The 281,066-nt window shown below is 34.7% G+C and overlaps 60 protein-coding genes across 60 annotated transcripts in view; 22 read left to right on the forward strand and 38 right to left on the reverse strand.

Annotated features, from left to right (window-relative positions):
- Window positions 1–1,432, reverse strand: part of MONOS_9150 (uncharacterized protein) — a 4,610-nt gene extending 3,178 nt beyond the window's left edge. Inside the window, exon 1 of the mRNA XM_067879619.1 lies at window positions 1–1,432. This exon is cut by the window's left edge and continues 3,178 nt beyond it. Within this exon, the coding sequence (XP_067724806.1) occupies window positions 1–1,402 (1,402 nt within the window). The 5' untranslated portion in view covers window positions 1,403–1,432.
- A 2,027-nt stretch (window positions 1,433–3,459) lies between these two features.
- MONOS_11591c1 (uncharacterized protein) lies at window positions 3,460–4,599 on the forward strand (the record flags this gene model as incomplete). The annotated part of the gene is made up of 1 exon (XM_067864134.1): window positions 3,460–4,599. The coding sequence occupies one exon, from the start codon at window positions 3,460–3,462 to the stop codon at window positions 4,498–4,500; it is 1,041 nt and encodes a 346-aa protein (XP_067724807.1). The 3' UTR covers window positions 4,501–4,599.
- A 4,164-nt stretch (window positions 4,600–8,763) lies between these two features.
- Window positions 8,764–9,783, reverse strand: MONOS_11583 (uncharacterized protein; the record flags this gene model as incomplete). The annotated part of the gene is made up of 1 exon (XM_067864125.1): window positions 8,764–9,783. The coding sequence occupies one exon, from the start codon at window positions 9,781–9,783 to the stop codon at window positions 8,764–8,766; it is 1,020 nt and encodes a 339-aa protein (XP_067724808.1).
- A 218-nt stretch (window positions 9,784–10,001) lies between these two features.
- Window positions 10,002–13,425, reverse strand: MONOS_11584 (uncharacterized protein; the record flags this gene model as incomplete). The annotated part of the gene is made up of 5 exons (XM_067864126.1): window positions 10,002–10,781; window positions 11,085–11,341; window positions 11,524–11,744; window positions 12,190–13,139; window positions 13,192–13,425. The coding sequence occupies 5 exons, from the start codon at window positions 13,423–13,425 to the stop codon at window positions 10,002–10,004; spliced, it is 2,442 nt and encodes an 813-aa protein (XP_067724809.1).
- Window positions 13,426–17,311: 3,886 nt separating this feature from the next.
- On the forward strand, window positions 17,312–18,010 carry MONOS_11585 (uncharacterized protein; the record flags this gene model as incomplete). The annotated part of the gene is made up of 1 exon (XM_067864127.1): window positions 17,312–18,010. The coding sequence occupies one exon, from the start codon at window positions 17,312–17,314 to the stop codon at window positions 18,008–18,010; it is 699 nt and encodes a 232-aa protein (XP_067724810.1).
- Window positions 18,011–20,988: 2,978 nt separating this feature from the next.
- On the reverse strand, window positions 20,989–22,020 carry MONOS_11586 (putative multidrug resistance-associated protein 14; the record flags this gene model as incomplete). The annotated part of the gene is made up of 2 exons (XM_067864128.1): window positions 20,989–21,087; window positions 21,250–22,020. The coding sequence occupies 2 exons, from the start codon at window positions 22,018–22,020 to the stop codon at window positions 20,989–20,991; spliced, it is 870 nt and encodes a 289-aa protein (XP_067724811.1).
- Window positions 22,021–22,053: 33 nt separating this feature from the next.
- MONOS_11587 (putative ABC transporter family protein) lies at window positions 22,054–25,957 on the reverse strand (the record flags this gene model as incomplete). The annotated part of the gene is made up of 8 exons (XM_067864129.1): window positions 22,054–22,487; window positions 22,572–22,904; window positions 23,047–23,547; window positions 23,899–24,165; window positions 24,367–24,633; window positions 24,819–25,167; window positions 25,412–25,498; window positions 25,688–25,957. The coding sequence occupies 8 exons, from the start codon at window positions 25,955–25,957 to the stop codon at window positions 22,054–22,056; spliced, it is 2,508 nt and encodes an 835-aa protein (XP_067724812.1).
- Window positions 25,958–26,593: 636 nt separating this feature from the next.
- Window positions 26,594–28,513, forward strand: MONOS_11588 (uncharacterized protein). Its single transcript, XM_067864130.1, has 4 exons — window positions 26,594–26,689; window positions 26,807–26,877; window positions 26,944–27,443; window positions 27,509–28,513. Exons 2-4 carry the CDS (start codon window positions 26,808–26,810, stop codon window positions 28,265–28,267), a joined length of 1,329 nt encoding a protein of 442 aa, XP_067724813.1. The 5' UTR covers window positions 26,594–26,689; window position 26,807; the 3' UTR covers window positions 28,268–28,513.
- Window positions 28,514–28,994: 481 nt separating this feature from the next.
- Window positions 28,995–31,013, reverse strand: MONOS_17775 (uncharacterized protein). Its single transcript, XM_067870728.1, has 4 exons — window positions 30,940–31,013; window positions 30,775–30,808; window positions 30,220–30,707; window positions 28,995–30,156 (listed from the first exon to the last, which is right to left on the reverse strand). The coding sequence occupies exons 1-4, from the start codon at window positions 30,940–30,942 to the stop codon at window positions 29,401–29,403; spliced, it is 1,281 nt and encodes a 426-aa protein (XP_067724814.1). The 5' UTR covers window positions 30,943–31,013; the 3' UTR covers window positions 28,995–29,400.
- Window positions 31,014–32,591: 1,578 nt separating this feature from the next.
- On the forward strand, window positions 32,592–33,559 carry MONOS_11589 (uncharacterized protein; the record flags this gene model as incomplete). The annotated part of the gene is made up of 1 exon (XM_067864131.1): window positions 32,592–33,559. One exon carries the CDS (start codon window positions 32,592–32,594, stop codon window positions 33,327–33,329), a length of 738 nt encoding a protein of 245 aa, XP_067724815.1. The 3' UTR covers window positions 33,330–33,559.
- A 649-nt stretch (window positions 33,560–34,208) lies between these two features.
- On the reverse strand, window positions 34,209–35,650 carry MONOS_11590 (uncharacterized protein; the record flags this gene model as incomplete). The annotated part of the gene is made up of 3 exons (XM_067864133.1): window positions 34,209–34,666; window positions 34,741–35,199; window positions 35,638–35,650. The coding sequence occupies 3 exons, from the start codon at window positions 35,648–35,650 to the stop codon at window positions 34,209–34,211; spliced, it is 930 nt and encodes a 309-aa protein (XP_067724816.1).
- A 3,065-nt stretch (window positions 35,651–38,715) lies between these two features.
- On the reverse strand, window positions 38,716–40,384 carry MONOS_11591c2 (uncharacterized protein). Its single transcript, XM_067864135.1, has 3 exons — window positions 40,324–40,384; window positions 40,076–40,255; window positions 38,716–40,020 (listed from the first exon to the last, which is right to left on the reverse strand). The coding sequence occupies exon 3, from the start codon at window positions 39,880–39,882 to the stop codon at window positions 38,842–38,844; it is 1,041 nt and encodes a 346-aa protein (XP_067724817.1). The 5' UTR covers window positions 39,883–40,020; window positions 40,076–40,255; window positions 40,324–40,384; the 3' UTR covers window positions 38,716–38,841.
- Window positions 40,385–41,721: 1,337 nt separating this feature from the next.
- MONOS_11592 (uncharacterized protein) lies at window positions 41,722–47,544 on the forward strand (the record flags this gene model as incomplete). The annotated part of the gene is made up of 2 exons (XM_067864136.1): window positions 41,722–41,970; window positions 42,112–47,544. 2 exons carry the CDS (start codon window positions 41,722–41,724, stop codon window positions 47,542–47,544), a joined length of 5,682 nt encoding a protein of 1,893 aa, XP_067724818.1.
- A 4,148-nt stretch (window positions 47,545–51,692) lies between these two features.
- MONOS_1753 (uncharacterized protein) lies at window positions 51,693–52,331 on the reverse strand (the record flags this gene model as incomplete). The annotated part of the gene is made up of 1 exon (XM_067870458.1): window positions 51,693–52,331. One exon carries the CDS (start codon window positions 52,329–52,331, stop codon window positions 51,693–51,695), a length of 639 nt encoding a protein of 212 aa, XP_067724819.1.
- Window positions 52,332–56,870: 4,539 nt separating this feature from the next.
- MONOS_1754 (uncharacterized protein) lies at window positions 56,871–58,089 on the forward strand (the record flags this gene model as incomplete). The annotated part of the gene is made up of 3 exons (XM_067870469.1): window positions 56,871–57,146; window positions 57,415–57,628; window positions 57,740–58,089. 3 exons carry the CDS (start codon window positions 56,871–56,873, stop codon window positions 58,087–58,089), a joined length of 840 nt encoding a protein of 279 aa, XP_067724820.1.
- Window positions 58,090–63,378: 5,289 nt separating this feature from the next.
- On the forward strand, window positions 63,379–65,044 carry MONOS_17776 (uncharacterized protein). Its single transcript, XM_067870729.1, has 3 exons — window positions 63,379–63,543; window positions 63,606–64,099; window positions 64,178–65,044. The coding sequence occupies exons 2-3, from the start codon at window positions 63,608–63,610 to the stop codon at window positions 64,913–64,915; spliced, it is 1,230 nt and encodes a 409-aa protein (XP_067724821.1). The 5' UTR covers window positions 63,379–63,543; window positions 63,606–63,607; the 3' UTR covers window positions 64,916–65,044.
- A 39-nt stretch (window positions 65,045–65,083) lies between these two features.
- MONOS_1755 (cofilin/ADF) lies at window positions 65,084–69,241 on the forward strand. The gene is made up of 9 exons (XM_067870480.1): window positions 65,084–65,129; window positions 65,193–65,351; window positions 65,432–65,817; window positions 65,895–66,008; window positions 66,391–66,532; window positions 67,008–67,123; window positions 67,343–67,526; window positions 67,770–68,376; window positions 68,437–69,241. The coding sequence occupies exons 1-8, from the start codon at window positions 65,102–65,104 to the stop codon at window positions 68,108–68,110; spliced, it is 1,470 nt and encodes a 489-aa protein (XP_067724822.1). The 5' UTR covers window positions 65,084–65,101; the 3' UTR covers window positions 68,111–68,376; window positions 68,437–69,241.
- A 3,137-nt stretch (window positions 69,242–72,378) lies between these two features.
- MONOS_1756 (uncharacterized protein) lies at window positions 72,379–75,489 on the reverse strand (the record flags this gene model as incomplete). The annotated part of the gene is made up of 1 exon (XM_067870491.1): window positions 72,379–75,489. The coding sequence occupies one exon, from the start codon at window positions 75,487–75,489 to the stop codon at window positions 72,379–72,381; it is 3,111 nt and encodes a 1,036-aa protein (XP_067724823.1).
- Window positions 75,490–75,517: 28 nt separating this feature from the next.
- Window positions 75,518–76,357, reverse strand: MONOS_1757 (uncharacterized protein; the record flags this gene model as incomplete). The annotated part of the gene is made up of 1 exon (XM_067870502.1): window positions 75,518–76,357. One exon carries the CDS (start codon window positions 76,355–76,357, stop codon window positions 75,518–75,520), a length of 840 nt encoding a protein of 279 aa, XP_067724824.1.
- Window positions 76,358–81,190: 4,833 nt separating this feature from the next.
- MONOS_17777 (putative Myotubularin-like phosphatase domain) lies at window positions 81,191–81,709 on the reverse strand (the record flags this gene model as incomplete). The annotated part of the gene is made up of 2 exons (XM_067870730.1): window positions 81,191–81,308; window positions 81,399–81,709. 2 exons carry the CDS (start codon window positions 81,707–81,709, stop codon window positions 81,191–81,193), a joined length of 429 nt encoding a protein of 142 aa, XP_067724825.1.
- A 2,194-nt stretch (window positions 81,710–83,903) lies between these two features.
- Window positions 83,904–85,819, reverse strand: MONOS_1758 (putative Myotubularin-like phosphatase domain; the record flags this gene model as incomplete). The annotated part of the gene is made up of 4 exons (XM_067870513.1): window positions 83,904–84,102; window positions 84,222–84,874; window positions 85,029–85,266; window positions 85,497–85,819. The coding sequence occupies 4 exons, from the start codon at window positions 85,817–85,819 to the stop codon at window positions 83,904–83,906; spliced, it is 1,413 nt and encodes a 470-aa protein (XP_067724826.1).
- Window positions 85,820–88,859: 3,040 nt separating this feature from the next.
- Window positions 88,860–93,872, reverse strand: MONOS_1759 (uncharacterized protein; the record flags this gene model as incomplete). The annotated part of the gene is made up of 2 exons (XM_067870524.1): window positions 88,860–91,153; window positions 91,334–93,872. The coding sequence occupies 2 exons, from the start codon at window positions 93,870–93,872 to the stop codon at window positions 88,860–88,862; spliced, it is 4,833 nt and encodes a 1,610-aa protein (XP_067724827.1).
- Window positions 93,873–95,126: 1,254 nt separating this feature from the next.
- On the reverse strand, window positions 95,127–95,673 carry MONOS_17778 (uncharacterized protein; the record flags this gene model as incomplete). The annotated part of the gene is made up of 4 exons (XM_067870731.1): window positions 95,127–95,163; window positions 95,212–95,324; window positions 95,372–95,418; window positions 95,655–95,673. 4 exons carry the CDS (start codon window positions 95,671–95,673, stop codon window positions 95,127–95,129), a joined length of 216 nt encoding a protein of 71 aa, XP_067724828.1.
- A 6,125-nt stretch (window positions 95,674–101,798) lies between these two features.
- Window positions 101,799–103,414, forward strand: MONOS_1760 (uncharacterized protein; the record flags this gene model as incomplete). Its single annotated transcript, XM_067870534.1, has 4 exons — window positions 101,799–101,808; window positions 102,059–102,412; window positions 102,576–102,772; window positions 102,866–103,414. 4 exons carry the CDS (start codon window positions 101,799–101,801, stop codon window positions 103,412–103,414), a joined length of 1,110 nt encoding a protein of 369 aa, XP_067724829.1.
- Window positions 103,415–104,194: 780 nt separating this feature from the next.
- MONOS_1761 (uncharacterized protein) lies at window positions 104,195–106,613 on the reverse strand. Its single transcript, XM_067870545.1, has 5 exons — window positions 106,537–106,613; window positions 106,374–106,416; window positions 105,678–106,298; window positions 105,119–105,612; window positions 104,195–105,062 (listed from the first exon to the last, which is right to left on the reverse strand). Exons 1-5 carry the CDS (start codon window positions 106,546–106,548, stop codon window positions 104,298–104,300), a joined length of 1,935 nt encoding a protein of 644 aa, XP_067724830.1. The 5' UTR covers window positions 106,549–106,613; the 3' UTR covers window positions 104,195–104,297.
- A 2,097-nt stretch (window positions 106,614–108,710) lies between these two features.
- Window positions 108,711–109,262, reverse strand: MONOS_1762 (uncharacterized protein; the record flags this gene model as incomplete). Its single annotated transcript, XM_067870556.1, has 1 exon — window positions 108,711–109,262. The coding sequence occupies one exon, from the start codon at window positions 109,260–109,262 to the stop codon at window positions 108,711–108,713; it is 552 nt and encodes a 183-aa protein (XP_067724831.1).
- Window positions 109,263–110,528: 1,266 nt separating this feature from the next.
- On the reverse strand, window positions 110,529–111,197 carry MONOS_1763 (putative Uncharacterized transposase-like protein; the record flags this gene model as incomplete). The annotated part of the gene is made up of 1 exon (XM_067870567.1): window positions 110,529–111,197. One exon carries the CDS (start codon window positions 111,195–111,197, stop codon window positions 110,529–110,531), a length of 669 nt encoding a protein of 222 aa, XP_067724832.1.
- A 1,776-nt stretch (window positions 111,198–112,973) lies between these two features.
- On the reverse strand, window positions 112,974–113,810 carry MONOS_1764 (uncharacterized protein; the record flags this gene model as incomplete). Its single annotated transcript, XM_067870578.1, has 1 exon — window positions 112,974–113,810. One exon carries the CDS (start codon window positions 113,808–113,810, stop codon window positions 112,974–112,976), a length of 837 nt encoding a protein of 278 aa, XP_067724833.1.
- Window positions 113,811–113,864: 54 nt separating this feature from the next.
- MONOS_17779 (uncharacterized protein) lies at window positions 113,865–114,224 on the reverse strand (the record flags this gene model as incomplete). Its single annotated transcript, XM_067870732.1, has 1 exon — window positions 113,865–114,224. The coding sequence occupies one exon, from the start codon at window positions 114,222–114,224 to the stop codon at window positions 113,865–113,867; it is 360 nt and encodes a 119-aa protein (XP_067724834.1).
- A 5,846-nt stretch (window positions 114,225–120,070) lies between these two features.
- MONOS_14797 (uncharacterized protein) lies at window positions 120,071–120,634 on the forward strand (the record flags this gene model as incomplete). The annotated part of the gene is made up of 2 exons (XM_067867628.1): window positions 120,071–120,148; window positions 120,284–120,634. The coding sequence occupies 2 exons, from the start codon at window positions 120,071–120,073 to the stop codon at window positions 120,632–120,634; spliced, it is 429 nt and encodes a 142-aa protein (XP_067724835.1).
- Window positions 120,635–123,903: 3,269 nt separating this feature from the next.
- Window positions 123,904–124,269, reverse strand: MONOS_14796 (uncharacterized protein; the record flags this gene model as incomplete). Its single annotated transcript, XM_067867627.1, has 1 exon — window positions 123,904–124,269. One exon carries the CDS (start codon window positions 124,267–124,269, stop codon window positions 123,904–123,906), a length of 366 nt encoding a protein of 121 aa, XP_067724836.1.
- Window positions 124,270–128,552: 4,283 nt separating this feature from the next.
- MONOS_14795 (uncharacterized protein) lies at window positions 128,553–129,464 on the reverse strand (the record flags this gene model as incomplete). Its single annotated transcript, XM_067867626.1, has 1 exon — window positions 128,553–129,464. The coding sequence occupies one exon, from the start codon at window positions 129,462–129,464 to the stop codon at window positions 128,553–128,555; it is 912 nt and encodes a 303-aa protein (XP_067724837.1).
- A 3,440-nt stretch (window positions 129,465–132,904) lies between these two features.
- Window positions 132,905–134,261, forward strand: MONOS_14794 (uncharacterized protein; the record flags this gene model as incomplete). The annotated part of the gene is made up of 3 exons (XM_067867625.1): window positions 132,905–133,323; window positions 133,440–133,836; window positions 134,073–134,261. The coding sequence occupies 3 exons, from the start codon at window positions 132,905–132,907 to the stop codon at window positions 134,259–134,261; spliced, it is 1,005 nt and encodes a 334-aa protein (XP_067724838.1).
- Window positions 134,262–134,674: 413 nt separating this feature from the next.
- Window positions 134,675–136,585, reverse strand: MONOS_14793 (putative ISXO2-like transposase domain; the record flags this gene model as incomplete). The annotated part of the gene is made up of 1 exon (XM_067867624.1): window positions 134,675–136,585. The coding sequence occupies one exon, from the start codon at window positions 136,583–136,585 to the stop codon at window positions 134,675–134,677; it is 1,911 nt and encodes a 636-aa protein (XP_067724839.1).
- Window positions 136,586–147,295: 10,710 nt separating this feature from the next.
- On the forward strand, window positions 147,296–149,086 carry MONOS_14591 (uncharacterized protein; the record flags this gene model as incomplete). The annotated part of the gene is made up of 1 exon (XM_067867406.1): window positions 147,296–149,086. The coding sequence occupies one exon, from the start codon at window positions 147,296–147,298 to the stop codon at window positions 149,084–149,086; it is 1,791 nt and encodes a 596-aa protein (XP_067724840.1).
- A 427-nt stretch (window positions 149,087–149,513) lies between these two features.
- On the forward strand, window positions 149,514–156,960 carry MONOS_14590 (uncharacterized protein; the record flags this gene model as incomplete). Its single annotated transcript, XM_067867405.1, has 2 exons — window positions 149,514–149,659; window positions 149,743–156,960. The coding sequence occupies 2 exons, from the start codon at window positions 149,514–149,516 to the stop codon at window positions 156,443–156,445; spliced, it is 6,849 nt and encodes a 2,282-aa protein (XP_067724841.1). The 3' UTR covers window positions 156,446–156,960.
- Window positions 156,961–157,099: 139 nt separating this feature from the next.
- MONOS_14589 (putative S-adenosyl-L-methionine-dependent methyltransferases superfamily protein) lies at window positions 157,100–158,823 on the reverse strand (the record flags this gene model as incomplete). The annotated part of the gene is made up of 8 exons (XM_067867403.1): window positions 157,100–157,186; window positions 157,397–157,809; window positions 157,944–158,100; window positions 158,183–158,235; window positions 158,304–158,364; window positions 158,425–158,530; window positions 158,575–158,697; window positions 158,753–158,823. 8 exons carry the CDS (start codon window positions 158,821–158,823, stop codon window positions 157,100–157,102), a joined length of 1,071 nt encoding a protein of 356 aa, XP_067724842.1.
- Window positions 158,824–159,010: 187 nt separating this feature from the next.
- MONOS_14588 (putative 40S ribosomal protein S20-1) lies at window positions 159,011–159,777 on the forward strand (the record flags this gene model as incomplete). Its single annotated transcript, XM_067867402.1, has 3 exons — window positions 159,011–159,122; window positions 159,176–159,295; window positions 159,377–159,777. 3 exons carry the CDS (start codon window positions 159,011–159,013, stop codon window positions 159,544–159,546), a joined length of 402 nt encoding a protein of 133 aa, XP_067724843.1. The 3' UTR covers window positions 159,547–159,777.
- A 269-nt stretch (window positions 159,778–160,046) lies between these two features.
- MONOS_14587 (uncharacterized protein) lies at window positions 160,047–161,994 on the forward strand (the record flags this gene model as incomplete). Its single annotated transcript, XM_067867401.1, has 2 exons — window positions 160,047–161,810; window positions 161,890–161,994. Exons 1-2 carry the CDS (start codon window positions 160,347–160,349, stop codon window positions 161,992–161,994), a joined length of 1,569 nt encoding a protein of 522 aa, XP_067724844.1. The 5' UTR covers window positions 160,047–160,346.
- Window positions 161,995–162,128: 134 nt separating this feature from the next.
- On the reverse strand, window positions 162,129–162,502 carry MONOS_14586 (uncharacterized protein; the record flags this gene model as incomplete). Its single annotated transcript, XM_067867400.1, has 3 exons — window positions 162,129–162,170; window positions 162,235–162,388; window positions 162,462–162,502. The coding sequence occupies 3 exons, from the start codon at window positions 162,500–162,502 to the stop codon at window positions 162,129–162,131; spliced, it is 237 nt and encodes a 78-aa protein (XP_067724845.1).
- A 3,986-nt stretch (window positions 162,503–166,488) lies between these two features.
- MONOS_10758 (uncharacterized protein) lies at window positions 166,489–167,216 on the reverse strand (the record flags this gene model as incomplete). Its single annotated transcript, XM_067863235.1, has 3 exons — window positions 166,489–166,925; window positions 167,037–167,109; window positions 167,187–167,216. The coding sequence occupies 3 exons, from the start codon at window positions 167,214–167,216 to the stop codon at window positions 166,489–166,491; spliced, it is 540 nt and encodes a 179-aa protein (XP_067724846.1).
- A 1,479-nt stretch (window positions 167,217–168,695) lies between these two features.
- On the reverse strand, window positions 168,696–168,917 carry MONOS_10757 (uncharacterized protein; the record flags this gene model as incomplete). Its single annotated transcript, XM_067863234.1, has 1 exon — window positions 168,696–168,917. One exon carries the CDS (start codon window positions 168,915–168,917, stop codon window positions 168,696–168,698), a length of 222 nt encoding a protein of 73 aa, XP_067724847.1.
- Window positions 168,918–172,061: 3,144 nt separating this feature from the next.
- MONOS_10756 (putative long chain acyl-CoA synthetase 4) lies at window positions 172,062–177,026 on the forward strand (the record flags this gene model as incomplete). The annotated part of the gene is made up of 8 exons (XM_067863233.1): window positions 172,062–172,089; window positions 172,144–172,203; window positions 172,257–172,324; window positions 172,382–173,785; window positions 174,079–174,712; window positions 174,870–174,974; window positions 175,260–175,597; window positions 176,031–177,026. 8 exons carry the CDS (start codon window positions 172,062–172,064, stop codon window positions 176,793–176,795), a joined length of 3,402 nt encoding a protein of 1,133 aa, XP_067724848.1. The 3' UTR covers window positions 176,796–177,026.
- MONOS_10755fu17780 (putative guanine nucleotide exchange protein SMCR8) lies at window positions 176,834–186,480 on the forward strand (the record flags this gene model as incomplete). Its single annotated transcript, XM_067863232.1, has 6 exons — window positions 176,834–176,958; window positions 177,023–177,199; window positions 177,257–177,385; window positions 177,467–185,680; window positions 185,857–186,189; window positions 186,355–186,480. The coding sequence occupies exons 1-6, from the start codon at window positions 176,878–176,880 to the stop codon at window positions 186,478–186,480; spliced, it is 9,060 nt and encodes a 3,019-aa protein (XP_067724849.1). The 5' UTR covers window positions 176,834–176,877.
- Window positions 186,481–186,821: 341 nt separating this feature from the next.
- Window positions 186,822–188,521, reverse strand: MONOS_10754 (uncharacterized protein). Its single transcript, XM_067863231.1, has 2 exons — window positions 187,689–188,521; window positions 186,822–187,576 (listed from the first exon to the last, which is right to left on the reverse strand). The coding sequence occupies exons 1-2, from the start codon at window positions 188,472–188,474 to the stop codon at window positions 187,241–187,243; spliced, it is 1,122 nt and encodes a 373-aa protein (XP_067724850.1). The 5' UTR covers window positions 188,475–188,521; the 3' UTR covers window positions 186,822–187,240.
- Window positions 188,522–189,198: 677 nt separating this feature from the next.
- On the reverse strand, window positions 189,199–191,303 carry MONOS_10753 (uncharacterized protein; the record flags this gene model as incomplete). Its single annotated transcript, XM_067863230.1, has 4 exons — window positions 189,199–189,535; window positions 189,629–189,852; window positions 190,033–190,281; window positions 190,382–191,303. 4 exons carry the CDS (start codon window positions 191,301–191,303, stop codon window positions 189,428–189,430), a joined length of 1,503 nt encoding a protein of 500 aa, XP_067724851.1. The 3' UTR covers window positions 189,199–189,427.
- A 143-nt stretch (window positions 191,304–191,446) lies between these two features.
- On the forward strand, window positions 191,447–195,616 carry MONOS_10752 (uncharacterized protein; the record flags this gene model as incomplete). Its single annotated transcript, XM_067863229.1, has 3 exons — window positions 191,447–191,483; window positions 191,546–191,713; window positions 191,777–195,616. The coding sequence occupies exons 1-3, from the start codon at window positions 191,454–191,456 to the stop codon at window positions 195,614–195,616; spliced, it is 4,038 nt and encodes a 1,345-aa protein (XP_067724852.1). The 5' UTR covers window positions 191,447–191,453.
- Window positions 195,617–195,812: 196 nt separating this feature from the next.
- MONOS_10751 (uncharacterized protein) lies at window positions 195,813–207,546 on the reverse strand (the record flags this gene model as incomplete). The annotated part of the gene is made up of 8 exons (XM_067863228.1): window positions 195,813–204,753; window positions 204,943–206,747; window positions 206,799–206,896; window positions 206,955–207,041; window positions 207,101–207,173; window positions 207,351–207,383; window positions 207,440–207,479; window positions 207,541–207,546. 8 exons carry the CDS (start codon window positions 207,544–207,546, stop codon window positions 196,015–196,017), a joined length of 10,881 nt encoding a protein of 3,626 aa, XP_067724853.1. The 3' UTR covers window positions 195,813–196,014.
- Window positions 207,547–207,640: 94 nt separating this feature from the next.
- Window positions 207,641–209,546, reverse strand: MONOS_10750 (uncharacterized protein). The gene is made up of 3 exons (XM_067863227.1): window positions 209,369–209,546; window positions 209,113–209,311; window positions 207,641–209,052 (listed from the first exon to the last, which is right to left on the reverse strand). Exons 1-3 carry the CDS (start codon window positions 209,382–209,384, stop codon window positions 207,936–207,938), a joined length of 1,332 nt encoding a protein of 443 aa, XP_067724854.1. The 5' UTR covers window positions 209,385–209,546; the 3' UTR covers window positions 207,641–207,935.
- Window positions 209,547–212,488: 2,942 nt separating this feature from the next.
- On the reverse strand, window positions 212,489–212,962 carry MONOS_13117 (uncharacterized protein; the record flags this gene model as incomplete). The annotated part of the gene is made up of 2 exons (XM_067865799.1): window positions 212,489–212,815; window positions 212,870–212,962. 2 exons carry the CDS (start codon window positions 212,960–212,962, stop codon window positions 212,489–212,491), a joined length of 420 nt encoding a protein of 139 aa, XP_067724855.1.
- A 1,179-nt stretch (window positions 212,963–214,141) lies between these two features.
- On the forward strand, window positions 214,142–215,119 carry MONOS_13118 (uncharacterized protein; the record flags this gene model as incomplete). Its single annotated transcript, XM_067865800.1, has 2 exons — window positions 214,142–214,465; window positions 214,523–215,119. The coding sequence occupies 2 exons, from the start codon at window positions 214,142–214,144 to the stop codon at window positions 215,117–215,119; spliced, it is 921 nt and encodes a 306-aa protein (XP_067724856.1).
- Window positions 215,120–219,822: 4,703 nt separating this feature from the next.
- MONOS_13119 (uncharacterized protein) lies at window positions 219,823–220,614 on the reverse strand (the record flags this gene model as incomplete). Its single annotated transcript, XM_067865801.1, has 1 exon — window positions 219,823–220,614. One exon carries the CDS (start codon window positions 220,612–220,614, stop codon window positions 219,823–219,825), a length of 792 nt encoding a protein of 263 aa, XP_067724857.1.
- Window positions 220,615–220,652: 38 nt separating this feature from the next.
- MONOS_13120 (uncharacterized protein) lies at window positions 220,653–222,185 on the reverse strand (the record flags this gene model as incomplete). Its single annotated transcript, XM_067865803.1, has 1 exon — window positions 220,653–222,185. One exon carries the CDS (start codon window positions 222,183–222,185, stop codon window positions 220,653–220,655), a length of 1,533 nt encoding a protein of 510 aa, XP_067724858.1.
- A 757-nt stretch (window positions 222,186–222,942) lies between these two features.
- Window positions 222,943–223,653, reverse strand: MONOS_13121 (uncharacterized protein; the record flags this gene model as incomplete). Its single annotated transcript, XM_067865804.1, has 1 exon — window positions 222,943–223,653. One exon carries the CDS (start codon window positions 223,651–223,653, stop codon window positions 222,943–222,945), a length of 711 nt encoding a protein of 236 aa, XP_067724859.1.
- Window positions 223,654–230,586: 6,933 nt separating this feature from the next.
- On the forward strand, window positions 230,587–238,007 carry MONOS_13122fu13123 (uncharacterized protein; the record flags this gene model as incomplete). Its single annotated transcript, XM_067865805.1, has 1 exon — window positions 230,587–238,007. The coding sequence occupies one exon, from the start codon at window positions 230,587–230,589 to the stop codon at window positions 237,892–237,894; it is 7,308 nt and encodes a 2,435-aa protein (XP_067724860.1). The 3' UTR covers window positions 237,895–238,007.
- Window positions 238,008–245,065: 7,058 nt separating this feature from the next.
- On the forward strand, window positions 245,066–246,330 carry MONOS_16071 (uncharacterized protein; the record flags this gene model as incomplete). Its single annotated transcript, XM_067868981.1, has 2 exons — window positions 245,066–245,123; window positions 245,486–246,330. 2 exons carry the CDS (start codon window positions 245,066–245,068, stop codon window positions 246,328–246,330), a joined length of 903 nt encoding a protein of 300 aa, XP_067724861.1.
- A 6,703-nt stretch (window positions 246,331–253,033) lies between these two features.
- MONOS_17781 (uncharacterized protein) lies at window positions 253,034–259,821 on the reverse strand (the record flags this gene model as incomplete). The annotated part of the gene is made up of 3 exons (XM_067870734.1): window positions 253,034–259,310; window positions 259,515–259,743; window positions 259,809–259,821. 3 exons carry the CDS (start codon window positions 259,819–259,821, stop codon window positions 253,034–253,036), a joined length of 6,519 nt encoding a protein of 2,172 aa, XP_067724862.1.
- A 4,164-nt stretch (window positions 259,822–263,985) lies between these two features.
- MONOS_7682 (putative Vacuolar membrane protein) lies at window positions 263,986–266,055 on the forward strand. Its single transcript, XM_067878027.1, has 6 exons — window positions 263,986–264,078; window positions 264,141–264,212; window positions 264,276–264,354; window positions 264,427–264,619; window positions 264,703–265,021; window positions 265,145–266,055. The coding sequence occupies exons 1-6, from the start codon at window positions 263,994–263,996 to the stop codon at window positions 265,654–265,656; spliced, it is 1,260 nt and encodes a 419-aa protein (XP_067724863.1). The 5' UTR covers window positions 263,986–263,993; the 3' UTR covers window positions 265,657–266,055.
- MONOS_7683 (uncharacterized protein) lies at window positions 265,915–269,302 on the reverse strand. Its single transcript, XM_067878028.1, has 9 exons — window positions 268,989–269,302; window positions 268,904–268,921; window positions 268,769–268,849; window positions 268,631–268,711; window positions 268,061–268,542; window positions 267,697–267,869; window positions 267,202–267,310; window positions 266,906–267,071; window positions 265,915–266,674 (listed from the first exon to the last, which is right to left on the reverse strand). Exons 1-9 carry the CDS (start codon window positions 269,265–269,267, stop codon window positions 266,558–266,560), a joined length of 1,506 nt encoding a protein of 501 aa, XP_067724864.1. The 5' UTR covers window positions 269,268–269,302; the 3' UTR covers window positions 265,915–266,557.
- Window positions 269,303–270,928: 1,626 nt separating this feature from the next.
- On the reverse strand, window positions 270,929–272,595 carry MONOS_7684 (uncharacterized protein; the record flags this gene model as incomplete). The annotated part of the gene is made up of 2 exons (XM_067878029.1): window positions 270,929–270,932; window positions 271,244–272,595. 2 exons carry the CDS (start codon window positions 272,593–272,595, stop codon window positions 270,929–270,931), a joined length of 1,356 nt encoding a protein of 451 aa, XP_067724865.1.
- Between the last annotated feature and the right edge of the window lie 8,471 nt (window positions 272,596–281,066).

The following is a 281,066-nucleotide window of genomic DNA, read 5'->3' on the forward strand; positions in this document are numbered from 1 at the left end:
CGTGTATGATTGATGTGGTGCTTGGCCTTTTCACGACAACTCGCTCTTTCTTCGTTGAGCTAATGCATGCTGCATCAAAAGGATTCTTGTTCATCTCAGAATCCCCCTTGCAGAGGATAACCACGTCGTTTGCATCTATTTTACCCTCATTTTTTGCAAAGAAGCAATCCTTAAAAAAGATTCCGTCACCTTTTATGTTCTCTTCGTCCAAAGTCAAATAAACTCCGCCTCCAGACTTCGCTGTGCATCTTTCAAACGTCACATTATTGCACTCAAATCCTGCCATTTGCGTCAACTCAAGTACATACAGCCCTCCACCTCCTTCTGCGGCCACGCAGCTATAAAATTCAACGTTTTCCAGTTTCACTTTCCCTTTCGTCATCCCAATCATCATCCCCCCACCTTTTGTAGCCTCCCCATTCCTGAATGTTGTATCAACGATATTCAGCTCACTCTCTGGATGCATTATTTCAAAATAAAGGCTGCTTCCCTTTTCTGACAAAGGCGATATTGAAGTAAATGAGCATTTTGAAATTGAAATCTCAACTTTTTTGTTTTCCTCGCTTTTAGCCTCAAGTATCGCAGGGCCCGCAGTTTTTCTGTTAGCATAATCAAAGTAACTTCCTTCCAGTGTAAATGATGATGGAAGTTTCAGAGCGCATTCTTTGTTCAATGTTGCTTCACCAAATTCGAAGCCTCTCAATTTTTGTAAAGCAGCATCTTCAGAAATATGCAAAATTGCTCCATTAAAGTTTTTGAAATTTGATGATAATATCCAATAAAGCTTGTCAATTGAGATTTTCCCTTCCATAACACTCAAGACCGAAAAAGGCAATAAATCTTCTGTCCATCTGTTTAGACTAATGCCACAGTCGCTAATTGTTAAGTCTCCGTCAAAACCTCTTGAAAGAATAATCGCCGATTCCTCGTCTGTTTCCGTTGAAGATTGTTCAGTCTGAGGTAAAATTAGATTAAATGTCAAATGTTCCAATTTTAAAATTTTTTCGTTTGCAATATGGAACTTTCCTTTTTCCACGAGATCTTTCAAGTCAAAATCAAGTATTCCTCTGGTGTTACTGTCTACTCCTGAATCCATTGTTAAGCTGAACTCTTTGTTAAATAAAAATTCATATTGAATTTCTGCAAAATCAACAATTTTAATAGATTTGTCCCCAGGATCATCTCCAAGTCTTTCAATTCCTTTTACAACCGATTTGCATGGTTCGCCTTCGACTCCACAGTTGGGGTTCGAATCGTCCCCTCTGTCGGAAATAAAAACAATTGTTATTGGTGCTTCTTGAACGCTTCCTCTTTCAGCAACAAGTTCTCTTTCCGAAAAAGTTTGATTATTTTCGTTTGTGTTTGAAAAAGCGCTTGCAAATAGTGCTATTATAACAAACATTTTCGGTTCAATCCAATGTTTTGATCAAGTAACTATAATTAAAAATAATCCAACTTTTATTTAAGAGTCATTTGATTGAGAACAATATGGCAAATTTTATATAGAAATTAAAATTATTGTGATATTATTTTCGAAAATGTATTTCATAAATGTGTTAGTGACTTATTATCAAAGAAGTACTAATAATCTCGCTGTTTGAGTTCAAACGTATAGGAAGAAATATTTTAGCTTTATGAATTGTATTTAATGTTATATGGGGCAAAATATTATGCTTCAAGCATTTTCATTGAAAAATTATGAACTTTTCATGGACTTTTTGAGACCAAAAAACATATTAAAAAAGGGTTCAATTTTTGACATTCGTGAAATGTTGGAAAACATTATGTTTTTTTTTTTTTTTTTTTACGACGATGCCTGTTGAAGGAAATGAAAATCAAATTTGTTTTGAAAACATATGGGGGAAAATAGGAACTTTCAGGTTTTTTTTTTGCACCAGTCATTGAAAAATTGCTTCACTCATAACTTTATTTAGCATTCTCAGAATTCAAAAAAAAATTTGATTTTCATATCTAGTTAACAGGCATCATTGATATAATAACAAAATGTTTTGTGTCATTTCACGTATGTCAAAAAATGAACACTATTTTATTAAGTTTTTTGATCTCAAAAAGTCCATGAAAAGTGCATAATTTTTCAATGAAAATGCCTGAAGAAAAATATTTTTCCCCATATGTTATTTCAATATTTTTATGTTTAATGAATAGGAAATTGATGATTTGAAAAAAATAGAAATATAAAAATACAATAAAAATATTCATTTTAAGGTCATGATTAAAATGAATAAAGAATCAATTAATCGTCGCTCCAATTTGATGCATTAGCACCATCAGAAATCTCATCACTTGAAGAATTGTCATCTTCTGGAACAGAAATATCATCAATATCATCTATATCAGGAACATCATTTTCGATTTCTTCTTCTTCTTCTATGATTTCTCTCTCATTTTCTCTTCCATAGACGATATATCCCACTATATTCAAAGAAGATACTTTCAAAGTTTTTTCATACTCCCCAAAAAATGATTATTTCCAATATATTTCTCCCTTATGCCATGCCTTAAAAAAAATTCTCAGATGAGACCACATTCATTCTACTGCATTTGTGTATGTCTACGAAATTTGATCCACTTTACACTTTGAATGATTAAATGTTGGATGAATGAAACCATGGGCATAGGTGTAACTGCGTCCCTTTTGCAATTCTTGTTTTTAACAATTAATTTTATGATGCTTGAAAAGCAAAAATTATTTATAAACTTTTGTATGGACCGATTTTTCGTAAAACTTTTTGTTTGTCGTGAAAAAATTTATTTTAAAAATGACCCATAAATATGAGTATTTGAATAAAATTTTTAAAATCAAAAACAAATAAATCCTGAAAAATATCTTGAATGTCTCTAAATGCATTGTACACTTATATTTGTTTGATATTTTCACGAAAAATATAAATTTGAAATTTAATTTATTTATATGCAATCATTTGATCAAACCCATATTTTAATTTTATTTATTTGGACAACTTTAATTTGACGGTGCGGGTTATGCAATGTTCGAACGTATGTATTTGTTGTTTCTATATGTGATCATTATCAAATGCAAATTATACCAATTGTGTTCGTGTCAGAATATCCTGTTTCTGCTTTTTCAATTGCTAATACAAGTTTCAAAGAAAAATCTTTGCTTTCAAAATCTTTCATTTCATAAAATGCTGTTGTACAATTGACACATTTATTTTCTTTGCACAAGACTGAAATGTGAAGCCAACATGTATTGCAAAATGACAAAATCACGTATTCAACAATCTGTTTGCAATTTATTTTGTTTGGAACATTTGTTATTTACTCTTATATTTCGTAAAGTACAAGGAAAAGATCATTCCTTTAGGAAGGAATGCAGGAGTTTTGATATTGATACATAGAAGCTAAATTGAAGGGGCATTATCAGATAAGAGCAAAGAAGGAGGAGCACTGAAGATCGTTCTGAAGAATGGAGGATTTATGGCACTTGAAAATAGTTCATTTGTTGGATGTGTTTGTCAGAATGGGAGTGAGGGTGGAAAAGGAGGAGGGATTTATCTGGATTGCAGCTCAAATGGAGAAGCATTTCACCTTTCATCGATATCATTTTCTGAATGCTCAGCAACAGTTGGGAAGAACATGTTTGTGAAGAGTGGGAATCTGGTGAACAGTGTGAATACAGAACGTTTTGCATTTGATTGCACAGATTACGTGGAGGATGGGAATGCATTTGTTGGAGAAGATGGGATTTGTGGAGAAATGGATCTTCGAGTGTTTCTTGTTGAAATGAAGGGAATGGAGGTTTGTGTGTCAATGGAGGGGTATGACACATTGGGATGTGGAAGTGAAAAATTCCCATGTGAATCGATGAAAAGTGGAATTGACCACATTGACATGAATGGAGGGGAAGGAGAAAGGAAAGTGAAGGTTAAAGATGAAGGGATAATTGAAGATATTTATTCTTTCACAGATGCACTTGCGATTGATGGAAGTGTGATTGATGAAGATGAAACCAAACACAAGCCTGTTCAGTTTAATGAGAGAATCAAAGGGAATTCAGCATTTGCTTCATCTGTTATTTCTTCAACTGCCTCGCTCATCTTGCTGTCTTTGAAGTTACAAATTCCAAGTCAATTTGCACCAATCATGAATTCATTGATATCATCGAGTAATATTCTTCAATTTGAAAACTGTTTATTTGAAATCCAATCATCAACGACCATTCAATACTCATTGATAACCACAACCAGTGGAAGTTGCACATTGATAGGATGCAGTTTAATGGGATCTTCATTTGTCAAATCACCATTGGTGATGGCTACTTCTGTTTTATTTGAAAGCAACAACTTTTCAAACATTAGGAACACTGGAAGTGGTGAAGAAGGAGGCGTTGCAAAAGTTACATTAAAAAATGATGAAAATTTGGCTATTAAATCAACAAATGCATCATCTTGTTCACTTTCATCGGGCAATGGAAAAGGAGGATTCATGTATTTGGATTGTCAAAATTGCTTTGTATGAAAGAAGTTCTGAATTATTTTCATTCATAATTTTATTTTCCGTTTTTTCTCACTTCTTCACCCAATTTTTGTTTTTTAAGATAAATGCGATTTCAACAAATACAAGCAATTAAAAGCAGTTTTGAAAGATAAAGAAATATAAATGAATATTATTTGCTTGAAAAAGTGAAGTGAAAGTCACAAAAGCGATCAATATTGTGAATAAAAAGATTAGGAACACCAACACTGGATATTCAAATATTCGGGATGTGAACTTCACAGTAACATAGGGTTGAACAACTAATAAATATAAAATCACAAGAAATAACACAAAAATAAAAATGATTCAAAACTTGATAAAAACAAACAAAGACATACATATATATTTAAATAAAAAAACCATTTCATATGATTTATAGCATGACTAACGATTGTTAATAACATAATGTTCACAAAATGATTATTTACACTAATTAAAGTTATCCAAATAAATTAAATTAAAATATGGGTTTGATCAAATGATTGCATATAAATAAATTAAATTTCAAATTTATATTTTTCGTGAAAATATCAAACAAATATAAGTGTACAATGCATTTAGAGACATTCAAGATATTTTTCAGGATTTATTTGTTTTTGATTTTAAAAATTTTATTCAAATACTCATATTTATGGGTCATTTTTAAAATAAATTTTTTCACGACAAACAAAAAGTTTTACGAAAAATCGGTCCATACAAAAGTTTATAAATAATTTTTGCTTTTCAAGCATCATAAAATTAATTGTTAAAAACAAGAATTGCAAAAGGGACGCAGTTACACCTATGCCAAACCATGATCCTTCAGACTGCTGTATGCACGTTATTTATCGCTCATTATTGTTGTTCCAGGATGGATATGAGATTTTTTTAGAGCAATAAGTGTTTTAGCACTTCTGTCAGTAACAATAAAAACAAATCTTCTTTTTGTTCTTTTCTTGTCTTCATTTCTTTCAATTCCTCCAAATATCCATATCTGCTTTTTTCTTCTTCCTCTCTTATATTTTCTTCTTCTTCAAACTTGTTTGTCTGTTTCAACTGTTTTTCCAACACCACCTATCATGATAAAGTTTCGATCAATGATATTCATGCACTCAACAATTAAAACACCACTCTTATATCCCACAATTTTTGGATAAACTTCTATTATAAAGCTTATCTGAGCTTGCATTAGCCCTTGTCATAGTAATAAAACGATTAATAAAAATTTTACCAGACCAATTTTGTTGCTTTCTAATCTTGTATTTTTGAAAACTGTCCGTTTTTTGTTGCAATTGAAGCACATCCGATATCTGTAAGTTCCTTTTTCATTCAATAAAGCCAAACTCTTATGGTGAATAGTACACTCTTGATGTTTGTCTTGTTAAACAAATCGATAAAACCACTCCCAAGCCTTTTCTTCATCAGTGAATGTTTTCAAAAGTTCAAAATTATGTTCCTTTTCATCTTCAGGAAAATCCATTTTCACTGAAATTTTTTTTGATCAAACTCACAAAACGTTGGTTTCACTCATTATCATATTTTTTTATTAAAAATATTGGTGATTATTTTTAAAATTATAACATTTTTCGGGGTGTTTATTTTTCTTTGATTGTTTGTCATTGGGAAGAGATTTTGAATTCAAATGTCGAATTCATCGCAACTGTTTTAAAAAACAAATGTGAGAGCTGAATTGAAGATATAGATGTCTTTTATAAGTCTTTCACTTTTCAGTGTTCATTTACTGATTTTCACGGAAATATTTCGAATCGAAAATATTGAATGAAAAAATATATTTTGAAAAATAATTACCCATATACTAATCATTTTCAAGCATTTTTAATAACATAAAGATTGTTGGAATACACTAATAAATATGTTGTAATAGAAAAATAAAAGTTTTGAGCACTTCGATATAATCCCATTATCCCTTGGACTGCAACTGAACAAATTGAATCCTTCAAATAAATTATTCTGGAATATCCTCTTCAATAATGAATCCAATAAATGAAAAACTTAGCAGTCTTTTGTCGAAGCTTCTGATAAACCTTTTCCCAATTTCATAAATTATTTCTGACATTATAAAATAAAATTATATAAAATTAATATTTTATTTGCGCTTTTGAATAAAGAAGCACTTTTTTTCTGAGCTCACAAAAGTGGGAATTTTTGATTTTTGGTGAGTTGTATTTGAATGAAAAAACTTTTTAATCACGAAAAACTTGAAGAAAGTGGTTCGTCAATTATTGTTTTAAGCTCTTCCATGTATTCATCACCAGTTTTCTTTTATTTTTGTTCTTTTTTGAAGAGTCATGAAACACTGTTGTCACTTTTTTCTGCACTTTTTTCCACATGGCCAATCGATGTTCATCAATGTTTCAAATATTGGTAAAAAAACATCTCCAATATATCCAAAATACACAAAAGTTCCTCCAAGAGATGATATAAACATAACAGCTGACACTTTTATTGATCTTTGGGTGACAATTACAGTTTTATCCAGTTTCAGTTTGATATTCACGCCAAAACACATGCTGTAATGAAGATCAAACCTATCAACTGTGGAGCCATTTTGAAAAGAAATATGGTTAAGAAGATGACCTCTATTTTGATATCCTTTTTTAATAAATTCATCTTTCCTAAAAATGGAATTGACAAGCTCCAATGTTATGTTTGTTGACTTTGAACCACTGAAAACGCTATTCAGTCCACTCACTGTGATTTCTTCAATTGAAGATAAATAATTGCCATTTTTAAGCACTTGTTTGTTTGTGTGGCTTTGTGTAGGAATAGCTGAGTCAATTGATGCAGAAACTTTTATTGCTCTGCAAGTGGCTTCCCTATCAGATGAAAACATTGAAAAGAGAATGGAATGGTAATCGCAAATATTGATATCAACATTACTTGCATCAATGGATATCAAACAGTTTTTTGTTGGTGGATAAAAACTGTTGCTGGAATTATATTCAATACATTTTTGACTGAATGAATAATTCTTATTGTTGTTCGATCCATTGATTACCCCTTTTTCAAAAAGTCAAGAAATTCAAATGAATAATAAAAATGAAAAAAAAATAAACAAACCAAATGTATCAAACAAGGTCCTACAAATTCCCAATTTTTCTGAACACTCATTTAATTCATTGACACATTCGCCCGAGTAATCCATCAGTGTCAGATCGACTGTGAAATTTTCATTATTAATTTTTTTCAATTGAACATTTTTTTCCGAAGTTGCATCAACAGTTGTTTTTGTTTCCTCAATGTTGAATAGGGCAATTCCCAAAATATTGGAAATTATTGCACCCAACATAAAAAACAAGCCCACTATAGAAATAAATCCTCCAAATGTTGTCTTTTTTATCTGCTTAATACTATTAGGGTCAACTTTTTAATGGGACTTTTTCCCTTATTGGCACTTTTTTTGTTTTTGACTGCCAACTTTCAACAAACGTTGATTGGCTTTCAGTACTTCAAAAAACCTTTTTTACAAGTTTAACACAATTTATTAACAGTTTGTTTTTTAATTTTTGCTTATTACACATTGAGAAATTACGTTTTTTTGTTAAATTTGAAAGGACTTTTACCAGCCAACTAGGCAACGTCCAAGAAATTGGATACATGTTTTGAATAGCAAATACTATTATCTAACTACTTTTAAATTCTTTTTTTTCATAAACACTTTTTTCTTGTTTTTTTCACATTTCATTTTTTTAACAACATTCTAACATAAAACCGATTATTTCTTTGTTAATATAATGAAATGAAAAAAATAAAAATTTGATATGGAAAACAAATAGTCTAATAATAAAGTGTTGGAAAAATGAAACATTAATTTTTACTATTTATCTGAAACGGACAAATGGCGCTAACTTAAAATAATCGATGATCAAGTTTTTGTAAAAAAGTTAAGTTCTTGACAAATTGTAAAAATTAATGTTTCATTTTTCCAACACTTTATTATTAGACTATTTGTTTTCCATATCAAATTTTTATTTTTTTCATTTCATTATATTAACAAAGAAATAATCGGTTTTATGTTAGAATGTTGTTAAAAAAATGAAATGTGAAAAAAACAAGAAAAAAGTGTTTATGAAAAAAAAGAATTTAAAAGTAGTTAGATAATAGTATTTGCTATTCAAAACATGTATCCAATTTCTTGGACGTTGCCTAGTTGGCTGGTAAAAGTCCTTTCAAATTTAACAAAAAAACGTAATTTCTCAATGTGTAATAAGCAAAAATTAAAAAACAAACTGTTAATAAATTGTGTTAAACTTGTAAAAAAGGTTTTTTGAAGTACTGAAAGCCAATCAACGTTTGTTGAAAGTTGGCAGTCAAAAACAAAAAAAGTGCCAATAAGGGAAAAAGTCCCATTAAAAAGTTGACCCTATGTGTATCTGGATCAAGAGAATCAACGTATTTATTCGAATAGCCATCAAGCTTCCATAAATACTTCTTTGATGGCAAGCAGAGGAAAAGAAAAGCAACAATTACACCCAATACTGTTGATGCTGAGTATGCAACGATATTCGCTTTGAGTTCATCTTCAGAAGGGATTTTATACAACTCTGGTTTGCTGGATTTTAATGATTCAGTCAGAGGATTCTTATTTTCTCTTGAGGCTGAACCCATCGGGCAATAATCATTATCCGAACAATTTTCATATTTTTTCGAACAATTTTTTCCTGAAAAATGACCAACTGGAACCGGAATGCATGCAAATTTTTTGGAACCAGAGAAAAATCCATATGTTCCTTCTGGGCATGGAACACACTTTTTGTGACTGAATTCATTTGAATAATAACCAATTTCACAAAATTTACATTCTCCATTAATTTCAACAGAACCTGAAGCGCAATCGAATGTGTCATTTTGAAGCTTGAATATTCTTAAAGTGTCAAGTGCCGAAGCCATTACTGTCCCATTTTCATTGATCTGTCTCCCTCCAAAGCAGAAAACCTCTCGCTTTTGAACAGCGCATCCAGCTTCAACAACATCAAGATTCTTTCCATTAGAAAATATTGTTCCGTCATCTTCTGTCACAGATGCTGTTCCATTCTCATAAAATTTGACAACTTTTAAAGTGTTCACTGCCCTTCCATCGTTTATCCCTCCAAACATCAATACTCTATCATAAAGTGGTAATGCAGTTCCTTTTTGGTTGAAAAACGTTTGATAGAAATTTTCATCCTTGACAACTTCATACAGTGAAAAGCCAATCTTTTCACCCTTCAACCATTCATCCATTGGGACTCGTTCAAAGTCAACATTTCGAACTTCATGTTTCATTCCGCCAAGATATATCAAATTTTGTATCCATTTTTCAGCACTGTTATATTTCTCTTTTTGATTTGTATTTTCCGTTTTCCTTGTTTCATACAGAGAGGAATTGGTATAGTTGTTATTATGAATGTTTGGATTACGAAAAGCATCCGATAAATTATTATTCCTTTTGTGATTTTGAGGATTTTCAAATTTTTCTTCTTTTTTGTGAACCTTCATGTCCATCACAAAAATTGTTGGAAGAAATGATCCACTAAATATCCCTGAAATCCATCTGTCGGACTGAAATAAAAATAACCCAAAGCGCTCAAATTCATTCCGTAATCACTTCTTCCTCCAATAACAAACAAGTAATCCTTGTACATCACCTTTGCTGCACCATATACAGGAATAGGCTTAGAAATTGAATTTTTTCCCAGTTGCTTCCATTTATTTTCCAATAAAGAAAATTCCCACAATTCATTTGAAGGCTCCACTTTTCCTATTTGAGGATTTGGCCCAAGTCCTCCGAAAATCAATAGACGTCCGTAATCAAAGCAATATGAAGCAAGTTCCCTTGCTGGATGAATTTCTGAATCCAAATGTGGAACAACTTTTTCCCACTGCCTGTTATAGCTTGACCAAAATACCATATCGTTAAATATTTCTCCTGTAATGGTATCACGACCACCATAAACAAAATAATGTTCTCCAACATAACCCACAATTGGATTCACTCTGGGCGAAGGTACATAATTATTAACTTTAATTAAAGAAATAAACGAAGTGTTGAAATCAGTTGTGAGAAATGCTGAGTCAAAAGCTTTTGAAGAACCACCATTGAAGGACTTATCTGGCAAGGAAAGGCTATCAACATAAGTTAAAAATGCACTGCAAAATTGTCTTCTTCTATTAATGGAATAATCAGAAAAAATTTCCTTTTCGGTTTGATTCAGTGATAAATCCTCTTTCATCACTATGACTAAATCTGCTGTAAGATCATTTGGAGTTTCTCCTCCAAAAATCTAAAGATTCACATCATTATCTGTAGTGTTAGTTCAATCAATAAGATAAAAATATTTTTGTTAATGAAATGCTTCCTTAATATATGCAATTGATGGATTTTTCCCTTTTGTGACAACTTCACTGAGATCAAAGAAAAGTGACGAATTCATTATGTTTGATAAATTGTGAATGTGTTGACCACCGATAATATATGCATAAGCTTTATCTATTGTAACGAACGATGTGTGCCCGAAATTGGATCTCGATATTGGAACATAACCTTCATTTTTATCATTGCCAGTAATTTTCACATCTTCCCAAACAGGATAAGCATCAACTATTTTAGCTCTGAACATTTTGAGCAATGAATCTGTGCTGTTTCCTGTGTTACCTCCGAAAACAACAGCATATCCATTGGCCACCAGCATTCCTGAACATTTGCATGGCTTTGGAACTTCTCCTCTTGAAGTGATATTTAATTTTGTCCATTGATTCGTTTGAGTATCAAATTCCCAAACATTATTTAAAAGCTTAGAGGCACCGATTCCTCCGAAGATATAAAGTCTGTCTCCGTCAAAGTCTACGCCATTGAGTATCTTGCCTCGGGAATTGAATCTCCTTGATCAATTTCTCTCCAAATATGAGACGAAAAATCAAATGCCCAAAGAATATTTGTAAATCCACTATCTTTCCACCAACCCCAGATGAAAAATGTGTTATTCACTCTGAATTGAGCAAAATTTTTAACAAATGGTTTCAAACTTTCCAACGGCATGTCTATGCGCTCTATGTGCAAAGGATGTTGTTCAACAATAAAAGCATCTGTTAAAATGCTGTCATCATACGAGACACCTCCGTAAACGAATAAGCAATCTTTTCCATTGTTTGTGAAAAACTGAACGAAAGGAGAATAACGAGGATTGATCTGACATCCATATTCAGGAAATGTTTCCATTGATAGCACAATCTTCTTTTTTTCATTGCTAACAGCACATTTGATGCAATATTAAAATAACAAAAAATTAACCATAACTTTTGATCTGTTATGTTTATTCAAAAATTTGAATAAAGTGATTTATAAACCCGAACTTTTTTTTTATTTTTGTTCGAAATAAAAAAAAATTTTTTTTCAAGCAATCATATTTTGATAACAAAAATTGAAATGATTAATAATACATATAATCAACAAGTTCTCTCTTCATAATTTTTCTGGAATTTTTCTGCTTTGATTCATCATCCAAAATATCATCATTCAAAATGTCTGATTTGCAAAATTTTCTTTTTTTGGGCTTTTCAGCTGCGAAAAGAATTTTTTCTTCTTTTTCATCATAATTATCTTTTCTTTTCTTATCTTCTTTCATTTTCTTTTCTTTTTTCCATTCTTCAAGAAATTTTTGTTCAGTTGTAATTTTTCCAAAAAAATCAAACCTGTGTGTTCTCTTTTTCAGTGTTACTGAAGGTTCCTTTGGAAGTGTTGATAGTACTGAATGCCACTCGTTTGAAAGCACGCCGCTTTTCTTGAACGAAGAAACAACAGTTGCAGGAAGTAATGCTGTCTGAAGAGCTTGTGGAAGAACGTTGGAGATGGCCTCACGTCGAGGAGAAATGGAAGAATCTGGAGGCACAGAGTATAGAGAGTTGATGCATTTCTTGAAGACAGCAAACACACCACGATCAAGAGGTTGTGTGATGTGTGAACTGTGAGGAATAAAAGTGACGACGTCAATGTTGTTATTAGCAAATTTCTGCCATATGTCAGGTTGAACCCGAGAAGAGTGAGAATCCAAAAGCAGAAGACATCTCTCATTGGTTCTCATTAATATTTTCCTTCTTTCGATGATTCCAGTTAATAAAACCTCTTCTGCGTATCGTTGAAATATGCTTTCCGTCATCCATCCATCGTTGTTATCACAAACATCAATGAATGCGCTTAGAAGAACTCGCATTTCCTTTGGTAATTTGTGGCATGGCCACAATACAACGCTTTTGAGAGAATATCCATCTGCAGCAGCTGCGACAACCAAAGTGGCATTTGGCATGTTTGTTGGTGTTGTATGAAATCCAGCTGGAACTCCTGTGGGGTGAATCACAAGAGTTTTGAAGGAATCCGATAAGCGGAGTGAAGATTCATCGGTGTTAAAGATTAAAGAAGGTGAATAATGATGAGAATTGTGAAGATTCTGCAGAAGCTCGTAGAAAGGAAGAAGAGCTTGTTGATTGGATACTGAAAGACGTTGGATATCCACATTTCTGGGCATGGACGCTTTGAGCTCAGAATTCCTTTTTGCAAATAGATATGGATTTGATTTGGACACACTGGTGTTTTCATCAACATCAGTTTCTGATCGTCTTTTTTTGTCGGAAAGGACGGATTCCATCTGAAAAATGTTTATTATCTAAAACGAAAGATAAATAAATGTGTTATCAAACTAATTCTCTTGTTCTCTTGGCATTAAAACTTGTTCCGGATAAACTTTCGATTTTGATAACTCCAACAATAATGTTTTTGTCCTCTTCATTGAATAGTTCTGGCCTGCCAGGTTTTGCAACAGCTCTGCCACTCTCAACTGCTAAAACTGCTCTAATTATTGCTGAACAAGAGAACTCTTTGGTATTTATTGCATCAACGATTCTGACATGTCCATCAACAACAATACGTGCCATGCGTTCTAATCGATTTTCAATTCTTCGATATTCGAATGATATCATTTTTTCTCGAAGAATTAAATGTTCACGTTCTCTTTTGGTTTTCACAACACTCATTGAAAAAATATTCTGGTAATGATCTTTTTTTATTTTTTTTAAAATAATTTTTTTTTGAAATGAAAAAAAATCAAAAAAAAAATTTTCCATCAAATTCTAACTTTGTTCCGTTGCTATTACCTAATCTCCTCAGGGGAGGCACTAATCAAAGATGGAGGAGCTTATTCTCACATCTCCTCCCCATCAGAGAATAGGTGCAGTAATTTAATCCAGAATTTTAGTCATCGATTTTTCCTTATATACCGAAAACAATTAATAAAATATGAAAAGTGGGAAAAATCAACTTATTATTAAAAAAAAGTCAGGGTTTTTAAAAAAGCTCGGGTTAATAAATCACACTATTTGAACCAAAATATGGGGCAGAATTCTTGCATTTATGAAAAATTCAATGATTCGTTCCAAAAATTTACGGCAATTGAATAATTATAAATCTGACATTTCTTTGCAATATTAAACATAGAAATATCAAAAATCGAAAAAATCTTTGAAAGAACAGTGTGGAACAAAATTCATAAATCAAAATATTTTGTCCCATATATCTTTCAAAAAAAATATTTATAATGGAACGTAATTTTTTGATTTTTGAATTTTGTCCAAATGGATTAAACATGATAAGAATTTATGAAATGTACTTGAAATTGATTGATAAACTTTTTTGTTTAAAAAAGGCTTCTTTCGGATCATCGAAAGAACAAGAATAAATGGAAATAGCTAAGAAGACTAAAGTTTGAAACAATGCAAAAAATATTCATTTGTTATAAAAATGGAAAAGGCTCAATATGAAATATTTTCAAAGAGGAAATAGAGAATGTTCAAAAAAAAGAAAGAAAGAAAACACAAAAATCTTATTTTTTTGAATTATTTGGTAAACTGGAATTCAAACGAATGAAGACTCAAACATTCGGAGAAAAGTAATTGAAAATAATGACATTTTTCATATTCATTATTGTTAAATATAACAAAAAATTCCATTTGCGATGAACTGAAAAAGGAACATAAAAAAGGCGTTGTGAAAGTTATATTGCAGGTGAATGAAGAGTTGGTGATCAAATCAACCAATGCGTCATCTTGCTAACTTTCATTAAGCAATGGAAAAGGAGGGTTTCTGTGTTTGGGTTGTCAAAATTGTTTGAATGAAATACAATTTCTCTTTGATGTTGGTGTGACTTTTGAGAACAACAAAGCAGATATTGGATAGAACATGCTCATTTTGGGAAAGGATTTTAATTCATCTGTGACAAATGAGTCATTTGCCTTCGATTATTCATCAATGATAAATGATGACAATTTGTTTGTAGGAAGTGATAACTTTCATTCAAATAAGGATTTGTTTATGTTCCTTATTCCATACAGCTCATTTGAGATATTTATCTCATTCAAAGGATTTGACGTTGCAAGACGTGGAAGTGAGGAAGAGCCTTGTTTCACAATGTGGAAAGGGATGAAAAACATGAAAAAGGAGAATAAAAAAAAAACAATTCAGATTGAAGGATCAACTATTATTCGAGATTCATTCAACATGTCCAATTATCAGATCAAAAAGGGAGTAAAGATGGGAGAAGAAGATACAAAAGCGATATTGAATTTTGAAAAGGCAATTGGAAATCAACTGGAATATTTTATGGAAAATGATATTCATCTTGAATTGACGAATATCCAACTCCAACTGACAAATGAATTTGACAACTCAGCCAAAACAATTATTTCAAACAAAGGAGGAGATTTAGTGATATGCGAATGTTCATTCCATTCAGAAGCAAGAGCGAACAATGAATTTGATTGTGTGTTTGTGGATGCGATTGGAGGCAGTGTGGAAGTGAATGAGTTGTCGATTGAATCATGCAATGTTGGAAATAGCATTTTTGCAATTAACAGTGCTGGAATAACTTGCCATTTTGTGAATGTTCGAGTGGAATCGTTGAATGAAAGTGGAGGATGTCTTCTTCTGATCAAAGGATCTGAATTAGCAACAAAGATGAATAAAGAAGGAATAAATATTGAGATTGATAATTCATCATTTTCAGGAGTGAAGAGAAGTGATAATTGTGCAAGTGTTTTTGAATTGAAGAGTGAGAAAAAGATTTGTTTGATTGTGAATGAGGACGACATCACAGAAGACAAAGCAGAAACAAGTGAAAAAGGAGGAGCAATATTCTTCATATTGGGAATGTCTGGATCAATGAAGATGATTGACTCAATAATCACTAATTGCAACTGCAACTGCAACACAGGAAGGAGGAGGGGTGTATTTGGCAACAGATGAAAGAGGAGAATTGAATTTTTCATTTGTGGGGATGAATTTCAGTGACAACTGTTCAAGTGTTGGAAATGATATTTTCATTGAATGTTTCAACATCACATCTCAAATCAATGAAAAACAATTCCAGTTTGATCTTCGAGAAGGTCATTATTCACGAATAAATGCGATATATGGAAGAGATGAATGCGATTATCCGAATGATACAGATCTGATTGAGTTTATCACCATTCATCAGAGCGACACAATTGTTGTGAGAAGTGTGGATGGATCGAATGACAAACAGTGTGGAACAAACTCACTTCCATGAAATTCTATTAATTATGAACTGATTCATCTGACTTTGGATTTCTTGAGCCAAATGTTCATTGTGGATGAAAACATGTTTAGCAGAGAGATTGATCCAAAGGAAATGAGTTTGAGCTCGAAGAATAGAGACTTGTGCAACGTTGAAGTGAAAACAGATATTGAAAGCACAGGGGAAGCTTTGATAACATAAGTGGAACAGTTTCATTTGAGAGAGTGAACTTTGTATTTGATTTGAATCACATTTTTTCACATGAATCACTGATATCTCCAGAGGGAGGAATTCTTGAAGTGATGAATTGCTCTTTTTCATCAAAGCAATTAATAGAAGATGGAAATGAAGGTTTTGCGAGCATTCCATTTAACATTTTTAATATTGAAAAAGGAGAATTACAACTTATGGAATGCAAAGTGAAATATCAAATACTTCGTGAATCAGCGTTATATCTTTCATCTTCTCTTCCATCAGTAATTGATTCATTAACAATTTGCAATTCAACAATTAAAACTTCTTTGATAGATATTTATGAATGTGGTCAAATAACAATTAAGGATTTCAATACAGAAAACATCACAGTTGAAGGAAATGAAGAATCATTGATATGTTACCTGTCAATGAAAAAGACGATGCAATTGACAAATTGCACAATAAGTGGAATCTGTTCAAAAACCACAAAAGGAAAATTGATGAAAGTGGAGGATTGTTTGAATGTGAAAATGGACAGTTGCATTTTGGATGGAAGTTCAAAGGAAAGAAATGGGCAGTTTTTCAATGAGGGAAAAGAGATGTGCAGATGGTCAGGATCTCTTGTGGATGTTGTGAAAAGTTCGATTTTTTATGAAAGATACAACAATCTCGAAATCACCAGAAGGTGGAATAACAATGAGTGGAGGAAATATGATAATTGAAGCAGGGAATATCTCAAATAATAATCCATCAATTGAAGGATATCCATCATTGAGAAGAAACATCATCTGTTCAGATTCAGGAACATTGAATGTGATGAGTTTGAAAGGAGGAGATGGATTGAAGGAAAATTCTTCTCTTTGGATGCTGAATGATGGGTGCAGTTTTGAAGGGATTGTTTTTGAAAGAGCATCTCTATTTTTCATTCCAGTTTTGGTTGTGAAACAGATTGGAGATAAAAGCAGATTGAAAAATATGTGTTCGATGAGAGTGGATATGTGTCAGAGACAGAGGCAGAAAGGAGAGTGCCAAAAGAGATGATAACAGAAGCAGGAGAAGGGGTGGAAGTGAGTGTGTGCATTCAGTTTGGAGATGGCAATAATCCATCATCAACTGATTCTTTCATTCTGAAGAATACAAGCGAAGCAAAGGTGAATGGAGATGACAGAATTGCTGAAGGTGGAAAAGAAGGGAAATCTTATTGGTTGTTGATTGTGATTGCGATATTTGCTGTATTGTTTTTGGTTGTTCTAATTGTCTCCATCATATTCATTGTTCGATGGAGAAGGGCAAAAGAAGAAGCAAAAGATCTGAGAGAGATTGTGAATGATAACATCAGAAAGGATCCGAAGCTGATTGAGATGGTGACGATGGAGATGTCACCTGAGGAGCAGTGGAGGAGAGCAGAGAGGGAGGCAGAGAAGAAGAATGAAGAGAGGATGAAGAAGAGAGTGTATGAGAAAACCTTGGGACATTCCGAGTCTTCAGAGCATCTTCTCTCTGAGAGTGGGTCAACTGAATACATTCTTGGAAGAGATTCAGACAAGATTCCTGATTGGGCTCTTGAGAAAGTTGAGGAAGAAGAAATTCAAAAGAGATCACCATCACCATCCATTTCATCCACTTCAACAACTGACTCAGATTCAACTTTTGTTCGGAGAGAGGATTTGTGCCCGACCGCCTCATCGATGTTGAATCTGGTGGGTGCAATGGCCTGTTCATCTTTTCATGATTAAAAAAATGATTCTGTTGATAAAACAAAATAATAATTGGTAAATATCAATCACGAATGTCAACTTTTTATTTTCCACTTACGAATCGTGATATAATCAATATTTCTAACCCAACCAGAATTGTGAAGTGAAGTGGCATATTGTTTTTGAAGAGAATAACAATGAAATTTTAAAAATGATTATGAAGTGGTTAATGAACAATAAAAACACTGTATTTTCTTTCGAGAGCATTTCAAAATGTTTTTGCAAATATCAATAAATCAATAATAAATAAGTGGTTCCTTTTTTTATATTTTTAATTGTTATTTTTGGATTCAAAAAACCATACATTTGTGAAAAATGATTAAGTTTCTTAAAAACCTTTAAATAATTAATAAGATATTAATGTTTATATCTCATCAAATAACTCCATATTCCAACATTCAAGCACTCCTTTTTAATGATCATTTTGAAATTAACGCATGTGTTTTGCTGGAAAAAGATAAAGCCAATAAATCAAAAAATTAGCTCATGAGTACAAAAGCAATTATCAATCCAAAACTTTTGACAGAAATCTTGAACAATATCAATGGATAATGGAATGCGTCTCAGGAACTGTTTTGAATGAATATGCATGGGCTAATAAAGTTGAGCCATCATCGAAGGAGCTTTTTGCTTCATGCAGATCAAAGGATCAAACATGAAATGCGGCTGAAGTTTTCATTCAAAAAGCATGGGAATTAAAGGCGATCCCATTGGTGAGGATGTTGAAGAGTTGTTCGTAAAATGGTTGATGAAATTCTGTTGTTGTACCAAAGTTGCAAAAAAGGAGAAAACGAACAGGAAAATGAAGAGGAAAATGAAAAAGCAGTTGAAAAAGAGAAAAAATAGAAATGAGTGATTTTTGAGCTACAAAATTCAAAACATTCCATTCCCTTAAACGTTCACAAGATAATCAGAAATATCTAATGAAATTGAATAATATCCTTTTTCATAAAGAAAATTGAATCTTTTATGAAGGCTTGTGATGGTATCTTCGTATCCTACTTCTTCCATCTTTTCAAATATCTTTTTTTCGTTTCCTTTCTTTCCTCTTCTTCCTTTTCATCTTTATTCATTTGTTTCAATCGATTTGAAACGTACGTAAAAAAATGTAAGCAATCAAATGTTGTTGCTTCGTCCAACGTCTGTTGCTGCATTTCCTCCAAAATAGCATCAACTGCACCTCCTTTCAATAAATCTTCAATTCTCACGCATCCGTTTCCCGACATTTGAATAAATATGAAAATGCACCACTTGTTTATTTCTCTGAATTTCTCCTTCGCTGCTCGATATATCTGAACAATGCTGCTTAAAAGCCCAATAAATTCTTCATTCCACAATTCGCATGAGTGAAAAAAGAACTTTATTGTTTTGAGCCACCTCATTAACCTAAACACTTTTTCCTTTTCTTTTTCTTTCTCCTCGTCTTTTCTCTTCCATTCAATGCATGCAGCCAATTCTTTCAACCCTCTTCTTGCTTCTCTCACGAAATGGAGTTCATTCTCAATCACATCTTCCAACATTTTCTCTTTGGAAAATCTTATTATTAAAAACTCCCAAGCAGATTGATAACCAATACGCGTCAGGTTATGATGCTCCTGATGATGCTGGATAATAGATTTTATCTCAATCAAATATTGTTCTTTATTAACTTTCTGTTCAAAAGCAAAAAAGAAACAATAAATGAAGCAAAAACAATTCAAAAAATACATTTTTCAATAAATCACACATTCCACTGCCAAATGTGACCCAACGCCAGTAAAGCCATTTCCACTTCTTTTTGAATCTCCTCATTTTCCATTTTGTTCAAGGCAACCTTCAGAAGGCAAGAAACACAAATTGAAAGTATTTCAGATGAGAAATCAATGCTTAGAAAAATATAGCATTCACAAAGATTGTCAAAAAGATTTTCGTTTCTTTTCTCTTTATTCTTCTGTTCTTCCTCAATCATCTTCTCAATTCTTTTGATCAATGCAGAATGACCAAAGCTGAAAATATGAATTCCTTTTAGCACGTTGCAAAATCCAACATTCTTCAATGTAAAAATAGCATTTCTTATTGATATATTCTTTTCTTCAATCATTTTATCCAGTTCATTGAAAAAGTCTATTGAAAAAATTGATTCAAATTCATCTTTATTCATAACATCCACTTGTTCATTCATTTCAAGGATTTTCTGTTTCTGGTCAATTTCAGTGCAATGCTCCAGCTCTTGAAAGAATTCTTTTAGAAAAAAGTCAAAAAAACGTGAACTTCACCACTTTTGTCTCAGAAATGAAAATTTGCAAACTCAAAAGCTTCTCCAAAAACGAAAACTCCATTTTCCAGTAATTTGTTGACGCATTTTTGTTCGTTTTCATTCTGAAAATTGATACGTTTTTGAAGTTTGCGATAGTTAATAAATCGAATTAAATTGCAAAATGGTAACATATTTTTGGACATTTCAAAGGTAACATTCTTTAAAAATTAAAAGTCATACCATAAAATGCAAATAAACTTCTGAACTGGGTGGAATTAGCCAGGAAGGATTTTTTTGTTGATAATGAATCAAACAAGTAGTTATTCAATATGGGAAGTCGATCAAAGATAATTAATTCAAAAAAATCTTTGAACATGAAAACATATTTTTTATTGTTGTTGAAAAAATAAAACTGTTGTTGGTTTTAATTCAAAGTTTATTCCATTGCTTAGACCTTTGTGAAAGACCTACATTATAAGTTCACTCGACAAGTCAATAGACAAAACAGTAATCATGTTATTAATCATTATTGTGAAATCAAAAAAGAAAAATGAAAGAAATGCATTAAATAAATAAACATAAACAACTCCATTACAAATTAATAGCGTTGAATTACAAAAATGATAGCTAAAAAAATTATAAAAACCCAGAATTGTATTTGATGTTGAAATTATCTAATGGATGCATCTGGCAATGCTTATCAAATATTATTAAAAACATTTCAAGATTTTAATGCAATTGCTCTCAATTGTTCTACATAGGCATCACCCGCTGCTTTTGCCAAAGACAAGAATTTGGAGTTTTCTCTGAACAACAGCTCCTGAATAAACAGACAAATAAATAAATGAAAAATTGTTTTTGTTAGAAAATAAAAAAGAAAAATATGAGAAGAAATAACAAGTGTAAAATACTCACAAAAATTGTGAAAAAAATCCAGCAAATATTTCAATTTCTCATTCAAAATTCAATCAATTGTACAAACCTTTGGTGCTCCACTCTCAACAAGCTTTCCGCTATCCATCACAAACACCAAGTCAGAGTCAGCAACAGTCGATAGCCTGTGTGCAATGGTGATGACAGTGCATTCACTGAAGCACTGCCTTGTCACCTGCTGGATCCTTTCGTCTGTCTCAAAGTCCACACTTGCTGTTGCCTCGTCCATCAGAATGATCCGCGAGCGCCTCAAAAGTGCCCGTGCCAAGCAAAGAAGCTGCCTCTGCCCCACCGAAAAGTTCTGCCCTTCGCTTGCCACGTCTGCCCCAAGCTGCTCCTTCATCTGCTGCACCACCTCCCACAGCCCCACCTGTCCCAGTGCTCCCCACACCTCCTCCTCGCTGTGCTCTCCAAACGGATCCAGATTGTACCGGATACTCCCACTCAGAAGTATGGGCTCCTGCGCTGTCACTGCCACTGCACCCCGAAGTTCTTTGAGGCCCAGCTGTGTGTGGATGTCTCGTCCATCAATCAGAATGGCACAGCCTTTCTTCTGCCACTCCGCCTCCACAATTCGAAGCAGCGCTAGCAGAAGACTCGACTTTCCCGATCCTGTCCTCCCCACAACGCCTACTTTGGCACCACCAGGAATCACAAACGAGACATCGTCCAGAGCCAATGGAAGATTCGGACGATATCTCAAGTCAACATGAGTGAACTCAATTCTGCCTGCTGATGGCCAATTTGACAGCAGATGCGACAAAGAAGATGAAATTGAAGAAGAGGAAGAAGCAGAAGAAGAAACATTTGAAAATTTCATTTCATTTCCATCCACAGATTTCTCTTCTTTTAATTAGCTGCATTTAATCATCTTGCTCTTTTCATTAACATCCTCTGGAACATTTATAGTACACTCTCCCTCTTGCTCCACATCACACAATTCTCTTATCCGCCCGATCTTCCCAACAACAAAGTACAACGACAAAAGCTGGCTGTACAAGTTCCTCCCTGCCGAAACAGCAGAATGTGACATCTGCAGCGCCATCGGTAGAAAATACGTGTTTCTCCCCGCAGCTTTCAAGACAATCGCTGTCAGATAAGTAAGCAGTTCAAGCGCATCATAACACCAACTGCTGATGTTTACAACCAGCGCACGCACACTTTCCCTGTAAAACTCCACATCGCACTGACTTCTGCACAGCTCCCTCTGCCTCTCCTCCACCGCCTCCTGCACTCCAAACGCCCTGATCGTTGCCGCCCCTTCTACACACTGCTTGAAGAAGCGCCCTGATTCGCTTCAAGCAGCAACCAACGAACGGTCAATGCGGTACTTGGCAATGGACGTTGAATGGCTGATCAGTACCATCGCACTTGTTGCCAGCACAACATGCAGCAGAAGCAACTCCGGCATCGCTGAGGGGATTGCCACCATGGCCAAGGGCTGCTTCGCGAGGGAGGAGGCAGTGGCATTAAAGGAGTGGAGCACGCTGTAGCTGATGGAGTTCACTGCATTCAGCCTTCTGTACAACATGCTGGCGGGTGTGGTGTCGAAGAAGCGCATCTGTGCATGGAAGAGCTTTGTGTACATGTCTGTTTTGATGGCATGCGCAGACTGCTGCTGAAAGTGGTTGCTCAGCAGACGCACAGGAATCTTGCTGAACGAAAAGAAGAGACTCGCGGCAAAGAAGATGAAGAACAAGAAGCCTGAAGAAAGAATGAAACAACTCAGAAAGGAAAACAAAAACTTTTGCTTCTTTTGCTTTTTTATGCTTTTTGTGTTTGAAGGTGTTTTTCTGAGGTAAATGTTTGGATGCTTTATCTTTGGAATTGATATTATTTTTGGAACTAATTTCTTGAGATGGTGATGATGATGATGATGATAGAAAAGGAATGTTATTTGCATATTCAATCTTCTTTTCACAATTGTTTTCAAAATTATCACCCAATGTTTCTCTTTCTCTTTCTCCTCCCTTCTTCTCTTCTTCCTCTTCTCCTCCTCCTTCCTTCTCCTCCTTCACTATCACCCCCATCTCCTTCACAATCCCCTTAAACTCCTCCGCCCTGCCAATCTTTCTGATACTTCCATCTTCCTCCATTGCGATGACTGTGTCAAAATAAGGCAGATATTTCGTGTGGTGTGTTGCCAACAAGACAGTCTTCCCTTTCAGCAGCTGGCTGATGCATTTGATGACCAGTGCTTGTCCCACATGAGCATCGACACTCGCCAAAATGTCATCCAACAGAAACACCTCAGCCGATGAACAGGCTGCCCTCGCCAGAGCTATCCTCACACGCTGCCCGCCTGACAGGTTGTATCCTCTTTCGCCCACTTCTGCTTCATCTCCGCCTGAAAGAATAGACAAATCTTGTTCCAGGCAACATTCTTGAATGACAATGGAGCGGTGACTGGGACGAAGGGAGTGTTGAAGAGGTTGTTGGATTTGATGGTGTCGTTGAAGATGAAGGGAATCTGGGTTGAAAATGACGGATATAAGAACAAACGATGAATATTATAAGGAGAAATAAAAAAAAATCAGTTCAGTAAAAGAATTGATGTTCAAAATGTTTATCATTAATTAAGAAATAAATAAAATAAAAAATAATAATAAATCATTCATTTTCATTTTTATTCATCTTTAATTACACACCTGAGGCACATAAGCCACCTTTCCCTTCAAAAATCCCTTCCCTTCCAAACAGATAGTCTCTCCCAGAATTGATGCAAGCAGCGCTGTCTTGCCACAGCCAACAGGGCCGAAGATGAGAGTGTGTGAATGTCTCGGGAGGGAGAAGGAGATGTTGCGAAGGATGGGAAGAGGAGAAGGCAGAGGAGGAGGAAGAGGGTTAACGTAGGAGGAGACATCGAGACCATACAGCCAGATGAAGTTGGAGTGGAATGTGTGGAGGAAGGAGGAGAGACGAGATGAAGAGGAAGATGATGATGATGTTGTTGTTGTTGTTGAAACTAAAACAGATGATTATGATGATGATTGTGATTTATCTTTCTCTTCTTTCTCTTCTTTCTCTTCTTTTCCATCTTTTCCATTTTTCTCATCTTTCTCTTTCTTCTCCTTGCTCTCATTCTCTCGGAGTGCTGGCATTTTGAATCGTCTTTTGCTTCCTCTTGTGAATTTTTTGCTCTTTTTGTTGGTAACTTCAAAGCGACTCCACGCAAATGATGCATTTGTCAGGCTAATCACAATGTCAGTATCATTGTTATCATTATTCTCTTCTTTATCTCCTTTTTCTTCTTTATCTTTTACTTCTTCTCTTCCTTTTTTCATTCTTTCTTTCTCTTCTTTTCCTTTGCCTCTTCCGTTTTCTTTCTTTTCTACATTTTCTTTCATCTTTCTTTGATACGCCTCACTTCCTCCATCATCGTCATCACTTTTGGAATCTTCTTTGCTTGAGAGTGAAATAGAACTTTTATCTTCTTTTTCCAAATTCATAGACAAATCATCAATATCTTCTTTCTCTTTCTCTTTCTCTTTCTCTTCTTCCTTTTTGTTCTTTCTTCTTTCTTCCTTTCCTTCATTTCCGTTATTTTCATCATTGCCTTCTCCCTTTTTATCATCCTTTCCATTTCCTCCCTTCTCACCTTCAACACTCTTTCCAAACTTCTTGATAACTCTTCTAACTTCTTTGACCTCCTCCCTCTCTTCCTTCTCTTCTCCATCTTCTTCTCTTTCCCCTCTTCTCTCTCTTTCTCCTCGTATCTATCAGGCGACTCATCTGCCTGCAGCAGCATCTCCATTCTCTCAATGTCTGCCTTGTCCAGCCGGATGCTGTTCAGCATCGACGGAATGCCATTCAGCGATGTTCTGAGTGACTCGACTATTCTGATGGAAGGAAACAGCGCAGACGCCTTCAGAGGTAGATGCTGCCAGAAACGCAGACCAACGAGCACGATGAGGGTGAGTGTCTTCACAAGCGACTGGAGGATGTCCCCGATGGTGTTGAAGAGGACCTGAAGAGAGAGAGAGAGAGAGAGAGAGAGAGAGAGAGAGAGAGAGAGAGAGAAGAAAGAATGAATGAAAGAATAAGTTGTGGAATATTTATTATTATTTTCATTTATATGTTAGATTAATTAATTATGAAAATATAAAATAAAAAAATAAAAAATAGAAAATAGAAAATAAAATTGAGAAGAAAAGAAAGGAAAAGAAAAATAGGAAAATTTCAATCAAAAATTCATAATTAAAAAACAATACTCCTTTGCGAATGAGTTCATCTTGTCGTCTTCCTGATTGAAGAAGCTTGTCTTTTATCATTTCTTCCCAGCCGTTTATTTTTATTAACTGAAGTTTTAAGAACAGCGATGCAACACAAAAAAAGAAAGAGAAAGAGAAAAAGTGAAAATATTAGATTATCATCCCCAAAAATAAAATAAGCAATTTTTTATATTTTTAGGATTTCTTTCTTTCTTTTCACTATTTTTTCTTTTTTCTAAAAATAACACAAATGGAATATGAAATTGGATAAAATACCTTTATTTGATCAAACACTTCAATTGTTGTTTGGTCTGTCCTGTCCGATTCGCCTCGATATCGCTCGTACTGTTTCTGCGTTTGCCTCGAAATCCACGCAGAAATCGGTGAATCAATGATTACCATCAAAACAACACAAAATGATGATTTTCCAAAAAACGTAACAAGCGTCTTTACAGAAAAATACACGTCAAGCGGCATCACCATGAAGTTTTTAACAGATTTAAACGTACTCAAAATTCCGCATGAGCTTGGTTCCGCATATTGCATTAATCTTCCTTCACCATCTCGACTTTGTTCATCTTCGCTCAGCCTCAAAGTCTTTTGTAATAAAATCTTTTTCAATACCCGATCAACGATGTTGTTCATTATTGCCTTGATTATGTCCCTTATGCGTTCAATTATCATTCGCCCTAACATCAAAAAAATGTGAATTGATGAAAGCTTGATTCCCTCCATCAATCTTCCTTCATCCTGAATAACCCACTCAAGAAACGAACTAATAATAAAATTATCCCGATAGCTTATAACTATGCTCAACACATTAAAACTGAAACATTCACGGAAACAAGCAAACACCTTGAAATAACAGAAAAAATCATTTCTGAAAAGGAAAGCTTCCAGATAACTCTAAATGTGAGGGAAATAAGTGAAATACTAATGCGTTTTCATTTAAAGGGATATTAAAAAGCATGCACGATTTATGACAAACTGTTCCTTTTTTGTCACTTTTTTGTTTTTTTCTTAAAAAAGCTTTATTGCCTCTTCTTCATGCGGCTCAGAATGATGAAATGAAAAATTTTTTCACATGCAATACGATATATGTGGAATATTTTTCAATACTTTCAACTATTCATCGAAATTCAATCCAGACACTTGGAATAAATTATTGTTGGTTCGATCAGAAAGAAACAAAAGATTTTCATTTCTGATTCATACAGCCAATCATTGTGGCTTCTTCGCAATATCTTTTACACTTCTTTTTAAAGCAAAAATTTAACAGTTTGTATTACGATCGTTTTTATTTTGCAAGATAATCAATGTTGTTTGTTTTTATCTTTTATTTTATTATTTGTCAATCTTTGCTTTTTATTTTGAATATTTTTTGCAAAAAAACAGAATGCGTTTACAAGATGATGATAAATTTGAAAAAGGAGTTCAGACCATGACCAAAAGCGAGCAATTTTCAAGTTTGTTCTTTTATTTTGATTAAGTAGTTTTGAACAAATTTTTTATTTTTTGAATGCTTTTTGAAGAATTATTTTGTGATCTGGAATGTTGCAGAGAAGATGAACAAATGCAGGAAATAGAGGGAATGAATAGATTAATTGAGGAAATGAATAAAGAAGAATTCAAATCAGTTTTCACAGAGGAGCTGTTTAATAAAATAAACAAAATGATTGAAGAAGAGAAAATTATATTGGGAAACACAATCTTGCTGTTGAAACATGTTGGATATTGCAAAGCAATGAAACGCTTTTATGATTTTGCATTTAATGATTCTTTTTTGAGTGATCGATTTCAGGAAATGATCGTTGATGAAAATGAAAGGAAAAAAGAAGAAAAGAACGAAAAGCTTCTGATCAATCTCTGTGAATGTTTTACTTTGCTGAATGATGATGACATTTCAGATGAATTACGTTCAATCGCTGTGCCTCGCCTTCTGAAAGCTGCGTCAGACAAAGATGAAAGCGAGAAGACTCGAAAAGAAGTGGAAATAGCTTTGCTGGCGCTGAGCAACATTAACAAATATATTGTTTGAACACTTCTTTTTCCTTTTTGACGTTATTGAATTGTTTTTTCCCGCCTTATTTTTGATAGAAAGTGAAACAAGAACTGTATTTAAAGGAAATTACAGAAATCATCAAACATCAACAGAAACATAGAAATCTTACGCATCTGGCCTTTCAATCTGCTTGGCAATTTTTAATTAATAAATTTTTCAAAGATAGAAATTTGGAAGATACAATTGCGAATGAGCTGCATTTCGCGAGAGAAGCAGCAAGAGAATTGGATGAGCTTTCAAAGTGTGTTGATTGGAAGAGAAAGAAAGACGAGGAAAGAAGAGGAAAAGAAATGAAAAAAGTGCATATTATCAGGAGGTGGCTCGATGTAATTAATACTTACTTTACTTGGTGCACATTGTGGAACGAGGAATGGGAATGGCTTATCCGCAGCCTTGTTCTGGTGTTTCGAGAAGCAAAGGATAATTACAGAGACATAGGCCATCAATGCATTTTGTGCATTAGAAGAACAGCAGAAAACAGAGCTGAAATTAAAGACTTGTTGGAGAGTGGGGCAATTGATCTCATTTTGGAGGAAATCCAGCAAGCAATGTTTGATAACATAATGACATTTAATGGCTTGTTATTTTTATTGAATGTTACAAAGAAATTGAAAGAAGGCAATGACGAAATGATGAAAGTGAAAAAAAAGGCTTCCAAAAGGAAGATATTTGAAAAGATGGAGGAAGAAGGTTATGATGATGTTATCATTAACTTTTATGAAGTGATTTCTTTTCATGACAGATACTATCGTGGATTATCAAATAATATTTCTGATTATTTTGTGAATATTTGAGGAAATGAAATTCTGCGATAATTCTGTTTCTCTGAATAACAATATTTCTTTTTGGATTATTTCCTTCATCAGTTAACTATTATATGCTGTATTTTCATTTGAAAATTTTTATTGAATTGTTTTATGGATAATCAACTGATTATGTGAATGCTTGATGAAATGAAACTCCTTTGATTTCAAAACTCTGAATCGACATTTTTCTTTTTTTTTCTCAATATTTCAAAAAATAATTGATTGGAGAACTTTTATTGATGTTTTTGTTTCCTTTTAAAAAAATGGGAAAAAAAAGAAAGAAAAATGAAAATTCTTTTCAATTCGTTGAATGGATTATTACACTCCATCATTTTCAACAAGATTCATGTTGAGCAATGAATTCAATTGTTCAGTTTTTGCCTCTTGAAGCCTCTGGTCTCCTTTGCTTATTCCCTTTCTGATTATATTCTCAATGAACAAGAAAAGGCGAAGGAGAAGAATCCAAAAGAAATGAAGAAAGAAATGTTAGTTGAAGAAATCTGTTATCAACTTCTTATGTGCAAAATGTTACAGAAATAAATCCGATAACAAAGAAGAAAAATGAAAACCTAAGTCAAAAACTGCTTGACTGAAACAAGTCAATCTCAATCGAATTCTATCTCTGTTTTTCTTTCTCTTTTCCTCAAAAATCTTCAATAGAAGTTCCTCTCTTTTTTGTTTCATTGACCTTCTCTTCCATTCCATTCATCATCTGAAAGTTACTCAATCCCAATTCATCTGAGTTATGTGTCGTCTTCTTTGACGAAACGAATGAAGAAGAAGAAGAAAAGGAAGATCACAATTGTTGAAATAAAGACAGATGCTATGTGAATGTTTGAATTAGTGAGGGAGAGTGTGTGAGTGAAGTCAAAGTGGAATATGAGAATGAGAAGATTGAACGAAATGAATGAAGAGCACACAATTTTTGTTGAATATTCTTCAAATTCAAGTGAAAATGTTGATTCTATGCGAATTTTTTTCATTTTTCTTTTCTCTTTCTATTTGTTTTTTTGTTCATTTTCAGCCATCTTTCTTCTTCATCTCATTTTTCTCTTCTTCTTCAAATTTTCTTCTTTTCTGAGACAACAATGAAATGAATGGAAATGTGTAGAATATTCCATCTACAGATGCATTAAATATTCAGAAGGGATTTTTGATAATTCACGATAACCATTTTCGTTAACAAAAGAAATGAATCCACAAAAACTTGCAATGATATCTTCAAATCCATCTTTTTCCATCTTTTCAAATATCTTCCTTTTCAACACTTTTCGTTTGGTTTCATCCGTTTCTCCATCCGTCTTTTTTTTCAATCTTTCTGAAATATTCAAAAAGAAATTCAAGCCATTCTGAATAATATCATCATCCAAAGTTGATTGCTTCATTTCTTCTGAAAATAAAACTATGATACCTTCCTTTGCAAAAGTATCAATTTTCGCTTTTTTCTTTTCTATCGCTCTTCTTAATGAAGAAAGGCAAAGATGGCATGTATATGGGTAATTATCTCTTGATGATTGATATGTCTGAACAATGCTTGCAATCAGCCCAACAAAGTCGTCGTTCTGCAATGTGCTTGAATCGAAGAAATCACAAACCTCAAAGAGCCATCTCCCGATAATATGCGCTTCTTTTTCTCCATTTTCTTCTTCTTTCTTCTTCCAATTCACGCACTTTGTCAGCTCTTCCAGTTCTCTTGCTGCTTCTCTCGCAAAATGTAGCTCATTCACAATAACTTCTTCCAAGTCGTCATCATTGAAGAATCTGCTCATTAAAAATTTCCAGGCAGTCTGATAGGCAAGTCGAGTGAGGTTTCGATGTTCCTGGTGATATTCGATGATCTCCTTGATTTCCTTTAAATACAGTTCTCTTTTCATTTCCTATGCAAAAAAGGAGGAAAAAACAATTCAATAACGTCAAAAAGGAAATGGAAGTGAGCATACATAACATGTGCTAATGTGACTTAAAGCCAGCAATGCTATTTCCGCCTCTTTTTGCGTTTCCTCATTTTCCTCTTTATTCAAGGCAACTTTCAGAAGGCAAGGCACACAAATTGATATCAATTCATATGGACACCTATGGATAAGCAAAGCAAAACATTCGCAGACATCAATCAAATGCTTTTCATCTTTTTTCTTCCCGTTTTTATCAATCAATATCTCTCTCATTCTTTTGCTCAATAATGAATCATCAAAAGAAAATAATAAAAAGAACTTCAATATCTTGCAATATCCAACATGCTTCAACAGCAAGATTGCATTTTCCAATGATAATGTCTTTATCTCAATCATTTGGTGAATTTTATTGAATAGTTCTATTGTGAATACTGTTAGTAATTCTTCTTCATTCATTTCATCAATTAATCCATTCATTTCCTTGATTTTCTGCATTTGTTCCTCCTCATCGCACTTTTCAAGTCCATCAAACAATGCTTCAAAATTTTAAAGAAAGAAAGAAATGCAATTGCCAAAAATTCAAATGCAGCAATGGACGCAAACAAGTGAACTTTTCGGTGACACTCATTTCCTTCGACTTTATGCAAAACGCATCATTCGGAAGATATCAACATTTTTATCAATCCAAATGAAAAGAATAATCGAGGCAGAGAAATAATGACAAATATAAAATTTACAAAACTATCTGGAAAATGTCTTTTCTCATACCATTCTTTTTATGAAAATACTTTTGGCAAGGTATTGTGAATAAAAAAATCGCTTAATACTTGTTGGTTTGTTGTAATGGATGTTTTGATCAAAAACATTACAGAAATATATGAAGATGAATTGAATGATTTGATATTTTAAAATTCATTTTAATAACAAATCATCCGATAGATCCAGCGAAGTTTAAAAAAAATTTTGGAAAAGTATTCAAAAAAAGAACAAGCAATTTACACCACGAAAATTGGAAAAAACATTGATATAAAACATGTTATTTCTTAAAAGTTAATTATTACAACATTAACACACATTTCGGCAATAAATAAAATCAATTTTGAATTATTTTCATGAATGTTTGATTTCAAATTAAGAAAAGAGAAACCTGCTTTCTGAACGAATGCATTGAAGATCGAATAGATTTTTTTGAAACATTACGAGTAGGAAAAATGACATTAACAAAGATATGAATAGACAATGATAATATGCAATATTTGAAGGGTTTCACGCAAGAAAAGAAGAAGTGTTAAGAAAGCGAGGAAAGGGCATTCTGTCTTTTGATTATCCAATTATCAGATTAACAGAATTGAATTAAAAAAACAAAATTCAAAGCAAAATAAAGAAAAATGATTTCTTCCCAGACATTTTCAGATTTTGCTGTCTCTGTTGGAACAGAAAAAGACAAAGGGAAGATTCCAGTATCTGACATATTCGCTTTTTACACTCTCAAAAATTCTTATAGCGGTGAGATGAGTTGTGCAACTGTTCTTCCTGCATCCAAAATGAGGAACTTCCAATTTATTTAGTGCTCTACATAGTACAATTGCGGAGGATCGTATTTTATTATGAGTCAATCAACAGCTCCAAGCAACAACCTTTATTGCTATTTCTTTTTTTTCCACGATTGCAGATTTAACGCTCCCGCTTCATATGGTCACGATGCAATTAATTATGGCTTTTATAATCATTTTAATACATCGAACAACTAGTTCAATGAATCTTGCGCAACGAACATTGATGAGAAGAGAGTGGGTTGTGACAACAATAATTTGGTTACAAAGAATGCAATAATGAAGTGGTGGCAAAAGGATGGATATAAATTATTTGTTGGAGTGAATGGAAACGACTCGGTTAATCTGTGTGGAATGAATAAGACAGAAGCGTTCAAGAAAGAGGATCGCATGGAGATCGGCTGAAACACAACAATAAACCCATACCAAGAGAATTTAAGGGGTTGCTTTGGAAACAACAGGAAAAACGAAACAAGAAAACACAACTAACCTGCATTTTTCGTAACTCTGCTTTGATTACATGGGCAGCTCATTGGCTGAACGGAACAAGACAGACACTTCTCTTTCGGAACAAAAGATGGAACGTAATCTCTGCTCAGATACCTCAAGTTTCAACAACGTATGACATATCTCCCTATTCCTCATTGTTTCCCCTCTTTTTTTGTTATTCTCTTCTTCGTAGTTGTCTCCATTTCACATTCGATAGCTTCAATGGATGATAATCGAAGCTGTTTTCCTCTTCTGCAGCAGAGTTTTCCGATCTGCTTCGGCTCTTCGTTCGGATTCAGTGCGCCAACAGCTGAATCGGGTGAATCGGGGTGGGAGATGGAAGAAGTTGCGGACACATCACAGTCTTCAGCTCGATGAATGACGCCGCCAAGAAGCGAAGAGAGAGGAGTGCAAGTTCAAATGGAAGAGGCAAAGAAGGCGGATTTCAGAAGCAAATTGAGCGCAGAGCAGAAGGAAGGAAATCAGAAGGAAGAGCCAAAGGCGAAGACTAAGATGGAGAAAGACGAGTTTTGTACATCTCAAATTTATACTTTTGATTCAAGACTTCAACATGCAGCAACAGAAAGGAGGAGGAGGGACAGGGGAAGAGAAGAAGGAGGTGATGAAAATGATGATGAACAACAGCAGGCATTTTACTCTTTTGACGGCACACCCTCATCAGCCCAGCTACACACTCAAAACATCACAGCCTCCTCAACATTTGCTTCTCCACCTTTTTCTCCCTTGTCACACACACAATTGTCTGCCCCTTCTGATCTTATTGGAACTCCGCCGAAACCACTCACTCCTTCATCTTCTGCCACAGACACCTCTTCACTCACTCAGAAGTTGCTCAACATATCAAGCCCAAGCTCTGCCTCTTTATCAAACATGTCTTCTTCTTCCTCTCCTTCTGCTTCTATTTCTTCCTTCTCGCTTCCACCGCTTGTGACTGTGCAGATCCCTTATGCGATTCTCGGGAAGAGCAGATTGGGCAATGCAGGTGTGTTTGCAAGCAGCAGCGTGTCAGCGACGAGGGATGTGTTTGAGCCACAGAGCATCCTTCTGAACAATGCAGCGTATGTGGCTAGCCAGGGGGGTTCGGGTGGGTGGTGAGAAGGAGGTGAAGGGAGAGAAGAAGGATGAGAAGAAGGATGAGAAGAGGAATGCAAATGAGTTTGTGAGTGATAAAGATGAAAATGGATTGTTGTCTCTAATAGATAAATGCATCTATAATGAGAAAGATGAAGAGGAGGAAGAGGAAGAAGAAGAAGAAGACTCAATTCACATAGACAATAGAAATGCTCGGAAAGAAAGGAACTCAAGAAAAAAGTTGGAGCAACAAAACAAAAGAATAAACCTGTATCGATTCAAATCACAATTAACTTTGATTCTCCATCAGAAAGCGGAAAAAAAAATAATTAGTCCAAGGTCATCAAAACGCTACACAATTACTCAACATTTGAAAATGTCAACACATCAAATTCTTTTTCCTCTTCTTTTCCTTTTTGTGCATCATTCAATTCCAAGAAGTGCAATAGAAATATTTATTCGAAAATTGAACAATGACTGAAATTCAAAAACACCAGAGGTGATTCAGAGTTGACAAAAGCTGATGTGTTGGTGCGATATCAAAAAATTGGAGATTAAATCTGAATGATTTGAAAGTTGAAAGAATTAGCAGAAAACACGAATGATTGCTCATGAAAGGATATTTGGAATAAATGATTGTGGAGATGAACATCTTCAGATTTCTCAATGTGGTTCGCCTTCAACTTGTCACAGAAAATGATAAATGAATGAATGAGTTTTTAAAGAAATTCAAATTTGGAGGAGGATTCTAAGCAACAAGAGAATAAATGTCAGATGAGCAATGTTGATTTCATCAACCGCGTGTATGATGCAAATTCTTCTATTTTATGTTCCATCAACTTTAATTTCTTCGACCTTGCCTTCATGTGCACGTAAATTCACAATTTGTCTGCTCATTCAATATTATTTGCCAACTTTCTTCACCTTCTTCAGAAGACCCATCGCGTTGTGTGTCCTCTTGTAGGGCATCTTTGATGTCCAACAATACATTGCTTTGATGCCAAGATGACCATCCACGCATTCATTGTCAGCTGTACGCCCGTTGAGAAATATAAACAAATCGACATTCCAATCACCGAATGCTTCTGTTCTGTCATGTCCAACAACCGAGTTGTCTTTCTGAGTGATGTTTCCCATGAAGGCGAACAAGGGCTCTTTCACAGAAGCGACAAATGATTCGCACACAAAATACATATCTCTTCCGACACAGGCCTTGTTGGCTGAAAACACGATATTGGTGATGGAAAAGGTTGTGGATGACACTTGTGAATCATCGTTGTACTCGATCATGAGAGCACCGCCTCTTCCTCCAGAACTTGTAACCTCGCTCACAAAGCAGGTGGAGAAGATGGTGTTGCTTACTGAAAATGTGTTGGCAGGGGCAGATGACGCGTATGAGATGCATCCGCCATTGGTGGCAGTTTGTTGGCTCAACTGTTCTGAGTTGATGTTGGTGATGGTGCAGTTGGCGAGGGAGAGGGAGAGGGCAGGGGAGGTGGCAGAGGAGAGGACACAGCTGGCGGGGGTGGCTGTGGAGGTGATGTGAGTGATGTTGGAGGAGTTGAGGGTGAGGGGAGCTGTGAGGGAGGTGAGGTGGAAGATGCTTTGGCTCTTGAGGATGAGACTGGTGATTGCTGTGTGGTTGAGGGCGAGGGAGCCAGCAGTGAGGAAGAAGAGGGGGGTTGTGATTGACGATGAAGATGGGGTTGTTCCGGTGATGGTGGTTGTGTTGAGGTTGAGGGAATGGGAGTTTTGGGAGAGTTGGAAGAGGATGGGAGTAATGGGATTTGAGGAGTAGTGTGCGATGGAAAGGGCAGAGACTGTGAGGGAGCCCTTGGTTTGTTGGAAGAGGGAGGAAGATGCAGTGGATCGTGTGAAGATGGTGATGATGGAACTGAAGAAGAAGAAGAAGAAATAGAAATAGAAAATGTGATAAATTGATTGAAAATCGAAATTTGTGGAAAGGAACAACAAATAAAATAGAAACATTGTGAAATTCAAATCTTCGAGCTTTATCTTTTGTTAACGTGTATTCTTCTGGAGAGAAGCCTTTGAATTTCTCACACTTTCTTCTTAACCCTCTTTCTCTATTGTAAAAAAAAAAAAAGAAAAAGAAAAAGAAAAAGAAAAAGGAGTCGGAAAACCATTTGAATCCCTCTTTTCTTTTTTGTTCCATCTCTTCAGTATTAAACTTTCCCTTATTTCCCTAGAATAATCGTTCCTCGAAAATATTCTTCCCTTAAACCCAGTATCAAACAAGATGTTATATTTTGCTTTTCTTTTATCTTTGTGTTCTTCATATTCTTTCCCCTTCAGACAAGAATATTCACACAAGAAACTTTCATTTTTTCTTCATCGAATATTATATATACGAAACAATTAAATCAAATGGAATGACAAAAAACTATGAAATTATTAAATTTGTGAACAGTAGGGGCAAAATTTTTTGCTTTATGAATTTTGTTTCATTCTGCTCTATTAAAAATTTTTCTCAATTTGGCGTAAAATATTTGACTTCAGGCATTTTCATTAAAAAAGTTTTGCACTTTTCATTTTCTTTTTTAAATCAAAAAACTCAATAATAATGAGTCCATTTTTTGACATTCGTGAAATGTGGGAAATCTTAATGTTTCGATTTCAACAATACAAGTTCACGGAAATGAAAATCAAATTTATTTTGAGATCTTGGAAAGCGAATCAAAGTTATGAGTGAAGTAATTTTTCAATGCCTTGTTCAAAAAAAGCTTGAAAGTCCGTAATTTCCCCCATATTAATTCGACACTATCATATGAAAAAATATTTTCGACTTTAAAAGACAAAAATGAATATTTCATTGTTTTTCATGAAAATTTATTATTTTGTGCTATTTTTTTTTTTTTCTTTTCAAACTTTCTTTTTGTGAAGTGTCCATATGGCTAGTTTTTTTCGAAAACTTCCTTTTGTTTTATTTTCAAATTTTATAAAAATTTCATATTTCGATCAAATTTCTGTTTCCACTTACCATATTTTTCTTTCCTGAAAACAAAATCTTGATATTGGTTTTATTTCTATTTTTCTGAATTTTCATGAGAGAGAACAGAAAATTGATTGATATATGAAATTTTAATTTTATTTGAAAATAAAACAAAAGGCACTTTTCAAAAAAAATTTTGACATATGGAATTTGGAGATTTGATGCAGATGTTGATTTTGATGGTTATGATTCAAAAATTTTTTAAAGTTGATGATGATAATCTTTAACAAAGTGACTGCATAAAACTCAATGATGTTGCAGATTAGATAAAACATAAATTTTATCATTGGAATGGTTGGGTCTATGAAGATTGAAATAGATTTGTTGCATCACACTGAAAAGAAAGGTTCCAAACTTTATATTGATCACAAACATAATATTTGTTGTTTATCTCTTTCCTGGTTTCAAACTTGATTTTTTTCGTTTTGCATTTCAGATCCTTCCATTATGACTTTCTTTCTTCGTTCTTAACAAATTTCGTCTGTTATCATTCTTTGATCTGTATCGAATATATCTGAAATACAAAATATGGGGGATAATATGTACTTTCAAGCTTTTTATGCACAAAGCATGAAAAAATTGTTTGGCTTTTTACATCTTTTTCTTTAACAAGATTTCAAAAACAATTTGAAATTCATATCTGAAAACAAACATCACGATGTTATTCCAAAAAGTTTTGTGAAATTCCATGAATGTCAAAAAATGAACACATTTATTTCAAATTTTTTGAACACAAAAAGTTTATCAAAAGTGCATAATTTTTCAATTAAAATGCCTGAAAAAAAATATTTTGTCCCATATGGAAAAATGATGAATATTAAAAAGAAAAATTGACAAGTTCTAATAAAAAATTATTATGCAAAAAGTGATAGATATTCCTCCTCATTCTTTAAAAAATGAAGTTATTAAAGAAGTCAATGTGTTTCCAGGATTAAGCCTTTTCTTCATTTTCGTAAAATATCTAGCATTTGCTATCTTTTTTGCTTCTTTTCTTTCCAAATAATCTTTTGTCATTTCATCCAAAAATCTTATATTTTATTCTGAATCTATTTCCATGAGAGGGAAATGAAGAATTAGAAAATTTGTTAGACAACTAGCAACAGAAAAATAATCAACGATTTTTTCTATTTCAAAAACCCATTGTCTTCGAAAAACGGTGAATATAATTTTGAGAAGATTTAAAAATTGTCCAACAATCACTCTGACAAAAGTCATCTTAGGAGTTTCGATTTGTTTTGTGATAATTGCTCCTAATTCAGGCTGTGATCCAATATAAGCATAATCTGCGATTATTTTTGCACATTCAAATTGTGCTTGAAATATCGGATATTGATTCAAAAAAAATTAACTATTTGTGTAGAAGCAATAAATATGAAGCTAATCGTTTGAACAGTTCCAATTCTGGGATTCACTCCCACCTCTGCATTTTTATAATACATATGATGTTAGCCAGAAAAATTTTTCTCTCCGTTCTCAATATTTCTTCAAATCCAATTGATTGGTGTAACAGCTTAATCAACAATAATTCCAGTTTGTTCAAAACCAACAATTTCGTTGAGAAGAAAAGATTGAAACAAATGAGCCAGATTGTTTTTGGCAGAAAAAGTTGAACGGAATAGGCGAATTGTTGTTGATTGGGAATCTTCTTTTGGTTGTGTTTTCAAATGTGTCAAAGAATAAGATCCATGAAGAATGATATTCAGTTGTGAGAAAAGATGGGCATAGGTGTAACTGCGTCCCTTTTGCAATTCTTGTTTTTAACAATTAATTTTATGATGCTTGAAAAGCAAAAATTATTTATAAACTTTTGTATGGACCGATTTTTCGTAAAACTTTTTGTTTGTCGTGAAAAAATTTATTTTAAAAATGACCCATAAATATGAGTATTTGAATAAAATTTTTAAAATCAAAAACAAATAAATCCTGAAAAATATCTTGAATGTCTCTAAATGCATTGTACACTTATATTTGTTTGATATTTTCACGAAAAATATAAATTTGAAATTTAATTTATTTATATGCAATCATTTGATCAAACCCATATTTTAATTTTATTTATTTGGATAACTTTAATTAGTGTAAATAATCATTTTGTGAACATTATGTTATTAACAATCGTTAGTCATGCTATAAATCATATGAAATGGTTTTTTATTTAAATATATATGTATGTCTTTGTTTGTTTTTATCAAGTTTTGAATCATTTTTATTTTTGTGTTATTTCTTGTGATTTTATATTTATTAGTTGTTCAACCCTATGTTACTGTGAAGTTCACATCCCGAATATTTGAATATCCAGTGTTGGTGTTCCTAATCTTTTTATTCACAATATTGATCGCTTTTGTGACTTTCACTTCACTTTTTCAAGCAAATAATATTCATTTATATTTCTTTATCTTTCAAAACTGCTTTTAATTGCTTGTATTTGTTGAAATCGCATTTATCTTAAAAAACAAAAATTGGGTGAAGAAGTGAGAAAAAACGGAAAATAAAATTATGAATGAAAATAATTCAGAACTTCTTTCATACAAAGCAATTTTGACAATCCAAATACATGAATCCTCCTTTTCCATTGCCCGATGAAAGTGAACAAGATGATGCATTTGTTGATTTAATAGCCAAATTTTCATCATTTTTTAATGTAACTTTTGCAACGCCTCCTTCTTCACCACTTCCAGTGTTCCTAATGTTTGAAAAGTTGTTGCTTTCAAATAAAACAGAAGTAGCCATCACCAATGGTGATTTGACAAATGAAGATCCCATTAAACTGCATCCTATCAATGTGCAACTTCCACTGGTTGTGGTTATCAATGAGTATTGAATGGTCGTTGATGATTGGATTTCAAATAAACAGTTTTCAAATTGAAGAATATTACTCGATGATATCAATGAATTCATGATTGGTGCAAATTGACTTGGAATTTGTAACTTCAAAGACAGCAAGATGAGCGAGGCAGTTGAAGAAATAACAGATGAAGCAAATGCTGAATTCCCTTTGATTCTCTCATTAAACTGAACAGGCTTGTGTTTGGTTTCATCTTCATCAATCACACTTCCATCAATCGCAAGTGCATCTGTGAAAGAATAAATATCTTCAATTATCCCTTCATCTTTAACCTTCACTTTCCTTTCTCCTTCCCCTCCATTCATGTCAATGTGGTCAATTCCACTTTTCATCGATTCACATGGGAATTTTTCACTTCCACATCCCAATGTGTCATACCCCTCCATTGACACACAAACCTCCATTCCCTTCATTTCAACAAGAAACACTCGAAGATCCATTTCTCCACAAATCCCATCTTCTCCAACAAATGCATTCCCATCCTCCACGTAATCTGTGCAATCAAATGCAAAACGTTCTGTATTCACACTGTTCACCAGATTCCCACTCTTCACAAACATGTTCTTCCCAACTGTTGCTGAGCATTCAGAAAATGATATCGATGAAAGGTGAAATGCTTCTCCATTTGAGCTGCAATCCAGATAATTTCCTCCTCCTTTTCCACCCTCACTCCCATTCTGACAAACACATCCAACAAATGAACTATTTTCAAGTGCCATAAATCCTCCATTCTTCAGAACGATCTTCAGTGCTCCTCCTTCTTTGCTCTTATCTGATAATGCCCCTTCAATTTAGCTTCTATGTATCAATATCAAAACTCCTGCATTCCTTCCTAAAGGAATGATCTTTTCCTTGTACTTTACGAAATATAAGAGTAAATAACAAATGTTCCAAACAAAATAAATTGCAAACAGATTGTTGAATACGTGATTTTGTCATTTTGCAATACATGTTGGCTTCACATTTCAGTCTTGTGCAAAGAAAATAAATGTGTCAATTGTACAACAGCATTTTATGAAATGAAAGATTTTGAAAGCAAAGATTTTTCTTTGAAACTTGTATTAGCAATTTAAAAAGCAGAAACAGGATATTCTGACACGAACACAATTGGTATAATTTGCATTTGATAATGATCACATATAGAAACAACAAATACATACGTTCGAACATTGCATAACCCGCACCGTCAAATTAAAGTTGTCCAAATAAATAAAATTAAAATATGGGTTTGATCAAATGATTGCATATAAATAAATTAAATTTCAAATTTATATTTTTCGTGAAAATATCAAACAAATATAAGTGTACAATGCATTTAGAGACATTCAAGATATTTTTCAGGATTTATTTGTTTTTGATTTTAAAAATTTTATTCAAATACTCATATTTATGGGTCATTTTTAAAATAAATTTTTTCACGACAAACAAAAAGTTTTACGAAAAATCGGTCCATACAAAAGTTTATAAATAATTTTTGCTTTTCAAGCATCATAAAATTAATTGTTAAAAACAAGAATTGCAAAAGGGACGCAGTTACACCTATGCCAAAAGATGTTCATCAAACGAGTTGATAGATTTTGTTTCACCTCTTCGTGAATATTCATACGGAGAAAGAAATCGAATCCGTCTATCAAACTGTGTTCGGAAAAATCATGTGAAATGATCGAACCTAAAAGATGGATCGGTTAACTTTTGAAAAGCAATATCGATGATTAATTTCTTTTCTTTTCTTTTCTTCAAAATAATGAGGAATTGCATTTCTTTACTCCTTTTTTCCAAAACTTCCAACAATGGAATTTGCGACATAATTGTTAATGATAATAAAAGGTGACGAACATAATCACCCATATGTCGAATTTTTTTTATTAAGTTCCTTCTGTTTAATTTTCAGACAAAATAAAAAATTTCATATTTTTATCAATTTTCTTCTCCCACTAACCAAATTTCGCTGTCATGAAAAAATTATCTCAACAATGTTATTATTTCCATTCTTGAAAAGTTTCGTGAGAGGAAACAGAAATTTGATCGAAATATAAAAATATTTCTGTATTTGAAAAATTTTACAAAATGAACTTTTCAAAAAAATTTAGACATATTTCATTATAATTCTTAATGATCCTTGAACACAGAATTGTCACTAATTGCTAAGAATTAATCAATTCAAATTGGAACAAATGTTACTGGCGTTTTGTGAAACTCGAAAGGACTAGCTTGTGCAAATACCATGAGAAGAAATAAAAATGTTTCAGTAAAAACCATTAAGTTATTGTGCGCAACTTTTTCCTACATTAATTTTTTTTGTTAATAATAAAAAATTTTATCAAATCTCTCTTTTTTCAAACATTCAAAAAATTGATCTTAAAAAAAAAATTTGCAAAAAATAAAAATAAATAAAAAACAACAAATTTAAAAAATTAGTGCATATAATCCTGTTTCATATATGTTTTTCGTGTTTCATTTTTTTTATGCATTAATCAAACATGTTCAATAAATGGTTAAAGATCATTACAAAATCATTTTCATTTTTAGGTTTTTTATTTCGAAGAGTAATTTAAAACATGGCGAGTGAGGAAAGTATGTCAATGTGCTCGACGTCTAGTGGAATGGCGGCAGAATATTCTCAAGCAGAAGGGTTCAGCAAGCTCGAAACAGTTGGCTTTTCAGTTTTTTTCCCTCTTTACGACCAGCCGAAGCATCCGAGTAAGACATGGGAAGTATTTGTATGGTCGGTAACAGTGCTGCAAATGGTCACGCTCAGTTTCTTTCGAATGGACACTTCGAGGCAGGATGTGAACAAGATTGCACGAGTTTGCGAGTTTTAACATTTGTGAAATTGAATTGTCGCTCAAAAAATACTTTTTTTTCTTATTTTATGTTTTGCAAAACTCCGTCTGTATTTTTTTTATTTTTTTAAATGATTTTGCATGCTGGGTGCACATTTGGTTCAGTTTGTTTGCTTTGTTGACGGGACATCACTTGGATATCTGGCGGGGGAGTCGATTCCGATTGTGGCGATGGGGTGCCTGGGGTATTTTGTTTTGCTTGCTGCGTACTTGGTTGCGGTGGCGGCGTTTCAGGGGGTGATTTCGGGGACGCAGCCGTGGGTGATTTCGCTGCTGCGCTGGGTTGTGAATGTGACATACACCATCCTGTTTGTTCCGGTTATCTCCCTGTGCATAACGGCGTTTGACTGCTATGAGAGCGGGGGGCAGATTGTGCACAGGGGATTTGGAGGCAGTTGCACAGGCGACTTGGTGTCGATATTGGGATTTGTTGCGGGGATTGCGGTGCTGAGCTTGCAGCTGGTGTCTTCGTTTGTGGTGAAGAACATGATCTACAACCACAATCCGAAGCACGGGGGGTTGTGGTCGTCGCCAAGCGGGGTGTGGCAAGGGGTGGAGTCGTGTCTTGTGTTTGGGTGTGTGTTTGCGATGAGGACGCTGATTGAATGGCCGTTCTGGCGCGGAGTGGTGACGGTTGGGGCTTCGGTGGGTATGGTGGTGTATTTTGTGTATGAGCAGCCGATATACAAACTAAGGGGAAACGTGCTGATGGGGAGCAAATGGTGCATGTTTGGGTGCTTGAGGCTTATTGATGAAATAGCATATGCGATAGAAGGAGCTACGGGCAACTGGATTGTGACGATTGTGCTTCAAGCGGTTGGGCTGGCGGCAGGAATTGTTTTGTGCATAGTGCTGTTGCCGAAGCTTGGTAAAATGTTCCGGAAAAAGAAATACCTGTTGAATGCATTTGAGCATCAGCTGTCTGATATCTGCACCAAAAATCCTTCTTTGGCTCTGCCTCAGATGAAGAACCCCGAAAGAGTAGAGCCTTCTCTGAGCTTCATACAGGAGAAAGACTATCGTTCGATGATTCATTTGACATTTGCAGATTACGTGTACACACATGCACTGAAGACGAACATGAACAACAGCATGCTCTGCTTCCAGTATGCGTCGTTTCTGTCTGCCTACCGCAAGAACTACATGAAAGCGAACACGCTCATCCAAAAAGCCCGGTCGCTTTCTCCAGGCGTGTTTCTGAACTTTGTGCTGTTCTGCAAGGCGAAAGAGAACGGGGGAAGGACAAATGGAGATAGCCGGAACGGGACTGGGGACATGAACTCGTTTGCGTTCACGTCTCTTGTGGGGAAGGCGAAGAGGCACCACGAGCTGGCGGTGAGTGCGATGAAGGAGTTTTTTGAGAACATGACAGCGATCCACCCGGATTACAAGGCGGTTCCTGTTCTGCTGGACATGATTGTGAAGAACGAAGAGATTGCGCGAAAGAGCTACGAAGAGCTGATTTCGTCGCACAGGCAAAACTCGGAAGTGCTCAGGAGTTATGCGCGACTGCTTTTGGACATCTACAACGAAGAGGACGAGGCAGAGTTAATTCTGAACCGAGCAGATCTGATTGAAGAGGAATCTGTCGTGCATATTCAATCTTTATCCCGCACAAATACTGCCACTTTGATAGATGCTTCATATCCAATGGGAAATACAAGCGAATCAAAAAACGAAAAGATTGATGGAGAATTAAAGAGAGCCAGCACAGCAGGTGATTTTGTAACAGAATACGAGTCAAATTTCACACGTTCGCTGAGTCGTTTTAGCTTTGAAAATTCTGCTGGAAGTGCAAATGAGGATGCAAATGCTAATAAAGGAACTGAATGCAAAGAAGTGAAAGAAGCAGCATCTTGTGAACAGCAAAAACTGGAAGGAGAATCAGAAGTTCATACAAAAAAAGAGTTGCAATGGCATCAATCATCTAACGAGTTAAAAAAACACCATACGTTGAATCAGAAGAATAAAAGAAAGAAGAAGAAGAAGGCGACAGCAATTACCGATCTGATAATGGGAAATAATGGTAAACTCAATAGTTTTCAGAGCAATTACAACAAATTAAAATACACAGAGATAACTTTGCATTCTTTAAATGTTGCAGTACTTATATCAGCGCTTATTGTGTACAAGACTATAACAGACAAATACCAGGACAACCTGCAAACGCTACGAAATGTGTGCGACTTGTCGTATTACACTGCCCGCTCAGCTGCGATCGCATACAGCTTTTTTGTGTATGACCAAAAGTTGAATTTCACTGATCCACCAACGGCGGATGAATGGCCATCAGGAATTATTCAGAAGAAGGATCTGATGAACATTATGAAGGAGACATCAGACAATTTGGCAACAATGCTTGGCCGAATACATCAGTCAACAGAGAACATCGAAGTGTGGGAGACAGCAGACGTTAACACGTACCTATTCACGCTCACCACCAAAAACGAGACGCAGCCAGATGGAAGTGTGGATGAGGTGTTGGACACCAAAAGCCAAATCCTGCACTCAACGTCAATGTTAGAGGTTATAGCAACGGTTTCTCAAATGATGCATCATCTGTATCTTACGAATGTTTCTTCACGTCCACAAGATCATGAGTATTTATCAAACATTCAGTATATGGTGTTCAATTGCCCCGTGCCTATATTGGATGGAGCAAAAAGAGTTATCTTTTACTATTATGAAATTTTGAATGAAGAATGCTTTGAAATTATGGCAACGTTTACAATCATTATTTCGTCATTTCTAACGCCACTTACGATCATACAACTTGTGATCTATGTCCTTTTCACCAAAAAATCAGTGACGAATCGGATGAAGGCGTATCAGATATTGCTGGATGTGCCAAAAAGCAAGATGCATAGCGTGATAAGCCGACTTATGAGAGATGACGATGCAGACGACGACTTTTCGATCAACGTTGAGATGGGAGAGATGCAAGAAACAAAGACATACGACAGCTTCTGCGACAATAAAAACGATTTTGTTGAAGAACCAGAGACTTCATCTGCGCGTGAAGAAACAGAGGGAAATGATCAAAACGACAATGAAAAGAAAAATGCAAAAGGAAGCAACAAAAACTCGTTGTCTTCGCTGAAAATGAAGGCTGCTATGAAACATGATTTGACTGAAATAGAGATTATCAATGCGAACTCAACGTCTTCTATTCTTCCTGGTGAAAGTTCTTCAGACGAGCCAATGATCGGTACGCCTTTATCTCCTGCATCTTCAAAGTCTCTATTTGTCGAACCAATTGATTCAACTGCTTCTACAACTTCAACAACTACATCATCAGGATTCAATTTGCATTCCACAAAAACAGGAGAGAATATTAGCGGAAAGCAAGCAGTCGGACAGAATGTGGGAACAAGATCATCATCTCAATCATTGCTGTTGAATGAGAATTCCACCGCAAGTAGAGCAAAAAACGAGTCTGAATTAGCAACAAGCGAACGCCATTCCAACACCTTAAAAAATGATTCTTCACTTGCTGAACAAATGGGAATAAAAACATTTGGAGCTGGAATTGTTGGACAAGAGATAAGAATGACCAAAAATACCGAAGATGGCGTTGGGCTGAATGGAGCAAACATGATGAGTACAGGAAACATATCAAAGGCATCACTTAATCCGATGCTTGGCTGGAACAACAATTCAGGTATACTGATGATCAAGCCGCTAAAGGCCAATCAGGACGATGATCTATCAAGCATTTTCCAAACGCAATCACAGCCGTTTCTACCTTCTCTTTTTGCCACCAGCAGAAATCAGTCCTTCTCAACGCTGGCACCCTCAGCCCCAATTTCAGCGCAACACACAATGTCTGACTACGGCTGTAGCTCAGTCTACAACTCCCTGCAATTGCTGCCTCCTCTTGCTCCAGCCAGTCTGTGCCAGCAGAACAGAGCACTGATGTGCAGTCAGAATGCTCTTTTGTCGCAGTTGGAAATGCTGTCAAGGACTTCAACGGCTTACGATCTTCATATGAAAACCGAACAGAATTCATTGGATAGTAACGAGTCTGCTGTTCAAGAGCAGAAGCCTCAGAGCAACATTCCAGAAATAAAATACAAGTTCGATGACGAAGATTTGGAGGAATCAGAAAAAGACAAGCAAAGAGGGTTGATTAGAAATGCAGTTGACGATGCAGCTTGGGAAGAACAAGTGGAAAAGGAGATAGAGAAACACGAAGCAGCATACAAACAGTTGCCACGTCCGATATCAAAATTAGTTGTTTTTACTGTTTGCTTTTCAACATTTATTGGTACAGCCACAATCGTATCAACGGATGTTGTTGCGTGTTATTATGTTGCTGATTATAAACCGACGTCCGCCAACATCATCGTATCCGGAATGCGTGCTTCTATTCTGTTCCAGATCCACTTTTTGCTCACATCCATCCTGCAACCAATACCGATGCTGAAAACAGACCAGTCAATCACGTTCCCAACGTCAAGTAATCCAGTCATGCACAACTCTTCCCACTGTTCTGGTTCTCCAACTGTTGCCCGTGACATGCTTGTTCCGATGTCTAACTATTTTCAGGCAATGCATCATGACTGCCATTTTGGAGATTCAGATTTTTCGAGCATGAATGACAGAATATACGATACGGTTCCTGTCTCTCGCATGACGACAAAGTTTAATGTGGAGACTCTGCTGCGAAAGGCTGACTGCTACTTGGCTGAATCTGAAGATTGCTCACGAGTTGATCCAAATCGAATGTATGGAATTAAAGGGACTATTTATGGACTCACAACACTTATTGCACGAATGAGGATAAATTTGGAGAGGATATCAAAGATGGAAGTTGAAAACATCACGTTTACTAACCCCGAAGCTCGCTTTGTTTCGAATGCTCTTCGAACTGATATTGTTGAAGGGATTGAGAAAATGACGAACATGATTTTGACCGAAGGAAAAGAAGAAGTTCAGGAATCAGTTACAATCTTAACCATTGTGATTGTACTGTTCTCTATTTTATTCATTATTTCGATGTTTGGAAATTCAAGGACATGGACGATTGAAGTGACTTTTGTTGAGAATGTGTCTCACAAGTTGCGTGAACTGCTTCCAATCAAAGAAGGCGAAAAGGAGATATTTATGGTGTCGTCGATGGTGACAGGGCATGAATCATTCGACAAAGGAAGAGAAGCAATTCTTGACGCTGCACAGCAATTGTTAACATCTGTTAATCAATATGAACAACCAGAAGTTGTGATGGATGCGTTCTATCAAGTGACATCTACAGCATTGGCAGTCTTCAATGAGGAGGAGAAGGAGATGGAAGCGAAGAACTATACGAACATTGAGAAGCACAAAAGAGAACATTTATTGTTGAGGCAGCGTCTGACACTGATTGGAGACCAACTCCGCTCAAAGAACGATGCGGTGAAAGCTGTCGGAAAGAGAAAACTTGTTTCGCTTTTTGACATGCACTTCACAGATGAAGATATCACCTTTGCAGACGCTGCTTATGGAATTGATTTTTCGAATCAGAAAAATGTTGAAATTGAGAACAGCAGTAATCTGTGAAGGAAATGAAAAGTGTACATATTTTTCAAATGAGATTAATGTCTTTTTTTTCCACTTTTTTTTGGCTGCAAAAAGTTGTATGGCCATTTTTTAGTGTAGTTATACAAGAATTTTTATTTCAACTAGTTTTTCTATTCAATTATTTTATCTTTATTTGCTTTTTGATCCAATTTTGTTATATGTATTTCTTATTCGATGCTCCTTTGAGAGCTCTTGCTTTTCAACCTTCATGTATCTCTCTATATATTTATAATTATTCGTTGATTTGTGAAGTATTCGCATTTGTCAATAATGAAATTTGAAGGTCGAATTTTAAAACTTAGGTTTATTTCGTATGCTTTGAATTTTGCTTATTTTCATTTAGGATATTTTGGAAAGAGAATAATTATTTTTTTCATTTTTGTTAAATTTGTAGTAAAAATTTGTTTGTCATTTATTTGCTAGTCTTTTATTGTCATTTCTTCAATATTTTTTCTTTCGAACGAATGCAATTTTGTATCTTTATTTTCAAAAAGATTTACTTATTTTATAAAGTCATCCTTTTCTATAATTTTCTGTTATTTTGTAAATTTTGCTTTTCCCGAGTGAAAATTGTAAAAGAAGATTTTCTTTCATTTGTTGTACTTCAATTTTTTCTGAGCAAATAATAACATTTTCTTTTTGTGAATATTAAACATTTTTCTTTTTTATTTCATTTTGAGTGGATAAGTTCGTCTTTTTTTAAAACCTTTAAAATTTAAAGTTAATATCTGTTTTGGTGCTTTTTAAATTTGGTTGCCATTTTTGAATTTTGATACGTTGTGATTCCATCGAGCAAAGTAATATTTCATCAAAATCTGATTGAACTTTTTCATTTTTTTAAAGATAAAAAATAGATTGAAAAATTGAGATTAAATACAGAATTTTTAATAACATTCAGCTAGCATTAAAGCTTAAAAAAATAAAAATTCGTATGGATCTTTCTTATTCTGTAAATGCAATGATACAATGAGTAAAATACGCGGAACATGGTAAAAAACCCGGAATTTTTATTAAAATTCATATATCTCGACAAGTTTAAAAAATTAATTTATAAAAATTCACACATTCACACATCAGTATATAACACATCTAACCATATTGAAATTTTTATTTATTGCGCTGTATTTATGAAGAAATAAATAATTTTTATTTTTGAAAATCTGACTTTTGATGAATTTTTCTATTTCAACAAAACGATTCAGTTCATCTTTTAAATATATCCCTTATTTTTTTTGTTGAAGATTTTTCTGATTATTTTTCATTTTTGGCAATTTGCTCGTTTGGACTGAATAAAAATCTGTTATTTTCAAAAAATCACAGTCAATGGGATGACTTAAAAAAATATTTTATGCAAAACACGAGAGCATCCAAGTGAATTAAACACATGCAATAATAAATATGACAGTTATAAAAAATTGATTCATTGTTGAAATTTAAAATGATACAGAAGGTATTTCAAAAATCAAGATTATTTTCATAATTGATGGTTGATAATGATCATTTTTGTTGAGTTTTCTACCAAATTGTATTTATCAAAATGAAAATGGAATTATTTTAAATTTCAACAATGAATCAATTTTTTATAACTGTCATATTTATTATTGCATGTGTTAAATTCACTTGGATGTTTTTGTGTTTTGCAAAAAATATTTTTTAAGTTATCCCATTGATAATGATTTTTCAAAAATGATAATGTTTTTTTTCGTCAAAAGGAGCAACTTGCCGAAAATGAAAAATAACCAGAATTATTTATAACATAGAAAAAATAAGTTTTATATATAAAAGATGAACTGAATCGTTTTGTTGAAATAGAAAAATTCATCAAAAGTCAGATTTTCAAAAATAAAAATTATTTATTTCTTCATAAATACAGCGCAATAAATAAAAATTTCAATATGGTTAGATGTGTTATATACTGATGTGTGAATGTGTGAATTATTATAAATTAATTTTTTAAACTTGTCGAGATATATGAATTTTAATAAAAATTCCGGGTTTTTTACCATGTTCCGCGTATTTTACTCATTGTATCAATAAAAAATATTTTGCTTTAAATTCTTAAAAAATTTTCTCATTTTCTTCATATTACAGTTTCCACTCTCAAAATATCTCAAGAATGATATTATTTGCAACATCAAGTTTTTGTTTCCAATAGATACAACGCATATTGGATCACATAATTTAAAATGAAAAATTAATTAAAAATTGTTGGGGTTATTAAAAAAAAACTACTGTTTATTTGAATTGACTGGCAAATTTTTAAAATACACAAGCAATTATGAATTGAATGTTTTAAAATTGAAAAAGAATAATATTAAATAATAAACAGAAAAGATTTTTATAAAATACTGAAGTTAATTTTGATTTTCTTTTTGATTATATTTTGATCTTTCAATAATCAACTTCGAAAAAATAGAATAATTCGATAATTCGTTTAAAACGCTATTCCAACTTATGTTATCAGAAACATGAGCTTTATAATGCGAGTTTGAATGGTTATAACAATTATAAATTCGTTTTTCCCAATATACAAATCATGAATGCATCTGATTACTTTCAGTTTTTTTCTTCGCAATTGTGAACTGTTTCTTTAAAACTGAAGCACCAACAACAACTTCTGTTCCATTATGCTCAGTCATCATTGGTAATTACTGCTTATTTCGTTCTTAGCAACAGCAATTTTCAAACAATATTGTTTTTTATTTTTCGCCTTGCTGAAAAACAATATTATGAAATATAAACAAGAAATATTTAAAACATTGAATGTTTAAAGGTGTATATGCTTCTTTTTCAAATTTTCGTTTTTAATAAAGAATATTTTATATTTCAACAAATTTTTCTTTTTCGATATTTTTCTTCTTATTTTGCAGATCACACAATTTTCTTATATGTTCCGAATTCAATAGACATTTTGTTTTTTGATGCTCCATATTTTTGACTCTCTTCATCCTCAGGATTACTCTTAAGTGCAAATAAAATTTCGACTATCCCATCTATTTATTTTCTCTCGTCTAAATTAACAGATTTCTATTCCAGCACGCTCAAACTATCATCAACAGTTCTATCTTCTCTTCTATTTACAGCTCCGACACTTTTTTCTCTGCCTTTGACACCTCCTTTCTTCGCCAAACCAGCTCTACACCAAATGCTCCTGTTGAACACACCGGAAATGAATCTCAAAGAAAATCACCTGGAAGATTGGCCACTTTTGATGAGAACAACCATCGCTTTGAGTGGTGTGAATGGAATGATTCAACTGGTTGCTCATCATCTGGTGGTGCACTTTATGTTGCTTGCACGAATGCCAATCTCACAATCACTTCCTGTTCATTCAACAATTGTTCAACAAGTGATCATGGAGGAGCGTTATATTGCGATTATTTGTTAAAAGTTGATATCGCAAAATCCAATTTCACGAGTTGTTCAGCTGCTCATGCAGGAGCTGCTTATTTGTATTGCAATCAACCTTATTCTGTTTGGACATTCTCAGATAACAGAGTGGAAAGTTGCTCAATAACAGATTGGTGTGGAACTGGTTGGAATTTCTGGCTCAATAATATGCCATCAAATGCTCAATTCCTGTTTTCCAAATGTTAGTGTATCGCAAATTCTGGTGGTGATTCTGCTGGCTCTCTCACATTTCATTGGCCTCCACAAAATAAACCAAGTCAGTTTTCAATCATTGAGTGTCAGTTCATCAGGAACAATCTGACTGCCTCTTCCACTTATGGTGGCGCTGCTCTATGTTGCACAAACACCTTCACTTGGATGAGTGGAGTTAAATTCATCACATTCTGTTTCTTCGATGGAAATACAGCAGAAAATGGCAGGGGAAATGATGTGTTTTTCAATGGCAGCAGCATAACCCAATCACCATTCAATCAGTGTGGATCAACAACAGAATCAAAAAGAGTGTGGAATGCAGGAACAGCTGACAATGCAGTGTATAATGGCTGGCTCCCTCTCATTGCCCAGAACAAAATCGTTGCCAGCAATGGAACCAATACAGATGGTTGTGGCAGACCCCAACAGACCCCATGTGCCACCATCGAGTATGCCCTCAACGGCTTCATTTCCCTCATCCAAGATGCCTCCCTCACCCTCCTCACCTCAACATTTGTTCCTCTTCAAACACTAACCTTCAGCGTGGTTGATTCAAAAATCACTGGAAATGGAACAGATACCACCACCATCGCCTCCAGTGGCATTCCCCAACCACCAAACTCACATTCACAATCATCACAATCAACATCATCATTTTCATCATTTTCATCATTTTCATCTGCATCTTCTTCACCAGATCCATCTGCCTCGTCTGCCCTCTTCCAACAGACCCAGGGCTCCCTCACAGTCTCTGCCCTCGCCATCTCCCACAACTCATCAAACCAAATCACCCCCATCCTCTTCCACCTCTCCGGAAACTCCCCTTCCCTCAACCTCAACACAACCACCATCACCGGAACAACCTCCATAACAATAAAAACACCCCTCTTCTTCCTCACTGCTGGCTCCCTCTCCCTCAACCACACAGCAATCACCAGTCTCACCCTCAACAGCCAAAGCATCTTCCACCTCACCTCCCTCACCGCTCCCCTCACCCTCAACTCCTCCAACATCACCGATATCACCTCCACAGCCACCCCCGCCAGCTGTGTCCTCTCCTCTGCCACCTCCCCTGCCCTCTCCCTCTCCCTCGCCAACTGCACCATCACCAACATCAACTCAGCTCCACAACACCAACAGACTGCCACCAATGGCGGGTGCATCTCATTCGCCTCATCCGCCTCTGCCAACTCGTTTTCGGTGAGTGATTCAGCCTTCTCCACCTGATCTGTGAGCGAAAGTGAAACGAGTGCTTTAGAAATAGAAGAGCTGATATATATAAAGAAAGAAAAATTCAAGGGAAACAGAAGCAAAGGTGGAAAGAAGAATACTTTCTTCTTTGAAAAGAAGCCTTCATAAGAGATTTGTGGAGATGAAGAGTGAAAAGGAAGAAAGAATTGATCACGAAAATAAAGATGATTTACAAGATGAAAAGAAAGAAGGAATTACTTGCAGAAAGGAAATGAGTTAGATCATATTGAAATTATGAGATTACGACAAAAGAGAAAATGAGTGAAAAAATGAAAGGAAATTGGAGAAATGATTAATGCAAAGGAAATAAATCTTTGATTCCAAAACTTCAGCATCGCCGTGCAATATTTGTTGTGAAAGTATCAACAGCGTGATGAAATGCAAGCAGGAAACTTTTTTTCTCACAAAATTGTCAGAATAATTCTTTTGTCTTTTATTGTTTTGATGAAAACAATAAAAATCTCAGCTTTGCTGATTTTTCTTATTTGAAACTCACATGATTGAAATATCACTTTATTGACAAACTATTTTTATTACATCTATTTTATTAGATAAATTGTGAAATAAAAAAATATTTCAAGATATTTTGATTATTTCAAGATTCCCCAGTAATTTTAAATAAAAGGCAGTGTTTTTAAGAAAAACAAGTGTTTTTAAATTGTGGCCAGAAAGTCTTGCATTTGTCAAAAAAACATTGTTTTGCACGTCAGTGCAAAAAACACATCCACATTACAATATTGCATGTGTGTTTCGCAAATTAAACATTTTTTGTTTGTTTTCCGAAAAGTTTTGATCATTTTTCTAAAAATTGGAATAGAATTGTTTGAAAAAAATAATAATTTAAAATGAGAACAATAATATCCAATGTTCAAAAACATCAATTGTTGAGTGAGTTTACATTTATTTTTTGAAAAAACACTTAATTGTGGTATGATATTAATTCTGTTTTTAATTGAAACGATTAAACAATCATTTGCTATCCGTTCTTTTCAAATTTTTTAACAATATTTATCAATATTTGATATTTGCGAAACTTATTTTGAATGGTTCGAATTGAAGAATATTCATTTATGCAAATGATCAAATCACTTTCAAGATTTCTCTGTCCATATGAATTGAAAACAAAAATGCAATTAAAACCGGTTTGAGAGCATTTATTTTTGTCTATTTTAATTATTTTTAACCTATTTGAATTTCTTATAAAAAACTTTCTCTCATAAAGTTTGAATAACTTTTAATCAGCGCTTTCTGGTTGACATGCATTCGAAAAAATACTGGAGAGTGACAACACAAAAAAGGTCATTTGTATGTAGTTGTTGTTGCGCATGATTTCTTGATATTCGGATTTATTACATTATTTTTTGAAAAGATTTGTTTTCCAGTTAGGAAGAAAGCAACGAAGAGAAAAGAAGTGGATAATATTTGAAATGAATTCAATGAACGATGAAATGAATAAAGAAGATAATAAAACCGATTTTATTGATGATGTGTTCGATAAAATTCATTTTATGAAAAGAAGGAAGGAAAAGTGGTGAAAGCAGGTGAGTGATATTTGCGAATGCTTAATTTTGCTTAATAAAGGATTCATTTCAGGGGAATTGATTTCAGTTTGAATACATTGTTTTCTGAAAGTTGCATTGAACAAGGAGGAAAGCGAGAAAGTCAGAAAGAAGTGGAAATAGCTTCACTGGCTTTGAGCAACATTGAATGTTGCCATTTGTGTTTATTTTCTCTTTTTTTTGATGTTCAGAATTGTTCTTGCTTTTTTTTGACAGATAATAGAAAAAATATAGTATTTGGAAGAAATGATCAAAATTATCCATTGCAGTCAGGAGTTTAACAACCTCACTAACCTTTCCTGTCAATCTTCTTGACAGTTTTTCATTGACTGATTTCACGAGGAAAAAGAGATGCAAAAAGTGGCTGTGAAAGAGCTTCATTTTTTCAGAGAAGCCAAGAGAATTGAATGAACAGGAAAAAATGTGGATTGGATAAGTGATAGCGGAGGGGGGGAGGAGAAGGAAATGAAGCAGAAGAAGTGCATATTATCAGGAGATGGCTCAATGAAATTTGAATTTTCCCTTATTCATGCAAATTAGTGAATAAAGATTTTTTTAAACTTATTAACAACACTGTTCATGTTTAAATAAATGTGAAAAATTATTTCGGAGAAATTTGCTGAATATGCATTTGCATATCAAAAATGGTAACAATTAACAAAACTGTGTTAATTGATTATTTGTTGTTGAAGAGTGAGCAGTTGATACCGTTTTTCAAGAAATACAAAAACAAATAATAGATAACAAAATAACATATGTGTGCACGAGTTTTTTTCATGAATTGAAAAATCAATATAAAATTGTTAAAAAACATAAAATATTTCAACGGGCTAAACAACACTTGAACGCTTATGCGCATTAGAAAGTTAGAAAAATAATGTTTAGATATTATTTTTTATGAACAAAAACAAAAACATAAAAATTTCGAAGACAAAATAATACAAACAATAGATGAATTTTGAATAGATTTTTTTTATTTGAATAAACCAGGTTTATTCAAATGAAGTCATGTTTATTTGAATAGATCGAGTTTATTTGAATGAACTGAGTTCATTTGAGATAGACTGAGTTCATTTGAGTTACGAAAATTAGTATAAAAAAAACAAGTAATTTAAATGTTTATAAATTTGATTGTTAAAATAAACAAATATTATTTGTTTCATAATGATGATGTTTTGCGAATGATTTTTGTTGTTTTCGTCAAATTCTTTCAATGATCATAAGGATCAAAATATTTATAAAAACGTGAAAATTCTTTTTCGCCAATACATGATTCAAAACATAAAAGTATCACGTTTTTCATATTGCCTCACTTTTCTTGTACATGATTTTGATCATGCTCTTTGTGAAAAAAGCAGGAATCTTAATTGCTGAGGATTTTCAAATGATTTATATTGATTTTGAACTTGTCGAACTAGTGAAAACGTTCAAAAACGAATTATTTCATTGAAATAATAATTTACATATAAAAGTTTCAAATGCTTTTGCATACTTCAAATATAATGAACTGGATGATGCAAAAAACAGTTAGTAAGATGTTTGAAAGAAGAGATAAATAAAAAAGATTTGCTTCACCGCATTCAATTACATTTCATAGATTTGCATCGAGGAGCATGCTGGAGAGCTGAATAGAGTGAATCCGGTTAGATTGAACAATTTTTTTTTACGGCTACACACGAGTTCATCCAAGGAGAAAACAGAAAACCCGCTAGTAGTTGATGCACGCAAAATGTGAAGTTTGATGTTAAGTTCTGGCTTATTACCTTTTCCTTATTGAGGTGAGCCTCTTTTGTCTTCACCATGAAACCTCAAGAAGAAGCATTTATGTGGATTGTGAAGTCATCAATCGAGCGCATCACTAATCTTCTCCACTTTTTGTGTTAAGTGATAACTGAACTCCAAAGATCGTGTTGGTGGAGAGTCTATTTATTTTTTAATGTTGATTTGCTTCGATTTTTGTATTCATTTCATTTGTGAAGATTATCATGCTGGATGCATGATAATTGAGCTTATTCAATGTCATCCTAATTTCGTTATGCAACATGTCCAACTGCCACATCGTCGAAAAAGCAAGCAGTGCCAGCTACTCTCCAAATACCACTTCCTCATTTTTCATCTTCATATCGATGTTGAAGGATATCGCAGAAACAGAAAAGAATCCATCAGTTCCTTAAAGTTTGGGCGGCCGCTCAGGGAGATTATTGCAAATGATTCAAGCGCGAAATACTTCCGTTCGAGCAGCATTGAAAATATGATGGAAAGGCTAAATCACTTGAGCAGCTGAGAGTTACTGGTTTTTAATATCAACTTCACACAGATAGTGTGCAGCGGCTCAAGTGGAGAAGGGAAAGTTGCAAAATGAATTTGGATGCGAGTGTGAACAGCAAGCCAGAGTTTATGTTCCAGAATGTATTATGTAACAATAACCCGGTAAGCCAATGGCTAGATATCTTTGTTGTGTTCAGGAATATTTCAAAGCAGATGAACTAAATGAAATTCCTGATCAACATGTGAAAAGGAGTGTTCAACTGGACTAATGAGAACTTCGGGTTTGACAATATGACTGAAGAAGCGTTCGGCTTGATCTCATTCATCATCACACATCAGTCTGTCGTTGTGCCTGTGTTGTCGACTGGTTTCGAGCCTGGAGGCTGAAATAGCAATTCGCGTTGCGTATTAGCAGGGAAATGTGTGTCACAAACGAACATGGACTGGGATATATAGCGTCGAGTTAGTGAGAGCTGTTGTTGTCGAGGGTGCTGAGCGATTTGAGGACATAGGCTTTTTATTTTTTGAAGGAAACCACATCCTTTCAAGGAATGGGCTTTGAGCGTTATAAGATAAAATTTGTTTGGATAGTTCGATCTTTGGAATGGAACATAAGGATTTGCAATGCATGAGGACTCTAACGAGAAGAACAAAGCTGCGAGCACTTTTGCTTCTGTTAAAAGAAGATGGAGCTGTGTTGCATGCAATGAAAGAAGAAAAGAGAAGAATATGTCGATGATGCAGTTCAATAACTTTTCTGTTTGGTCAGATGAACCAGCTTCTGTTTCGATGATCTTTCTGCAGACGCCGATTGTCATGCAAAACTGCTCATTTGTTGTCCGCATGCCATATGCCGAAAGAGGAAGAACAAAGTCGACATTGTGCTGCTTATCTGCTCGAGTATGTGCATGATTGTTTGATGGCTGCGCTGATGGATCCTCTTCATTTGCCAGTTCAGATACTGCTAATAGAGTGGAACAGAAGAGCAGCTAGAATGGATCTGCTGCAAATTCAGAACAGAGCGAAGTGGGGATGATTGGTGCCACAATTGCAAGCTACGCCGAAGTTGGATTGAATGTGTTGAGAGGGGGAAGGGGGAAGATGGGGTTGAGCGAGTGCAGCAGCTTCCAATTTCACAAGTCATGAACAATTGATCCCCTATTGCCAGATGTCCAGAAGAAATATGTTGTGCAACGCGAATTGGAAGCTGAAACAAGTGAGTGTGAAAGGAGGAAATGGAAAGCTGCCAGGCTCATCTCTGTGGATTGTCAACGAAGGATGCGAACTTTTCCATTTTTGCAAGTTACCGGGCATCTTCTCCATTCATCTCCCTACTGATAAATATGACTATCTTGCAGACACAACCGCACAGCTTGTGTTTCGTGTGGCGTTTCTGCTTCGATATAAACTCCAACTTAATGTTAATACAGTGCTTTGTTGTGTGGAGGCAATCGAGAAAAACGAATTCCACGAGATCTAGTTTGTCTTTTAAGCAGAAGCTCATGGTGTCATTCACTCGTCAATACTCGAAGTCTTGCCAGACGAGGCAGAAGTTACTGTTTCGATTCTATTTGGACCAATCTGTTCGGCATCCACTTCTTCTGCGGTGTTGAAGAACAGAAGCAAAACTCTGACAAGAAAAGAAGGAAAACTTGTAGAAGGAACAAACGAAGTGAATACACTTTGGGAATTGGTTGTGATCATAATAACTGTTGTTATTGTTGATTATTCTGTTAACAGCTTTGTTTATGTTTGCTGTTTAACGAAGGAAGGCAAATTGACGAGCAGAAGATTTGGTCGAAATTTTGTGAGATGCAGTGAAGAAGGATCAGAAGGCGTTTGAGGTTGTTACAACGAAGTGTCACAAGATGAGCAATAGGGAAGAACAGAGAAGGAGGAAGAAAAGAAGAATATTTTAAATCTTTAAGAAATAAATCGAAAAAAGAAAATACAATTTTTTCGGTCAACGGAGAAAGTGGTAAAGATGAAAGCAGCTTCAACCTGTCGACTCGACTGAGAGCTTCAAATTTATATGCTTTGTTGGCTGAAAATCACTCCACGAACATCAATAGAAACAAATTTTTGTTTTTCATATTTAATTATACAGAGATCAAATGAAAAACAAAGAAGTTGGAATGGAATAGAATAATGACAACAAAATGATATTTGCATTCATTTCTCTCTCTTTTTGTCAAATAAAATCTTCTTTAAACATATATCAAATTTTGTTTTAGAATACAGAAATATCTCAGATTTTTTGATTTTTTCAATTTTTTTGTTGATAAAGTGAAAGATAGAACACAAAAATATTATAATAAGTGTTCATAACATTTTCATAAAAACTTTATTTAAGTGTATCGCACTTTATTCAAGTGTCACTTCAATAGATGAATTGTGAATAGATTTTTTTCATTTGAATAAATTCAACTTATTTGAATGAACTAGGTTTTTCTTAAATGATGTCATGTTATTTTAAATGGTTGAAGCGACACTTGAATAAAGTGCGATACACTTAAATAAAGTTTTTATGAAAAAATGGTAAACACTAATTATAATATTTTCACATTTATTTTTAACTTTATCAACTAAAAATTGAAAAATCCAAATTAATTGTGATTTTTCAATATTCTCAAACAAAATTTGAGACATGTTAAAAGAAGATTTTATTTGATAAAAGAAGCTTGAAATGAATGATAAGATAATTTAATTCTCAATATCAAGTCCTGTTTTTTCTCATTAACTAAAAATGTGATCATCACGTAATTAAAAATCTTTAACAAAAATTTGCTTCAATTGATGTTTGTGGAGTAATGTGCAACAAACAATGCATATATTTCTGAAGCGCTCATTCGAGTAGATAGATTGGTGTGTTTTCTCTTTTTCCACTTTCTCCGTTGACTGAATAAATTACGCATCCATTTATCGATTTTTTTTCCACAAATTCTCTCAATATTTTGCTTGACTGCATTCTTCCACGCTTTTCCCCATTGATAATCTGGAGATTTCTCTGTATTCAACATTCATATGCCTTTGGATCCTTCTTTATTGTGTCATCAACAACCTGTTTCAAATCTTCCGCTTCATTCGAAACCTTCTTCCAACGAGTAATAAACATTATAAATTTAATCAAAAAAAACAAAAAAATTATTGTAGAAATTTCTATTGCAATCGATGGTCGAGACGGTTTTCTTTCTCTTCTTCCTTCAGCAATTCTTTCATCGTTTTTTATTAAACTTCGTTGCTGTTCCACAAAAGAAATTGTGCAGTTGATGCAACTGTTTTTGAGCTTTTTTTCCATGATGCTTGCAGCTACTTCAGTATTGTTGGATACCGAAGTCGCGATTGAGGCTGGATTATTGAATGGATTACAGTTTCATTTTCTGAAAGTTAAACTTACAGCGGATATTTTTAAGTTTGCAGAGGGGTTCATTGACAAAATCAATCTGGAGGAGCTAGTATCAAGGAATGAACGAAGAGATAACGAGATCCAGGGAAATGGCATTGCCTTCTTAACAAAATATCACTGAATTTTGCTGCGGGATAAAGAACGGGATGCTCTTTCTGAAGGCAATTTTATCATGATCTCTAACTGGTGGAAATCCAAAACGAAATGTTCGGAAGAAATCGATCCCTGACTTTTGGGATTTGAATATTCAGAAGCGCATGACCAGAGCAGGTGATGTTGTTCCTTATGAACGGATAACCCACTGCACTCGGCTGTTGTTGACAAATAATACAAATTGCACACAGGCGCTACAACAGAACACAGGAACCCATCTTTTGAAGAGTTGGCAACACTCGTATCTATTATCCTTCCCAAGCAATTCTGAATATCAACCATAAAACCGCTCCACTTGCACAGATATTCGAAACTATCTTCGTATGAACACAAACTGTTGCGCTCCTGTTACTCCATCAAACACACTCGAAGACGTGCAAGCATCCACCAAATCTGCCAACGCTGCAATGCAACCTTTTTCAGTGTGCGAATCACACTTCTTGTCTGAGCAGTTCTCCAATTCCAGCAACAAGGACGAAGTTTAAGATGCAAAACAGCACAGGATAAGCGAATCTCGGGTAACAGTTTGATATGATGACTGCCTTATCCGGAATGTCGACGCATTTGATGCCACACTCACTGCTCATCCTTCTCCAAGAATTGTGTTTGAAATAGCCAAGAAATTCATCTCGATGTTTGTATCTTGGCATTTGACAGAAACAAAAGATTCCCTTGACACATGTGTATCATCGAATTCCATATTAATTCATTAATTGTTTGAATGGACTCCTGAACCATCTGAGGAAAGCACAATCATGTTTGATCCACTCTGAGTTCCTCTCATCTGAATGTTCTGAAGCTGGGAGTCATTTCAGTTGCGAAGAATGAGGCCTGATCGCTGAGCGCTGCAATTGGATGCATGCACCTGCCGCATGAACAGCTTTGCCAGATCGTGGAAATTCAACAGCGATCCAGATATAACATCTGTGAAATTCAGAAATGCACACGAGAAATATTGACCACAACTTGCTGCCAGGCATGAAGAACTGAGATGGAGGCCAGCAAAAGTGCAGTCAGACATCGTCAATCTTCCACCACTCATTTCAACAATCGAGCAATTCAGTTCAATTTCAGATCCTCCACCAGAAACTTCTTGAGCAAAATTGTGTCTGCAATCGACAAGTTTCCATCAGTCAGCGGTAATAAACTGGAGTGCAGAGAAGAAAAAACTCTTCCAAACAAAAACGAAAGAAACTCCATTTTAACTCTCGACGAGAACGCAACGAGACTGACCGTCTTGCTATCAATGCTGCTGTTCAGCATAATATTCCTCCTTACGCCTTCCTCATCCAGCGATTTGACCGTCATATCATGTGTACTTGCTTCACCAGAGACCAGAGAAATCTCATCTACGAGCAAGTTGCTGAAAACAGAAGGAATGATGTGAGACAATGCAATATTCAAGGAAGAGCAGGGCGCATTGATAGCTCTACAACTGGAGTGAATCTGAGACGTTGTCGGCTGAAGAAGATGAAAAAATAATCTCAATTCGATTTTCAACAACGAAAGCAAGAGATCTTGCTCGTCTCAATAGTTAGTTGCAGAGCACACACATAGCATGCTCCCAAACAAAGGGAGGTCTGAAGTCAAGCTGGAAGAGCTCGCTGCTTATTTGCGATTTGATGTTGGAGCATTTCGCAAACACTTCTCTTCCCCTGAAAGTCTTGTTCCCCAAGAATGTGATATTTTTGAAGAAGAAAGGCAAAGGGCCATCGCTTGCAATTGTTGAGCAGTCCAGGAATATCGCGCCTCCTCTTCCAGTTGCCGAGCAGAAACATCCTGAGATTGTGGAAAAACAGTTCTCAAAATACACTCCTTCGCTCAATTTCATGAATATTCCTTCGCCGCTCTCGCTCTGGCTGCTTCCACAATTCTTGATCAACTTGTTTTGCACAGACACGCTGGAAGGCTTGCTGCCGGAGCAGCTGATGACGGATTGCTCAGAAGGAATATTTAGGAGAAGTGAGCGAAGGAACAGCATTTGAGTTATGCTGTTGAACTATCGCCTTCATATAATCCCTGTGACTCGTCTTGCAATTCAGCCTGCGCAAATACTTCCACAATGCTTTTGCGCATCGGTTCAATATTGTTCATCGAGACATTCGTCAAGTTAACGCTGCTGCCTGCTGATTCCATCAGAATGTGACTTTTGCAAGACGGATTGGAACGAGCAGAATAATATTTCACAGTTACAGGCTGGAGACGATGTTTCAAGGAATGTCTGCTCGAGAAGCGCAGACAAATAGCAAGAGAAAGACGATTGCATTTCGTTCATTATTCAATGAAATAATGAAGACATGTTTCTTTGTTTTTTTATCTTTTTCAAAAAAGTTATATCAATTTCATTTATTGTCCGGTTATTTTTTCCTGTCTTTTAATGCTTTTAAGCCGATCTAAGTGTAAATACCAGTTGTTTGCATATATATTGATGCAATCCAATTTGTTATTCAACACAATTTCAATTTTCTTTATTTGCGAATTTGATAAAAAGCTAATCATTTCATAATTCATAAAATTCAACTTTTTATCAATATTTAACATATGTTAAAACATGTGGATTACATAATTGGAAAGTTTAACAACCTACGAATGTCATGATGATGTGTTTTGAATCGTTTATTAGTGCAAAAGAATTTTTGCAGTTTAATAAATCTTTTGATCCTTTCGATCATAAAAAATATTTGATGAAAACAACAAAAAACATTTCTAAAATTACATAATTATGATTCAAATAATTTATGTAAGTTTTTGCAATCAATTGAATAAACATAAAAAATACTTGTTTTTTTTCAAAATTTTCGTAACTCAAATAAACTCAGTCTATCTTAAATGAACTCGGTTCATTCAAATGAACTTGATCAATTCGAATAAACATGAGTTCATTTGAATAAACCTAGTTTATTTGAATAAAAAAAATCTATTCATAATTCATCTAATCATTTAAAATAACATGACTTCATTTAAGAAAAACCCAGTTCATTCAAATAAGTTGAATTTATTCAAATGAAAAAAATCTATTCACAATTCATCTAATAACAATTCAGAACATTGTTGCAACCATTTTTCCATCAAAAATATTTCAATTCATTATTATTAAAAAACGTCCAGTAGATTTAAGTTTTCATAGATTATTTCAAAATAACTGGGTTAATTCAAAATTCGAGGCTGAAACTTGAAATAACACGATTAATTTGAAAAAACCAATTTATTTCACATTTTATCTATTAATGCTTGTTTTCATGCTTCTGTTGAATTATCAACATTTCATCATTTAAAAAAAACTGTTTAAAAATGGTTTGATTTTTCTTTTATTTCCACTTTATTTTAATAAGTGTTTTTTATTCGTTTTGTTTTCCTTTCTCACAATTATTATTAATTTATATGTTCTTTTCTAATTTGAATAAGGATGGTGATTTTTAATATTTGTGCTTTTATTTGAATTGAGTGGTCTTTATTCAAATTAACATAGGTTTATAAAAAAAACCTCCATTAATTCAAATCTTCCAACTTAATCTGCATTGTATCTAATCATTGGACAATTTTTGAACGATCTTGTACCAAAAGTTGTAATCAAAAAAGAATAATCAATTTGAACCTATTTTTTCTATTATGAGTGAATCGTGACATCTATATTTCTGATCAGATTATTTTTTGAGAAAGAGTCACCATTCGCATGTGCATATTCGAAGAAATCTGAGAAGGAATTTAGGAATATAAGTGCTTCTCAAAAATTAACAAGTTTGCATGAAATTCACATTTTTTAGAAAAATAATAACAGGTGCATTTTGTTTTAATAATAGAAATGCTTTTAAAACTGGAAAGTTGTCCTTATGATGAAAGAAAACAGACAATTACCAAAATGTGCAGAATGGTCAGCAACATGGACAAGGAGGAATTGAAATTGGTTATTGAAAACAATATTTTCAATACAATTGAAAATATGGTAGAGAACAAAAAAATTGCATTGGAATGCTTATTTCCGTTGTTGAAAGAAATTGAATATTGGAAAGAGATGAAAAATATTTGGAGTCTTCATTTTGAAGAATCTTTGTTGTGTCAAAGATTTGAAAAGATGATTGTTGATGAAATTGAGAAGAAAGATGGAAAGAATGAAAAGTTTCTGATCAATCTTTGTGAACGCTATCTTTTGCTTAATGACGTATTTTCTTCAGACTTGGCATCTATTAGCATACCTTATCTTTTTGCAGTTGCTTCAAGCAAAGAGGAAAACGAAGAGATTCAAAGGGAAGTCGAGATAGTTTTATTAATAATGTGCAACTTAATAGATGCTGATGTTTGATTTCATTCGATTTAAAAAGAGTAATAAAGAGTCTTTTTTATTTTGTTCAAATTTGTAATTTTTTTCTCAAAGGGTATTGAAAAAGATCTTTTTTCGAATGGACTTGCTGACTTGGTCAAGTATCATAAACAGCATCACAACCTAACTCATGTTTCATACGAATCTGCTTGGATGATTTTAATTTGCCTATCTTCTTATAAAAAAGTTCATCTGAATGAGATGGATTTTGTTAAAGAAGCAATACGAGAATTGGAAGAACTCTTGAAAAGTGTTGATTGGAAGAAACAGGAAAAGGATATTGAAATGTCCAAAAACGTGTGCACAATAACAAGATGGTACTCGTCATTTGGGAGATGTTTCTTTTCCAACGAAACGTGGAAAGAAGAATGCGCAGAATTGGTTGCATTCAACGCAAAGTTGTGCAAAATAGCTAAAAAGAAGAGTGGATCTATTTCGAATTGCTGCTTTTTGCTTTATGAAACAATGATTCGGTTGAAAAAAGTGAACTTAGAATGCTTCGTGAAAGAAGGTGTTGTTGATTCCATTTTAGAAGAAATTGTCCAATCAACACTTGAAAAGGAACTGATTTTTTACTGCTTAAATTTTTTTTCAGCGCTTTCGAAAATGCAGATATCTGGCTTTGATATTGAAAACTATGAATTGAATATTAAGAAAACGAAAAAAGAATTGTTTGTAAAGTTGGAGGAAGAAGGATATGACGATATGATTATCAGCTTCAATGAACCATTTTTAAAGAGCGATTATTCAATCTATTTTAAAAAGATTGAAGATTATAATGTTTCACCCTGATTTATTTTTTTCTGGCAAGGAATCACATTTGTCTTTGAAACAAATAACTTGAATAACTTTTTCACAAATGTTTTTGAAGATTTTGTTTTTTTATATAAATAAAAATTATGAAGATAATTGTATTCAAGTTGATATTTTTTTCTTTACTCTTTTGATCACTTATACCACAAGCGAGACTATTTTTTTATGGCTGTGGCAACACTTATTTTTCCAGGTAAAATTTGTTTTTCATAAAATATATACATCATTAAACTTTTTTTATTAATTTTTATTGCAGATGACTCTTTGAAAGAATCATTTGCCCAAGCACAAGTGCAGAAAAACAAACGTTGGATCAAGTGTGAAATTGAGAATGAGAAAATTGTAGAAAAGGACTCCGCACCTCCTTCAAACTCTGTTATTGATGATTTTGAGAGCATTAGAAAATTTTTCGAAGGTTTGCAAGTGCCAATTAAAGTTATCACGAAAATATGTTAATTTTTTGTAATCTTGAATTATTTAAAAATTAATTACCAGAATTTGAAGCTTGCTATATTCTATTTCGCTTGGACATGAACGATCCAAATTCCTGGATACTCATCAGATTTATTCATGAAAGATCTCTTGTGAGAAAAAGAATGCTCTATTCGTCTTCATCAGAAAATGTCAAGCGTTCTCTGGGGATGGCATGCTTCAAGTTCAATTTCTTTGGAGTGGAGAAAGATAGCATGACGCTTACTCGCTTTGTGGAAGATAACTTAAGCCTTCTCACAGATTCAATAAAAAATGAACTTGCATCAATTGTGTCAACAATCACATCTGATATAATTGAAGACGAAAAAGAGAGAGAACGAATAAGAAAATTGCAGAATGAAGTCCATGAGGAGATATATTCCACCGAAGAACGTGCGAAACGGGCAGAGGCATGCTATACAATTAGAAAATTCTTTAATTTATAATTTATTTTTATTTGATCAAATTTTATTTCTAAATTGAGCAGGCAAGAATGGAAGTACATACTGGCGGATCGTCAACGTTAGACTATCCTGTGGACGATAGCGTTGATGCTGCGTTAATGAAAATGAAGGAAGGAAAATTGAACTTTATTGAATTGGTATGCTTTTGGGAAAAAAAATTAATTTTTTATTTGAAATGGAGCAGGGGGGGGGGGGGGAATAGATTGGAAAATAAATACAGATATTATTGACTTGTTTTTTACCATTTTGTTTTTGCTTGTGTAAAGACGTATATTTGAATCGTTTAACCTTTTTTTTTATTGAAAAATTACTTTTTTTGAATTAAAATTTTATGTTTAAATGAAATCACATTTATGTGTTTATTCTAAAATTATATTTATTTATTTATTTATTTATTTCTTATTTCCCAAAACTTTTCAATATTATATAATTTTCATTTAACTTTGTTTTATTTTTTAAATATATTTAATTTATTCTAATTATATTTTTTTTCCCCAAACCCACAATAACGCCCTCCAGTCACTCATCAATGAAAGACTGACAGCCACCCGCGAGACAGACTGTGCTGTCAGCAGCGTCTGCTCAGCAGTCGACTCAAAATTGCCTCATTTCTATGTCTTCCCGGCACCTGCTGAGATGGTCGGGAAGAGCGGGGCTTATGGTGTGGATGTGAGGGAGAGAGAGAGAGAGAGAGAAGAAGAAGAGAGAAGAAGAGAGAAGAAGAGAGAAGAAAATGAGGGGGGAAAAATAAATGCTTATTATTATTTTATATTCAAAAAGAAATAATTTTATTGAAATTTTTGGTTTTTTGGTTTTTGATTGAGCTTCTAAAAGCATTCAGCATTGCTTTTAGTTACAACATTTGTACAGAATTTATTGAGAGCCTTGTTATTTTCAATATTTTTTAATTTTCATTCATTTATTTTTAAAAATTTCTTCTTCATTCATTTTTTTGATTTAATATTTCACTTTTTGTTCAAACTTTTTTATCATTCCTTTTTTTCTCTTTCATTATCGTCTTCTTGTTCTTCTTCTACAAATAATTTTATTTTCCTTTTCTTTCTTCTTCTCTTTCATTATTATTTTTATTTCTATTAAAATTTCTATATAATATTATTAACATAATCAATCTGCAGTGTTTGTGTATTCGTGTCCAACAGGCTGCCCTGTCCGCTCTCGTATGCAATATTCAATGGGAAAAGGATCAACCATCGACGTCATCAAAAAGAGAGGAATAAACATCATCAGAACTGTATGCTTATTTATCGTGATTGTTATTTTTCTTAATTTGCTTTTTCATCCTTTCTTTCATCCTTTCTTTCTCTTTCTCTCTCTCTTTCTCTTTCTTTCTTTTCCTCATATTCTTCCTCTTTTTACTTTTTCCTCTTCCTCTTCCTCTTCCTCTCTTCATCTCTCTCTCTCTCTCTCTTTCTCTCTCTTTCTCTCTCTTTCTCTCTCTCTCTCCATCCAGATTGAATCCCAACAAGCAGAGTTAGATCTGACTGAAAAGAGCATTGCAGATGAGCTCTCAACTGTGTCTGTGTCTCCTTCTCCTTCTCCTTCCTTCCCGTCTTCTTCGCCTCCTCCCTCTGAAAATGACTACATGGACAAGCCTTCCATTCAGAAAACTGGCAGAACTCAGACAAGAACTATTAGTTTGATGCATTTTGCATTTATTTTATTTTATTTCTTTTATTTCTTTTTTTTTTTTCTTTCTTTTTTTTCTTCTCTTCTTATCTTTTCTTATCATTTATATTTTTTTCCCTTCCTCTCTCTCTCTCTCTCTCTCTCTCTCTCTCTCTCAAATAAACAATATATCCATATTTATTAATATATTTCTATGTATATATTTATCTTAATATTTATCTTTCCATTCCTTATTCATTCACATCTGTCAGCACGTGTCCGCCCATCAGCTACTCATTCCACCAGCTCTTTTGCCCGCAGCTCGTTCCGCCCATCAGTCAAAATCCCTCTGAAAAGCTCTCCTTCTCCTTCTCCATCGCCTTCTTCTTCCTCTTCTTCCTCTTCCTCTTCTGCTGTTGCTGAGCAGAAAGAGACAGAAACTGAGGAAAAACCAAAGGAAGAGACAAAGGAAGAGATAAAAGAAGAGGTAAAGGAAGAGAATGAAGAGCAGACACCTGCAAAAGAGAATGAGGAGGAGCAAATGATACAAACTGAAGAAGGGAATGCGGAACAAGAAAAATTACAAGAAGAAACTGATCCTCTTTCAGAGTAAACAATGAGAAATCGTATTTGAATATTTGAAAATGGACTATTGTTTTTTATTTAATATTTTTAAATGCGCAAGCAATTGTTTGTTTGCTTATTATTTTATCTCACTCTTATTCTAAACTCAGAGAGACTTTGAAAGTCAATTCACATTTATTGTAAACATTTTAATGATTAACCATTATTTAAAGTTTTGAAAAATAAATAAAAATTTGAAAAACATTTGGCAAAAGATGCTGCAAGACACTCTCAAAGAAATACAGCTTATAGCAGGTTTTTATTTTTCTATATTATAATAATTTAAACATTTTGTATGTAATTTTGCACCTACAGAAGCACAACAAATTTGTGATGAATTAAGGAATTGCATTGAAGAAATGACTAGATCAATGCAAACCTTGCATTTTGAAATAGAGTCAAAAAAGAAAAAAGTAATTGATTGCAAATCGGATGTTAATGTTTTGCAGGAGCACCTTTCATTTGTTAATGAAGAAATATTGAATAAAACAAAAAAGATAGATGATATGAATTTAGAAGTTGAAACCCTAACACATCAAAAGAAATCGTTGCAAAAACAATATGATGATCTTTCTTTGTGCATCAAATCAAATGATGAGATTATTGATGAAATGAAGCTTCAAATTTCCAATGAACTTTTAAAGGTTACATCTCTTCCAGAGCAACAATCGCAACTTAAATCACGAATAACTCAACTTGATAAAGACATTCATCAGGAACGAATTAGAACAAAGCAATTGGAAAAACAAATTCATTCTAATCAATTAAGTATTCAGGCTTTGAATTCTGCGTTTATTTCAATTTCGGAGCAATTGTCAAAAACTTTACCAAAGAAGCACATTTCAAGCAATGCAAAAAAAGCTTTAGAAAGAGCTAAATTTGTTTCGTCAAGAATACAAAATACTTAGCATTAAAGAATAGAAAAAACAAAGTTATTGTTTCTAACTTTTGAGTTGAAAAGTGTTATATAAAGGATTTTAACAACTGCTTTTCACTTTTTGTTTTATTGTTTATTTTTAACTTGATTTGTTTTCTATACACAATTTTCAAAAAATTCTATTCGATCAATCAGTCCCATTGCAACATATCTAATGAAATAAATCGGATTTTTGTGTTGATATATCTTTTTAATTGTGTAAATACCCAAATGAATGATGTGAGCAGGGATATTTTCATGTATATTTATGGTTTTTGTTTTACGTCAATTTCTTCTGTTTAAATTCATACGAATTTTATATGAATGATTTAAATGTGATTTATTGAATGGCACAATCTTACAAAATAACGGAATATGAGTATAACCAAAAGGGTCACTTTTGCGCAGTTGTTTATAATTTGATATCTTGTGTATTCCGTTGCTTGAAAAAATTTTTTTATTATTGAATTGCTTTTTTTGCAGGAAGATTGCAATAAAGAAGTACAAAAACTATAAACGCTTGAAATTAATGGACCAATGGAGGAAATGGATGAAAAAATTATTCAATTCTATATTTACGATATGGCTGTTCGATAGGATGAATAAAACAATTGAGAAAGAGGAATCATCGACGAGGAATGCGTGTTTATTACTGAAGAGCTTGGGGCATTGCGCCATTCTGAAGAATTTATGGAACCTGGATTTTATACTATCATCATTGAGGTCTAGATTCGAGAAGATAATTATTTGTGAAAATAAAAAGAAAGAAGGAAAGGATATCAATCTTCTTGTTGATCTTTGCGAATGCTGTCTTTTGCTTTTCTACAATCTTGACTCTGAAGAAGTATCAATATGTGTGCCTTGCCTTTTGAAGGTTGCGTTGAACAAGAAGAAAAACATAGAAATTCAAAGAATAGTGGAAATGGCCTTGCTGTCTTTGAGCCTAATTTATCAGTTGGATGTGTGATTGATTTATTAATCAGATTTCTGTTCATTTAGTGATGTTTTTTTTTATTTTATTATTTTTGATAAGGAAGTGGAACATAAAAAATTTTTGCGTGAAATCAAAGAAATTGTGCTATATCATCAGAAACATCATAATCTGACTCATCTTGCTTATCAATCAATTTGGCTTTATTTTACCTTCAGATTGGACTTTGACAAAAGCTTTAAGAAAGAGTTTGTGATTGAACTTCATTTTTTGAGAGAGGCAAAAAGTGAACTGGAAAATTTTATGAAATGTGTTGATTGGAAGAGAAAAGAAGAAAAAGAAAAAGAAACGAAAGAAGAGATTGTTTTGAAGAGATAGATCACATCATTGAATCGTAATTTTTACAAATCCAAATTGTGGAATGAAGAATATGCTGGGCTAATTGGCAGAATTGTTCAGGCATATCAAGCAGTGAAGGATAATCACAGTGAAATTCACGTTAGTTGCCTTTCTTCATTCAAAAATGTATCAGATAAATAAAACGTGAAATTTGATGACAAATTGAAATGAAGAGTAATAGATAACATTTTGGAGGAGATACAGAGTCCAACGTTGGATGGCAAAATTGCAATTTCATTCTTGATATTTTTAATGAAAGCTTTGAAGCCATTTAAAGAAAAGGAGATTTACGAAGAGGAAAAAATGAAAAGAAGAGTTGAAAAGGAAAGTGCATGAAAAGATGGTGGAAGAAAGACGAAGATTTCATTGTGTGTTTTCATGGAATATTTGTTTTTCTTAACGAAGAAAATGATGATGATAAATTATCGTTCGATATTTCTAATTTTCTTGAAAATGCTTAAATATTGAAAACACATTTATTGTGACTCAAATTTTTCATTTTTTCCATTTATTTCTTCATTTCGATAAATTGAAAACAGCTGGTCTAATGTTTTTAAATATTATTTTATTAATTTTTAGAAAACGAATTAAAAAGGAAAAAGAAGAACCTTTAAATGTTCACAATAATGAGAAAGGAAGATTCAAGTAAGATTTGATTTCTGAGTTGCCTTTTTATTGCGTCCGCCACTTCAATCTCGCCTGAAAGATACTGATTATCAATTGTTCCTACGCATACCAAAATATTCACATCAAAAGTTATGCCCACATTTTTGTTCATTTTCATTATTGCTTTGCTTTCACTGTTTTGAAATATTTGTTGAAAAAGAAAAATTATCTGAATAAGCAAGATATAAATTCGGATCCATCAGCAAATTCCATTTTTATCTATTGTCCTGATCTGCCTGACAATTAAAATCACATATGCGCCAAGTGTTACTGACTTGTTTGAGTTGAGATAGTAGAGTTTTGTTCGTTTATCGCAGGATAAAAATGATAAGTCGATAATTAATGTTCTTTCTGATGAAATCGAAATTGATAATGTGTAGTGAAAGGATTTTGAATAATTTAACTTTGTATTTAGAGCGTTAAAAAATCAATAGTGAATCGTTATTGAAGGCATTTGATGTATCAGCATTTTATCCAGTTATTCATCTGACAGTTCATTTTAAACCTTCAAATATGTTAGCAAAAATTAATTTGGAACAGTCCGGAATAAATATTTCGCTTGAAAACTTTCTGTGCTTTGTGCACAATAAAAGTTGAATTTTTATCATTATTGAAGAAAAGGAAATTCTCGAACAAAATGTTTGTGATTAACGATTTTTCATTATAATTTTGCAATCCGCAACGACTCTTCACAGCTTTCATGTGTTAATTTTCCAAATAGATATATCTCTTTTGATTGTTAAAAAAACAAACTTCCTGTTAGGTGCGAAAATAAATGAGATATTTCAAACAAAAATGAATTGCAATTCTGTTTATGCCAAGTCAGTATTCCATTTCACTATGTTTATTTTGTTGAACAAAACGAAAATTTGTAATGTCATGTTGTTTTTACAATTAATATTTATTTTTTCTAAAAAAAAGACTGATATAGTAAAAATAAGAAATGTTATGGTTGATATTATAATTCGTAAAGAACAAACAAAACGACAACACCTCTTGTTATGGGAGTAGGAGCCTATATTAAGGGCTCTGTCGCTTACCAAATGAAGTGAAAACGGTGGATGAGAAAGAAAACGAAAAAAAATTGAAGAAAATTAAAGTAAGGTTAAATTGTGCAAAAAACAAAGTGCACAGAGGTTGTTGTGGCACGAAATGTGCAAAATAGGAAAGGTTAAAACTTATTATTATAAAAGCAAAGGGTGGGAAGAGTTTACTCGTGGTGGGACAAAGAGGTGTTGTAGTTTTGTTTGTTCTTTACGAATTAAAGAACAGAGTACCTTAATTCTCCAGAACAAACGATCAACTACAACACCTCTTGTTATGGGAGTATAAGTAGTTGGGATTGTTATCTGTCAGCCTGAATGTGTCTTATTTCACTTGTCTGAATTGTTCTTATCGTTGTAAGCTCAAATCTGCTGCAATCCTTAGTCATTTCTTCTGTCTGTGGGTTTGGGTCTCGAGTGTTCAAGTCCTTGGTGAGTTCGGGAGGAGGCTGCTGTTGGAATGTGATATTCGTTGGTAGGCAGGTTGTTAGGCCAGGTGGGCTGGCTGTTGGTGGCGGAGCTAGCTGAGGTGCGGAAGATGGGCTGAATCGCGTTAGGGACGTTTGGTTTTCCTGTTGGGGTGCTATCAGTGCGTGGGCCATACTGGATGCTAGGTTGGTTCTGAAGTAAGATCTCGTGGGGGTGTGCGCTGTTGGTGATAGGCGTGCGTGTCTGGCTATTAGCACTTCCGGTATTCCCTTCAAGGTTAAAGCTGAGATGGCTGCATGCTTGATCGTGTAAGGTCTGAATTCCTGTGGGATCCCCACTTGTGTCATTCCAAGCCTCGCTTGTCTCCTGATTCCTGATGTTTTAAGTGGAGTGTGGTGATTTGTATTCAGCAAGAAGGTGTCTCTTGACTCGTATGTTCTACGAACTCTCTCCCAAAGGCAATCTACTGCTCTTGCAGGGCAAATCCTTTCGTCTGTCTCACTTAAGAAGGGGATTGTCAAGTAGCTAGGTGGAATTGAGGTTTTAAGGTGCGTGTAGATGTGGATGGCATCATTGTTGAATATAGATTTGCTCATGAAGAGTAGCTCAAGCTCGTGAAAGCGGCAGGCTGTAAACAGGACACATAGTAAGATACACTTCACTGAAAGTTCGAAGAAGGATAGGTCCGTGTTGCATGGTCGTGAATTGTAATAGTCAAACACCAGTGATGGGGACCACATGTATGTGAAAGGTCTTCTCGGAACGTGTGAACGGTGAAACGAGCGGAAGATTGTCTTTATGATTGGTATTTGCCCAATATCCTCTCCGTAACTTTGCCTGGAGAACAGGGACACCGCGGATCTCGTGGCACACAAGCAAGTGTAGGGGAATTTTTTCTCCTTCAGCTTCACAAAGAGCATGGCGCATCTTCTGCACCACTCTCCAAAGTCACTCGGAAACTCTCCACAATTTTCCTCTGTCCAAATCTGTCCAAAATGTGCAAATCCAAAGGTGTCGGCTGTCCATGTTGAAGGTGAAACACTGTTCTTGGTCTCTGCGATCAGTGATTGAGGAACTCCGCATTTCTGTAGGCTGCTGATCCACCACTGTTCACCTCTTTGTGCCACCAGTTGAGTCTTGCTGCTAAGTAAGGTCCCGGTGGGAGTGATGCTCCCGACCTCTTCATTCCTGGGCCTGCCCTCAGTATTTTCCTCGAATCGCTCCATCTCAAGTAAGATGTCGTCATCTCTCTCAGAAGAGGTGTCCAGACCTGGAACCTCCAGGCTGGAAGAAGAATCACTGCTCTCGCGTGTTCTTCCTGTATCTTCTTGAGGCAAGGAAGAATCAGAGGGACTGGTGGATGAACTAGCGTCACCGCTCCTTTCCAATCTGCTTGAAGTCCGTCCTCCAGCTCTGGACTTCCTGGTCCAAACCAAGTCATTGCTTTCCTGTTTGTGGCGTTTGCAAAGGCGTCCTGTTCGACTGTAAGATCCAACTGATGTTCCAGCTCTTTTAATGCTCCGTTTGTGATTTCGTAGTCTCCAGCGCGCTGTAGCCTTGAGAGTGCGTCTGCTGTCGTGTTCTTTGTTCCCGGTAGGTGAACAGCCTTCATCTGAATGTTCCATTCTGTTATCGTCTTTCGGATTTTCCTCAGAAGAGAGAGAAGATTCGCTCCCGCTGCCCAGCGATTGATGTCGTAGACCACCGTCGTGTTGTCTGATCTTAGCAGGATTGTGTGTATGTGGCGCCCCAGGATAAGGGGAAGGAAGTGCTTGAGGGCCATTAAGACAGCCAACATCTCCTTGAAGTTGGAGGATTGGCTGATAAAAGCCTTGTTGAAAGGTTGGTGAAAGTGGAACAGAGAGCTGCCTATTCGGAGGGTTGCACCACAGGCCCGAGGTGAAGCATCGGTTGTCAACGTCGCGTCTGGAATTGCAAACGATATCCAAGGTCTTTCCTCCTTCTCTCTCAGTCTCGTCTTCCATCCATGAATCTGCTTGATGATCGAGGGGTTGACTCTCATCGTCGTATTCCATCCTTCCTTCTTCACTGCTCTGTTGAGAGCCCTGTATAATCTGTTCATTTGAAGCGAAGCGTCTCTGATGGCGAACCGTGTGGCGCTGATGAGACCTACAAACGATGCAAAGCTCTTGGTCTTGACCTCTGAGTTTCTCCTTGCAAGTCTCATCCACCGTTTGCACTCCTTCCTCAAGGACCTGCATCTCTCCCGCTCCAAGCTGACTGTACCTCTCTTCGTCCTCCATGTCCATCCTAGATAGTCGAATGTCTGTCTCGGCTGCAGCCTGCTCTTGTCGAAGTTGACCAACAGTCCAAGCCTTCCAAGCCATGCGGTTATCTCCTTCATTGCTTTCTGAAGCTTGTTCCGGTCTTGATGCAGCAGTACGATGTCGTCCAAATAAGCTAGGCAGCGCAGCCCCCATCTGTGTCGTATTTCTTGTGCGACCTTCCTCATCAAACGTGTGAAAATGCGTGGCGCGTCCTTGTAGCCGAAGGGCATCCCTCTGAAGGCGTATGTTTTGTCTCTGAGAGTGAATGCAAGAAAGGGAATGAAAGAAGGGTGAACAGGAATTAGAAAGAACGCCTGTGACAAATCTATTGTTGTAGCGTAGTCCTCTTTTTGAAGTAACTTCTCCAGAGTCCTGTGATCTTCCATCTTGAAGTGTGTTTCTTTCACTGCGCTGTTGAGAGGTCTGCAGTCCAATATCTGCCTGTATTTGCCGTTCTTCTTCTTGACGAAAAACAGCGTGTTGAGACATCTTGCTGAACCTGGAGGAAGCTGAACCAGGATCCTCGTCGCTAGGCCTTCCTGAACCCACTTTGCGCATTCTTCTTCCTCCTGCTTGGTGCCACGGAAGCCTCTCCCAGCATCCACCTCCTTCTTCAAGCGATCTCTTGCACACTTCCCCCTCCAGATTGGTTTGATTCCTTCTCGTATAACGCTGTGTACACCCAATGAATCCCATTCTTCCGCGGCCAGCTGAGTCCGCCCTCCTACAACTTTCTCCTCCAAGCTCCCGGTGCTCTGGGTGGGCGGGCAACTCTCTGTGACGTTCTGCTTGACCTTCCTTCTGCACGTATGCCTCCTTGGGAGGTCGGGTTCCGAAAAGACTGAGTTCTTGTGCGTTGTGCTCTGATGATTGCCTCTCTTCTTGTTTTCCTTGCTTCTAGTAATGGTGTGATCTTTGCCAGTTTGTCGCTGGAAACGAGGGGGTCTTCCTGGTCTTCTCTGAGAGCGCGGGCCGCATCAAACCCAAACTCGGCTTGAATTCTTGTGTGGCGTGCCTCCTGGAGCGCTGCAACAATAAGAAGCATTGCGTCTGATGTCCTCTCTTTCCTGGCTTCACCTTCTAGGCGAGACATGATCAAGGCCTTTAATGCGGGGATTAGATATCTTTCCACTCTGTAGCCGCTGGAATCGAGCGCGTCCTTTTGCCAATTTGATGATCTTGCATGAGGGTGAGTTCTGGCTGGGATAAATGGTGTGCAAGCCATGGATTCATAATGTTCAACTGTTGTCGCTACGTCTGCGGAATCCATGTGGAGATCAAATACAGAAGAATTGATGTTATCGTTAAATAAGGCGGCACAAAGCGAAGAAAAAGACGGAGCTTGGTTATCTGTCAAATCTGTCGGAGCTGGTTGTGAGGTCGCTGGGAATTGGTCGGAAGCAAGTGAACTGCTTGAGGGGGTAGGCTGAGATAAGCCCACGCCGCCCGTTGATCCGCCGAGGGTAAAAATACCGCTCAGTCCCGATGCAGGTCCAGCAGTCGATACTTCCATGTCAAAGATCTGGTAAGCGACAGAGCCCTTAATATAGGCTCCTACTCCCATAACAAGAGGTGTTTTAGTTGATCGTTTGTTCTGGAGAATTAAGGTACTCTGTACTTTAAAGAAAAGAAAAAATTGGCAATTTAGAAACAAAACAGTGCACCTTTTCATTTTGGTTCTTTTTTAAACTTAATAACCTCCCTGACTTCGTGTGACGTCAGTGACTAAGTGACGTCAGTGACTTATCAAAATTCCGATTTTGATGATCACGTCAGTGAAATTTTCATTATGGAAATATTTATGAAAGAATAAAATTTTTTTGGTTATTAAGAAAAGGATTTAAAAAATATTAATTAAAATTAAAATTTATGACAAATTTAAAACTATTACCATCTTTTTATGGAATAATTATCTCTGACGTAAAATTTTTTTTCACGTCCGTCAAAAATCAAAAGAATCACGCCAGAAGTCAGTAAGTCACACAGGTTTATGGTTTATTTATTTATTGAAAAAAAAAACATACATTTTTTACACTTTTGGTGAAAAAGTCTTTTTTGATCAAGTTTTATAAAAATTAACAAAATATAAAAGAACGAATAAATAAATTTAAAAATATAATGATAAGAATCATAACTTGTTGAACAAAATAAAATATTTTCGAATAAATTGATAGATATAAAAATATGTGTGATAATTTTTGAAATCCTAACTTTTTTCGGGGTGTTGGTTTCAAAGATTGTCAGTTTTATAAAAGAAAATATTAAATAAAAAGTGAAAAAGCATGATAATTGTTTTTAAAAACAAATGGTTTTTCGGAATCAAAGATTATAATGTATTCAATTAGCCTTTTCACTTTTCAATGTTCATTTGATTTTATTCAAGATCATTTTTCAAACAGAAAATTTTGTTTGAAAAAATATGATTTCAAAAATAATCACCAATATATAATGTGTTTATTCTTAATAGTATGCAATGTGTTTTATATTCTTGAAGTTGAAACATCATCACCAAATTCCTGCACCAGCAGTTCAGTCCACAGATAAAGAAAATGATATTTCAAAAAATGAAGGAGTCACAATAATTAATGATAACAACTTTCATTAACTCTTCTTTTTCTTTTTCTTCTTCGTTTTGCATTCCCATTCAGCTTCTTTCTTATCCTCCATTCATCTTTCTTCTGTTCTGCTCTGCTTCATCAAAATTCCCCATCTGAAAATATATCCCATGTCATCTTCTTTTATCTCCTATATTTTCCTCATTAATCTTTCATTACGCAATTTATCGCTTCTCAAACGAAAAATAGATCTTGTTAAGCTTTTTCTGTGAATTCGCTTCGTTCATTTTTTATCTTCTCTATGCAGCCAGCTCCCTCTTCCTCAACCACATCTTCATCGCCAGTCTCATCTTTAACAACCTCAGCATATTCTATTTCACCTCCCCCACAAACACCCTCTCACATAACTCCTTCAACAAGTCCAGCTGTCACATGAGCAACGACATCTTGATTCACAAAAACCAACAAACTTAATGAATTGAAGGATTTTCTTGATATAAAGATCTGCCAGTTCTGTGTGATCGAAGAGGTGATAAAAAGAAGAAAAAGAGGGAGGAGGAGGAGAAGAAGAAGAAGAAGATGATGAAGAAGAAGAAGAAGAAGATGAAGAAGAAGAAAAAAAAGAAGAAGAAGAGTTGGGAGAAGAAATAGAAGAAGAAGAAAAAGAAGAAGAGAAAGAAGGAGAAAGAGGAGGAGGAGAAGAAGAAGAAAAAGAAGAAGAAAAGGAAGAGGTACGGATTCTTAATGAAGGATCATTGCATTTGATGTTTTAGAGGATGATCGATGAGAATTTATATGGGAGCTTGCGGGAATATCTGGCTGCTGTGACGGTGGTGGGGGCGTTGTTGGAACAGTGTGCCGAGTGTGAGAGGATTGTGGGGGAGCCAGTTGTGGAAGGGATGTTGCAGCTAGACGGGAAGATAAGCATAAAGTTAATTTTGGAGAGGCTGTTTGAGAGGAGAGAGAAGAGAAGAGGAGGGTACGGAGGAGGCTGTTTTGCATCAGATGGTGCATTGCTGCATTTTGAAAACAGATCCAACAAAAAGCGATGAAATTTAAAGATGAAATGACGGAAACCAAAGTGTGGATTAGATGAATGAACAAACAATTGAGTTTTGTTTTGCAAAAAGAAATCAAATGTTTTTGCAAGATGAAAACATTAACGGACTTGACAAAATTGAAAATACATATGGGTCATTATTTTTCATATCGTAACTTTGTTCGAAGAAAGATCTTTTTTTTCATAATTGTGGTATGAGCAATTAAAAGCTCAAATATGTGTTAATAAGTGAAATGTGAATGAAGTGTGAAGGAATTATTGAAAAATAAGTGAAATTGAGAAAATCTTGAAAATACCATTATAACATTTAATTTTTTAGTTTTTATTTATATCAAAATTATGTTGCATAACATCTCCCTTCAAGCTCAGTTATTGAATATTTTTGATTAATATTTGAGTATGATTTAATGATTTAACTTTTTTACATGATTGGTATGAACTATCATCAAAAAATGAATGAATGATTGATTTATATAATTTTTAGTGAAATTATGAGGTTTATAAATTTATGTATTGTTATTTAAAACTTTATTAATGTTATGGACGAACATTTTATTTAGGACGAATAGTAATGTTTGAGAGATGCAAAATGTGTAGGAAAGTTAATGTTTTGTTTTTCAAATGTTGTCACAAGTAATTATTTATTTTTTAGGTTTAATCATAATTAATACGTATTATCATTTCGAACATTTTTGATAAAAAATGAAAAGAAACCGCAATGTTATATTAATCAGTCCTTTTATTTCTCATCAATTTTTGTTTTTTCTTCATTTCAAACATTGGGCTTTATTGTTTCCATTGAAAATGATATTATTTTTGAAATTTCCACTTCGTTTTTCACTGAAATAACATTAATTTGTTCAATCTTTGAAGAGATCTTCATGTTTTTGATAAATTCGATAGAAGAACTTGTAAAACATAACACGTAAATTTGATTTCTTATTAAATATATAATTATCTTTAGCAATTTCATATTTTTCATTTCTATTTCCCAGTGTACAGGTGAAATGAAGAAAAAGAAAAAACTAAAAAAGTGAAGAAAAATATGTAATATCAATGAAAGCCAAAAAGAATCAGTCTAATTGCAAAGCTTCATTTTTTCACAAACATAAAGCAAATTTATTGTTCTAATTCAGTTTGCTCCAGATGTCTGAAAAGTTAACAAAAAACCTTCCTCCATCGTTTCTTGCTTTGCATTTCTGGAACTCGCACATGCTGATTCTGAAACATGTTGAAATCGAATAGGTATTCATCCATCCTCCATAATAATTTTTTGCTGTCCATGCATTGAACGAATTGTTCTCAATCTTGATGGAATTTATTGAAACGCAAAAAATTCCTCCACCATCATAATATGCATAGCAATCATTAAATGAACAAAACTTCACTGAAAGTGTTCCTGATGTCTTGCTATACATGTAAATCGCTCCGCCATTTGAAGTTCCATCTGTGTAAGAATTACTTGTCCCAGTTGTGCTTGACCCATTCCACACACACCAAGTGAATGAATTCGCCCCATTGTCTGTCTGATTTTGTCTCCCTGGTTTCGACGGATTCCCTTCACTCCCACTGACTGCAACATTCTGAGAGCGATTGCATCTGGCAAATGAGGTGTTCGAGGCATCCAGGGAAGATGATGAGCTGCTCAGTGAAGGGGCAATGCCCGCATCATAAACTTCTTTGGATCCTTAACTGACACAACCTCAGTTTTCTGCTTTTGCCTGTCTGAATGCAATTTCTGTTGTGTTTGTCTGATGTTGCTTTGATTTGAGCTGCATTGTTTGTTTTTTGGACGGCAGATGAGTCCTGTCTGGGCATTTGATTGAAAAACTGTGAATGTGCAAGAGTTTTCGGTAACTGTTGAGGAGAAACTGCATTCAGTGCTTCAGAAAAAGGATGCAATTGAAAAGAAGAAAGAGAAGTTGTATCTGTTGAAGAAATATGAGATTGAGACTGAGACTGAGACTGAGATTGAACCTGAATTGAAGCTGACATTAAAGAAGAAGAAAAAAGAAGGTGTTGAAGATGGAGCAAAAGAAGAAGCGAAGGACAAAGAGAAAGAAACAGGCACAGCTTGAGTATTCCGCGGAGGATAATGCGACGACATTGTTAAAGGATGTGTTGAAGCAGACAATTCATTACTGGACAAACAGGAAGAGAACGAAGAGCTTGTTGGATGTGTCGAGAGACGGACAGCGAACTGAGTGGGAGTGATATAAGGAGAAGTGCTGGAAAGAGAGCATGCGAAGAGATGTGAAGAGGAAGGAGTGGAAGAAACAGGAGAAGGAGAAGGAGAAGGAAATGGAGACAAAGAAGGAGAAGGAGAAGGAGACGGTGAAGAAGAGGAAAGACCAGACTAATAATGAGCCGAGGAGAAGTGAAGAGAAGAAGTGGAAGAGGTGGAGGAAGGAGAGAGAGGAAGCGAGGGATGTTCAATAGATGGGACAGAAGCATCTTGCAGGCGGCTAAATTGCCCTCTCTCTGAATAACTTGTGCTCTGCTGATTTGACACTAGCTGCATCAGAAGAAAAAACAGAAGAAGAAGAAGAAGAAGCAGAAGAAAAAGAAGAAATGGCTGAAGGAGAAGAGGCTTGAAGAGAGAAATGAGAAGCATTTGGAGAAAAGATTGGAGAAGAAGAAGGGGTTGGAGAAGGAAATGATGAAGTTAACGGAGAATGCGGTTTGTCAAATGCAGAAGAAGAAGAAGAAGAAGAGATTTGAGAAGCGGAAAGGCAGGCGTGAAAGATACTGGATGTGCGGAAGACGGTAAAGCAAAGCCATGCTACATAATTTTACTTGTACTTCCCTTCAATCCTCCGTCACCACCACTACCACCACCACCATCAGCAGTATTACCACTTCCGTTGTTGCAATGCTCTCCTGTTCTGCCTCCTCCAGCTCTTCCGTTGGAAGTGTGCTTGTACACATAATAACTTCTTCATTCTCCTATCGGCTACCCCCTCTGCCTGTTTCCGTACCTCGTCACAAACTGATACCCAAAGTGCATCCGCTCCTTCTTCACCAGTATCGAAAAGCCAGCAATCGTCCTGGAGAATGGATCCAGTAGCAAGAATGCGAGTGAAGTGATGGTGAGTGTCCTGTCCCAGCCATCAGCGCAGTGAGCAAGTACATTCCACCCGCCTTGAACTGCTTGTGCGACTTCGAGTGCAGAAAGCAGGAGCACCTGGATGCTCTCCAGCCAGCGTGATAGCTGTAACAGAGCGTAGAAGACATCGGCATCGATCTCGCGTTGCGCCCACGCCACACACGCAGCACGCATAGAGCACATGCACGTGCTCATGGAATGGAGGTTGGGGATTGCAAAGTTTCGGCACTCCGCAAAGGGATAGTTTGACTCGGATTCGGATCCGCTGAAGATGAATGACTGGCCCACGGAATTCAGTTTCGGGCGGAGGTCGAGGATGAGAAGGCGATCTTTGACGGGAGGGGCAGAGGAGAAAGCAACGGGGGAAGAGGTGGTGGTGCTTTAGGTAGTGAGTGGATAAGGAGGCAATGAAGAGGAAAAAGAAGAAGAGGAAGAAGAGAAAGAAGAGGACGAAGAAGAAAAAGAGGAAGAAAAAGAAGAGGAAGAAGAGGAAGAAGAGTAAGAAGAGGAAGAAGAGGGGTTATGAAGAGGTGAATGAGAAGAAGAAAGAGAAGAAGAGGAAGAAGAGGAAGAAGAGGAAGACGAAGAATATGAAGAAGAAGAAGAAGAAGAAGAAGAAGAAGGAAGATGAGGAAGAAAGAGAAGAAGAAGAAAAAGAAGAAGAAAAGGAAGAGGTACGGATTCTTAATGAAGGATCATTGCATTTGATGTTTTAGAGGATGATCGATGAGAATTTATATGGGAGCTTGCGGGAATATCTGGCTGCTGTGACGGTGGTGGGGGCGTTGTTGGAACAGTGTGCCGAGTGTGAGAGGATTGTGGGGGAGCCAGTTGTGGAAGGGATGTTGCAGCTAGACGGGAAGATAAGCATAAAGTTAATTTTGGAGAGGCTGTTTGAGAGGAGAGAGAAGAGAAGAGGAGGGTACGGAGGAGGCTGTTTTGCATCAGATGGTGCATTGCTGCATTTTGAAAACAGATCCAACAAAAAGCGATGAAATTTAAAGATGAAATGACGGAAACCAAAGTGTGGATTAGATGAATGAACAAACAATTGAGTTTTGTTTTGCAAAAAGAAATCAAATGTTTTTGCAAGATGAAAACATTAACGGACTTGACAAAATTGAAAATACATATGGGTCATTATTTTTCATATCGTAACTTTGTTCGAAGAAAGATCTTTTTTTCATAATTGTGGTATGAGCAATTAAAAGCTCAAATATGTGTTAATAAGTGAAATGTGAATGAAGTGTGAAGGAATTATTGAAAAATAAGTGAAATTGAGAAAATCTTGAAAATACCATTATAACATTTAATTTTTTAGTTTTTATTTATATCAAAATTATGTTGCATAACATCTCCCTTCAAGCTCAGTTATTGAATATTTTTGATTAATATTTGAGTATGATTTAATGATTTAACTTTTTTTACATGATTGGTATGAACTATCATCAAAAAATGAATGAATGATTGATTTATATAATTTTTAGTGAAATTATGAGGTTTATAAATTTATGTATTGTTATTTAAAACTTTATTAATGTTATGGACGAACATTTTATTTAGGACGAATAGTAATGTTTGAGAGATGCAAAATGTGTAGGAAAGTTAATGTTTTGTTTTTCAAATGTTGTCACAAGTAATTATTTATTTTTTAGGTTTAATCATAATTAATACGTATTATCATTTCGAACATTTTTGATAAAAAATGAAAAGAAACCGCAATGTTATATTAATCAGTCCTTTTATTTCTCATCAATTTTTGTTTTTTCTTCATTTCAAACATTGGGCTTTATTGTTTCCATTGAAAATGATATTATTTTTGAAATTTCCACTTCGTTTTTCACTGAAATAACATTAATTTGTTCAATCTTTGAAGAGATCTTCATGTTTTTGATAAATTCGATAGAAGAACTTGTAAAACATAACACGTAAATTTGATTTCTTATTAAATATATAATTATCTTTAGCAATTTCATATTTTTCATTTCTATTTCCCAGTGTACAGGTGAAATGAAGAAAAAAGAAAAAACTAAAAAAAGTGAAGAAAAATATGTAATATCAATGAAAGCCAAAAAGAATCAGTCTAATTGCAAAGCTTCATTTTTTCACAAACATAAAGCAAATTTATTGTTCTAATTCAGTTTGCTCCAGATGTCTGAAAAGTTAACAAAAAACCTTCCTCCATCGTTTCTTGCTTTGCATTTCTGGAACTCGCACATGCTGATTCTGAAACATGTTGAAATCGAATAGGTATTCATCCATCCTCCATAATAATTTTTTGCTGTCCATGCATTGAACGAATTGTTCTCAATCTTGATGGAATTTATTGAAACGCAAAAAATTCCTCCACCATCATAATATGCATAGCAATCATTAAATGAACAAAACTTCACTGAAAGTGTTCCTGATGTCTTGCTATACATGTAAATCGCTCCGCCATTTGAAGTTCCATCTGTGTAAGAATTACTTGTCCCAGTTGTGCTTGACCCATTCCACACACACCAAGTGAATGAATTCGCCCCATTGTCTGTCTGATTTTGTCTCCCTGGTTTCGACGGATTCCCTTCACTCCCACTGACTGCAACATTCTGAGAGCGATTGCATCTGGCAAATGAGGTGTTCGAGGCATCCAGGGAAGATGATGAGCTGCTCAGTGAAGGGGCAATGCCCGCATCATAAACTTCTTTGGATCCTTAACTGACACAACCTCAGTTTTCTGCTTTTGCCTGTCTGAATGCAATTTCTGTTGTGTTTGTCTGATGTTGCTTTGATTTGAGCTGCATTGTTTGTTTTTTGGACGGCAGATGAGTCCTGTCTGGGCATTTGATTGAAAAACTGTGAATGTGCAAGAGTTTTCGGTAACTGTTGAGGAGAAACTGCATTCAGTGCTTCAGAAAAAGGATGCAATTGAAAAGAAGAAAGAGAAGTTGTATCTGTTGAAGAAATATGAGATTGAGACTGAGACTGAGACTGAGATTGAACCTGAATTGAAGCTGACATTAAAGAAGAAGAAAAAGAAGGTGTTGAAGATGGAGCAAAAGAAGAAGCGAAGGACAAAGAGAAAGAAACAGGCACAGCTTGAGTATTCCGCGGAGGATAATGCGACGACATTGTTAAAGGATGTGTTGAAGCAGACAATTCATTACTGGACAAACAGGAAGAGAACGAAGAGCTTGTTGGATGTGTCGAGAGACGGACAGCGAACTGAGTGGGAGTGATATAAGGAGAAGTGCTGGAAAGAGAGCATGCGAAGAGATGTGAAGAGGAAGGAGTGGAAGAAACAGGAGAAGGAGAAGGAGAAGGAAATGGAGACAAAGAAGGAGAAGGAGAAGGAGACGGTGAAGAAGAGGAAAGACCAGACTAATAATGAGCCGAGGAGAAGTGAAGAGAAGAAGTGGAAGAGGTGGAGGAAGGAGAGAGAGGAAGCGAGGGATGTTCAATAGATGGGACAGAAGCATCTTGCAGGCGGCTAAATTGCCCTCTCTCTGAATAACTTGTGCTCTGCTGATTTGACACTAGCTGCATCAGAAGAAAAAACAGAAGAAGAAGAAGAAGAAGCAGAAGAAAAAGAAGAAATGGCTGAAGGAGAAGAGGCTTGAAGAGAGAAATGAGAAGCATTTGGAGAAAAGATTGGAGAAGAAGAAGGGGTTGGAGAAGGAAATGATGAAGTTAACGGAGAATGCGGTTTGTCAAATGCAGAAGAAGAAGAAGAAGAAGAGATTTGAGAAGCGGAAAGGCAGGCGTGAAAGATACTGGATGTGCGGAAGACGGTAAAGCAAAGCCATGCTACATAATTTTACTTGTACTTCCCTTCAATCCTCCGTCACCACCACTACCACCACCACCATCAGCAGTATTACCACTTCCGTTGTTGCAATGCTCTCCTGTTCTGCCTCCTCCAGCTCTTCCGTTGGAAGTGTGCTTGTACACATAATAACTTCTTCATTCTCCTATCGGCTACCCCCTCTGCCTGTTTCCGTACCTCGTCACAAACTGATACCCAAAGTGCATCCGCTCCTTCTTCACCAGTATCGAAAAGCCAGCAATCGTCCTGGAGAATGGATCCAGTAGCAAGAATGCGAGTGAAGTGATGGTGAGTGTCCTGTCCCAGCCATCAGCGCAGTGAGCAAGTACATTCCACCCGCCTTGAACTGCTTGTGCGACTTCGAGTGCAGAAAGCAGGAGCACCTGGATGCTCTCCAGCCAGCGTGATAGCTGTAACAGAGCGTAGAAGACATCGGCATCGATCTCGCGTTGCGCCCACGCCACACACGCAGCACGCATAGAGCACATGCACGTGCTCATGGAATGGAGGTTGGGGATTGCAAAGTTTCGGCACTCCGCAAAGGGATAGTTTGACTCGGATTCGGATCCGCTGAAGATGAATGACTGGCCCACGGAATTCAGTTTCGGGCGGAGGTCGAGGATGAGAAGGCGATCTTTGACGGGAGGGGCAGAGGAGAAAGCAACGGGGGAAGAGGTGGTGGTGCTTTAGGTAGTGAGTGGATAAGGAGGCAATGAAGAGGAAAAAGAAGAAGAGGAAGAAGAGAAAGAAGAGGACGAAGAAGAAAAAGAGGAAGAAAAAGAAGAGGAAGAAGAGGAAGAAGAGTAAGAAGAGGAAGAAGAGGGGTTATGAAGAGGTGAATGAGAAGAAGAAAGAGAAGAAGAGGAAGAAGAGGAAGAAGAGGAAGACGAAGAATATGAAGAAGAAGAAGAAGAAGAAGAAGAAGAAGGAAGATGAGGAAGAAAGAGAAGAAGAATAATACGATGGCGATGAAGATAAAGGCATCAACGAACGTGGTAGCATCGCCTGTTTTGTCTCTTCGGAATTAAGTCCGCATGCTTCATAGCTCCTCCATTCCTTTGCAACCATCCTTCCAAATCTCCTCCTTTCCATCGCTCTTTCGCACAACACATTCCTCCTTTTCCCTCTTCTCTCCTCTTCTTGCCGCTACAACGCCTCACAGAATCTGTTGGCGTATTCATCATTGTAACAGGAATTTAATTTAACTTTGCCACCTTCTCCATTTCTCATTCAACTTTCCTTCTTCTCAACATCTCTTTCTTGCCACTGCCTAGCGCTCAAAAATCTTGCAACCACACCAACCTCCATTTCAGCCTCCCATTTCCTCCTCCCATTTCTTGCAGAATACAAACAAAACAAACAAACATACAAATCAACATATAAATCAACAACCAAATAAATAAATAAATAAAAAAATAATGAGGCAAACATCAAACAGATTATATGAATCACAACTTTCCTCCTTTATTCACATCCTCTTTGGAATTATGTCACTTTCATCATAAAGTCCATTAACATCATTTTCGTTTTTAATTTCTTTTCAAGTTTCATTGCTTCTCTTTAACCTCTCGATTCGTCCTAAATAAAATGTTCGTCCATAACATTAATAAAGTTTTAAATAACAATACATAAATTTATAAACCTCATAATTTCACTAAAAATTATATAAATCAATCATTCATTCATTTTTTGATGATAGTTCATACCAATCATGTAAAAAAGTTAAATCATTAAATCATACTCAAATATTAATCAAAAATATTCAATAACTGAGCTTGAAGGGAGATGTTATGCAACATAATTTTGATATAAATAAAAACTAAAAAATTAAATGTTATAATGGTATTTTCAAGATTTTCTCAATTTCACTTATTTTTCAATAATTCCTTCACACTTCATTCACATTTCACTTATTAACACATATTTGAGCTTTTAATTGCTCATACCACAATTATGAAAAAAAAGATCTTTCTTCGAACAAAGTTACGATATGAAAAATAATGACCCATATGAATTTCATTATAATTTGAAGCCATGAAACATTATCAATTAAGAAAGTCAACAAAGAAAATTGAAAATTATAATTATATTTTAAATTTTTATATAGTTGAAGTCATGATTGATCTTTCTTTTTTCTGATCGAGAAATATTGTATAAGTGAAATTCATGCTTTTAACAATATGCTGTATCAAACAATAGTTAACGACAATCTTTATTTCAATTTGAAATAATGTTTGATATATATAATTTATAACTTTGAATGTTAATCAAGAAAAAAAATTTTCAACAATCTTTATTCATGTTGAGCAGTTTCTTTTATAATAATTGAATAATTTGCATCAAAAAAGAAATTACTATTTGTTTTTTATTATTGTTTCAGAATAGTATCATTGAGTCTGCAATAAAACTATCAGAACACAAAACTTAATTTTCTTTAGCAAATGCAAATTAATCGTTTGTCCTGAAAAACTTCGTCCATTCACTCATCTGCACTTTCACGAAATCTTTTAGTCACACACACTTTCAAAGCATTTCTTTTTCCTTTCGTTGTTGAATGAATCATCAAATTTTCGATAATGTCCGAGTCAAAAATTATCAAAACTGATTTGTCCACTTTTTGTCCTCAACAGAAATTCCTTTTTTCATTGTCATTCTTAATCCTTGCCAAGCATCTTTTCAATAATTTTTCATGATACACACATTCAAACAAATTCGTCACATTTTCTCTCCTTCTCTTATTGGAATATTCCTTCTCCTCGCATCTCAATATTCGTCAACAGTGAATTATGTATCAGGTTCCCAATTATCTTTGATGAGAAACTGTCCGCAATAAACAGTAATTGTCAATTGATTCTCTTTCCATGGATTCATCCATTCTTGTTGCAGTATCAGTGTGTCTCTGATCTAAATAACATACTCTTGAAATTATGATTTAACATAAAAACTTTTTCCGAACAATTGTTCAGAAGTTTCGAATGCGCTGTATGGATATAACTCACGTCGAATGAATTCAGCTCCTTCATCTTTCGCTTTCAATTGTTAACGTAATTGTTGAAAATGAATAATGGAACCCTCTTTGAAGCACAGAGTAATAGAATCTAAGCTCCATCAATTTGATTGTCTCCTCGTTCGAAAAAGCATTATTTCATTGACAAATTTCGAGGAAAAAAATTATGAACTATATGTCCTTCAATTCTTTGTTTTCGAGCAAAAAAATACATATTCGATCACCAGCAAATATTCTGTGATAGCTTTCTTTCTAACAGAATGAACGAAAATATCGAAATAGAAACACATCACATCGATCTCCCAAATAATGTGATGAAAATCTATTTAACAAATCCAGAACGATCTTTTATGAAAACTTGTTATTCTCAACTTTGCAACAAGGCTAAAGTTGTTCATTTGAAAAAACGTTTCCAAGAATGATAATATTTTTTCGTCTTTTTGAAAAGCGAAAATGAATGTCAATAACGAAAATCTGATATTTTTTGTATTAAGCTTTAATAAAAAGTCTTTTCTCTGTTCAGATAGCAATCCTTAATTAAAGGAATACATTTTCGAAGGATTGAATCGAACAACCCCTTTACATTCAACAACAGCACCCCCATTCCCTTCAAGTGCTTGAGCAAATCGGATTTTGTCTGGCTCCCCATTTGTTCCTTCCACCTTCATCCCATTCACATTCATTTCACTCCTCACATCACAAATCCCCCGAATGGCAATCGACTCAACTGATGAATTGCTTCCCAGATTCACACCATAATCAACCGATCCACATGGATACTCCAACAGTCCACACACAACCACATTGTTTCCTCCTCTTGCAACAAGCACACTCGTTCCAATAGATTTCCAGAAATAGATCAGTGGGATTGCACACTCCTTGTTTCCTCCATCATATCCTCTCATTGAGTCTTCAGTTAGCATTTCCAGTCTATCTTTCACAAACGGAAGAGTTTCATTCTTGATGCTGCTGATCAGCGATGGAGATGAAATGAACAGATCCTTCCCATATTTCGCATTGTTTGGCTTCTCAGATGAAAAAACTGGTGAGGATATCACAAACTCTGCCTTTCCTTCTTCTTCTTCTTCTTTCAGGATCTTCAGCTTTATTCCTCCTCCATATCCAACACTTCCCTCTTCATATGGTGCTGTGCAACAATAAAACGAACACATATTAATCAAAAGATTCGTTTTTGAAGATGCCTCACAAAAGAGTGCACCTCCTCCAATTTCAGTTCCCTCCTCTCCAGCAATAAAACATTCTTCGAATGTGCAGTCATTTATTTCCACTTTGTGATCATCTCCATCATTATCATTCTCGTTCGTAATGCTGATGCATCCTCCACTTCCCTTCGAGCGAGTAATCAATGAAAATGTGCAACCAGATATCTCTTCGATATTTCCGTTGTGGCACGCAACAACACATCCATCAACAAATGAGATTTCTCCAAAATTGCTGTTCGTCATATTCATCGAAGGCACACTTTCAGCATTCCCTTCAACAATGAAAAACGAAAAACCCCATTTGGCAATACTTTCTGATCCAAACTCAATCACCTCCACAACTCCTCCAACAGCCTTCACAAACACAGTCGAAATAGTCTCAGCGCCTCCTTCCATCCCACATTTGCTCGGTGTGAGCTTCCCTGAACAGCACTCAAACACACTCTCATGATATGTCAGCGACTTCTTCAAAGAAAATACAACACCAGTCACAGATACAGAAACTGTGTTTTTTATCAATCCACTTTGCGTTCCCTCTTTCTGATCACAAACATCACACTTCATCTCATCCTCTTTGGATGCAATGCTCCATTCATTCAAAGTCAACCCCAGTTCCTCCTCAAAGATAAATGGCTCAAGAAGAGCAACATCCTTTTTCTTCCCTTCAAAGTGGATTGTGGCTGCCTTCGAAATGGATGAACACGGAAACTCCTCAAATCCACACTTCGAGAAATCATGGCTCAATGATCCTCCTCCCACAAACACTGGTGCTGAAAAGTTGTTCCACAAATAGACACACAGTGGAATTGGAAACGATTCATTCGATGTTGACCTCTCAAACCCATTCAGCCTTATCAAGTCACTCGTATCAACTCCAAATCCAATCGATGTTCTGATAATCACATTTGATAGATCATAGGAGTTAATGAAGATTTCTTTCCCCTCTCTGGCATCACATTCGGAAAATGAAACATCCCTCAAAATGAATGAGCTTGCCCCATCAGCCAAATGAAGATAAATCCCTCCCCCATATCCACACTCTCCATCTGCTGTTTGCCTTGCCTTGCAGCTCACAACTTGAAATAAACCACTTTCATCATTTGAAGTTTTTCCATTCACTTTGTTCGCATTCGTCATGTTCCCCACAGCGAATCTCGATCCTTCTCCCATCTCAACCCACAACCCTCCTCCATTTCCTCCTTCGCTCTCACACCCACACATCATCCCTCCAACAACCTCCAGTGCACAATCTCTCCCAAGCGTGCATTCCACTGCTCCCCCATTTTCTCCGTTCCCTCTGAATCCATTCATCGTATTGTTTGACAATTTCATCAATCTCACTGAGTTTGTGCAAATCACTCGAATCGTTCCTGTTGATGGTGAATCTGTTTGTGAAGATGCTTTCGCTGAAAATTTTGAATCCTCAATTGTGACAGATGCTCCATTCTCCGCAACAAGCAAAGCACTCTTTGTCTCCGAATCAGCTCCCTCAATCACCATAGAAGTGAATATTCCAGCAGCACTGCCTCCCTCAAGGCAAACCAATGGATAATGCCCAACAACATGAGACAAGACATTCAACAATGAAACAGAAACCTCACCTGCTGATATGGACAAAAACACATAACATAACGCTTATTGTGAGTCTTGAAATGTCAGAGAGCAGCTCTCAAGTGAAAATGAATTTGATGTGGAACTGAAGAATGCTTTGTGATTTGCGAGTGCAGATGGAACAGAGAAAACAAGTGAACTCACATTTGCATTTGCACTCACTGTTATCAAACTTTCTTTCACCCCATTCTGCTCATTCCTCACCTCCCATCCACTGTTCCCATCATTCCCTCTGATTGTGTGTTTAAAGGAGTCAAATGTCAGCTCCTCTTCCATCGCAATCATCCCATCAACAACAATCTTCTTTTCATCTTCTTGCATTTCCAAAGAATGATTCAGAGTCTGACAGGGAAATTCAGCATATCCACAATGGGAGTGATCAAATGCACCAACATTACTTGCAACAATCTCTTCTGGAATTGGAATCAAATAAACACACAGCGGAATTGGAACAGTTTCATCCCCATCATCGAATCCTCGGATTTTGTTGATCGTGGAATTTGATGCTGTCAATGAAGTGATCTTCCCACTTGTTGCAGTTGACTCCAGATCGATCGAGTCAACAAAAATGTCACTTCCCCATCTGGCCCTGTTCACTTCAAATGCTGATGAAATCAGAAAGTCTGCACTTGTATCTTTCACTTTCAGCCCAATCCCACCTCCTCTGCCTTGAATTGTTGAGGCATAACAGTTCGTCACAACGCCTCCTTTCACATTCAATGAACTTCCACTTCCCATTTCAACCATCATTCCCCCTCCAAACTCACAGTCTTCATTCCCACACCCATCAATCGTGCATCCATCAAGAGTTACAGAATATGACCCTTCACTCATACTCATCAGAGATGATCCTGCTGTTGTTCTCACGATGTTGCTGAACACACAGTTATTTAAAGAAAATATAACTGAGGATTCTTGAGACAGAGATATCACACTCGTGGTGCTGAATGTTTGTTCCCATCTCACATCTTGCATCTTCAACTCTCCCCCTTCCAGTTTCACAAGTGAGTTTTGAATGCTCCTCTCTTCTGAATGAGTTGCGCCCATCGATATGTTCATTCTCTTCACATCCATCAACCCACTTCCCTCAACATCAAACAGAATGCATTGTCTGTTGTTTTCAAACGATGTGTTGTGGATCACAGATAGATCACTCACACTCAATTTCCCGGTTCCAACACAAAACAGACTCAGTCCATTTCCCTCAAATTTTGTTTCAATGGATGAACCATCTGGAGAAACACCATTCACGGTGATTGTTTTCTCCCCAACATCAATACCTTTTCCTTCCACAACAGTTCCACTCAACACCTTGATTTCCTCCACAAATCCTTCAATCATTTGAGACAGGCAATGGCTGACTGTGAGACATGCACAACTTTCATTCAACCCACAGCTGAATGTGTCTGTTGCATTTTCCTGTGTTTGAACGGAAGCAACAAATCTGCTTCTTCCTCCTTCATTTGGAAGCCAATTACTTTTATCTGTTCCATTTATATTAAATCTCACTCCTTCTGTTCTTGTCGAATAACAGGAAACAATTTGAGAGTCGGTTTCGTTGTCAAATTGATAAATGCCAATTCCTGTGGCAGCACTATTGTTGTGGAAAAAGCAAAACCACAAAAATTTACCATTATATTCATCTGTCCTGATACTGATGGCTCCACCAGAACGAGCTGAATAGCAACCTTGAAAATGGCAGTTTCTCAAAACTATTCTGTCAACTGCAAACCAATGAAGAAAGCCTCCACCGTCACCATCTCTTGAATTATGCGAGCTGCAATTTTTGAAATGACAATTCAAAACACAATCTTTTGTAAATAAAGTTTTTGATTCCAAAATTCCAAGTCCTCCAGCATCATTTCCACTCCATCCATCTTTGAATAAACAGTTTTCAAAAAATACTTGAACTTTCATTCCTTCTATTTCTGCTCCAGCCCCTCCAAAATCATTTGAAGAGATACAATAGCACTCAACAAATGTTGAATGTTTCACAGTGCATTCTCCAATTTTCAAAGCAAATATTCCACCTCCTCTTGTGGATGTCGCATTACATTTCACAAATGATGAATTCTCAACAGTAAGTGTTGCACTCGAATTGTCATGCACATAAAGTGCACCGCCACATGAAGCATTGCATCCAATCCATTCAGCGTTCGTGAAGTTGAGAGACTCAGTGGTTGACTGTCCGTCTGTGTTCCTCACTTTCCTATCCACTCTTTCGTTGCGATAAAATGTGCAATTGTTGCATAATAATGAACCAGATCCTTCTGTTCCACTCGCAATCCCTCCCTCAAGCACATTCATCGATCTTTCAACATCGCAATCCTCCATTGAACTCATCTTCATCATCCTCTCTTTTCCGATTTGCATTTTCTCTATTTCACCATATTTCTTTGTGATATTAACAAATCTGCAGTTTTGGATTCCTTCAAAACTTCCTGAACCATCTCTCAAAAAACTGCCTCCACTCCCACAAAACACAACATCCTCAAACTCACTGTTTTTCACAAACAACGAAGACAAATCACCCCCTTCCATCTTCACCACACTCTCCATCATTCCACATTCCTGACCATTCCCAATTCCCAAAGTCGTGTTTATCAGTGAGCATTTCCCTCCATTCCTCACATAATTCCCATTCCACTCATTGTTTCTCACAAACACACCCCCCTCAACCTGCAGCAATGATCCTGCTCTTATTTCAAACATCACACAATTTCCTGACTTTCAAGCAACATTCCCTTCAATTCAACTGACGAGTTGTGTATTTCGCAGAACATCCGAACAATACTTCCTCTCTCCAAAATACCACTCTTTTCCATTCCACGAACATTGAAAGCATCATATTCATTTCTCGATCTATCGTTTTTGTCTTTTCCACAAATAATTGAGAACAAACATGAAAGAAAAACGAAGTGAATCATTGTTTCAATGATGATTATGGGTTTTTGAACCCAAATTTCTGATAATATCCCATAATCTTGCAGAATTAAAAATATATTATTTCCTGCATATGTTCCATTTTCCAAATCCAATTCTCTGCTTTTATCTCCATTTTTCTGAACCATTCAATTTGAATATTAATTCCAAAAAACTGCCATCTTCAATTGATTTCTTGCTTTTTTCTTCAATATTTTTGAATTTAACCTTTCCCAATAAATTCGGTTTGAATGAAATTCCTCATCCACTCAGCTCCTTTTTCGTTAAATTATTGGATAATATCTGATATCTTCATATTTTCTTCACATAATTTTTAATATTCCTGAAAATACAAGTGGAGATAAAAAAAAATATCAAAAAAATGATGAAAATGAAAATTTCCACACCAAGAGATAAATCTGGCTATTCAAAAGCTGAGCATTATTGCTTTTGCTTCATTGAATAATATTTCTTCAACTCTTCACCATGCCTGCAAATCCTCCTTTTCTGGCACGTCTTTCCATGGAATTTCTTTTTCCCTATTTTTCAAAAGAGAAATTGATTTTTGATTCAATATCCTCTGTTTTTTCTCTTTTCTGATTTTTCTTCATTTTCTACATCTTTTGATCCTCGTTTTGCTTTCATCTATTGCATATCTTCCCTTTTTCAAGTCTTCTTCTTCTTCTTTGAGGCATTCAATGTTTTCCATCAGAATTTGCATTTTCCTGATGATTTAAATTGCAGATTTATTTTTTGTTCAATCTCGATTCAGTTCATTCTTGAACAGTAATCTAACGAAATTCTGCCTTTTTCAGATATTTTCCTGTTCCTTCAAAAATTCTTCGATTCAGCCTTTTCTCGCCTTTATTGAGCATTGGCAATAACTATTTTATTTCATCAGTTGAGATTTGTGGATTGATCAATCATAGAAACTGCTCTTTTCCAAAAAATAATTTCCATATTTCCATTTTTGCTATTGACCCTTTACGTTATTCACAGCTTTGTGCAATCAGAGAAGGATTTGAGAGTCTCTGTGATTAATAATCAAAATAATCCATTTTCTGATGATTGAATAAAACGCCTAAAATACACATATAAAAAATAATTTTGTAAAAAGAAAAACTCAAACATCCAATTCATTTGGCTTTTCCCGTTGTTTTTGTTCTGGGCCTGTTTTCTCTTCAGATTCGAGTCTGACAATGCAATCATTTCTTTTGCATTTTCGGTCCAAATACATTCTTTCTGAAACAAATGAATATGGTTAAAAAGAAACGAAAATAAAAACAAACAGTTATTCCAAATATGTCTATTTTGTTCTTGTAACACGTCGAATGGCCTTAGTGAATCATTTTATGAAAAGAAGTCATCCAGTCATTCATATCGCATTGATTAGGTGTAAAAGTGGAGTTTCTGCAAAAATATTATTTCTTGAACAAAAGGGACAGTGAATAAAAACATTTATGATTCATTTGCCTTCAAAATGAGTAATTTTCTGTGAATTAAAATAACTGAAACAAACTGAAAATTCCCTCTTCATGCACATGAAAATGAAAAATAAATAATTCTTTGTACAGGCTTCATCATGAAACATTCCTCAACAATTTTATAAAACTCCTGAAAACGAGAAAGAGAAAATGCAGGAATTCTGATATTATAATGGGAAATTCGATTTTTCAAATAACATTTATTAACATATTTGCAATATATTATAGTTTGTGAAACGATGGATAAAATATGAATATATATTTTATTTCATTTGGTTCAAAACTTTTTAAAAATCGATGGAAAATATCCGTCAGAAATGTTTTTCGAAGAATGGAAAAATTTAAATGAATTGCAAAATAAATAGGATGTGAAAATTAGTATATTTTCCTTTGAATAATATATCAGATCTATTTAAATCCTAGTATGAATATTTTTTTTAGTCTCAGGTTGCTAGGTGAAAACCACTTTTCAGAATATGAAAAATGATTACAAAAATCCATGAAGAAAAATTTATAGGGTAGTTTTTTCATCCGGACATTTTTTTTATCGTGACAAAAATTTTCGTTATGAATTATTTCTTTTCTCTTTTTGGATATTTTATCAAATTTTTGATATGGGTAATTATTTTTGAAATCATATTATTTCATTCATAATTTTCGAACAGAAAATTTGCATTGAATATCAGTGAACGAACACTGAAAAGTGAACAGGCTTATCCAAGAAATGTTTTTCTTTATTTCAGCTCAAAATTTTTGTTTTTGAAACTGGAATAATGATATTCTCAAATGAATTCATAATCTTTTGTCAGTGACAAACAAACTTAGAAAAACCAACAACCCGAAAAAAGTTTTAATTTCAAAAATAATCACCCATATTTAAGGAAAAGTCAGAAATTTGAATTTCAGATATAATTACTACACCTAATCTCTGATTGGGGGAAAGATGGGGGATTAGCTCCTCCATCTCTGATTAGTGCCTCCCCAGAGAAGATTAGGTTATAGCAAGGGGGCTTGTTAAGTTTGAATTTAAACGAAAAAATTTGTTCAAATTTTTATTCATTTCAAGAAAATTTCTTTTTATAAATAAAAATAAGATCATTACCAGAATTTTTTTGTTATGAGTGTTATCAAAAATAAAACAAAACAATGATTGATAAACATTAGACATCAAATGATGGCATTTGATTATATAATAATAGAAAATCGTTTAGAGCGGATTGCAACTATTGCATTATATAAAAAGGCAAAAATAGTGGATGCAGCGTTTCTACACGAGTTCAGCCGTTCAGCCATTAATAGAGCAATTACCGCATTGAAAAACAAAAGAAGAATAAGCAAAATAGGTCACTCAGAGCTGCTGAAAGATGAGGAAAAGAAAACAGTTGAGCTAGTTATTCGTTGCGAAAGTTCAAGCAGAGTGACTATTTCTGTTTCTCAAATGAAACAATTGGTTTGCTTTTTCATTCATAAACAGATTAAATTTTATTGTTATCTTTTTACAGATGGAATCTGTCATTTCTGATAGACAAAAAACCCTATTCGAAGAAAAAAAAGAAGAAGTTGAAATTTCCATATCATTGCCCTACTCATTCATTAAAAGAAATCCACACCTCAAAGTATCTTTTCCACGAAACGTTAATATTCAGCAATAAGCTGTATCAAATAAACAGACTCTCCAGCCTTTCTACGAACTTCTTCAACATCTTCATAATACAAACGAATATTCTTCTTCATTGATATTTAATACCGACAAATCTTCCCTTCGCCTTTCAGATACCACTTTGAAGCTTGTTGCGCATCCTTCAGATTCACCAGCAGAATTTAACAAAACTCCAATGAACATTCCAAACGCCACATTATGCGTGGCAGCTGCTGCAGACAGTTATTCTTTGAAAAGTATCGTATTATGGCTTTCAAAGAAGATTCCAGCCGAATTGCGTGTGATGCTCAGCTCGTCAATAAATATCTGGGAAGACAACGATGGCTGGATGACTGATGCAATATTAAGAAGATAGGAAGAAGATTTTCACCTTCCAGGAATCGTAGAAAGACGAACTCTTTTGAACAAAGATGTGGAAAAATGCCTTCTTCTGCTGGACTCTCATCCATCAAGTGTTCAGCCAGACATTTGGTGAAAATTCTCTGATACCTCCATAGATGTGGTGGCTTTCATCCCTCACAGCACACACCTCACTCATCCTCTCGACCGTGGAGTTTTTGCAGTCTTCAAAAAATGTTAAAACACAAAATATGTCGTTCCTTCTTCTTTATCTGTCTCTCTTCGAAGAAAAGCAATTGTAGATGCTCTTCCCTAGCCTCTACAAACAGCATTATTGCTTGAAACAATTGTTTCTTCGTTTATCAAAAGTGGAGTATTATCAAGTCAATGGCATGCTGTTCTTTCTATATTGCCTGATGAGCCTTCTGTAACATTGAAGAAAAAAAGCCACAGATTTGGTTTTCATGGAAAAATAATCACCGATCAAGATTTTTTGGATGAATGGAGAAATCAAAAGAAAATGAAAGTAGAGAAGATAATGAATGATGATAATGGAAAAACTGTGGAAAAAAAATTGTTTGAGGATGAAAAACATAAGAAAATGAAGATTATACGAAAAAAGTGTTCTTTGATGATAATTCTGGAGATGAAAGAAAACAAGAAAATTCCAGAAAAATAATCAAAAGAGAGTTGATTGACTATATTTATTTCTATTGATTTTTTTTTTAAGAAACAAACATGCTGTAGTGAAATATAAATTTTTTTATTTTTTTATTCCCATATAAAAAAAATATCCGGATAAAAAAACCACCCTATAATGGATTGTTTTTTTGATCTGTGGTAATTTTTCAGATCTTTTCACACATATATTTGCATTAATAAAAAAAACAGAACTTTTCAATCCTTCATTGTGAAGATATTTTCAAAATATCTATCTAAATATATATCTTAATTGAAAAATAAAAAATCAGAAAAAATGAACAAGTGGATCAACTGAATATATTTCATCCAAAAATCGTCATCAGTGATATAATGCTTCAATTCATCACTGATTTTTGAGTAATCTTGTTGTCACTTATCAAAGTTTTTTTCCTACGTGCTAATTTGGATGAATATGAAACAAAAGTTACATGGTTTTCGCAACTTCAATTTTCAAAGTTGCTTGTCAACAACTTATTCAACAATACATTTGCAATGCCATATAATGATGATTGTGACATGAAAAAAACTTAAATAAAAAATCCTCAAAAACAAATTATTCTTCACAAATCTTTCAAAAATAATTTTCAAAATATTTATTAATTTTTTTTTTAATTTTTTTTTAATTTTTTTTTTTAATTTTTTTTTTTTATTTTTATTTTATTTTATTTGTATTCTTATTTTTATTCTTATTTTTATTTTTATTCTTATTTTTATTTTTATTTATTAATAATGATTATATTTTTATTTTTCATTTTTCGAAAAGAAATTTCGAGCCCATTCGTTAGATTCAATTCACAATTTCAATGTAATATTCCTTGTATCGATCAGCTACAAGTCTGAATTCTCCTTTGCCTATCACATCATTTCTCTCTTGTACTAAGATGCCCTTGCAGTCAATTCTATTAAAGTCAGCATTTCGTAATACGTAGTGTAACCTTATCAGATTGAAGAAATTGTTTAAAGATTGCAGCGCAGTTTGTGAGAATTGTGTTTCTCTGGATATTTTTTTTTCATTTTCGCGTAACTCATTTGCCTTTATCATGCATCTGCATCCTTTTGCAAATTCCACGATATATCGTGGAGATAATTTCAACTCTGGGAATGAACAGTTAATTCGGTCAACATCTGATTGAGAAATTTCTTCTTTAACTTCTTCAATAGCCTTTTTATCTGCTGAATGATTGCTGGATGAACAGCTGCTCGATTGGCATTCCTGTTTTCCACTTAACAGCAATCCCAAAATATTTGAGAAAATATAAGATCCGCTTTTGGACTTCATCGTTAAAAATGCATCAATTTTATTGATTCCCCATTCCACACAATCAACCCCGAACCTCAATACAGAACCAATTAAACAAATTCTGCTCAAAGTTGATTTCTTGAAGAATTCTTTTGCATATGTTTCCCATGTTTCAGCTTCCCAATGATATTCACTTTGTATAACAAGTTTCTCTTTGATTGTATCTTCGAGATTTTTATTGAACTGAGTTTCTAAAATATCCATGAGCTCCTTATCGGAAAAACCTTCATCATCTGCTCTTTTATCAAATCCTTTCGCTTTTTCCTTAATGTGAATTTTGATATCATCTATATATCTTGCCACATTAGCTTTTTCAATGTAAAACAATTTTCGTGTTGGGCTATCAATAATAAGTTTGCATTTGCTAATTTTCACACCAAGAATTGGTTCTGTCTCTGATGCAAACTTGATTTTGTATTGAAATGCACATTTATTCAGGAATTTTCGCAGCTGGCTCATTGCAGTTAGCTCCTCCAAAGAATTATCTTGCAAGCATCTTTCAAATGCTTCCAATATGATATTAGCTCTGCCTGTCATCAGGAAAAACTCTTCTTTGCTTGATAAAGAAACACTATATTTCATGTCATTTTCAGCACTTCTGAGGCGTTCACACAAAGATTCCATCTTCTCTATTGTCGTAAGTTCTCCAAATTTTTTTGAATTGACAAAGTCATTGAAGTTTTGCAATTCACCCCTGTTGACACTTTCTATTTTCACTTTATTCGATTCCTTTTCAAAATAGACAATGCACATCCTGCTCTCCTTTCCGCAGTCACATCCATAATGTTCCATGGCTCTGTTTAAAAGTGAAATTGATCCTGCTAAATTTATTGACTGATCAATAACAGGCTGATATCTCCTTTCCAGCGTTTCATAGTTCTCCCTAAGTTTTGTATTTTGATAAATTGCATGGAAGCGAGCAAAGGGAACAAACAGTTTCGCAATGTGCCATTCTGGAATGATATTGTGATAGTCCTTTCTTTTTTCAAATTCATATGCTTCATAAGGATAATCATATTTCTGTTCGGATTTATCTCTTAATTGTTTTTCATAAGCATTTTTCAAGCTTTCTTCTGCTTCCAAGCATTTAATATTTCTGTTGAGTAGTTTTTGCAAAAATCTTTTCATTGGTAACAGTGAATCGTTGAGTCCTATAAAGCATTCTTTGTCCTTATGGATAGTATCAACACAAGGAATATATTCATCTGATGTAATATGCAAGGGTTCACTTGCCTCAATTTTGCTTTCTCTATCTGACGTTGAAGAGGGTCTTTTGCATTCCAAGGAAAATCTTTGCAATTTTATGAAATCGTCTGGATATTCATGTAATACTTTGATTTTTGTAATATCATTTGCGATTTCTTTCAAAAGATTCACTTTTTTACATTTTAAAAATACATCAATCGGACGATTGAATTTGTTGCTAACAAATTCGACAAAAAGGTTAAGATCAGATAATAGCTTTTCGGTTACAAATCCCTTTCTTAAATCCACTTTCAGCGAATCGACTTTTCTTAAGATCTGATTTTGATCATCATGTTCTAATAATGAGAATGTTTCTTGAAGGCGAAAAATAGCACTGTCCTGCATGCTAGGTGGAATGCATAGATTTAATACGTTTGATTCTGAAAACTTTTGTGCGACTTTCATTTCAAAACCAAAAATTTGTGTTACCATATTAAATAACTTAACGCCCACAATAAAACATTCAGGAAATATCAACAATTTCGAAAAAACTCACTATTTTGTCCGACACTTTTCCAACTTAACTATCACTATGAATGGTTCATGATTATGCAATTAAAAAATGTTTCGTATACCCATAATTAAAATAGCATTTATATTGTTTTGGACAAACAGAACTTTTTGAGAAATTGCAGGGGAAAATATGTGAAAGGTATTACGGAGATCTTTGTTTTTATTTAGAAAAACAATGGATAGGGAAAGAAGCTAAATTGATTTGTCTTTGCTGTTGGTGAAGATTTGATATTATCTACGAAAGTTTGCTATTAGTAATTGCATCTACGTGAGGAAAGGTAACTCATTCAAACAGAAATTGAAAGAAGTGGAGAGAAATTGGAGATACACAAAATTCATTGAAATGTCAAGAAATTGGAAATAGAAAAAGAAGGTGCAAAAGATTTTGAGAAGAAAGAGGAATTATCATTGAAAAGTGCAGAAGAAAAAGAAGAGAAATATGTTTTCTTGAGCATTTCTATCACAGAAATCATATGTTTATAAGTTTGATGATGCATTAATAACGCTTCGAGAGGTGATGAGGTGGATGGGAGGCGACTGCTGGCTATCGATTGCGCTAGTGAGAAAATACGTCGCTGTTTGATTTGCGCCGTTTCACATGCTCAATGAAAAGGATTAATAATTAGAGAGGCGAAACCTAACAATATATTGAGTCTGTCAGCGAAAAGAAGTCAGATCTCATCTCATTCAGCTTTGTTTGATCAATTTTCTTTTTCTTCTTTTGTTCATTCAGCGATAAACCCAGGGCTTATACGAGCGAAGTTTGGAACTGGGGTTTCTTTACTACATATCTGTGCGATAAAGGCTCTGCTGTCTCTGTCACAAAAGGGAACAGAGATTCAAGCTCCTTACAAGTCATCCCGCTTCTATCGGAGTGTGGAGGCGATTCTGAGTTGTGCAGTAAGACAGAAGGCAGATATCTTGTCGATGAAGTGCATTGCGTTTGTTCTGGCGACTGGACAGGTTCTGTTTCCGGGGAAGGCAAACAACGAGATGCTAAAGCGGATTTCAGGAGGCAAAGCGAATGCTGCGGAACAAGCCGAGGACAAAGGGAACGAGCAGAAAGCGAACAGACGCTTTGGCGATAGTATGAAATTCATTTGAAACATTTTTTGATCCGGTTGAGGAAGCGAAGGCCACAAAGACGATTGTCTATTAGAAACCTTCATTTCCTATTTGCAAGATGCTGTTTGATGATGTAAATCTTTCTCTTCTCTCTGATTCTTCTGGTATGAGCACCTTCTGAACAGTTAGCATGCAAACGAGAGAAGGCGAACCGCTGCTAAGCGGACTTGTATCACTCATTGAAGGCTGCCAGAGTATCAACCCATATAAAAGCATTACCATAAAAGATGCTATTCATCTCCTGTTTTTTTGCCAAAGCGCAATGCACCAGACGAATCAGCAAAAGAAGATAGCAATAAATAAAAATACTGTTTCTGGAACGGTATTTGCTTCTTCTTCTTCTTCTTATATTTATTCTTCAAATTCTTTTTTTTTTTTTTCACTTCAATTTCTTCATTTTCTCACAACCATTCAGCTAGCAACATTTCTCGCTTCTCCTCTTCTTCACCTCGACTATCATCGCTTTCTTTCTTTCTTTCTTTCTTTCTTTCTTTCTTTCTTTCTTTCTTTCTTTCTTTCTTTCTTTCTTCTTCTTCTTCTTCCTCTTCCTCTTCCTCTTCCTCTTCCTCTTCCTCTTCCTCTTCCTCTTCCTCTTCCTCTTCCTCTTCCTCTTCCTCTTCCTCTTCCTCTTCCTCTTCCTCTTCGTCTTCGTCTTCATCATCATCATCTTCTTCTTCTTCTTCCTCTTCTTCCTCTTCTTCTTCTTCCTCCTCTTCCTCTTCCTCTTCCTCTTCCTCTTCCTCTTCCTCTTCCTCTTCCTCTTCCTCTTCCTCTTCGTCTTCATCATCATCATCTTCTTCTTCTTCTTCCTCTTCCTCCTCTTCATTTCTTTCTCCTTTATTTTCATTCATCTTCACGCCCGCCTCTTCTTCTTCCTCTTCTTCCTCTTCTTCTTCTTCCTCCTCTTCCTCTTCATCTTCTTCTTCTTCTTTCCCATTTCAAAGCCGTTTTTGTCCTCGTCTGATAATCCGTCCAATCAAAGAGGATTTATCAATGCTTTCCCTTTCTTAAGTCATCGCTTCCATGCACAATGTGGAAGAGAGATGCGATACACAATCACAGCTTCTTATGGCTCCGCTGTGAAATTTATGCCAATTGGAACATTCAAAGTGATCAAGTGCATAAAGCAGACATAAGGAAAATTAGACAAAGAAGTCAAAGAATATTATGTTGGTGAATGACAATCAAGCAGATAACAATCAAAATGAAGAAAATGCGCAACCAAGCAAGCTTAAAACGCATTTACTGAATTATTTTCTTCAGTTTCCAAAGCCTCGCTCACCACTCTTTCATCCCCCAAGACAGAAGAGGCGTGTTGTGAACTGTATGACCACAAAAGGCACATCTGTTTGAGACAGCCGGATTTGATAGGAGAGAGAAGCTTAAGTCAAAGAAATAAAAAAAGTTTGGAGTGAAACAAAAGAAATTGGGGAAAAAATATTATTTTTTATTGAAGCAGAAAGAGATACAAAAAAGGAAACAAGGAGAAAAATTATTGGAAAAAAGAAGCAGAACGGAGGAGATATTGAAGATATTTAAGAATCTTAAAAATGATGAATTCGGAATTTTTTTGTAACAATCCATCCGAAGAAGATTTTTGATGAAGAGTTGAATGCAACTGGACAAAAGCCTGAAGCTTTCTTTATTTTATTTTATTTTATTTATTTATTTATTTATTTATTTATTTATTTTGTTTGTTTGTTTGTTTGTTTGTTTGTTTCATTTCAACAAAGTGAATAAAAAATCATCAGAAAAAAACATGCATATGAATGTTGAATTTGAAATGGCACAAAAAGAAAAGTAAAAATATAAAATTTAAGTTACAAAAATTTGTGTGTTTAATGTTATTACGCGAACACAAAATAGTCTTCCAAGTCTGTTGAAATATCAGCTCCAAGAACAAAATCATAAAACGGAAGATCATTATAAAAACTAGTGATAACATCTTCGTATCCTTCTTCTTCCATCTTTTCAATTAATTCCTTTTGTGCTGCTTTTCTTCTTGATTCCTCAATTTCTAATTCCTCCTTTCCTTTCAATCTTTCTGTCATCATGAAATTAAATTTCAAACATTTCTGTGTAAATCTATCTTCCAGCGTCGCCCAGCTCATTTCCTCCAAAATCAGATCAAATGCTCCCCCCTTCAGCAAGCCATGATCATTCACATTCGACAGTTCAGCCATTGACTTGAATAGAGAAATACAAACTCCAAAAATTTCTCTTTCTGTCTCTCTTGTAGTTCTGCAAAGCCTGACAAGGCAACGAATTAATTCAACATTTTCGTCATTTAACAATTCAATGTGCAAATAAATGAAATCCAACAAAGTGATCCATCTATTTATAATTTCCACTTCGTACATTTCGTTTCCCTTTTTTTCCTCCTTTATCTTCTTCCAATCTACACACTCCCTCAGTTCATCCAACTCTCTCGCAGCTTCTCTTACAAAATGCAGTTCATCCAACACAATTGTCCCCAAACTTGTATCATTATAGTAGCTGTACATTAAGAATTTCCATGCCGAATGATAGGCGAGTCGCGTCAAATTTCTATTTTCCTGGTGATATTGGATTATCTGTTTGATTTCATTCAGATACAGCTCTTTTGGAACTTTCTAATAAAAATCGAAAAAAATCAATAGCTTCAAAAAGGAAATAGAAGTGTTCAAACAATATATTTGTTAATGTTGCTCAGCGCCAGCAAAGCTATTTCCACTTCTTTTTGTGTTTCCTCATCTTCTTCTTTCTTCAATGTAGCTTTCAGAAGGCAAGGCACGCAAATTGAAAGTAATACAGATGAGAAGTCATAATCAAGAGTTAGACAGCATTCGCAAAGATCAACAAGAAGCTTTTCATCTTCTTCTTCTTTTTTCTTCACTTCTTCTTTAATCATCTTCTCAAATCTTCCGCATAGCAAAGATTGTTTAAAATTTGATTCTAATTCGGATTTTACAACATGGAAGTATCCAACTTGCTTCAGTAACATAAGAGCTGTTTTCATCGTTAATTTCTCTCCCTCGATCATTTGGTTGATTTTGTCGAATGCTTCTTTACTGAAAATTGAATAAAGTTCAAATGCATCAATTTCATTCATCAGTTTATTCATTTCTTCAATTTTTTTTCTCTGCTCCTCTTCACTGCAACGTCCCAGTTCAAAAAGCAATTCTGAAAATAAAGAAAAGAAAAAAATAATCGAATTTCTAAAGAACTCTTCGCGAAAAGATACAAACGATTCGCTTTTGCAGTGGTCGTCATCTCCTCAATTTTTTCTTCATGCTCTTCATGCTCTTCATGCTCTTCATGCTCTTCAGGCTCTTTCGTCTCTTTCGGCTCTTTCGGCTCTTTCGTCTCTTTCTGCTCTTTCGATTCTTTCGGCTCTTTCGTCTCTTTCTGCTCTTTCGATTCTTTCGGCTCTTTCGATTCTTTCGATTCTTTCGGCTCTTTCGTCTCTTTCTGCTCTTTCGATTCTTTCGGCTCTTTCGATTCTTTCGATTCTTTCGGCTCTTTCGTCTCTTTCGATTCTTTCGGCTCTTTCTGCTCTTTCGTCTCTTTCGATTCTTCCGGCTCTTTCGTCTCTTTCGTCTCTTTCGATTCTTTCGGCTCTCTCGATTCTTCCGGCTCTTTCGTCTCTTTCGATTCTTTCGGCTCTTCCGGCTCTTTCTGCTCTTTCGGCTCTCTCGATTCTTCCGGCTCTTTCGTCTCTTTCGATTCTTTCGGCTCTTCCGGCTCTTTCTGCTCTTTCGGCTCTCTCGATTCTTTCGTCTCTTCTCGCTTTTTCTTTTCTTCTGGCTCATCCTTCTCTTCCGGTTTTTTCGTCTCTTGAGTCTCTTTTGCTTTGCGTTGCACCAGATCTGAAAGAGAAGTTGAAAAAAATTTAAAATAAAAGGCATTTTTCAAAGAATTCAAATATAACTATAGTAACACACTTTTTATAGCTTTAAATACACCATTTTTCTTAGCTTTGTGAAACTAATTGATGAATGAAAATTGTTTATTTTTCATTTACACAAAAGACAAAATATAAGTAGAGAGAAAAAAATAAATTGGAGTAAAAACATTGCAAAGTCATTAAAGTCTCTGCGTTCACACAATTCTATTCATTGTTTGATTTTTGACAAGAAAATTCGAAGATAATTTGCTATCAATTTATTTTCTAAAAATGTTATGGCTGCTTAAAAATGGATTATTTTTTTTAAAAATAATTCAAACGTATTAGATACAATGCAGATTTGATCACATAATTCAAATTGAAATATTAATTAAAAATTTTGGGGGTAATTTAAAATACATCTGTTCATTTGAATTGACTGGCTTATTTTTAAAATCTTTATCCAATTTTTAATTAAATGTTCAAAACTTGAAAAAGAATAACATTAAATAATTAACATTAAAGATTGATATAAAATACTGAAGTTTATTTTGATTTTCTTTTAGAAAAAAATTTGATCTTTCAATAATCTTCTTCGAAAAAATTAAATAATTCAATAATTCATTTGAAATGCTTTTCTTTCTCATGCAATCGAAAATATGAGCTTTATAATGCGAGTGTGCATGTCTATCACAATTAAAAATTCATTTTTCCCAATATACAAATCATAAAAGCTTCTGAAAACTTTCAGTTTTTTTCTTCGCAATTGTGAACTGTTTCTTTAAAACTGAAGCACCAACAACAACTTCTGTTCCATTATGCTCAGTCATCATTGGTAATTACTGCTTATTTCGTTCTTAGCAACAGCAATTTTCAAACAATATTGTTTTTCATTTTTCACCTTGCTGAAAAACAATGTTAAAAATCATTAACGAGAAATATATAATACACTGAATGTTAAAAGGTATATGTGGTTCTTTTTCAAAATTTCGTTTTGAGTATTAAACATTTCTATTTTTGACAAAATTTTCTTTTTCGATATTTATCTTCTTTTTTAGCCGATTACACAATTTTCTTTCGTGCCTAAAGCACAGAAAACCTTTCATATGTGGATGCTCAAAAATTTGATGCATTTTTATCCTTAGAATTACTTGCAAATTCATATAAAATAATTTTAATCACACAATTTATTCTCTCTCGTCCTTTTCTTCAATTATCTTTCCAACTCACTCAAAACACCATCGACTGTTCAATCTTCCCTTTTAACAACACCTCTTCCACTTCTCTCTCGCGTTCAATTCATCTTTTTTTCACCAAACACGCTCTTCATCAAATGCTGCTGTAATTCATGTGGGAAATGAATCACAACGAGATATACAGGAAGATTGACTTCATTCTATGCAAGTAGCCATTGCTTTGAGTGGTGTGTACGGGAATAATCAAGATGTGGATCATGTGATGGAGATGATCAAAAAGTGAGTTGCACAAATGCAAATCTCACAATCACTTCTTTTTCATTCAACAAATATCATTCAAATGATCATGGAGGAACAATACGTTGCGATTACCTGCTGAAAATTGACATTATAAAATCCAATTTCACAAGTTGCACTGCTCTGCATGGAGGAGCCACTTGCATAGCTTATCCACAATCCAATTCTTACTGGTCATTCTCAGATAACAGAGTGGAAAGTTGTTAAATAACTGATTGGTGTGGAACGGGTTGGCATTTTGCGCTACAAACTATTTCAACAAGTGCACAATTCCTGTTTTCCAAATGCAAGTGTATCGCAAATTCCGGTGGTGATTCTGCTTGCTCTTTAACATTTGCAAATCCACCAAACAATAAACCGAATCAGTTTTTGATTGATGATTGCCAATTTATAAATAATAAATTGACTGCATCTGCCAATTATGGAGGAGCTGCTATTTATTTTCAGTCAACTTATTCCTGGATGAGTGGTGCAAAATTCATCATATTCTGCTTCTTCGATGGCAACACTGCCAAAAATGACAGAGGGAATGATGTGTTCTTTAATTGAAGCAGCATAACCCAATCTCCGTTTGAGAATTGTGGATCAACAACCCTATCGAAAAGAGTTTGGAACAACAACACAGCTGATAATGAGACTGTCAACAGCTGGCTCCCTCTTATTACAACATACAAAATTGTTGCAAGTAATGGAACTGACGCTCATCTCTGCGGAATAACACAACTTAGACCATGCGCCACAATAGAATATGCTCTTTTGTACATGACAGATACCAAAGAGACCTCTCTCACCCTCCTCGGCTCAACTTTTATTCCTGCTCAAACACTCACATTCAGCGCAACTGACTCAAAAATTACAGGAAATGGAACAGATCCCACCACCATTGCTTCAAGTAGTATCCCTCAACCAGCTTCTTCTTCTTCCTCCTCTTCACCAGATCCATCTGCCTCGTCTGCCCTCTTCCAACAAACGCAGGGCTCCCTCACAGTTTCTGCCCTCGCCATTACCCACAACTCCTCAAATCCCATCACCCCCATCCTCTTCCACCTCTCCGGTAACTCCCCTTCGCTCAACCTCAACACAACCACCATCACCGGAACAACCTCCATAACAATAAAAACACCCCTCTTCTTCCTCACTGCTGGCTCCCTCGCCCTCAACCACACAGCAATCTCCAGTCTCCCCCTCAACAGCCAAAGCATCTTCCACCTCACCTCCCTCACCGCTCCCCTCACCCTCAACTCCTCCAGCATCACCGATATCATTTCCACTGCCACCCCCACCAGCTGTGTCCTCTCCTCTGCCACCTCCACTGCCCTCTCCTTCTCCCTCACCAACCGCACCATGGCAAATATCACCTCAGAACAGTTGAGCCAACAAACTGCCACAGATGGCGGGTGCATCTCATTCTCCTCATCTGCATATGTCAACCCGTTTTCGGTGAGCAACACCATCTTCTCCACCTGCTCTGTGAGCGAAAGGAAAACGGATATCGAGAAAATAAAGGAGGAAAAAATTGAAGAGAATGTGGGATGCTTCTGAAAACAGAAGCGAAGGTACAAAGAAGATTCGCTATTCTTTGAAAAGAAAAAGAACAGAAATATTGATGAGGATGAGTTTGAAAAGGAAGAAAGAAATGATAACGAAAATAAAGAAGATGAGTGAAGTAATAAGAAAGAGAGAGGCTTAATTTAAGAAAAAGAGATAGATCATTTTGAAATTATGAGATTACGACAAAAAAAGAATGATCGAAAAAATGAAAGGAAATAAGGAAAAAGGAAAAAGGAAAAGGAAATATATCTGCGATTCTGTAACTGCAACATTTAAGTACAATGTTTATTGTGATTATGGATTCTGTATAATGAAACACTCGCATAAAACAAATTAATTCATCAGAATTTTCAGAATATTATTGTTTTCTTTTTATCATTTAAGCAAAAACGATAAAAATTATCTTTAAAGTGAATTATTCTTCACATAAACCTCGAAACAAATAGTAATTTCACTTTATATGCAAATTGTTTATTTAACATTTATTTAATTTATACTTGCTTTCACGCTTCCGTATTATTATCAAAATATCTTTTGAAAAACTGTCAAAAAAGGTTTGATTTTTCTTTTATTTACACTTTATTTTTGTGAGTGTTTTTTGATTGTTTTATTTTCATTTCCCACAATTATTATTAATTTGAATGATCTTTTCTAATTTGAATAAGGATGGTGATTTTTAATTTTTGGCCTTTAATTTGAATTAAGTGGTCTTTATTCAAATTAACATAGGTTTATAAAAAAAACCTCCATTAATTCAATTTTCCCAATTTAATCTGCATTGTATCTATTGACTAAATGAGAGATCAACTGGCATGTATTTTATAAAGTATTTGCAACAAAACCTGAGTGACGTACTGACTTTTGATGTAATGTTTTTGATTTTTGACGGAAGTGACAAAAAATTTCACGCAATTAAAATAGATACTTTTAAATTTGAAAATTTGTTTCTTATTGGTGAAATAATGGTATATGCTGAAAATATGGTGATGCTATAATTCCTTTATTTCTTGTATATAGCAATTGTTAATACCGTATAATGTTGATTTATGCATTTCTTTTTTATCGGAAATGAGTGTGTGATGTGAGGGGGAGGGGGGGGGGGAGGGGGGGGAATCCTTTAAAAACGAAAATATAATGGGAAAAAATAACAAAATTAATATTATAAATTTTTAGGGTTCGTAATCAGAAGTTTTTTCTTCTTCTTGTGAAAGGCCCGATGTTTCTTCATCGCTGTTTTCATTATTGATTATGTCATCGATTGTTGGCAATTCTTCTTCGCTGTTTTCTGAATCATTTTCCACTTGCTCATGTTTTTCATTTTCTATCTCGTATTCACTGACAAATTCCAAAATTTTCAAGAAATTGTATTCTTTCGAGTCTTTAACCAAAACCATGGCAAGGTGATCTGCAATTAGGGACTTTCGAACTCCGTACGGGGGAAATGCTTTTCGCAAAGTTCCCCATAAACCTTTGATGGTGTTTGTGCATGCTTTTGTAACCGGGTCAACAAAATTCCTTTTGTGGCAGACTGTTCTGTGTTCATATCCTAATGTATTTAAGCATTCGTATGCCTTCCACTCATCGCTCATGATGATTGTTTCAGGCTTAATGTATTCAAGAATAATTGGAAGGAGCGTTTCTTTTGTTCTGTTTGGGACAATCATCACAAATCGAGGTCCTGCTCCTCCACCGTCAAGCCTTTCCACTCCGCCAAACAACCGAATTTGCTCTTTTCTTCTTCCCCTTCTATTCTTTCTTCTACGCCAGACAGCCTCATCTATTTCGATAATTTTTCCTTTTCCTCCAATATGTATTTGCTTTGAATTCCATATCTTCATGCACACTACCCTCAAAACGCTAGCCCAAAATGCAACTGTATTGCGATTAATGCCAATCAATTCTGCAGTTTTGTTAAAAGAAATTCCAACCCACTGTAACAAAAGTGTTCTTTAAGTTTTTCCCAACCCTATTTTGCTTTTTGAAAACACAGTCCCATCAAAAACAGATTTTTTGATTTTGCAGTGAGAATAGTTCCAATATCTGTAGTTTTTATCGTTCATTTGGATTGTCATCCGTCTTCGGCATTTCTTGCACACAAAAACCTCGCCTTTGAAAAAAACCATGTAAAACCAATCCCACGTCAAATCTTCGTTGTGAAAAATGACTTATAACTCACTCGTCGAGCATATCTCTCTTTCTGGAGCTGCCATCAAATGGGTGATTTTTTTTGACATCATAAAAAAAGATGAAAAATCGAAAAAATAAAATCTATAGTGGTATTTATTGATCATAAAAAATAAATGTATTTTTTCAAGTCTTTAGCTTTTATTTCTGTTATATATATTTGTTTTATTTATTAATGTTAAAAAATACATACCTCTTTAATGTTTTTGATTAAAAAGGATTTTTACGATCAGGTTTCAAAAAAAAAAATTGAAAAATCAATCTTTAAAAGGAAAATAGATATTTCTAAACTGGAAAAACAAAACATTGAAAAGAAAAAATTGAAAAGAAAAAATTGAAAAGAAGAACAGAAAAGAAGAACAGAAAAGAAGAAAAGAAAACAAAATTATTTAGACAAATTTGACATTAATTATTATTTTTCTTTTTTTTCCCTCACCTTTGTATAGCCAACAAATCTCCGTTCATTTTATTCGATTCATCAGATTTATCAAACATAAACAGATAAAGTGGAATATTGGATTAAGCCAAATTCAAAAGCTTGTTCCCTCACATTTCTCTGATTAAAATTGTTGCAAACAATGGAATTGATGCTGATGCATGTGGCAGACACCAACAGATCCCATGTGCCACAGTGGAGTGTGCTCTCAACGGATTCATTTCCCTCCTCCAAGACGCCTCCCTCACCCTCCTCACCTCAACATTTGTTCCAACTCAAATACTCACTTTCGAAGCGGTTAACACTAAATCACTTTGACAATGAACTTTTTCTAATTTCTATATTATTTCTTTCATTTTCTTATTTTCACCATTATCCATATCATAGAAAAATTCATAATCTTTCAAAGCATTTCATTTGAGGAATATATCATCATTTATTTTTCAAGGAGCATGATATCAGCACAGATTATATTATTTCTTTGTCATTTTTTCATCCAATTTCGCTTCTTCATCCAATGAAAATTACGTTCGTTGAAAAACAGTAATTATCGTTCTCATTTCTTCGGTCATATCAGAAAGTTCTTCAAAAACATTTATTTCCTCAGCATACATATTTCAACATGCTTGTATCCGATTCACTTAACCGCCTTTTATAAATTCTCTTTAAATAAGCCTTTTCTTCAAAATTGATTTTCTTCCTCATTTCATTTTCAATAATTTGTTGTGATTTTGTAGTTGTGAAATCTGCCGAAGATCATTTTGGAACCCATCCATTTCATAAAAGAATTGTTTCAAAGCTCTTTCTGTTTTCACTGCAAATGCTTCAGCTTCCAAATGAAAAAGTCAGATTCGTTCTCCTTCCTTTGATGAATGTCTTCTGATCTGATATTCCAGATCAAAATTATTCATTTCATTGACGTGTTAGGTTGGTTGAAATTCTATTTCAGAATAAATAATTATCTGTGCTTCTGAATAGGAATGAAAGACGAGGCCTAATGATGAATTTGACGTGTGCTGAATGAAAGAGAAGGAGATGAAGATAGAGCAGGAAGTGAGAGAAGAGAAAGAGAGCCAGGAGAAGCAGAATTAGCAGAAGATGGATGTACAGCTTGAGAAAAGAGGGAAGGAGATTGAGATATTCTGAGAGAAGGAAAAGATTGCTGTTGGATGTTCATAAACAAGGACGAATTGACAAGTGATGAAGTACAATGAGAAAGAGGATGAAGAGCAATATTTGTATTTGCTGCAAAATCAGCAGCTGAATCAAAAGGAGCAACAAAATTGAGTGTAGGGTATTTCTGCATCAGATCCATCTCCATTGAATTCTGCGACATGAAGAAAGACACCAACTTTGAGAACGACAGAGCATCTCTTCGTTCAGGAACACTGCTCTGATTGAATGTTCTAATCCCTTTCTCCTTCTGAAACAGCAGAGGTGATCCTTTCCCTGCTCCTTTCCTTCCCTTTCTGTGTGTTTCTTCTGCTTCCTCTTTGTCTGGCCACCAGCCTTTCTTCTTCATCCCCCTTCCTCTTCGCAGATCCGCCCTGCTCTGCCTCAGCCCACTCTTCAGCGCACTCATCTGATCCAGCTGCGTTCTTGTCTGCCTCGAGTCGACTGCTGCATACACAGGCACTTTCATCATCTTCCACACAAATTGCCCAGTTTCCTCGCTTTTAATGCGAACATAGCGGCAAGACACATCCAGTTCATCGCTCAAAGCTTCAAAGTCAGAATTAACAAGGTTATTCAATATGCAGTCCAATTTCCGCTCTCTTGTTAAAAATGGCGTTTGGCTTTCTTTCACCTCTTGCTGCGCCTCACTTGCCATTTAATTCTCCTTCTGGTTGGTCGGCGTGCCTGTCTCAAGGTGTGGTTGTAGTATTCATTGGATGCTGCAAAACAGATTCTTGTCTTTTTCTTCTTTCTCCATTTTTCTGCTCTCCCGCTTTTCTTTCTCATTCATCTTCTTCTGTATCTCCTGCTTTTTCATCAGCGGAAGCAGTTTATCTCTCTGATAATCAGATTCCAATGAACTGAACATGATCTTTGCTTCTTCATCGTCCACTTTCCCTTTCTCGTTCTGAAGCTCATCTTGCATCGCCCTTGTCACTTCTCTGTTGAAATTCTTCATCCCCATCACGCCCAATATCACCACTCCTCCTCCTCCTCCCGCTCCACCTCCTCCAACAGCAGGTGATAGCTGTATTGTTGATGCACCAACAGCTCCTCTTCCCATCTCCATCTCTTGACTGTCCACAATCAATGCTCTCCCTCCGACTCCTCTCCATCCTCCGTCAATTCGCTTCCCTCGTGTAAAGTGTATCGTTCCAAAGTTTCCTCTTCCTGAAATTTATTGTTTAGGCTGTGAAGAAGGAAATGGTGAAGGAGAGGAATTTGTTGCTGCTTTTGATGTTGTTTTTGCTGTGCTCGTGATGAAAGTGGATCTGTTTTGGCTCATTGGAATGTATTTCGTCTTTTCGGCCGTTTCTTATTGATTCTTTGGTGTTTGTATTCTTTTCTGCTTTTTTTTTGTCTTTGCTTTTGAAGCAACTTCTTTGGGGTTGTTCATTAAATCCTCCAATATCACTTCTTTGTCCTCATCTTTCGCGTTATCTTCATCGCCTTCAACTTCTTCCTTTTCTCCAGATTCTTCGCACAACGCTCCACCATCCGAAATTATGCAAACAGTGTAAGCACATCAAATATATCCGGCTATGGAACAAAATATTGCATTTTCCTTCTTTTTCTGCTGTTGCATCATCCTCTTCATCTGCTGCTCTTCTTATGTCAGGAATAAGTTGCGAAAAAATCAACGCAACGAGGAAGAAGAAAATAGTGAAGAGGGCAATGACTTTGGGGCTGCTTCAACTTGTGCACAACGGTTGATATAGCATCGGATGAGGAGAGTGTGTATTGCTCTTATGCGGAGAGCCATTGCAAACTCAGAGCGATGGGGTGGTTTTGGATGGAGAGAGAGGTCAGTTTCTGCTGGAGAAGATGAGGAAGATAAAGATGAAGGAGAGGGTGAAGGAGATGATTGAGGAAGAGAAAGAAAAGATTCGTTTTGCATTGAAGAAGGAGATGTGCCTGTTCCTGTGCCAATGCCAGCAATTGAACGAGTCAAAAAGGTTTATATTGAATTTTGATTGCTTTTTCTCAGTCTTTGTCTTTGAGGCACATAAGACGAATTCTGAAGAGTTGCTTCTTATGGGGGAAGGATCACAGGAAATGGCAGACGCGGTGCATGTTTTCTTTTGAAGTCTACTATGATTTCTTCGATTTCTGCTTTTTCGGCTCTTTCTTGTGAAGAATTCACTTCTGACTGTTCGGATGAAGAAAAAGATGAAGATGACAAGTTTTTTATTTTTTCTTTCTCGAAGAATTTAACTGTTGCTGCTTTTGATGACAATGTTGAAGAAGAAGAAGAAGAAGAAGAAGAAGCAATATTTGACTAAAGTAGATTTTGTGTATTTTTGGCTATGCGATTCATAACAGGCGTGCTTGTAGCTGAATAAGCAAGTGAATTGTGAGAAGGCGAATTTTGTGTTTGCAAACCGAGAAATGAGGAAGATGGTTGATTGAATGAAGGAGGATTATAAAAAGAAGAGAAAGAAGTAGAAGAGGAAAAAGAAAAAAGGGTTGAGAATTGTGAAATCAGTCGAACGATATTTACGATGTTGAGAATAATTTGCGTGATGTTGTTGATTGGCCAAAATGTCTCATTTGATGTATAAACTTCAGATTGGTTTGAAAAACTCAATCACAATATTTGTGACAAACAGATTTTTGAAAATCAATCTTGCTGTATTTCTTCAAAGTCAATTCCCTTTCTTTTTGCGATTTCCTCTCCATTCCTCTCAAAAATAGAAAACATTAATATTTCTTAATTTCCTTCCTCTTCCATTCCCCTCTTCCATTCAGCTCACAAACTTCTCAGAAAATATCAATCCCCTCCTTTTCTTCTCTTTCCCTGTCTCTTCCATATAACATTCTTCTCCTCTCAAAAATTACCCCTCTTCCGATCTAACATTTCGCAATTGTCCTCTTCTTTCAAGCTTTTGCCCCCCTTTCCTTCTTTTCAAAATCCATATCTCCCATCAACAATAATCACCTTCTTTATCGTCCCCAACTTTTTCTCTATATATTTACTATATATTTTCCTCCGAATCTCCACCCACTCTTTCCCACCCCTTTGCCTCAGAATTTCTTTCATTCAAAAACCCCTCTTGAAATATAAACATTCCGTAAAACTCTCAACCCCCACCCCCTGCCACAAAAAATATTCTTCCATCTCTTCTCTGCCCCATATTCCACCTGTGCAAGGTGTTGATGAGATAGACATCAAATACTTCTTTTGGTGGTTGAGAATATTATTAAAGGAGATGATCATGACAAAAATAGAAAAAACACATCCTGACAGGCAACACAATGTGTACTGGCTGAAAAGACCCTCCAGTGAGATATATGAAATGTTATGTGGAGAAGGATGAAACGTTGCATTCAACCATTCTGAGACTGAAATGAAGAGATTGATTTATTTTTGGAATGATGATGGCTGTAGAAATGAGTGTGCTTGGCAAAAAGCAGTCGAAGAGCGGTTTGGTCTTTATTTATTTTTCTTTATATGAACATTTATCTGTTGATGTTTTTGTGTTTCTTTCAGGGCAGGAGGTGGAAATGAATGAAAATGAGAAAAAGCTGGATATCGTGTTATGCAGAATTGACATCGAATTGGGAGAGAGAATTCATAGAAAGTCCACAGGACAGAGGGATTGAGAAGGAAATTAGAGATGTTAATTTCTTTTGAAGCAGTTGGATTTATAAAACAAACAAAAACCTCTTCTTTTCGAGAAAAGAAGAAACATTTAAAGGAGAAAAGGATATTAGAAAGGACGATATGTTAGTCAGCGCAAGATCTGTGTAAATTTATTGATTCAATTCACAATTTTCAATATCAACGAATCAATTTTTTTTCTTTTTCAATAACAATATGAAACACATTTTTTAATTTGCAATTGTTATATTCCATTCTCGTAATTATAGTTATCATGTTTTTGAAATCAGTTAACTAAAGTTTTATAATGTATTTCGAATTATCGATATTTTTGAATAAATTTCTTATATTTTTTTCAAAATTTGTTAGAAAAACGATTGGAAACAAATTTATTTCAACAAACAATAAATAACAACAATATATTTAACTATAATTTTATGTATTTTCATATAAAGAGTATCTCATCAATCCCACCCTTAATGAAAATTTTTTATGATCAAACGTCGGAATTTTTTATGATATCAAAAAAAATCACCCAAATTAGAAAATTGAAGATCACATACCATTAATTGTATAATTTAATGTATTGATCTAAAACTTTGTGATTTTTTATTTCCACTCAGAACAAACTTCGATCAATATCTTTTGCTATTATTTCCTTATTATTTGTTTAACATTTGTTTTAACCTTGTTTTTTTCAATTATTCACATTCCCGTATAATAAGTACACCAAAAATTATTCAACATCGAAAAAGTTTAATTCAAAATCGAAAAACTTTAATTCAAAATCGAAAAAGTTTAAAACAACATCGAAAAAGTTTAATTCAACATCGAAAATTATTATTCGAAATCGAAAAAGTTTAATTCGAAATCGAAAATATTTAATTCAACATCGAAAATCCTTAATTAGCAAAAATTTTGAAAAAAATTTGAAAATTCAAACTCATGTCAGTTTCTTTTCTTTCAGTTATTGATCTGAGAAATTTGTCAATTTCAATTAGAAAAACATTTTCTCATGCTTTTTTCGTGTTTAATTGTGTGAAATTGAGTATATAGGATAAAACTGAGTTATAATAAAACTCTTTACATATGTTCAGGAGATTATAAGGAATTTTCGAAAAAAATAAAAGTGATGGGATAGTTCATGATCTTGTTTTGTGCACAAAAAGGCAGAAATTTATCTCATTTATAGAAAACGAAATGATTTGAATTTTATTCATTGCATTGGAAACTGATAAAATAAAACATTTTCAATCTTCACAACGAGAAAAGAATCGATTGATATCAGTCTATATCGTAGAAAAAAGTCGTTCAAAACGAAAGAAAAACATTTCCAATAAATAAACAAAAGTTATTATCAACATTTATGTTAAAGAAAATATTTTGGTAATGACTTGAATTGAAATTCTGAACAAATTATCTTCTTTTTCGATTTTGAATTAAACATTTTCGATGTTGAATTAAATATTTTCGATTTCGAATTAAACTTTTTCGATGTTGTTTTAAACTTTTTCGATGTTGAATTAAAGTTTTTCGATCTTGAATTAAACTTTTTCGATGTTGAATGATTTTTGGTGTATATGCCGAAATAATTTCAAAATATTAACTTTTTTTTTATTTAATAACCAATTTTGAAAAAAAAGATAAATATTTTGAATGAAATTTTTCCATTACTCATTATTTGGTGTCGTGATCAGTAATATCGGAATTTTGATACGTCACTGACGTCACATGAAGTCAGTTAAGAGATATTTTCAAAAAAAAAAAAAGAAGGAAAGATAAACAGTTTTATAACGAAACTAAACTATTGCGGCAATATGCCTTTAACTTTTTTGAAAAGCCAATGTGACTTACGGAGAAAAGTTTTTTTTCAGGAAAAAAACTTTTTTTGAAGTATCACCACAGATCAAAAAAATAAAACCATAATAGTTGGTGAAGTTCATTGAAAATTATAAAAATCAACAGTTAACTTCGTTTTTCATCAAAAATATATTTTTTTACCCCTGGAAAAGAAATTTCATAAAATTAAAAAAAATGCAAACGATCAAAATAAATCTGTTTTTTCTCAACTTGCATTTATTTGCTTTGAAAAAAGAGCACTTTTCAAATCAAGATATTTTGAGTTTCATTTGAACATGAGATTTCATATCGAACAATATGCAGGTTTGCACAAATTTTGCATTTATTCAATTCTAAAATTTTTCCAAGTTAGAATTGCGCAGAAAATATATGCTATCCAACAATCGTTTCTAATAAAAACTTATTCATTCAAAGATATTTAACATTAATTAAATGTTTCAGCCAGAAATGTATTCTGCAAAAAATTCTTTCATTTCAATTATTCCTATTCACCTTTTTTTGAAAAGAATGGCAATTGCATTTTCTTCTGCACAATTTGTGTGGGTAACAAAAGATTTAAAGGTTATCCTGGATACTTACTAATTATTTTATTAACTTCAGTTTCCTTTTTTGTTACCAAAGCATGTCACTAAACTTCGCTGTGTTGAATTTGACTCTTCTGCAAACAGTACGACAACAATCTCGTCTCTTCTTTTTCTTCTAAAGCTTCATTTCATTCATCCTGGTCACCACCTTCATCGTGTTCTGCAACTTTCACTTCTTCCACCAATTCGACAACTTTCACTTCCTCCTCTTCTTCTTCCTCGTTAGTTTTTTTTGAATGGAGTCTGAGAAGTTTCTAAATTGCAGGCAGAACTGCGTACAAGGTTTTGGTTTTTTTTTCCTGAAGCGAAAAGGAAGCGAAGACGGGATAGATGGGATTTGTATTTCGAAAAAAACTATATTTGGGAAAGAAAAAAAGAAGAAAGTCATAAAGAACAATCGTTGCAAAAAGGCATGGACATATTTTTGAATACGCAACTTTTCATTCATTGCTTTTTTAATGTTATTAAGATTTTGCAAGGATGTTTAATGACAATGGTTGAACAAGGAATATGGAAAGAGTGCGTATTGGATTTACTAAAGAAGTCAGGATATAATAATTGGAAAGGCGTATAGAGGAAAGAACAGGTGAAAATATAAAAGAAAGGAAAGAAAAATGTTTTTCTAAAGGTATTGGAAGGCATTTACGATGAATCTTGTAAAAAGCTAAAAAAGAGGGAAACAAAAATTGATGATGTGGCAGAAGAAGAAATTTAACAAAAAGCTGAGAGGAAAAAGATATTTGACGGGAAGAAGAAGATATTTATTATCATTTGACTGTATGAGACGATTTGAGTGAAATGGAAGAAAAAGTGAAAAGTGAAAACACAATTTTGAGGGATATTTGAAGATGAGTCAAAAGAAAGGAATAAATGAAAGAAAAGGAAGAAAAAGAGAAAGAGGAAGAAAAAGAAGATGAAGAGGAGGAGTATGACAACGCCAATGACGATGTTTGTGGAGAAATCGAAGGATCGATCACATCCAATGCATTCTTAAAGGATAGCAGCATGTTGTTGATTGCCATCTCCATTGAACTCAGAACTTATAAGTGTTGAGCTAAAGAAGCAAATAATTGTGGCACATAGAAAGATGTAGCTTCTCTTCCCTCTTCAATGCTATTGTATCGTGAAACTGCATCACTTACAGCACGTATTCAAGCAGCACCCGAAAGTAGATCGCCACTTCCACCTCGTTCTTCCCCGGCTGCAGCCTCACATTCACCGCCAGCAGCTGTTCCGTCTGGAATAGCGTACGCCACCCTTCTTTCCTCCCCACTTCCGTCTGCACCGCATCCATCAGCCGCTTCAGCCCTGCCCCTGCACCTGCACCTGCCCCTGCAGATACCCATGCCGATACCCACGCAGACACCCCCACTGACACCACCAAAAGCACCTGCACCTGATCATCCAGCTCCTGTTAACCATCTTTTCATCTGAGCTGTTCCATGATAGGAATGGAGGAGATCTGCACATGGAAGCATCGCACACATCTGCATGTATTACGCACAACATGAAGAAATCGTTGTTCTGGAACATCTCAAGCACCGATTCAAACGATGGCAGACCGAACCGCCGCAGCTGGCTCTCATCACTGAAGATTCGAAGCGAAAGCACCATCGGCATCTTCATTTCCTTCTCCATCTTGTTCATCTTCTGCCTCACAATTACATCCACTCCTCCTAGGCATAAGTGTAAAAAAACACCTCCTCCAATTTCACGATTTCATTCATGATAATAAGTGGTAATAAATAACATAAAAAAACAACACTTTTGGGTGGAGCAGTTTTTTTCGATTTCAACACAAAAGATCAAAAATAAATATTTGTGATCTGTCCCATTATTAAATTTTTATTTCAATATTTTTTGCATAAAATTTTAATGCTCGTGAATTGAATGTTGATCTTTGGATTTGATAATGCAGTACTTAAAAACTTAACAAATGAGGTTTGAAATTTACACTTTATTTCTGTATTTAAACGCTATTTTATTAGTTTTATAAAATGTGATTTTGGAAGAGACTTCTTGTTTGCTCAAAAATTGTTCAATCAATGATCATGGTGGAGCAATATGTTGCGATTTCCTTCTTAACATAGACATTATAAAATGCAATTTCACAAGTTGTTCTGCTTTCCATGGAGAAGCAGCTGCTATATAGTGTACTCAAACAAATTCTGTTTGGATGTTCTCAGAAAACAAAGTGGAAAGTTGTTCAATCACAAACTGGTGTGGAACTGGTTGGTATTTTGCGATTGGCGGTTTTCCGTCAAATGGTCAATTCTATTTTCCAAATGTTGGTGTATCGCAAATTCTGGTGGTGATTCAACTGGTTCTCTCACATTTCATTGGCCTCCACAAAATAAACCAAGTCAATTTTTGGTTAATGATTGCCAGTTCATAAAGAACGAATTGACAAGTTCATCAACTTCCTATGGTGGCGCTGCTCTATGTTGCACAAACACCTTCACTTGGATGAGTGGAGTTAAATTCATCACATTCTGCTTCTTCGACTGTAACTTCGCTTCTGGTGGTAAAGGGAATGATGTGTTCTTTAACGGCAGCAACATAACTCAATCCCCATTCGAGAACTGTGGCTCAACAACCCCAACAAAAAGAGTTTGGAATAGCAGCACAGCTGACAATGCTGTGTGTAACAGCTGGCTCCCTCTCATAAGCCAGAACAAAATTGTTGCAAATTACGGAGAAGATGTCGATGCATGTGGCAGAACCCAACAGACCCCATGTGCCACCATCGAGTATGCCCTCAACGGCTTTATTTCCCTCCTCCAAGACGCCTTCCTCGCTCTCCCCACCTCAATATTTGCTCCCACTCTAACGCTCTCTTTCGTTGCAACCGATGCAGAAATTTCTTAAAATGGAACAATTGCTCTTTCATTTGAATCTTCATGTAATGCCCATTGACATTACTCATGTTCATCGTCATATTTTCTTCTTATCTTTTGCCTCTTTCTCTTCTTCTTCTTCTTCTTCCTCTTCCTCTTCCTCATCATCGATCTCTTCTCCACCTTGTTATCTCCTCTACTCTCATTCAGATCTTCAATACTCCTTCTTCGACTTTTTCGTGATCTTCTGTTTTCTCCTGTAATCTCTCTCTTCTCATTTAATACCCACTTTCATGAGTATTGGCTCTGTCCTCTCCATCGAAAACCCTTTTTTCAGAGCAAAATTCGTAATTCGCACAGGTTCCACCTGGCTAAAAGAAGCCATATGCCTGTGAGTCATTGAATTCAACATCAGAAAGAAGTCCCTCCCACCCTTCAAACTCTTCAAGCACATCCTCAGAAGCTCCTTAAGAAGAACCAACTTCGCAAAGAAAGTCAACTATGGTGGACTCCTTAACTGAATCTTAAACATTCACGATTCTACAAGACTTATCCACACTTGCCTCGTCACTGCCGAACTACCTCGCAACAATGAAATCGTCAGAGCATTCGTAATACCTCGTTAACGACTTGAACCTCCTTCCTTATTCGCACTTTAACAACTTTCTCTTCTGAACAGCTGTTTTTTACAAACAAACATATACAAGTTCGCTTCATGTTTTTATTCTCCACATTTCATAAAACAAAAATAGTCTATTTTTATAATATCATCTATTTGATCAGAAAAAGAAATTGATAAAGAGACAAAAAAGTTGAAGCAAAAGAAAGGAAATCAAAAGAATGCTATCAGAAAAGATGAAAATATGAAAAAGATAGACAAAATGATATTGTTTATGTTATGGTTTGTTTTTCTGTTTTGATATATAAAAATGTGTCAATAGGTGTTTCAAATAGCTCATTTTTGTTGTTTTCTTGAGGTTTAAAAAAGAAAACATTCTTGCATTACATCAAAAAAACAAAAAATGCATCATTATTTTCTGTTTGTGAACATGAAATATTTTCGTATTTTTAAAAGTTTTACTTTTTTAACATTTGAACTTTATGCCACATTAAAAAAATATCTTGACTTTTCTTTCTTATGAAAATTCTGAAATGATTATCACTTAATAAGATGAACACACACGACTGAGATGTGCAAATAATCATATAACATAAACGTTCATTTTCCCTTATTCAAACACAACAATTATAATTGTCTTTATTTCAAAGTTATTGCTCACCAGTTTTAAGATTGCAAAACAAATAAACAACGATTTTAATAGTTTAAAAAAGACCAAGAAAAAATCAAATACTTAATTTGACATTATACAAAATAAAAAAATGGAAATATTAATTCAACAAAATTAAATGAAATTATTATTTTACAACTGTCATATAGGTGTAAGTTAGTAATCAATAGAACAGCATTGAAAAGGGAATAAAAACTGTGTGTAATCGTTATAATTTATGATTTAAAAATTGTTGCGTAATTTATTCCTAAGATCAACATTCAATTCACGAGCATTAAAATTTTATGCAAAAAATATTGAAATAAAAATTTAATAATGGGACAGATCACAAATATTTATTTTTGATCTTTTGTGTTGAAATCGAAAAAAACTGCTCCACCCAAAAGTGTTGTTTTTTTATGTTATTTATTACCACTTATTATCATGAATGAAATCGTGAAATTGGAGGAGGTGTTTTTTTACACTTATGCCCTTCTCCTAAACATCCAAAACCACAACAGCCACCATTGGACCGAAAGCTGTTCTTCTCAGATCTCTCACTGATCAAAGATCTCATACACTCACTTCAGCCTCCTCCTTACCCACAGCTGTTTGCTACTCCTTCAACACTTGCCCCACTCTTTTCTTTCACAGAAAGCTCTTTCTTTCTTTCGTCTGGCCCAATCATCACAGTGCCACGATCTCCGATGCTACAGGAAAACTTCTCCTGAAACTTTTTATGCAACTTTGAAGTCAAGATCAATTTGGCTGAAGACGGAACGATCCTTCCACACACAAAAACTGGTAAAGAAGACGAAGCAAACAACGACATCGAACTCACCAGCGAACCCGTGCTATCACCATTCACCACCCAGCACTGCTGCGTCCTAAGCTTCTTCTCCTTCTCAATCCCCACATCAATCAGCTGTGTCTTCTTCTTCATTGCCACCAGCTGATCCTGCATCTCCTACACATCTCAGTTGCATTTCTTGCTCAGCTCCAAATTTTCCTCTCCTGCAACAAGATGATTCAGCCCTTTCCCTGAAGTTGCTCTTAAAGTTCGCCAGTTCGCTTCGAAATTTGCACGTCAGCACGAACCTCTTTCAGCAGAGCGTTTTTCTTTTAAAACCTCTTCTCATTTTTCAACTTCATCTCCTCGTTCTGATCCTTCTGCTTCCGGACATTTCGCCTCAGCCCACATTTCCCCCACATCAGCTCTTCCACCATCTCCTCGTTCTTCCAGGAAGTTCCACTCTGCATCTGCGCTTCATTCGCCTTCACAATGAAAAAACTGATCTATGAGCTGGATGTATTGAAGAAGATGATGAAAGTTTAAAAAACGAAGGAGTCAATAGTGATATGAAGATAAGAAAAGGAAAAACAAATAATTCATTCTCACTTTCTTTTCATTATTTATCTTTGAGATAAATAAGAACTCTTCATATCATTTATTAATTCTTTTTTGTTTTTGCTTAAATGCACAAAAATCTTCAAATTTTTTTTTGTCAAAATACAAATAAGTTCTATCATAATTATTGTCGTATATTTTTGGATTCAAAAAATGTGTGAAAGTCGAAAAACTGATTTTTTGAAAATTTAAATATTAACGTATATAAAGCATTTATCAAAATAAAAATTTGCATAATGAAATTTGATAGATAATGATTGTTATAATTCTAACAATTTTTATGTGAAACTCATTTAGTCAAAAAGATTACAAAAGAAAATTCAAGTTGAACGTGTTGCGCTTTCATTTCTCCAAAAATAACAAATAAACTTCTTTTATTGTTACATATAGATAATGTCAATGATAAAATAATTAAAATGGAAGTGATCAAAAGCTTTCGTCTGAATAAAATGAATGAGTGAATAGAAAGAGAAATAATTACGGTTAACAAAAATAAGTCTCGGATTTAATGTGGGATAGATCAGGCTAAAAAAAAGTGATTTTTCAAAAAATTTCACCAACATCATAGTTCAATGCACAATGATATAATAAATACAATAAAAAAATGAATAAAACATGAACAATAATTTTTCGAAAGGGAAATGTTGTTTTATTAAAAAATCATAATGGGTTGTTCCGCGGCAGATTTGAATTGCGGATTTTTGAAAAATCTGACACGGAAGGAAAAAAGTTCCCGTCACACGTAGATTTGTTGATTATTATATTAACATGGATCGAGAAGACTTATTGTCAACATTCGAATTGAATGATGAATTCAAACTGAGCTTAAAAGATCGTAATGTGGTTTGATATTCTTTCTGATTAACTTTTTATCAACTGTTCAAACATATTTAAATATTTCTTTTTCAAGTGCACAGCATGTAAAAGCATGTGAAACCTTTGCAAATAGAGAAAGGGCATATCATCACTTTGGAGAAGCTGCAATCAACTCCAAAAAGGCAATGTTTGCCACTACGATCTCAACATAATGTTTGATTTTTTTGTTCAAATCTATCACTTCATAGATAATAAACATCCAACAAATAAGGATTTAACCCTTAGCAAAATTGCATTTGAAGTGGTAAATAATAATTTGTTTATTGGATTTTCTCCTGTTTTTCTCAGCTCATCAGATAAAAAAATGTCCCATCGTTTGTATTAGTGCCCAAATTCAACATTTGATTCAATATGTGGAATTACAGGAAGAAGAGACTCCTCATCAATCAAATTTCACAAATGCAAGTTGCTTAAGCAGAACTCAATTCAGAGATTTTTCCTTAGAACAAAAATTGGCATGGATAATAAAAGCTTTTCAGTTAATACACACAACAACCAAGTTTGCAACACAAGTTTTAAATTAATGGACACATTCATTTTATTGGTTGGTATTTGTGACATATCTTTACCTTAAATCTTCCTGCAGTTTCCTGAACGATTTCATAACTTCTTTAATAAAAGAGTCTCGGTTTCATCCTCATTCAAAGAGAGAAGACATATTCCCCTATTAAACTGAAAAATCTATTTCAAAAATCATTCTTCAAACAAATGATTCTAAGGTAACTAATTTATTAACAAAAATAAGAAATAAACCAATTGCAATAATGATGGACAGCGAAAAAATTGGAAACAAAAATTACACAGTTGTTGGAGTTGTGCCATTATCTTTTAATTCTGTTCCTTTGTTCTTCAATTTGTTTGAAGGCTGCTCAACTGAAAAAGATTACTTCGAACTTGGTCAGACTTTGTTGATTGAGTTTGGAAAAATTGGTTCAATTATCTGATGTTTTTGTTTTGATGGATTGAAATTGCAGGTTCAAGCACTCACATAATTGTGCCCATCTTTAAACCAGTTACCAATGAAACATGCTGACAGTCTGTCATTGTTTAATCCTATTTTCGTTCCTTGCTTGAATCATCTGGTGAATTTGATCGTCAGTCATGCGTTTCAAGATTATAAATTCTTGAACAATGTGAGAGAAATGCTCGTAAATTTCAACACCGCATGGTATTTAATAGTCAATCGAAAAATATTGGTTCGGAAATGTCCGACTTTTATCCGAGCAAGGTGGTTGTGTTTATTTCAAATATGCAATTACATAAGGACAAACATTCAAAGCGTTCTTTTGAGCAAGTTGCTGAATGAAGGAAATATTAAAGCTGCTGGAATAACAGAGTTTTTGCTATTTCTGATTAACTATATGCATCTCCAATTCGAAAAAGACTGCACAAAGCTATCTTTTGTATTTCCTATTTTATTGAATGCAATGAGCTTATTCTTCTATTATTCAACATTGAATATTTTTCAACAGAAAGATTGGCACAATGCAATAACAAACATTATCATTCTGCTTTTCAACTGCACATTTTCTGGAGAAAGAGGCAGTTTTTTTGCCTTTGTTTATTCCCTTTTCCAAATTTGAGTGGGAAAATATCGAAAAGGTTTGTTCACAAATTGCGAAATAATATTTTCTGAAATTTCGAAGCACCAAAGCATAATAAAGGAAAATTTATCGAATATTCCATCTTCATCAAATATGATTGAATCATTGGTCAAATCATTTCCATCTTCAAGTTATTCTCAGCCAACTTCCTCGTCATCAACGATCCCATTTCAATTATCTTCAACTCAAAAACATTCTTCTTCTTCTCTATTATCCTCTCACATTCAACAACAAATGTCTCCACTGCTCATTTCTTGTTCAACTTATATTTTATCAAATTCAATTCCGTCTATATCTTCATCTTCACAGCCTAACTCAACTGCTCCAAATTTAACTCATTTTGACATTCTTCATGTCAAAGCAGCAATGGAAAGATTTCAGAATCGATTAAGTTTACGCCCACAACAATTGTATTCTTCATCAACATTGATTTGCCCAAGCAAAACCGACTTTTCAAAAATAGGAAATTGCTCAGAAATAATGAAATTTGTTTGTGAAATTATTGATCATATTGAAAAAACCGAAAAAGAAATTGCAAAAGAAGATGAAAGCGAAAGTGATGGATATTATGAAGATTTGGAATATAATATGGAAGAATAAGAATTCGAAAGTGTCGAATATTTTTCGGCATAAGTGTAAAAAAACGCCTGCTTCAGTTTTATGATTTTCTTAATTTCAACAAAATTATCATAAATAACATTAAAAAACAACACTTTTGGGTGGAGCAGTTTTATGATATTTCAACATAAATTTCATCCAAAAATTTTTTGTGATCAATCCCTTAATTAAAAATTTTCTTGTTCATTTTCTGTTTTTAGTGCGAAAGCGGAAGAATCTCAGCTTGATTGTTGCAGCCAATAATGCATTTTTTGCGATGTCATAAATGAAGTTAGAATTTGCACTAATTTTATTTCTTTAAATCTGTTATTCAATAAAAATTTCGCTATCACTTATTAATCAATAACAATTCATAATATTTAATTGAAAGAAGTTTCTCTCAATGAAAGCCAATGTCACAGAAGATCTGATGATTATGAAATACTCATATTTCCAATTTTATTAGAGAAATCAGTTATTTATGTATTATTTATTTTTTCAAATTGAAATGCTTTCCATTTGAAATGAAGGCTATCATTATTGTTTTTTTATTGATTTTGCTAAATAAGACATAATTGTTAGATAACGATTATTATTCATTTTGTTTTTGTCAAATTGTCTCAAATAATAAAAATTGTGAATGAAAATACAAAAAATGTGCAGTATTCACGTGATTTATTTTTTGAGGGCTCGTTTCATCAAAATGAAAAGAACGAAAAACTTCAAAATGAATAAATGCCGACGGAAGATGTTTATTAATTGTTAAAGAAGCTGCTCGTAATAAACTTGAAATGCGGTAACAATCTCGATGTGTTCCCAATTCCACAACATATCAAATTTGATGGTTAAGAAGCCAAATATTGAATCGGATCCATAAAAGTTTTCGCTTCTATTTTCATTAATCTCCAATAATTTCTGAATAATGCATGAACTTATAGAATATGAAGATGAAGTGGAAGAAGAGGAAGAAAAAGAAGAAGAAACAGAAGGAGAAGGAGAAGAAGAAGAAAAGGAAGAGGAAAAAGAAGAAGGAGCAATTGGAACAGCAGAAGAGGAAGAATAAAAGATGGAAGACGTGTTAACTTCTGTTTTTTCAGAGAGCTGTGATTGAGCTGAGAGATTTGCATTGGCAAGAATTGATTCAAAAGACAAGGAAGTTTGCGTGGGCGCTGCTTTGACAGGAAAAACAGGACGAGAAGAAGGAAGCTTTGAAAAGGGAATGGAAGCATTTTGAACTGAAGAAGAAGAAGATGATGATGATGATAGCGATATTGTTGTTGAAGGACACATCAAAGAACCCATGAAGCGCGAGAAAAATGCCTGACACGGTGAATGCACAGGTGTTGCAGTTGAAGAAACATCAATTGGCTTCCCAGTCGATTCTGCAAGCGCTTCAGAGCATTCAAGTGTCTGCATTTGGTTCTGTTTCCTTTGCCTCACATCTTCATCCTCCTCCACACCTTCTTCCTTCTTCTTCTTCTTCTTCTTCTTCTTCTTCTTCTTCTTCTTCTTCTTCTTCTTCTTCCTATTATTCTTCCTATTATTCTTTTTCTTCTCTTTCTCTTTCTCCTTCTCCTTCTCCTTCTCCTTCTCCTTCTCCTTCTCCCCATCACCTGCCTTTTGAGACGCCGATGATTGCCTCATCACCTCCTGCGCATGTTGTATCATCAGCATCGCCTGGTTTGTCTGATTGACAGCTGTTTTGAATGTGAATAGAACAACCACAAAAACACGGGCAAGAACAAGAGCAATGTGGAGAACAACAAAAATGGAGGTGGAAGATCTGAAGGGGTTGTTGTGTGTTTGGTGGTGGGTGGATGAAAGGAGAGAAGAATTCACAATGGAAAAAGAAGAGCAAGAGGAGGAGGAAGAAGAAGGAGGAGGAGGAGGATTAAATTGTAGTTGTCTCGACAGATGAACTTTTAACAAAGAAAAAGTTTTTTGTTGAACAACATGTTTATTTTGAACCCAATTGTTCTCGGGTTTAATCCTGTGCTTTTTTTCATTTGAAAAAGCTCATCTGTTTTTTTCGCTGTTTCTTTTTTCTTTGTTATTTCTCTCAAAGCACTTTTTTTCTTCTTCACATTCATAAATCTTGTAAATAAGATACGCAGTTTCAACAATTTGTATCTCTTCATCTGGTAAAAGTTTCAATCGAGTTCTGTGCAGGGATCGAAATGGACGCCTTTTTGCTCCAATGCATAGGTCGAGATGGATGGTGGATGAAGAGTGTCAAATACATCAAGCTCGATGTGTATGGTTGACATCTTTAAAGAAGAAGATAATGAATGAAGAAGATTTGTGGTGGGAGGACGATATTGAAGATAAGAAATGGGAAAAGAAAATTTTGTTTGTTGAATAAAAGCCAGATATTGCGATAGGCTGAGTGTGGAGATTAGAGGAAAGCTGATCAATTGGAAAGAAGCGAACGAATAATTAGATTTTATATGAGGTGAAAAAGCATATTGATGGCAAAAAAATGCGTTGATTTGTTGCTTCGCTTTGATGATGAAAACCATGCAATGAGGAGCGAGAAAAGAACAGGAAATAGTTGTGGAGAATTGAAAAAAAATGATTCAGCAAATGAATTTAAATAATGTATATTGCATGTAGATACTTTTTATAAATTTGATACACTGCATACAGTGATTTCCGTGACAGCTTTTCTAAAGGGAATTATTTGTGTCTGAACAAATGTTGAACCAATAAGTGTGAGGAAGGCATCTTGGAGAAGGGAAATGAAGCCAGTGAGGGCATACTCGACGGCTGCACACGGAATTTGTTGAGGTCTGCCACAGACATCAACATCACTTCCACCATTTGAGACTATTTTGTTCTGGGCGATGAGGGGGAGCCAGCCATTGAAAGTTTCATTGTCTGCTTGTCCATTATTCCACAATCTTTGTGTTGGAGTTGTTGATCCACACTGATTGAATGGTGATTGGGTGTTACTGCTTCCATTGAAGAACACATCATTCCCTCTGCCATTTGTTGCGGAATTACCATCGAAGAAGCAGAATGTGATGAATTTCATACTATTCATCCAGGAATAAGTTCCATCAAAGAATATTCCTGTTCCACCGTAAGTGGAAGAAGAAGTTAATTTGTGATTATCAAATTGACACTCATTATTTGAAAACTGACTTGGTTTATTAATTGGTGGATTTGCAAATGTTAATGATCCCGCAGCATCACCACCAGAATTAGCAATGCACTTGCATTTGGTGAGCAGGAATAAGAGCATTTTCTGGCATATCATACACATGAAAATACCAACCAGTTCCATAAATGCCCTTAATATTACAACCTCCCACTCTATTATCTGAGAATGAATAAACAGAAGATGATTGTCGACCATCAATGCAAATTGCACCTCCATGCAACGCCGAACAACCTGTTGAATTTGATTTTGATTTATTCTCATTTTGTTAACTGCAACAGCATAAAGCTCAACCTGCAGCATCATAATAACAATAATAAAATTTTTGAATTATTTTCTTTGAATATGTTTTTCAAATCTATTTTATTATTGGTTTCTTTTTTTTCCCCATAATTAAATTTCTTCATAATCATTTGAAAAGATAACAATCAAAGCTTTTTTGCAGGTTGTTTTCGGAACAACATTTTAATGTTTGTATTAATTTTTCGTTAATTAATTTTTCAAAGCTAAATTGAGACTCTCAGCTTGTTCAACGTTCCTTATTGTTAGTGACTTTATCTCTTCAAAAATACCATTTGAACAATCTGAAAAAGCATCAAAAAACATATCGTTTATAACAATCTAACTTATGAGCATCGTTAGTATTCATAGAATCAATTTATTCACACGAAGGTTGAATTTCCATTAAACGATGCTTTATCTTAAAAAACATTGACTGATAAAAATAAGAAAGAATATTCAAGGTTAAGACTTTTTATTGCTTCGTTCAATACTCGCGTTAATTGTTCACTATGATGCACTGTGTTACTCTTTCATAGAAAAATTTCATTTCTTCGAAATCCCAATTGCACTTGTAAAGGTTATTTCTTCTCGCATGCAATACTCTTTTGCAATGGAAACCCGAAAATAATCAAATACAAGAAAAATGACTAAAACACTCGAGTGGAAAATTCTTATCTCATGTTAAATGCGAACAAATGATATTACTTTCAAAAGTCATCTACTCAATATTCATTATTAAAATCATAATATATGAAACTGCATGTGCAACTTTTTCTTTTCATTCATTAATTAATATTTCAATTATCCAAAGTTGATTTTCTGAAAAATTCAAAATTTGTCAGATCATTCAGATTCATTTCGAAATAATTGATCAGAAAACTACAAAAAACGTGACATGATGAAAGTGTAATAGGTTTGTCTTTTAATCCAATGCTCTTTGATTTAATATGGCTTCGCAGAATTTTTTTCATTTTAGTCGATAAAACTTTTTTCTTTTCTTTCAAGTATCTTTTTTTCGCCTGAAAATCTTTTATTTCACAAAATCGATCGGCATAGGTCTAAATTGTACCAGTAGAGAATTTGACGTTTTTATACAAAATTTCACTGTATTATAAATCAACGTAATTAATTTACTCTATTGTATCGAAAAATTTTAAGAAATATTGCAATGAAAAACAAAAATTAAAAATGTTGATCGGTCCCATAAAAATATTTATTATATTTTCATTTTAACTTTTTGGAGTGTTATGGAGAGATTTCGTTGTTATTGACAAATTAAATCCTTATATAAAAATTATTTCTTGCGTAACTTAAATTAATTTATGTTGACATATGTTATATTTTTCATTATCAAATTTTGTTGGAAATATGATTCTTGCTCGATAATATTGAATTTTTGTCTTAAGCAAAACATCCAATGAATTGAGTTCTTTATTTTATCGTGAGTGGAATGGATCAAAAACGACTGATACATCATCTTCTACAACTGATGGAGTTTCCAGTGGAGGGGTAATTAATAAGCATAATCTAGCATAGGGAACACTTTGAGTGAAATTTTGTTTATTGAACAATTGCAATGCATATGCTTATGGCGGAGGCATTATGTGTCGTTCGATCTATTCAATTATTATTGAGAACAATTCATTCAATTCTTGTTCTGCTCAAAAGTATTATGGAGGAGGAATGTATGCTGAATCAATTTCGTCATGTTCCAGGATCAGTGGTTGCGAATTCCAGAATTGTGAAGCAAACGACTGGGGAGGGGGGCTTTATTTTCAAAGTTTCAACGCTTTGGGGACTGAATGCTTTGAAACAGAAAGTGGGAAAGGAGAGAGTGCTTATGTGTTTGAGTGCTCATTCACTTCGTGTGCGCTCACAGCTTCATATGGTGGGGGGATTGGCTGTCAAAATGTTCCAACTGCATTTAATATGCGGAGTGTCCAATTTATTTCGTGTTCTGCAGCATTATATGGCGGAGGATTGTATTTTTATCCATATCAATCAACACCTCCAAGCAACAACCTTTATTGCTATTTCTTCTTCTTCCACGATTGCAGTTGCACAACCACTTCCACTCCATATGGCCACGATGTTTGCTTTCAAGACTATTATAATATTTTTAAAGAATCGAATAACCCGTTTTATGAATCATACACAACGAATACAAATGAGAAGAGAATTTGTTATGCATTTTCGCAATCGACCAGTTATGTGTATCAACATACAGAAAAAAAGGAATGGTTGAAGGAAGGGATGAAGGATCGGTATGTTGGGGTGGGTGGAAGTGACTCGAGCAATTTGTGTGGGATGAGTGAGGCATCGCCGTGCAAGACTGTGGGGCATGCGGTGGGGTCGAGCATGGGGCAGCTGAGCTCGACAATCACAGTGCTTGGTGGGAGACATGTGAGTGAAGGGGCAACGATCAGTGTTGGGGAAAAAAAGATTTCAGTTGAAGGGAAAGGGAAGGCAGTGAGTGTGATTGGGACGAATTCTCTTTTTTCGCCTGCAACTACTCTGTTAAGCATATATTCTGGCCAACTGGAGATGGGGCATGTGCAGATCGATCAAATAACAACAAGAGATTCTTTACCGAATGTGTTTGTGGTATTTGATGGGAGCGGGACTCTTTCACTGGAGGATGTTTTGATCTTGTCAAGTGTTTATGGAGGGAGAAAAATCTCGTCATCTGTGTTTGAAGCGGCTCTGAAGCAGCTGACTATGATTGATGTGGAGATAGAAAATATGAAAATATCCAAAGCTTTTTTTCTGAGCCATCATCAGCAGGATCAACATCTGGAGAGAGTATGTTTGCGAATGGAATCATTAAAAATGTAAATCAGACAATAGAAGGAGATGGAGTGGTGATGGCAAAGAGTGTGAAAAGAGGAGAGGCATTTGTGGTGCGAAACACAACGATTGAGGAATGTGAGTGTGTGAATGGAAATAGAAGGGGGATCAAGGTTGAGTTTGCAACAGATTCAAGCAAATTTTGCACTGGAACATACACATCGCAAGATGGAGTTCAATGAGGGTTTGAGGATAAATTTTTCTCAAATAAAATGGAAATGCTATTCAAATTATTTTTATAAAGAATGTTTTTTTTCAATGCATTCTTTTCAAAATGTCCAGAATGTTTATATTTAAAAAAAGAAAACAAAACATAAACTTATCCATTCTTTTTGATTAGTAGTCATGTTAAAAAAATAAAGCAAGGCTTAGACAAAAGCTAACATTCAAAATATTGCTCTTATACGTCAAAAAACAAAAAAAAACAAAAAATTAAAAATATTTTTATGGGGCCGATCAACATTTTTAATTTTTGTTTTTCATTGCAATATTTCTTAAATTTTTTCGATACAATAGAGTAAATTAATTACGTTGATTTATAATACAGTGAAATTTTGTATAAAAACGTCAAATTCGCTACTGGTACAATTTAGACCTATGCCAATCGATCAGCTTCCATGCGAAGAACTTTAATACATGGAAAATCTGTTTGCTTTATGAATCGTCCACTTTTCGATCTGAGCCTTGATACTGCTTTTCTTTTTAAATTCTTGCTACTGCTTGGGATGATAGTTTCTGAATCAGAAATTATTTTCGAGAACTTCTTTCTTGAATATAAGTTTGTTGTTCCACAAGTTTTTTCATCTTCATCATCCCTCTCCTCCTTCTCCATCTCCTTCTCTTCCTTCTCCATCTCCTTCTCTTCCTTCTCCATCTCCTTCTCTTCCTTCTCCATCTCCTTCTCTTCCTTCTCCATCTCCTTCTCTTCCTTCTCCATCTCCTTCTCTTCCTTCTCCATCTCCTTCTCTTCCTTCTCCATCTCCTTCTCTTCCTTCTCCATCTCCTTCTCTTCCTTCTCCATCTCCTTCTCTTCCTTCTCCATCTCCTTCTCTTCCTTCTCCATCTCCTTCTCTTCCTTCTCCATCTCCTTCTCTTCCTTCTCCATCTCCTTCTCTTCCTTCTCCATCTCCTTCTCTTCCTTCTCCATCTCCTTCTCTTCCTTCTCCATCTCCTTCTCTTCCTTCTCCATCTCCTTCTCTTCCTTCTCCATCTCCTTCTCTTCCTTCTCCATCTCCTGCTCCTTTTGCTTATTTTCTTTTTTTCTTTCCTCTTTTTCAAACGTTTTATTTTCCTTTCTTTTCGTTATCTCAACTGTTTTTGTTTCGTTTTCTATTTTTGCTGGATCATCTTCACTGTCAAATTCATCAATCATTCTGATTTTTCTGTTTTCGCGTGCTCTTTCTTTTTTCAGTTTTGATGATTCTTTTCTGTTCCGAATAAAATTATCTAAATCTTCTTCATGAAAAAGTTCAATAACGTTTTCTGTTTCTTTTTCATTTTTTTTCATCATATATATTGATTGCTGTAATATTTTTTCTTTCTCAATCACACTTCTTATTTCCATTTCACATGATTCATATGTCAACAAATATGAATTCAATTCATTTCTATTGATTAAGCACATATCACAAATTAACTTTGCAATTGATTTTTTTGTGTTAAACCTATATTGAAATTCCAGTGCATATTCCTTTGTCTGTTCAAGCACTCTACCACGCTTTCTCATGTGGCATTTAATATGAGACCACATACACTCGATGGTTTGAGTGTGAACATTTTTATCTTCAGGTTTAACAAAATTTAATGAATGATTCACACAATCGTGTTTGTATCCTGCAATTTTTATACCTTGATAAGAAGACCACATATCAGAGTAGACTATTGCGCTTTTATCAATATTCTTTTCTATGAAATACATGAGTGTTTCCTCAGTTCTGTTGGCAACAAATTCGACTTTGAAGTGCTGAGGTGCTCCTTCCATCTTTCTTTCACACACACCCCACAGCCACTGTTGATCCTGAATTCTTCCTACTCCATTTTTTCTTTTGTGCACAAGTGTCTCGTCGATTTCTACGATTCGATTTTTTCCAATTTTTTCAAAGCATTCCATCTCAATGAAACCGCAAATTCTTCTAATTTTTTGATTGAATTTTAAAACTGTTTTATTAGAAAGATTTGTTTCATGTGTCACTTCGCTAATTGAATGCTTAGACCAGAAATGAAATAGCAGGCAAATGAATTGAAATGGTGAAAATCTGAACTCTGAAAAGATAGTGAAATGATTCCAGTTGAGTTTTTTTCCGCATTTTGAACATTTGTAATAAAATTCATCCCGTTTTCCACCATCAACAAAATGCATTTGGCTTCGACAGCAATGACAATTGGAGTATTTTTTGATGAAATTGAAACTGTTCAATATCTTTATTGCAAAATCGCTGTTCCCATTTGACCGTTGAATAAATTCACATAAAGAAATTGTTTCGAAAATGTTCTTATAATCCTCCATCCTTTGGAACTTTAAAAGTGATTAGATCTTTGTTTTGAAAACGTTTATTTTGAATGATTGATCGATAACTTTATTAAAAAACTCGATAACATGCACATATGCATTCGATCAAAATTCAATGTTTCAAAATGAATTGATTTGATTGTTCAACATTCTAAATAAATATAAGTGAAATTTTTGTATAAGAACATTTATAATTTTCTAAACAAAATTGAACATATTTTTATGAATTGTTTTCAAGGAAACTGAAAAGAGATAATCGACAATTTAAAAACTAAAGATTGAATCATATTTCTCGAAATATTCAAATGTGGTTATTCGTTTTTTGATATGTTTTATTTCAAACGAAAGAAATTGAAATGTTCAAAACTTTGTGCATATAAAGTTTTCCTTGCACAGAGAATGCTAATAGAAAAATCAACATATTCAAATTGATTACTGTCAAACTTTGAAACATTCAAAAGCATGTTTTTTTCACAATAAAAACAATCTCGTATGTTTTATCGTGTCAAGAGTGGAATTCTCAAGTTCGAATAAAATATTAATCAAATATCTAAATTCAACAATGATAAGACCTGTAGCTCTTGTTCATTTGAAATAAACAAATTTGTACTAAAATCTATCAAAGATTTGTTTTTGCAGTTAGAAAGAATATGAAGAATTTTATGACTATTCATGAAAAAGTCGAAATAAAAGTCAAATATTCTTCAGAACAATTATCTTAGAAGAGTTTTCATTCAGTTGAGCTGTATTACATAAAGATTGATTTTCAATTATTGCAACAAAACATTTCAAGTGAAAAAGATGATTATGAAAATTTTTAATTAAGGGATTGATCACAAAAAATTTTTTGATGAAATTTATGTTGAAATATCATAAAACTGCTCCACCCAAAAGTGTTGTTTTTTAATGTTATTTATGATAATTTTGTTGAAATTAAGAAAATCATAAAACTGAAGCAGGCGTTTTTTTACACTTATGCCTATTTTTCTTCAAATGATAAAGATTATTTTGTAAACAATTAAGAATCATTTTCAGATAAAGATAACGTCTCAACATACCGCACTAGAAATACTGCAGGAGCGAAAGATGAAAAAAAACTTGCTGGAAACAAAGAAGAAAATGATGAAGAAAAGGAAATCTGTAATGAAGATAAAATGATAAGACGAGAGCGTAAAAGATCATTTGCAAATGAAGATGATATTCTCTGCTTTGGAAACTTTTCGTCAAGGAAAAGAATATTGCTATGTGATTCAAAAAATAAAAATGAAGCATTGGAGCAAATTCATTAAGCCATTTTTGATGATTGGTATCCTCGACTAATTGTTGCCTTCAACGAAGCAACAAATATCATTTTGCAAGGAATGGATGATATTCTTATTTCAGGATGCAAAGCACTTTTTCGAAGAAGTTTGCTTGTTCAGGATGATTCTGTTATTGAGGACGATCCATATGTCTAATACGAAGAACTGGCTCTGAAAGGTAATGTGGAAACTGTTTATTCTAATTTTGCCTTCCATTTAATTGCTTCCACATGCAGTGAAGCCTTTTGCGAACGCATGTTTTCTAAGGCAAGAAGGATTGTTGGAGATTGAAGACATTCTCTTTCATTGATTTCTTTGAACACACTTATGCGTTTGTGATTGTTTGTTTTTTGTGATGCGATGTTTCGTTTGAAAAGGTTTGATAGTTTTCCATCTCACGTAATCAATTTTTGTTCTTTTAGTCAACAAAACCACCGCGAATAAGCATTCTGTTCAATATAATACATATTTTCCAACATTTTATTTTGAAAACTTTGTGAAAAAAATAATCATTGTGTGATGTTGGACTTTGAATACAAAACATATTATTCAACTTTTCATATTTGGAAGAAAATAAATATTGAAATCAAAGTTAAAATTACAAAATAAAATTGCTAAAATTTAAATATTCGAAAGAAATTTTGAAAATAAACACAAAATTATAAAATTGATATACAAAGTCCAGAAATTTTTAAGGCGAAGAAAGAGAAGGAAGCAAAAGTGAAGGCGCAGAAAGAAAAGGAAGCAAAAGTGAAGGTGCAGAAAGATGAATGTATTTTTTTATTGGAATGAAGTTTTGTATATAACATACAATGATGACAGAAATATCAAGAACTGAAGCAAAGAACAGTAAAATTCATATTGTTTGAATTAGAAAGAAATAATATTAATTTTTTTGTTTTTCAATTATTTAATGGAGAATTCAGAATTAAATGAATTCAGAAATATTATAACCACTTTCAATTGAAGAAAACCAAAGTTTCATATTTTATAACAGTTGAATTATAAAAAGAAAGTTGTCAAAGAAGTGATACATTTTGTTTAATTGTTTTATTGAATTATTTTTCGATATGAAAAGTTATAACTGCAAGTTTCACATTTCTTCCTTTAATATTTATTCAGTTGTGTTTCTTTCAAAATGTTAAATCTTATTTCGCAAAGATCATTTCTTTTTTCTTTATCTTTTTAAAAATAAACTTGTTCATCAGTTCTTTGTTCAAAGATTTATTAGAAAAAAAGTTGAAAAGCTTTCACAAACTCACATTTGAATCTATCTTTTTAAAACAAGATTGAAATTTATTTGTTCGCTTGAAAAAATATTTGATATGGAAATGAAATGTTTGTTTGTAAACAAAACAAGTTTAATAATCAAAATGAAAATAGCGGAAACAAGATCTTAACTTTCAACGATGTGAAAACAGCTATTAATTTCTTGTCTTGATGAAACGATCATAAAAAAAATATGGAATGAATTTCGTTCAGCTAATTCAATTAAAGTGAATAGAAAGGAAATAACCTGTTAATGTCTTCATGTCAGAAGAGCTTCAGATTAAATAATTTGTTTTTTTAGAAATAAGTTTAAAAAAAACATGAACTTTCCACAACGAATTATTATTCTATGAAAATCATTCAATACAATTGCTGTCTTTGATTGATTTAAAAACATTCAAACAATAATGAGTCAAAATACTGATAACATAAACAAATCCTATGAAAATTGAAAAACTATCATCCAGAGAATTTCACAAGTTGTGGAAGAGAAATTTTAAATAAATGACAAGGATGTGGCAGATGAAAAACAAATATCGCACTCTATATGGACATACTCGTTTTTATTCATCAAAGTATTCATCAATAAAAATATACAACTTCAAATATTTTATTATGGAAAATTCAGACAAATTCAATGGTTTCAACATGGATTAGTGTGGAATATTTTTTTATTCATAAATATTTGATCAAAAAATATATATCATTAAAGTATGAAAATCAAATAATTATAATTTCAAAAGAAAAACAATTCAACAGATTTAATAAAAATTAATATTTCTTTTTTGTGAAAAACTGTGGGACGAAACTGACTGACGTGGATACGAAATGTTCATGTGACGCAAAGGTTTAAACAAAAAATGTTCAGTGTTTCATTTCAGATTGTTTTCAATCAAAACATTATATATTTTTCATTTTTTTTTCCTCCTTTTTCGAAATAAAGCAGTCATGAAACTTTTAAAGCTATATGACAATTCAGATTTTCGTTTCGCTCAACTGTGCAAACGCAGTGAAGGAATATTGACTTGGATTTTTCAGTATTGTAATAAATTTTTTTTGAAATATCTCATTTATTTTCGTTCCAAACAGGATTTTTTATTTAATAAAAATATGAAGAGATATATCCATTTGGCAAATTTGCACATATTAGCTGTGAAAAGTCTTTGAAATTCACACAACCTTTGTAAAAAATCGTTACACAACAATTGTCAGATAAAAGTCTTTGCTTTATTGAAGAAAAAGAATTATCTTTGAAAGCGCACAAATTACAGGCAGCTGTCCAACGATGATATCAAAACTACTAATTCCAAAACAAATAATGTTTGTTATTTACACAATAAAATATTAATCGATTTAAGGACTTGAAGCATTAGAAATTGCACTGAAAAATGAGCTTTGAGCGCAATCTATTGATCATTTCTCATAATAAAAATATGGAGCAATGTTTTAAAGTGTCCATTTTCCATATATAGTCTAAATCGGATATAATCACATCCGGTTTTGCACAACTTTTTGTGATCACATCCGATTGTGATAATATACGATGCCGCTTAACACAGAAAAAATGAAAATTAATTAATTTTTTAATTAATTTTTGTGTCAAATTTTTTAATTTTTGAAAATTCTTCATTAAAACGCATTTTTCAACAGAAAAAACACTAATTTGGATTAAATTATATTATTTAGACTTCTTTAAATATAATTTTGAAAAATCAAAAATTTCAATTTTTGATCAAAAAATCGATTAATCATTGAAAAAATCACCCATAATAATAAAAATGTGATTATATATTTTAAGCCCTGTGATTATATGCGATTGAAAATGAATGAAAAAATAGGCTAAAAATGTCGGTGCATCGAAAAATGAAACAATAAACGATGTCGGTTATATTCGATGTGACTATATCTGTTTTTGACTGGAATGAAAATTACAGTTTTATCAGATAAAGCATTCATCATCCACATATCATTTTTTCCCTTCAATAAAAGAACAACATTCTTCCCACTCAACTAATTCAAATGAGTGGCACTTGGAGCAGCTGTGATTTAAACTGGAAGCATGATCAAAACTGAAAGTAAAAATTGAATTTAAAGATGGAGCTCAAAAATGATTTTCCTCATTCAGAATCATTTCTTCAATACTAAACATTCACCAACTCTGAAAGCAGATGAATTCTGCGAATGAACAAAAATTAATGCAATACTTTTGATGTGAATATTTTGATGCGCCCTGAAACAATTGACAGTCAGAAGTTCATATACAAAAGTGAAGGGGCAGTCGAAAAAGAAAACACATCATTAATCATATTTCAAATGAATCAACCTCTAACTCCTCTTTTTGAATCGTCAAAAAATCTTCTATTTGTATTTAAAATTTTTTTGTTCTATTTTGAAGACATGAAAAACATATGACTTATTTTTCACTCACTGTTTTCAATTAATGCGAGATGACGAAAAAAAATGAATTTTCGACGTTTAAGCTTTCATGAAATAAAAAAAATTATCGAATGATAATTCACCATTCGTTGATAATTACATCATTGAGAAAATCAAATACTTTTTGCAAACAAACAATTAAATCTTCAAATCCTTTTTTTCCATTACAGAAAACACTTTCCTTTTCAACTTTTTTCGTTTTATTTCTTCTTCTTCCATTTCGTCTTTGTTCGCTTCATTCTTCTTCTTCTCCTCCTGTTCCTTTTATTCCTCTTCTTCCATTTCATCATCATCAGTCTTTTTTTCCAATTTTCATGAAACATTCAAAAAAGACTCAAGCTTCCATTTATTATTCCGTTATTCAGCGTTGGTCTCTGAATCTCCTTCAATACAGCATCTATCGTTTTTCCTTTCAATAATTCTTCAACAAAAACAGCTCTATTCCCTGCTGCACTTACTAAGGCATTTATGCATTCATTTCCAATTTCTTCGTGATTTTTTCTCGATGCTCAAATAGTACTCACAATGTTGTTAATAAGTACTATCAATTCTTGATTTCAAAATTCGCATGTGTTGAGAAGAGTGTGAAAAAACTGAAACATTTCATCAAAAAAAACTTTTTTTGTTTTCTTTCATTTTCCTCTTCTTCTTTCTCCCTCTTTTAATCCACAGAATTTGCCAGCTCTTTCAATTCTCTTGTTGCTTCTCTTCCGGAATGCAGCTCGTCCACAATATCATCTTCCACACTTTTATCTTTGATTTATCTGCTGATCAAAAACTCCAAAACCGACGGTTATGCGAGACGAGTGAAATTTCAATGCCTTATATGATATTTGATGAGTTCTTGGAGTTCACTCATATACAGTTCTTTTGGTCCTTTTTAATAAAAAATCAAAAAAAATCAAAAAAATCAAAAAAAAAAAATAGAAATGCTCACACATTAATTTCACAGATACAACTGAAAGCTAATAAACCTCTTCCACTTCTTTCTGAATTTTTTCTTTTTCCTCCTTGTTCAATGCACATTTCAGATGACAAGTTACTATAAATGAAATCAACTCATTTGATATAAGACATTCATTCAGAATCAGCCTCCACTCACATTCATCAATAACAAACTTTTCGTTCTTTTCTTCGTATTTTTTTCTTTTTCCTCAATCATCTTTTTAAATCTTCTGCACAACACAGAACTTAAAAAGCTTTAACTCCATGAATCCAAAAGAACTATGAAGTGTTAAATACACTTCAACAAGAGCAAAGTTATTCAAAAATCAATTTTTTTTCTTCAATCATTTTGTTCGAATTGTTGAATAGGCCCAGATAAAACTGAAAAAATATTATCTTTGTTCATCTCATACATATGGGGGAAAATATGAGACTTCAAGCTTTTTCAAAGAAAAATAATGCACTTTTTATTGACTTTTAGTGAATAAAAAATTTGAAATAAATGTGTGTATTTTTTGAAATTCATGTGAGGTCACAAAACATTTTGTTATCACATCAATGATGTTTGTATGCAGTAATGAAAATCAAATTAATTTTGAAATCTGAGAAAGCGATATAAAGTTATGAGCGAAACAATTTTTTCTTGCTTTGTGCATAAAAAGCTTGTAAGTCAGTATTTTCCCCCATATGTTCATTCGTTATTAAATTTTCTATTTCTGCTCTTTCTCATTGCAGCCTTTTTATTTAAAAAACATTTCTTCAAATACAAACGATATGATTAAAATTCAAATTCAAATGTGTTTGCAATCCTTTGAATTTTTCAAGTCGCAATCTTTGCCTGAGTTTCGAAAAATTACAATACTCCAATAACGTCACATTTTGTCATTCATATTGAAATAGCTTTGTTGCTGATGGAAGAAATATTCGAGCAACAAAAACCCAAATTATTTGTGAAAATATCATTGTCCATTCACTCTTTTGAGGATGTGTAATCTTTAAACGCATTTCAAAGCAAAATCAAGTTTCATTTTATATATGAATTCATAAGAGGATTTTGTGATCAACTGATAAACTTTGTGAACCAAGAAAAAACAAACATAAACTCTGTTATTAATTTTCAATAAATCACTTTGAAAAAATAAGTCCTATCACGCACATATACATACACACACATACACACACACACACACACACACACACACACACACACACGCACAAAAAAACCCACTGACGTGAACTTAATTCACTGACGGACGTGACAACAAAACTTACCACACGTCGCTCAAGTTAATTTGCAACGAAATTTCCTTCAACCATTTGGGACAGCAGACTCATATGGAAAGTGCCCAGTGTGAAGGGATTGGAAAGGGAATTGGAAATGATATTTTCTGACGAAAAACAGGATGTTTTTCAATGATGAGGGCAAATTAAAAGAATATCGGAACTTTCAAATTGAGATTATTTTTGTTTCTATTGATAACTTTCGTGTTAATAAGGTGTTGAAATATTGAAAAAGTTGTCGGAAATTGTTTCAAAAAATGAAAAATCAATAGATATTCATTCGAACTGATCAAATGAAGATTTTTGTTTATTCATCAGAATTATTTGAAGCATCCTCTCTGTCATCAATGCTTTTTGAATCTTCTTCATTTTCAGCATCATAAAAATTATGCAGAATGTGTTCAGCATAAGGAATATCTTCATTTTTTAGAAAGAACAATTTCTTCATCCACAATAATAAGTTTTTCTTCAGGAATATAATGTATCATTTTTTTGAAAAATATCAACAAAACATGGTATAAGATTCCTTTTAACATGCCACATGGATAAGCAATCAGCAATGAATATTTTTTCAAACTCAGTGTTTTGGAAAAAAAACCCTCTTAAACAACTCCACAACCCTGCAACGGTATTGGAACATGCACCTGTTTCTGGATCTTTGAAGTTCCTTTTATGACAGACTGAAATAGGTTCACAGCCAATATCTTTCAGACAATTGTAGCTTTTCCATTCATCACTAATTATTGTTGTGACTGTTAATTTCCTTTCTTTAATAATAGGGATCAATGTTTCTTTTTTCCTGTCTGGCATGATGATGACAAAATTTGTTCCAACTCCTCCTCCTTCCTTCCTTTCAACTTCTCCGAAAATCCACAGCAAATCCTTCTTTCTTCCTCTTCCATATTTCCTTCTCCTCCAAACAGCCTCATCAATTTTGACGCATTTTCCTGGTCCTCCTAATTTCTGCATCGTTTCGTTCCAAATTTGTGTACACACAACTCTTTCACAGCTTGTTCAATAACCAACAGTTGGTTATGAAACACCCGTCATAAAATGAATTTGTTTCAATCCAATTCCAATCAAACAGTACAATTGAATCTGCATTATAATATTTATCGGAAGTTTCATTTTTGTAAATACGGAATTTTTAAATATTGAGGATTTTTTTCGGCAAGTTTGACACCAAAGATACTTGCATCCTTCTGTTTCCTCCCTGATTCTCCTTTTGCTTTTGCTTATAGTGCAATTATTATCAGCGAACTATTAATAACGTTGGAAAACCCAATTCCACGTTTCTTCTTTTTCAAAGGAAAATCGGATTCAATCGAAATACTGTTTGACTATTTTTTTCCTCTTCAGATCTTGCCATAAATCTCTTTTGATCATAAACCATAGATTATGATTTGAATGACTTTTCCATATTTTTTTAAACTTCTGAAAAAAGACTTTCCGATAACTGAAAATTTGCATATGGGTAATTATTTGGAAATCATATATTTTTATTTATAATTTTCGGTTAAAAAATTTCACTTGAATCTTAATAAATGAACACAAAAAAAGTGAAATGGTGTGTTTAAGTTATCTTCATCTTTATTTCAACAAAAACATTTGCTTTTGAAACAGTTGTGATTGTTTTTGCATTTGAATTCAAAATCTCTTCCCAATTACAAACAATCTTTGAATTATCAACACACAGAAAAAAGTTATGATTTCAAAAACAATCACCCATATTGTTACAATATATAACATAAATGACTTTCACTATTTTTTTGTACAAAATTGAGAGTTCCGATATGCTTTCATTTAGCAGTGATGATGGAGGAATTGAGCTGAGTACATGAATTTCACATTTTTCAGAAGAGTTAGAAATCGCTGCATTTGATAAAGAAACAACTGATGTGAAGGATGATTGGGGAATCAGATGATGAAACACTTGAAAAAGGAAGAAATAATGAAATTGAATTGAAGAAAACAGATACCAACTGAATAAAAAACAGAAAATTGCATAAAAAAATGCTTTGAAGGTTTGTTGATTTTTTTTTTTTTTTGGAGTGATTTTTTTTTAAAGAATGATGAAAGAGCGAAGGATTTGATGGATTTGAAAAAGAAAAGTGGGGAAGAAAAATACGGACAGATGATATTCAATACATTTTGAAGATGCATAGAATCAGGCTTTGGTGAGGAATCATTTTTGAGGAAAGACAATTTTTGAGACGTAACAGGAAAATGAAATTATTTAAAGATGGACGAAAATTTTATGAGAGTGAACACGGCGTATGAGGATAATGGAGAATAAATGTTGTATTTGGAGGGTACGCTGCAGGAAGAACATTAGAAAAATAGAAGAAATAAAGAAAGTCTAATTTTTCTGAGCTTATCTTTAGTTAATTGGAACATTTATCCAAATTTTTATCTACCAATCATCTCATTCAATTCATTTGTTGTCATTTTCTTCATCTCACTCTTCCTCTTCTCTTTCCTCTTGCGAAGGCTGTGCAAGAAAAACAATGATTTGATAGGAACAAAGGAATACAGACATGGTGCATTAAGGAATATCTGTGTAATTGATTGAATGGAATATAAAAGAATTATGAAAATGCCAGTGAAAAGAAGAACAATGGTGAAATGGTGAATTTTTGCAAACTCAAATGCTTCAAACACTACACATATCTTTTTAAATCATTGAGAATTGATTGAGAAGATATTCAAAAAGAATTCAAAAAAGAAATAAATAAAGAATGGTGGAAAAGTTGCTTTCACATCTTTTTGTATTTCATTGCCATCCTTCATTTAACGGTTCTCATATCATAATAAATTCCTAATAAAGTTCCATATGAATTAAAGAAAAAAAATTGCCTTTCTAACGAATTATTTTGAAATAAATTCTCGAAAATTTTATTCATGATTGACTTTTCTGTCATTCTTTTGTAAAAGTTTTGAAAATTTCTACTCTTGAATAGAAATAATTATGAAAATTTTATTGTGGAATGTTTATCATAAAATTTTAACAAATTTTCCGTATCATTTTTATTTCAAGATTAAAATCGAGAAATCATTAAAAGTGCAATGAACATCGACAAAAATTAAGGGAATCAATATTAATTTAATAATGGGCGTTAAGTTATCTAATATGGTAACATATATTTTTAGTTTTCAGATGAAAGCAGAGCAAAATTTTTCAGAATCGAACGTATTAAATCTGTGCATATCTTGCAAACTTCGAGACGATACTATTTTTAACATGCAAAAAACATTTTCATTGCTGGCGCAAAATGATCAAAATCAGATAATAAGAGAAGTGGATTCCATAAAAAATGATTTAAGAAGGGGAATTGTCACCGAAAAGTTATTGTTGGATTTTAACCACTTTATTGAATTTGCAAGCAACAAAATTTCAAATACTCAAGATTGTTCCAAAATGAATTACTATTTGGCTCAATTGAAAGTGATCGCAAATGATATTACAAAAATCAAAATGATTAATGAATACCCAGAAGACATCATAAAATTGCAAAGGCTTTCCTTGGAATGCAAAAGACCCTCTTCAACGTCAGATAGAGAAAGCAAAATTGAGGCAAGTGAACCCTTATATATTACATCAGATGAATATGTCCCTTGTGTTGATACTATCCATAAGGACAAAGAATGCTTTATAGGACTCAACGATTCACTTTTGCCATTGAAAAAATTTTTGCAAAAACTACTCAACAGAAATATTGAATGCTTGGGAGCAGAAAAAAGCTTGAAAAATGCTTATGAAAAACAATTAAGAGATAAATCCGAACAGAAATATGATTATCCTTATGAAGCATATGAATTTGAAAAAAGAAAGGACTATCACAATATCATTCCAGAATGGAAAATAAAAGAGTTGTTTGTTCCATTTGTTCGCTTCCATGCTATTTATGAAAATACAAAACTGAGGAAAAATTACGAAGCGCTGGAAAGGAGATATCAGCCTGTTATTGATCAATCCATGAATTTAGCAGGATCAATTTCACTTTTAAACGGAGCGATGGAAAGTTATGGATGTGACTGCGGAAAGGAGAGCGGAATGTGCATTGTCTATTTTGAAAAGGAATCGAATAAAGTGAAAATAGAAAGTGTCAGGAGCGGTGAATTGCGAAGGTTCAATGACTTTGTGAATTCGGAAGAATTTGGAAAATTTTCGACAATTAAGAAGATGGAATCTTTGTGTGAACGCCTCAGAAGTGCTGAAAGTGACATGAAATCTTGTGTTTCTTTAAAGAGCAAAGAAGAGTTTTTCCTGATGACAGGCAGAGCTAATGTCATTTTGGAAGCATTTGAAAGATGCTTTCAAGATAATTCTTTGGAGGAGCTAACTGCAATGAGCCAGCTGCGAAAATTCCTGAACAAATGCGCGCTTGAATACAAATTCAAGTTTGCATCAGAGACAGAACCAATTCTTGGTGTGAACATTAGTCGATGCAAACTAATTGTTGACGGACCATCACGCAAAATGTTTTTCGTTGAAAAAGAATTTGTTCCCATTTACATGCGATCCATCAAAGACCATATTTATATCAAAGCTCAAAATCTTGCAGGAAAATGCAACATTGAAGATTTTTCAGAAAAAGATCTCGAAGAAATGAAAAGAAAATTGAGTGAAGAATCCAAAGAAACAATTATAAAAAATCTTCAGAATGATCAAAAAAAATTGAATGCGGATGCTGGAAAAATGGAAACAAAAGCAAAAGAATACTTCAAGAAATCAACCTTAAGCAGAATTGATCTTATAGGTTCCGTGTTAAAGTTCGGCTTTTTGTGTGTGGAATGGGGAATTGACAAAATGAACGAATTAATTTCTATGATTCCCCAAAGTGTGCAAAGTTATTTATGGAATGTTCTTGGATTGTCAACAGACAAAAAGGAAGTTGGTACAAGCAAAGAAGTTATTTCTCAATCTGATGCAAATCAAATTAAAAGAAAGTTCCCAGAGTTGAATTTGTCGCCACGACACATTGAAGAATTCACAAAAGGATGCATGTGCATGATTGACGCAAATGAAATGCGTAAAAAATGCGATAGCATAGAGAACGAAGTTGAGTTCTGGAAACAGGTTTCATCAGGTGAGTTTGAATTTTTGAATCTGCTGAAGCTAAAAGCGATGTTAATTCGCTCCAACTATACAGAAACAGAGTGTGTTGGATTATTGATAGACGAGGTTGAAAAGGTGAAAGCCGAGGGTGTATATAGAGCTAAGGGAAGAGATTTTAATGAATATTTTGTGAGAGTTGTGAATTAAACAGAATAAGTTCATTCGAGATTTCTTTTCTAAAAGGGAAATAATTGTTAATACCATTTAAATGGATTTCTTATTTTGTTTGAATATATTCATGATTTCCCAAATGACTTTTTTTTGTTTATTCTTTTGAAAAATTATTGGATTTAACTTTTTTTTTTTTTTTTTTGCTTTTGAATTTATTGTGTATCTTCACATCAGATTTGTTGAGGATGAAATTCTTCAATTTGAATCAACTCATTTTTTTCTTTTAAAGTTGCGGTCTTGAAAATAATGTTTGTGAATCAGAATTTTTTTTTAATCTATCAAAAATGAAAGAATGAGGAAACAATTCGAAAGAAGTCAAAAATGAAGATTTCAGTGTTGATAAAAATCAACTTGAAACATTTAAAAAGAATCTAATGATTTTGGAAAATGTTAAGGGGTAAAAATGAAAAAGAAACTTCTAATTCAAACTCAAAAAAGAGCATTGAATTGGATTAGAAGTGTTTGCTCTGTATACTTTGATTTGGACGTAGGGCAATCGATTGGATGGACCTTTGGAAAGCGTCTTTCGAAGCGGGAGGCACAACAAATGTGTGATGTGTTTTTCTGAGAAATTTTCGATTTTAATTGTTAATTGACGTTTGAAATATATCGCCGTAACATCTGTTTAAAAGATCTTCACTTGCAGTTCCAGAATCTTCGTGTGTGTGCTTGAGGGATCACATTATTCATTTCACGGTTGAATCGACTGCAGTTTTTGAAGATGGGCCACAGAATGTCACTCTGTACTGTACTTCTTTATTTCGTCAAGAACCAGATGAGATGAATAGGCGTGGTTTTTACCAAGCAGCTCTGGTGTTTATTTCTCATCTTCCTTTATTTGATTTAATGGAAGAAATGGCTCGGATTTCGGGTCCAATATTTCACAACATGCGTAAACCAATAGGGGAACTTTTATTTGATGAAATTTGCATGTGGCCATTTCCGTGCGCTGGAAAGTCAATTTCTGTTGAGCTTCTTGGAATAAATTTGTACAGTTGTATTCCTATGAGAGCACCTTTATTTCCTGTATCTTTTTCAGAATTTTATCATCCAATGGGCAAACTAGAATCTGGGGAGAAGGACCAGGAAATTGGGAAAATATCAAAAAAAGCAACTCAATCTTTGGAATGTTCATCGAACATGAATTCACAATTAATATCAATGACACCAACAAAAAGAAGAAATGGCATGACAACTTCATCAAATTCTGTTTCTTTGACTCATCGGCCAGCAAGCACTGAGATGAAGTGCGAATGCATTTCTGCTTATTTGCCTCGATGCAACTCAAAATGTGACTTTCTCTGTGAAACTGAAAAGGCAAAATTGACTTCCGTTCAGTTGGACAAAGAACACAACAACACGCAACAGGAACAGGATTCATCGCCTATGGTTTCATGTGACAGTCAAAACGCCGTTCAAATAAAGACAGATAACCACATTGAAAGTCAGAAAGAAATGAACGAATTGCCTTGTGCATCTAATGACAGTGATTCTCCTCCGCTCACAGATGAGCCATCGCCTCTTCCTCTGTTTTCTGTTCTCCGGCGGGACTTTGACAGCTCCATCAGCTTGTCTTTTCTGCACCCGTCGTTTGCCGATCTGCTGTGTTCTGTCTCGCTTCCGCTGCGCAAACCAGCCGATGTGTCGCAGTCAACAACAATCACCCCGCTCAACTCGCTCTCTTCCCTCGTGCCATTTCTGACTTCGCTGCGGTTCTTGTGGCAGCTGGCAGTGACTGGGCAGCCACTCGGCGTGTGTTCTTCGTCGCCGCTGCTGTCTGCCAGAGCAGTCGTTGCAATGGTCACACTCATTGCGCCTGTGCATTATGCATTGCCATGGGCGATGTATTACTCGGTGGATCTGCTGAATGGGAGAGAGGAGGAGGAAGAGGAAGAAGAGGAGGAAGAAGAAGAAGAAGATGATGATGATGATGATGATGAACAAGACAAAGGAAAAGAAGGAGAAGAAACCAACATGAATGAAACAGATGATATCAACTTGTCAATTTCAGATACAAATTCCTCTTTGAACAATAGCACGGAATTCAATAAATCTCAAAGCCATTCAAAAGCCAAGAAATTAGCCAAGCACAAATCGCTAGCTGAGCAGAGAGACAGAAAAGAAGTGAAATATCCAAATTTGTTTGGCTTTACTTCGCCTCTCATTCTGCAAATGATACAAAACTACAACAAAACTGTTGCAGACAGCAAACAAATAGCACAAAATGTTTCTTCTTCTTCTTCTTCACCAGCATTGTCGATTTCTTCAAGTCCTTCTCTTTCATCGTTGTCTTCTTCTCTGTCTTCTCTGTCTTCTTCCTCCTCCTCCTCAACTACTACTGCTACTTCTTCTTCTTCTTCTTCAGCCTCCACATATTCTTCTTCAAATTCTTCTTCTTCCTCTTCTTCCTCCTCTTCCTCTTCTTCTCCTCTCCTTCATCCGTATCTTCCTTCCTCCTCCCTCTCTTCACAAAACGAGAAATATTCCTTTCTTTTTGTGGGCAATTGGCAGCGTCTGCCAACAAACATCGAATACAAACAGACAAACACCCCTCCCTTTCTCCAGATGATTCAACCTCATCCTTCCTCTTCTTCTTTGTCTTCTTCTTTATCTTCTGTTTCCTCTTATTCTTCCTCTTCATTGTGTTCATCATCATCATCGTTATCTTCTTCTTCTTCTTCTTCTTCAACATCTCCTTTACCTCCTCCTTATTCATCATCTTCTTCCTCCACATTCTCTCCTTCTAAACTTTCTCTTCCTTCTTCTTCCTCCTCCTCCTCTTCCTCCTCTTCCTCCTCCTCTTCTTCTTCTTCTTCTTTCAATTCTGATCCCTTTTCCTCTTCTTCTGCCATTTTCTCTCCAACTCTTCTTCCTTCTTCTCCAACACACACACAAAACACTCCAATTTGGGTGGCAGACGAAGAAGATGAAGGAGCATTAAGAGGAGGAGAAAGAGAAGAAAGAGGAGAAAGAGGAGAAAGAGAAGGAGGAGGAAGAAGAGAAGAAGGAGAAAGAGAAAGAGAAATACCTAATTCTTCTTCCATTCTTTCTTATTCTCAGTCCATTTCCTCTTCTTTTTCTTCTTCTTTTTCTCCTTCTCTTCGACGTTTTTCGAATGAATCGAATTTTTCTTCTGCTTCTTTTTCGCGGAGGAGCCATTCAGAAGCAGAAGTTGTGTTAATTTCAGGCCAAATGGATGATTCTCTATCGAATGGGATGTTTTTAGAGGGAAAGGGAAATGAAGAAGGAGAAAAAGAAGAGAAAGAAGAAGGAGAAGGAGAAGAGAAAGGAGGAAAGGAGGAAAACAATGAAGGTTTGAAGAATTATGAGGAAGAGAAAGAAATTGAGGAGAAGAAGAAAGAAGAGGAAGAATATGAAGAAATAAAAGCAAAAGGAAAATGTGATGCTGAAGAAGGAAAAGAAGATTGCTTGTGGAATGAAAACACAAAATTTTCAAATCGAACAGAAAACAAAGAAAATAAAGAGACAAACAATAAACTTCTAATAAATTCGGATGAAGAAGTTGAATCATCTTCACAAACACTCAAAACTTCATTAAACTCTTCTTTCTCATCTGATCTTTCTATCTATGAGACAGCTATGATCAGCAACAAACAGCAAAGTTTTTCTCCTTCTTCTTCTCCTTCCAAAACATCCAATATTCTTCTTCCAACTTCATCTTCTCCAAAATATTTCCCTTCTTCTCCTGAAAAGATGCTTCCATTTGCTTCAACTGACAACAATTCTTTGAATTTGCCAACTTATTCTTCATTTGCCTCTGAAAATTCACCTTCTCATTCTTCTTCTTTATCTTCTTCTTCCTCTTCCTCTTCCTCTTCTCTTTATTCTAAACAACCTATCAAACCATCATCTTCTGCTTCTTCGTTGAATTCTTTGCTTTCTTATCTTCCTTCTTTTCCTTCTTCTTGTTCTTCTTCTTCCTCTTCCTCTTCCTCTTCTTCCAATTATCTTCCAATCAAACAAAACATAACATCTTCTCCTTCTTCTCAAAAGCAGATGAAATCTCATCTTTTATCACCTTCTCTTTCTCCTTCAATTTCTTCTTCTTCTTCTTCTTCTTCTTCTTCTTCTTCAGTTCAATCAACACATCACAGAATAATCTCTTCTTCTTCCCCTTCCTCTTCTCCTTCTTCCTCCAAATTGTTTTCTTTCCCTTCTTTGTCATCTTTCACTTCTTCCTCCTCTTCCTCTTCTCCTGCTCCGTCTTTTTCAATTCCTTTTTCATCTTCTTCATTTTCTTCCTCTTCTTCTTCCTCTTCCTCTCCTTTTCTTCCTCCTCCTCCTCTTCATCTTCTCCTCGAAGCAACTCCATCCAACCTCATCCACACATTCCCTGCTTCTTTGTTTTCTTCTTGTTTGTCTTCTTCCTCTTTCTCTTCTTCTTCTTCTTCCATTTCTTCTTCCTCTTCCTCCTCTTCTTCTTCTTCTCTTCTCAAATCTCATCAAAATCTTGTTCCTTCTTCTTCTTTGTTGGCTTCTCATATCCACAAAGATTGCATCGACTTAATGAAAACACCTTCATTCAAGAAAATGTCAGCAATCAGTCCCAGTTCAACTTCCGTTTCTTCTTCTGTTCCACATTCTCCTTCTTTCTCTTTCTCTTCTTCTTCTTCCTCATCCTCTTCTTCCTCATTGCCTTCTTCCTCCTTATCCTCCTCCTCCTCTTCTCTTTCCTCTTCCTCTTCCTCTTCCTCCCTCTCTTTCTCCTCCACCCTCACCAAAGACCAGCTCCGCTCTCAGCATCTCTCTCTCCATCGCCCAGGGATGCCCTGGAAACAGGGAATTGTGTCACACATCCGCCCTCTCCTTTCGGAAGACAAGGTTTTGACACGCAAATGCACTGAGCTGATCAGAAGATCGCTCAAACAGACTGCTGCTTATCAGAAGGAATGGAACTGTGGCAGTTGGAGTGTGCTGGTGAATAAGATGATGACTCATTCACACAAAGAGAAGGAGGAGAAGAACGGGAAATGCAAGGGGGATAAAATTGATGGGAAGGAAGAAGAAGGCAATGGTGGTGCGTTTTCTGCTCAAACAAGTCCAAAATTAATGAATGAATTGAATTCAAAGCAGAATGGCGAGATGAATGGTGGAATGTCATCTATTGATAATAAGAATAAACATGGGACAAATGATAATAATAATAATAATAATGTTATGAAAGCAAAAGTGAATACAGAGAAAGAAGAAGCAGAAGAAGAAGATGACGATGATGATGAGCAAGAAGAACAAGAGAAAGAAGAAGAAGACAATAATTACGCGGCCATCACCCCCAAATCCCCACCATCTGACTCATCCACTCTCTTTGACATCCTCAAGACAATCACCCACAACGAAGAAGAGCCTTCCTTCTCTTCTGATTGCTTGCTTCTTTCAGCTGATCAGCTGACTGAAGCTCCTCTTATCACAGTGGGCGATGTGTGTGATGTGATCAGAGACGCTTTTTCGAAGCTCACAGCTGATTTCCTCGCTCCGCTGATGTTTTTCATCCATCGCAATAGACAGAAGCTGTTGGAGCAGACGCTGAAGAGAGAAGAAGAGTGGAAGAGGAACGAAGAGAGAGAAAACGAGAGGCAGATGAGAAAGATGACGAGGAAGAGGGAGAAGGAAATTAAGCAGAGAATGAGGGAGAGCAAGATTGCTCGCAGAAAACAGAGAAAAATGAGTGAAGAAGCACAAAATGACAGAAACTTGTCTATTTCCAAGCAAAACAACAAACCAGATGGATTGCTGACACTTCAGCAGCCAATCAAAATATCCTCCTCTTTCTCTTCTCTCATTCGCTCTAATTCTTATCTGAGCTCCTGCAGTTGCTCTCAGCTTCCAGAAAATTCAATTTCTGATTCAAATAAAACTGAAACAAAAGCAGCAAAAGCGATAAAAGAAACAAATTCAATGAAAATGACACAAAATTTGAGAGATGAAAGAAATTCTGTTTCTTCACAGAAGAACACACTTTCTGATTCGACTGCTGAGAAAAAGGAAGAATTTACTGCTCCGACAAAGAAAATGAGGTTTCCGTTTTTCAGAATGAGACGATTGTCAAAACTGAATAAGGAAAAAGTTGAGAAGAAAAATGAAGAAAACGAGAAAAAGGAGAAAAAAGAGAAAATTGAAAGAATTGAAAGAAATGACAGCGATGTGTCTGCGTCTGAAAATGATGTTTATTCTTCTTCTTTCACTTCGTCTTTCTCTTCTGATTCTGATTCTTCATTGTCATCATTTTCGAGCGTATCATCATCATCCTCTTATTCCTCCTCTTCTTCTTCTTTATCCTCCTCCTCATCTTCTTCTTCTTCCACTTCCACTTTATTCTTCTCCAAAAATCCCTTTGCTCCTCCCTCTCCTCGCCCTCCTTTTTCCACTGCTTCTTTCCTTTCTTTTGTGCGCGAACAAGAAAGTCGCATTAATTTCCCTTGCAAATCAGCAGATGACCTTGTCAAATTGTATTCAGAATTTTTATCTTCTCCTTTGGGAGTGTTTTTTGTGAACACGCAAATTGCGATGGGCGAGGCGGAGGTAGCTATTCATGCACAACAATATCAGCAGCGCTGGCTGAAGAGTTTGAAGGAGCACAGGAGAAGGAGGAAGGAGAAGAGAGAGAGAAGAGAGAAGAGAAGAGAAGAGAAGATGGAAAGAGAAAGAGAGGAGAAAGAAGAGGGTGGAAAGAAGAATGATTATGAATATGTGAATAAAAAAGATGTATTTGAAGAAATGAAAGGAAAGCAGACAGCACCCAAACAGAAGAAAATAGAAGTGGCTGTGATGGACATTTATCTCTCTCTGCGCAACTTGATTTCACAAACACAGCAATTGATAACAATTGAAGAAGAAAACAGCAAAAGAAAGGAAGAGAACGAGGAGAAGAAGATGAAAAAGAAGAAAAAGAAGACAATAAAGAAGAATCAATCCAGCGATTCCTCATCTCCTCACTTACTCCCTCACACTTCCTCTGATCCATCTTCAGAATGGATTCCATTAAAAACAGAAAATCCGAACTTGCAGCCACTTCTTCGGCCAGGCAGCTTCCACCCTTCTTCTCCTTTTTTGCCGTCGGCTGTTCCTCTTTCTGTGCTTCCCAGCGTAATTTCAGCAGACTCTCCTGTTTCTCTTTCACCTGAATTCTTTTCAACCGCGTCGCTGTATTTAACCTCGTGTGAAGGGAATGTCAAAACACTCAAAGAGAAAAGAAGGTTTTACGTGGAGTGCATTGAGGAGGTTGTGAAGGAGCTGCCTGAAGATATGCAGCTGGCGGTAGCAAAGGAGATAGAAAGGCTGAAAGAAGAAGGGAGAGAAAAGGGGAAAGGAGATTGAAAGTTAAATGGAGATAATGTGAAAAAAGTTTGATTTTGAATTACATATATTTATAAAGTAATATCAATCACCTTTAACATTGTTGGTTCGTTGATCTTTTGAAAGGAATGTGAATATAAACATTGTGTAATCGCTGTGAATAATAAACAAATTTTTATATTTCTGTTTAGTAACTCCATTTGTAATTATGTATTTTTATAGAAATGTTTTTTCTTTTAATTTGGTCATGATATTTTCTTTTGCTATTTATTGAAGTTTTATGTTTATAACCTGAGAATGCTTTTTTATCACTCTGAAAAAATGTGACATTAATTTCTCTTTATCCAAGCTTTTTCATGGGAGTTAATAGTTTTATGATTAATTTTTTGTTCCTTTGTTTAATTCTTTTGAAGGATTCTTTAATCATTTTTATTTATAAGTTGCAAGTCATCAATACTCTCATCTTTGCAACTGAGTTCAACAATTCACAAAAGAAAATAAAAAAATAAAATAAAACAGAAAATTATCGAAAAAAAGAATTGTTTGATTTTTTTTTCCTTTTTCTTCTTTTTTCTTTGCTTCATGTTTTGTTTTCTCTTGCCATTGCAAAGAAATAAAAACTGAGCAAAAATAAAAATTGAATGTTAACAAACAAAAATGGTGAAAGTGAAGTGTTTACAATGAATTGTGTATTTCTTGGAGAGCTTTTTCGTAGGGAGGGTGGATTGGCGGTGCAACAGGAGCAAGAAGTTTGTAGCATTCCTTTAAGAGATATATTATAAGAGTTAAGCAAATACATCAAAATTGTGGAGAATTTAAAAAAATGAGGAAAAGCAAGGAAAAAAGGATAATTAAAAGAGACAAAAGCGAATGTTATTTGATGAAAATATGGGTTTTAAATTAAGCAATGTTTGATATCATCCCACATAAGCAAGTCCAAAAAGTTAAAAGCAAAGCCCCAAAAAGCCACACCAAATCCAATGGGTATGTTTGGTCGCTGTCAAATCCAGACAAGTCTCCACACGACACAAAAGGCACAAGCATCGAAGGAGAAGGTGGATGCCAAATTGGATAAGGAGCTTTCTCTTCTTTTGCTTCATCGCTTTTAGAGTGCTCATCTTTTCCTGATTCTTCCTGCTTCTTTTGTTTGTCTTTCCCTTCTTCTTCTGCTGCTGCTTCTTTGAGGTCTTTTGAATCTGTCTTTCCATCTTTCATTTCGGTTGAGTCAGAAGGAGAAGATGAAGAAGATGGTGTTGCAGATGATGATGATGATGATCGCACATCTTTAATTAAGCTTCTTTTGTCAGCTGAGGGAGTGAATGGTTCGAGTAGTGGATGTGAATAACTTTCTGGTTGGCGGAATCCTCGGCACACAACAAAGGATTCTGTGTTAATTGCATCATTGAACAATAAAAATAATGAAGTTAAAAATTTTTCGAACAAGTTGTGTTTTCCACAAGAAAAAATTCATAATTGAGATTTAAATCATTAAAAATAAAAAAAGGAGTAATGCTCATACCAATACTGGAATTTCTTGATGATTGTGGTTTTGCAACAACAACATCACAAAAATAAACTCGAAGTTGGGTGTACATAAATGCTACATCTTTTCCTCGAAATATTTTTGCAACAAATTTACCCCCTGGCCTTAACAGTTTTGTAGTTACAGTTAAAGCCTGAATTTTTTATTTCAATTTTTGAAATAATAAAAAATATTGAAATTAATGATATCTTTCAAAAAATAAGAAACATGCATACAGCAAGGATCAGTTGTCCTTGAAGATATTCATCCATATCGTGAAGTCCAGTTACTTTATTACGAAATTAATGAAAAAAGCACAATTAATTGATTCGAAAAAGAAGCGAAATTTTCTGAAACCATCTGGCGCCCCATCTGACAACACAATATCAATGGGTTTTCCTTCACATGCGTCTATAATCTATTTTTAAAAAAAAAATTAAAAATTCTGATTTTTCGATTTATAATTTTCAAAGCAAACTTCTTGAATTTTTTGAGGACTTGTAATATCACCTTTAAGGATAGTTACACCTGGGATTGGCAGCATCTCATTTAGATCTATTGCAACGATATGAGCTTCTGGCACACTGGAAGAAATCATTCCCAATTTTTATAATAAAAAATTTCAAACTCTTTCAGTTTTTGAGAGCAAACTTGGCTCCAACTTCCTGGAGCCGCACAAAGATCAACTACGTTCTTAACTCCATCGAATATATTAAATTGATGATCAATTTGAAGAAGTTTAAATGCGGATCTTATTTGTAAATAAAATTCATATTGAAAAAGTTCGAGAACTCATATAAACGTACCTGGCCCTGTAGCCTTCTTCTTTTGCTTTTCGATAAAACACATCACGCTTATCCTTAGATGCCCTCCCCATCTAAATAAAAAGAAAATACAGAATATTGATCAACCCATCTCAAATTAAAAGTTTTATCAATCAAAAAAATCTCAAGTTTTTCATAAATAAGTTGTGGATAATATATATATTGCAATTTTTTCTTTTTTTGGCATATTCGTTTTTGTCGTATAATTTTGACTTTAAAGTCTTCGTTTATTTATTATTGATGGAAACGAAACCAACAAAAAGCATTGGTAAAGTTGAACGTAAGACTGCACAGTCTGTAAATAAAATTCGTGTTACCCTAACGGGACGCAATCACAAGCACCTTGAAAAAGGTATTTTAAAAAAACTAATATTTTGTTCTTTGTTGATGTTTAAAAAATTTTAGTTGCTTCTGATTTATTGGAGCGCGCTAAAATCAATCCTTCAAAGCCAAAAGTCAAAGGTCCAGTAAGAATGCCAACAAAGGTCCTTCGCATCACCACAAGAAAGACTCCATGCGGAGAAGGCATGATAGCTTCTTTAAAATAATTTTTTGTTATTAATCGTTGGACGCCTATATTCTTAATCATATTTTTTTTATAAATAGGTTCAAAAACTTGGGATCGTTTTGAAATGAGGATTCACAAGCGCGTTATCGAATTATACACGAATGTTGATACCGTGAAACAAATTATCAATGTTAATATCGAGCCGGGTGTTGACGTTGATGTGGCTTTAATTAAATTTCAACCAAAAACGCAATTAAAGAAAGAATAATTGCATTTTGGATGATCTTAATTTTCATGTTATATCTTTTCAATTCATGTTTCAACACCCTTGCTTGTCAAACGTGTTTCTCAGCATTCAATAATTGAATCTGAGTAATTGAACCGTTTGGGGAAAAAAAATAAAATTGCTTTTAAAGAGAACGATTTTTTGTAAAGACTTTTTCACTTTTAACTGTCGATTGTCATTTGACAATGATTAACAATTATGAAAGTCCTTTAATTTTTTTATGATGAAACATTCTAATTTTCTTATTTTCAAGGAAATTTGACTTGAAACACTTTTTTTCACAATAATCTATCCCAAAAAAATATTTTTGAAATAGTAATAATTGTAATTGAGCGCTTTCTCTTGCTTTTTAGACATTCTCCAAATGCCCCCGCGGAGAAAATTTATTAGAGGGAATAAGTATAATCTTAATTTTTTTTATGTTCACATTTTCACTGCTATTTCGAAATTTTGTGATTCTTTTAGAGATAAAGATTTTTTGATTCTAACGGATGAAGCATGTTCTGTAAAACTGTTTTCTATTTCAAACACTCGTCAAGAGCATGATGTCAATTTGACCATTGAACTTTTTACCGGTTTGCTTCTCTCCATCCTTTTTTAATGTTATTCTTTCAGAAATTGAGGCTCATCCGAGGAAAGAGATACAATGCATTGATTATTCTCCAATCACTCACATACTAGCGTTTGCAAGGATTAAAAGCGAAAAATTATATTTATTCTTGGAGAAATCGACAAAACCTTTTTCTGTTCTTCACTTTAAGCAGCATATTTTGTTTTTTGCAATGAATGCAGAGCTCCTGATTGTTATTACACCGCCAGCTCTTCATGTCTACTTATTGGCAAATCTTCAATTGCTTCATACAACGCTTTTACCTTTTCAATCAATTGAGAATGATCTTAATCTTTATCAGTTTAACCCACAATCGAATCGCCTTGTCGTTCCGCTGAATCATACTCAAAATTCATACGCTATTATAGATATACCAAAGATGATGAATTTTGGCAGCAATTTTTCAATGGATGCACGCTTTCCTTTTGGACTTCCTTCTCTGGTTTCTCATCTCGATTGTTCTCCATTATCAATCTCCGTGACAACTTTTGTGAATAAGCTTCCTTTTATTCTGATAGCCCTATCACCAATGGGGACAAATCTGTGCGCAGTAGATGAAGAAGGAATTAATTCTTCGTTTTTCAATCTTGATTCGGTTGTGGACTGCAAAGAAAACAAGATAAGTTCAGAAGAATTAGCCAAATGCATGGATTATTTAGCCCCTCCGGATTCAAATGCTTTGCCAAAGCAAGATCTTTATCCCCTGTTCAACAGACATTTATCTCTCGGAAGCATCCGAGGCCCCGCTCCTCCTTCTTGCTCTTCGCCTTCTTCAGAGTTCTCTTTGTCTCGTCCAACATCCTCTGCCCGGTCTTTTTCATTCAGCCACAGCCCCCAAAAATTCGATCCTTCCAGTCAATTTTCTGCCTATCAGCCGCTGAACTTGTCTGCTGCTTCCAACCTCCCCCAGTTCTCTTCGCCTTTGTCTCCTGCTGAGCCTCGCTCGCCTCCCTCCGAATCTGCCTACACTTCATTCGCAGCTGCATCGGCTGTATTTTTTTCTGATAAAGCTGCTTCTACATTTCAACCATTGTCTTCTTCACCTTCATCATCTGCTTCTTCTTCCTCCTCTTCATCTTTTTCTTTTTCTTCTTCACCTTCGCCATCTGCTTCTTTTGTATTGTCCGAAGCACCTCAAATAGCTTCTTCCTCAACAACTCCATCTTCATCATTGCCCAGCCCCACAAGTCATCCATCTCCTTTCAAAAAGCTTGCATCTCACTGGACGTATCCTCTTCCTCCTTCTTTTAATCTGTCTCAGCTGCCAGCCATTCCACTGCATTCCACACCTCATTGCGCATCCATCTCACACACCATCATGAAAGTGATCAAAAAACGGACAAGAACATTTCTTTCTATTCTTCTTTCAGCAAACAATGAGTATCACATTGGTGTCACACAAGATACACTTCACATCAGACAGTTTGTCCCTCAAGTTCACCAAAAGGGCAAAGTTGGTGAAAAAGAGAAAGACGTCTCAAAGGCAGTTGATATTGTCAGTGATGATGTTAAAGGAGGAGAAGGAGATGGAATCATTGCAAGTAATGCCACTTACTCGAAGTATCCAATATCTCTGAAGCAATCTCTTACTCCGCCAGCCTCGTTGTTCATCATGTCTGATGAGCAAACTCTTTTGGTGTGACTTTTTTCTCTTTTTTTTTCAACATTTATTTTCCTTTCTAATAATTCGTATGTGTATTTGTGTCTTCATTCAGATTCTCGATGGAGATTATGTGCTGCATGTGTTGGACTTGCAATCAAAGAGTTTTCAGAATTCTATGCAATTACCTCACACTTCAGTCGATGGTAAAGTTGGTTAAATGAAAAATAGAAATTTCATTTCTAATTTTTGTTATTTCAAAAAAGTTCATTTTTTAATCTTTTTTCGTTAAATATTCATTTTGTTTTGTGAGAAAAAAAAACTAACCTTCCTTGAAAGAAATCAAACCTCTTGTTATTTCCCTGATTCGTTGAAATGAAAAATTGCATGAAATTCCTTTAAATAGTTTTTCAAAAATTGGTGTTCACTTTCCTTATTTCTCAAAATGTCATTTTCACACCTGAGTCAAAATATGCTGCTGCTGCTGCTGCAAGTACGAATGCACAACCTTCAAGTCTCGACTGCTTTCGTAAGAGCGAACGCATTCTTGATTGTTGGCTTTGGCCTTCCCAACTCTGAATTTGCTTATATTAAATAAGTAAATATGATAATTGCTTAAAGTTCAGAAATCGAAATTCTCGCTTCAAAATTTTCAAAAACATAAAACATCCGATTGCATATAAATACTTAATAATAGATCCAAATTCTAACTGCTGAACGTTGAACATAAAACAAAAATTGATTCTCTGATAAAACTTGAAGAAGATAAACTTGAAGATGAATTCCTTTCCACAATAAATCAATTTAAAAAAATTCTCCATTATTAAATTGCAAAAATGGCCATTTTGGAAATAACAAAATTGCTAATCCTGAAAAACGTCGATTCAAACTATGTCATATACACTTTCAACTGCAACGATCATAAAAAACATCAGAAAAATATTTTCTTTCCAAGATCTTCAAAACAATGCCAAAAGCTACATGAATAAAGCATAATCATTTGTAAAAGGCGAAAAACGATTCAAATTTTCCAAAATCAGTTATTATAAAACGAATATCTGCGACTATCCTCCAACAAAACATTCAAAAAGAATGAAATTTTACACATCGCTATGAAAATGAATTCCTCAGATGACTTGGCTGTTCATTTCTTGCTTCATCGTGCTGTCTGATAAGTTCCATTGCATTCGCACATTGAAAATCCACTGCTGATACAAATGAATAAGCAGAAAAAGAAAAAGGAAGACTTTCATTTGATGTGCTTTTGTGAGTGTTCTGAAAAAAAGGAGATTTCTTTAGAAATGTTGTAGGCCTTTGAAGAATTTTTTTCTGTTCATCTTCATGTCCTTGAAGTTGTTAATCTTCTTCTTAAATGTTGCGACTCTCTTTTATTTATTGTGTACAATTCTCATTCATGCATCATTTCTGGAATAAAAAAACTTGATCAAATAATCGGAAGGCTTTTGGCTCTTCCTTCTTCAAATATCTCAACAAATTGATAGGCCTCTTTCAGCTATTCGCATTCCGAATATGACAAAGATTGTCTCTTAACGTGCTTGCGGGAATGTTTGTTCAAATTCCGGATTCTTCGAATATTTGAGATCAGATGATCTTCGATGCTTCTCTCCTTGTTCCTTTCATTCTTGCTTCTTTTTCATCTCTGGACTTGTTCGTTATACGCAAATTGGATACATTGATTCAACTATTCTTCCTGGTCTAAAAATTCTACTGTTACTTCAAATTATTGTGTCAAACGATAGTTCATAATGTAATTTGTAAGTCTTGAGTATGTTCTCATCCCGTCTCAATCCATCTTTTGATGCTAACTTTTCAACTCAATGATTTGATCTTAAAAGAATAATTTATATATTATTTGTAACCATAACACAATTTTTTTCAAATATTCTCAGATTGGAAAAGTATTTTCAAAAAAACATTTTAAAAAACTCAAAAACGTATAATACAAATTGAGGCGACTATTTTCTGGACTTGTATATCTTGTTTATCATTTGGAATAATGATTTTTAATGAAGAATAAAATACACAGAATTGAAAAAATGAAAAATAAAAACATTTGAATCTTTATCACTTTCGATATGAATGATAAAAAATCACATGATCGATATTCTTAAAAATCTGTCAAATTAATTTTTTTTTCTCACATTTGCATTCTTTTTTTAAAATTCTCCAAATAAAATTCAATCTGGCAAAACTCCACCAAAAATTACTCAACATCGAAAATTCAATCATCTGTAAATTTTTCCTAGTATTTTCCAAAATTCAAATATATGTGACTTGTATTTCTTTCAGTCAATTACTTTAAAATAATGCCAATTTCACTCGAAAAATTACTTTTTTGAAGTTTTTGCAGAATATAATTGTATGCAATTGATTTAATAAAAGAAATTTGAATAATTATAAAACTTTTCATATGTGCTCAAGAGGTGATAAGTTATTTTTGCAATATAAAAAAAAAGAAAGAATCGTTCTTAATTTTGTTTCACGCACAAAAAGACAACATTAATCTATCCTTTTCTCACAAAATGTTTCAAAGAACGTAAGTTAAATATGAAACTGATTAAAGTAAACATTTTGAATTTTCTTAATGAAAAATGGATCAATGGATATAAGTGTTAATCATCGAAAACAGTAACTTAATATAAAAGAAAAACATACTCAATAAATAAACATTTGGGTGAAAATTTTTGAAAAATCACCACTGATCAAAAAGCCAATCCATAATAATTTTGTTTTTGTTACCATTTCCAACTTCCACAAGTCAAATACATTAATTCGAGATGAATATAAGTGCAAGAATACATTTAACACCTAATATCCAATATCTTGATATTTCCAGTTTTAATTACATTCATTGATCAAATTAATTTTACGTTTATTCAATTATCGCTTTTCCAAATAAAAAGAATCTTTTTATTTTCAAACTTTCGCTTGAATGTAAGTGGATTAATGGTTTTATCGAACAAAATAAATAAAGTTTAGAATTGTTTACTTAATATTTTACGTTTTTGGTATTTTCACTTTTTTTGAAGCTTTTATATTTTTAGCAATTGAATAGTCTTCACTGCCATTTAGGCTTTTCACAGATATATCAACTTTATTGAAGGATTCTTGAATTTCCTTAGAAATTATGTTTGATTTTTTTAAACCGAATTTATTTCTTATCATCAAAGTTGGTTTTAATTCAATCAATAGAGGGAAATGAATGATTTTCATAATAAGGAGCTTAAGGATACAGCAGAAAACTAATCCTTTTCATTCTGCGAATGGACTGACAACACAGCGCAACAAGGAGGAGCCCTTCATATTCATGACAATGAAAATGCTATTTTTCCTGTTGAGAATTGTTCTTTCACAAGACTCGAGGCTCACTTGACGAAAGGGGGAGTGATTTAAATTTTTAAGATCGAAGAATGCGTTGAACAACATACTGCATTTGTTCAATGCTCAGCGCTAACAACCTCTACACATGGAGGTGGAGGAATAATGTTCGATTATGTTAAAACTCAACCATTTGTTGACGATTGTTCATTTAATAATTGTTCTTCAGCTGATGATGGAGGAGCTATATATTCTTATCAAACAAAAACAGAAAAACAGAAAGTGTGCGTTGTGAATTCCTTTTATGATAACTGTCGATGCAATTCTTCAACAAATGGTGCCGGAGGTGCAATTATTCATTGGACCCCTTCAAATAAAGTCATTGTTTCAAATTGTCTGTTTTGCAACAGATATTCTATGTGTGGTGGACGTGTCGTTTCACGGAATGTTAATGCTTATGACAAAGAAATTTAGCTGTATTACTGATTTTTTTAACAATAATATGTACATGAGAGGAAGACATGATATTTATATTCATGATACAAAGGAAAATAACATTGCCTGGTTGAAAAACAACAATAATCAAACATCAAACAGAGTGAACGCGATGCAAAACCAAATTACTGATAAAAGCAAATGACTTCAAAATGAAAGCGAATGGGTTTGGTTTATCTTCTCTGCTGAAACAGAAAATAATTTCAAAAGAATATATACAAGAAAAATGAATGAGAGCTATCTTTGCAGCACCATAAGCTATTGCCTCACTCAACAGATTCCGGATGTTGAAAAAGATATAAAAATACCATTTGGAAGAATTGCAAAAATAAAAATAATAATAAACGTTATTTGTGGATCAAATGCATTCGTGACAAATGTCAAAGTTATTTCAGCTTTTCAACTGAAATAGAATTGGAAACAAATAATTTGTCTATTTTCGTGATTTCGAAGGATGCTTTTCCTGAAATCAAACTTTCTAAAAGAACTAATTCAAAGCATTTGAATTTTCTAGGTTTAAGGCTAGAGTTAACGAGTTATAGAAAAATATCTGTTAACCAATAGAACATATCAACAAAAACTCACGCTCCACATGAATATCAATTACCATCGATCTGATTGCGTTATTAATTGAAGGTTATTTATTAAAAAACGTCAACTGAGCTAAGGTCATCTCTCCTATTTCGTTGCATTCACTTTTTTGACAAATTGAAGTTTTATTTTGACATTTTGAATCTGCTCTTTATGGGATTGAAAGAGCAATTACAAATCTGCAAGATGCCAATGAGAAAAGAAAGATACATACAAAAGTGCATAAGAACTAGAAAAAAGTCGACGACGATTGAGCAATAATTCTATGCATGGCCATCGTCTTCAGAGCTCACACAGCTGTGCACACTGTAAGCTCCACAACCACCGCGATGAGATGCCCGGCCAGCTGGAACAGAACCCCGCACTTCCCCTCAAAGCCAAACGTGATGTTGTGCTCCCGACAGTTCGAAAAGAACTGCCAGTGCGGCACACGCGACAGCTCCGGCTGGTAGAACGGCTGCACGATCACAAAGCTGCGTGTCGCTGTTGGAGAGAGACAGGCACATGCCTGTGCAGAGACACCTGCTGAGCCAGACACCGGCTGAGTAGACTTTCTCTGCACGCCTGCCACCTGGTGTTGTGAGTCCGATCTGTGTGCGCCGCTCAAAGAGGTCAGAGGCTGAGCAGAGGCAGAATGCGCAGAGTCAGACGATGCAGCGCGCACATCCAAAGCGTAAATGCAGGCGCGGCACGGAATGAGGTTATTTTTAGATGCTATATCCATGCCTGAACGCAGGAGATTCGACATTCACAGAAACACCTACCATGCTGCCAGCGGACATACAGAAAGATCCACAGAACACATCTGCAGCGACTCCCACTTTTACACAAACACACAGTGCGAAACATAAAATCCTCCAATCTTCACTTTCCCAAGGCGCACATGCCCGATTGCATACGCAACATCCCGCTGAGATATAGAATTCACACTTTCCTAAGGCACAACAGCCCCAATCACAACAAACTCGTTTATCGTCTTCTCCACACTTTCTGTGCTGAAATTGGATAAAGCTTCATAAGACTCCAAGCATCCATTTCCACTCTCTTCTCTTCTCATCCTCTTCCATCTCTCCATCTTTCCAATAGCCCATCTTCTCTGTCTCCATTCACTTTCCTTTCTCTCTTTTTTAACATCCACACCTCTGCATATTCCTCAAGAACATCTCATCCTCGTAAATCATCGCCCACTGCACTCCCTCGCTCTTCTTCTGCACTGCGCGCTTTTTTTACAGACACACGAATACGAAATCCTCAAACTCCTGCTCTGCAATATCATCCCCAACTCACAAGTGATGCACCAGTCTAGATATGTTGAGATCTTGTCTCTATATATCCCACGGATGTTCGGCAGTGTACACTTCGGTGAATGATGCAGCCCCTTCTTCATTAGCGTTAGCAGCAGCTTCATCAGAACAATAAATCGAAGCGTGAACTGTGTCGGAAGTACATGTGCGCATCAATTGTTCCATTGTCATCGACCTCTGAGACAAAGGCGCTACACATGCCCCAGACAACCCTGTCCTGACTTCCCTGTACTAGCCAAAGTCACTTTTTACGAACTGTTATTCCAGCGCCTTCAAGTGCCCAATTTACAGCCACATCGTTTCTTTTGATGTCGCCTTCATATCCTTCTGCTCCTGCCTCTTTTGCACAAGTATCATCCGCTGCTTATCAATCACCTCCTTGAACATCGCCTTCTGCATGCTCATAGTCCGATCCTGCCCTTTCATCATCACTGTCTACATCTTCATTTCCTTCTCCATCTTGTTCATTTTCTCCTGCACTGTTGCATCCACTCCTCTTCCGCTTCCTCCACCACCTCAGCCATCAGTATTTTTTATTCCGCTGTATTCTTCTTCCAAATACTCACACTGCTCCCCACTTTCATAACAACCACCTTCCCTTTCGGGTGCAGCTCATGCATCACAGCGCCGCCATTTTTGATGATCTCTGTTAACTTCTCCTGGCACTTCTCACACAACCCAGAAGGCAGAATTTACGAAGTCAAAGATGGAACTATCCCACGGCACACATAAACCAATAAAGAAGGTGTGACAAGAACAACCACCCACAAGCCAGTTAGCTTTTGCATCCACATTAACCGCTCCTTCTTGCTAAGAGCAGCTTTTCATCTCCTTCTCAATCCTTTCATCAATCAGCTTCTTCTCCTTTATCTCCACCAGCTGCTCCTTCGCCTCCTTTTCTTCTGCGTTGCGCTTCTCGCTCAGTTCCAGAATATTCATTCAATAAGTCTGGATGATCTTTTCCTTCTCCTGCAACTGCACTGCCATCTCACGCATTCGTTTCGACTCCTTCTCTTACCTTTCTACTTCTCCCTCACCTGCTCCTTTTCATTTTCCCACTTCTTCCTCTTTTATTTCTTCCAGCACCACCAGCACAATTGCTATCAGTGATAGAACCGCATCGACCATCCTCCATCCTTTATCCTTAGCCCTACCACCTCTTGTTCCTTTTGTGCAATTTCCCAGACTTAGCTCACACCTGCGCTACAAGCGACGGAAGTGGCGCCACTAGCGGAACTGAGTGCATCACCGAAAGCACCACATCGTAGGCACACACAACACCCCCAAACAGCACCGCCTGCCGCGCCACAACATATCCCCGAAGCGTCTGCAACGCCAGCAGCAGCGGCAGCAGCAGCGACATGTGCTGCGCATACACCCCAGCCGCCTCAGATACGACAATCCGCAGTCTCATCTCGATTTCATCATTCGCTGCTTCCTGCGTGTTTCACTCTGCCACAACTGATACATCCGAAGGATTATTCACAGGCGCGTTGAATTATGAAAGCGATAACTTCTTATCCACTTCCGTATTCTTCCGTTCGCTTCTAGCTTCCGGAATGACGAATCAGAAAAGAATGTGGAATGTGTTTATGATATGAAAAAAGTGGGAATAAAGCAAGCGGCCAACGTTCTAATGAATAAAGATAGGAAGAAAATTAATTCAAAGTTCATTTACTTTATCTTTTTTAAAATGACTTCAAAGATAAAGAAAGCACGGCTTGTCAATCATAAATAGTTCTTGTATTTTCATTCATTTGCATGGATCTTCACTAATATTTTGTCTGAAAAGAAATTAAATTCTTTTTCAAATTCTGACAGCTCGCTTTTGATTTCATAAAACGTGAAATACTCGAAAAATTGAAAGATAATTTATTTCAAAATCTTCAGATTTAAAGTTAAAATAAAACCTATTCATTTTAATATCAGACATGCATTATAAAGTCTTGTTAATTTTCAAATAAAAGATAAGCTGAACTCATGTTACTGAAAAAGTTACAAAAAAAAATACATGTTAAACTCATTGCAGTTTTATTTCTTCAAATCACACAAATAAACATCAATTATTGAAATATATAGATGATGTCAATAATAAAAATTGTTTTAAGAAAAATGTCAAACGCTTATGTTTGAAAAAAATGAGTGAATAAATTCAAAGAGAAATAATTACGGTTAATGAAATTTTTCTTTGATTTTTTGTGGGATTGATCAGGCTAAAAAAAAGTGATTTTTCAAAAATTTTCACCCATTTATCAACGTTATGCATTTTCTTTGAAATATGGTGGATTCTTTCAGAAATCATATTTTTTCATTCAAAAATTTCTATTCAAGAATTCACTTTGAACAAAAATTCATGATCACTAAAGAGTAAAAAGGTTCAATAAAGACATTTCAGTATTTATTTCGGCTGATTCACTTAATCATAAAATAGTTGCGATTAATTGAGCATTTAAACTCAAAAGCTCTTTTCAATGACAAGCAAATTTTGAAAAACCTGGAACCCGAAAAAAGTTTTGATTGCAAAAATAATCACGCATATTTTTTTGGATTCCACTTGAATAGAAATTTTGAATTTTTGAAACCTATTTTTCAATGTTGAATTAAACTTTTTCGATTTTGTTTTAAACTTTCTCTATTTCGAATAAAAATTTTTCGATGTTGAATTCATTTTGGTGTGTAATTCAAAATTATAATGATTTCAATTCAAATTTGTGGAAAATGATAAGAAAAATGAAATTCGAATTCTCACCACTTAATTCTTGTCAGAATATTTTGTTTGTCAATAAATGGGTGATTGTTTTCGAAATGCGATTATTGGTGCAAATAATTTAAGTTAGAATATGGATTTTCATGATTTGAATAGAACACTATAAAGTTAAACATTGTTCAGTTTCATATTTGCTTTTTTTCAAATTGAACTTTCGATCTTGAAAATACTCTGGTTTATTTATCACATGAAAAAAAAATTTCACCAATAAAATGAAAAACCTTTTATAAAACGAAACCCAAAAAAAATGTGATAAATTAATAAAAAACTACCAAAACCAAATTTATTCATCTTAATAAAAAATTAACAAAAATGATATTTTCACCAAATAAACAATTTGAATTTCTTTATAAATCGACAAAATGGGTGAAAATACGGACTTACAAGCTTTTTTTGCACAAAGCACGAGAAAATTGCTTCACTCATAACTTTATTTCACTTTCTCAGATTTTGAAATATATTTGATTTTCATATCCGTAAACAGGCATTGTTGAAATCAAAACATAAAGTTATTAACAATTAACGAATGTCTTAAAATGGACCCATTCATATTGTGTTTTTTACACTCAAAAAGTCAATGAAATGTGCATCATTTATCAATAAAAATGCCAGAAGTGAAATATCAAGCCCAAATATCAATTCATTTTTTATAAAAGTTTTTGAATAAATTCTTTCTATAAAATAATGCTTTCCTTGTAATACAAATTTGGGAAACTTATTTTTTTTTGAACCTCTATTTGATATTCAGCTCAAAATGAAACTTCAACAAAATTATTCAAAATAAGGTTCAATATTTCAGTTCAGGTATCATCATTGAAAAATAATAAACTTTTCATTAACTTTTTTTTTGTCAAAAAACACAATAAAAAATGGATTCATTTTTTGAAATTCGTGAAATGGCACAATATTTGATATTTTGATTTCAACCATTCCTGCATACGGAAATGAAAATCAAATTTATTTTGAGATCTTGGAAAGCGAATCAAAGTTATGAGTGAAACAATGATTCAATGCCTTGTGCAAAAAAAGCTTGAAAGTCAATATTTTCCCCCATTAAAAAAAGGTTTAAAATGATTTGTATTAAATCAATAGTTTTTACCAATTGTTTTCATCAAAAACGTTCTTTGAAAATTACGTTTCATAATTTTTTGTATTTCTCTTTTGAAAGAAAAAATTATCACAACTTTGAAATAACAAAGGTTAATAATTTTTTGAAAAAAGTAACTTTTTTTTACTTTTAAAATGAATCAGAAAACACACAGATTAAGTGTTAAAAAGAATTTGAAACAATTAAAAACGAGTTTTTCAGTCGTATTTTAAAATAAAGTGTTTCATTTTTATTTTTTCACCATGTATAAAATATATTTAAACTTATTGAATAAAAAAAACATCAATTATTAATTCATGTCAGATCATTTATCCCTTGAAAAATGCAGGAACTTTAATTATCACTGTTATCTTTGTAATTGCGTTAATTTGGAATGAACACTAATATTCTTACTCACTCCCTTCCTTCTATTCAATGGCCGCAATTATGGACTCGCTTCCGAGCAATTAGACACGTTTCAAGACTTTTTTCAAATTTTCATTGTCTTGGATGGAGAAAGCCTATTGGAAACGGAAAATTTGGAGAATATCAATGGATTAATTATCAAGAATTTATGCGACTTATTTTACTGTTTTCATCAGGATTGATATCAAGTGGAATAGTTAAAGTGTGAATGTTTTTATGTGCTTGCTGTTATTGAAGGATAACATTCAATTTTTACGAAGGGTGATTATGTGGGAATTATGTCTTCCAATCGTCCGGAATGGATAAGTTTGAAATAAACGTTTTTGAGAAGTTTCTGTTAATTTTTATTTCTTTTTAAAGTTTGTGATTTAGCTTGTAGCTCAAAAGGATTCATTTCAGTTCCAATTCCAGATTCATTTAGTGTGCTTTACATTATTTATTCATAACGTTGATATAAAAAAAATTATTCAAAGGTTCTGAAAATGCGGAATCTGTAATTGAAAGAGTTCAACTATCGGTGTTAATAATATCTCCACGTCATGTCAATTTGGTATATCAATTATCTATTTCATTTTGTTGCATAAAAATTTCTATCTAGGCAATGAGAATGCTGGAAGCCTTTGATTTTTTGAAACTAGTTATCATTCTTCCAAGTGATCATCTTTCAAAAGAAGAAATTCAACAATATCCGCAATTCATTCCTTCAGACCCCGAAGGAAGCAGCGCCCTTCCATTTTTCGCTTTTTCTTCTTCAGACATGGGCGTTCCCAGCGAGTCAGAAGCGCATTCATCAACTGCTCCGCACACACCAAACACACCAGGCACGCCAAATAGACAAAGCTGTCTTCAAACATCTTTCTCTTCGAGCGAACTTCCTCAGAAAGCAAATCGAATAAGCTCCTTCCACTCGGTCGTTGCAAGCGGCTGGCGGAATTTCCAGTTTTTGTTCAAAAAGACACACCCAGAATTGACAGGCTATGGGGATGAGAAGGTGTTGGAGTGGATGGATATGCTACCAGACGAAGAAGTCTGTGAAATGCTGATTAAACCACACGAAATAGAGTCAGTTGTATTCACCTCGTCTTTCATTGCATCTTCATCCTCTTCTTCTCTCTCGTCAGCGCTGCCTTCACTTCAGTCTTCTATTCATTCTGATTCAGAACAAACATTACAAGACAGCTCTTCTTCTGTTTCATCATCATCAGCTTCTTCCTCATCAACATCTAATCCATCATCCTCACCTTCCTCATCTCCTTCCTCTCATTCCCCCATCCACACAATCTCCGGTGAAGGCAGACTCAAAGGCGTCCAACTCAGCTTCTCTTCAATGCTCTTCTCTTCCTCTTCTCTTATGCAGCGTGCCTCTCTCCAGCTCTCCCCTCAGCCAATCAGACAAGACGTCTCTATCAGCTATCTCCCTCTCTCCCACATCTACCCCCGCACTTTCGACATCGCTGTCCTTTTGCTCGGGGCGGCTGTCGGATTTTCCTCTCCTTCTGTTCCTGCACCGGCAACTTTGCCGGCAACTTCAACAGGACAAATACAAGCTGTGAGTTCCACACTTCCTAATTCGGCATCCTCTCCGGACTTATCGCCGAATGCTGGCAGCTTATTTAGGCGCGGTAGAACACCCAACATGCCATCGACTATCTTTTCGCAGGCCAAAATGTGGGGAGAGAGCTCTGCGTTGGCAGTTTCGCCTGTTCTGTCACCTTCTCCTTCTCCTTCGCCTTCTCCTGCCTCAACACCTCATCTGACAGATTCTCCTTCATCATCATCATCATCATCTTCTTCTTCTACTCCAACCTCTTCTTCTTCATCTTTGCACAATCAACAACAGAACAATAAGAATAATCCAACACATCCAAACCCTTCCTCTTCCTCTTCTTCTTCATCCACTTCATCTTCTCGTCTTCTCTCTGATCTCCAAAAACTCCACCCAACGTTCTTTCCTGTTGTTCCTGTTGTGCTTGTTAGATTGTTTGCAGCTGTTATGAACAAAGTATGGGAAATACATGGAAGATAAAATAAATCTTTTGTTATTGTCTGTTAGAAATTTGAAATTGAATGCATATTTTTATTTGTTTTTATTATGGAATCATATCAAAATTCAATCTATTTTGCATTTTTTAAACTCTTCTTTTAAATTTAATTATTCTTCTATTCTTCTATCTATCTATCTATCTATCTATCTATCTCTCTTTCTCTTTCTCTCTTTCTCTCTTTCTCTCTTTCTCTCTTTCTCTCTTTCTCTCTCTTTCTTTCTCTTTCTCTCTCTTTCTCTCTCTCGCTCAGATCAACCACAGCTCCTTCCTTCCTCGTTGGAGCTTCCTCTTCTTCTACACACTTTGCAACAAAGCCAAATTTCAGTCTTTTTCTTCTGCTTCCTTTTTGAGAAGACATTTTAGACAGACAGAAGAAGCAGAACGAGACGAAGAAGGAGGATGGGCAGGGGTGGTGTATAAGCAGAATATTACGAGGAATATTATGGAGAAGGAGGAGAAGGAAGAGAAGGAAGAAAGAGAAGAGAAGGAGAAGGAAGAAGAAGAAGAAGAAGAAGAAGAGGGATATGAAGAGGAAGAAAGAAGTAAAATAGAGAAAATGAAAGATAGTTTAACCAAACAAGATTGCAATTCATCATCATCATCTTCCTCTTCCTCTTCTTCTTCTTCTTCATCCTCTCCTTCTCTTCCCTCCCACTCATTCCTCTTCCCTCTCCTCTCCCGCACGCTCAAAGACTTCTCCTTCCCAAAGCTCCTTCGCTCTCTTTTTCTTCCTCCCTCCTCTTTTTCTGTCTATTCTTCTTTCTCTTCTTCTCTCCGCTCTCTTTTTGGCGGCTCAATCAGACTCATCACAACTGGCACGGCTCCTGTCCCTTTGAGAATAGCTCAGTTCTTCTCTGTCTGCTTAGACTGCCCACTGGTTGAAGGTTTGTATTTGGATATTATTATTATTATTATTATGTTATTATCATTCATATTTTATATTTGTTTTCTTCTTCTTCTCTTTCTTTCTTTATCTTTCTTCTCTTTCTTATTTTCTCTCTTCTCTATTTATTTATTTATTTATCTATTTATCAACCACAGGATATGGTCTGACAGAGACAGGAGGGTGTGTCCTGGCTCGTCTGGAGGAAGATCTCAATTATGAGACAGTTGGCATCCCTCTTCCTGGTGTACAGGTAAAGTTGGGTGTGTTTATGCATTTATTTATATTTTTTGATTTTGAAGAAAGAAAGAAAGAAAGAAAGAAAGAAAATAAAAGAAAGACGATATTATTTGATATTTGTTATTTTTTCTTTTTTCTTTCTTTGCAAACACATATGCAAATATTACTGTTACTTTACACAACTATTTATTGATTATCACAAAATAACATTTTATTTATTTATTTATTTATTCATCCATCGTCATCATCTTCCTCTTCCTCTTCCTCTTCCTCTTCCTCTTCCTCTTCCTCTTCCTCACAATCAACAGAAGCCATCCCTCATTTCGGCTACGACCCCCTCATCACCCCCAGCGGCAAAATTCTCCGCGGAGAAATTCTTGTTAAATCACCTGGCAATTTCAGTGGTTATTTCAATGAGAAAGAGAAAGAGAAAGAGAAAGAGAATGAGTCAAATTCTTCTTCTTCTTCAATGCAGACAGAAGATGGGTGGGTGAGGACAGGAGACATTGGAGAGCTGACAGGCCGAAGAAGCATCAGAATCATTGACAGAATCAAAAACGTGTTCAAAATGAGTGAAGGGAGCGTGATGAGTGCAGAAGAGATTGAGATGTTGTTTGCTGATATGCCCATTGTGCATCAGATTATGGTGTGTTATTGTGGTTTTTCATTCATTCTTTTTTTTTTTTTTTTTTTGCTTTAATTTTTTTTTCTTTTTCTTTTCTTTTTTTTTGTTTTTGTTTTTATTTTGAGGTGGATGGAGAAGAAGAAGAAGAAAAAGAGAAAAAATAAGATTTGATTTAATTTAATTAGAGATTGAGAAGATGAAAGAGAGAATGAATGAATGAATGAATGAATGAATGAATTATTTATATTAAAATGCGAATGAAAACAAATAATTAATATAATTATGATTTCCTAATAATCATTAATCCAACATGTTAATTATCTTTCATTTTCTTCCTCTCTCTTTATAATTATAATTATAATTATTATTATTATTATTATTATTATTAACATCATCCATTTTCTTCTTCTTCTTCTTCTTCTTCTTCTTCTCTCTCTTTCTCTCTCTCCATCAGGTGCACTATCATCATCCCTCAGCCTCAGTCATTGCTGTTGTGGTGCCTCGTTTCCCTGAGCTGACAGCACTCGTTTTGGAAGAGGCAGAAAGAATGAAGCAGAAAGAAGAGGAGGAAGAGAAAAGAAGAGAAGAGAGAGAGAAGAGGAGGAAGGAGAAGGAAGAGAAGGAGAAAGAAGAAAAAGAAAAAGAAAAAGAGGAGAAAGAGAAAGAGAAAGAGAAAGAGAAGGAAGAAAAGGAAGAGAAAGAAAAGGAAGAGAAAGAAGATAAAAATGAAGAATTGAAAGAAGATAACACAGAAAAAGAGGAAAAAGAAGAAAATAAAGAAAAGAAGGAAGAAGTTAGCAAAGGATCACAAGAAAACACCAAACAATTCCAAAAAGAAGAAGAAGGAGAAGAAGAATCCAAAATCCGAAGAAGAAGATCAACCAAAGAGAAAAAACCCCTCTCCGCCCCACCGCCCCACCCCGCCACCCAAAAGATTTCTTCTCGTCTTCTTTCCATTGCTTACAACCCTCGTGCCCTCTGCCAGTCTTCCATCGTCAGAGCCATCGTCATTCGCTCATTCATCGCCCATGCTCGTGCCAGAGGCAAGCCACAGAGCTGGGTGCCAAACTTGGTTATTCTCACTACAGAAGAGTTTTCGGTGCTGAATGGACAGATGTCGCATTCGCTCAAACTGCAAAGAGAAGCTATTAGAAAAGCACATTGGGATGAAATTAGGGAGATACTAAAGCTGGAAAGGTCAAGAGATAAAGTTGATTGATTGTTATTCTAAATTGGGAATTTGATATGGGTTTGATCAGATAGAAAATTACTGTTCTTGTTCTTTGTGAACGAGAGGAGTAATGACTTCACACATATTTAAAAGTACTATTCAAAATGATAAAGATTTTATTGTTCTTACAGAATTTAATGAACAAGAAGGAGTTTGATTATTTTTTACATTTCAATTATAACATAATTTTTCTGTTTAATATTGAAATTACACAGCCAATTCCTCTCTTTGTTTATCCAAAAAAGATAACTCTTCCTAAGTTTAAAATACATTCATTTGCTATAAGAATCATGACTGTTGAAACCGATTACAAAGCCCGAAACGTTCCTGATCATCTTCCTCATGAAACGTCCACAATGCTTATTGATGAGTCAGAAGACATCTATTCAATTGTATGTTTTATTTGATTTATATAGCAATTATTATTCACACTGTTTGTATATTTAAAGGTTTATCATTTTACTCTTTCCGATGTATTTGCCCGAGGTTACGTCAGACCACTTGCACTCAGTTATTGTGCATCGTCAAAAACAAAGATAATGTCTATTTATGAAGAAGTCAGACAAGAGTTCCAGATGGTTTTAACAATATTTTTCAATTCTTTTCTTATAACAATTGTTTTGAATCAAATTTTTAAACTTTGATTTGAAATATTACAGATTGTCAGACACCTCCAAACTGAGAATTGGCGCCTTTTCCGCCACGACTTGTTGACGCGGATTCGCAACATCCGATGGACGTACGATTGTCTTGCTCAGAGGCTTTCACCTCTGTTTGCAGCAGGTCCATTGAGAGAATGGAACGAGACAGAAAAACAGCGCCGAACATATCGCCTTGCGAAGGTCCGCAGCAAAATCACGATTGACGACTTGTACAACGATGAAGAAGAGAACCAAGGAGAAGATAGCAACGCAGACGCTGAGAAAGGGGAGCATTCGAGCTCAACATTGCAGGTGTTTGAGGAAAGAGGATGGGTTGGGTCGTCTGACTTGGAAGGGATGGGCATATGGGAAGTGCTGAATGAGCTGAGTGACTTTGACCAGAGGCTGCGGGGCCTGTTCTATCGAAGGAGGAGAGAACTGATGGAGAGGGGGATACAAACAAAAGAGAATGAAGGGAGTGTCGAGGAAGTGATTGGGGATGTGAATGAGTTGTTGGTTGATTGGAAAGAGAGAGGAGAAAGAGAAGGGAGAGGAGAAAGAGGAAGAGGAAGAGAAGGAAAAGAATCATTGTTGAAGGAGAATTGGCTGGATGAAGAGATTTTGCGCAGTTTTGATCTAATTCAAAGGAGAAAAGAACTGAAAGAACAGAAAGAAGGCAAAAACACAATAAAAATAAAGTCAAACAATAATAACAATAACAAAACAGTTGAAGAAACACAGAAAAGCAGCATTTCAAATGAAGATGATCCATTTCTGTCAAATCTCTTCCCTTTTTCAGTGATTGAGTCAACTTTTTGGAAGGCTCCTACAAATTCGTCAAACACATCTTCATTTTGTGAGAAAGATGATGTTGATGTGCTGATGTTTTTGTATGCTGATCTTGTTTTGTCTTCACATTTGCAGTCAAAAACGGGAAGAGAGAAAGAGAAAGAGAAAGAGAAAGAGAAAGAGAATGAAGAAGAAAAAGAAAAGGAAACAGAAGTTATGAAACAACAAAGCAACAATATTGATTCGAATTATCTAATATCATCATCATCATCATCAGCTTCTTCTTCTTCCTCTTTTTCTTCTTCCTTTCGTGTCAGCTTATCTCGTTTGTGTGTTCTTCTTCTTCCTTTTGCTTCTTCTCCTTCTCTTCTTCTTCCGCCTTCGATCTACAAAAACATCCAACTCGACAAAAGACGAAGAAACATCGATGAAATATGCACTTACCCTCCTCCTGATGCTTTTGGTACTTCTTCTTCTTCTTCTTCTTCTTCCGCCACCTCCTCTTCCTCTTCTGTTGATCGTTTTGCCTTTCTTTCTCTTCTTTCTCCTTTCAATCGACTTGTTTCTCTCCAACAACATTTCAACAGACCTCTTTCGTTGCACATGTTGGATATGATATCATCTCTTGAATTGCCTGGACTGAATAACAAATACATGGGAGAAGAGGAAGAGGAAGAGGAAGAGGAAGAAGAGGAAGAAGAAGAAAGAGAAAGAGAAAGAGAAGAAGAAAGAGAAAGAGAAAGAGAAGAAGAAAGAGAAAGAGAAGAAGAAGAGAAAGAAGATGAAAGTGATGATGAATTAATAAATCATTCAGATGAGCAACTGAATGATAATAAAACAAATGATAAGCCACAAAATATGAATAAATCTAATTCTTCGATTTCTTTCACTTCTGAAAAAGAAAAGGAGAAAGAAGAAGAAGAAGAAGAAGAAACAGAAAAGGATAATTTCTCAAGAAAACCAACAAATTCACCAAATTCCAATCAATTTGAACTCACACCATATCGTCCTCTTCCACACACACAACAAAACATCCAACCAAAAACACACAAAATTCTCAACCAGAAAAGAGGTGTATATGGAAATGGGGTGTTTTCTATGGGAAATCTTCATATTTTCTCGTTTTTCACGCCATTTCCATACACAACAAGGAGATTTGCATCTGTTTGGAAGGAGGTTGAAGGAGAGAAAAACGAAATGTGTTCAGAATTTGTTCAAAAAATGAAGTTGGATGAAGAAAAAAATGTGTTTTTGGATGGTTCGTTGAAAGGGATAAAAAGAGAATTTGGAATGAAAGAGAAAGAGAGAGAGAAAGAGGAGGAGAAAGAGAAAGAGAAAGAAGAGAAAGAAGAGAAAGAGAAAGAGAAAGAGGAGGAGAAGGAGAAAGAGAAGGAGAAAGAAGAGAAAGAAGAAAAAAATGAATGTTTGATGAAGAATTCATATGAGTTGAATGGAAATGGAAATGGAAATGAAAACGGAAAGAAGAAAAAGAAGAAAAAGAAAAAGAAGAAGCGATTGAAAGAAGAGTTAGATTTAGACAGAACAAACGAAATAACATCAACAAATCCTTTTTCATTGTCAAATTCTTCTTCTTCTTCTTCCTCCTCCTCTCCCTTTTCTTCTCTTTCTTCTTCTTCTTCTTCGTCCACTTCCTCTTCTTCTTCTTCCTCATCTTCTTCTTCTCCATTAACATCATCATTTCCCATTCAACCATCCACTTTTGAGAGAAATTCTCCTTCTCCGCCTGTTTTGAGAGGGAAACAGAAACATCCAAATGAAATCATTCCATTCACTTCACATTCTGTCCTATTGAAAAATGAAGCAGAAAAAATAAATAATTTAATTTCATCATCATCATCATCATCTTCTTCTTCAAATTCTTCCTCTTCTTCATCTCTTCCTCAGATTCAATTCACAAATCTATCACCACATTCACCACAACACACACAACATTCACCACATTCATCACCTTCATCACCTTCTTCACCTTCTCCTCCTCCTCCACAAATAATATCTTCATTTTCTTCTTCTTCTTCTTCTTCCTCTTCCTCTCCTTCTCCATTATCTTCTTCTTCTTCTTCTTCCACTCCTCCTTCCTCTTCTTCTCCTCTTGCTCCTGTTCCTCCTCCTCCTTGTTTATCTCACCATTTCACTCTTCAGACCTCCTCCAATCAAGAATTCACTTTCAAAACAGACAAAATTAATAATATTTCAAATATTCCAAATATTTCTGATGTTTTTGGTGTTTCCAATGAAAAAACGCTTATTTCTTCTCAAAATGAACTTCTTTGTTCTTTTCCTCTTCCCTTTCAGCCTCTTCTTCAGCAGCAAATCAATCACAGATCGAATATTCTGAGTGAATGCTACAAGAAGGATAATGTTAATAGCATTTATGATGACAGAAGAAGAAGAAATGAAAGAAGAAGAAGAAGAGGAAAAGAAAATGGATTGAACAAAAATAGGAAAATGGAGAATTTTGAGATTTCTTCGAATTTTGGAGATGAAAAAGAGATTTCTAAAGAGAATAAAAATAATAATACTCAATCACCTTCATCTTCCTCTTCTTCTTCACTCACTTTTTCCTCCTCTTCTTCTCTTCTTAATTCTTCCAAATCACATTTCTTCTCCTTCAAACCACTCAAAACATCACCTTCAATCACTAAACATATTCTCTTTCCAACAAATTCCAAAGGAAACTTCCATTCTTCATTCAACAAACACAAAAATTACAATATTTCTTCTCCTCTTTCATCATCATCATCATCTTCCTCTTCTATTTCACCCCACCCACAGTTTTCTTCTCTTTTGACTTCTTATTTTTCTGCTCTTCCTTTCTTCTCTTCTGATTTCAATCAACCTTTCTCTCAAACACAATCACATCTTTCTCTTCCTTCCAATCAATTTAACCAAAAAATGGCATTTCAAAAGAGTTCTATTGGATATTCAAATGAAATAAATTCTTCTTCTTCTTCTTCTTCTGTTTATCCATTTTTTATGCTTTCTCCAAACAATTTGAATGTCTTCTGCAACAAAAAGAATTCAAAAATTTCAAGTTTCCAATCGAAAGAAGACGAAGAACTGAAAATATTCGAAATAAACACACAAACTCAATCACAAACATCACAATTTCCTTCTTCTTTTTCTCCTTCTTCTTTTTCACTATCATCATCTTCTTCCTCTCCTCATATCCAACCATTCACTTCTGATATTCTTTCTCAATCTTTCCCTTCTCCTCCCCCCTCTCAACAATCTTCTCATTCATTTCATTCAAATACCTCTTTCACCCAGTTTTGCCTTCCTTTCTCCCCTTTCTTCGGCTTTTCCCTTCCTTTCACATTTCCTCGCTCTCTTTCTTCTTCTTCTCTTCGTCTTCTTGTTTTGTCTTCTGCTTTGTTGCATGCTTCTTCTTTTCTCTCTCATCTTTCTTCTCCTTCCTCTCTTTTTTCCAATGTTCCCTTTCCAACTTTCAAAAGAAGGAAAACAATGCTCATTTCAAAGCAGAACAGACACTCTATGCTTTGTTTGCCTCCTCTTTCTCCTTCTCTTGCAACTTCATCATCATCATCATGTTTTTCTTCTTCTTCTGTTAGTATTTTATCATCTAATAACAATTCAAATACTCGAAATTCTGAAAGTGTCGGCTTGAAATTAGGAGAAGAAACTTCATCTTCAATTTCATTTTCTTCTCAGTCAAACAATAATATTTCTCAATCTATTGAAAATTCCTCAAAGAATAACAATAATATCAATAACAATAACAACTTAATTTCAGAAGAAGAAGAAAAAGAATCAGAAGAAGGGGAAGAAGAAGAAGAAGAAGAAGCATTATCTTCAGATGTCTTTGCCAACAGATCGTCTTCTGTTGGCTCTTTTGTGACTGTTCTCAGAAACATCACAACTTCTTCTTTTTCTCCTCAAAATAACAAAAAGAGGAAGAACAATGATGATGATGATGATAATGCTGATACTTCTGATTATCCTAATTCACTTTATGTTTCGTCAAAAGACGATAAAACTGGATCAGAAATAACACAAAATGGAGGAAATCAAACGAATTCATCATCTTCAACAGAGAAAGAAAAAGATTCAAAAAATAAACCATCACCAACATTGTCTCCATCCACTTTCCTTCTCAAAGGCCCCATTTTAACCAGCCATCAATTGCTGGCAAGTGTTCCTCATCCAACGTTGCCTTCGGCTGCTCCGCTGGATTCTTCATTGATCTTGACAAATGCCATCAATTCTGTTTCAAATGAGACTAAAAAAAGTGAAAGAGAAAATGTGTTTAACACACAAATTGAGAGTGGGAAAGAAGAAAATGAAGGCAAAGAGAAAGATAACACAGGAAATGTAAGCAAAGAAACAGAACAAACTGAAAACGGAGGAGCAGCCAGCGATGAATTCGAAGAAGTGTTTGTGGAGAACGAGTCAGAAGTGCTGAGTGCAGAGGAGCTTGTGACGAACGCCATTGGAGATGCAGTGGAAGATGCGATTAATTCGTCTCTGGTGATCAGAAGAGAGACAGACATGACAACATCTTCACAGTCTTTCTCTCTCATGCACATCGCAGACATGTTAGAGCCTCCACAGATCATTCCATCGGAAGCTGTTTTGTCAGAGGAATGCAACGAAGGAGAAGGAAATGACTCTTTCTTCATGAACAACACAATTAACTCATTCAATTCAGCCTCAAAGGACACAGCCATGTTGAATTATCAGCATCCAAACGATTCTTCAATGAGCAACACTTTGCCTTCCACAGGAAGAATGCGCTCGCAATCACAAGTGTTTTCCAAGCGCCCTTCAGTCGATTCATTCCAAACAGATGCTGACAGCTCTTTTCGCTCTTTCAACACATTCTCCTCTCCCCTTTGCCTTCCCACAGAGCACAAACTGTTTCCTATTCAGTCTTTCTCCTCGTTTGTGTATCAGTCTTTGCTTCACAGCTCAATCAAACAGCATGTGAATGACAATCCAACAGCCCCTCCTTATTTCTCTGATTGCGAAGATACAAACATTTCATTCACCAAAGCAGAAGTTGATTGCTTGAAAGACACGAGAATAAGAAAGCTGATGAACAGAATCAATGGAGATGAGAATGCAGAGAAAGAAGCTATTTCTTTGAGACGCAGAACAAATGAAACAAAACAAAAAGAAGACAATAACAACAAAATTTCATTGAATGTTCCAATTTCACGCCTTCTTCCTCCTCTTCAGCCTTCTCTTGTTCCTTTCCCTTCTCAGCCCTCTCTTTCAGTCACACCTTTCCTTCGCGACTTTCTTGTTGGTGTTGAGCTCTCCTTCTATCAACATCGCGTCCATCCAATTTCTTCTCTTCTTTCCTCTTCCTTTTCATCTTCCTCATTCCACAGCTCAAACCCCACACAAAACACCTCTTTCTCTCCTGCTCTTCTTTATCTCTTCTTCAAACGCTATCCGCTCATGAAGATAGCTGCTGTCTCTCTTCTTTGTGGTATCCCTGTGATTGTCTACGCCTCAGAAGAGATGAAAGAGGAGGTGATTGCAATCATCGGTTGCCTTTCTCTGTTTGTAGCCACACCGTCTGTAATGAATGTGCTCAAACCAGATTTTGGAAGATTATCAAAATCATCAAAGAAATCTAAATCTTCTTCTTCTTCATCATCTTTTCCTGTCTTTTCTTCTCCTTCCATTCAGCTCTGGCGCACAACAATGCTTTCTCCCTGTGATTTGGCTGGGATTTCATTGTGTGGGCTATCAAAGATATACTTCAACAGCACCAATAACATCAACAATAACAATAATCCATTTTCTAATGATTGGAGCAACTTTGCAATGGAATACAATGCAAAAGCCAACCAAACCAGGAGAAGAGCGAGTGAAACAGTCAAACCCACTCCCTTCACCCCTCCTGCCCGCAAAACAACCATCCGCGACAACTCAATCAGAAGTGCCTGTTTTTGGGACTTTGATGCGATGAAGATGAGGGCGACGTCGTTCACACTGGGGAGAATCACAAAGCAGATGTTCCGCCCGCTCCTCTTCGACTGGGCAGACCGCGACTTGAATGTGGAGGCGAAGGATTTGGAAGGAGATCCCTTGTTCTTTGAGTACACAACGCATCCAATCACAAAATACCTTCCGCTTCTTTTAAGTCCCCACTTACACACAAACAGCCAAAATGTGGAGCGTTCTTTTGCTTCTGCTGGATCAGCATTCAATCTCTGCTCTCCTCAAACATCATTCGTCTCAGCCACTTTGCCTGCTCGTTCGGGGCAGATGAAGCAGACACCCGATGGCTCCTATGTTAATTCAATGCAATCTACCAATCTTTCTTCTTCTTCTACTACTTCTTCTATTGCCACAAATAGTCCTCTTTCTATTCCTCCCTTCCTCTCCTTCATCAACTCGCTCCCTCTCCGTCTCAGTGCCATCTACTTCCTCCAGCAGATTCTTGTTTCTCTGAGACAGTTTGCCTCAAATGCATTTCTCTTCTTCGTCGGCCAGCGTCTTTTCACTTTCTCCTCGCCTCGCAGCATCCTCCCTGCCATCAACACGAAGATGTTTATGTCTCAGCAGCTGAATGAAGAGCGCGAAAACACAGAAAACGAAAAATCCCACGCCAAAATGATCAGAACAGAACATATTTCGAGATGCTATTCGACTGACAGATTGGACGAAGATGTTAATTTTGGAAGAACAAACAGCATTTCAAAGCAAAGCTCAAACACAACCAAAGACAAAAAATTCGATCATAGTTCTGCCTCTCCTCCTCCTCAGCAATATACTTCTCTTTCTCCATTGCTTCAGCATACAAGTGCGTTCAATGAAGAAAACAGTTCTTCTTCTTCTTCCACTTCTTCTTCACAGCAATACACTTCCATTCAAAAGCATTCTTCTGTCTGTCCTCTGCCTCCTGTTCCCTATCTCGGCGAATCAACCCTTTCTGACACAGATTCTGCTGCTAATCCATTGGATCATTCAAATACAAGCAATAATAACAATAACAATAACAATAACAATAGCACAAAAATGAATACTGGAAATAACTCAAATGGAGTAACTCGTTCTAAGTCTCCATCACTGGCTTCTTCATCTCCGACAATACAGTTTGTATCTTCTGCCTCGTCTTTGCTTCTTCCTTCTCTTTCTTCTCCTTCTCCTTCATCAACAACAACATCATCATTATCATCTTCCTCTTCCACTTCTTTTCTCACACACAAAAAAGTACCCTTCCGTCTGCCACATCGAAGTGTCACCCGAACAGAATCAGCAGCTGACCTCCAAATGCTTCAGGAAACAACACTCTCTTCTCTGTTGCAGAGCAGAAACGAAGGGCATTCACAAAACTCTTCTTCATTGTCGCCTTCAGGTGGAGAGAAGAAAGGCAAAGCAAGCCATTTTACACTTCTGCAGCAAAGAATTGATGCTGCTGTGAACAACGATATTGTGGATGAATCAATGGTATTTGTTTATTTAATTGATTATTTAATTATTGTTCTCTTTCTCTTTCTCTTTCTTTTTTTTGACATTAAAAATGATTATTTTATATCTTATACCTTTTCCATTAAACATTTCTCTTTCATTTTCTTCTTTTTCAATTCTTATTGATTCATCGATTTATTCCAAAATTGTCCCAGACAAACATTGTCCAATTCATCGGAGCAGAATACAAAGACATCAGAAGCAGCGATTTATCCTCACTTGTTCTACCTGCCTGGCATGACACATCAACAACTGCTGCTTCATCTTCGAAGGATTCTTCTTCTTCTTCTTCCTCTTCTTCTTCTCTATCTTCCTCTCCTTCTTCTTCATCTTTCATAAAGCCAGCCACAAATTCCTATGAATTTTCGAATTCACTTGAGCTTGCAGCCACTCGTGTGTCTAAGGACTTTCTGCAAGACCAAATGTTCCTCAGACACAAACTGCTGGAGTCAATGAACATCAGCAACACAGACGCTGCTATTGTGATGGTATGGCATATTCTATTTATTTATCTATTATTAAAGTTTTTATTTCTTATTATCTATTCTTTCTTTTAAAAAAATCATTTTTGAATCAATCTGCATTTGCGCTGCAAAAAAAAAAAAAAAAAAAAAAAAAAAAAAAAAAAAAAAACCGATACTTTGTTTTATTAGCATTTTTCTCATCTGATGATGCAGCAAACACAAGCAAGTGGAACTGTCCCTTCATTCGTTTCCATTCCCCTTCTCCAAAAGAAGACAATCAGAGTGTACAAATACGAAGATGCAGCTGGCAGATAGACAGAAAAGAGAATAATCTTTTTCGTACATGTTAGTTTTCAATTTTGCTTGTTAATTATAGTTTGTTTTCTGAATTAACACACTATTTATTATTTAATGATTCAGTTTGAAGAAAAAGAAAACTAATTAAAAATGACATATTCCATTTGGAATAGCACGTTTTCATTCTCTAAGTTAACTTTCTATGTACTGAGTATCTTAATAACTTACAAAGGAGTGTAATTTATTTCATGTTTATGAATTTTTTATTTCTGTTTTTATCCTCCAATAATTTTTACTATTCGTTTTTATTTCGTTTCACGAAGTATTAAATCCACAAAAAATAACAGTTTTCTCAACATTTCAAATTGTTTTCAAGTTGAAAAAAAAATAAATCAATAAAAAACCAATTTGAATTCAGATAAAAAATGAAAAATGAAAATAAAAGAAAAGAAAAATTATCGATTCACATGCTCCTCTTTCCCAACAAATATCCTTTTAATTTGTTCTCACCCACAAAAATTAAAATCCTCAATTCTTCTTCCTTCTCTCTAGCTCTACTCAATCCGCTTTATAAGTCGTTTTCAAAAAAACAACCTAAACGCGGTTAACGTCAAAATGATAGAGAAATAGTTAAACTGATATCTTTTAACTTCTAAAAGAAAACATATTCTGCGTTGAATCAATTGTTACAGCAGAAACATTTCGAAATCATAATTTCACTAAAGCTCTGAAAAAATAAAAAGTGATACACATTTAAGCAAATGAAAATCTTTGTTCACTAGATTATTCTTTTTCGTTTGCATTTTTTCACTTCCTTTACTTTCTCCTCATCCTCCTCTTCTTTCTCCACCTTTCCCCTCTTCTCGTCTTCCTTTTCCGCCTTTTCCACTTTCTCCACCATCTCCACCTTCTCCACCTCCTCCATCTTCTCTTCTTTCTCTTTCAAAATCTCCTTTTCAATGTCTTGCCTCTTAACCAAGATTCGATATCTATCCTTCAGCTGCATTGGTGTCCTGTGCCATTCGAATTCTTCATCCTTCACAATCATCGCCCATTGCATTCCATGCCTTTCTACACCCTTTCTCAGCGCTTTATCTTCGGCTTCTGTCCAAAACTTGTGAGAAATTGGAAAAAAAAAAATAAGAAAAAATGTTTATGAAATAGCAGGATTAAATTTATGATTAGATTTCATTAATCAAAAATATGAGAAAAAGATTAATGCAAACCACTCTTTTCTTCTTTTGTTCATTTTTTCTTTTTATTTCATTTGGATCTTCGATCGTTTTCACCTTTTTGTTTCTTTCAGTTACAGTTTGACTTCTTCCTTGTCGTTCAGATAATTTTGCATCATTATTCGCTTCAAACGCTGATTCTTCCTTCATCATTTCTTTTCTACTTCTTTTGCATGGCACTTCCTCAATCATTTCTATTTCTTTATCATCATGATTACAGGTCCCATATTTCTCAGCTTTTTCCTCACTTTTTCTCTTCAAACGCCTCAATGCCTTCGAAGGCAAAGTCTTCGTACAATGAAATTCATTTGGATGGCATGCATTAATTCTCAATTCTCCAGATGAAAATTGTTTACTCTCAATTTTGCGTTGAGTCAAGTCAATCCTATTGGCATTATTTGTATTTTGAAATTCTAATTCCTTGTTATCCATTTGAATAGTGCGCTTAAGTTGTGCAAGACTTTCTTCAATCTTTTGTATTTTGTGTTTCTTCTTTTTAACTTTTATTCTTGAAATTTGTTTAATGCCTTCGCTCATAAAGTTAAATTCTTGTAATTTATGTAGCATATCCAATAAAATACTCACATGCTCGACAAACGATTGAGAACAGTCATGTGCAAGAATTTCATCAAAAAAACAACATAATTTAATCTCCATCCCTTCACTGAGAGGAAAAAGCATTTCTTTCAGTTCCTCATCTTCTAATATTCTTTCATTTGTTCCAAAGATAAACTTTGCAAATTCTTTTTTTAACGTTTCCTTTTCAACAATGTCATTCATTTTATTTCTTTCTGTTCTAATCCACAATTTTAAAAGCTGAGATTGTGCTCCTAAAGACCTCATAAGAAAAATCCATGGCCACTGTGTTATAGATTCTATCTGATTTTCATTCGAACTTAATTCCCAATGCTGATTGTTCAAAAAATCATCTTCATTTTCCATCTCCTGTGTGATTGATCGTGTAATTCTTTTTGACTTTACACCTATCATTTCCCCGATATATTCTTCTGAAATTTCTGATTGTTATTTATTGAATGACACTTATATATGATTTTTATTACCAAAATAATGAAGTTCACAATTCTTTTTATAGGATTTGATCACAATGTTCGACATGATGTGTTGAATATGAACTAAATCATATAATTTTTTGATATGTTGCTGAGATATAATAAAGGCATTTCAAAAAGACAATTATTTCATTTTTTTTCGACTGTCCGCAAAAGAAATATTTTATCCCAAACAAACATTGTAATTAAAACTACTGTTTAATCCAATTCAGAAATATTTCACCCCACTTTTCAATTGCAACATTTCACACCAGAAAAAACATTAGCTTTGCTAATAAGCTTGCAAATTCTTATTGATTTAACTTTCAGTTCTTTCTGCGAATAATTAAGAGGGAGGAGAATATTTTCTGATTTTTCAAATTTCTATATTATTTTCTAATTAAAATTTCTCTTTTAATAGAATATTGTTTTTGCAATGAAATAATATTCACAAATTATTCGATGGCTCAAATTTTATTATGTGCTTTTTAACATTAAAAAGCAAACATTTTTTTTCTTTTAAAAAAACAGAAAAAAACTTTTAAAAAAATGATAAAAATAATTAACTTAAAAAAACCACAAAGATTTCAAAATTTAAAGCCTTAAATAACTGAAATATCAGATCTAAGAACATCAAGCCAACTGATTCTCAATTAAAAATTTCATTTATAATAATTTTTATTCTTATGCATAATAAGATTTTGCCGATTGCAATGAAATTTGAATATATTGATGTAAAGGATATATGCTGAAGAATCCGTCAGAACCAAATTCATGGGGAATGTGGTGCTCCTACAAATAATACAAAAAATACAAAATATAACACACACACATATATACAAAAAATGTTCAAATGCTAATAGGAAAAATTTGCATAGCACAAACCATCAGCACAAGTTTCAACACATCCATCATGTTTTTATTCTGCTTTGATGTGACGAAGTTGCCAACAACAAAGTGGAGCACATTTGGCAGTCCATCAATCATTTCCTGTGTCAAATTGCTGTTTGGAGAGCACAAGGCCACAATTATACATTTCACGATTAAGAACGCGTCAAAGACTTTCAATCCCTTCAGGTCAATGGTCATCGAAAATGGCTTAGCACCCGCTGAAATGAAGAAATGAATGTGAAATAAATTTTATTTGAAAGAATAATGAAAATTAAATAAAAATAAAATATTATGTTTTTGATTGGAGAGAGAATATAATAAATAAGTTAAAAAATGCTTCATCGCATCAAAACGAGCAAACACAAAACATTTGCACAACGAACAGATAATCGCCATACTTTTCGTCGATTTTGTCTTCTGATTCTCCAAAAACACTTCTCCAACAGAGTTCTCAAACAACTTTTTCCAAGTGGCCATCATTTCGCTCTGTATGTTGTCCTCCTCTTCTTGTGCCATCGCCATCTCAACAGAAACTTCTTTCGCTTCTTCTTCAACAAGCTTTCGCTTTGCCTCCTTTACAATTTCCTTTGCTTTGCTCAAATGATCTTTCCATGCTAATAAGTCCTTTTCAATAAGTGTCGCAAGAACTGAAAAAAAATGTATCAATTTCAAATTAATAACAATCAAACAATAACATTGAAAATAATGAAAACAAAACATTCCCATAAAAAATTAATTATAACATACAGCTTCCGCTTATTTGTGGCAAGTTCAGCACATCCCACAAACGAAGCCTGCTCAGCCGGCATAGTTTAGCATCAACATCCGAAGGGAACAAACTCGGATATGCAGAAGAAGATGCCATAGAGGGTGTTGCAATAGAACGACCAGATGCCATTGATGAAACAATTGAACTGCGGTCTTTCATTGATGCTAAGAAATTAAATGATGAAAAAGAAGATTGCATCATTTTTGATCGATATTGAGACGAAGGTGAAAATGAATAGGAAGATCTATCTGGCAGAGATGGGTATTTTGAACGAGATGCAATTTCAACCTGTACCCACTCTTTTTCTTCAAAATATTCCTGAATCCATGTGAAAACTTTTTCCTCATCAACAGTATGCTCTGCAATCTTTTCTTTTGATTCTTCTTCACTTTCTTTTCCTTTAATATCTGAAAAAGTTTTTGAAGGTTCTTTGGTTTTTTCTCCCTTCAAATTATCAAAGTTATACTTTGTTTGAGTAATGGAGCAAAATGGAGAATAAGAGAAACCAAGACCTCCATAAGTTTCTGACATTGTACTGCTTGATTGACAAGACGGATGAGGAAAATAAAACGAAGAGTATTGCGGATAATCAGCAAATTTGTGATTTGAAATTTCTGGAAAAGAATAAAGCGAATTCTGCTTTTCAGGTTCTTTTTCTGGTTCTTTTTCTAACTCCTTTTCTTTTTGTATAAATGAAGATGAAGTACTAAATAATTTTTCAAAAGCCTCATTTGCTTTTTCTTCTTCAAAGAAGTTTGCTTGTAAAACGTTTTCAATAATGTCTTTTTCTAATGATGGATACAGTTCCATATACTTGTCAACAAGTTTTGCTTGCTGATCCGGATCGGCGCTTCGCAAAATTTTTTGAGTGTTGAGATCAATGTCGAAGTAAAGTGTCATCAGAATAACGAATAATTTAATATTGGGCAGTTGATCATTATTTCATTATCCTTTATTTTCAAACTGCACATAAACTTATTATTTTCAATTTATAAATTGTTATAGATATGCTTTCTGTTTTTCATTGAAACCCATATTTTATTAAGGAAGATGTCATCGGTAAGTCCTCAAAATACAATGGTGTGACTCACACTCAGATTTGTTAAATATGAAAATTAGACAAATCTTTTATTTATATTCAGAACTCAAGAGTTGATGTTTCTCAAGCTTCGCAAATTTTAGAGAATGAGAGAGATCATGCTGTTTTACTGCATATACAACGTGAAAATGCTGAACTTAAAAGCTATATTGACGTTTTGAAATCAGCATTAGATTTAAAAGCAAATGAATATGGTTTAGGAGATAAAAAGGTTTTTTATCAATAAATAATAAGAAAATAATATTTGAAAATTTTATTTCATTTTTTTTTGAAGGGCGGAATTTTTATTGAACTAGAAGGAACACGAAGAGAACGAACTTTACTTCAACAAAAAGTTTATGATAATTCTCTTGTTATTTCAAACTTAAAGAATGAACTAGAAACGACGAATGAAAAACTAGATCTCTCAAAGCAACTTTTGAGGGAAATAACAAATCAACAAAAAGTGGAATGCAACAGTTTTGAGCAAAAACTTGAAAAGCTTAATAATGCAGTTGACCAATATCTAGAAACGCTTGACGGGCGAATTTCAGAAGTCCACAATCTTATTTCGCAAAGGAAAGATTTGGAAGATCGCCTTTTAAATTACGAAGAACGACAAAAGGAAATTCAAAACTCATTGGATGAGGAGCGACAAAAAAACAATGAAAAAGAAAGAAACATTGCTATTCTTAGCCGATCAATTTCTGAAAAGGAAACGAACATTGAAAATTTAACAGAATCACAGCAAGCTTCAGAGAAACAACACAGATTGATAGCAGATAAATTGATATCGACGCAGCACGAACTCGACGAGGCCTTAGCGCTGCGAGCAGAAGTGTGGACGGTGTATGAGCGAGAAAAAGCAGAAAAGGAAGAACTGAAGGAGAAGCTGCGTCTGGCAGAGGAAGAGCTGGCTGAGTCGCAGGCAAAGCTGAGCGAGGCTGAAGCGTCTCTGCGGCGTGAGTGCGACAAGGCGAAGTGGGAAAGCGAGCGGAGCAGCCTTCTGATGCAGGCGCGGAAGGAGAGCGAGCGGCAGAGCAAAGAGAAGGCAGAAGAGGCACAGAAGCACATCGAGACGTTGTGTGAGTCGATTTCGGGGGCGAATAAGCGCGTGGGACAGGCGAAGGAGGAGCTGGAGGCAGAAAAGAGGGAGAGGATGGAGGAGAAGAAGGGGTGGGAGAGAGAAAAGGAGGAGAGGGAAGAGGAGATGAGAGAGAGGGAAAAGGAAATTATTCAGCTGAAAGGAGAGCTGAACGAGAAAAATGCAATTTTAGGTGAATTAAAGGCAACAAATGCAGCGAAAGAGAAAGAGCTGACAGAGTTGAGGGCGAATTATGAGAAGGAAACGACAAAGAATACAATGGAGATAACGAGATTGGCTTCAGAAGTGGAGAAGAAGAAAGCAGAAGAAAAAATAAGGTCAGAAATGATGATGGGGCAGATGACGAAGCTGAAGGAAGAAGCAGCCAATGCGAAAAACAGAATGAAGGAGCAAAACGAATACTATGCGGAAATGAAGAGAGAATTCGATGATTTGCAGGAGAAGCATCAGAAAGACGGAAAGGAATTGGAAATTCTGAGGGAAGAAGCCGAAAAGATGGAAGAAGAAAACAAAAGACTCACAAAAGAAAACGAAGAAATGAATAAAAAAACGGAAGAGTTCGAAAAGAGAGCAGAAGAAGCAGAAACAACAGCAGAAAAACTAAGGCGAGAAGCCGAAATGATCCACGAACAGAGGAAAGAGATGGAGAAAGCGATGGAAGAGAAGCAAGAAGAATGCAAAGCTTTGCTTGGAGATCTTGCTGTGAAGAAGCTGGAGTTGGCTGCGATGAAAGAGGAGAACAGCAATTTGGCAGGCACAAGCGACACAAGAGCGGCGGTGCTGCTGGGGAAGATAGACGAGTTGGAAGAAGAATGCAAATGTTTAAGAGAGAAGGAAGAAAAAGAAGAAAAAGATGGGGAGAGGAGAGAAAGAGAAATGAAGGAGCTGAAAGTGAGGGCGGAAGAAGCAGAAAAGAAAGTGGAGATGATGGAAGTTCTGTTGAACAATACAAAAGATGCATTGAACGAGGCCAACGAAGAATTACAGCAGAAGAACGTAATGTTGGAGGAGATGATGAAAGAGAAGGAGAAATTCGATGATTCAGAGAATGAAGATGAAAGAAAGATGAATAAAGAAAAGAGGGAAGATGAATTTGACACTCAAAATGAGAGTGAACAAAACGGAACATTAGAAAATTCTTCTTCTTCTTCTTCTTCTTCTGATTCAACGAACAATAACGACAACAACATCAATAAAGATAAATCAAAGGAAAACTCATTCCCCTCATCTTCATCAATAATCCAACCACCATCCACTATTTCCTTTGAGCAAGCAGTCGAAGATGCTGCAGAGCTCAAAAGATGCCAGGAAGATCTGCTTCTTCTCAGGGAAGTCTGCCAAGAAGCAGAAGCGATGCTGCAGTCGATGCGGACAGAGATGAAGGAGAAGGCGAAAGAAGGAGAAAACGAGAAGAGGATGTTTGTGGCGCAGATTGGGCAGATGATGGAGGATATGGAGAGGAAAAACAAAGAGAAGGAGGAAATGAAGAGTGAGATTGATAAATTGAGAGAGAAAGCATCAATAGCAGAGCATGAAGCAGAGGCAGCGAAGAAGAAAGTGAACAGTTTGAAGAAGGAGTTGGAAGAGAACAAAGAAAGAGTGCAGTTTTTGGAGAAGACATTTGGATTGGCAGAAGAAGTAGCAGGAAATGGAACATCATTTTTAACAACTCCTTCGTTTTTGAATGCGACGCAGTCAGGAAATCAAACTGAATGTCGCATGCTTCGCGAGGAAATGGCAAAGTTGGAGAACAAAATGAGTGAGAAAGAGGAAGAGATAAGACAGTTGAAGCAGGCAAAGGCAACAGTTGAAGCAGATCTGCGCTCGAAGGAAACATCATTTGCAGTCGAAAAGAAAGTCTTTGGCGAAAAAACGAGAGTTTTGGAAGGACAGCTGAGGGAAAGAGAAGAAGCACTCAAAACAGCCGAAGCGAAAGTGCGGGAGACGAAAGTGGCGAACGAGGAGATTCGGAACTATGGAGTGCTTTTGGAGAAGCAGCTGAATGTGGCAGTGGAAGAAGTGGAAAGATTGCAAGTGGCAGCAGACACAGGAGAAGCGATGCGGAAGGCGATGAGCAAAGAGATTGAGCAGCTGAGAGAGACGTTGGAAGAGGAGGAGACAGGCCATGCACAGGAAGTGAGGGCGCTGCAGGCAGAGCTGAAAGAGGCAACAGAGAAGATTCAGCTGAGAGACGGGACGATTTCTGCGAATGAGACAGAGCTGGCTGATCTCACAGCACAATGCCATGCTGTTCTGGATGAGAACGAGAGGCTGAGCAGATTGGCATTGGAAGCAAAGCAGAACAGAATGAACGGGCAAATTGGAGTAAATGCAGTTAATGCGATGAATATGAACACTCAGCAGATGAATGGGATGTTGGGTGAAATACCAGAAGAGCCGCGAGGAAACAGAGATGGGAAGAGGAAAGTGGCTGTGACACAAACACTTCCTGTGTACAGAAACTTGTCTTTGACAACATCACCCACTTCCTCTTCTAACTATTCCTCTTCCACATCTCCTTCCTCATCCTCTCAGGCAATCACCACACCTTCTTCTTCTTCTTCTTCTTCTTCTTCTTCTTCTTCTTCTTCTTCTTCTCTTTCTCAAACACCTCATCCACGTACATACACCATCCAGCTTCCTGTCTCTTCTGCACATCAAAGTCCTCTTTCTCCCCTTCGCTCTGCTTCTTTGTCTATTTCGTCTCCTCAAAAATCCCCAACAAAACACAAAACTCGTTCTCCTCGCACATCAACCAGCTCGTCTGCTGCTAATTCAAATTCTTCTTCACAACAAACATCATCATCTGCAATTGTTCCTTCTCCTTCTTCTTCCTCTTCTCCTTCTCCATCTTTTTCATTAACACCCCACAATTCACAGCGCGAAGACCAGTCTTCACTCAAACAGAGTGTGTCTGATCCACAAAAGCTCTCTTCGCCTCCGCTTGTTCAGTCGCAATTCTCTCCTAATGCTGATTCAAATACACCTTCTCATTCGTTTTCTAAATCAGAAAGCTCAAAAGCAAGTTGAAGAAAAAAAAAAAATGAATGATTTTTTGGGGAAGGATGGATATGACTCGTTTTTGTTTCTAATCCAAATGTAGTTGAAAAGTTCATTTCATTTTGAATGTATTCTTTTGATTATGTTTTAGTTGTGTTAGTGTGTTATTCTGTGTTAGCCATTTTAATAAGCTGTTAATTATTTGAAAAAAAATATCACTTCATTCATCATTGTATAATAATTATTGTAATCATCAACAAATAATAATTTACGTCAACGCAAAATAAATTTTTGTAATATTCTATTATAAACAATTTTTTCACGAAAAAGATAACACATAAAAAATTTCATAAAAATGAAACGAAACTTAAAAAACAAATTAATTTGAGCCAAAATGGAAGAATAACCAGATTCAACAGCTTTTCATTCTAATCAACTGTAATGAAGAATATCGAATATGCCAATAAAAACACAGTCAGTGGAATAAACGGGAGCAACCAGAAGTTGTTGATAAATGCCAATCCAATCGCAAGCGGAATGAATGACCAAATGAGCGAGGCGATCAATCTGAACACGACATGCAATTTTGAGTGGCGGTGGAACCATCTGTGTGACAGGACGACAGGAATGCTGTAAATAGACCACAAAGCACGCAAGAGCGAAAACAGGGCTACAAAAAGCATCTCAAATGAGAGAATAGGATGGAACGAGGAGAACACATGACGTTTTGATAGGTACTGCAGATGGAATGAGCCAGTCATTGAGATGAACCACGCTAGCTGCACAACATAAATAGACCAAACAGAGTGCAAACGGAAAACTTCGATGAATGCCTGCCCAATTGCAGTCCAAAATCTGACTGATCCATCCTCATTGTCATCCAAAATCTGTCTGGCAAATATGATAACAGCAACCACAAAGGGCAAAAACAGCTCGACAAGCTGAGCAGCGAGCCAGATAGGAGTGAGGACGCACTGAATGATCGTTTTGACAGCAAAGACAAGAGAAGGCACATCGAAAAGCGCAGAAGACAATGAATGATCTTTCAATAGAGGATTGGTCGACAGACCAAGCCATTTTGTATTTTTGAGGAAAAAGCGAGGTTGCTTGACGAGATAACAGAATCCCTTCCAAACAGAACGAAAGATGGACAAGATCGAAGCATCAGGATAAGAGCGAATGGAAAAGATAGAAGAAGCAGAGGAAATAGAAAGAGGCGAAGGAACAGAAAGTGTTGGGGTTAGCTGAAGGGAAGAAGGAGAAGGAATAATTGACTGTGTGCATAGAGTCTCTGACTTTTCGGAGGAAGTTGAAAACAATTGAAGAATATTGTCATTTTGTGATGAAGGCAACGAAGGAGAATAGGAAATCATTTGCGGAGAAGGTATATATGAAGAAGATGCCAATGGCAAATATGCTTCACCATCATTCATTTGAAAGAACATATTTTCATCGAAATGTCTTTGCACTTTCAATTCTTTTGCACAACTTAATTCTTTTCCCCTACTATCACAAATGTCCGCATTCCCAATCAAAGCAATTGTTCCGTCCGCTGGAAAAGTTGCAGGAAGAAGCGAAGGAGTTGTGATTGGAATGTTCAAAGCACCTCCACAAAAGAGGAAGGTCTGAAGAGGAGGAATATCAGCAAATGAGGATGGAACAGCAGAAGGCGAAGTCAGAGAGGATGTGAATGACGAAACAGTAAATGGAGAATTAGTGATTGAATGAAGGTTGATATTATCAATTTGAGAAGAAGAAGAGGAGGAGGAGGAGGAAGGAGCAAGTGCAGTAATTGTAGGCTTCCATCCACTCAGAAGAATATCTTCAGCGTCGTTGTATTCAATTGACTCTTCATCATTTTCTGCCCCTGGGTTTAAAGCATTTTCTGGTTCTGTTGTGTTATTTGCATCAATAACATCGTTTAAGTCAATAATTATTTCCGATTGATTGTTTGAACTTGACTGTTTTTCAATAACTTTATCTTTTTCCCTTTCCTTTTCCTCATTTTTATCATTTTCTTTGTTTATCAATGCAATTAGCGATTCATCAACCTCCACAATAATGTCATCCTTTCTCGTCTTGCTCAGATTCGAAAACAGAACTTCAACATTCTCCTGATAGGACATTTCGTTGAATATTGTCACTTCTCCTTCCAATCGATTGTGCAAATCATTCGAATATGAAATAAATGGACGCTTAAGAACTGAAGGCAAATATTGCTGCTTTTCAGGAAAGATTTCACTGCTTGATGAAGATTTTCTTTGAGAAATTGAATGAGATTCAAGTGGGCTTGATGGATTTGGTGTGCTGCCTTTTTTGTCCGCTTTTTCTCCTCCTTTTTTATGATATATACTTTCGTTGCTTTCTTTTTCTGGTTTTGTTTTCTCTGTCTCCTTCTTTTCCTTTTCCTTTTCATTCTCCTTCTCCTTCTCCTTCTTCTTTCTTCCCTTCTCTTTTCTTCCCTCCCCTTCCTTCGAGAATATACTCTCCACCGATGCGATTCCTTGCTTCTTCCTTTTCTCAGCGCTTCCCAGTGACAGTGCTGATAACAATAGCTTCACACTCTTTGTCATTCCTGTATTTTGCAGGAAAGACGGCTGGTCTCTCACAACAACACCGTCCCAAAGTGGCTGGAAAAGCGTCAGCACAAAAAAGAACACAACATTAGGAAGCATCAGCACAACAGCCAAATCATTCAGAAGAGTGAAGAGAAAGGCAACCAGAACTTGAAGCACAAACTGATCAGCGTTCCAAAAGGGATCACAAAGCGATCGCTCAGCTGCAGCAGAAAAGATGAATGCAGGTGTCAAAAGATACGAAGATGCCAGGCGAGCCAAAGAACAATGCGAAATCGGGCGAAGGAAGTTGAAGAAATGGGACTGCTGGTGCAGAGCAGAGGAAAGCTGCCTTTCACTTTCGGAAGTTGTTGGACTGTGGAACGAGTCAAAAGAAATGCTGTTGCGAGAAAAATTGGAATGCGTGGAACGAGGAGACAAGATATTTGGAGAAGATGATACTTTTTGTGTGGATTGAACGTTTGAAGAAGAAAGAAGAGAAGAAGAGGAATTGGATGAAGGTGAAATATCAATATGAACAGAACTTGATTCATTTTCTGATCCTGTTAATGATTTATTGGAAGAGGATGAGTTTGACACACGCGAAGTAGTTGGAGAAGAAGAAGAGGAAGAAGAAGGAGAAAATGGATGCTCTGTTGTTGTCAGATCAACAGGTGACAGAATGCGAATGGGATGATTGTCACTTTCTGCTGATTTGCTGTGCATATCTCCATTTGCTGTGTTTTGCATTTCATCTGACTCTTTCTCCTTTTCATTCAATTTTCCTGTGCCGTCTTCTTCTTCCTCTGTGATTGCTTCGAGTGGCGTTGAGAAAGCATGCGAGTGATGACGATGGCGATGTGCACGCCGATGCAACCTCGGCTTCTCCGCAAAGTGCATCGCAATAAATTCCAGCAACTCTCTTTCACTCTCTTGCTCTCTTATTGCTTCCGTGTCAGCTCTCTGATCTTCTGAACTGTCTCGCATTGTTTCTTCATTCATCCCCTTTTCTCTTCTTCCATCCTGCTTGCTTCTTTCAAATCCATCATCATTATCATCATTATTTGTCTCTTTCTTTTTCTTACCCTTTGCTCTCTTTCCCTCTTTCTTTCTGACCTGAGGTTTTCTCACACCATCACTTGAACATCGCCACTTTACATACCAATAAAGTGGAAGGACAACAGGAAGCATCATTTTCAATGGGATAAGAACTAGATGTGGAAAAAGTGTAATTCCCCTCAGAAAATTGGATGAAACAGCAGATTTTATTTGGATGCTGAAAAGAGAAGAGTCTGAAATCAAATAATTTGGTGAAGGTAAAAATGAGATTTGTGGAGAAGAAGGAGAAAATGATGAAGACAATGAAGATGCAGAAACAAAAGGAGAAGACATCTCCGAAGAAGATGGAGATTGCTGCTGCATTTGATGTACATTGGTTGACTTTGTTTGTTGCGCATGCAATTCTGTTTGAGACATCGTCGTAACTGTCGAAGATGATCTCAATGAATGCTCAGACATAACCTCCTGTGAAGTCTGTAGTTGCTGACGTGGAGATAGTTTGACAGCATGTGGACTGCGAATGCTTCTACGAATTTTTGTGTGTTTTTGACTTTCTTTTCCTTCTTTTCCATCTTCTCCTCCATTTGTCTTTTGTTGGTGATTTTCTGAATGCGCATTTGAAATACATATCAACACAACCTCCTTCACAAACAAGGGAAACCTCAAAACTGTCACAAATATCACAAAAATCTGCAAAAAAAGGAGAAGATCCAACAGACAGCGCCAGCAAACAAGCAGAACTGCCACATCAGATGAGACAAGAACAGCAAAAGGAAACAACAGAGAAGGATGTGCATTCAACTTCTTCCTCAACTCGCGATTGAATTCGGGTGAATCATTCATGCGCCTTGTGCTATCAACACTGGTTTTCGTTTGATTTTTACTCTTTTTGGAAGAGTTGGAAGACGAAGATTGCGATACAGAAGGAGAAACACGAGTTGATTCTGTTTGTTTTGTTGAGTTTGTTGAAGAATGCGTCAAAGCGATGGAGGAAGAGCGAGAAGATGGCATTGAAGTGATGGAGAATATTTCATCATTTGAGTGAGCAGCTGAAAATGAAAAAGGCATACCAGAGTTTGAAGAAGAGATTGCACTTCTATGACGGTTTCTTCGTGAGTTTTGCATTGGCACAATTTTGAGCAACTTCTTCTTTTGTGCGTTTTTCTCAACTTTAACAGAAAAATTCGACCTTTTCTGTGGAACTTTATTTTTATCTGGTAAACTGTCAAATGAATTCCACTGATGAATCAAAAGTGGCTGCACAGATTGAGAACGCGGAGGAACATCAACAGACACCACAGGAGAAATAACAGGAGAAGAGGAATACGATCGAAAAGAAGACAAAGAACGACTATGAGAATGAGAATTGGAGTGGGAGTGAGAGCGAGAATGAGAATGGAGAGAAGATGAAGGAGAAGAAAAGTCTGAGCGATTGCTAAGAGAAGGGCAAGATGAAGATAAATGCAAAAACGTGGTATCTTTCGTTATTACCTCATTTCTGTTCTTTGCCAGAGAACTGACGCTTTCTTGCTCCAAAAGTTTATCGGGATGTTCATTTTGCAAAGTCTGCAAATTTTTGTCACCCAATGAATTAAACTGAAGAGATAGCATTTCGATATTCAAATTCGAATCATCCGAAAGCCTGCGATTTTCATCCAAGAAATGTGAACTTTCCATCGATTCTTCAATTTTTTGTGCATTTTCAATTTCATCCTCACTCGAGCTTTCACACAATTCTTCATCAGATAATGTATCTTCCAGAATTTTCTTGTTATCACTCAAAGATTGGTAATTCAATGCATTAAAGTTTGAATGAATAGGATGAGAACGCAACGATACAAAAGCAGCAAGTGAATTTTGTCTGCGCTTCACAAAATTTTCTGGCTGAGAGTTGCAATTTGAGGAAAAGGTATGGAAAGAAAGATGGGATGAGGAGGAAGGCAAGCTTGAAGAAGGACAGAATACGGGTGATGGCAAGGCTGATTGGGGATAGGAACTGGACGAATGAATGGAATCAGATAAAGCTGTTTGGAAAGAGGAAGAGGAAGAGGAAGAAGAAGCAGAAGCAGAAGAAGGCAGTAATTGTCCAATGAATTCATTGAAAGACATGCTGGAATGAATCATTTTTGGATTATTCTGAAAGATAGGTTGACTTTGTACCGAACGATATAAGTTTTCATTGTTTTCTTTTCTTTGGGAAGATTTCAAAGATAAATGATGTTTGTTCAATTTTCTTTCCATTTTCTGATTATTCTGTTCATTTTGAACAGAAGAGCTTGATTCGCTTTGCTCGGCAATAGCATATTCAGTTGAATGCAAACCATAATCGAACTTTGTTGGAATATAACTTGTCATAACATCACTGAAATCACATGCATTGGATTCTGAACCAGCAGATGAACGTTTGCTGCAATTGCCACATTCTTTTTGTGATTTTATCTGCAACTGTAAATTATTTGCGGTTGATTGCTCTGAATCTATTTGAGTATTGCCTTTTTCAATCTGTCTTTTTTTCTTGTCTTTCTCACTTTCTGCAGAAATAAATCCTGTTTCATCTTCTGACAGATTAAATGAATGATCACTGACATTTGCCATCTTCCTTCCCTTTCTCCTCCTCCTTCGATATCTTTTTTGCCTGTGTTTTATTCGCTTTTCATTTGTGTCATCTTTCCGCTGTCTTCCAAGAGCAGAAAACAGCTCCTGCGACAAACCATCCAAAAAGGAAATAGCAAGCGGCGAATAAAACAACATTTGACTCTCATTGTCAACTTCATCTTTGTTTGCAACAGTTTGTGAGGAAGAGAAATTAGAAGATGCTGATTCTGAAGAGGAATCAGAAGATGAAGTTGAAATAGCCAAGGATGAATGTCTTGTAACAATTGATGATTGTGGTTTTGATGCAATCTTTGATGTTGTTTGAGAATTGATAAGTGGAATGGTTTTTTCTTGAAAATGAACTCCTTTTTGCTTTTGGGTCATTTGAAGCAAAGAAGATACATTCTCTGGTAATAATAGTTTCTTGTTTGATGGTAATTTTGACGACGACGACGATGATGACGACGAAGAAGACATTGATTCAGAAAGAGTTGTGCTTGAAATATTTTGATTATTAGCTGTTGATGAAGGAACAAGCACATCACTGTTTTGACTATCTGGAGCTTTCACTTGAAATGTTTTCAGTGTTTTTCTTGAACTCATTTCAGATGAAGAAGAAGACTTTTCACTTTTATTCTTCGTTGTTCTCTCAAATTTCCTCTTTCCTTTCTTTCCTTCTTCTCTTCCATCATCTCTTCCTCTTTCCCTTTTCCTCTCAATCGCATCTTCCTTCCTCACCTCAATAATTCTCTTCATCCACCATCGTTTCCTCCTCACCTCATCCGCCACACTCCTCACCAGCCTCCCAATCCGATGCGGAAAGAGCACAAAAACAGGCAGAGCCAGCAGAATACACAGCCAATCCACAAACGCCAGAAACAACAGAACGCAACACTGCGCTTTTGGCACAACTTTCTCTGTCTCCCTCAGCACTTTCACACACTGGAACACATCAAACACCCTCCAAGGAGCAACAATCAACACAGCAATCCCAATCAGCACAAAGGGAAGTTCACACAACCACTGCACAAACTCAGCTACCACCACAACGTGCCAAGGGAGAGCCTTCTGCTTGCTGTGCAGTCTGCGCAGAACAGAAGATGCTCGATAGAAAGTGCAGAGGAGGAGCAAAAGCATCAAAGCAGCAGGAATATCCATCAGAGTCAGCTGCAGCTGGTGCCACAGAAAAGTGCGGCGCTGCTGAGCAGACAGTCGATGGGGAGGGAGGACAAGAAAGAGGAAGACGTATGGAATGCGCCAGAGGAGAAGGGGGGAGAAGAGGAGGTAGGGCACATCTTGGATGGCTTCTGTGTAGTGGTAGAAGACGATGTATCTTCTTCGCATGGGCACTTTGAGCTCAGCGCGGATTCTGCCGCTGCAGAAGTCGGAGAGGAAAGAAGGCAAGCGCCAGAAGAAGAGGACAGGGAAGATGGACAAGAAGAGGAAGGGGATGTCGAGGAAGATGTCGATGGCTGACAGGATGAGAGGGAGACGAATGCCAACAACGTCGACGAGGTTGCGAAGAACGTATTTGGAAGGGGTGGGTGGAGTTGAAGAGAGGGAAGAAGAGAAAGAGAAAGAGAAAGAAGAGGAAGGAGAAGAGAAAGAAGAAAAGGAGAAAAAGGAAAAGGGAGAAGAAGGAGTTGATGTGGATGTTGTGTTTGTGTGTGAAGATGAAGAGGAAGAAAGAGAAGGAGATGACAAAGAGAATGGCGAAGATATTTTTGGAGATTTTTGCTTTTCTTGTTTCTTGCTTGTTGAAGCTAAAGGAGAAGAAGAATAAACTGAAGAAGAAGAAGAAGATGATGATGATGATGAAGATGCAGATGATGATGGACTCTGAGGTGATAAAGGAGAAAACGTGCAATGAAGATCAAAAGTACATGGACTTAAAGAAGAAGAAGAAGACGATGAGGAAGAAGAAGAAGAAGAAGAAGAAGAAGATGCATTTTCTGGGCTAAGAGGATTGTTTGTGGTGTGAATGAATGATACTTGGCTGTTTGGTGATTGGTTGTGTGGCAAAAGAGAAGGAAATAAGAAAGAAGGAGTTTGAGAGGCAGGCGATGGAGAAGATGATGGAGAAGAGGAAGAGGAAGAGGAAGAGGAAGAGGATGATGATGAATAACCTTTCTGCCTGTTGTTATTTAGACTTCTTATTGAATGTGAGGTAAGTGTTTGCGTAGGAGAAGACGAAGAGGAAGACGAAGAGGAAGAAGGAGAAAATGAAGGAGAAAATGAAGAAAAACATTTTTCTCTTTCAACTTTTGAATGAGTTGATTTCTGTTTCATTTCATCTGTTGTGTCTGATTCTTCTGTAAATGAATCATCAAAATCGGATTTTTGTTCATTATTCAAATTTCTTCTAACCACAATTTGTTTGTTTCTCTTCTTTTCTTCTCTTATTTTTGAGTGAATAAACTGTTTTTCGACTTCTTTTTCGTTTTCTTCTCTTCCATGTGAATGATATTTTCTTTGTTTGCTTGATATTTTTCTGCTTTTATGAGTCTTTTTTGTGTGTTTATGCTTAATACTCTCATAATTCTTCTTCTCATCTTCATTCCCTTTCATCTTCTTTTCATTTGAATTTTCTTCTTCCTTTTCTTCCTTTTCCCCTTTTTCATCTTTTTTTCCCTCATCTTCCTTTCTCTTCTCCGTCACCATAAACGCAAATTTTTTCCCTTTGCACCTGCGTTTCGCGTCGCTTATTCTGTAACATGTCAAAACGAGTAAAACACCACCACAAAATGACATGACATTCAACAAAAGTAGCAGAAAATGCAGCAAAACGACTTTTCTTCTGGCAGACGCTGTTTTTGGAGCACGAATCAGATCAAAAGGCAAAGAGAAAGTGTGAAAGGGGAAGAAAATGAGAATTAGACTGAGAAAAATACAGGGAATGTCGAGAAGCATCTGGAAGAAGGAGAGGAAAGAGCAGAAGAGATAGCGAGAGAGAGGGCACTGGAAGAGGGGAGGGGGGAATAAGATGTAGAAAATGAATAACAAAAATCAAAATAAAATTAATTAGAATTTTTTAAAATTAATTTTATTTGAAAAAAAAAAGGGAAGTATTAAAAAGATGAATAATAAAAAGTTTTTCATTAAAATCTTCAAAAATATATATATAACAAAAATGTCTAAGAAACAAACTTTTTTCCATCTTCTAATCAGTTCAGGAGCTCGATAAACAAACAGAAAAGAAGGCAGAGAAAGAAGAAGCGTCAAAAAATCAGCGAAAAAACCGACAAAAAAATGGAGGATGAAAACAGCCTCAGAATGCCAGAAAGGAAGAGGATGGGAGAACAAAGAGCCTTCTTTGGAGGAGAGGAAAGAGGAGAAGGAAGAGGAAGAGGAGGAATTTGAAGAAGAAGAAGAAGAAGGTGATTGAAAAGATGGAGAAGAAAAGGAAGATGATGCAAAATGAGAAGAAGAAGAGGAGGAGGAAGAGGAAGAGGATGAAGATGATAAAGGAGAAGAATATGATGACAACTGGGCATAAGAAGAAGCAGAAGAAAAAGGGGAGTTATTTGACGAAGCAACAACAGAGCAAGAAGAAGAAGAAGAAGAAGAAGAAGAAGAAGAAGAGGCAGGTGTGAAGATGAATGAAAATGAAGGAGAAAGAAATGAAGAGGAAGAGGAAGAGGAAGAGGAAGAGGAAGAGGAAGAAGATGATGATGAGGAAGATGAGGAAGAAGAAGAAGAAGAAGAAGATGTTTCTTTTAATTGAGGAGAAAGATGAAGAGAATTCGAAATTGGAGTTTTTTGTGAATTTTCTGAAGAAAAATGAGAAGTTTTTGAGGCAGACGAAGAAGATGAAGACGAAGTGGAAGAAGAAGAAGAAGAAAGAGAAAATAAACAAGGAGATTTGTGTGTTTGTGATGATGATGATGACGACAATGGAGACGATGGAGAAGAGGAGGAGGAAGAAGAGTTAGATGAGGAAGAAGATGAGGAAGAGGAAGAAGAAGAAGAAGATGAAAAAGGAGAAGAAGGAGAAGACGATGAGGAAGAGGAAGAGGAAGACGAAGAAGATGAAGGAGAAAAATCTGCTGAAGAATGTATAATTTTTAATGTATTTGTTTGAGAGCTAACAGGAACCTGCGAAGGTGGAGAAGAAGAAGAAGAAGAAGAAGACGATGAAGACGATGAAGACGATGAAGAAGGAGAAGGCGAAGGAAAAGGCGAAGAACAAGGCGAGCTGTTGATTTTAGGGCTGTTTTTCTTCTTCTCGCCCACTTTCAAAAGGAGCTCAGAAATCGAATGCTGCCCCACAAACACACCCAGAAGAAAGAGATGGCTTATCCCTCTGTTGCTTTTTGGATGCGAATTTTCAATCAAACTCTTCTGCGATCTTCTTCTGCCATTTATCTTCTTCTTCTCCTTCTCCTTCTCCTTCTCCATTTCTTTGAGTTCTCTTCTTCCTCTTCTTCCTCTTCTTCCTCTTCTTCCTCTTCTCTCTTCTTCTCTGTCTCCTTCTGCTGCTGTGCAATCAGCAAGCAAAGTAATCCCCTCTTTCTGTGCTTTGCACGGAGAATTGAACGAAGATGGCTTTGTTTCTTGCGCTTTACAGTTTGAATTGCTAGAAGAAGAATTAGAATATTTTGAAGAACTTGAAGAAGAACTAGAAGAAGAAGATTCAGGAGAATTCTGTCCAGACAGCTGAAATCGAGTGAGATATCGTTTTTTGAGGGACCTATTACGCTGCAGGACGAGGCGCAGGCGCCACGGCAGCAGCAGACAGAGGCCGATGCGAGCAGGGGCAGACAAGAAGAGCAAACACAACAGCCGAAGCAGCTCATCAAGCGAGATGAGAAGCAGAGCAAGAGAAATGGTGAGCGTCTGAAGAGACTCAGAGTCGAAGATAGAAGATGCTGAGGATGATGCCCCGTTCGGCATGAAATTGCGAATGTCCTGAAAATAAATAAAAGAGGATTTGGATATATTCGAGGTTGGATCTGATTTCAGGATGAAACATAAACAAAAATGATCCGATTTCTAAAGCAGACCTTTGTTGCATTGTAAATCTGAAGTGTTTCTGTGGTGCGGATGACATAAATTCTCGAGAAATGTTAATCTCCTAAAACGGGCAATGATAGAAGGAACTCTAAAAAGAAAAAAAAGTCAATTATTCATCATTCACAAAAAATTTAAAAAGCAAAAACCTAACAAAACAACAAAAATCAATAAAAGCAACACAAAAAGCCAATGATAAAATTGGAAGTGTACAAATTGCTGTCAACGCATATGTGCTGTTTTGAATAGATATGCGTATGCTATCAAGGAAATGAAAAATAAACGCAAGACAAACAACGTGATATTTTGTGTTTTCTTTGTCAATTTCTGCAATAAAAACAACCCGCACAATTCACATGCAAAAATAACTGAAAAATTGCATTTATTTAGATCGACATATATTCGAAAGAAAAGATAAATCACAAACCAATTGGTATCCAACAATAAATATTGTAATGCGAACTTGTTGCAAGAACAAGAAAAACTACAAATGGGCCAATACAAAATATAGCCCAATGGAAAGAGAAAAATGGAAGGCAGAATACTACAGGTAACCTCAGATTTGATACTAATAATTCCTGATGAATCGAAATAAAAAATCATTCAAACAACTCAAAAAACGTTTCTAATAAACTTTCAAACATAAAGTTGAAATGAAAAGAATATTGGAGCTCCTGTAATGATGAAAGGGGAAAAAATAATGCAAATTATCGAACGTAAAAGTGTTTTTTTAACATTCATGGAATTTAATATGGTTTAAAAAAACTTTATTTCTTTGATAGAATTCTTTTAAAATTCTTCATCACTATAAATCTTTTATCGTTCCCCAACATAAAGATTTTTCTTTTTATAAATATTTCTTATAATGGATATGAAAATTATTGAAGTTGTTGCAAATGAGTAAAAAATTAGTGAAAGTTTTTAAAAAAATCAAAGTTTAACTGTTAAAATAAAGATGAGTAAAATTTGTTTCAAAAAAAGGAATAAAAATGAAACCATCAAAAATTCACAAGAAAATATGTGAAAAGACTTTAAACCAATTAATTATCAATGATAAGTGAGTTGAACAACGTGGGTTTTCTTCTCAATAACAGATCAATGAAAAAAACCAACCAATAAAAACTATTTGTTTATGACTGTTCTTCTCTTTCGTAAGATTGATCGACACTGACACTTACAGAAACAACCTGAGATTGTTTTGATGATTCAGTATCCTTTGAGCAGCATCCTTGAATGAATCCAACAACTGTAAAGAAGAGTACAATCACAAATACAATTAATGCAATCACTCCAAAAGAAATGATGCTTCCCTCTGCTTGTGTCATCAAATGAGGTTCAATATATGGATATATAAATTCATATGAACTTTTCCCTGCTCTAAAAGATGTCCCAATGCATAAGCAACCAGTCGGATTCAAAGGTGAATAAACGCAATTAGGAATCATTTGCCATTTGGTTGGATCACTTGGAAAATCATCAACAGTTGAGTATAACGTTCCATTGCACATGTATTGAATAATATTGTTTATTTGCTTTGAGCAAGTTGATTCATTCAACACAGTCAATTCATCTTTCACATTGCAATTTTTAGAAGTTGTAGACTGAATTCCGTCCATTACTCCGTTTTTCAATGCAAAGCATAAAATCGCCACAACCAGTATTGCAATATCCAGAATCAGAATTAAAATAGCCCAAATGCGAATAAGCCATTTTGTCTTATGTGCACAGCAAGTTGAAATGCATCCATAGATCCCAAAGACAATGAGAAGTGCTCCAACCACAATTCCTCCAATGAAAATACCAAGCTGATCCTTGACAATCGGCTCAGTTGCATAAAGCACAATGCAAACAATCAGAACCAAGGCTCCAACAACTGCTATAAGAATGGATCCTAAGCTAATTGTTGTTTGCAAGAATTTGGTCATTCCCATCACTCCACCAGATGCCAAAAATCCGATCAAAACGAAAACACCAATTATGACAATAATAACTCCTAATATGAACAATTGTGTCATATCTCTCTCCAATGCATCAGAAAAGCTTTTATCTGGCTTGTCAATTTTTTTGAGGGTATTTTCCATCTGTTCCTGATGTTCTGACCAGTTCAAAATATAGCCACTTTCAAATACTTTCCTCGAGAAAATGCAAATAACACCGATAACAATAAGAACAGCTCCAACAATTAATGTTGCAAGGAAAAACACAGCCAAAAATCCAAAGCGGCAAGATTTTCCTGCTCCATCATAGCTGCAATTTAAAATCAAAAAATACTTTCAAAAACAAAAAAGAAAATTTATTATTCCAAACCCAGAACCAAGAATCCCCATGAAGCATATGGCAATGATAACAACACCAACAATTAAAACAACAAGCGACATTCCAAGGGCTCCAGGATACATCGCCAACCATATTGCTCCAATAACAACAAGTGCCAATCCAAGGCACATATAAACGAAAGAAATGACTTTCAAAAATACAGAACACTTTGGTCTTGGATGATTATCTTCTATTGACAATAAAATTCATCAATTTTGTAAAATGTAATTCAAATTGAGAAGCACACCAACGCAACAGCCCATCAAATTGATCAAATTACAACATATATTTTGTAAATCTCGGAATAAAAATTCTTCTTTGAATGAATTTGTTTCATATTTATGCTTATTAAATCAAGAAAAAGGCAATTTTTTGATTGCAATCAAAAAATAACAAAACCGGAGTTGTGGATCATTACTGTTTATGGTAGATTATTGATCATATGATTATTATGGATTTCAACATTTCATCCATTTGATTTTTTTGAAAAGATAAATATTTGTCAAACCACCTACGAATAAACTTTCTCTTTTATTAACTTTAAGTTTTATCGATTATTCATAATTCAACAAGACGCAAAAAGAAACACAAAAAAAAAAAAAAATAAAATAAAATAAAAATAAAAATAAAAACACTTTTCATTTCTTCATTTGAATTCTCCCTCATTTAACAAAATGCTTCCATTGCTTTGTGTCGAAAAACAAATATGATGAGAAAGAAAATTGTGATTTTTCCACATATATATGAAATCAGAAATTCCGAAAAAAGAATCCAAGATTAGAGAAAGTTGCATATTGAAAGAGAATCCCGAGCTTCTCCGTTGAAATAATTGAATAATAATTTTTCTCAAAGACGAATGAAGTTCATATGTTTCATGAATAATATCTAATCGAAAGCATTGTTAATTCAACGAATAATAGGGTCAGAAATTTATCGGTACCCAAAAAATTAATGGGGACCTAAATTTTCTGGCACTCAAGAGCACTTTTAGAAAAAAATAAATAATAGAAAATTATTAATATATAATAATATTCTATTTCTGAAAATATTTTTTCATATTTTAATTTTTGTGAAAAGATCTGGTGTTTTTTGTTTTATTTTTCTGATCAAAGACTTGCTCATATTTTCACGAGCTTTTTGTTTTGAATGTTTTGAGTTATATCATTGTTAATAAACTGAACTTTTTTATGTTTTTAGTTATTTTTTGTTATTTAACACTTCGTTTTTTTATTATTTTTTCCATTTCACTAAATTTCGATAAAATTTAATATAAATTGTGAAATTTGAGTTACCATGTTTTTATTAGTTGAATAATAGTTAAAAAACTGATTGATATGTGTATCACCAAAATTTTGAAATGAAAAAATATGATTTGAAGTTTTAAACACAAAAATACACTAATACATGTTTTTTTGAATAATAATCTCGATCATTAAAAATTGAAGATTTTCTTTTTTCTAATATCCTTTATTTGTTGATAATTTACATCCTTTCCATTTTGAATAAACAAAAAAACTTATTTTTTCAGATGCATTCTTCATTTTATCGAAATTAAGTGAAATGAAAAAAATAATAAAAAAACGAAGTGTTTAATAATATGGGTGATTATTTTTGAAATCAAATTTTTTCATTCATAATTTTCGGTTTAAAAACTTATCTTGAATATTTTCATATGAACGTTGAAAAGTGAAAAGGCTTATTGAAGGCATTCTTATCTTTCATTAGGTGAAAACATTTGTTTCTGAAAACAATTATCATGCTTTTTCTCTTTTGGATTAAAAACTTCTTTCAAAAAACAAACAATCTCTGAAAATTAACACCCCGAAAAAAGATATGATTTCAAAAATAATCACCTATATAAAATAACCAAAATTGTAAAGAAGTTATGTTCATAGACAATGATATAATTCAAAACACTCAAAACAAAAAGCTCGTGAAAATACGAGCAAGTCTTTGATCTTAAAAATAAAACAAAAAACACCAGATCTTTTCACAAAAATTAAAATATGAAAAAATATTTTCAGAAATAGAATATTATTATATATTAATAATTTTCTATTATTTATTTTTTTCTAAAAGTGCTCTTGAGTACCAGAAAATTTAGGTCCTGATTAAAAAAAGGGGATACGATAAATTACTGACCCTAATCACTTCTTTGCTTCCTTTCCTTTATTCCTTTCATCATCTTCTTCTTTATTTATCAAAAAATAAAGAAATTTCTTTCGCATTTCCGAAGGATCTGATTGATTTGAAGATTAACTCGAAATGTCTTCTTCTGGTTTAATCGCTTTTGTTTTGTTTTAATCTTTTCCTTGGATTATTTGTTAACGGGAGTCTATCAATTCTTTCTATTTAAAAGATGAATTATTCTCTTTGATTTCTTCTTCAGTCTTTAAAATGATACAATTTCTCTATCTTTTCTCTTTCTCTTTCTCTTTCTTTCACATGCTCCTTTTCACTGTTCTTTGTGTTGTTGCATTCTCTACAAGAAGAAGTTTTGAAACACAAAAATACGAAAAAAGAAGAGCATTTTTCAAAAATATTTGTTAATGGCAGAGAAGAAGAAGAAGAAGATGTGATATTCGTTTTCATTCCAATTGCAAATTTTTTTCAAAATGAACTCTTCTTCAATCTTGTCAATGATTGATATCTGAAAAACACTTTTTCTTTCTTTCTTTTTTTGCAACAGCAAAAAAGCATTTATTCAACAAATAAAACAAAAAGCCACAAACACACTTTCCTCTGACAAGCAAGAAATCTCAAAATTAATTGAACAAAAAATGTGATGAAACCAATAATTGCTTTAGATTATAAAAATTTTATCGTTTTCTTTGTTAACATGTGGAATGTTTCAAAGCCTTTCAAAACATTTGAAGTGGAGTGTTGTGAGCTTCGTTTACTGCAATTCACAAGACAATTTTAACTTCGTATGATAAATTGCAATTGTAACTTTTCGTTAAATCCGAAAAACTGATCACAACATCTTCATATCCCCTCTCTTCCATCATTTCGAAAATCTTTCTTTTCGTCTCTTTTCGTTTTGTTTCATCGTTTTTGTTTTCCACTTGAAATTCAATCTTTTGCAAAGTTCTTTGAAAACACCCAAATAATCGGAAATATTTCAGTGACTTTCATTTGATTGAATGATCTGCTCCATAATTACCTCAATAACTCCTCATTTCAAAAGCACTTTAATTTCTCTCAATTCACTTCTAGCCATTCTTCTGAAGGATTCCATGCACCTAAAGGATATTGAAGGGAAGTTATCCTTCTCCGTTCGAATAACTCTAACAATGCAACTTGTGTAACTAAAAAATTCTTCATCCATCAATCTGCACACTCTCATAGAAGAAGTCAATATGATGAGTCATTTGTCAAAAACAAACATCTTTGTCATTTCTTCTCTTATCTTTTCTTTCTTCTTTTCTTTCTTCTTTTCTTTCTTCTTTTCTTTCTTCTTTTCTTTCTTCTTCAAATCCAGACATCCAATAAGTTCTTCCAATTCTGTTGCTCCTTCTCCTTCAAAATAAAGCGTATTAACAAATGTTTCTTCCAAATTAAGATTAGAGAAGCATGTGATAAGCAAAAACTCCCAAACAAATTGATACGAAAGGCGAGTGAGATTGTGATGCTTTTGATTGCATTGAATTATCTCTTTGATCTCGTTGAGGACAAGTTCTTGTTCGATAAACTTCTAAGAAACAAGGGAAAATCAATAATATCAAAAACAAAATTGAAACTCCCAAACAAAAAAATGGTCAATTGCATTCAATGTCAGCGAGGCCATATCCACTTCTTTCTGAACTTCCTCGCTTTCCTCCTTGTTCAAAGCGACCTTCATAATTCAAAACATGCAAATAAAAGTTAACTCTGATGGGAAGAATCGATAAAGAGAAATGCAGCATTCACAAAGATAAACGAGTTAATTTTCGTTTTTTCCTTTTTTCCTCCTTCTTTCTCAATCATAATTTTAAATTTTCTGTATATCATTGAAAAATTATTGTGATAATTCGAGGAGTTCATTGTTTTTTATAATATCCAAAACGCTGCAACAACATAGTTGCAGCACTTGTCGCCAGTTTCCATTCTTCAATCTATCTGTGAATATTATTAAACAGATCTCCTGAAAAAACGAAATCGAATTATTCTTTATCCATCCGTTCAATCATTCGATCCATCTCTCCAATCCTCTGTCTTTGTTCGTCTTCAACTTAATGTTCCAGTACAGAAAACAATATTTTGACAATGTTAAAGAAAATAATAACATCATCCGTTCAAAATGAAATCACATTTATAAATCATTGAACTTATTAAAAGATGTTATCTCCTTCATCTGGGGCAAAATTTTTGCAATTGAGAAAAAAACTGGGATTTGTTTTAAACTTGTTAAGAAATCATATCATTATAAATCAACCGAAACAGTGCAAAAAAATTACAGAAAATTTCAAAAATTGAAAAAATATGTACAAAATATTGAATGGAACAAAATTTATAAAGTAAAATATTGTGTCCCATCTTCTCACAGTGATTCCCATGAAACAACAATATTTTTATCATTCTGAAGTAACCGAATCACAGCAAGAGAGAGAAAAAAACATCAAAATCAACTTCCGAGTCAGTTAAAAACAACGTTAAAGTTATCCTTTTTTATTTGATATACCATTGGTGCTATACCCGGAACTCAGTGCCAAACCCGGAACTGAATAATTCTTTTGAAAACCAGAGAAGCTTATTCATTGTTCAAAAACACTTCTGTCTTGAATTATAGAATCCATAAATTCATTTTCCAGAAATAAATGTTGAATAAGTTAAATTTCTTTGTTTGATTGAGATGAATTGGAAACTCCAAATGCTTCTCTTTCAACTTTTTCTTTTTTTCGCAAATAAACAAGATGCAGAATATTTTGTTGTCTAAAACGAATTGTTTGAAATTACTGTTGGTCATTTACTGTTTAAGACATCTTCATGATTTAGAAGCCATCTGCAACTTATTTTGAATTATTGATCGAAACCCTTAACCATGGAAAATAAACAGCAACTTTCACCTCTGCAGCTCAGACGTACACTTGCCTTAAGTGAATATAGAAATATTAAATCGGCAAGCCAAAAAGTTTTCGAAATCAAACGCAAAAATGCTGTCAATTTCAAAACAGCAATTGAATCAGGAGCTATTTCGAAAAGCGCATGGTATCGGGGAATCAAAGCGGAAAAGTCTGGCAGAGTTGTTAAAAAAGAAGGTCATCCACTATCGATATCCAAAAGTCAGCTTGAAACCATTGAAAATCAGGTTATGGCAATGTTATCTGAAGATACAATTGTTCGAGTTAAAGATATTCAATCGATGGTTCTTTTTAATTATCAATTTTAATTTGCATTTGATTTCTTTTCAATATTAATTTAGTGCGTTGATCTGTCGGAAAAAGAATGTGACGAAAAGCAAATTCCAAAAACAGTGAACTGCAAATATGCTCACAAACTTATTAAAAGAAGTGAAGTATTACAATCGGCTTTATCCAGACCACTGGAAATGTCAAAAATTTCAGCTCAGTCACCGGAAAATATTCAGAAATGGTTTTTGGACTTAGCTGAAGTTATCAAAAAGCATAATATTGATTCATCAACAATCTTCAATTTCGATGAAACTTCTTTAAGCTGCGGTGATACATCAATGAAACTTGTGGTTTGTATGAAAAACCAGATTCCTCCTTCTCCGCCTAAACCCCCAAAAGTTCCAAATGCCACATTGTGCTTGTGTATATGCGCGGACGGATCTTCTCTTCCAAGATTTTTGTTGTGGCCCAGAAAAGAAACTCCAGATGAATTCTCTTCGTTGTCAGCTTTTGATATTCGTTACATTTATTCTTCATCAGGATGGATAACGAAAGAGATTTACAGAGAAATAATGATTGGTTGCTGGATTCCTCTGATTTCCTCCAAAGTTAAACCGACTTCAACAAAAAAAAGCTCTTCTACTGATGGACAATCACAGATCACATGATGATGAATTAGTGACAAGGGAAGCCACAAAGAATAATATTGTTATTCTGAAATTTCCTCCAAACATGACTCATTTACTGCAGCCATGTGATTCTTATGTATTTTCTCGTTTGAAGTTCACACTCTACAACAAGTTTTGCTCTCCTTCCAAGTTTTCTTTGAGTGCTTATCGATCTGCTCTCGCAAATGCACTTCCTGATGCTGTGGCAGCCGCAATTACTCCTTCAACAGTGAAAGCATCATATGTCAAAACTGGAGTGTGGCCTATTGCGGCTTCTTCTGTTCTAACAAGAATTTCATGTTCTCCTATCTCTTCGTCAAGTGAGAAAAATGTAAAGAAAGCATCTTCAAATTCATGGAAAAATGAATTATTCTGAGATTTTTCTCCAAAGAAAGATCTCGAAAACCCAACAGCTGGCGAACAAGAATTAGCCCAATCCGTGACAACTGACTTCCAAATAGTGCAAAAGCCATTATCAGTCAAACAATTACCTGTTCGTTCTTCAAAATCATCCAAATCTTCAAAAGAAACACCTCCTCTCATATCTCAGTTTTCTTCGAAAGTGACATCGTTGAAAGAGATTCAACATCAAATACAGGAAGCTGAAAACAATTTATCAATTCTTCGTTCTCAAATGAAAGTTTTTGAATCACAATGCACCAACAGTCAACGCTCATCACAAAATTCAAAACGAAGTCATGATGATCTCAAAAAGCTTTTGGATTTTTCAAATAATCCTTCGAAGAAAAAATTCTGAATCGTCGAAAAAGAATAAGGAAAGAAGAAGAAGAAGAAAACGAAACCAATCAAAGCCAAAAAAGACTTCAATTCAGAAAGAAATTGAGCCACCAAAGATCGCTATCTCCTGTTTTTTCAAAAAGAGAGCTTGAAATGAGAAAAATAATTCATTCCAAAACACAAGGTGACAGAAAAGAGAAGTGCTGATTTCTAAATCTGGGTTTACGGATAATTCAATAATCATCATTGTGCTCTGTCAGAATCCGTTCTTTTTGATTGTTTTGTCTTTTTTTCAGTTTTCTTGTTTTCGCATGTCTCATATTCAACATAATTGCTTTCATCAGGAGAACAATGCAGTCCATTTTATTCATTTAAAAAAGAACATACAAAGATGTGGAATGCAACAAGTTTCAATTAAGCAAACAACGATAATAATATATGTTTGATTATCATTTTTTCCAAATATTTCCTGAATTCATAGATAATAAATCAAATCATTCTCTTTTCAACTTGAAACTCTCCAGATTAGGGAGTCTTTTTTCCAAAGAATTAAACAAAATTATACATTTGTTTTCATTTGTTTTCATTCATTAATCGAAAATAATGGATCCAAATGTTGCAATAATGAAATAAACACAAGATAGAGGCTGTAATGAAACACAAATCAGAGGGACATTCAGTTCCGGGTTTGGCACTGAGTTCCGGGTATAGCACCAATGGTATTTGAAAGATTTTATGGTAAATGCAGAAAAGAGGGGTACATAAATTTTTTCATGGTTTTGAAATGTATTGCAATAAAAATTAATTCACATTCATTTATGTGTTGCATATAAGTGACACATCAAATTAGAAAATTATGAAGGAAAAATGAAACCAACAATTTCATATTCCAATTTATTTTCAAGTTTTACAATGTTTTGTTCCATTTAATAAATTTGATATGTAAAGGAAAAATTAAATTATTTCCGTCAAATACCTAGAAGCAGGACGTAATATCATGGTTTTCAATGGTGTAACATTTAAAGAAGATTTTAAAGTTGCGGATAACCGTGATGCTTCAAAATTATTTTTTAAGTTAATATTTTGGGTTTCTTTTTTCCACGATTTTTTTATTGATACACACAAAATTTTCTTCAAACCTAAAAAATTGTTATTATTTGTCTTATAAATAGCATGTGGCTTGATTATAATGCAGGATGAACGATTAACTTTAACATTTTTAGGTACCTCTATCTTCTGCTCTTACCTATTTTATTTTTTACTGAACAAAGCTTAAAAATTTTTCGAAAATGGAAATGGAAGATCTAAGGAAAGAAATATCAAAAAATCGAAATTCTTTCAACAAAATGATGACCGTACAAATAATAGTTTGTTAATTGGGGGAAAATATGAGACTTCAAGCCTTTTCATTGAAAAATTATGCAATTTTCATTCACTTTTTGAGATCAAAAAACATAATAAAAAGGGATTTATTTTTTGACATTCGTGAAATGTCACCACACTTGTTGTTTTGATTTCAACAATGCCTGTTAACAGATATGAAAATCAAAACAAATTTGAAATCTGAGAAAGTAATATTAAGTTATGAGTGAAGCAATTATTTTGTGCTTTGTGCATAAAAAGCTTGAAATTCGGTATTTTCCCCCAATTGATCTCAAAAAATGTTGTTATTTATTAGAAAAGAAAACAAACATTCATTTTCTTCTCTTCTTGTTGAGAGATGCCACTTTATGGGTCATGTCACTTGAAGTGATAAAAGGGCACGACGACATGTGCTGATCTCAAGATATCTTGCGCCATAAAAAACCATCAGATACTCACTGTTCTTGTTAATTGTTAATTCTTTTTGTATTATTGAAATTAAGAAAAACAAAGAATTGATGAATATTTTGTTTATTTATCATGTTTTTTTTTGAAATGCTCCATGAAATATGAATGAAAAAAACTCTTACACATATCAATTGTTCGCCAAGTGTTGTTTATTGCGGAAGTCCAAAATAAACTGGCATTTTGTCAATGTTCATTATTCCCCATTCCCCTCCCTTTGTTTGTCTTGTTTTTCTTGTACATGAAAGCGGCAATGATTTGTTGTCCAATTTCACAATTTCTATCACTTTTTTGAAGCTTTCTTCAAAGATCTGGGCTGTTGAAGGAGTTTTATGAAAATCATTCACAAGCTCACTTTCTTTGAATGCAGAAAAAATATTGATCGATGAAGAAACTTGCAGAATGGCATTCACTGCAACCCACAAAAGTTGTTCCATGCAATCATGCGTTGAACCTGATTCAACCTGTTGAATTTGAAGTTTCCAAAGTGAAAAAATTAATAAATCCAATGACTGCAACAAGTGTGTTGTATTCGGAGGCAAAACCAAAAGCAAAATATTCTCATTGGCAAGACGAGTCAACACATTATCCGATAGGTGGATTCTGCAGCCATCAAGAATCAACACTGCCTGTGTGTATTTATCTGGCAAAATCATTCTTTTAATGTTGACATGAGGAATGAATACTTTTTCAATCCAGTTTTCAAACCACTCCTTTGTGAAATAAGATGAATTTCCGACTTCTACGCAACCATGTATTCCTATTTGATAGCCTAGAGACCGAAGGGATCTTGTGTTGAAAGGTTTTTGCACCAGTAAACAAGGAGGAACAAAAGTTCCATCAAGTGAAATGCAGTAGAGCAATGATATCCTTTTTTCTCCTCTGTCAACAGGCGTGTGATCCATTTCACGATTTTCATTTGTTCCAACTATTAAGTTCACCTTTCTTGTATCTTCATGCGCGTGATAACCTGATTCATCAGCACAGAAGATCATGGATGAATATTTTCCACACACATATTGAACCAAATGATTTTTCCAGATGATAATGCTTTGTTCCGATATTTTCATTCTTTTTTCTTCTCTAACGCTTGAAGGAACGATCATCAATTCCTCGCTATGCCTTTTTATGAATGAAGAATGAAAATTGTGAGAAGGCGTTTTATGACAAACTTTCGCAACAACGTCTCTTAGCGTTTTCGGTGTGATTTGCTTTCTTTCATCTCTCAAATTTTTTAAAATTTCCATGACTCGTTTTTCTTGCTTTCGAGTCATCAACATGTTTTTTTTCTCGATTACCTTTTTCCTTATATATCCGGTTCTAACCTGGCAGACAAGGCTCGGTGTGCAGTCGAGTGCCTTTGCAATTCACACATTTGAAGGAATTTTAACTTTTCTAATTTTGCAAGCGTTGAAGAAGGAACGAATTAATGAAACTTTCGTTTTTGAAGTGTTTCGCGACAAGAAGGATGAAATGAAGTGGAGGTCCAATTTTGGAATAAATCCTGTTAAAACTGTTTCAAATGAAGATGAGCTAAAAGTTGAAATTACGAAAGGCATTACCAATAAAAAGATATACAAATATGTTTAACTGAAACAACCATAATAAATAAAGAATTATCGTTGGCAACATTTAACAATTAACATGAACGATGAGTGACTGATATTGGCGCGAGAAGAGAAAAAACATAACAAGGTGGTGGGTAACAAACAGGGGTGGGCAAAGAGAAGAAATTGAATGTTTGTTTTCTTTTCTAATTAAAATGCATAACATTTTAATTGTCAAGTGAACTTCCATTCAATTTCTTCTCTTCTTGTTGAGAGAAAAACTTAGTTGGAAGCTGTTGCTTTACAATCTGGACTTCGACCGAAGGAGCGGAAATCATATGTCTTGGACTCTCTTTTGGCCTGTGCCCTTGTGCGAATTATGAAAATGTCCTTTTCTTCTGGTCTGTGCTGTTCACTGTTCAATGCATCTCGGGTTCAATCATCGTCTCCTTGAGTTTGCAACTTCTTTCCTTTTGTCCTTTTCCTCCTGACAGTCTTCGTTTTCACCTCTTCCACTAACTCCTCCATGGAAGCATCCACTTCTTCACTCTTTAATTCCTCTTCTGAAAGAGTTCCTTCATTGGCTTGTTCTCATTTTTCTTCCTCTTCATCACTAACTATCGGACTATCATCCCTCCCGCAGTCACCAGTCTTCTGTTCCTTCATTGTTCCAGCAATTACTTGTACCATTGACGACGCCAAATTAGTCCTGAAATAGAGCTTAACGAGAGTGTTTGTCTTCGGCGATAGCCTTGCAAACTTAGCAATCTGTGAAGGCGAGATTCCTGCCATTGTTAATGTTGACAATGTTGCTGCCTTTAAAGAGTACGGCCTGAATCTCTGAGGAACTCCTGCTAGCTTCATTGCCTCCTTTGCTAACTTGCGGATACCCGAGGCAGTCAGCAGCTCGTATGTTATAGTATTGAGCAGAAGTTTGTTGCTGTTCTGTTTTTGTTTTACCGGGAAATACAAATCCCTAATTGCGGAAGCTGGACAAATAAGTGGGAGATCGGGAAGAAAAGGAACTGCAATCTCCGACCGTGTGTGTGATGTTTTCAACACTGTGTCAAAATATACACCTTCCTCTTCAAACCGAGAGTTTTCCATGTTGACGCGCTCCAGTTCTGTAAATCTGCAGGCAGAGAAGAGCATTGTTAATGTGATAACCTTCATTGTCAATATCTTGAAAGATAACTTGTTGTTTGGGCCAAACTCTGTGAAGTATTTTAACAAAATATTCGGATTCCAAATCTCTGGAGCCATTTTCTTTCTTGATGTGTCGTTTCTTCGGAATGCACGAAATAAAATCCTGATGATAGCGATGTCTCCCAATGCAGTGTTGAAAGCAAGAACTGAATAAAATGACACTGCTGCCGTTACCATCTGTATAACAGAAACCTTGAATCCTCTATTCTTCATTGTTAAAAATACATCAATGCATTTGACGGTCCAGTCTGGAAGTTGTCTGGAATATGTCCATGGGCACACTTCTTCCACTGGTCTGAAAAGTGCGGGAAACAGAATAAATATCCATCCCATGTCGTTTGTGCAATTCCAGCCTTGCACTCCTCTGCAAGCTCCAAAGGGACATTTCTTTCATGAAGCGCGTGCAGCCACCAGGCTTCACCTCTCTCCTTAATGGATTCAGCAGAATCACTTTCATCCTCCCTGGAGGAAGGCAGGCTCCCGTCTTCTTCATCCATGGCACCTCCAGAAGAATCTTGGAGCTGTAATTCAATTCCAAGCTGTAATAATTGCTCATTCGATGTAGGATGTCCCAATTCTGACCCTTCCAGCTCGGCAGGAGTATAATCGCTCGAGCTTTCTCCATCTGAGCCTTTCGTATTACCATCGGAATCAGAGGTATCGGTGGATGAGCTAGAACACACTCGTTGTTTCAAGGAACTGTCAATCCATCTTCGGCAATTGGACTGCCTACTCCACACCATCTTTCCACTTTGTGATTGTGTTCCGATGCAAAAGCATCGAGAGTCGGTCTCACTTTCAACTGTGAAAGAACCTCTTTGAGTACTTCGTCCTTTATTTCGTAGTCTCCTGCACTTTCCAATCGAGACAGCGCATCCGCTCTGTGGTTCTTTCTTCCTGGAAGATGTTGTGCTCTTATTATCAGATTCCTTGCCTCCGACCATTTCCATATCTTGCGTAGCACTGGCCGAAGATTCTTCCCTGCACTCCAACGATTTATGTTGAAAACCACTGAGCTGTTGTCCGATCGCAGCAACAGCTGGGATATTTTGTTTTCTTGAATTGTCTGCGAAAAATGGCGAAGCGCTTGCAAAACAGCTAGTTGTTCTCTGAAGTTGGACGATTGGCGACGGGCATAGTTGGGGAACTTGGCGTGCCAATCCATAATGTTGTTGTTCACTCTGAATGTTGCACCCCACGCTGTTTCCGCTGCATCTGTCGTTAATACAGCCTGGGAGATAAACACTGGTTGTAATGGTCTCTGTCGACTCCGGCTCAATATCCATTGCCACTCCTGAATCTCCCTCAACACTGAAGCATTCATCCTCATCACACCGCTCCATCCGTATGTCTTCACGTTCCTCTGAAGGAGACGATGATGAGCTGCAAGGTGAAGTGACGCATCCTGGTATACGAATCTTACTGCGCTGAGCTTTCCAATTGCTGAAGCAAAATCCTTTATTCGAACTGTTTTGGCTCTTATTGCCTTCACTCTCCATTGACTTAGCATCGCTTTGAGAGATTACAACCTCTCCTCGCACAATTGAACTGTGAATGCTTCCGTGTCCCATGCAAACCCCAGAAAAGTGAACTTTCTCCTCGGGGTTGTTGAACATTTGTCCTTGTTGATAATCAAGCCCAGATTTTCCAAAAATCGAATCACCTTGCTTGTGATTTCTTTCAACATGTTGAAATCTTGATGCAGGAGAATCAGATCGTCCAAGTATGATATCACTCTCACGTTCCATTTTATTTTGATTTCCGTTGTGACTTTCCTCATCACTTTTGTGAAATACCTTGGCGCATCTGTGTAGCCGAACGGCATGCCGTTGAAAGCATAATCGATGCCTTCGAACCTGAACGTTAGATAAGGTCTGAGTTCGTTTGAAACAGGAATTAGATAATAGGCTTGAGATAAATCCATTGTCACCGCGAAGTCGTTCATGCTTATCAATTTTTCGACTGTTCTTTCGTTCTCGCATTTGAAATGAGATTTCGTAATTGCAGCGTTTAGTATTCGGTAATGTAAAATCTGCCTCCAGACTCCGGACTTCTTCCGAATGAGGAAAATATTGTTCCGAAATTTCACCTCTTTGGGAGGAATTCTGCTCACAATCCCTGTTTCCAGCTGCTCCTTCAATTCCTTTCGAAAAGCAATCTTTTGGTTCATGCTCATTTGTGCTGCTCCGTCCATGATTTTCCTCTTTTCCAAACCATCTCTTGCCCTGCGATTGCACCAATGAGCCTGGACTCCATTTTTGATTAATATTCCTCCGTCTATTTTTCTCCATTCTTGTATATAGTCCGCTGTCCGACCTCCTATCTTTCCAGCTTTTAAAGTCCTTCTCGTCTGAGCTAGCTCCAATTCTTCTGCAGTCCCGCGGTTCGTCCTGTTGTGTTTTTCTTCCAATAATCTCTCCTTGGTCCTGCGCTTCTGAACGTCGACGACCGGGGACTTCCTTGAAAAAAGTGTTTTTTTCCAGAAATTTGTGGTGTCGGATGATATTATTTGGAGAAGAATCCTTTTGGAGAAGAATAAATATATGAAGATCCCTGCTGCCTCTTCTGCTCCTTTGAAAGCTTTTCCAAAATCTGTTCCTGACGCTTTGTTAGCAGGCCTCCTGATGGTTCCGAGTCCATCTTTTCCGCCGCGCGAAAACCGAATCTTCCTTCGATTCTGCACTTCCTCGCTTCATGAAGTGCTTGAGAAACCATTAGAATTACATCCTTGATCATCTGTTCGCGGCTCTCTTTCTCGTCGCTCTTGATTTGAATAGACATTAGTAACGCCTTGAATGCTGGATATAAAAATATTTCAACCCGTTCGCCTGCTTTATCCAAAGCATCTCTGTACCAAAAAGATGTTCTGCTTGCTGCTGGGGGTGATGCTTGTAATACCAGGCTGAAATCCTGTTCGTTGTAACATGTCGCAATATCTTCCACAATTGTCTTAGAAATTCTGACATCAAACAGAGAGGTTGTTGGCTCTTCGCCAAATATTGATTTGAACAAATCATCAACAGTTCGAGAATCTGCGGTTTCGGAAAAGATGGGGGAAGGCTGTTGTTCTTCTTCAGCGTGTGAAAAGATATTCGAAGAAGCTGTTGGTATCTGTGAGCTATTGCATTGGGAACTCGTTGGCCCACTGATCTGCATAGCAGAACCAGAAGAAGGTGCGAACCCGGCTTGCAATGGAGTTTGCGGTATGCTAAACATTTTTGATCACGAAAAGTGACATGACCCATAAAGTGGCATCTCTCAACAAGAAGAGAAGAAATTGAATGGAAGTTTTCTTAACAATTAAAATGTTATGCATTTTAATTGATTATAACATCCAAAATCATTGTATTCTTCAATATATCCCATCATCATGTACAGCTGTTTGTGTGAAAGAAATAACAATTTTTCAGAATAACAATAAAAAGCACAACAAGTTTGTTCTCTTCCATTTTTCGATAATAATATTGAACATATCAAAAACAAGCTTTTCATCAATCAAGACTTCATCGAAAAATTAAAATGGAGAGTATTCACTTTTCCAAGCAGAATATCTGAGAAGAAATAAATGTCGCGACACAAAACGTGAATAAGAATTGATTGATTGTGAAAGTATTTTGTGCTTCAAATTGGATCATAAAACCAAAATTTCAATCGAATTAATAAATGAGCTATTCAGAATGAAACGGAAGAGATAAAGAAAGTGGACAAGGCTCGATTTTAGTCTGTCTCAAAAATGGTTAATGAAGAACGTGATGCAGAGACAAATGTTGGAGGACTTCACTATTTTTTATGTGAATGATTGATAAATCGAGATGAAACAAAAGGAGAGCAACTCCTGCTGTTGGGGATGTGTTTGGAACATTCTTTTGACAAATTCGTCAACTGAAGAGTCCTATGTATGACTGAAAGTTTGTTCAGCGAAGACGAAGAAGAATGTGTAGCATCATTGGAATTGACAATTAGACAAAGTTGATCGATCATTTGTGTTGAAATCAGTTCTGCAAAATGAAGGATTGGTTGGTTGTCAAAATGAATATCCAGTCATTTGAATAAGAAATTTTTTCAGATTATGTAATAGATTGTCAAAGAGGAAAGAATATTTCGAAAGAATCTTCTCATAAGAAAAAAAATATATGTTGTTCATTTCGTTCTCATCACAAATAATCTGAATTATCGTGTCAATTTCTTCTTTCTGAATGATGTTCTATCATTTAAAAAAGAAATGAAGATGATTCAGCTGCATTTATTCAATATGATTCTCAGTGCAATTGTTGACTTTGTAACATTCCAAATTCATTCTCCATTCAACTGAAATCAAATGGCTTTGACTTAACAAAAATTTCATGAAATTGTCTAAAAATAATCTGAGATGTTTTTGTTTTGAAAGAACTGGAAAAAAAACTTTGAATGATTATCTTTTCAATTCTTTCTATAATTTTCTCAATTGGTTCTGTGACAACTTATTATTTTCCTTCCTTTAGATTGATTAACAAAACAAATCTTTTGTCAGTCCAGATTATTTTTTTTTTTGATTTTTATATTCTTTCATTTTCTACAACACAATGATAAGTTTAGAGCGATATCAAAAAGCATACAAATATACGTCCAATAAACCACGTCAAGTTTGCAAACACATTATTATCCTTGTCTTAATCTGAATACAGCAACAAAGAAAAAAATAAAAAAAATAAAAAAATAAAAAAATAAAAAAATAAAAAAATAAAAAAATAAAAAAATAAAAAAATAAAAAAATAAAAAAATAAAAAAAAAAATAGAAATAGAAATAGAACAGAATTGAATAGAATAGAATTAAAGAAGTTCGATTTTTTTAGATTTTAAAAATAAACATATGATTTAATATAATAATTGAACTTCAATAAATGGATATATTGCAATTATTTGCTTATAGAGAATTTCATATTTGAAAAAAATACTTCTTTAAAAAAATATCATTGGGCTAACTAAAAATATATTAAGATAATTACAACGAATATATCACAATAAAAAAACAATGTTATATAAATAATGAATGCGAATTATTAAAATTTCAAATATTTTAATGTTTGGCTAAGACTAACATTTCATATTGTCATTGAAAAATGATTCTTTATGATAATGTGTGTGAAAAATATGAATAATTACATTTGTATTTGCACAACTTTTTGAGACTATATCTGATTGTGATTATTCATTATGATGCTTTACACAGAAAAATAAAAAAATTAATTTTTTAAATAATGAATTTTTGGTCGATTTTTTTTTTGGAAATTCTTCACCGAAACGCATTTTTACTTGCTTGAACAATTTTGATCATAAATCACTTTTATTTTTTGACTCCATTGTGCACATTTTTGGAAAAGCGATAAATAAAAAATATTTTTTTGATCAAAAAATCGATTTTTCATTGAAAAAAATCACACATAATGAAACAAAATGTTAGTATTAATTTTCAGTCCTGTGATAATATGTGATGGAAAATGAATGAAAAACTATCAAAGAATATCGTTGCATCGAAAAATGTGACAATATACGAATGTGATTGAATTCGACGTGATAACATCAGGTTTTGACTATATAATAATAATAATAATAACGTGATTTTTTTATCCGGACATAATCTTAATTTATTGATAAAAGAATAAATAGTTTTTTTTTGTAAATCGCATGTTGAAATTTTCGAAAAAATACAACAATCTCTTGTAAATATTATCCATCAATTCTCTTTTAATAATTTTTCTGGAATTTCTTCGTTCATTATCATCTTCTTAATCATCATCTTTTTTAAATTTGGGATTTGGATATTTTTCTTTTTTCGGCTTCTCTGCAGAAAACAAATCTTTTTCTATTTTTTCTTCAGAAGAATCATCAATATTTTCTCCTCTTTCATCTTTTTGTATGCTTTCCATTCATTGAAAAATGATTGATCTGAAATATTTTTTCCATGGTAATTGAAACTATGGGATTTTTTTTCAGCTGAACTGAAGGAGTGTCAGGCAACTTCACCAATACAGAATTGGACTGCCCAGACAACACTCCGCTCTTTTCAAATGCAGAGTGAATTGTTGAAGGAAGCAATGCAGTTTGCAAAGCCTGTGGCAAGGCATTTGCAACTGCTTTTCGTCTGAGCGCGATCGAAGAAGAAGACGAAACTACATTGTTTTAATTAAAACATCTTTTAAACACGGCAAAAACTCCGCAGTCAAGTGGCTGTGAAAGATGAGTGTTGTGTGGAATAAATGTCATTACGTCAATTGATGAATCTGCAAATTTTTACCACAGATCTTGCTGTGCTCTTGATGGATGAGAATCCAAGAGAAGCAAACATCTTTCTTCGTTCTAATCCAGCAATTTTTTTCTTTGGACAATTCCAGGTAGTTGTATTTCCCCAGCATAGTTAGCAAACAATGCATCAGTCATCTATCCATCATTATCTGCCCAGGCATGAAACTGCTGGCTGAGCAAGACCTTCATTTCTTGTGGAAATTTTTTGGATGGCCAAAGAACAAGGTTTGGCAAATGATGACCATCAGTGGCAACTGCAACCACGAGAGTGGAGTTTGGCACGTTGATTGGTGTTTTGGATATTCCTTCTGGAACATCTGAAGAATGAACGGCAAATTTTTTTGAAATGTCGGAGAATCGAAAAGAGGATTCGTCTGTGTTGAAGATGAGAGAAGGAGAGTATTTGTGAGAATCATGAAGTGATTGAAGAAGAGAGAAGAAAGGCTGAAGAGACTTCTTATTTGATACAGATCAACGTTGAATGTCAACGGTATGAGGAATGGATGTTTTGAGATCTGGATTGAGTTTGACAAAGGAATAAGGAGTTTATTTGGAAATTTTGACTTCTGGTTCTTCTTCTTCGCAACTTCGAATTTAACTTTCGGTTAGCACTGATTCCATCTTTCATTATTATTAATAAAAAATATTAATAAGAAAAAGCATTTAATTCAAACCAATCGTTTTGTTTGAGTTACAGAATAACTCACTTTTGTGAAACTCTCTATTCTGATGACTCCGGTTATCATCTCTTTGTCTTCTTTAGTGAAAAGCTCTGGACGACCAACTTTTCCCACAATTTTTCGCTTTTCAACAGCACTCACAGCTCAATCAATCGACAAACGAGAGAATTCATTTTGATTAGCAGCGTAGGTCACATGGCATTTTCCATCAGCAACTATTGTAGCTATACGTACTAATCGATTTATGATTTGACGATACTGGAAAGATTCCATCAAATCTCTCAATTTCGTCAAACCACTTTCTTTTCTGTGTTTCACAAGGCTCAAACAAATAAAATATTGGTTATGATCTTTTTTTATTTTCTTCAGAAATATTTTTTTTTTTGAAATGAAAAAAAATCAAATAAAATTTTTTCGATTAAATTCTAACTTTGTTCCGCTGCTATTACATAATCTCTTCAAGTGAGGCATAAATCAAAGATGGAGGAGCTTATTCTCACATCTTCTCCCCATCAGAGAATAGGTGCTGTAATTTAATCCAGAATTTCAGTCATTGATTTTTCCTTATATAATGAAAACAATATAAAAAATATTAAAAGTGGGAAAAATCAACTTATTATTAAAAAAAAGTCCGGGTTTTTCAAAAAGTTCGGGTTAATAAATCACTCTAACAATTTAAATAATCAGAAATATTTTTCAATGAAACAAATGGTTAGGTTATAATCAATTTCGGTTATGGTCACAAAAAATCGTGCAAAATGGATTGTGATAATAACCGAGCTTGACTGCATAACGAAAAATAAAAAAATTTTTCAGGTGTCGTGAATGATTAACTTTGTAGTTTTTCAGATATTTTTTATTTCAATCTCAGCTTCTAATTTTTTTCCCCTTTATTCTTCTTTCTTTTTGTAATTTATTTTTTATTAAACACTTTCGAATTTTAGAAAATTAAGGGTTCAATAAGGACAGAAAGGATATTGAGAAATACACACTCATTTGAAAATAAAAGATAAATTATCGTATTATTCTATTGAAACGAAACTCAATTAAAAAAACAAATCCTAAATAAAGTGTATAATAATTGTAATATTTCTTTTTCATAAATACAAATTATCCACGATGAATTCTGAAAAATTATTCCACCCCATTATAATATCATTATTCCTGCGTATTTTCTTTTCCGTTTTCCGGAATTTTTTGAATTTTTTGAGGATTGTTTCAAGATGAAACATGCACAAAGAATTATGTATCGTACGTTATAACATTTATTATGAGTGAATTTTCAATTTGTTCCAGTTATTTATGCCTACAGAAAATTATGCATTTTGAAGGCAAATGAAGCACAAATATTTTTGCTCATTTTCCTTCCTGCTTAATTATTTGTGCTTTTGCAGAAGCTCCACTTTTATTGCAAACCCTTATGACATCAAAGACTAAATGGCATATTTTTGAAAAAAGATTCATTCAATGCCATTCCAAGTTATTACTGAGCAAAATTATCATATTTTGTGTTACTGTTTTTTTATATTTTTGTTTCTTTTTGTCCAATTTCGTTTGCCTCAGAAATGCTGCATTTGGTTCGAAAATGAAAAAGAAATGATTATTATTCCAGACTCGGAATCTGAAGAGAAAACAGGCTCCACAGTTTCAACAACGGAAGCGCCAAAGGAATTGAATGTTTGAGGTTTTCTTTTATGAGAATTATTTTTGATATGTGTATTTAAGGAAAGTTTTGTTCAGTTGTTAAAAAAATGAATTATTTTGATTATCGATCCAGAGTAACTCACAAATCCTTCTCCGATTGCACAAAGCTGTGAATGACATAAAGGTTCAATTGCGAAAATGGGAATTTGGAAATTATTTTTGGAAAAGAGCAGTAATCACGATTGACAATTACCAAATCTCCTCTTATTCATCTAAAAACAATAGTTAATGTTTAATAAAGGCAAGAAAAGGCTTGTTTAAGACATTTTTGAAGGAACAGGAAAATATCTGAAAATGGCAGAATTTCATTGGATAACTATTCAAGAATGGCTTGAAATGAGATTTATTTAAAAATAAACTGGAAGTATTATAAATAAAGGTGATTGCAAATTTTGATGGAAAACATAAATTGCAGCAAAGAAGAAAAAGACTTGAAAAAAATTGAATAAGAAATAGAAGAGAGCAAAAGGAGGATCATTTGAAGGAACAATTAAAGAAAATCAGAAAAGGGAAAGAACAGAGGATATTGAATCAAAAATCAATTTCTTTCTGAAAAAATGGAAAAAAGAAATTTCATGGAAAGATATGCCAGAAAAGGAGGTTTTGCAGGCATGGTGAAGAGTTGAAGAAATATTATTCAATGAAGCAAAAGCAATAATGCTCAGCTTTTGAATAGCCAGATTTATCTCTTGGTGTGGAAATTTTCATTTTCATCATTTTTTTGATATTTTTTTTTATCTCCACTTGTATTTTCAGGAATCTTTGAAATCAAGTGAAGAATACATTAAGATTCGAAATGATAGCCAACATTTTGATGAAGATGCCCGAAGATGCAAAAGGAGCTGAGCGGATGAAGAATTTCATTCAAACGGAACATGGGAGGAAAGATGAGATCCAAATTTTTGAAGAAAAAAGCAAGAAATCAATTGAAGATGGCAGTTTCTTTGAATAAATATAAAAATTGAACGTTTCATAAAAATAGAAACATAAGCAGAGAATTGGATTTTGAAAATGGAATTTGCGCAGGAAATTGTTCTTTTCTTTAATTCTACAAGATTATCGAAATTCAGCAAAAATCAAGTTTTTTTCGAAGAAACCCATTATAAAAATTGAAACAATTATTCCCTTCGTTTTTCTTGTGTGTTTGTTTTCAGTAATTTGTGGCATAGATAGAAACGACAAACTGAGAAATGAATATGATGATTTCCATATTTGCGAGATGGAGAAGAGAAGTATTTTTGGGAAGGGAAGTGTTGTTCAAATGTTCTGTGAAATACACAACTCGTCAGTTGAATTGAAGGGGATGTTGCTTGAAAATCCAGATAAATATGTGATGATTGAAAAAAGAGCAGGATAATTGCGGCAGGTTGAGGGGAGTGTGTTTGTGAGAAATAATGAGTTGAATGGGAATTATGTGAGGAATGGAGGGACATGCTGGGTGATAAACACGACTTTGGGTGTTGGAAATGGTCAGGAATGTGGAATGATGGGGAGTTTGGTGAAGATGGAAGGGGGTGATTTGTCGATGTTGTTTGTGAGAAATAGTGAGTTTGAGGATGTTGTGTTTTGTGGGAATGGAGGCAGTTTTCTGAGAGATGGTTCAGGAAGTTTTGAATGCATTCAAAACTGCAAATTTGCGAATATCACAAAGAAATATGGTGAGACAGAGGAAATACAAATTGGAAAAGGGAGGATAATAAGGATGAGTTCAATGGAGAACAGTGCTGTTGAAAGATCAATGAATGTTCTTGAGAGAGGGGTTGCGAGTGGAACAGAAGGATCTGGTTCATTCACCTGCAACAATTGCACATTTGTTCAGAATGAAAGAGTGGATCGGAAAGTGAGAAATGCAAATAGGGTTGAAGCCACTATGACACAGACATTTACGAATGCTGAATGGATTGGGTGCAACGCTTCATGTGGTGGAGCGCTGTATGTGCATGGCAATTCTAGTGCAACGCTGACAGTTGAGAATTCTTCATTTGTGAAATGCAATGCAACTTCCACAAGAGGAGGGGGAATATTTGCATTGAATATTGCAGAATGCACTGTTAAACATTCCACATTTGTTGAGTGCTATTGTGTGTCATCAACAAATTATGGAGGAGCTGGGATAGAAATCGAAAGTTTAACTGAACAAGCGCTTGTTGATAATTGTTTGTTCCAAGATGGATGGTCAGGAAATGATGCTGGAGGACTTGGAATTTGCAATTCGCAAGCAACAAAAACAAAAGATTGCGTGTTTAATTGTTTTTTCCAAAATTGTAGTGTACATAATTCAACGAGTTCAGATGGTGGAGGATTTGTGAATTGGAATAATTTTGATAGAATTGTTTCACATAGCTGCCTTTTTCAAGGATGTCATTCAGATTTACAGGGAGGAGGTGTAAGTATCATGGAAAATGGATACAGTGGAAATCTTTTGTGGTTTTGCTTTTTTCATAACAATACTGCTCCATTTGGGAATGATATATTTTATTATGATAATGATACGACATCTCAAATAAAATGGTGTTATTCGACAGGAATTGGAGGAAATAGATATTATGCAGGTGGAGACAAAAGTGATTGGCTTCCAAATGAAGGAGGAAGAAGCAGATTTGTTGCTTCCGTTCAAACACAGGAAAATGCAACAGACACATTCAGCTGTGGGTTGAATGAAAGTTGTGCATGCCTCACAATCAGCCATTGCCTTTCCCAAATGATTGAAGGGTTTGTGGAGGAAATCAAAGTGCTTTCTGGAACAGTTGTGGAAGGCAAAGGAATTGACATTGGAGAGATAACAATCTCTGTGAATGGGGCTTCTTCATCTGGTTCAGCCATTGAAACAAAATTTGAATCAAATGGACTGAGTCTGTTTTGTGTTGGAACAGAGATATTGAGTGTGAGTGATCTTTCATTGATTCACAACACCTCATATGAAAACAACAGGCGATGCATTTTGTTTGAGGTTGAGGGAAGTGGGTTGATGGATGTGAAGCGAATGAATATTTCGATGGATTCAGCTCATTCGGAAGAGAGGAGCATTCAGAACTCACTTGTGAAACTGGAAGGGGGAGAGTTGAAGATGCAAGATGTGAGATGGGAACAAACATTCAGCATCACAAGTGTGATATCTCTTCATCAAGAATCGTCTGTGACATTGTCTCTGGATAACTGTGTGTTCAGCAACATTGTGAGAACAACAGCAGGATCATCGCTGATGAGTGTGAGTGAAGGGTCACATTCGATAACTTTTGAAGGATGCACGATTGATGGCTGTGGGAGTGAAGACTGTGATTTTGGAGGAGGTATGATTGTTGAAGTGGGAAGTGGGAGTTCATTGAATGTGAAAGGAGGCGTTGTGACGAACTGTTATGCCTCAGTCACTCAAGGGAGGGGAGGAGGGATTGGGCTGAAAGTGAGAGACACAAATGCAGAGTTTCTGATTTCATCAGGATTTGAAGGAAACAGGGCCAGATGGGGAAGTGACATTTTTGTTGACTCGATCGATCTCGAATCAACAGCAACAAGTGGGAAGATCACTTCATTGACAGCTTCATTGGAAACAAAGAGCAAGATGCAGGGATATGAAAATGGGGATGAATCGTTCCCAATTCCGCTGTGTATCTATTTGTGGAACAACTTTTCTACACCAGCGTTTGTGGGAGGAGGATCACTGAGCCATGATTTCTCGAAGTGTGGATTTGAAGAGTTTCCGTGCTCATCCATTTCGAAGGCAGTGTCGCTCCACTTTGAAGGGAAGAAAAAGGATGTTGCTCTTCTTGAGCCATTTGTTTTTGAGGAGGAATTGGGGTTGACGTCAAATGAATGGAGCATTGCACCCAAAGAGGATGAGACGAAGTGTGATGTTTGTGATCAGAAAGAGGGAGCTCAAAGTGGATTGATAAAAAACACAGTTTCTGTGTGTGTGACTGGCATTGTATTTTCTTTGAAGAAATCGCTGACATTTCATGAGAGTGTGTTTGAGTGCCATTCAGGGAAGCTCACACTGAATGGATGTGAGATGGAAGGAGGCACTGAGCCTATTTCGACAGTGTTTGTGAAGGCTGTTGGAGGGGCTGTGGAGGTGAGTGAGTTTGGTTCAAAGAATATGAAAATTGGAGATTCATCTATATTTGTTGTTGAAGGGAATGCTGAAAGTGTGCCTTCGATGAATATGACTCATTGTGATTTTTCCGAAATCACATTTGGTGATGGGAGTGTTGTTGAGTGCCATGAGGGGATTATTAAAGAGATGTCAGGATGCACATTTTCATCGATCACTCGTTTGAAGGGAAGTGGAGGATGCATCAGCATTGCAAGCAATGATGCTGCTGATGATAATGACGGAAGAGATTACAAAGTGAAAATAAATGACTGCACATTCGAAGGGTGTGCTGTTGCTGGAGAGGAGGGAACTGAGATTGGAGGAGGTGCACTCTTTTGTGAGGCATCTTCAAAAACGAATCTTTTGATAAGTTTGTGTTCGTTTTATTGTTGCAGAGCACCATATGAAGAGGGAAGTGTTGGATATGGAGGAGGAATAATGCTGAAGATACTGAAAGAAGAAGAAGAAGAAGGAAAGGCAGAGTTTGTGATATCCTCACCAGTTTTTTCATCTGAGAAGCCAAACAATGCGAAATATGGGAAGGATCTGTTCATTTCATCTCCATCACTTGCCAAGAGCATCAAGAACGAAACACTTCCATTTGTGAAAGGCAGACTGGAGATGCTGACAGAGGACTCGATGAGGGGATATGATGGAGAAAACAAGGAATGTGCAATCCCACTGATTTATTTCTGGAAAGAGATTGAATCGAGTGTTTATATTGCAGAGGAAGGAAACAATGTTGTTGTGTGTGGGTTGAGGGAGTATCCATGCCGATCTGTTGATTATGGAGTGAAGCGAGGGAGTAACTTGGGGATTGAATCAATTGCAGTTCAGGGGATTTGTGATGTGATGAATGTGATTGAGATGAATGAGATGAAGCTGGAAGGAACAAATGGGGAGTCAGACAAAATCCAATTTGCTCAAGCACTTGAAGGGAATGGGGATGCTGTTGTTGAGTGCAAAGGGGTTGTTCAGTTCAGTGAATTGGGGATTCTGACCCCCAGTTCCTTTGACAACGGAGCAAACACCCTCATCCAAACAGGATCAGATGCAATCAAAACGAGTGTTGTGAGCTGTACAATTCATCCAAGTGGCAATGCTGAAAGTGAGGTGTCATTTGTGTTGATCAGTGCATTGAAAGGAATTGTTTCGATTGAAAAGACAGAAATAGCTGGATTCTCAACGATGCATGAGATAATGAGCATATCAGCTGATTGTGTAACAACCATGAACAATGTGACATTTGAAGATATTTCATTGAGTGGGAAAAGTGCAATTGCGATGAGTGAAAGTGAGATTTCTGGAAGGGAGAATGATAATGCAAAAGAAGTGTGGAATGTTCAATTTGAACAATGCACATTTGTGAATGCGAAGCACAGTGTGTCAAACAACCCCTCATTGCTTTGTTGTGATGTGCCAAATGAAGTGAGATTGAAAATGGAGAATTCATCGATAAACAATTGTGGATCGACAAGTTCTCATGAAGGAGGAGGCGTGTTTTTTTTTCTCAATGAGAGGGGGAGACTGGAAGTGAATCACACAAATGTGACAGAGTGTTTCTGTTCAAACATTGGGAGAGGCGGAGGGATGTTTTTGAAATCACAGAGTGTCTCACAGAAGGCATTGCCATTTGTGCTGTCGAACATCACATTCAAGGAGAATGTTGCATCGAAGGGGAGAGATGTGTTTGTGAAGTGCACAGATCTTGACTCGCAGATAAATGAGTCACAGTTCCTGATAAACTTTGGGGAGCCATTTGTGAGGGAGCTGGCGATATGGGGTTGCACAGCAGACAATTATGGGGATGAAGAGGATCTTCTGAGGAGGGTGTTTGTGTTCAGGAGCGAATTCATATTTGTTTCATCGATTGTGGAGAACAGTAGCGACAGCAAGCAGTGTGGGGAGATGAAGAGCACATGCAGATCACTGAATGTTGGGGTGAGCCACATCATCCCATCGGATTATTCGCAGTTATTGATCTGGAATGAAACAACATTGGCTGGCTCGTGTTCAGCTGAGAAGGTGACGATCAAGTCGATGGAAGCAAGCAGGAATGGGGAGATAAAAGTGAAAGAGATTGAACTTGGGAATGAGGGTGTTGTGAGAACCTCGGAATCTGTTCGATTTGAGAAGGTGTCATTTGTTTTTGGTGGAATGGAGAATATTGTCTGCTCGTGCTTGATACACCAGCTGAATGGATCTCTCATTCTGGAATCTGTTTCATTCTTGTCAGAGAGCAGAACAGCAGAAAATACACAGACCATTTTTGAATTTTCTCTGATTGTTGTTGAAGATGGGATATTTGAGGCAGATCGATGCAGTGTTGGCCACTTAAAACTCTCGAAGCCAGTGTTTCAGATATTGCATTCAGAAAGGGCAACATTTGAGGATGTGAGAGTGGATGATGTGGAATGCAGGAGTTCATTGATTGAATGTGGGAAAAGTGAGAAAGTGAGCATTTCGAAGTTGGCAGCCACAAGCATTGAGTTGGAAAAAAGGAGTCTGATCTCACTTGAAAACAGCCACTCATCACTCGTTTTGTCATTGATGGTGTCATCATTCACAAACATCAGCCGATCGAGTGATGGGTCTTGCATTGTTTGCACAAGTCAGCCGATGAGTGGATTTGATATGTGCAACTGCTCTTTTCATGAGTGCACATCAGAGTCACCAAAGGGGAGCCAAGTGGCGATAACATTGGCAGAGAAGATATTGATGGAGTCGTGTGTGTTTGAGGGGAATCTGGAAACAGGAACAAAAGGGAATGAGATTTCTGATGAAGTGTGCAAATGGAATGGGTCAGTTGTTGACTTGTCGAAGAGTGAAGCAGTTGTGAGAGACACCACGATTTGCAACTCATCGAAGGGAGGAATGAGCGTGAGTGGAGGCATGATATTTATCAAAGACGGAAGATTTGAGAACAACAATCCTTCGATTGAGAAATATCCATCAGCGAGAAGAAACATTATTTGTTCTGATTCTGCCTCATTGGCTATTTCCAGTTTGAAAGGAGGAGATGGGGTTAAAGATAATTCATCACTTTGGATTCTGAATGAAGGATGCAATTTAGAAGGGATTGTATCTGAAAGAGCATCTTCATTCTTCATTCCAGTTCTGGAGAGTGTTGAAGCAAAGGAAGTGGGAGAAGAAGTGGAGATTGTGTTCAAAGGGAAGGAGCTGCTGCCATGCGACTTGTCATTCATGGTTGTGAAGCAGATGGGAGAAGAAAAGCAGATTGAAAAATATGAGTTTGATATAAGTGGATATGTGTCAGAGACAGAAGTTAAAGGGAAACTGCCAAAAGAGATGATAACGGAAGCAGGAGAAGGGGTGGAGGTGAGTGTGTGCATTCAGTTTGGAGATGGCAATAATCCATCATCAACTGATTCTTTCATCCTGAAGAACAAGAGCGAATCAAAAACAAATGGAGAAGGAAAGCTTGTTGAAGGAGGAAAAGAAGGGAAATCGTATTTGTTGTTGATTGTTATTATCATGGGATTTGTTCTTCTTGTCATTATAATTGTGGCAGTGATATTGGCTGTCAGATGGAGGAAACAAAAGAGAAGGACAGAGGAATTGGAGGAGATTGTGAATGATAACATCAGAAAGGATCCAAAGCTGATTGAGATGGTGACGATGGAGATGTCACCTGAGGAGCAGTGGAGGAGAGCAGAGAGGGAGGCAGAGAAGAAGAATGAAGAGAGGATGAAGAAGAGAGTGTATGAGAAAAGCCTTCAGCACTTAGAATCATCAGAGCATTTGTTGAGCGAGTGTGGATCGACTGAATACATTCTGGGAAGAGACTCTGATAAGATTCCAGAATGGATGCTGGAGAAAGTTGTAGAAGAAGAGATTCAAAAGAGATCACCATCACCATCCATCTCATCCACTTCAACAACAGACACTTCAGACACAGAATCCACATTTGTTCGAGGGGAAGATCTTTGTCCAACCACCTCATCGATGTCGAATCTGGTAGATGCAATGGCCTGCTCGTCTCCTCATGAAAAATTGATTGTTGACTTGAGGGATTCGCTGTTCATGCTGCTTCATGGGAGGAACGAGAAGAAGGAGATGGCGATTGGCTCATTGAAAGAAAGAGAGCAAACAGCTGCACAGGTGTTGTTCTGGGTGGCGAATGGGGCACTCCACTCGTTTGACGAGATGGAAAACCCACTTCAGTCATTGAATAATCTGAGTCCACACATTGTTCTATTCTCGGAACACATGGTGATCTGCATTGTGATGCACTCTGACTTATTGTCAGATGATGATTCAGATTCATCATCCATCTCTTCATCAACAGTTGTGACATCTGCCAGTGATGATGGCGATGATGATAGTGACTCTCTGTCCTCATCTGCGTTTGAGGATGAGGATGACGATTTCAAAAAGGAGTGCTTGAGGTGGAAGGCGCCAGAACTGATGATGAAGAGCAAGATGGGAGCAACAGAAAAGTCGGTGGTGTTCTCGATTGGGATGATACTGTGGGAGTGTTTGACGCTGGAGGTGCCATTTGGGGAGTACGAGGCAGAGGTGGCAGGACAGAAGATTGTGAATGGGGAAAGGCCGATCAGCAAGACAATGCTGGGAAATAAGGCAGAGGAGGTGATTGAGTTGTTGCTGAGCCAGGAGGGATCGGAGCGGCCGAGTCTTGTTTGGGTGAAGCGGGCATGCATCCAAAAGTTCCCGAAGTGAGCAGCTGTGCTCACATTGTCTGATGCCATCGACTTCGGGACAGATGAAGATGAAGAGGAGGAAGAAGATGAAGGAGAAGACAACGACGACAACGACGAGGAGGAGGAAGAGGAGGAAGAGGAAGAAGGGGAAGAAGAAGAAGTCTCTGGAGAAGGAAAAGAAGAGAAGAGAATGAGGGAAAGCAAAAGAACAGATGGAGCGAAGTGTTGAGGATTGTATCTGAAGGATAATGAGAGATGGAGAGGAAGTGGAATGTCAGCAGTAATATTTGAATGGGAAAAAATGGCATATTTTTGGAAAAGGAAGGGTGCTGGGCATAAGAGGTATATTTGTGTGGATGATTGATAAATGGATGAAATCAATGGTTTTTGAATGTTTTGTGTGTTTTGTTTGTTTTGTATGTTTTGAATGTTTTGTTGTCTTGCACACTTCACATGTCATTTTTATCAACACATCCCAAGTGCAATGTTATCCGTTTCTTTCCCATTGGTTCCATTTCGGCCAATGGCTATTTCCATTCAATCGCAGATATGGCAATGCATCTGGTGATTAAATGAAGGAATAAGAAAACAATGAAAGCCAGTGAGCCACACTTTTGAGGCGAAAAACGATTGAGGTGATTTATTTGATTTTTTTCATCTGTGAAGATTCTTCGAAATGAAAGGACTCGACGAGACTTGAAAATTCAAGATGGACGGCCCATCAACGTGGTCAGAAATGTTTGGTGATGGTTGTGTGTGTGTGTGTGTGTGTGTGTGTGTGTGTGTGTGTGTGTGTGTGTGTGTGTGTGTGTGTGTGTGTGTGTGTGTGTGTGTGTGTGTGTGTGTGTGTGTGTGTGTGTGTGTGTGTGTGTGTGTGTGTGTGTGTGTGTGTGTGTGTGTGAAGTCTGCAGCCGGATGATCAGTTGGAAAGCCAAACTCATCCAAAGAAAGAAGAAATGTCATTCAATTCTTGTTCTGAAAACATCATTCAGACACTTTTTCTTCTCATTCAGATGATATTGCATTGCTGTTGAAAAAGGAACAAATAATGATTTAAATAATGTGTGGGATCCAAAAATTAAAGTGAACATCATTGAATAACTTTTATTGAAACAAAATGACAATATTTCACACATAAGAGATGACACATCTTTGAGAAAGGGGCTTGTGACAAATCAAAATTGAAAAAGCCAAATTGTTTGTATTTTGTATTCAAAAAAGAATGTGATCATATTCGAAAAACAAAAGTTTGTGCAAATGATGTTGAAATGAGAATATGTTGAAAAAACTGTTTTTCTCAACGGAATAGAAAAGAATCGCAATAAAGTTTGATGTGGTCATTCTTCAGAACCAATCAATAGACAAATGAAATGTTGAAAGTTTTTAACTTATGTTTGAAAGATAATGGAATTTGTAAGAGTTTTTGATGAAACACTCTTGGTTCTTGATCAAATGATTTGAGAATCCAGTATTTTTTTCAAAACAAAATGATCAAGCCAGTTCAAAGTTGAACGTGTTGATTTGTGTGAAGAAATAACATGGAACATAGCTTTGGAAGAAGAAAAGCTTTTTGAAGAACAATAATGAGACTTTCGAAAAGTTCGAAATAAGAAATAATTAATTTATTTCAACAACATGTTTTGATGAGACATAAATGCGCAAATATAAAAACCAGAATATCACGGAACGACAATCGCAAATGTGAAAACATTAGTGTGATTTATTAACCCGAACATTTTTAAAAACCCGGTTATTATTATTATTATTATTATTATTATTATTATTATTATTATTATTATTATTTATTTATTTATTTATTTATTTATTTATTTATTTATTTATTTATTTATTTATTTATTTATTTATTTATTTATTTATTTATTTATTTATTTATTTATTTATTTATTTATTTATTTATTTATTTATTTATTTATTTATTTATTTATTTATTTATTTATTTATTTATTTATTTATTTATTTATTTATTTATTTATTTATTTATTTATTTATTTATTTATTAATTTATTTATTTAGGGTCAGTTATTTATCGGGACCCTTTTTTTTATTGGGATTTTTATTTTTTGATATGAAAAATAATTAAATAAAAATTAAAAAAACACAAATGACGAATCCAATTTACATATAACTTTTCTTTTTCCTTTTTTTCTTTCAATTACATTGATTTCTTCCTTTTCATTTTCATGATCATCATTTTTCACTTCAAATTTTCTCTTTATTGTTTTCATTTCAACCAAAGACTCTAACTCATTATCGTCTTTTTGCTCTTCTTTTTTCATTTCTTCAGAAGAATTCTTTTCATCATCAACTTTTTCTTCTTTTTCTTCTTTTTCTTCTTTTTCTTCTTTTTCTTCTTCTTTAATTCCCAAATGTTCATACCAATCATTCAGTAGCTTCTCATCAGTAATTAATTTGCCATAGAAGTCGAATCTGTTTGAATGAGTTGAAGGTTGATATTCCGATGTTTCTGGCAGCTTCATGAGAATCGGCCCAAATTCGTTATGAAGAACTCCACTCGTTGCGAAGGCTTTTTTAATGACAGCAGGTGAGAGGGCGGTATGAATTGCTTGAGGGAGAACATCCACAAGATCTGTTCTTTTCGATGAAGATGTCGATGAAGATGGAGGTTCATATTTTGTTTGCAACTCTGTTTTCAGAACAGCGAAGACTCCTCTGTCAAGAGGCTGTGCGATATGTGTGCTGTGAGGAATGAAGGTGATGACGTCGATATTTTCTTTTTGAAATTCTCTCCAGATTGTTGGATCTGCGCGAGAAATGTGTGAGTCGATGAGAAGCAAGCAGCGAGAGTTTTCCAGTGACATGCGCTTTCTGCGATCAATTATTCCTTGAAGGAGTGTTGTAAGTGCGCTCTTTTTGAACTGATTGCAGCCCATCCAACCACTTCCGTTCGGCCAGATATCCAAAGTCTGTGACAACAGCGGCTTCATTTCATCAGGAAGACTTTTGCTAGGCCATAGAATCACAGAAGGAAGTGCAAATCCATCAGCAGCCACAGCAGCGACCAGAGTAGAATTCGCCATTTTCGGTGGTTCTTTGCGAAATCCTGGATTTTCATTTTTTGGATGAACCACGCTCAGCTTAGAATTGGTAGGAACTCTCAGTGAAGACTCATCCATATTAAATATCAGTTCTTTGCAGTATTCATTTTTTTCATGTAAGCCGTCCAGCAATGAATACCAGGGCTGCAGAACACTTTGGCACGACACCGCAAGGCGATTAACATCAACATTTTTCGGCGAACTTTTCTTTAGCTCTGGATGGCGCTTAACAAACTGGTAAGCCGTAGCCATTGAAACGTTTTTGAATGGAGCGTCTTCGTCGTCTGTATCATTTATTACATTTTCCATCTAATATATTTATTAGAATTATTAATTATTTAACAACAACAAACCAGTTCGCGAACTTTCCGTATAGGCAAACAGCTTCCAGATCTTGATTCAATGATTATTTCATCCAGAACAATTTGTTCTTTGTCTCCTATAACAAATTGCGGTCTTCCCACTTTTGAAACCAGCCTTTTGCTTCTCAGCGCCCGAACAGCGTTTTTGATCCTTTTTCGTGAGAATTCCATGGAGTTTATGGCGTCTGTAATCCTGACAACTCCATCAACCACAATGCGCGCCATCCGTTCCAGCCGATTGTCAATCCTTCTGTAGTCGAAAGATTTCATTGCAGCACGTAATTTCCTTTGTCCAGCAATTCTCTTTTGTTCCACAGCAATTTTCATTTTTTTATTACGGTTATGATTTGAAATCCAATTTATTAATTTATTAATTTTAATTTTCAATTTTCATTGAAATTAAATTTTTATTTACATTCAATACGAATTTAAATGGTTTTATACCCCTTGTTACCCACCTATTTATTTATTTTTTTCGATGGAAGGGATTAACCCCCCCATCTCCCCCCCATTGGAAATAGGTTTCGTATTCAAATGTAATTATCCTAATTTTCAGGGTTTGCTTATATACTGATAATGTTTATAAATATATAAAAAGTGGGAATTTTAATTTTCTTTTTAAAAATTTCGGCACCGTTAAAAAAAAAAGGTCCCGATTAATAACTGACCCTATTTATTTATTTATTTATTTATTTATTTATTTATTTATTTATTTATTTATTTATTTATTTATTTATTTATTTATTTATTTATTTATTTATTTATTTATTTATTTATTTATTTATTTATTTATTTATTTATTTATTTATTTATTTATTTATTTATTTATTTATTTATTTATTTATTTATTTATTTATTTATTTATTTATTTATTTATTTATTTATTTATTTATTTATTTATTTATTTATTTATTTATTTATTTATTTATTTATTTATTTATTTATTTATTTATTTATTTATTTATTTATTTATTTATTTATTTATTTATTTATTTATTTATTTATTTATTTATTTATTTATTTATTTATTTATTTATTTATTTATTTATTTATTTATTTATTTATTTATTTATTTATTTATTTATTTATTTATTTATTTATTTATTTATTTATTTATTTATTTATTTATTTATTTATTTATTTTTGCCCGTTGAAACAGAAGAAATAGATGAAAAAACAAAAAAGGCAAACATTTATATATTTATTTCACTGTTTTTATGACAGTATTAGAATTTTTTTGTCACAATTTTCGTTTTTGATGAATATCTAGGGATTTTTTAAATTTATTTTTGATCATTTGTTTTGCTCGTTTTTAATTAACTCTCTTTCTTTGTTTGTTTTTAACTATAAGGCTATAAAACAATTACAACGAAGTTTTATAATTACAAGTTTTATCTGCTTTAAACTATTTTTTCGATTGTTTTTCGCATTTCATTGTTTTTTCAAAAAAAAGTAAATAAATATTTGAAAGTTATTGAACTTATAAATTTTTTGCATGATTGAAACTTTTGTTAATGTATTTATAAGATTGAAATGTATTATTTTTTTATTACTGAATTCAACATTTGAATGTATAAAATAAAATGAGCATATTTTTTATGGAAATAAATTGATTAAAAAAACTTAACAGTTTTTGACAAATTTTTGACACGGAAAACGCTTGATGTGGGTGATTTTTTTTGATATCATAAAAAATTCCGACGTTTGATCATAAAAATTATCATTAAGGGTGGGGTTAAATCGAAAATATTTTTGTTTTATTATGCGAAAATCTGCATTAATATATTGTTAATATAATTTGTTTGTTGATTAAAATTTGTTTCCAATTGATTTTATTTCATATTTTGTAAAAAAATAAAATATATCGAAAAAAATATCAAATCTTCTATGAACAGAACAAAACTTATGTTTTCTGGCTTAAAAACATAATTACAATAATTACAATGCATAAATAATCAATTTCAAAAGTAAAAAATTGTCAAGGAATGTAATTGAAACAGAATAGAATAAGATAAGTTGAAATTGAAAAATATTAATTGAATTCATTAATTTAGACAATTAACAATTTAAAAAATTGAAGCAGCAACATTCGCTTCTCTTTCAATTGTTTTGCTATCTTCTTCTTCTGAAATATGCAAAAAATTTTGTTTCATGTCAATTTAATGTTTATCATCTAAAACTACTTTTTCCAAAAATAATATATCCCATTCCCTTCACAATCCATCCATCATACACACTTTCCATATAAATTCGTTCACCCAACATGATGGTCGGACTAAGCAATGAGCTATTCTGCTTTCATTCATTTTCAGACATTTCCACCTCCTGATCTAAAAAAAAAAATAAAAAGTATCAACAAGTCAATATTCAAATAAATGAAAATAAATAAATGCCAAACTGCCCTTCGACTGTTTTTTGTCAAACAGCTTCATTCCACGGTCATCATCATTTAAAGAATAAATCACTTCATTTCAGCATCAGAATAGTCAAATTGCAGCACGGAATACATCTCCACAAAATACATCGTTCATTTCACTGGAGGGTCCTTTCAGCCCGTACACATTGTGGTGGATGTCCAGAGGTGTTTTTTCTGTTTTTGGAACGATCTACTCCTTTAATAATATTCTCAACTATCCAAAAGAAGTATTTGATGTTTATCTCATCAACGCCCTGCACATGAGGGATATGGGGCAGAGAAGAGATGAAAGAATATTATTTATAGCGGGGGGTGAGAGTTGAGTATATTTTTGAATGTTAATGTTTCGAGAAAGGTTTTTGAATGAAAGAAATTTTGAGACAAGGAGGTGGAGAAGGAACATATGGGGATTTGGAGAAAAATATGTAGTAAAAATAGAAAGAGAAAGTTGGAGATGATGAGGGATGTGTATATTGTTGAATGGAGAAATTGGATTTTGAAGAGAAAGAAAAGAGGGCAAAGGCGGAGAAAAAAGAAGAATATTTTGAATTGTTCAAATGAAAGAGTGATATTTCTTTGTTGAGAGGAGAACATATTTTGGCAGAGACAGGGAAAGATGAAGAAAAGGAGGGGATTGATATTTTCTGATGATTTTGGGGGTTAAATGGAAGATGGAAATGGAAAGGAAAGAAAATTGAGAAATATCATCATTTTTTATTTTTGAGGGGAAAGGAGGGGAAATTACAAAAGGCAGAAACGAATTGAGGATGTCATCTTTCATCAATCAATTTCCTTCAGCCTTCAACAAATATTACGATAACGATTGTCTTGCCATATATGAAATCAACTTTCGAATTTAATATTTGGTCCATACAACAACTTTACACAAATTTTTCTCAACAAAATTATTATTATTCAGCAGATTTAACATTTCTGTGTCTCTTCGTCATCATCACTTTCTTAGCCTTCTTCGCTTTCTTCTGCTTCTAAGATATTTCCTCTCATTTTAACATTGTATCAGTTAATAAACTATCAAATGCTTGAAAGCTGTTCAATCAGCAGATTGATTACACCATCCAAAAATCAATTCATTCAGTTTTCCTGCTCTCAACAGTATTTTCATCGCCATTAATGCATCCTGCAGCTTCGCTGAATGTGCATTTGAACTGTTTTCCTCTTCCCCAGAGGCGCACTCCGCTCTGCTTCAGCACTTCGTACGGCTTCCGCGCTCCGGCTGTGCTTAACAGGGTGAATGAGGCGAATGGGCATCGAATGAGAAATGGCAGTGGAAGAGGGAAGGAGCTTCAAGGCACATTGCGTTAATCAGCTCGCTTTATGACACCACCAAGAAGCGAAGAGAGAGGAGAGTGCGTTCAAATGGAAAAGGCAAAGAGTGCGGATTTCAGAAGCAAATAGATCTCAGAGCAGAGGAAATGGAATCAGTGGGAAAGGCCAAAGGTGAAGACGAAGAAGAAGGAGAAAGACGAGTTTTGCCCATCGCAAATTGATTCTTTCGACACAAGGCTTGCACATGCAGCGACAGAAAGGAGGAGGAGGGACAGAGGAAGAGAAGAAGGAGGTGATGAAAATGATGATGAACAACAGCAGACATTTTACTCGTTCAACAGCACACTCTCATCTACCCAGTTGCACATTGAAAACATCACAGCTTCATCGACATTTGTTGCTTCTTTTTCTCCCTTGCAACATGCTCAGCCATCTGTTTCTTCTGTTTTTGTTGGAACTCTACCGAAGCCACTAACTCCTTCGCCACCATCCACAGACTTCTCTTCACTCACACTAAAGTCCATTTGAGCATCCAGCCAAATCTCTTCCTCTCACTCTCATTCATCTATTTCTTCAATTTCGGTGCGTATCCCTCGTGCGATTCTCTGGAAGAGCAGATTGGGCAATGCAAGTGTGTTGCAAGCAGCAGTTTGTCAGCGACGAGGGATGTGTTTGATCCACAGAGCATCCTTCTGAACTATGCAGCGTATGTGGCTAGCCAGGAGATTCTGGTGGGTGGTGAGAAGGAGAAGGAGTGGAAGAAGGATGAAAAGAGGAGTGCAAATGAGTTTGTGAGATATAAATATGAAAAAGGATCGTTGTGTCTGACAGATAAATGCATCGATAATAAGAAAAATGAAGAAGAGGAAGAAGAAGATGGATTTGACAAAGACATTAGAAAGGCTCAGAAAAAATTGAATGGGATAAAAGGAAGAATAAGCCCGTATCGATTGAAACCACGCTTTGCTCAGCTTATCAGCCAGAAATCAAAAATCCAAGAAATATCCAGCAGCATATTATCGAACGCGATCACTTTCTCAACGTTTCCATCTGCATACAAATCATCTTTACTCACTTCTTCTTCATTTCTCATTTCATCGCCATCATCACCATCACCTTCTTCTTCTTCTTCCTTTTCTCTTTTCCCAACCAACCTGCTATCCATCAAGCACAGCTTAGGGCGTTCGTTCAAAGAAAAGCGGTGGAATGTGATTGAGCTGTGTGCCGGTGTTGTTTTCAGCGGTTTTTTTGTCGATAGAAGTTCCACCTTCGCTGGGCTGTGCGTTTCCTGTTGTGCAGTTAATGGTCTGTAGCTTCGACGACATCCGCAGGCTGAGGGGACTAAACGCAATGACCCACATAGCGAACCAGAATTGTATGGAAAATTGTTATTTTTCTGTAAAATAAAATATATTTGATTAATTGTTTTATTTATTTTTATTTATCTGCACTTTCTTTTTCAAATATTTATCTTTTTTTAACTTTTTTTGTTCACTTTCATACGATGAATTGTAATGATGGTGGACCAATGGCTATGATTATGCAATTATCCTGATTAGAAAATAAAGGTCATTTGCAGAATGATGCTGTTGCAAAGCAATTGATCAGGTTCATGAGGTTTGCCAGAAACTATTAATTGAAATTTCATTTCACAAAATTTTCTTTCTTTCTTTTCGAATTCTTTTTCTTCTTCCTTTTTACACACACTTTTTCGCTCATTCATTTCATTATACATAAACACGCAAATATGTTCACATTCAGTTTCCGTTGGTACCCTCTTGTCTCTTCTTCTTTGACCAACAAATTCATCACCAACGGTGCAGTGTTCCACTCTGCGTTCCTTCGCCACGGCATTCTCCAGCCCATCCACCGCCTGCTGCACTCGCCGCGCGCTGAATACAGCGACAAAGCATCTTCTATTCTTCTCTCGCTGACCAGCAAGTCGTTCAAGCTGTTTGCCAGCTCGCTTGACAAAACGCTGTTTAACGAGCTGGCTGAACTGATGTTCTCGCCACAGGCGATTGTGCTGAACAACGCGTCGAAATCATCGAGGCGCTTGCAGAAGTAAAAGGGCTGGATGAAGAAGGAGATGGTGAGGGAAAATGAGATGGAGGATATGGTGGAAGGCCACGGAGGGGATATGAGGGAAGGGTGATGCATGAGGATGCGAAGGAGAAGAGAAACGAGAATTATAAAGAAGCGAACAACGAACCAACAGTCACGAAGGAAGAGCTGCTGCGTCATTTACAGAGCTGGGGTGTTGGGTCGAATCTTTTTGGCGTAATGGCTTCACCAACGGCGACTGACATAGCAAAAATAATAATTGCTTGTGCTTTGCTTAATCTGTATGCAGCTGTTGGGAAAAAGAGGAACAGGAGAAGATACGGAGGATGATGATGATGAAGAGGATGAAGAAAAGAAGAGTGTCACGAAAGAGATGAAAAAAAAGAAGAAGAACATTGGTGTTCATGTCCGTCTTCTCCTCGCACACAAGGTCATTAGCCCACTTTGTCTCGACTGCGTTCTTTCCTGTACTCACCTTTGCTGTAGATTCCATTGATTGCCTCAGTACTAATTCTATGCTACGACGATCCCACCATGACATGCTCCACCCACAGTCTGAAAAATACATGCATCTCCACCTCAGTAAAATGCAGCGGAAAACAGCCACGTCACAACATATTCCAGCGAGCACAGCAGAGCAGTTATTTCTGTGCCACCAAACGCTCTCCTCAATCTTCAGTATAACTTTCTTCTTTCAGAATCGTATTTGAAAGAGGGTTATATCAATTCTTCAACCATTTGCTCCTTCTCCTTCATTCCCTTCCTCTTCTTCTTTTCCCAAGCTGCAACTTATCCCACAATCTGAATTCTTGCTGACTGATAACTCCACAGAACAGCAAATTGAACAGAACTTGTCTAAAAAAAATAAGGAGTCGATGAAGTGCTGACAAACGACTTTGAGAGCGAGCATGGGAGAGAGCAGTGGGATCAAAAGGGAAAGGATAAAGAATTAAGGATGAGCCAAACTCCACAAGGGAGGGAAGAACTGTGCATGCCATTGTTTAATTGCTGCTGATGCTGAGAGCAGAAGAGAGAAAAGGGGACAGATTTAAAGAAGAGCGGAAGGCCATCAATTTTGATCATCAAAGCGAGTAGCTTGTTTAGTGATAGATATTGTTGCTATAGGGAGAGATGAGAGCGATGATGGAGAGAGAGTGAAATGAGGAGGAAGCAAAAATGAAAGAAAAGGATGATCAAGAGAAAGAGGAAGATGATGATGAAAGAGGGAAAGAAATGGCATAAACAAAAAACGAATGATGGTTGAGACGAATTTAATGATAATTTCAACACATAAGCTAAAAGAGCAGGAACTTAAGAAAAATACGCAGTTAACGAAAGGAGAATTTAAAAATATCGTGTAGAAATGATAGGAAACGATGTAGTGAATCGAGAAAAAAAAAACTGTATTTTTCATAAAGAACAAAAAGATAAGTTACGAAAATGATTCAATTGCTCTTATTGACTGCAGTTATTAAAATAGCACAATCTTCGTTTGCCGAATCTGTTGAGTTGTTCAGCAGACACGGTAATTTTTTGATGAGGCTTCACCTCGATTAATGAAAAGCACATTTCTTTTTTTAACGGAAATAATAAAAATTCACATATCTGTTTCATTTTTTTAGTTCTTTATATTTTTTCCCTTTTATTAGCTTTGTTGAGCAAGTTAAGAATATTTTTTTGTCTTTTTGATGAGTTTTGTTGGTTTAACTTTATTTATTTTAGGTTAATTTTTATTTAACTTGATCAAAAAAATTCTTTTCAACAAAAACATTAAAAAGGTATTTTTTTTTTTCATATTAATAAGTAAAACTAATATATATTACAGAAATAAAAGCTAAATACTTGCAAAAAATCAATTTTATTATTTGATCAATAAATACCACAATAAATTTTATTTTTTCGATTTTTGATCTTTTTTCATGATTTCAAAAAAAATCACCCATGTTATCATTCTTCTTGGCAATTTTCTGAAGATATGGGAACGTCTGGAATATGTTAATTTATGTTTTTAATGATTTATTATTAATTATTATTCAATTATTATCTCCTAAAAACACGCGGAAAGAGGTCAAAAAAAATTTTTTTTGTTTTTTTTGAAAAAAGTTCATTTTCTTGGATTAATGGGTTTGATCATACATTCATCAAATGTATTTATCAATAAGAATGTTCACAAAAACACCTATTTATAAACTCAAAGATACATTTTCTGATGAAATGGGTGCATGGAAATGGTATTTCGAAAATGTGCTTGAAGGAGAAGCTCCAGAATGCAGACATGATAAATGCAAAATGATATTTTCATCCAGAGAAAAATATTTCAAATATTGGAAGTGCGAAAAATGTGGTAGAAAACAATCAGCTTTTAAATAAATGTCTTTGGAGAATAAGAAAATACCACTGAGAAAGTTTTTGATGATTGTTTTATTCTATTTCATTGAAATATCAGCCACACACATTTGTGAACTGCTTGGAATAAGTGAAAACACAATTCATTCTTGGACGAGTGTTGTTTCAGTCAGATGCACATCAATATGGAACAAAAATCAAGCTTTCATTGGAGGACAGGGAAGAATTGCGGAGATCGAAGAAGATGTTTGGGGATGTAGAAAGGATGGGCGAGGGAAAAAGAAGAGGCAAATTTGGATATTTGGAGCTGTGGAAAGGAAACCAGAGGGATGTGCGGGGAAGAACTTCGTGATGATCGTGCCAAATAGAAAGGCTGAGACATTGGTTTTAATAATATAAGCCAAAAATCTTCCTGGAACTCGGATCATGAGCGATGAATGAAAGGCTTATGCCAGATTGAAAGATTATGTTCACGCTCATGACACTGTCTGTCACAAACGAGAATTCAAAAACAAAATAATTCATTTCGGCACAAACACTGTCGAAGGTTTGTGGATGTATTTACGGAAATTTTTTCCAAGAACAGGATGCAGAGAAAAGTATCTTTGTGATTTTTTGTCTTCGTGGCCAGTTAAAAAAATCTTATGAATGCAATTTGAGGATCTTATAAAGGAAATCGTCTTCGATTGAACTGAAAAATGAAATGAATAGGATGAATGAAAAAGTGAAGAAAGTGAATCGACAGAATCAGAGCTAGAATCTGATATATAAGATGAAAATGATATTCTTTAAATAACAGAATTTTAAGAATCAGATTCACTAAAAGCTGGTAACGGTGCAAATGCATCAGAACTTGAACCCATGGAAGTTGATTAATCATTTTTTAAATTCTTATGTTATAAAATTCATTCACCCATTTTTCCTCGATTTTTTATTTTTTGTTTTTGACTTTTTTGTCAACTTCCGCACATCATTAACGAATGCAAAAATGATATCTATCAAAAAGTTAACTCACATATTTATTTAATAGAAAAAAGGCCATTCCCATATATTGCTATCTTGCCTTTTTCTATAATTGTATATATCAATAAACAGATAATTAATATTAGTTCGAATGAATACTTCACTTATTTAATTTTATTTTTTTAAAAAAACAATGAAATGCGAAAAACAATCGAAAAAATAGTTTAAAGCAGATAAAACTTGTAATTATAAAACTTCGTTGTAATTGTTTTATAGCCTTATAGTTAAAAACAAACAAAGAAAGAGAGTTAATTAAAAACGAGCAAAACAAATGATCAAAAATAAATTTAAAAAATCCCTAGATATTCATCAAAAACGAAAATTGTGACAAAAAAATTCTAATACTGTCATAAAAACAGTGAAATAAATATATAAATGTTTGCCTTTTTTGTTTTTTCATCTATTTCTTCTGTTTCAACGGGCAAAAATAAATAAATAAATAAATAAATAAATAAATAAATAAATAAATAAATAAATAAATAAATAAATAAATAAATAAATAAATAAATAAATAAATAAATAAATAAATAAATAAATAAATAAATAAATAAATAAATAAATAAATAAATAAATAAATAAATAAATAAATAAATAAATAAATAAATAAATAAATAAATAAATAAATAAATAAATAAATAAATAAATAAATAAATAAATAAATAAATAAATAAATAAATAAATAAATAAATAAATAAATAAATAAATAAATAAATAAATAAATAAATAAATAAATAAATAAATAAATAAATAAATAAATAAATAAATAAATAAATAAATAAATAAATAAATAAATAAATAAATAAATAATAATAATAATAATAATAATAATAATAATAATAATAATAATAATAATAATAATAACCGGGTTTTTAAAAATGTTCGGGTTAATAAATCACACTAATGTTTTCACATTTGCGATTGTCGTTCCGTGATATTCTGGTTTTTATATTTGCGCATTTATGTCTCATCAAAACATGTTGTTGAAATAAATTAATTATTTCTTATTTCGAACTTTTCGAAAGTCTCATTATTGTTCTTCAAAAAGCTTTTCTTCTTCCAAAGCTATGTTCCATGTTATTTCTTCACACAAATCAACACGTTCAACTTTGAACTGGCTTGATCATTTTGTTTTGAAAAAAATACTGGATTCTCAAATCATTTGATCAAGAACCAAGAGTGTTTCATCAAAAACTCTTACAAATTCCATTATCTTTCAAACATAAGTTAAAAACTTTCAACATTTCATTTGTCTATTGATTGGTTCTGAAGAATGACCACATCAAACTTTATTGCGATTCTTTTCTATTCCGTTGAGAAAAACAGTTTTTTCAACATATTCTCATTTCAACATCATTTGCACAAACTTTTGTTTTTCGAATATGATCACATTCTTTTTTGAATACAAAATACAAACAATTTGGCTTTTTCAATTTTGATTTGTCACAAGCCCCTTTCTCAAAGATGTGTCATCTCTTATGTGTGAAATATTGTCATTTTGTTTCAATAAAAGTTATTCAATGATGTTCACTTTAATTTTTGGATCCCACACATTATTTAAATCATTATTTGTTCCTTTTTCAACAGCAATGCAATATCATCTGAATGAGAAGAAAAAGTGTCTGAATGATGTTTTCAGAACAAGAATTGAATGACATTTCTTCTTTCTTTGGATGAGTTTGGCTTTCCAACTGATCATCCGGCTGCAGACTTCACACACACACACACACACACACACACACACACACACACACACACACACACACACACACACACACACACACACACACACACACACACACACACACACACACACACACACACACACACACACACACACACACACACACACACAACCATCACAAACATTTCTGACCACGTTGATGGGCCGTCCATCTTGAATTTTCAAGTCTCGTCGAGTCCTTTCATTTCGAAGAATCTTCACAGATGAAAAAAATCAAATAAATCACCTCAATCGTTTTTCGCCTCAAAAGTGTGGCTCACTGGCTTTCATTGTTTTCTTATTCCTTCATTTAATCACCAGATGCATTGCCATATCTGCGATTGAATGGAAATAGCCATTGGCCGAAATGGAACCAATGGGAAAGAAACGGATAACATTGCACTTGGGATGTGTTGATAAAAATGACATGTGAAGTGTGCAAGACAACAAAACATTCAAAACATACAAAACAAACAAAACACACAAAACATTCAAAAACCATTGATTTCATCCATTTATCAATCATCCACACAAATATACCTCTTATGCCCAGCACCCTTCCTTTTCCAAAAATATGCCATTTTTTCCCATTCAAATATTACTGCTGACATTCCACTTCCTCTCCATCTCTCATTATCCTTCAGATACAATCCTCAACACTTCGCTCCATCTGTTCTTTTGCTTTCCCTCATTCTCTTCTCTTCTTTTCCTTCTCCAGAGACTTCTTCTTCTTCCCCTTCTTCCTCTTCCTCCTCTTCCTCCTCCTCGTCGTTGTCGTCGTTGTCTTCTCCTTCATCTTCTTCCTCCTCTTCATCTTCATCTGTCCCGAAGTCGATGGCATCAGACAATGTGAGCACAGCTGCTCACTTCGGGAACTTTTGGATGCATGCCCGCTTCACCCAAACAAGACTCGGCCGCTCCGATCCCTCCTGGCTCAGCAACAACTCAATCACCTCCTCTGCCTTATTTCCCAGCATTGTCTTGCTGATCGGCCTTTCCCCATTCACAATCTTCTGTCCTGCCACCTCTGCCTCGTACTCCCCAAATGGCACCTCCAGCGTCAAACACTCCCACAGTATCATCCCAATCGAGAACACCACCGACTTTTCTGTTGCTCCCATCTTGCTCTTCATCATCAGTTCTGGCGCCTTCCACCTCAAGCACTCCTTTTTGAAATCGTCATCCTCATCCTCAAACGCAGATGAGGACAGAGAGTCACTATCATCATCGCCATCATCACTGGCAGATGTCACAACTGTTGATGAAGAGATGGATGATGAATCTGAATCATCATCTGACAATAAGTCAGAGTGCATCACAATGCAGATCACCATGTGTTCCGAGAATAGAACAATGTGTGGACTCAGATTATTCAATGACTGAAGTGGGTTTTCCATCTCGTCAAACGAGTGGAGTGCCCCATTCGCCACCCAGAACAACACCTGTGCAGCTGTTTGCTCTCTTTCTTTCAATGAGCCAATCGCCATCTCCTTCTTCTCGTTCCTCCCATGAAGCAGCATGAACAGCGAATCCCTCAAGTCAACAATCAATTTTTCATGAGGAGACGAGCAGGCCATTGCATCTACCAGATTCGACATCGATGAGGTGGTTGGACAAAGATCTTCCCCTCGAACAAATGTGGATTCTGTGTCTGAAGTGTCTGTTGTTGAAGTGGATGAGATGGATGGTGATGGTGATCTCTTTTGAATCTCTTCTTCTACAACTTTCTCCAGCATCCATTCTGGAATCTTATCAGAGTCTCTTCCCAGAATGTATTCAGTCGATCCACACTCGCTCAACAAATGCTCTGATGATTCTAAGTGCTGAAGGCTTTTCTCATACACTCTCTTCTTCATCCTCTCTTCATTCTTCTTCTCTGCCTCCCTCTCTGCTCTCCTCCACTGCTCCTCAGGTGACATCTCCATCGTCACCATCTCAATCAGCTTTGGATCCTTTCTGATGTTATCATTCACAATCTCCTCCAATTCCTCTGTTCTTCTCTTTTGTTTCCTCCATCTAACAGCCAATATCACTGCCACAATTATAATGACAAGAAGAACAAATCCCATGATAATAACAATCAACAACAAATACGATTTCCCTTCTTTTCCTCCTTCAACAAGCTTTCCTTCTCCATTTGTTTTTGATTCGCTCTTGTTCTTCAGGATGAAAGAATCAGTTGATGATGGATTATTGCCATCTCCAAACTGAATGCACACACTCACCTCCACCCCTTCTCCTGCTTCCGTTATCATCTCTTTTGGCAGTTTCCCTTTAACTTCTGTCTCTGACACATATCCACTTATATCAAACTCATATTTTTCAATCTGCTTTTCTTCTCCCATCTGCTTCACAACCATGAATGACAAGTCGCATGGCAGCAGCTCCTTCCCTTTGAACACAATCTCCACTTCTTCTCCCACTTCCTTTGCTTCAACACTCTCCAGAACTGGAATGAAGAATGAAGATGCTCTTTCAGATACAATCCCTTCTAAATTGCATCCTTCATTCAGAATCCAAAGTGATGAATTATCTTTAACCCCATCTCCTCCTTTCAAACTGGAAATAGCCAATGAGGCAGAATCAGAACAAATAATGTTTCTTCTCGCTGATGGATATTTCTCAATCGAAGGATTGTTGTTCTCAAATCTTCCGTCTTTGATAAATATCATGCCTCCACTCACGCTCATTCCTCCCTTCGATGAGTTGCAAATCGTGGTGTCTCTCACAACTGCTTCACTCTTCGACAAGTCAACAACTGACCCATTCCATTTGCACACTTCATCAGAAATCTCATTCCCTTTTGTTCCTGTTTCCAGATTCCCCTCAAACACACACGACTCCATCAATATCTTCTCTGCCAATGTTATCGCCACTTGGCTCCCCTTTGGTGACTCTGATGTGCACTCATGAAAAGAGCAGTTGCACATATCAAATCCACTCATCGGCTGACTTGTGCAAACAATGCAAGACCCATCACTCGATCGGCTGATGTTTCTGAATGAAGACAACACCAATGACAAAACGAGTGATGAGTGGCTGTTTTCAAGTGAGATCAGACTCCTTTTTTCCAACTCAATGCTTGTGGCTGCCAACTTCGAAATGCTCACTTTCTCACTTTTCCCACATTCAATCAATGAACTCTTGCATTCCACATCATCCACTCCCACATCCTCAAATGTTGCCCTTTCTGAATGCAATATCTGAAACACTGGCTTCGAGAGTTTTAAGTGGCCAACACTGCATCGATCTGCCTCAAATATCCCATCTTCAACAACAATCAGAGAAAATTCAAAAATGGTCTGTGTATTTTCTGCTGTTCTGCTCTCTGACAAGAATGAAACAGATTCCAGAATGAGAGATCCATTCAGCTGGTGTATCAAGCACGAGCAGACAATATTCTCCATTCCACCAAAAACAAATGACACCTTCTCAAATCGAACAGATTCCGAGGTTCTCACAACACCCTCATTCCCAAGTTCAATCTCTTTCACTTTTATCTCCCCATTCCTGCTTGCTTCCATCGACTTGATCGTCACCTTCTCAGCTGAACACGAGCCAGCCAATGTTGTTTCATTCCAGATCAATAACTGCGAATAATCCGATGGGATGATGTGGCTCACCCCAACATTCAGTGATCTGCATGTGCTCTTCATCTCCCCACACTGCTTGCTGTCGCTACTGTTCTCCACAATCGATGAAACAAATATGAATTCGCTCCTGAACACAAACACCCTCCTCAGAAGATCCTCTTCATCCCCATAATTGTCTGCTGTGCAACCCCATATCGCCAGCTCCCTCACAAATGGCTCCCCAAAGTTTATCAGGAACTGTGACTCATTTATCTGCGAGTCAAGATCTGTGCACTTCACAAACACATCTCTCCCCTTCGATGCAACATTCTCCTTGAATGTGATGTTCGACAGCACAAATGGCAATGCCTTCTGTGAGACACTCTGTGATTTCAAAAACATCCCTCCGCCTCTCCCAATGTTTGAACAGAAACACTCTGTCACATTTGTGTGATTCACTTCCAGTCTCCCCCCTCTCATTGAGAAAAAAAACACGCCTCCTCCTTCATGAGAACTTGTCGATCCACAATTGTTTATCGATGAATTCTCCATTTTCAATCTCACTTCATTTGGCACATCACAACAAAGCAATGAGGGGTTGTTTGACACACTGTGCTTCGCATTCACAAATGTGCATTGTTCAAATTGAACATTCCACACTTCTTTTGCATTATCATTCTCCCTTCCAGAAATCTCACTTTCACTCATCGCAATTGCACTTTTCCCACTCAATGAAATATCTTCAAATGTCACATTGTTCATGGTTGTTACACAATCAGCTGATATGCTCATTATCTCATGCATCGTTGAGAATCCAGCTATTTCTGTCTTTTCAATCGAAACAATTCCTTTCAATGCACTGATCAACACAAATGACACCTCACTTTCAGCATTGCCACTTGGATGAATTGTACAGCTCACAACACTCGTTTTGATTGCATCTGATCCTGTTTGGATGAGGGTGTTTGCTCCGTTGTCAAAGGAACTGGGGGTCAGAATCCCCAATTCACTGAACTGAACAACCCCTTTGCACTCAACAACAGCATCCCCATTCCCTTCAAGTGCTTGAGCAAATTGGATTTTGTCTGACTCCCCATTTGTTCCTTCCAGCTTCATCTCATTCATCTCAATCACATTCATCACATCACAAATCCCCTGAACTGCAATTGATTCAATCCCCAAGTTACTCCCTCGCTTCACTCCATAATCAACAGATCGGCATGGATACTCCCTCAACCCACACACAACAACATTGTTTCCTTCCTCTGCAATATAAACACTCGATTCAATCTCTTTCCAGAAATAAATCAGTGGGATTGCACATTCCTTGTTTTCTCCATCATATCCCCTCATCGAGTCCTCTGTCAGCATCTCCAGTCTGCCTTTCACAAATGGAAGTGTTTCGTTCTTGATGCTCTTGGCAAGTGATGGAGATGAAATGAACAGATCCTTCCCATATTTCGCATTGTTTGGCTTCTCAGATGAAAAAACTGGTGAGGATATCACAAACTCTGCCTTTCCTTCTTCTTCTTCTTCTTTCAGTATCTTCAGCATTATTCCTCCTCCATATCCAACACTTCCCTCTTCATATGGTGCTCTGCAACAATAAAACGAACACAAACTTATCAAAAGATTCGTTTTTGAAGATGCCTCACAAAAGAGTGCACCTCCTCCAATCTCAGTTCCCTCCTCTCCAGCAACAGCACACCCTTCGAATGTGCAGTCATTTATTTTCACTTTGTAATCTCTTCCGTCATTATCATCAGCAGCATCATTGCTTGCAATGCTGATGCATCCTCCACTTCCCTTCAAACGAGTGATCGATGAAAATGTGCATCCTGACATCTCTTTAATAATCCCCTCATGGCACTCAACAACACTCCCATCACCAAATGTGATTTCGGAAAAATCACAATGAGTCATATTCATCGAAGGCACACTTTCAGCATTCCCTTCAACAACAAATATAGATGAATCTCCAATTTTCATATTCTTTGAACCAAACTCACTCACCTCCACAGCCCCTCCAACAGCCTTCACAAACACTGTCGAAATAGGCTCAGTGCCTCCTTCCATCTCACATCCATTCAGTGTGAGCTTCCCTGAATGGCACTCAAACACACTCTCATGAAATGTCAGCGATTTCTTCAAAGAAAATACAATGCCAGTCACACACACAGAAACTGTGTTTTTTATCAATCCACTTTGAGCTCCCTCTTTCTGATCACAAACATCACACTTCGTCTCATCCTCTTTGGGTGCAATGCTCCATTCATTTGACGTCAACCCCAATTCCTCCTCAAAAACAAATGGCTCAAGAAGAGCAACATCCTTTTTCTTCCCTTCAAAGTGGAGCGACACTGCCTTCGAAATGGATGAGCACGGAAACTCTTCAAATCCACACTTCGAGAAATCATGGCTCAGTGATCCTCCTCCCACAAACGCTGGTGTAGAAAAGTTGTTCCACAAATAGATACACAGCGGAATTGGGAACGATTCATCCCCATTTTCATATCCCTGCATCTTGCTCTTTGTTTCCAATGAAGCTGTCAATGAAGTGATCTTCCCACTTGTTGCTGTTGATTCGAGATCGATCGAGTCAACAAAAATGTCACTTCCCCATCTGGCCCTGTTTCCTTCAAATCCTGATGAAATCAGAAACTCTGCATTTGTGTCTCTCACTTTCAGCCCAATCCCTCCTCCCCTCCCTTGAGTGACTGAGGCATAACAGTTCGTCACAACGCCTCCTTTCACATTCAATGAACTCCCACTTCCCACTTCAACAATCATACCTCCTCCAAAATCACAGTCTTCACTCCCACAGCCATCAATCGTGCATCCTTCAAAAGTTATCGAATGTGACCCTTCACTCACACTCATCAGCGATGATCCTGCTGTTGTTCTCACAATGTTGCTGAACACACAGTTATCCAGAGACAATGTCACAGACGATTCTTGATGAAGAGATATCACACTTGTGATGCTGAATGTTTGTTCCCATCTCACATCTTGCATCTTCAACTCTCCCCCTTCCAGTTTCACAAGTGAGTTCTGAATGCTCCTCTCTTCCGAATGAGCTGAATCCATCGAAATATTCATTCGCTTCACATCCATCAACCCACTTCCCTCAACCTCAAACAAAATGCATCGCCTGTTGTTTTCATATGAGGTGTTGTGAATCAATGAAAGATCACTCACACTCAATATCTCTGTTCCAACACAAAACAGACTCAGTCCATTTGATTCAAATTTTGTTTCAATGGCTGAACCAGATGAAGAAGCCCCATTCACAGAGATTGTTATCTCTCCAATGTCAATTCCTTTGCCTTCCACAACTGTTCCAGAAAGCACTTTGATTTCCTCCACAAACCCTTCAATCATTTGGGAAAGGCAATGGCTGATTGTGAGGCATGCACAACTTTCATTCAACCCACAGCTGAATGTGTCTGTTGCATTTTCCTGTGTTTGAACGGAAGCAACAAATCTGCTTCTTCCTCCTTCATTTGGAAGCCAATCACTTTTGTCTCCACCTGCATAATACCGATTTCCTGTTTCGCTCATTGAAACGCTAAATAAAGAGATTGATTATGATACTGCTGTTACAACAGCAATGTCATTTCCCAAAGAGGCTTTGTTTTTGTGAAAAAAGCAATACATAACATTAATTCCTGCAAAAGAGGAATTCATATTGAAAGCAATTCCTCCTCCTCTTAGAGAAGAGTTACAATGACTGAAGTGGTAATTGTAAATTTTCATCATTGATGATGGAAACCAATGCATAATTCCTCCTCCATCTGTGTTTGCTCCATCCATTATTGCTGAGCAGTTGATGAATGAACATCCAATTACATTGTTATCGTTTTTTGTGCATTGACATGACCACATGACAATTCCTCCTCCATTATATGTTGAATATCCATCTTTAAAAAGGCAATCTTCAATAAAATGTTGAACGCTGATGTTTCTGATCTGAATTCCTGCACCTCCTCCGCCTGAACTTGCTTGACAAGAACAGCCAATAAATGAACAATGTTTCATTACACATTCAGCAATATTCAGTGCATACACACCACCGCCATGAAACGATGTTGCTTGGCAATTTATAAATGATGAATTTTCAACAGTTAATGTTGCACTTGAATTATCATGAATAAATAATGCTCCTCCAAATTCATCATTACAGCCTCCAAACTCACAATTCACATAGCAACTCGTTTCAGTCGAAGTTTCCCTCAATGTGTTTTTTGTATTTAACAGTTCTCGAATGATGTTTGAAAGTGTGGAATTGAAACATGTGAAAGATTGTCATCTTTGAAGTCCGTTCACAACCAATCCATTCAAAACATCAATGGAGTCCCACATTTCACTATTTCTCAAAGAACTGCATAGAATTGACTTCTTTTGAAATTTTATGTTCCCAAAGTTGTCATTTTTTGAAATGTTTGAAAGCAAACAGTTTGATAATCGTTCCAAAGCACCAATTCCATTTGAAAAAATACCTCCATTTCCATCAAAAACAATATTTCTGATTGCAAAGCAAGACACAAAAACTTTTGCATCGAAAGAGCTCATATTAACTACGCCTGAGACAAAACTGTTTTCAAATCGAATCTTTAAAGTGAAGTTGAAGAGTGACACCATTCCATTTGAAGAAATGAATGAAAGTGATTGACAACCAGAGTATTTGCAAAAGTGACAATTTTCAACAATCAATTTTGAATGAGAAGTAACTTTCATGATTTCGTTTTGATTTGTTTGTTTCAATGAAACATCGATAATTTTGAATGAAGAATTATTCAAAATAAAATATGTTGAGGTATGAGCTGTTTTCAATTTGTCCGAATTATATTTGCAAATTCCGAAATTCCTTTTTGAAAATGCCTCATTTGTTGTAAAATGAAAATTATTTTTTGACTCATCTGAAGAAAGATTTTCATTTCTTTCAATATTCTTTTCAGATGGAGTATTATTGGGGTAATGTTCAAAACAATTATTTGATTCAAAGATACATAAAAATTCAGATCTTAGTTCCTGGGTTTCGATTAAAATAATGAAAAATGAGATTATTCCAAGAGAAGGTTTCGCCATTTAAAAGAATGAAATTTGATCTCAATACCACAAATTTGAAAATTTGGCATTGTTAAAAACTTATGGGAAAAACATAAGGACTTATTGAGACAATAAAAATAAAAATAAAAATTAATAAATAAATAAAGATATATCCGTTCCACTCTTTTTCTAAATTTATATCACGATAATTCTTCCAAAACAATGCATAACATTCAGAAAAATAATAACTATTAAGAAAATCTTTCAAAATTTGTGTGAAGCAAAATTCATAAATAAAAATTTCGTGTTTAAACCTTTTTGATGTCATATTTTGTCAAGAATTTTAATTACGTTTTCAGATGGAGTGCATTATTGCATAACACACGACCATAATCGAATTATTACGTTAATGAAAATAGCATTCCTTCAAACTGTTTCATAATGTTATTTTGTCTATCTTTTATCCAGCAACTTATTTTTGTAAACAAATTTAATAATTTTTCATCCTCTTCTTGTTTTGAACAAGATTTATCACAATTGTGATAATCAACAATAATTTCATTATTCAAATTCATAATAGAATTTAAATTTCCAGGCTATTAAAACAGTTTTGGATATGTTTTTCTAACTGGTCTATATTATAAGTGGAGCTTTTTGATGTTGAAAAAGTGTTGTTTTGAAAAGTTAATGCTAACAATATGTGCAACAGAATTACACATCTTCAAGTTGTATACGAATTGAATTTAAATATTAAATCTGTGGTTAATAATATGAAATGTTTGTCACGAAAATATCAATTTAAAAATATTCCTTGGTTTCAAAAAAAAGAGACAAGTATTCTTGAACTGGTTTTATTTCTTTAAAAGATTTTTGAAAAGTTCATGTTGGTTAATTTACAGGTGAAAATTATAATTGAATATGAACATTTTAGTTGCATTCAAACTCTCCACATTTCATAAGCATTGAAACAAATATTTGACAATGTTGTTAGACATATTCTTGTGAAGAAAAGAAAGCGAAAACTTTTATATAATGATTGTTTCCATTTTTTCGTTTTAAAAAGAAAATAAAACGATAATGACTTTTCAAAAATAACTTGAACATGAAGATAATGATTTTTCCCACAGTTTCCACAAACATATTTGGATAAAAAATTATTTTCACAATATGGGACATAATATTTGACTTCAAACATTATCATTGAAAAATTATGTATCTCAGATGAACTTTTTGTGATCAAAAAATTTGAAATAAATGGGTTAATTTCTTGAAATACGTTTGATGTCATAAAACATTTTGTTATAACATCAATGATGTTTGTTCACAGTTATGGAAATCTAATTTATTTTGAAATCTGAGAAAGCGAAATAAAGTCATGAATGAAACAATTTTCATTATGCATTGTGCATAAAAAAAGCTTGAAAGTCCGTATTTTCCCCCATATGTTGTCATCATTGCTTCCATAAATGAAAATATTTTTCTCAGTCTTATCTTGTGCATTAATCTGTATTTCATTATTAAGCCTTTTTTTACAACACATTCATTATTCGAATATGGGAAACAAATACTGTCAAAACCGGATATAATCACAGCGGTTTTTGCACAACTTTTTGTAACTCCATCCGATTGTGATAATATCCAATGCTGCTTAACATAGAAAAAAAATAAAAATTAATTTATAAAATAATTAATTTTGGGTCGATTTTTTTATTTTTGAAAATTCTTCATCAAAACGCATTTTTCACTTGCGAAATTAATTTTTTGCATAAATGGATATTATTTAGACTTATTTGAGCATATTTTTCAAAAAGCGAAAAATTAAAATTTTCAATCAAAAAATCTTTTTTTCATTGAAAAAATCACCCATTATTATAAAAAAATGTGATCATATATTTTCAGCCCTATGATTAAATGATATATGAAATGAATGAAAAACAGGTATAAAATGTCAGCGCATCGAAGAATGTGACTTAAAACAAATGTGATTGTATTCGATGTTATTATGTCCGGTTTTGACTGTTATTCAAAATTAATCAAATTTTGTATCTTTAAAAAAAATTCTTTTTGGTGAAAAATTGGTTTTTGGCTGAGTATCGAAAAGTGATGAAAATATTAAATTTTTTCATTATTTATAAAATTGATGAAAATTTGAATCCCAATAAATATTATTTGTCTATTAACATTAAAATTTCTAGCTTTTCAGAAAAAAAATAATCATCATTGTTATCTTTAAATTTTCAAATTAATTCAACTAACATTTTTTATAACTATTCATGAATTATTCAATATATATAGGTTTTATCATTATTAAATTATGATAACAAATATATTTCTTAATGGAACAAGTCCATTTACAGATATTTCATAAAATACCGGACATCGTACAAAAAACCGGACAAGATCGCTTTCACTTTAACTGCAAGAGGAATAATTATGTTTAATTTCCTCAAAATACATCCCATCAATACAAACTCATTTGACATACAAATCTTTCAAAACAGCTTCATTTGTGCTCAGATAAAATTATCGATTGAAATCTCGGAGAAATAAGATTTTGAGTTACTCAGAGATTTCAATGATTAATTTTTCTGAGCACAAATGAGAATTTTTTGAAAGTTTTGTATATCAAATGAGTTTGTATTGATGGGATGTATTTTGAGGAAATTAAACATAATTATTCATCTTGCAGTTAAAGTGAAATCGATCTTGTCCGGTATTTTATGCGATATCTGAATACACTTTATAAATTCCGTATTTGTTTTGAAGTGTTAATCTGAATTCATTTTAGAATAATTGAATAATATTGATTGAATAATGCATAATGATACATTGTAAGTTGAATTTGTTACAAAATTTTCAAATTTCCATGATGATGATTTATTTCTGAAAAGTCATAAATTTTTATGTTAATAGACAAATAATATTTATTGGGATTCAAATTTTCATCAATTTTATAAATAATGAAAAAATTTAATATTTTCATCACTTTTCGATACTCAGCCAAAAACCAATTTTTCACAAAAAAAAATTTTTTTTTAAAGATACAAAATTTGATTAATTTTGATTTGATTGTTTCCCAAATTCGAACAATACGTCTATTGATCTCAAAATGAAAGTTTAATAATTTTGAATGATTTGTTGTGCAGTTAAATTTGACAGTTTCAAAAAGTGATCAAATTACATTATTTATTTTCTTTATTTAATGGTTGCTCATTGCGATCTTGGTGGTTGGTTTTCATGGTCAATGCAAGGTATCATGGGCGTTGTGGTGTATTTGAGTTTAATTGGTTTGCAATTTTTAATGAATAAGTGAATGCGTTATATTTTTTTCGAAAAATTAATTGTTAAGTTAAATGGATGCGAGAGCGACCACAACGTCCTGCAATTATATGGTTTTTTGATACGACAAAGCAAGTAGCAGGTAAGACAGTTGCTGAATAATTTTGCTTTTTTCTTTAAAATGATAATTCGATATTTTTTTAAGGAGTTCTTCTTCAGCATTTTTCAAATTTATTTTTTGCAATGGTTATTGGAAAAGAATTTTCAAATGATGAATGTGCTTGGTATGGAATTTGTATTATATTTATGTTTATATTTATCATTTCTTTCTGTTGATTTTTCGAATTGTTTTTTAGGTATTCATGTTCGCATCTTGTTGACAGTATTGTTGGAGTGTTCTTCTGTTGGCTAATGCATAAGGGATTTTTGTGGTTTGTTAACAAACATAGAATTCGATTATATCGGCTTAGAAGTGGAATATACGGAGATCCTCCATCATTTTCAACATTTTTACTTCAAATGTTGATATGGCTTGTGATTGTAGCATTGGTTTGAGAAAACATTTATTGATTTGTGCTTTTATAATTCGAGGATGTTAACAATTTTCTTATTCTGACGTTGCTTGTGTTTAGTCAAAATGCATTGTATTTCCTCTATTATACATATTTGGAAAGCCCTTATTTGAAATATTTCGTTATATTCTGTCTCCAATTGAAGGATATCCTGAGTTAGAACTTGCAACCGTTTTATTTATCATCCCGCTTATCGTCAACACCTGCGTGTTTTGGATCTCGGATTCATTTTTGAAGATGAAGACGCGAAAATCAACTCGATTTCAAAAAGGAAGGAGCAGAATGGTGAGTGTGAGTGAGTATTATGAGGAAGAGTACTTCAGCAGCGAGGAGCAAGACCCAGCAAACATGCCATATGCTCTGAGGCATCCGTCTACCGGTTTGCATTTGTAATCTTTTTTCTTTCTTTCTTTCTTTCTTAATTTTTTCAATCTTTATTTATTTATTTGATTCCATTTTTATCACTTTCATAAATAATACAAACCAATTCTTGTTCGTTCAGATGAGCAGCGTGAGTCTGTCAATGTGGCTGCACCATCGTCTCCAACCTCAAAATCACAAACATCAACACCCAACATTGTATCATCATCATCATCATCATCATCATATGCATCTTCTTCTTCTTCTTCTTCAGATGCATATTTGAGAGACGAGCAAAGAATGCTGCTGGCAAAGCAGCGAAAAGCAGCAGAAGAGGAAAAAGAGGCGCTTTTGCTTTGCCCACCGGTGGATTCGATGAAAGTTGCAGCAGAGAAAGTTCCGCTTTCTGCGCATTCGCTTCGGCTGAAGGCAGAGCTGGCAGCGGCGAATATGATTGAGAGAGTGAAGGACAGAGAGAAAGAGGAGGAGAAGGAAGGAGTGAAGGAAGGAGAGAGAGGGTTTGGAAAGATGATAGGGAAAGGGAAAGGGAAAGGAGGAGCGACAAGGCTGAGTGATTTGACAAGCGCTGAGGAAGGCGCTGAGGAAGAACAAGGGAACGAAAGTGAAACACAACCACTGTTGAAACATAATTAGCATCTTTTCATGTGCATATCAATGTTTTTTTTAAATAGATTCCTTTAGCTGCTTTTTTATGTATCAATATTTAATATGCATTTCTTCTTCAATTGATGAATTTTTATTTATTTTTTTTCCCTGTTTTTGAAGGAACAAAAAGTTTGAATGTGTTGATTAAAGAAAAGGAAGGGAATGGCAAATCCACATTTTCTCACAAAAAGGCTTTCCATTTCTAACTTTTAGAGAAAAATGTTAAATGAAATAAAAAAAAGAATCTTTGAGGAATACTTTGAAGTTGATATGTTTTCATCCAAATGCTCGTTAAACGCGAAAAGAAAACAAAAAAAGAGCAACATTTTATTTCTTAAAATTATTTTTTGCCAAAAATTGAAAACATTGTTTCAAAAATAAAAATTGAAAAAAAAAAGGTTGAATAATTCAAATAAAGAAAAAGACTTTAATGTTGAAAAAATAATCATATATTTTTAATAAAAATAAAAATAATGTATAAAATATTGAAGGAATAAAATAAATAAAATAAAAAATAACAAGAATAATGAACTGACATTTATCACTCTCACTCTCACACATTCTCTCAAAGTTATTGTACATCTCTCTTTCTCTTTCTATTTCACGTTACCTTCGCCACACGTTACTGCAAAAGAATAGAAAACAAAAAGATAATAAAATAACAATAAAAAAAAGAGTTATGTGACTCAAAAAACGAGTTTTAAAGTCTCAATCAATAAAATTTTCTGTGAAGAAAAACACATTCAAGCATTTTAAGTGATTCGCTTTAAAACTTAATCTTAAGTTTCTTCTTTGTATAGTTCTTCAAATAACAGCCTTGCACAAAAAGACAAGTCATTTGCACCTATTTCATTGATCGAATTCTCTTTGAATGAATTGTTTGTCAGATTTACACTTTGTCCATTGCAATTTCCTTCCAGCCAGGCAATTTCGTTGGATGTGTTGGCTTGGACATCATTTTCATTGACACAAACTCAATTCTCGTATTCAAATCTTTTGCAGTCACCTGCGGTAATAATAATAATAATAATAATAATAATAATAATAATAACAGAAATAAACGATAAATGATGTACATTGTATTCAAAGATGTGACTAACAAATCTCATAAAATTCAGTATTTTATCTCATCCACATGTTGAAAGAAGAATGAATTTCAAACAAACAAACATTAAATTATTTCATATTTCCACTTAATTTTCTTCTTTATTTCTTAATTTTAGTTCTTAAAACATACATAGAACTTATTCACTTTTGGAATATTTGTGATGACAATTGGCAGCGGAGCATCGTTTTTGAAGAACATTGCTGTTCTTTTGCTCATATTCAGCTCTATTCGAATCAAATCTCCTGTTGTGAAGGGCTCCAAATGTTCTGTGTGTGTGCGGATATGCATCTTTCCACTAAAATGTTAAGAAAGAAAGAAAGAATAAAGAAATTGAGAAATCATTTAAAAAAAGCTTTCTTTTTCTCAACACTAATTAAAAAAAAAATAAAAAATGCAATTCTTTCGCTCGATTTTTATAAGCATACGAGCATTTGTACTCCACAAATATTTTGTCTGCCTCTTCATGAGAAGAGTTGTTGCCCATCACATCCATAATAAACCCAAATTTCGTGCTTGTGTCTTTGAATATGGTTCCTTAAAGGTTTATATAAGAAATAGAAAAGTTAAGAAAAGAAAAATATTGATAAAAAAAAATGGAAAATATTGTTATGAAAGATAAATATGAAATATGAAATCATAATAATAAATATGAAAATATAACAAGACAAAAGCACAAAGACCAATGGATTAAAATAATAATAATAATGTTTGAATCATTTTTTGAAAAATGTCGAATAAAAATTGTTTTCTTAAAATAATGGTTCACAAATTCTTTCCTGTATTTCATCATTCATTTCTTCCCCTCAAATACAATTAAAAAAAAAAACCATTTTATAAATGAATATTACTGCATTTTCTTTCTTTCTCTTTCTTTCTTTCTCTTTCTTTCTCTCTTTCTCTCTCTCCAATCTCTATCACACCCTGTTGCAAATACGGTTTCCACTCAACAGACACCACGTTCTCCAGCACAACATAGTCCACAAAGACGGTTGTCTCCGTCTTTTTCACCCAAGTTACGTTCTTCCCTGTTATCTTCACAGCATTCGGATCACGCGCCACCAACTGCCCTGCAGCAGTCAGATCAGCAGGCTCACTAAACATGGAAGAAGGGGGAAAGTGGTGATAAAATAAAATAAAATAAAATAAATTACAAATTTATATATCATTTGGAAAAGAATCGAAAAGAAAAGAAGAGCCATGAAAATTCAATTTGCTTTAAAAATTAAATTAGCAAATTGGCAAATAAATAAAAACTCAAAAATTCATCATTTCTATTTCGCGTACTTCAAATCAAAAGCGCCTGCGCCACCAGCTCTGCTGACACCGTACTCGTTCAGATCGTTTATTCCGTAGTCCCACGCAGAGCTGCCATAAGCAGAAGAACCGGAAGGAGGCGGAGAACTCGTGTAAGGCTGCTGGGTGGTGGCGGGGTATGAAGGATAGGAAGGATATGCGGTGGAAGGGATGGTGGATGAAGAAGGAGAAGCAGAAGAAATCGAAGAGCCAGGCATCATCGAAACGGAAATCGGTGCAGAAGGAGGATAAAACGACGATGTAACTCCCATTTGCGGTTGCAACTGCGGTTGCGGTTGCGGTTGAGGCTGCTGTTGGTGTGTTTTCACGAATTCCTCAATAAACTGCCTAAGTTGATTGAATGAATCAGCCAAACGTTGCTGCATATCGGAATTGGCTTTAAGCCCTTCTCTCATCGCAGTTATTTCTTTTACCGCGTAATCTCTCAGCTCGTCAATCTTCGATGACGAACTCTGAAATAAAAAAGAGTGGACAAATACGAATAATTATTTCAAATCGTAAATTCCAAATAAAATGTCGTGTAATATATAGTTTCCACACATCCATGCATTCTTTTTTCATTCTTTCAATGCTCTGAATAATTTCGAAACGCGTCATGGAACTCTCGTTATGTTGCTCAGTCTTTTAGAAATATATCCATAAAACTTTTTACAAAATATCAAGAATTAAAGAAAATACAGTGAATTGTACTGGCTGCTTTGACACAGTTGTAACTACAGATGAAGAAGGAATTGCAGAAGGTAGAGATGGTTGAAGAGGCTTCATCAATAAATCTCAAATAAATTCCAAAAAAGTTGAAAAAATGAAACAAACATAATCTCTGACTTGACCCTGTGAATGATAAAAGTTAAAAATACAAAATAAATACAAGAATTCAAATATTAATATGTAAGCAAACAATTTGAATTGGATGCTTGGGAAGCCAAATCTGTTCAAAATATTCAATAGTTTTCATTGCAAAATCATGAGCATATTCTTCAGTAGTGTTCAAAAGTTCCTTTGCATTTCTTTCGAGTTCTGCAACGTTTTTCGTAATTACAAATCTCTGGCAAAATGCTTGAGGGTTTTCGGCTAATGTTGCAATTCGAGATAAATTATCTGATCCAAAATGACTCATCTCTAGATCTGTTCCTTGCCACCAGGTTGCAAGGGCATTAGGAGGAGGAGGAAGCGACATGAAAATAAACTAATATTTTTATTTGAAAGATCGATAGCACCCCATTTTAACATAAAAATGCGACTTTCATTCCAAAAGAAGTTTAAAATAAAAGTTGTATTTTCAGTTTATTTAAAAAAAAACATTTTGAAAATAAAACATTTTCATTATCTACTTTTAAATAAAAACTTGATGAATAAAACTTAATATAATTCAAAAAAAAAAGAACATTTATCATCCAAAAAAACTATTTATTTGAGACTAAAAAAAAGCCATCCAATTAATAATTCATAAATTATATTTCAATTTTTTTCATTTTCACATATGCATATATGTTTGATTAAAATCGATCTGTTGATCGCAACCATTGCAATAGAAACTCTTGTCAAAATGGATAAATTTCTGTTTTCCTTTGATGCAAAGAGGAAATTATTTTCAGTTTGTCGTTTTTTTCGATTCACTTTATATTAGCGTGTGCAACGTGAATAATTACACTGACTTTTTTTAAATTCTGGACAGAGTTTTAGAAGATGAGATGCGAAAGGAAGAAAATGTGACAAGTGTGCAATTTGTGTATTTTGTTCTGTTGTTGCTTTTAATTATTAACTCAATGAAAAATTTTTAACAAATATTTGTTTTGGAATATTTGTATTTTGTCTGAAGCCCAAAGAAGGTCAGCACATACTTCATCAAAAGCAAAGCCAAAGCGTTCGAAAATGATTCAATCACCTGAGAAAATACCCTCTGTAGAAGAAAATGAAACAAATGAAGTGATGAAACAAGCCTCGTTGAAAGAATCAATTCCGAAACACAGAAAGCATCGTACCAATAATTTAAAACTATGGATTTGTTCAGCCGGGATATATATGTTAGCTATAATTCTGCATTTTTATCCCTCGCTCATTTCGTATGTCAGAAATGCGAAACATTAAATATTTAATTTTTCTTCAAATTTGGAAAATTAGTATTTTCAAACATGATATTTTTTTTGTACGTATTTTTTTTTTAAAGAAACAAAAACAATGTTCATTCACAGCAAAAATGTTAAAAAGAAATAAACTGCTTTGCATGAAAAGAAAACAACAAGAACTTGTTATTCGTTTTAATGATTTTCTCCATTTTGATGAAAATGAAGAAAACGATTTTTTTCTTTTTGAAATATTAATTTGAGGGAGATATTAAACAGAATGATTTCAAATATTCAAGAAAAAATATCAAATTCAATAGATGAATTTTGAATAGATTTTTTTGATTCAAATAAACCTTGTTTATTCAAATGAACTCATGTTTATTCGAATAGATCAAGTTCATGTGAATAAACTGAGTTCATTTGAGATAGACTGAGTTCATTTGAGTTACGAAAATTAATATAAAAAAACAGGAATTTTAAATGTGTTTAAAATGGATTGCAAAAACATACTAATATTATTTGCACATTGATAATGCAGTCTTGGAAATGATTTTTGTTGTTTTCGTCAAATTATTTATTTTATTAATCAAAATCAATATCTCATTTTTCTCTGCCAAATAACTTCTTGCAAATTATTAAAAATCATTTGTTCTTTTCTTCAATAATTAACAAAAATCGTTTTTTTTTTTCTTTTGTGCAATACGATAAATTTTGTTAAGCATTTGTGTCTTTGTAATCAAAATCAAACATACGAAGAAAGCAAGAATCTTTTTTAACTTAATTTTTTGAGGTATCGAAATAGAACAATAGAAAAATGAATCTCATCAAGAAATTAAGGAAATATTCATTCCTTTGTTCAAATTGACACAAAAATGCAATTGTCGTACATTCAAATATGATCTGAAAATTGTGCTCCTGCATTTTCGTTTGTTTAAAAAATATTTCAAAAGTCAGTGATAAAAAATTGTCACATAAATGAAGTTTTTCGAATAGCATTTCTTTCTGTGTTTGCATGTGCATTATTATTTCTCGTTTTCTTTTCTTGTTTCTCTTTATAACACTCAAACGCTTCTGTTTTCTTACAAACTTTCCATCATCATCTTCCAGTCTGTGACAATCAATAACCAAATTTGTCAACCAACATTCTATTTTTGCATCTGTTCCAACGTTTTCTCTACCTCCTGAGTAGGTGTCAGAAAGTCTGAGCCAAAGCTTTTTCATCCGGCCGAAAAACCATTCGACAGGAATTCGACATCTTGCAATGCTCTTGTTGAATTCATCAATACTCAGAAAATCCAATTCTTGTTCAGTGTGTTGGTCAAATATGGAGCTGGAAGATTCAGTCGATGATGAGGATGTTCTTTTTGTTAATGATGAAATAGAAGAATCAAAGAATGAAAGTTGTGACAAGGCTTGTGATGAAGATTTCATTGTTTCAGGAAAGTGATCAGTCGGAAGTCTGGTAAAAGCTTGGGAGCATTCAGGAAAAGTGGAATGTGATTCTGTTTGAGGAATAAGAGGAAGCGGAGGGGGTGCAGGGAGTGGAGGGAGTTGTTGTGGAGAAGTGAAAGAAGGAGGGGAAGGAGGAGAGGAAGGAGGAGAAGGAGAACGAGGAGGAGAAGGAAGCTTGTTTATTTCTGATGAAAATTTGGCGGAAGTCAATTCTTGGAAAAAACATTTTTTGATGGGAGTGATCAATCGAATGTTTGGGAAATGTCCTTGATATCCTTTGTCTCCCATGATCGCCCAGCTATCATTCCGAAAATCTTGATAATTCCTTATTCTTTCTTCATCAGTTTTTTTCAAATATTCTTCATATCTTTTCATTCCTTTTCGAAACAAGAAAACATCATGTTTTCCTCCTTCAATCGCGTCAGAAACAAATAAGGCCTTGTAAGGTTTCCAAGATGAAACCGCCACTTCGATTTTGATGCAATAAACTGAATGATGTGCGTCAAACAGTTTTTTCCCTTCTGTGAATGTGGTAGAAATGGGATATGGAACTTTAATTGTCGTTGCATCGACTAACAAAGCTACATTAGGAAATTCTTCGTTGGGAATTAGTGGAGGCCTTGGTGGAGTGGAAAACATTTCATTCAACGCAGAAAGCAATGCGGGGCGTACATCAGTCAAACAATTGCTTGCCATTGATTGAGATATACCCATGAAAGAGGAAATCCTCTCCAAGGTCGTCCTGCTGGACAGCCACTCAAGATACACTATAAGCTTATCGTGTGGTGAAAGTGTTGATGGAGGCCCTTTTTTCGGTGCGCTGTTCACGATGGATTTCATCAAATTTCCAAGTTCAACAACTGTTGTTTTCGGAAAATGCAAATGCTCATCATTGGTGAAACGAAGATAAAAACAGGTGATTAATCCTATTGATTCTTCTTTTTTCTCTACATCTTTATTAATATCAATCTTTTCTATTTTTTCCATTTGTTTTGTTTTCCTATCCTGCAGTTCTTCAAAATCCGGCTGTTTCCGCTTCGGTTTTTCATTTCGCAGATTAACAGATTGCTTCATTTTTTTGAATCTTTTCTCTTTGATTTTCGTTGAATTCAGAGTATATTTTGAAGGTGACTCTTTAATGGAGGGACTATCTGCAGTTTTTTGAATTTTTGAATTCAAATGATCTCTTGTTTCGTTGTAAACAAATGGTGTTGTTTGATTTACAACATTTAAAACATTTGATGTTGATGGAACAGTTTGTTGATGAGATGAATTATCTTCATTTTGGTAAAGACTTTCACAGGATTTATTTTTCAAGTGTGCATTAAATTCAAAATCGTTTTGATCAAACGATGGGCATTCCACATTCTTTTCCCGGCATATTTTAGTATAAATGTCAACAATACGTAAAATACAAAATGAAAACCTTCCGATGTGTGAATCTTCATCATCTCTAGGAATTCCAAAGAAAGCAATGGAGCTTGTGCTGGACAATAACGACATTATTCGAAATAGATAAAATTCTTACAAAATTATGGGGAAAATGAAATTTCATCACTGAACAATCATTCAAACCTTCCCGCTGAACACTAATAATGAAACACATCATCCGTATTTGTTAAAATCTTCTTGAAAAGATATCATATTGAGAGACTCTCCAAAAAAAAATGATCAGTTGAACAAAAAGTTAAATAAAAATTCAACAAATATTTCTTTTGTAAAGTTGATTGAGTTTAGCTCACCAGACTCATTCTTTTCTGACAAATTGAAAATAAAGACAAATTAGTTAATTAATATTGAGGTGCATCCAAAAATTCGAATGTTCAAAAATGGTTAAAACACGTTGATCGAATTTTCTGATTATTCGTAACGCATGTCAGTCTAACGAATAAAGCAATACTCAAATGTGAAAAACATGGATAGTTTTCCTTGTGAGTTAAGGTCTATTCAATTGGTTTTAAACTTTCAGAAGCTTATTCGAAATTATATTGTTTTTTCACATTATTTTTCCCCTTATGTCCTTTTTTGCCATAAGAAATGGATATTTTCACAGGCTCCTGGTCATCTTCATGTGCTGCAAAGGAGAATGTGTAATTACAAAGTTCCAAAATTCCATTTCAAGAATCAGCTTATAATTGGAAAAAGTCGATGAATTAGGATCAGCGAAAATGTTCAATGCAAATCATGTGAAATTGTGGTATAAATGTTTCAATTTCTCACAGGCCTCAAAATGATGTGTGATTCATGAGGTTCCGTTTTTGAAGATCAGAACTTTGAAAACTTTTGTCAGAGAAGAGATGATGAGAAGAAGAACAAGAGTTGACAATGAAATGAGTTGAAAGATGAAACTGTCATTGATTAAGTACAGCAACATTTCTGTTCATTCGAATGCTCCTAAGAGAGGATGGCTGATTTCTCTGGATACATCGATTTTTTTGAATAACTGCTCATTCTCAGGTTGTTGTTGATACACAAAAAGGAAAATAGCTTTGTTACTGCTATTCTGCTCTTTCGCTGGAGTGTGAACAAATCTGTTTGTTGGAAGTGTTCATTTCTTCACTTCTCATTTTCAAGATGATGCTTCAAGATTAAAAGAATTGTTTGTGCAGAATAATTCGCTTGTCCATAAAAAACATTCAGCAATAATAACAAAAGAGCTTCAATTTTTAATTCTTCGTTTGTGAATTGTCGATCTTGGCTGGAAATGTGACGATTGAGAAAGGATAATTCTTTTACCACAATCCATTTTTTCTTTATATTCTTCACTCCGGATAATATCATCTTCTTCGATTCTGCTTCGCTGACAATTTCGAGCTTGAAGGGAGGAGATGTGGTGAAAGATAATTCTTCGCTGTGGATTCTGGATGATGGATGCAGCCTGGAAGGGATGGCAGGAGAAAGGGAATCGCCCTTCTTCGTTCCCAAGCTGGAAGAGGCTTTAGCCAATGAAAATGGAGGTGGGATTGAAATATAATACAAGATAGCGCTTCTTCTTCCATGTGATTCGTCATTCCGACTGATTTTGTCATCTGGAGATTCAGACCTGATTGAGGCATATAACTTTGAGGATGATGGTTTTGCGAGTGAAACGGAAGCAGTTGGGATGGTGTTTTCGAAAAATCGCTCTTTGATCCAGAATGAAACAGAGGTTTCTGTGATGATTGTGTATGCGAAGCGATTGTCTGTAACTGATTTATTTATTCTGAGGAGCAAAAGTAAGTTGAAAGCAAATGAAGAGGAAAGGATTGTTGAAGGAGGAAAAGAAGGGAAATCGTATTTGTCGTTGATTGTTTGCATTGAGGTTGTTGTATCACTGCTTGTAGTCATTGTTGTTCTGGCTGTTTGAGGAAGAAGGAAAAGAATGAAGCCGAAGATTAGAAAGATATTGCGAATGATAACAGCAGAAAGGATCCTAAGGAGTTTGGGATGGTGAAGATGGAGATTTCTTCTGACGCTCAGTGGATGAAAGCAGATTCTGATTCATTAAAGAAGAATCAAGTGTAGCTTTTTGAATAATAATCTGATGAAATAATTGATTCATAAGCCGTAAATATAGAAAGTCGATATCGAAAGCTGCATCTACAAATGTATTCAGCTTTTCGCTTCAGTACTACGGAAAATATCAGTGATAAATCGCTCCATGAACATCAAAAGAAGCTAATTTTTATATTAGATTTTTAATTACGTGATGATCACATTTTTTGTTAATGAGAAAAAACAGGATATAAAAACGAGAACATAATTATTTTTTCATTCATTTCACGTTATTTCTATCAAATAAAACCTTCTTTTAACACATCTCTAATTTTGTTTGAGAATATTGAGAAATCATAATTAATTTGAATTTTTCAGTTTTTTTGTTGATAAAGTGAAAGATAAAACGTAAAAATGATATAATTAGTGCTCTTTTATTTTTTAAAAAAACATTATTTAAGTGAATCGCACTTTATTCAAGTGTCAAATCAACCATTTGAAATAGCATTACTTCATTTTTTAAAATAACTCAGTTCATTCAAATAAATTGAATTAATTCAAATGAAAAAAATCTATTCACAATTCATCTAATAAACCAGGAAAAAAATAATTTGTGACTTTTTCATTATAATTAAACTTTTCTTTTTTTACTCTTTTATGAAATCTCAAATAACTCAATATTGCGTTTTAGCCTGGGTGACGTAAAGAAAAATAATCGTCACGTCCGTCACCAGTTTTCCACTTACAAAAAAAAAAAAAAAAAAAAAAAAAAAAAAAAAAAAAAAAAAAAAAAAAATTCTTTTTGTGAAAAAACATTTTGTTTATTATGGCATGTAAAACTTTGTCTTCAAAAGAATTTTGAATTTCACAAAAATCCCATTACAACGTAAATTTTTAAAAAATGAAACAGTGTATTGAATTAATAGTTGTGAAAAAATGCATGTATATGAAAGAATTGTGTGGGAACAGGTTAGTGTTAGGCTTTTTTGTGTTTACAGTATTACTCGATTTATTTAGTGAAAGAATATACTAATTCTCTTTTTAAATAAAAATGGCAAAGAATACTCAATAAAATTTACCAACTTAAAGATTGGAATTGAACAATAAGGAAAAAATACATAGGTTTTAATTATTATTTCAGTAGAAATCATGATAATTGAATTCGTTTTTTTTTTTTTTTTGAATATCAGAATTATTTTGTAAACTTGTGATTGCATTGAGGAAGGGAAGAAACGAAAAAATCGAAGAAATGAATGAACTAATGAAAGATATGAATATCTTCAATATATACTCTATTATCACTGCTGAACCATCGAAAAAAATATGAAAGATGAACGAAGAAATGATAATATCGATTGTGAATATCTTTCTATTGTTGGAGCAATTGAGATATTGCAATAAGCTGAAAAGAATTATCACTCGAGGTTTTCAAAAATTTTTTTGAGTTCAAGATTTGAAAGTTTGATAATTGATGAAAACGATAAGAAAGAAGGAAAGAACGAAAAACTGCTGATTAATCTTTGTGGATGCTGTATTTTTTTAATTATGACTTTATCAGAATTACAATCGATTTGTGTGCCATGCCTTCTGAACGCTGTATCGAGGAAAGAGGAAAACGAGAAAACATTAAAAGAGGTGGAAATGGCTTTGCAGGCTTTGAGTAACATTAGTCGATTTGTAGCATGAACATATCTGAATCATTTTTGGCATTATTGATTTTCTTCTTCTTTTTTGATTGGAAAATAGAAAAAAAACATTATTTGAATGAGATCAAAGAGATTATTTAATATCATCAGGAGCATCACAATTTTTCACGACTTGCCTATCAGTATGTTGGTCGTTTTTGATTTCCAGATTGGGCAATAACAAAAACAAGGAGAGAGAGATTGTGAACGAACTGCCTTTTATAAACGAAGCAAAGACGAGAACTGGGAGAATTATTGATGCGCGTGGATTGGGAGAGAAAAAAAGATGAGGAAAAAGGAGAGGAAGCGAAAGAAGTACTAATAATCAGGAGATGGTTATATGCAATTATTTAATTCTTGCCCTGGTGCAAATTTTGGAATGAAGAATACGTTTAACTTATCAACAGCATCGTTCAGGTGCATCGAGCATCAAAGAAAAATTACCCAGACTTTGTCGGCGGATGCCTCAAATCTATGAAAGGAACCATAAAACAGGACTGTGAAAATTGGTGCTTTTTAGAAAAAAGGAGCTGTTTATGCTGTTGAGGAGGAAATTCAGAGGCAAACATTGAATTGAAGGATTACATGAGAAAGCTTGGAAATCTTTCAAATAATTACAACGAGATTGAAAGAAGAGGAGAAAGAAGAAATGGAAGAAGCGAAAAGAAAGAGATTGAAAGGACGATTATTCGAAAGGATGGAAAAAAATGGATGTGAAGATGTCATTTCAAGCAAATGTGAAATGTTTGATTTTCTAGACAGAAATTTTTATACTGAAATGTTGTTAGTGGTTTCTGATTATTATGTGAATACCAAAAAAAGGAGAAAGATAAATTTTTATTCATGAAAATTATTGCATTTATCACAATTTCACGGGGAAAAAAACATTAACAGAAATCAGATTCTATTCTTGAACAAAATTATTTCACTTCACTTCATTTCGATAGAATGAATAAACAAAAACAATTAAAAAAAGACACATCCATCAATTCTTTTCATTTTTACTTTGAAAATTAACTATGAATAGCTTATTTGAACACAATATTCTTTTAATTATTTGAAAGAATCTTGGTCTCTCGTTTCTCCGAGCTGTATCTCCTCCGCTTCTTGTCGCTATGTATTTATCTGGTCTCTTCATTAACTGCTTTAACCGCGAATTCCAAACAATTTCAGCCAAGAGAAACGGATGATGAGTAAATGCTGACCATTTGAAATTAAATAATACGAGAAGCAATAAAGGTTCACAAAAATTGAAAAGCTTGTTCTTCAATTGCAGAAGATATTATTATTATTATTATTATTATTATTATTATTATTATTATTATTATTATTATTATTATTATTATTATTATTATTATTATTATTATTATTATTATTATTATTATTATTATTATTATTATTATTATTATTATTATTTTGATGTGAATTCGAATTGCTCGTTAAAACAAACAACAGGCTTATTCAATTAAAACATTACAAACCTCAACGATTAATAGCATTCAGATTTTTTGTGTATATTTGCTCTTATTTTTTCTTGTTTATTTTTGGGTTATCCATTGTGAATAAGCAGTTGCGCCAATCCTTTTACAGAATAAATTTTCATCAATAATCCAGTGGGAGATTCAAAATGTTTCTAAAGTTTCAGCATATTCTTGAAAGATGTTTGATCCTCAAAAACGGTTTTTGAAGCTTTTCTCATTTCGATTAATAATGAATAAGACATTGATTCTTGATAAATATTTAAAAAATCAAAACCTGGTATATTCCAGTTCAAATATTTGTGCAATTGTGATAAACTTCAATTGTTGTTGTTATAGGTTTGCATTTTTTGGAGTTATTATATATTCTTCCATCAAAATAGTTGCATTATGAAAAGCAAAGCAAAAATCTATGGTTGCATCATTGACAAAAATGGAATCACATGATTCTTTTGATTTGTTTTGTTTTATTTATTCTTCTTCCACATTTTTTGATTTTTTTTGCAAAACTGACTTGAAGTGGAGCCAGGAGTCACTGACGTTAGTGACAGTCAAAATTCCGTTCACCGCATTCACGGCAGTGAAAAATGAATTATGGAAGATTTGATAATAACATTTTTCTGTATTTTTCTGATTTAAAAATAAAATGAATTGAGCTATATTTTGAAAATAAATTATTCTGGAATGATAATTCGATATAATGGTTTTGATTTGTGACGTGGAATTTTTTGTTACGTCCGTCAAAAATAAAAAATGTTACGTCAGAAGTCACCACGTCACCCAGGGTTCATTGTGTTTGTAAAAGGCTTGAAAATACTTCGTTTTTTTAATTTCATTGAAATGCCTGAAAAAGAAAATTTAAACGCAATATCCGTGTCACCATTGGCGATAAAACCGGAACCTTTCGTGAAACTCGTACATTTTTTTGTTACTGTATATTGATTATATTTTTCATTTAATGGATTTTTTTTTGAAGCTCTCCTTTGTTAAACAATAAATTTAAAAAACCATTGCATGTTTGTAATCAAACGGTTTCAAAACCGATGAAATGATAGAAAAACCATTGAAAGATATTGAAAACCAGAATAAAATATTTCTTTGCACATGTTTTACACTTCTGAACAACAATAAAGATATTGTCATCAGCTAATTGAACAAATTATGAATCACTTTTCATTTCATTATACATTTTTTTCTTCTTGCATTTTCTTTTTCAAAAAGTTGTTTTCACGAGCCTCCTTTTCTTTTAGAGTCATTGTTGGAGATAAGCATCTTATCATCGTGGAAATATGTCAAACGCTTGAAGCTGTCAAATGTTTTGCTTTTCACTTGGTTTTGGTGATTGATTCTTTAAATTCCTCTTTTTCAAATGTATCTTTATAATCTTTAAGAATATCAAGCTTACTTCTTTTTTCTGATTTTTTCATATCAGAAATAGAATCTTCCTAATTCACAATTGTCACTTTCTTTTTATTCATAACGTTCAAATTTTCATCCTCATCATTCTTCAAATCTCTTGCATCTTCCAATTGCTTCTTTTTTTGTGCTTCGCGATTGCAAAAATCATCCAGCTCTCTTTATAAATCCTCAGTGTTACAAAGTCTACTTGGTTGTGTTATTGCAGATTTTTCATTAAAATACGTTTTTTAATCCATTTGAGTGAAAATATTGACATACTGGCTTTATATGCACAAAACATGAAAAAAATGATTCATTCATAACTTTTCCAATCATTCTCAGATCTCCAAATAATTTGAATTTTCATATCTGCAAATTTCCTTCATAAATGTTATTACAAAAAGTTTTGTGACATTCCATGACTGTCAAGAAAGGAACCCATTTTTCTTGAATATTTTGATCCAGAAAGCTTATCAAAAGTTCAAAATTTTTCAACGAAAATGCCTGAAGGAAAAATACTTTGCCCCATTTCATCAATAATAATAATTCAAACAATCGTTTTTGATGTGTAAAAAAGTGATTATTTTATTTTGACACTTACACTTTTTTATAATAATTAACAAAAAAAAAGAACATTAACCTGAAACCTAATCTATCGATTCGAGAGAAAACCCTAAAGCAGAACGAAATCCAATAAGTTCGTTTTCACGTATTCTATTCCTAAAAAATAACAGAGCAAACAAAAAAGAACTTCATATTTCTAAAACTCACATGCTTTGAATAAAAAAATTTTTTCAAACAAATCAATTTGAACAAAACTGTAAAATTTCCAAAAAATAATAAATTTTTCAAAAAAAAATTTGTTGAAAGTTTTATCATAGCTATAATATTTTTGAAAAAAATTCTTTTTCAAATTGGAATTATTAATTAGTTTTATTAATTATGTTCCAAATAATTTTTGCTTATATATATATATATATATATATATTTTAAATTTTCTGTATTATTTTGCATGGGAGCGTAAGAATTATCATGATATAATTGCAGGAAAAGTTTGGAACAAATCTCTGTTTTTTTCATAAAATAAAAAATTTCGTCCCATATATAAAAGATGTGTGACAAAAACGAAAAATTCACCTCAAACAGGTTTTTCAATATTATTTTAAATCATTAGATGAAATTTGAATAAACTCCTTCAATACAAATAAATTGGCTTAATTCAAATAAAGTGGGTTTATTTTAAATGAAGTTGGTTCGTTTTAAATGAAGCATGTTTATTCAAATTAACGCTGAAATCCATCATGTTAAAGTTTTGATAAATTTTATTTCATCTTTCAAAATTACTAATTGGCTCATTTGGTGTTGTTTCTTAAAGTCTATAGAATTCAATTTTTTCAACGGTTTTGATCTTTTTGATATTAAT

This window comes from Monocercomonoides exilis (genome assembly GCF_001643675.1).
Source record: "Monocercomonoides exilis strain PA203 chromosome Unknown scaffold31-1199392, whole genome shotgun sequence".
Lineage (NCBI taxonomy): Eukaryota > Preaxostyla > Oxymonadida > Polymastigidae > Monocercomonoides > Monocercomonoides exilis.

What these genes read in the sequence shown, in the direction of transcription:
- MONOS_1755 (XM_067870480.1), top strand. Translation starts at nt 65,102, where the DNA reads ATGGCTGTGGCAACACTTATTTTTCCAG. An exon ending in CGGGAAGAGCGGGGCTTATG is followed by an intron (nt 66,533 to 67,007) that starts GTGTGGATGTGA and finishes ATCAATCTGCAG; the next exon opens with TGTTTGTGTATTCGTGTCCA. An exon ending in GAATAAACATCATCAGAACT is followed by an intron (nt 67,124 to 67,342) that starts GTATGCTTATTT and finishes CTCTCCATCCAG; the next exon opens with ATTGAATCCCAACAAGCAGA.
- MONOS_17776 (XM_067870729.1), top strand. Translation starts at nt 63,608, where the DNA reads ATGCTTTTAAAACTGGAAAGTTGTCCTTATGATGAAAGAAAACAGACA. An exon ending in GCAACTTAATAGATGCTGAT is followed by an intron (nt 64,100 to 64,177) that starts GTTTGATTTCAT and finishes TTTTTCTCAAAG; the next exon opens with GGTATTGAAAAAGATCTTTT.
- MONOS_1761 (XM_067870545.1), bottom strand. An exon ending in TGTATTTAAAGCTATAAAAA is followed by an intron (nt 106,299 to 106,373) that starts GTGTGTTACTAT and finishes CTTCTCTTTCAG; the next exon opens with ATCTGGTGCAACGCAAAGCA. An exon ending in GCAACATTAACAAATATATT is followed by an intron (nt 105,063 to 105,118) that starts GTTTGAACACTT and finishes GATTTTTATTAG; the next exon opens with AAAGTTCCAAAAGAGCTGTA.
- MONOS_10754 (XM_067863231.1), bottom strand. Translation starts at nt 188,474, where the DNA reads ATGAATGACATTGTTGAAAAGGAAACGTTAAAAAAAGAATTTGCAAAG. An exon ending in AACAAAAGAAGAAAAGAGTG is followed by an intron (nt 187,577 to 187,688) that starts GTTTGCATTAAT and finishes ATTTCTCACAAG; the next exon opens with TTTTGGACAGAAGCCGAAGA.
- MONOS_17775 (XM_067870728.1), bottom strand. An exon ending in TGTCACCGAAAAGTTCACTT is followed by an intron (nt 30,708 to 30,774) that starts GTTTGCGTCCAT and finishes AAAATTTTGAAG; the next exon opens with CATTGTTTGATGGACTTGAA. An exon ending in GTCACATTAGCACATGTTAT is followed by an intron (nt 30,157 to 30,219) that starts GTATGCTCACTT and finishes TTTTTTGCATAG; the next exon opens with GAAATGAAAAGAGAACTGTA.
- MONOS_7682 (XM_067878027.1), top strand. Translation starts at nt 263,994, where the DNA reads ATGGTTGCTCATTGCGATCTTGGTGGTTGGTTTTCATGGTCAATGCAA. An exon ending in TACGACAAAGCAAGTAGCAG is followed by an intron (nt 264,213 to 264,275) that starts GTAAGACAGTTG and finishes TATTTTTTTAAG; the next exon opens with GAGTTCTTCTTCAGCATTTT. An exon ending in GGCTTGTGATTGTAGCATTG is followed by an intron (nt 264,620 to 264,702) that starts GTTTGAGAAAAC and finishes GCTTGTGTTTAG; the next exon opens with TCAAAATGCATTGTATTTCC.
- MONOS_10750 (XM_067863227.1), bottom strand. An exon ending in ATGGGGATTCTTGGTTCTGG is followed by an intron (nt 209,053 to 209,112) that starts GTTTGGAATAAT and finishes TTTAAATTGCAG; the next exon opens with CTATGATGGAGCAGGAAAAT.
- MONOS_7683 (XM_067878028.1), bottom strand. Translation starts at nt 269,267, where the DNA reads ATGTCGCTTCCTCCTCCTCCTAATGCCCTTGCAACCTGGTGGCAAGGA. An exon ending in GCAGGCGCTTTTGATTTGAA is followed by an intron (nt 267,870 to 268,060) that starts GTACGCGAAATA and finishes TTCCATGTTTAG; the next exon opens with TGAGCCTGCTGATCTGACTG. An exon ending in GAAACCGTATTTGCAACAGG is followed by an intron (nt 267,311 to 267,696) that starts GTGTGATAGAGA and finishes TAAACCTTTAAG; the next exon opens with GAACCATATTCAAAGACACA.
- MONOS_11591c2 (XM_067864135.1), bottom strand. Translation starts at nt 39,882, where the DNA reads ATGGCACTTGAAAATAGTTCATTTGTTGGATGTGTTTGTCAGAATGGG.
- MONOS_11588 (XM_067864130.1), top strand. Translation starts at nt 26,808, where the DNA reads ATGCGTTTACAAGATGATGATAAATTTGAAAAAGGAGTTCAGACCATG. An exon ending in CAAAAGCGAGCAATTTTCAA is followed by an intron (nt 26,878 to 26,943) that starts GTTTGTTCTTTT and finishes TGCTTTTTGAAG; the next exon opens with AATTATTTTGTGATCTGGAA. An exon ending in GCAACATTAACAAATATATT is followed by an intron (nt 27,444 to 27,508) that starts GTTTGAACACTT and finishes TATTTTTGATAG; the next exon opens with AAAGTGAAACAAGAACTGTA.